The sequence below is a fragment of the Plectropomus leopardus genome, chromosome 5 (genome assembly GCF_008729295.1).
Source record: "Plectropomus leopardus isolate mb chromosome 5, YSFRI_Pleo_2.0, whole genome shotgun sequence".
Classification (NCBI taxonomy): Eukaryota; Metazoa; Chordata; class Actinopteri; order Perciformes; family Serranidae; genus Plectropomus; species Plectropomus leopardus.
Genome location: NC_056467.1, coordinates 4996055 through 5258562, shown reverse-complemented (window position 1 = coordinate 5258562; position 262508 = coordinate 4996055). Strand labels below are relative to the sequence as shown.

Sequence of the window (262508 nt, the reverse complement as noted above, 5' to 3'; positions counted from 1 at the left end):
TATAGTCCAGAAATAAGCTAGAAATTAGAATAAAATGTTGAAGTTAAAAGTAAGGCTAAAATGTGTAAAAACCTATATTTATTTTTTCTTATTTAATAACTGTTATAAAGTACGTAGAACTATAATGAATTAATATTAAAGCTGCAATAATCAATATTTTTATACTAACAATGGATGACAATGTGTAAAATGTGGAGTCACTCATAGTGATGAACCCACAGAGAATTATCACCAACTCTGCAGTTCCCTTGAGCTCCACAGAGCTTTTCAATGTCTTTTAGCACAGTTTTCATTTTATAAAACCCAACTCTAAAGTTTTGGGGAACACAGAGGAGCATTTAGCAGCTAAGGAGCTGAATCTTTTTTCTTTCTTTTTTTTTTTTTTTTAAATAGAGTTCAAAGGGGAGTTAATATTAGGCTTACGCTTATCGGGTAGCCAGAAATACAACTCAAAAACATGCGCTTTAATAGCTACATAGCATTACTTTAATCTCCAGTCTACTAAGCACACTTTGTGTAATTTCCATGATAATAGAGTCTATACTTCACTTAGTATAGACTTACTAATGCAGACGACAGAAAATTAGCCGTTTCATGTGGGAAGAACATACCAGGCAAAGAAAACCTTTCTTGTTACTTGCACAAAGACTACTTGCCGCAATAAACTTTTCCAGTCTCTAACTTTGGGTGAAATGCAGCATTAATGACAGAAATGTAAGTGTAGGGGCAGAGAGGTCTATGCATTTCACAGTGTCACATTTGACGTAATCACAAACCCCTGTCGATGGTTTCCTCACTTTGAAGTGAAAGGGCATTAATCTCTGGCTGTGGCCATCCTGAATCTAGTCTGTTACATTTGACAGCAAAGACTCCACAAACAACATACAGTTCTGTTGCATGTAATGTGTCGTGGCTGAAGTCTGCCACAGATAAATCAAAGTCACAAACACTGGAAAGTTTCCTCCTCTGACCTAGTGATCCTCTGACAGCTGGGAGAACCTGTTGTATGTGTATACTGTAGCTCTATGTTCATGTAAAGATCCCATATGTTGTTTAAGAGTTTTCCTCATCTACTGTGACACCTGTTCTTGTGACGTCACCTCCCTCCTTGCACCCCTCTTTCCCCTCTTGGAACCTTTGGTGGATTTTGCCTCGGCCCGAGCCCTAATGTTATCCTGACGTTTGTTTTAGAAGAGGAGGACGGTGAAATTAACATGGCAACCTTGTATAATGTGTAAAAGTTTGTTTTTTTTTAGTTTTCCTATTTTTTTCTCTGGACTCTTTGGTCTGTTTTTCTTTGGAATGGTCACTACAGCACTTTCTGTAAATTGGCCAATAAAAACTCGTTTTGGAATCTAGCAGTGGGTCTCGTATTTGTGTCTTGGTGGGAGATCGAGATTTTTTTTCAGTCATTGTTGCCTTATTCGTCTAGCTGCAATTTAATCTTCAGTCCTTTATCTGATTTTGAAAGTTCAGAATCTCGTAATGAAAGTGGAAAAACTGTGATCAATGGGGAATTAATGTGTGCAGCCTAATGTCTGTTATTCTTACTGAAACCACAGTTATATTTTGCACATTAGTGAAGCTGGAAATATCATGTCAATATTATGTCAAAAATGTTGTCCCCTTTAAATTTGAAAACAAAATGCACAAAAAAGAAACATCAATACTGATGTTCTGTTTTATACAGTCTGTTTACAACAGTATTGGATTTTACTCAAAGCCACAGGCAATTTTGAAAATCTCTCTAAAGACGCTAATTTTACTGAATTCAATCATCCTTCCACTTTCAAAACTACTTATCCTCTGTGGGGGGAAGGTGCGGCACTGATCCCCACTGGATTATTTTTATTCTTTTATAAAAGACTCAGTACTTTATGAAAAGACCAAACAAGCATGGTAGAATCAGCAGGCATGTTGTACAAATATGCTTAAAAGTATGCATTTTTTCCCATATATACCAAGCTGCTTCAGTGCTGTGTTGTTTCTAAAGGGGGCATTCAATCATTTGTGATTTTGTCTGCAGTGATATGACTAATCATGAATTTATTCTATAAATATACATGCACACACTATCAGCCGGGGGATGGTTATTATTAATATAAATTGAGGTAAATCCACAGCAGGAGATCCCTCAGGAAAGATGGAGCCCTGTGCTGAGTAAAAGAGCTGGTAAGATTTATAAATGGATATTTTACTGGTTGAGTCTAATAAGCACTGATATATTTATATAGTTTTATAGGCCGCTTCCCAGAGAAGAATCTGAAGTGTAACTTAAAACACATTTGAAATGCCTAAATGTTTAGCTCAGTTGGTTAGAGCACTTGCCTGTATACTGTGAGCTTATCAGTTTGAATCCCACCCATGGCAGGTGATTTTTTTGGGGGGAATTTTGGAAAAGCTGTCCAAATCACAGAGAGAAAATGTACGCCAAAAATAGTCTAAGGGTCAGTTGGATTAGCACTCACAGTGTTTCAGGTTGTGAGTGTAAACTTTATATCCAGGAATTTTAAAGACCAAACTGGAGTTTGACAGAGAACGCTGAACACAGTAGATATGTCAGGAGGTTTGGCTCAGTGGGTTAGATGGCTGGTTGATGTCTCAGAGGTTGTGGGATCAAATCAGTGGGATTAAAGGTTAATAAATTTCAGTATTGGCAATGACATCTGTCAAAAACTCAACTCATATATGAGTCAGGCCAATAATCAACTAAGTTCTTGGCTGTCAAATTCTTATTGGTTATAGATATTCTTATGTATGAATGTACAGCCAAACATTTATGGCATAAATAAACTAACCGCTGATATATCTGTCCGCTTTGCTGATATAAGGGTCATATGGTGTTGGAACACAAAATTCAGTATTGGCAGTGACGTCTACCGAAAACTAGACTGATCAGGCCGATATTCCTTGATTTTGACAGACGCATCTGACGATATTGGTTTTACCTGTTTCGGTACCACCTCACCAGATTTATCCGCCAAAACAATGTATCACTCAACTTTACATCCCTGCATTTGTTCTCAGTATCACAATCAGTGTCTAAACTGTATGAATGTACAGCCAAAAGATATTTATTGCATAAATAAAATAAAATATAGGCTGATATATGTCTGTCCACTTTGCTGATATAACGGTCAGATGGTGTTGAAATGCAAAATTCAGTATCAACAGTGATGTCTCTTGAAAACGAGACTGATATATGAATCAGGCCGATATTCCTTAATTTCGACAGACTTATCTGCTGATACTGGTTTTACCTGTTTTGGGACCACTTGTGGCCAAAAGTGGCCACTTGGGCCACTGATTTATCCGCCAAAATAATATATCACTTAACTTTACGTCCTTAAATTTGTTCTCAGTATCACAATCAGTGTCTAAACTATATAAATGTACAGTCTAATGATATTTTATTGCATAAATAAAATAAAATATTTGCTAATATATCCATCTGCTTTACTGATATACGGGTCATATAGAGTTGAAACGCAAAATTCAGTATCTGCAGTGACGTCTGTTGAAAACTTGACTGATACATGAATCAGGCCGATATTTCTTGATTTCGACAGACGCATCTGCTGATACTGGTTTTACCTGTTTTGGGACCACTTCACCTGATTTATAGGCCAAAATGATATATCACTCAACTTTACGTGCCTTAATGTGTTCTCAGTATCACAATCAGTTTTTTAACAGTATAAATGTACAGCCAAATTATATTTTATTGCATAAATAAAATAAAATATAGGCTGATTTATCTGTCCACTATGCTGATATAAGGGTCATATGGAGTTGAAAAGCAAAATTCAGTATCAATAGTGACTGGAGGTTTAGCTCAGTTGGTTAGGATACTTGCCTCCAAACCATGAGCTCATTGGTTCGAATCCCATGCAGGTCAGGTGATTTTTTTTGGTGAATTTTGGAAAAGCTGTCCAAACCACACAGAGAAAAAGTACGCCGAAAATAGTCTAAGTGTCAGTTGGATTAGCTATAACAGTGTTTCAGGTTGTGAGATTCAACTTTATTCAGTAATTTTAAGACAGAGGAGTGTGTGACAGAGACCATCCGACATAGGCAAAGTGTTAGGAGGTTTGGCTCAGTGGATTAGATGGCTGGTTGGTGTCTCAGAGGTTGTGAGATTGAGTCTTGCTTGGGACAGGTGACTTTTAAAGGTTGTAAAATTCAGTATTGGCAATGACATCTATCCAAGATTCGACTGATATATGAGTCAAGCTGATAATCAACTAATTCCTTGGCAGTGAAAATTCAGTATTCAGTATATGACAATTCAGGAGACAAGAAGACAATTGTGTCACAAACAAACAAACAAAATATGATGGGGGTAGGGTATTAGGCGTGTAGTGGTTGTATTGAGCTCAGTAGTGCTGGCAAACATGAATGAACAATTCTTTTGTAACAATTCTTTAAATTAGTAGTGGGTATGCTTACACTCTCCACTGATAAAAGCTCTTGCTTTCTCTGTTTTAACATAATTTGCTAAAGTAAATGCATGCCATAGAAGTGAAAGCATTTACAGTCTTACAAGCACTTTCACAAAGTTCAACTTCAAACTTTGCCTGACTGACACATGTTCCCATAGTGGCTTGCTGTATGTGCTTACTACTGAAAAAGTTTAGTATGAGAAACCCCCAAATACTTGACCGATACCACCTTTTGTACTCACTGCCCACGACACTTCTGTACATGCTGAACTGCAGCCCGTAAGTTGAATAATACCAGAGAGACCACTTCCTGACTGCACATTAGTTCACGTACCAGATGTACCAGACAGTAGACTAAGGGTTGTTTTGCCTAAAGTAATCAGGATTTTGGTTCCTTTGGAGCATCTTTAACTGTGAAATAGATGAAGTGTTTTGCAATGAGCTTGCAAGACAGCTATTATTAGAATAATTAAGGAAATAAGATGACATTTTATCAAATGTTTTTCAGTAGTACATTATAGTACAACTTAATGCCTTTTCAAATTTCAATAATACTAAATCTATATTATTAGTTAGTGGTTTGCTTTTATAAACACACATTACTTTATCATTTTATGTTCTGCTGTTAATCACCATCATCAGTCCCACTACTTCATGAAATCCTTTTTGCGCTTTAACTTGCACATTACACTTCACAAATTCAACAATACATAAGTGTATAACTTCCTTATTAAAATAACAGTTTTCCTTTTTATTTCCCCCCTGTACTGCTACTTATATATTTTTTTCTACTTCTAAACATTTTAATACCTGTTTAATACAGTTTCTGTGTGTAGTGCAGCAGTTGCCATGTTAAATGCATTTTTATGTATAGCTTACAAGTGACTCTATTCCTTTCTGCACAAACAAACCATTAACTGTCGCCATCTGACACAGATTGCTGGGATTTTGGGTCAATGACTGATAGACTGTCTCCACCTAGTGGATAATATACTATACTGCACAACTACATACTATAATTTTCAAGCCGGTGGCAAATTCTGTCAGTTTTACATAAACAAAATAGGTAAATGAGGTCCTCAGCTCACAAATAGGTATATAATAATTTTAATGATGCACAGCAGCAGAAGGAAAAGGACGTGTTTCAGCCCTAGGCTTTCCTCAGCGCTCCTGATACACTTGTGAGTGTTACGTTTGAGCAGTTTTACAGTCACACCTCAGCTCCTTGCATCCCGCTCTGTGCTTTTCACACTTTTTGGGAGAACACTCTGCAGTATTAACAATCTAATTTATGATTTCAGCCTTGAGCCAACTAGGTATTAGCAGGATTTTTGAGATCCTCGTGTTACTTTAACTTACTAAAAAATCTGTTTAAAAAAGATGGCCCAAGAGGCTTACTGCTTGCATAAACTGGTGGAAACAAATCAACTCAATATACAAGAATTAATATATTCACTTTTTTTTCCCGGTGTCGAGTGGAGCAGGGGAAGCCCCAGGCAGTCACCTTCACTCTTGACTCACAAACAAAAATAGATTCCGCAAAAGCCTTCAACTACTCTAGTGTGTATACTGCAGCATTACTATAAATATCCACCCACTGAATTATCATTCCCATTCCATATTCATTTTACCTTATTTGCAGCCTGAAGAGAGATGGACATGTGGTTCCTCTTTATTTTCATTGTTGCTTGGATGATGGTAGTCACCGTCAAAGGTTATGACATCCCGTCAATCACAGATGCATCCAGCAAGTGGAAGTTGATGCAGCAGAATATAAATAATAAAGTCCAACATGCCTGAAACAGAAATAGAATACATTTATTCTCTTAAAAATTATTCATTATGTTTCTTTACACTCGAAAGCAGTGAGAAAGATGATTAAGCCTTAATTGTAACCTTGAGAACCAACTGAGGTAGGGACAGTTTGATTACACACCCACAGGCAGAAAGCCAAAGCTCATGGTGATTTCTTTGGAAAAAGTGAGCATGAGAAGTGAGCATGGATGTGCAAAGACAGTGAAGCAGAGATAGAAGCAGAGCTGCTTTCTCACAACAAAATACAACCAGTCATGTGATATTTGAAAGTAACAGCAGATGGTCACACAGTGGTGGCTGGTGTGTAAAGGATTTGAAAAGTTCGACCACTGAGCCCGTGCACACCGGAGAGTCCGAAGCCAAAGCAGCAAACCGTGGCCTTTAAGCCTGCCAGTGCCCTGAAGCATGATACCAATGCTGAGCAGAGGACTGCTGCATTGGTTTAGAACATTTCACTGGAAAATAAAGAGTTGGTATACCAGTAAAAATCATCCGTGTGCATGTCAAGCAGAATTATGTGTTTTTATGTGTTGCACATATTGAAGAGAAGGGGTGAGACTCACCTTCAGGCTGTGGACAAACTGCAGACAAGGTGGGCAAACTGAGGCTTCAGAGCTTTTAATAATGTGGGATTCTCTGAACTTTTGTGGCATCACATTTGCTGTATTTTGAAAACAGAAATATACTTTTCTTAAGCTATATTATAATCTGTAAAAAAATTATCATGCAAAGAATAATTTAATTTTGGTAAAAAGAAAACTTGTTTTTGTTAGATCCACGAGTGTACAATGATAACATCTCAGTCAGTTGTACTCCTCTGCCGTCTCTTAACATTTTCTCTATGAGCTCACAAAATTTAATACGTACTCGCTCAAGCCTTAACAATGACTTCAATGTTTTTGTCACATAGAAACACACAGACTCTCCCTGATAATGAAACACTCCTACAAGTTTATGCTATGGTCAGTCTTAATGGTGGACAGTGGACAGTATTTAGTGGCAGCGCATCTCTGCGTCTTGCCGATAAAGGGGCTAAAATTAGCATGTTCACCCGGTTGTTGTGTTTCCATCAATGCCGATCTGAGGCGCAAGCAATAAATACCCATGACTACTGCAAAGTCATTAAGCCTGGGTCTGACTGCTGATGGTACACTTTTCCACTGCATTAAAAAGGCAGATGTTCGTGGGGACACTGACAGCCAATTGAAATCCATCTGACTCTAAAAAGGGCATTCAGCATGCCAGATGACATTGTGGAGAGATTCATCATTGAGGTATAAAAAAAACAAAAAAGGCATTTCTGTTTGATAGAACATCTTTAAAAAAGACTCATTCAAGAAGAAGGACACCTGGGATACAATCAAGCTCACCCTCTGAATGAGCGGTGAGTGTTTTAAAATTACGAAAACATTGTCTCTGTTAAGCATCTTTGAGTATTGTGAAAAGCACTCTACAAATAAAATGTATTATTATTATTATTATTCATTTTCAGCTCAGTGATAGGATGTTGCTTATCTCCATACAACTTGGAGGTCATGGTTAGCTTAATTTTGCATGTGTCACTGTGCCCTGATTCTATTGGCAAACTTTTATTTTGTAAAAGAAAATACATTCATAACAATGAAGCCTTGGTTTTGTAACATTACCTGGCAATTATCAAGTAAGCCGCTTAGCTTAGTTAACTGCTTACCTACCAAGATAGCCAGGAAGACAGAATTTCATAAAGGTTTGTTACCAAAACTGTACTAACTGCTTGTGCATGGATGTGGTGTTCTCGCTTACTCACCATTGTCTTGGTACTTCCCAACTTCTCCAGAAACGTCAATGGTCTGAAACACTCACTGCTTGCCAGAAACACTCTGCTGGCACAGAAACCTGCAGGAGGTAGCACTCTCAGATAACTGGAATCAAACAGTGTGTTAGGCACAATCGTCAACAACATTATTTCACTCACCAAAAATGCTTCCTAGCAACACAAGTCCTGTCAGCTGCCCAGGAAAACAGGAGGAAATGAAAAAACACTGGAAAAAAAACATCATGGCTGGCCAGAGACGAAAACTTCACACAAAACAACAGTTAAGAAATAAGAACACCCCTCCAAGTAAATACCTAACAGCTTAGTATAAACCTCCTAAATATCACAATTTATTTTCCAACTCACTTACAGGCCATGCTCTGCTGCCTTGTTTATGAACATTTTGGGCAAGAAAACTTCTCTTGTGGTCACGAAATCTTGATATTAATTCTCCAGCAACAGAGTACATTCAAACTGGCCAGTCACAGTTAAACCCATACAACATGATTTTCACAGTTGCATGTTCACATTAAGTGGTGCTTGGTGAAGGCAGGACTAAAAAATGATTTCCATGACAGCTGAGCAAACTCAATGAGCTGATAAATACATGGTGATATAGGCGAAAGCTCCACAACAAGCAAGTATTTGAACCTTCGGTTAAAATCATCTTGTTAACTACTTTGAGTGTGTCTCTCCTTTGTTCTCTACAGCTGAATATTCACGTACATTCACAGCTTTTAAGCTTACAAAATCCCTTTCATAATCACCTCATAAACAAACCCTCTTACCAACATAGGATTACGTGTCTGGTTTATACTGTCAAACAATTACAGCTCCTCACACTCCAGTGGCCAGCAGCACCACACCACTTCACTGTCAAGGACAAACTTAATCCACTTAATTCTAATTGTGAGGCCACCATAAGAGTGGTGTCTGGAAAATGAGTTTGCCACTCTAAAAAAAATGAAGCTAATCAACACAGGAAAAAGCTACTTTTGTGTGAAAGTTAACAACAATCCAGTTCAGCTCACAGGTTATTAAAATAGACTCCAGCCCTTTTACACTTCTCGTGCAGCATTCACACACCTTTAGCACGTATTTAAACCTTTGAAACCTGAGCAAAAAGAATTTATTTTCTTGAAAAAAAAAACAGGGGCATTGAGTTTGAGAGAAGTGGGAAATCAGCAGGGAGAGGCTAATAAAACGGTACTATTGTACCTTTGGAAATAGGGCTTTTATGCTCTGGCCAAACCTGATTTGGCTTATTCCAACTTGACTTGCATGGTTTGGGCCGGGGCTTTTTTTTTTTTACAGTGGAAATTTGGGTTTTTTAATCGCGCTCAGGTCCATAACCGCCTCCATTGTTCAGGTTCAGGTCAGACATAGACAGAAACTATGTGAGTTCATGTGTGGTCAGGCCTGATTTTTTGGGGCCCAGTCATAGCTTTATGGAAAATGAAGGATCTAGAGTTTTAGAAGCTTGCCAGGGACTAAAGGTCTGGGTCCATTTTTTTTCTTCTTTTTTTCTAACACGTAATAGATTAAACACCTATTCCTCAAATTTCTTATACCTTTGGGCAATTTGGAGTCAGTAATAAGCCAAACCTGTATGTGTTTGGACTGTGGGAGAAGCCAAGAGAACCCATAAAAAATGTAAAAAATTCGAATCTCATCACAGAAGTTCAGACCTGGAATCCACTTGATGTGAGGCAACACTGCTTACTACTTCACTTCTTTACCGCCCAAATTTGAGGATAAACTGAAACTAAAACATGTTGCAACCCTTATGTTTACCATTTTTTAAATTCTATCTTTTGTGATTCCCCCAGTTACACTGAAGTGCAGTACTAAATCACTGGAATGGCCCTTTAAAACTCCCTTTTGATGGAGGTTTGATTCTCTCTCACACACAGCTTCACACAACCACAATGTTGTAGTAAGAGAAGATGACCAAAGGGTGGCAGCAGTGATGTAGCAAATACTGACCCTGATCATTTATCAATCCTGAGTCAGGGCCACATGTGGGGTCATTTATGCAGACAGCAGAAAAAAAAATATTTTGAGTGTCATCCATTTTCAATAAATCAAAATGAGACCTGACACTACCAAAATCCATCAGGACACAGTCAATAAGAGGCTTTTCTTCTCTAAAGCAAACGTCAGGGAGGGCTCACTTTGAAATACAGAGACATAGTGTTCTTGTATTTGCAACAAATCCATCAAAACCGCGATATCAGTATTACAGGTCTTGAACTCCAAATCCTGCCTCTTATTGGCTGCTTGTATATTTACATATGGTGCAGTGGGCACAATGCGAAGGAAACAGAACAGGCCGGTGGGCACAGATGACATTGTACACTGTGCACTGACGTCAAAAACAGTGTGTGCGCAGATATGCAGTGTTTAAAAAAAAACTTTTGGCACACAGTCAGTGGCAGCAGTGGCTGCGTGTGTTGCTCTGATGAGATTACGAGGTCATGCTCTCAGTCGAGTGGTTTGATGAAACTGCTTAAGCCCCCACACACACAAAACCACAACATCTAATAACACACATGTAGCACACAGATGATTCGGTTGTTTTGCCCGTAGGATGTGGCCGGTAATTAACCTAGGTGTGCGTGTGTGTGCACCCGGGGATATGTTATCACTAATTTTAGATGCACCCTTGCAGTATGATGGTTTGTTTTGCCTAATAGCTAGCGGGTGACATTTGAAAAGGTTGAGATAACAGGCAGGAGGTCCGACTGGATCTCTCTGACAATATAAACAAGCGCACCCAAATGGAACTCCACACCAGCTTGTTCTACTACTCATTTACACCTTTTTAAATTAAAAAAGTGACACTTATATTTGAATTCCCCATGTTTAACAGAAAATACACAGAAATAAAAAACAGAAATTTCCAGAAATCAAAAAGTTAAGGACATACACAGGGAGACACTGATGGTACAGGGGAGTTATCGGGAAAAAAGATGAAGGATGGATAAGAAAAGGCATCGTACTGTTATTATTGGGCCTCACACTGAGTTCCCCTACTGTGAGTGTATCTGTGCGACACTGAGATAAGAGTATGACTCACGCATACCTTCACATAGACTCGAGGTAACGTTCAAAATGGGTGCTGCTCAAATTAGAAGTCGATGTCCTGACCATTTATATGCTCATTAAGCTGCTGTTTACAAAATATGAAAAGCCCTTAAGATGAGGTTTGTGCCACTGTGTTTTATTTTTACTCCTCTGAAGCCTTCTTCCATGCACTCGGCAGTAAAAAAAAAATGTCTGTGCCATTATGTTAATGATGGAAAAGCAAAAGCAAACTCAGGATCAACCATTTTAGTTTGGCTTTTACTTTACTTAACGAACTTTATTTATCTATTGTCTATTGAATTATACATTTTAGTCTGTTTCACAATTTTACTACTTCCTGTATCATTTTATTTTTAACACATGTATTTATGATTTTACTTTGTGCTGTTATCCTTTAATTTACCTTTTATTTACAATTTAAGCAAAATACTTTATTTATCTTTTATCATTACTATTATTAGTTTATTTTATTTATTTTTATATTTCTATTTATAGGTTTTATACTACCTGGTGTTTCCTCACTTATGGTAGTGTTTCCTCAGTTCCGAACCTACATGTGGGTCTTTCTATCCACGCGTGTGTGTGTGTGTGTGTGTGTGTGTGTGTGTGTGTGTGTGTGTGTGTGTGTGTGCGTGTGTGTGTGTGTGTGTGTGTGTGTGTGTGTGTGTGTTTCCTCCATTTATCAGTGCTATTTTCCAGCCGGTGGGAACAAGCTGTTCGGGGAGCATTTAAAGAGATTTTTAAGCTCTGGACTGACAGAGTGTGCTGTCACTGCGGCTGAACTGCTGTTACACATATTCAATTCAAGGCTGAATCTGGTGCTGCAACAATAAGTCAAACAGCAGATTTTCTCAAAAGAAACTTCATATTTAGTATACTGCTTTGATCATTGATGCATTGTTTACTTCTCAGTCCAAACTAGCAGGCAGTTGTTGGTTTCATCTTTGATGTGAATGATGAAGACAATATTTGATTCATTATCTTACCTTATATTGGCTAACCTGCTGAATCTGTTTTATTCACAACCTGCCTGTGTTTTAGTGCATACTAGCATATTGTTAACCCGTAACTGTATCTTTTAACATTATATTAAGGTCTGCGTTATGACACTTGTGTCTTATCTTTGCTTTTGTCTGTTGCTGTTTCTTGATGCCATTGCTGCTCTGCATGTCTGCATTTTATGCTTAATGTGTGTCGTTGCTTCATGCTGCGTGCATGGCTATTGGTGCTAAAATGCTTTATGTTGTTGTGCTATTGTTTTGTTCTGGTGTTTCTGCTGTTTCTTGTTGCTTTGCATGGCTTGTGTTCTGTCTTGGGAGTTCCTCTTTGTTGTAGCTGTTTCTGTCTTTATCGTGTCCTGCTGCTGTGAATCTTATCATTTTATCATTTTATGTTTCAAAACAGCTTTCTAAATTACTACAGGTAAAAATTAGCCTGACAGCTAACGCTGGTACTTTTACAGAAATGTTGATTAATGTGTGTTTTCCTTACAAATAAAATAAATGAAAATGAAATCTTTGGGTTTGGGACCATTCACCAACAAAATAAGCCAGGTGAAAATTCTGCTTGCCTTTCTTTTTTTTACCATTTACTATTACTATTACTATTTTCTGACTTTTACAATATAAGTTTAATCTACAGCAAAAAAATATGAAATCATTGGGTGCTTGTTGGTGATTTAAAAAAAAAACAGAATAAAAGAATATAGGAGGGAAGGAGCTTAAAGGGCTTAATTTTCACATTTTTAAAGTAAGGTTGAATGTTGTTCTTATCAAAGGCGTATTATCTATAGTTAGTGCTCCCGACTGTAGAGAAACAGGCTGGAGTATGGAGTATGTATTTCAACCACCCCAAAAACAGTCCAGGCTAATAAACATCAGTTTAAATGTATGCTATATTTAGATTTTTTTCATGGCTTTACCCTTGCCAACAGAAAGCCCTGAGCCTGAGAAACTGAGCTTTTCTATCGCTCTCATCAAAGCAACCAGACTCCACTGACAAAAGCAGTTACTTAATTTCGTTGAACACAGAGGCTACTTGTCTACCACTGCCTCAGTTAGTTTGTGAATCTGATGAATCCATCCTAACCCTATAAAACATCAAAGCCGCACAGAAAACACAAACTGACTGCTAGAGGCGGCAGTAAAACAGTAGCTCTGTGTCCAGCAAGCTTAAATGACTGTTTTGGTCAAATGAGTCTGGTATGAAGCAATTATAGAGAAGTTTCACTCGATGTTCAGTTCCCTGCCGGAAAGCGATGTCTGACAGCAAGTTACAGCAGTGGGACTACAGCATACACTTTAACGGTTACTGATTTTTTTTTTAAAGGTGAGCCCTTTTTGGTGGCTAAAATACATTTTGTTGCTGTGGTGACTGATGAAGGAAGCTGAAGGCAGAAATAAACTTCACCTAATATGTGTCCTTACTTACAGCAGGATGTTATATAAGTGCCAGTAAAAAGTGAACTTGAAAAGGTTCAGACTTGTGCACGACACACGATTGTTTAATATTAAGTAAACTGAAGCGATAAGCCAAATAATAGTTGAGAAACAGGAAATCAAATAGTAGCATTTTTGATGATCTACCAATCTTTTCGAATATTCTCTATCTCTGAACATTGTGCTCTTACTATCCTGCTGCCATAGTACAGTTGTAGTTCTTAAAATATTGGGCAAGACACTGAACCCTAAAATGCTACCTATGGTCAGACTGCATTGAAGCTCCATGCCATCGGTGAGCGAGTGTGTGTGGATAGGTAAAAGAGCAGCATAAACCTTGTAAAAACCTTTCGATAAAAGCACTATATAAATGTAGCCACAGACATCTGAGCTGCCTTCAGTTACAATTTGTGTTTTGGGGACTTTTTGCCCTGGGTCACGTCTACATAAGGCAGTCCTACCTTACTGCTGGAGGCTGTCGGGGCACGATGCAGCTGACAGGAACACCTGCAGGCATCACAGAGCAGAAAAATGGTAAAAACAAAAGACAATCTGTACTTTATTTTACAGTTTATATGCTAACTGAATATCAATCAAAGACAGTAAAGCACATTGTTATTTGTAGCTAAGATGCAAACACAACATCATCAGAAAGTATCAGGCATTTGGTGATAAAGGAAACTAAAAATAATGTAAGTAGGGCTGCAATTTTTCTAGTTTTTCTTACACCACCATTCTCATGGAAAATAATCTGTTCTGTGTATTATTTGTTCAATTTATTTCAATATTTTTCTTTCTTCAGTGGTGATGTGTAAATACAGTGAAAGTTTTAGAAAATATGACAAGTTATTCTTAAAAAAAAACTATAGCTTTAACAGCAAAACAAAATCACTTTAGCAGATTGATTTTAAGCTGTGAAAAAATATCATATAAAGTACAAATGTCATGTTCAGTCTCTTTCTGAAACTCTTTGAGATGAATCCCAAACTACAACCACAAAAGCCAAAAAAACTGGAACAGATGCACCTTTGATGTAGCTGCTGAACATGAACTGAACCTCAACACGGTTAAAGTCACATCCTTATCTGTGACTGTGCACAAATTCCTCAAGCAGGCCAAAGAAACACCCTTTACTTTGAGGATTTTTGCCCTCTGAAGATATCTCCATATGTGATCAGGAGGAAAGAGCAAAAAAGCGAGGAGAAATGAGAAATGTAAGCTTTTACATGACTTACCAAGCAAAGCAGGCCAAGGATTTTTTCTTCCATAAATTATGGATCTCTGCCCGTCTCTGAAGCAGACAGCCGGCCTCCAACCATCCATCTCTTCCTCAGCTCACTCTGCCACTCTCCATATATGCATATGTATAACATGTATGCATAGAGGGAAAGGATAAGAAAAGGAAGTCTAGAGAAAAGTGGCGTGATGGACAATTATTCTCCCCGACACTTTTCTCAGAGCTGAAACACACCGTTTACCTCCAGTCAAAGCAGGCGAGGCAGAAGATAAAGCTCTGTGATGTAAAATATGCTTTTGAGAAAGGGAAACAGAGATGGAGGGATTTAAATAGCCTGAGCAGAGCGGTGTAAGACGGAGACAGAGGAGAAGGTTGGCAGCGTGCGGTGGAGGAGAGGAGGTAGAGGAAGAGACAGCGAGATGAATTGAAGTGAAGCCTCACTGTCAAGAGGCAGCTAAATATGGATCTAGCAAAGCCAAGTCACTTTTAAACAGATCAAACAAGTCATCAGCTTTAACTTTCAGGCTCGTTCAATAATCCTTTTAAAGGGCCGGTCCCTGCACTATTGAACAGCGCTATATGTGCTGAGACAGATGAATGCTACAGTTGGGGATCAATAGCAGACCGGAAGTTACAGCAGATCTCATCTCTCTGGAGTGACTTGGATTTCAGTAACTTTGCATTTATTTTGATGTCAAAGCGTTACAAAATCCCCAAAAAAACATGTGTGCTAGAGCTCGATCTTCAGCCAGTTATTGTTATTAAAGTCTATCTCTCTCTATAGACACGTCTTTGTCATCATTATTAAAGCATTAAATGTCCATGTCCATCAATTCTCCTGCGTTAGTGCCGGTCATCTCCGTCTAAAAGCAGAGAGAGAGATGACTCTCAGAGTGATTATGATATTATCAACACAGGCTGCTCTCTGCTGCAAAACACTAATGGATTTTCTGTTGGTAGTGCCAGGGAAAGCCACGCTGAGCTGAACTTTGATCACAGAACAGGCTTTGTTCTGTGTTCAAAGCTTGCACTGGGATGATGGGAATCGGGTTTAGAACTGGCTCATCTCGACTCTACACCAAAACCAGCATCTGGGGCTTTGACAGCAGCAAAGGATTTTCTGTCACGGTGGACCTTTGTAGCAGCTACGCTTGTTCCATTCCAAAGCTTGATGTGCTGTTGAGTTGTGTTATTGAAATGAACAGTGTTGGTAAAGTAACATCCATTACAAATGTTTGCATCACTTAAATAACAGTTCTCACATTGCACGTTTACAAGGATAATGGCGGCTGATTTACTAATCCAAGGTCACGGTCATTTCTGAAATGACAGGCCTTCGAGTTCTTACAGAAGTAAACAAAATCAGCTTCTCATTTCCAGCCAAAGACGGACGATTTTATCAGCTATAGATAGCAAGCGGGCTTCTTTCAAAGACGCCAGATCATTGTACTGTTCAAACTGCACGACTGTCTGTCTTGGAATCTTTTAGTTTTCACACGACATGATTGATCTGCATCATATACGACAAGATCTTTCACTATGAGTAATCCCTGATAGGTATGATGTCATGGGACGCATGGGTCGAACCTCAACTCAAAGGTCAGGGGGTTATTACAATAAAATGTAAAAGTCAAAAAGTGACAAAGCAGCATTCCTACTAAAATATTCAGTTATCTCTGACACATTGCATGCAATACTCCACCTTCCACCCTTTCTTCCTATCACTCAAACACACTTTGGCAAGAGTTGCAGTGCCACTTGTCTCCGATGTCTTGCGGTCTCATTGGTTGTAACGTTCTGACAAAAACCCTGACAGCTCCAAATATTTAGATTGCTAAATGTCTTGGGAGCACCAGCAATGTTAGGGTTGAGTACCAAACTTGAGACTTTTAATGGTAAAAACCAAATTTCACAGGTACAATCAAGGAATGGCTCAAATTAAAATCTATCAGTGCCAACTTTCAGTACCTAAGAGCGCACCTGGGTAAAAATGCCGGGTTCAAACAGGAGGTGGAAACATCGCAGAGTGTTTCGAAGCTGTCGAACTCTGCTGGCTTCCAAGCTAGCAAAAACTAGTACTGCAGCCCCAAAATTTTAGGTTGATGTGGTCTGTTTTCCTGTCAGTTTTCTTTTAGAAATAGCATAGTATCATTGCTGTTTGTGGTGGTCCACTTTAAATGACATTCTTACTCCACATATTTGTCAGTTTTGGTTAAACAGAGAGCAAGAAAGATAAGCAGACAGACAAGCACACACATACACAAGCAGACAGACAGACTCAGCTCTGTGTGTGATTAGAAACAAGCTGAGGAGAAGAATTGCTCGTTGACTTCCAGCTTGTTCAAAAATTGTATTCTTGTTATTACAAAAAGAGTAAAATGATGAAAAAAATGGTACTATTGGGTAAATTATTCAAGGTAGCGGCAACAGTATTGATTCAAATGTCAACTGTATGCAACCCCATGGCCAATGTCTTTGAACAGTTCACACATAGAGCTTGAACACCAATTTGGCTCTGATCTGAGTCTTTCGTCTGCCCAATAATGAATGCACTGCAGCAGGTGTTTGTCCTACACTGTATGCTGCAGGTACATGTTTTTGCCTGTGCAGTAATCAGCTAATGTACTCTATAACTGTCCAGATGCACTCTGGAAACTTTTGCAGAAGTTCCCAGCAGCTGCTGGAGAAGGGCCTTCTACTCTGCAATTTACACATCTCTCTGAAGCGAGTAAATTTAGCCAATTATTTGTGGTCTCTGAGAGACTGCTGTTATTGTTGTTGGTACTGAATAATAACAAACTGTTAAATATTGTTACAAACTAAATGCAGGTCTAAATCAAATTAGATAAAGTGAATTTGTACAGTGCCTGCTTAACATGAAGTAGAATTAAACAACTGACTTAATGCAGAGGTGTAACAGTCTGGATTTACTGTTTGTTTGAATCCAGCTGCAGGTCAAGCAGCAGACACCAGCAGCATCACCACATCCAGCCAATTTTATAGTGTAATCCCTGTGTCTCTGGTGCAATGCAATATTGTCATATTTATTATTGTTATTTAATGCTCTGACTTGATAACATGGGCGCCGAAATTTAAAAAAAAACTAACACGCTCGGCGATTAGATCACTCATTGCGCATGCGTCGGATTCTGTGCGTAAACTCTGATTTGATCTGACTTTTATCCTTTTTTATCGAGCTATCGGAAATATCTTTTTAGTTCAGGTCCATATTTTGGCCGTTTTAATCACTTCGATCTGGATAAAGGTCTTTAGTCATCGGACGTGGATTTCGTATCTGCTGGAGCAACACGGAAGAGCGAGATGACAGGCCGCCACTTTACGCGTCCCGGCAAAATTTGTTTTTAACAATAGGCTTTAATTTTACGATCGTGGGATTATGGACTGCGGCTGCAAATTGAAATACTCACAGTTAGCAGAAGACATCCACCGCCGGAAGACCGAGATCAGGAAAAGGATCAGCTGATCGAAAGCGTTGTTGCTACAGTCAAAACACATCTCCTACACTCGCTGCTTCTGTCCCCGGTGTCTCCGATCCCTGGCCGGCCTCTCCGCAAACAAACAAACAAAAAAATCTGTCAAATCTGTTTTTATTTCTGGCCCCATCCCAATCCTAGGTGGATTGTTTTAACAGATTAATTTATCTTCATTCATGGCTCTGTTTACACCACCAAATCTTACAAGATGTGTTTTATTGACAATTTGAATCTGTTCTGAAATCGGCCCTCTCTCTTCAGAGGAGACAGCATCCACCCAAACAAACACGGCAGACAGACGCTGTCAGCTAACCAACAGTACGCGCAGTACAATCACTCCCGCATGACTGTTTGCGTTTTTCCCTCGCATTCAGACCAACCCTCTTCCTCTACGTCAAAACCACATCAACATGGTCCTCGTCACAGCTCCCCCCACAGGTCCCTCCAGTAATTTAACTCAACATCACACTCCCACAAAGATTCCCATGTTAAATCACCACCACTACCCACTCCCACTGCACCCCTTCCAGTCCTCCCACACAGATCTGTGCTATAACATATTATATTATATCATTTCCCACAAAAAATGTAATATTACACACCCAATAGCTCACACCTCATCCGCCTGTCGTGACAATTTAATTCAAATCCCTCTGCAACCTCTCGCAACCAGTCCGTAAATTTTGGCCTTTTAAACATTAGATACCTTAATGATAAATTATTTTCAATTTTTATAATTTGGACTTTTTTTATTATCACTGAGTCTTGGCTAACTGAAGAAAACTGTAACCCCCTCTGAAGTGACGGGGCATTGCTTTTATTTATAGAAAAGTTTTTAAAATGCATTCCCATTTTACATACTTCTTTTACATCACTTAAACATCTAACAACAACAAAACAACATTAAACAACAAACATTTTTTTCTTAAATCGCAAAGATCCTGTGATCATTTTAAATAATCTCCAGACCACCCAGGCATAACAATGTTTTCATCCAGGAGTTTTCTGATCTTTTATCCCATTTTTTTTTTATCCAAGTATGATAAGATTCTTATTTTAGGAGATTTTAACCTACATGTCTGCTGCCCTCCTCAGACTTTCACCACTGATTTTACGGATACCTTGAAATCTTTTAATCACACTCAGGCACTTCACGAGCCCACTCATTCCTACAGTCACACCCTTGACTTACACTGGTCTCAGCACTGGCAATTTTGTTATTAAGGAGATCTGTGTGTCTGATCACAAAACTGTTTTATTTAATCTGATTTAAACCCAACTGCCTTTTAACCTCAGCACACCGCTCCACCGCCAAATTTTTAATTCCACGTCTGCTAGCGATTTCTCTGAGCTTTTTAATGCTGTCTCTTAAACTGCTTTTTTGTTACTGTATTTTAATATGCCTCTGCCTCGAATCCCCTACTTAATTCTGCCCTCACTCTTGTCTGCCCTTCGTCGGCATTATTGAGTAACTTTAATTGTTTTAATCTCTGGGGCTTACAGCCTCAGCTTTGACTTGTTTGTCGAAGCATTTTATAAACTGTGTTTTTAACGGTAAAGCTCCAAAAACTGTTGGCAAGTGAAAAATCAGGGTTACAGTTGTACAGTGTGAACTCGGTATAAGGTAGGACAAAAAAATTAGAGGTGTTGGAATTGATGACAAAGAGCACAGAAAAACAAGCAGTGCGAGTTTAGCCGTGTTTATTCTTATTCACATTTAAAAGATTCCCATGGCAGCACATTTTTCTACCTATACCACGAGACAACCTGTCCCGCAGACAAATCTCAAGATCCATGTAATGGAAAAAAAAGGAAAAAAATCTCATTGTAAGACCATAATTTTCAAGAGTAAATCAGGAATAAAACCCACATGATGGGTAGATGGAAAAATAAAAAAAAATAGATGTAAAAGCAGCATTTAAAACTTGAGGGGGTCTTCTGTTATGACAGAAATGTTGTGGTGTGCTTTTTTTTTCGCGTGTTTCTGTCTCAGAGCAGGCACATTAGCAGTCGAAAACACGGCTTCACCTTCAGATCAATCTCTATCAGCGTTACAGGAGCTGGAGAGCCGACAAACGATGCCCTCGGTCCTTTGAGTTCACCAAACATGATGGGAGGCTTAAATCAAACTGGAGCGAGTGATGAAGGGACACAGAAAGATAGAGAGAGAAGCTGGCAGGAGAGAGGAGGGGGATTGAAAACGTTCAAACCACACTGCAGTTGTTGTGATTTTTAGCCTGTAGGTGGTAACTGCCTGCTCGTCAGTGAGTTGTCTTAGTACTACAGACAGTTTGGGCTTTGTTTCTGTACACTCATCACACACACACACACACACATACACACACACACACACACAGAGTATATATGCAATCCATGTGTGCTGTGTACAAACTAACAAAAATAGATCTGTGTATGGACGCTCTCCCTCTCTCTCATGCTCTCTCTCTCTCGCCTGTGGCTTGGAGGGATTGTTGCGTCTCCACAGAGCCTGCTGTGTTGTTGGGAATATAAATATAAATACCAACATGTTTCCGAGGAGGCTTTCGCAGAGTCTGTGCAGAAAAGATGTCGGGTGTAAACTGTCAAACTAAAGGACACTATACAAATGATTAGCAGGAAAAAAGGATTGCCATATCCTCTTTTAATCTCTTGCTCCCTTCATTTCATTCATCAGCTCCTCTCGTCGTCTGTCCAGAGGGGGGAAAAAAAGCAGAAACCAGAAGATAAAAACATTCAAAATGGAAAACCCCCAACTGTCGTAAACAAAACCCCTTGTAGCGCAAACTTCACCACCTGTTCATGGTCAATGTCATCGTCCGCATCTACAGCAGATGTCTGATGGTTACGATTAAGTTCAGTTTGGACGCTGGTTACCGTAAGAACGAATGGGCCACAGTTTTATCCCATGTGTGTGTGTGTGTGTTTGTGTGTGTGCGGTCATTGGTACTGGAGGTAGTTCTTGAGCGTCTGCGGCAGTGGGAGTGTGTCGATGTGATGGATGCGCTCTCTGCCCAGAGCCAGTCGAGCTACTCGTCTGCACAGGTCCATGAGGGGGAGGGGCTCAGCTGTGAGGGACAAGAGACAGGAGGGACATGTTAAGAGTCTACAACAGACCTGCTAAACCTCACATACCTTGTTTACACTTGATTTACACACCATGTGTTCCAGCGTTGTGGCAGCTATGACCAGAGCGCATCGACCTGCTTTTGTTGCTCCTCAAATAGTCGCTCTCAAACATGGGATATGTGATCTTGCTGGCTTCATCTGTCTTTTTTTGTCATTCAGACATAGAGCTTTACTTGACTCAGAATTATGGCAGTGGAATTAGATTTCGCTGCTTGATATGAATATTTCGTTTTGTTTTTTCATACAAAGTTTTAAAGTTTGAGCAGGCTTCGGAGAAAATTCAGTGTAACAACAGCATTTGCATTATATAGTAAACAAGGTAATGGCGTCACAAATGTAGGACAACATTAAATTCAAACACCAAATATCAAAAAAGTGCCAGAGAGTGTATTGTATTGAGCTGCTGTAAGCTGTAAATTCACCACTTCCAAGCAGATCTCTCCTCCTCTCTGTCGCGGCCTGCATGTCCACAGCTTTCTTTTCTGAAGAGTGGCATGAGAGTCAAGAGCACTGACTCCGTAGCAAAATCTGGGGACCAAAACATCCCCCAGAAGCACAGCACACTGACAGGCAAAAAAAAAAAAAAAAAGGCTGCTTGACTTGAAGCAACCTCAGTGGACTGAGGAGTCTCCCCTGACTGACGATTCGAATCTTCGACTTTCAAAAGGGCAGCCCTATTCAGATATACGTGTTTTCATGTTAACAGACTTTATGGCTTCATTCAGATGTGATGAGACATTTAAGGAAAGAGCAACAATGTGTGTGTCATATCTGGCACCAGGTGTGCCAGAGGGGGAGCAATCAGTGCCAGTGGTAAATTGAAAATTTATCGACATGAGGGAAAAAGGGTGTTTACTTTTCTCATATCCGGTGATTTAAAAACAGTGATTTGGACATCCAAAATCCAAGCCTTTTTAATGAACACTGTGAGCCTGAGGGCTCTCTCTTCCAGTGTTCACAGTGAATAAACAATTACAGTATCTCAGCAATTTTATCCTTCATTAGGTAGAGACTTATGTTACCTGTACCTTCAAAAGCCTGATAGTAGCTAAGTATTGGATAAAGAACATTAAATTGTGGCTTTTGTTTAGTTCCTCTTTGCAAACATGCTGCATGTGAAGTGTTTTGCTGGATATTCATTGAATTGGCATGAAAAACACTAAGACAGCTGGTCTGATTATTATTGTGGTTGTACGAGGGTTTTTATTGTCTGTATTTATAGAGTAATCTGTCATGATTCTGTACTGCAGTGATCCTAATCAGGGGAAGCAAACATGCATTCAGTTTCTGTGGAATTAACTTTATGCTATTGCTGCCTGCACATTAATCTGACAGCATTAAATTCAGACCAGTGCAATTCAGAAGTGATACAGAAATGTAACCAGCTCCACCCAAGGAAGACTGAAGTTGCGACTTGTACAGAAAAGTGACGCAGGTGCTTATTTGGATGTGAGACAGACATGGCATCCACCATCAGATTTCCGTAACGAGGTGCATGTCTGAAAGGGATCTTTTGACAGATCTGTCAGCTTCAGCTACAAATTTTCTGTGACATCAGTGCTGACCAATAGCGAAGACAACATGGAGCAAGATGACAAAAGGCAAAGGAATCCACTTATTTTCACTGATGTTAGACTGGGTTGCATTTTCTGACAAAGCAAAGCATTTTTTTTGTTAAAATTCTCTATTCACTGCCATCCCTGCACTGATTTGTGTTTCCTTTGTCAGTTTTGTCATGCCAAACAACGCCAAGCCACGCCAGAGATGTAACTTCTCTGGAGTAGGGTCAAAGGAAGAGTATGACAGGTAGTGGTGGCATCAAGCCAACCGCAGTATACCCTCGGCAACCTCCTTCCCCTCCCACAACAAACGAGTGGCGAGACTCCCCTTCACCTCTCTCTGTGCATGAGACCACAGAGAAAGATATTTTTAATAGCCTGTGTGTGTTAAGCTTTCAATACTTTTGTAGCTTCTAACTGAATCACTTTGGTTTGGAGTTAAGTTTATCTCCTGCGCCCTGTTTATTTATTTTACTTTTTTTTTCTTTTTTTACTGTTTTGTGTTAGCTTTCAGTCATATGGGAGTCATGTTAAGTTATTTTGAACGAAAACCCAACATTTCTTTATTTCGCTGCTTCACAATAAAAGCCTTTACATCACAAAATGGGGACTTTTATTGTAAAGAATTCATAGGAAATTAAATGTGTTCATCACTAAAAAAGTGAAACATAGTTTGCAACTTTTATTCAATTTAAAAAATTTCTCCTAATACCACAGGGAGGAAGAGAAGAAGCAGAAACAGCCACAGTGAGATGTTAGATGAAGAGTTGCAGACAACAGGCTCATACTGCACCTCTGCAAACAGATCATCTCCAACAGGTAAACCTCTTTACCTGCTGTACTGTGTGATGAAAAACCACTAGCAGCAAAAATAACGGGGGACATTTAGCCGTGGATCAGCTCGCTGCTTTAAAACGTCATCAGTCAAGACAAGGCATTATCATGTTCAAGACTAACCTTCAAGCAGGTAGGTTATACACGAACAAAAACATACTTATTATATTATAATCAATTTCTGCCAAATTATCCCCCTAAGTCCCACACACTGGACTAGGGATGCACAATATTGGAGTTTTTGCTGATATCCAATTTGCCGATAGCCAGTATTGATGAATCCACTTTTTATCCAAACCTAAATTTAGTGATAATCAATCAAGTCTCTTATATAGTGGAATTTACATCGTCTTATTGTGATGGTCCACCAGCAGATGGAGAAGTAAAATACAACGCTTTTTAATGTATGTAATATACATTCATTGTGCAAAATAGGAAAAATTCTTCAATTTCGGGTTGATGTTTTTTCTACCCGTCAACTCAGATATCAGTGTGTGATATCCACCTGAACAGATGAGGTGCTGATATTATTGTCATCTCTACACTAAAAAAAAGTGAAAGCAATCACAGTCCAAGAATTATTTTCATCTTTGGATTGAATTTACCGTTACTTGTCCATAATGCTATAGAAGAGTAACGGTATTATGAATGTGTGTTAATAAAAAAACAGTTGAAAGGGAAGCAGCAGCAGAAAAAAAAAATCAATATTTATGCATAGACATGTCATCACTATCTTCAAAATATGCCAGCAGAACATGGCAACTTCCCTCCCTCCTACTTTGGAGGCAAGTGATGTCGGTGTATGTCAGACAGAGAGACTCTCAACTGCTGTCCCTTTACGGATGTCAAGCTGCTCCACCTGGAAGCACCATCTGGTAGGGCTGAATTCCTGCTGTTCACAGTCCACTTACACACCGTGTGAAGGACATGAGCAGGGGCGTTTACACTCGCATACAAACATACTACACACACTCGTCGACAGGCTGGAGATTGAAAAGAAAAGTTTGTCGCTGTTTCCGTGAACTAGCCTGACCTGCAAAGTCGACGTGACTGTTTGCATAGAAATTCAAAAGACATCAATCACACGCTTGCCTGTGGCCTTGATAATGTGATTTAAAGACGGCGCCATCGTTTTGACAAAAAAGCCCTTTGTCTGGGCGAAAACCTTGAAAATGCTGTATCAATTGATGACAGCATCAAGGCTGTGACTGCCAATTGAATCACTGATTTTTTTTAAAATGTTGAATCTTTCCCTATTTTGCACTATTGAAAAAAGTGTTACGCCAGATGGAGTTGCTTCAAGACACACACCTTACATTATATACACAGAAAAACACACCAATTCAAACAAGCCTCCTCAGTGATTGATTGAGCCATTTCTCTCCACAGTCTATTTAAAGTGCACATTACCACAACCTGAGGCCCCCTGCCAAACAAATAAGAAGCAAATATGTGACCAGCCAGAAGTGCATTCATGGAACTGGAGGCCACCGAGCCTGCAGAAAGACCCCGGGCGTTCCTGTGGCCGTGAACTGCAGCCCTGGTGGCTACATGACCGCTGGCTGGTGAACACACAAACACACAGCTAAAAGGAAATGTGAGCTTGTCTGAAGAGAGGATTAGACAAAAATCAAATAAAAATCGACTAATCTTACATTGAGATCCTAATTAAAAGCACAGAAATATTCACTTAATGTCTTGGTTTGAATAATGATGAACTTTCTAATGTTAAATCTGTTGAGAAAATCCCTGTGCTTTGTGCTGTTTTTAGCAACTGGCGGTGAACTTTTACAGGAAGCTCTCACTGAATTCCTCCGCTTTGGTCTGGTAAGTGACCTTTGCAAACAGCAGCGAGGGGAAATAATGAAATCCACCAGTGAACAGCGGCTGACAGTGTGTAAAGAAACGGAGCGCCGCTATCCTGATTTATTTGACTGCCATGTGCTTAATGAAAAGCCTTTGTAGGAGCACCTTGGGGACGAGTGGCAAAGTGTGGATCCATTTGTAGCCACATCGACACGGCAAGCGCCCATATCAGAGTGTTGAACTTGGACAGAACATAGACAATGTGCGGTGATGTGTGCAATGAGACTGTGCAGCTGATAAATCCTCACGGCGGCAAGAGAAGTACTTGGCAGAGCAATCACATCCCTCCAACATCTTATTACCCTTTTCTGCAAAGGCAAGTCCACGCTTTAGCACATCAGCTTACAAGATTAGGAACTAAGACTTATACAACCGGTAGTACAATCACGTCTCCATTCATCCAGCACCTTGTGACCTGCTGAACTCTGCTCTCACAGATAAAGCTCTCTGAGATCACACACTGCAAGCGCACGCTGAACCTCTGTGGAATGTAGGACCCCCCAGAGATGGATTTACTACCCGTTGGGCCTAACAGCACCTATCAATCAGTCTTACCGATACCAGCGCAGCGCCCGCATATAGGTAGTTTCCATAGCAACCAGCTCCTCACACCACCGTCGTGTGATGTCATTGTACTGACACAGACGCACTATGCATTGTGGCTGGATTTCAAAGTGCTGCCTGTTTTGTTGTCATTTAAAATGCTGAACCAAATATTGCTGTTCAGTATGAAGCATAATACAGTATGAGATGGAAGTGATTTCCTGCAGGATGCAGCCTTTTTAAACAGAGATCACACTATAGGGCCACTGCGAAGTCCCTTCTTTATGCCGCCTTTAGGTTTTTACACAGAACTGCCGTGTGATTTTAGATAACATGCTGGCATTTTTTTGACCAGGTAAAAAGACTCACTGAGATTTAAAATCTCTTTTCCAACAGCGACCTGGCCAAGAGGGCAGCATGAACCATAGTTACAACAATAAATACAGGCAGACAAATGCAACTATCACACATTATAAAGAGTGAGCACAGCGTGCAGTTAAAATGCAACACAGAACAGTCAGATACATTAATATGAGCAAATTTTCAATTTCAGTGAGAATTTCAGTAGCAATGACACTAACCAAGAGTGCTATTTTCTCCATACCCCACAGTGATCAGCTCAGAGAGTTTAAAGTCCTCCTGTAAATTATTCCAAGTAGACAGAGCAGCAAATTTTAAAGCTTTTTCAAGAGAATACTGTGAGAGCGCAGGCCTTGTTGCTGAGAAGCTGGATACTGTGTACCATTGTGCTTTACGTTTTATTACAGGCTGTAGATACCACATACACTGTACGCTGCTTCGTAGTGGCCTTTTCTGTCTGCAGGCTGTCGCATTCAATGGTTTTTATATATAAGGGCCGAGAGCGCGATTTGGCGCTGCTACTACTTTTGCTGCAAGTTTAAAGGCGAGACAACTCAGCCCGCCGCCATTCTGCTAACATACCTTTTATACAGAACGGCAAGGCGGGAAGGCAGCAAAACGGCGCAATATCCCGCCTTAAACAGGCAGCATAAAAGAGACTAAAATTAGCTGTATCACACAGGATCCCAAAACAATAAGACAGCTTCCACCAAATTATATCAAGAAAATAAAATCTTGACAAATATTAGCATGTTAAAACATTTTACTGCTAAAATGTGTCAATAATTTGCCTTCTGTGGAAAATAACTCTCTTTTAGTTTCATTTTTCAGACAATTTTAGTAGTGAGCATATTTACCATGCGTTTACTTCATTCAGAACCCATATCATCCTTCTAAGAATAAAAAAAAAATGTGAATTATTACTTATGAAGTGCAACATTTTTAGTAGAAGTCAAAAATAAAACATGACTGCACTAATAAGGTTGATGCTAGCACAGCAGCATTACTCTCTGACAGTCCTCTCCTAAGGGAGGTGATGACATGACGTCGGTACAAACTCATTGAAAACCAGCCAATCCCTGTTGGCATGAGCTGGTCTCCATGGTAAGGGTTGCCTGGGGCGATAAGTGGTCCTGTCAGACAGTGGTGATGAGCGTCAATGGTAAGTGCACACAGTTCAGTATATGATCAAATTGATCAGCAACAATGCTAAGTGGTGAAGTTGTGATTAAAAAGCAATTTCAGACTAGTTCTAGTTAGTTAAATGATAAAACAATGCAGTTCAGAATTGCCCTGATTCATGGCTGCTCTTCATGAATTACATTACATGTTCATCTAAAAAATAAAATAGCACTCTTTTTCTGTTACCCAGAGAATTATATGTCCATTCTGTTTGGCTGTGAGGTTTTAAAATTTGCTGGAGGTAACAATGGAGGTCAATATCTGCCAGTTGTGAATAGTATTTTGAACAGCTGAAAAAGTTATAAAACTTTAAAGGTAGCAGCTTTGAATTGAACACATCGGCTCAAATCAATGTTATAAATAATAAGAGAAATGTTACTCTGTGATCTGGCCTTTTTCTTGAAGTTCATAAAGATCTTAGGGGCATTTTTTCCCTTTAAAGGGAGCTGTAACACTAACTTGACATATATCATTTCTTCAGATTTACATTTCATGTTCTTTCAAGTCATGACGAACCTCGAAACCAAAGTCTGACTGTGTGTGACTATCTACAGTATACAGCATGTCATCTTGAATCAATCTGAATCAGAATGAACAGGTAGCTTTAATAATTAATCCATACTAATTATCTGGAGCTCTTAGCTCATTCTTCATCCTTCCTCCTGTCCATCTCTACACTGCCTGTTCCCTCTCAACCATTCAAGTCCTTTTCTTTCTTTTTTTCCCCCATAATAGCCAGAGACTACTTTCTGACAAATTCATGGCACACTAAAGAGGAGATGGAGTGTGGGAAAGTGTGGTTAAGGACGACTGAGCGCCTGATGCACCGTTGGACTACAGAGGCCCGGGCTGGATGGCGCACACAACTACCTAACACTTAATCGAGAACAAAGTGGAGGAAGGAGATGTACGGCGGCACGTCATTTAGTCTGCCCTCACTGAGGTGAGACAGCGAGAATGCGACCGGTTGATGGTTTCCCCCAGTTTCCTCCACCCTCCTGCTCACAGCCCTGTGAATGTGTGCGCACAGCATATACATCAGCTCACCATGAGTCACAACACGGCCCAGTTATGTCCCACTTAGATATAAAGGGTAAGACGGGTCCATCTTTTTTGGCGAGTGCTCCAATTTACCGTTCATTTAACTCCACCCACTTCCTCCTGCACTCCCTTTGTTACGACAGATGTACCTTGGTAACAGGCAAAAGGGCACACTTCCAGCCATGCTTATCTAATAGATTAAAACTGTTGGGGCTGTCTGACCTAGTTAAGATGACTGGTGTTGTAAATTTACAGCCCTTAAGGTGCGAAAAGATTTCCAGTCCACTCTCACCGACGGGTCAAAGGGGAGAAAAGGGAGGAATATATTTCGGGATGGACAGAATTAGATCAATGACGTACGAGATAAAAAAAAAAAAAAAAGAAAAAAAAAGAAAATTGGAGCAGAAAAGTGAGAGCGAGCAGCAGGGAGGATGCAACAGAGCAAACCGTCGCTCTGTATGTGATTGGAAACGCAGGTGTCCAAATTGAATCGTCCACTCAGAGCGGAAACCAATTGCTCACTGAACTAGTGACTCCTTCCACTGGAGATATCTGACTTCCTATTACTTCACACCGTCGAGGTAAGGAGTTCCAGACAGGAGCCCAAACTGCCGACAATTTGACTCCTCCTGCTGCTCTCACTCTGCTGAGGATAGAGTCTACAGACATGATAATAAAGAGGAGCGCTGGAATACCGGCATGCATTGATAAACTGCACAAATTACACTCAACAGCCACATGCACACACAAACACACTGGCTTTGACAATCTGTCAATTTGACTATGACTTCACATAAACGAAATATTTAAAATTATTCTTGTTTTTCCAAACCAAATATTGCTTAAACTCTTTTTTTCTTGGCTGCTTTTTTATTTTACTCACTAAATGTAGTTTGGCAACTTCTGGTTTGTTTTAAGAAAAGAGAACTTTAAGATTTGGGGTCATAGAGTAGTTTTGGAACATGATGTACAGAGAAAACATGACTGAAGAGAGCTGTTTACACAGTAACAGATCGCAAAGAATAAATTCAAGTGGGCTATAAAAATAAGATGGAAAACCACTCAAAACATCCAGACAATAAACCTTTTTTTTTCCATTCAATCCCCATTTTTTTGTTCGCTGGTGCTGAATTTTTATTATCACTGTTCCAAAAACGTGTCCAGAAAAGGTTCAACGGGGTTCGATTTAGTGCAACAAAATGGTTGTAATTCTGACAGAAAATGAATAAATGACCAGCCTTGTTCAAACAACAGAGGGCTCTCATTGAATATAAACACAGACAAATGAGTGCAGAAAAAAACAGCGACTATCGGTGTGGCTCCCGTGATAGATAACAGGTGAAACATCACATTTCTACCTATGAATTTTTTTCTAGGAATAAAATGCTCATAAAAAAAGCAAGATATTTGTTCAAAAGCTTGGCTCACACTGTCTGTGTGACTGAACATAATCATCCTGTAAACCTGTTCTCCAAAACATCAATAACTGTGTTAGCTTTCTTTAATCATTGTTCATTTTAAGATTTTTCAGTTCTTAAAAGGTGACTTCAAAATGATCTGGAGCTGTTGTCAGGGCAACAAGTCAGCGGGCCAAATGTGAATAAGCACAAACATATTCACAATTAGTCAGATCGTGAACGTGACTTCATGTGAACCTTGTATATTATCCAACTTTCGACATACACGACTCCTTTTTTACAAGAATAGTGAAAAATGTTAATCGGATTTTAAAAGAGAAACCCAACAATAGTAAACTAAACTTCCTGACTATTTACCAATGAAGACAACATGACATTCCACTATGACATAATGTCTGGGGGATATATTTGAACACCGAACTTCATTAAAAGTACTTGCAGTAGGTACATACTGTACCGTATGTACTGGACATTCAGTTAGAATTGGCAACAGGTCAGAGATATTTTGGAAGGGTTTCATTTCATTGGGAGAATATTTGCAGGGTCAGATAATGTGTTTTGCAAGAACTCTTAATTCTGAAGAAACCAGGCAGAGAATAAATTTGAGGTTATTAACACTGGGTTAACAGCTGCTGCAGACACGCTCAAATGATGCATACAAACACACGGTCAACAACACGGTCGACATGGTCAACGAGACTGATGTCCATGAGTCTAAAGCCCCAGTACATGCTGGGAGGTTTCACTACAAACCTTTTGGAAGTCATGGTTTTGACCGTAGACTAGTGCTGGGTATCTTTTTTTTTTTAATTACAATACCAGTACCAATACCAGTATCCTTAAATTGATACCTGTACCAATAGAATATTTCATTTCATAGCTTTTTCTCTTTCACAGGAGTGATATAAAATGTTTTTTGCAGCATCTCAGCATGATGAACTGCCAACTTTGTCAAAAACAGTGCTTTCAACTTCACCATCCAGACTGTGCAGATTGTAGCTGCTGTGGTAGTGGGCCTACCACACATTGCAAAAGAATGCTGCAGTGATTGGCTGCGAGCAAAATCATTCAAATATAATTTGGATAGGACACAGGCATCCTGTGTCAAGGGTTCCTACAGCTTACAGCAAGTGGAATTTAAGACTTTTTAAGACTATTTCAATGACACTCAAAATGAAATGTAAGACTGATTTCACTGATTTTAGGTGATTCTAGTCATATTCTGTGATTTTTGTTTCTTTTTTAAAGTTACCTATTATTTTGAGATTAAACAACGCAATGTCAGAAAAACCTTTTATGTCTGCATTTTTAAGACTTATGAATTAATTAAAGGCATTTTAAGACCAAATAAGGCCTTATTTTTAGATGGATTAATTTAGTGCCTTTGAAGACTTTTTAAGGATTTGCAGGGGACCCTGTGTAACTGGAGAAGTTCTGCCATTACTTGGCACTGGTTTATTATAGTTGATACATTAAAGGTATTGAGTACAAATACCCTGACAGCGAGAGAGAGAGAACAGCAGTGTATATAATACACAGAGGAGGACTGTTCAGTTCTCTCACAGGCTGCATCGCTGATGGATTTTTTTTTTTTAAAGCTATTTTGCTGTTCAAACCTTGATGACCGCTGTGATGGATGCCTGCCACGTCTTCTCACAGTGAATACACGGATACATTTTCACATCAGTTTCATTATTTAACCTTATGAGAGAGAGAACTCTGTGGCCTGCAACAATATCCAACAGTCAGAAAGCACAGGATGACAGGATGTTAATTTGGGAATCTCACTTCATTCCTCTTTGCTCACCAGCTTTATAGTGTTTAGTCAGATACATAGTCATCCATGCAGTTGGGATTAATGACAATTGAAGCTATGGGAAGAACCTGTTGAAGTTATTTCTGTGGTAAGAGGGTTTTTCTAACTTCTTTTGACCCAATCGATGTGCGAGCGGAAATAAGTTTTATTAGAGCACCAAGTGAAAAGGACTGGGACATACACCAGAAACACACTGGCTGCATGAGCAATGCGTGATGGCATCCTGGCCAAACAAGCGCTGCACGCTTGTTGTGTCGACGCTTCGGCAGCTGCCTGCTTCTATGAGTACTGCATTTCCACATATATAAGCACAAATTCCACTCATTTTTAAAGTCATGCAGCTCCTGAGTTTATAGCAACACGGTCCTGCAAATATTTCAAAATAAATATCTTGTGTCAATAACTGATGGGATTCTGTACTTTAAAAAAAAACAAAAAAAAAAACATCTTTGTATTTCCTCATCTCTGTGACAGAGAAAGACTTTTAAACTTGAAGTAAAAGGTGGGATAGAGTCAGGATTTAGACAGGTGGTATAGACAGCCATGTGCAGCATGCAGAAAAAATTGGCGAGCCACCGTTTCTCTAGATGTGCTGCGGCAGACAGGCAGCTGAGATGCACTGCTCATGCAGCCAGTGTGGCTGCTCTAACTTGTTAACACGGGCACCGAGAAAAAAAAGAAAAAAAAACAGGTTCGGCGAGGGTGACAGAGCCAGTGTGTTTAGGGCTTTAGAAAGGGTCAATTCACACATGTGAATCCTACCTAAGACAGACTAGTACATAAAAGTGCTTCTTCTGACCTTAGAACCGCATGTTAAATTGCATTCAGATTAACTAAAGGGCAGCATGTCTAAAAGGGAAACCTTCAACTACACTAACAGATAATAATGATTTAAAAGTTGCCCCAAGTTATCACCTATAATCACAATCATAACAGCATTTTCACCACGCCTCTAAGAAAAGGACAAATCATTTGTATCTGAAAGTAAGTTCACATCAATTGTTTACCTTGCCACGTAGTCATGACGCATTCGAGTGTGAATCGTGACACAGTTAACTGTGAATCGTGACGCAGTTAACTGTGAATCAAGCTATCTCACATATCCATAATCAATGTTGCATTTTAGTCACTATTGGTGAATAAATGCCATTAAATGCATCATGTTGTTTTCAACATCCCCACCACACTGACTGGCTCATTATTAATCCAAAGTAGCCTTCTGTGAAGCATTTCCCACATTCAACCTTAATTTATGCAAGGTCTAAACTCAAATTACAGCTTGCATCTGTGCTGTGAATGTTGCTAACAACCCTGAACTGCAGACAGGCAGAAGGAAGACATCTCATTTGCATAGGGCATGCCCTTAGCCAACAAACTAGTGAGCAAGCTGCCTGGTCAACAATTAACCACCCACCTATCTGCCAAAAAGTCAGCTTAACTGTTTCCACAGCAACCTGTCACCACAATTGGTTTGTAAACACTGAAAGGAAGGATTTGTGTTGAAAAGGATGAGGAGGGGGAAACAAGGAAGACAGTAGACAAGAAAGCGGGAGGGAGGAGATGAAACACAATGAACTGGAGTCAAACAGGGTTCATTTGCAAAAGGGAAGGGCAGGCATGTCAGTGGCATGTGTGAAAAGCTTCTTCCTCTCTGCTCTGTCTTGTTCGGGTGTTAATGAGTTTGGATCGGCTCGAAGCCATTTGGCTGACCACTGTGGTGTCATTAAGTTTGTCGTGGTGGATACAGATTTTATTCCTGTTTACACCTGATATTAATTAGGAATTGCACAATGATATTATTATGCCACTGATAACGGCCAATGTTTGCTTTATCAGCCAACATGCAGATTTCTGACAATATGAGATAGCGAGTTTTTATTGATTTCTTATTTTAATTGAAAAAGTGAGTACATACAAAATATCAACCCTCAGTTGAAGTATTTTTCTTTTCTTTTTTTGACAATAAATTAATATTACATACATTGAAGAGCATTGTATTTCATGTCTCCATCTGCTGGTGGGTCATCATGATAATTGTATGCATAATATGATGGTATTATACTACAGAAGAGACTTGATGATCACTTAAGTTAGATGGGGAAAAAAGCAGATAGATCGATATCACTATTGGTTATTAGCCAAATGATTTGTTACATATCGGCATATCGGATATCAGCAAAAAAAAAAATCTATATTGTGCATCCTTATTATTGACAGGTGTGTCTTAAGATCTAATCACCACATTCAGAGGTGGTCGGGACCTCATATGGCCTCATTCTTTTCAGAAGTGTATACGTTGATGAGTCCCTTAAACAGTCTCTACAAACTCACAACATCAAAATGGGTAAAGTTATTAATCCCATTAATAATCAAACACTGATGACTTCGATACTAAAAGTTAGCCCTGCCACTGTGCGTGTGGAGGCAGCCTCTCAGCAGAAGGGATGGGTACTGAACTTGGTACTTTTAAGGATACTGAGTACCCATTCATGTTAAATCTAATGGTGTTAAATGTTAGTACCCGAGAGCCCAGAATGCCGGCTTTAGAGAAAATGTGGAAGGGCCGCAAATAGTCCCGAAGCCTGAAAACCAGCTACGGAGCTCCAAGGCTCCGCAGAGATGCTGGGTTCAACTTCAGACGGGAAACAGAGGAGCCCTGAAGCTGGAGAGCTGGCCACAGGTCTCTGTGGCCAATCCATCAGCTTTCCCAGCGAGCCAAAATGACTGGTCTATTTTTTTCCGAGCAGACAGACAGAGACAGAAGCATCAGCTCAATGTGAGATTTAAAAAAAAAGCACAGGAGCAGAATGCAGTCCACATCACCCCTGCAGTTTGTTCAAAGATTTAATTTTTGTTATTACAGAGAAAGAAAAAAGGAACCATTAGGTACCAGTACTGAATTCCATGTATGGCTACCAATTGGTTCAGTGCGAAAAATATCTAACCCTATTCACACAGGACAAACCTCCAGCTGGTTAAAAAGGTGTTTTGGTCTTTGCAAACGGAAGTCATGTACATGTTTATGTGCATAAGGAGCGGGGAGGTGAGATACATGGAGATGCATTCTAATGCAGGTATGAGCTGCCAGACTTAGAGCAGTCCACTTGTGATCAGATCACCCAAGACGTATGCTAATACCAGGTGAAAAGAGGCTCTTCAAATGATGGCTTTCTAGGAACAGAAGGACGAGGACAGCAATCTCCAGCAACCCCATTGTCGTTTTCTTTAAAAAAAAAAACTTAAGAGACGCTAGGAAGTCAGAGTTGTGAACACTGATAAGAAATCATGTCTCAGTAGAGTTGTCTTTCAAGTGTCTGTGGGACCAAGGGCCAAAGGACTAAAGTGTTCACTGACATGCAGAAAGGATGAGAAAACTGCATTAATGCAGGGTATTAAGGGACAATACAGTCAGGAGAGTAAAGTATAAGGATACTTATCTCTTCTCACTTCCCAGGGAGTGAGAGATGGAGAATGAAAGAGTCTAAACAGGCGGGAGAAGAGGGGTGAAAAAGGACGTGAATAGACTACAAGACAAGTGAAAAAGCGAGAACCCAGAAAGTGAACAAAAAGTGAATCCTCTTTTGAGTCGCTATAGGAAGATGTACAAAAGCAAGATCTGGGAATAGGGAGGCACCGCCATCTCCGAGCATACATATTGATGCTTTCATTCATCTCTTTATTACGACGACGCGTAGACGTGCCTTATGCATGATATCATACACTGATCTCTCATGTGCATTCTGTCAGAGCACAAACTCTTTGAAAACTCACAGCTCCCAAACTCAACTGATCTCATATATTGTACAAGGCTATATATGTATGAGTCAAGAGAATCTGAATATCATTTTTGACTGATCTATCAGTGGTATTATCTTTGATGTCTACAATGAAGCAAAAGGAAAAGAAATAAACAAAAACAAGTAATTGAAGTGAGTTCAGGCTCATAAGTCAGCATCATTATCCGTTTCTATTAGCAAACGTTGTTTTGCCAGACTAATGAAGCTTGGAGAAGCAAAACAGACTGATCAAGCTATTCATGCACTTCTCAGGCATCACTCTGAATGCATAAACTGCACAGATATTCTACAGCAAGTTAAGAGGATAATAACGATATATAACTTATCACCTCTGCCCTTTTAGCTTAAGTCCTGCATCTGTGACATATTAAAATCTCAACTAATGCAGTAAACTCACTATATAACCTTTTTCTTAATAAAAGAAACATTGTTATCCAAAAAAAGAGGGACGTGGTTTGTTGAAAAAATATTTTCACCGGTGGCCGTCATTTTTTTCCCATCTCCACATATATGTTGTGCAAGACGAGATCCCATTTTGTTCATCTCAATGTGTGAAACGAAAAACAACAATAAACATATTTCTAAAAATGTTGAACCATAAAATTGACACAGAAGCTTACTCAAACTTTTATGGACTAAATTTAACAAGTTCTTTGTTAATTCAGAAGAAAAAATGTATAACTTTATATATCACAAAACTTGACTTGACTATAAATAGTTATTCTTATTCAAATTTCTTAATATTTTTGACCTTAAACCTCAATATTGAGGTATTGATAGAGACAATATTGTAGGATTGACTATTGGTGCTTTAAAATATTAACGCAATGTTTGTCATAAGTAATCATCAGTAATGTGGATAAAATTACTAAGTGGATAAAAGCAAATAACAGAACAAGTAAAACAGTCTGGTAAGTAGGGCTCGACCGATACTGGTTTATCAGGGCCGATACTGATACCAGTTATTAGTACCTAATGAGACCAATAACTGTTCTTTGGAACTGATATGCCTTTACAATAAAATGAAATATTTCTGTCGAAAATACAAAGCAAAAGTTCCTCCCATGCTGACTCTTTCTTTTCATGTATTGCAGACTGACTTCCCTGGTGTTGGTTGAGTGTAATACTCACACTTTTCATGAATTAATTTTATCGGCAACCATTAAAGAAACACGCAGATACAGATAATCGGCAAAATGCCAAATATTGGCCCCGATAACGGGCCAGTACGATAATATCTTGACCACTACTGATAAGTTCAGAAAACTACGTCTCTTTGCTGCAATGCAGCCTTTAAAACCAGGAAAAAACAACACAATATTACAAAAACCTACGTTTAAAGGATATCTAGTCTCAATATCACGATATTGACATATTTATATTTGACCCAGCCCTGTTGAGGACCCACCCAACTGACCAGCTGAGGGTCCCAGGGTCTCACTACACTGAAAACCTATCAACACCACTAATATGTATAGCACTGGTGGTGGCAGTATCTAGTGGAGCTAGAGGGCCCTTAAGTGTGTTTTTACTGTCCTGTGAGCAGCTGTCACAAATCAAAATCATTGCAGCAGAACCAGAGAGATTGTCTTTTGATTCCATGCATCAATCCTCACTGTCAAAAAAAAAATGCCACCTAATTTACCCGCAACGCAACTCACGCACCTCCAGTTTGGTCAAAGATTTGGGTGTGTTATGCTGTCTGTCTTTTTCTTACTCCACACCCCCACATTTTTTTCAACAAGTGACATTACTCGAGGCTATTTATCACACTTCACGCGCTTCCCTCTGGAGACACAAAAGGCTTTATACAACTTTCTTCACATATGCAGCAGCACTCCCCAAGACCTGTAAACAGACTTTGATGCATAAAACCAGTGGAGTTTCCCTTTACAGAAACAAATCCCAACACATCTGGCACAATGTGGGCATCGCTTTGGAGTCTTCTTTTTTACCACCTGCTGTAAGGCTGAGTAGGCTGAACGCTCACTTAAGTTTTAGCAGTTTCGCAAATATTTTCTTCCTTCCACCTCAGGAGGAAAATATGCTGCTTTTTTTGTTTAAATTTGTTCACAAACACACAACAGTTAGTTGGTCGAGAGGCATTCCATGACCTTTAATATACAGTACAACATCACTGGGACTTAATATGTAAGTATTCATCTGCTTTACAGGTTTTCTAAACCTGTATGTAGGCATACATTAATGGTACGCTACTTATCTAACACTAACATAGATTGTAGCAATGTTTAAAGAGCGTGGAAATCCCCTTCTGACTGCTCGAAAAATACCTAAGCAAAATTCTGCCTGATTCAAAAGCGGGTTTTGGTATATCGCCATTACTTGGGAGGAAACCAGCTGTCAAAGATATTACTAGGATGTGCATTGAGGCAAGGGCACACTCGTCTTACATCAACAACAGCCTGAGAGCAAACGCCATACAGAAACTCTCTGATAAGGGAGTCAAGGTGACAGAGATCATAGCCGTGAGTGAGCAAATGCTAGCACGACGTCCTGTCTGATCAAACGAACTCATCTGAATCACAGAGGTCACCAAAGTGACTGATAACAGAATCTGATTTCACTGGAAACACAGAGATAAATGTTCATGATAGTAAGCAGCAGGTCTGTGCATAACAGCTAGACCTAGATCACCCAAAGTATCAAGCTAGTGTGCGGGAAAATGTTTATGTGTTGCTAGGCAACAGCTGTCAGTTGCGAAGCAAAAAGCAAAATCATTAAAAAAAGTAACAAATCATAATCTGTTGTTGCTTATTACTGTTACTAATAAATGACGCTTGTAAAACTGTTGTATAAAAGCATATCACACTCGAGGTCATGCTGATTTGGCGGCCTCGTGCTGGAGAAAATCACAGCCGTGATGATATACAGTACAAAAGCAGTCCTTCTTGTGTGATATCGCTTAATTAAGGCATGTCCTCAACTCGCTCTGATATTGCATAGGGAAGGTAGAGTACAGCAGCTTTTATATGATCCATAATCACTGGATCCATAATCAAAACAATGAGCTGAGAATACAATAAGTACTGTAGAGAGGATGTTGATTCTCAATGTTATCTGCAGCTATTTTTCCACTTAAAGGCAAAGCCAGTTATTTCTTGGCTATTACAAAAAAAAATACCCAAAGCAATTTAAGATTAATGGACAGACACATCAATGTTCATTAATTGCAAATGTCTCCAAAATATTGGTACTTCGAGAACATATTTTTGACTCCGGCTTGATCTTACACTGGACCCAAAACAGTGAGAACATTTCCATAAACCACAGGCAATAATGATGATCTTCCAAATGCATGACAGATTTTGGACTGGACCATATTTTCGTGAAACATGAATATGGGCCAGTCTACATTATGTGCACGTAAGCTGCTTAACAGATATACACACACCTAACCAGACGCTTCCCACTATGCAAGGCCAGACACTGAGCTCAGAGGCACACTGGGACATCTTCCAGAATTCCTCCTCTACTGGCTGCCATCAGCCAGCACGCACACACACATGGCTCGCAGCCACGGACACGGTGTCCGTGCCTCGCTGTCGGCAACGCCCCCAGCCCGCTTTGGCTCTTTGTGCAACATGCAGGCTGGAGCGGGAGGGAGGACTGAGGCCTATTACACAATCTGAGGGGCAGACTTGATTGAGATGACTAGTTTTAACAGTGACATTTAACAGCAAACAGCAGCAGGGCAGAGAGAAACTGTGAAAAAGACAAGCTGACGCACACACATCTTTGTGGTGAGTTCAGGACAGTGGTGAAACTGATATTCCCATTGGGTTGGATACAGTTTTGAGTCTGTGAAAGTTGGAGGAAGACTGTCTGAGAGAGTGCTGAAAAGCGACAGACAGGCAGACTAGAAATAGTACACAGAGGATGTTTAAGCTGCTCTCTATTGGTAAACAAAGCAGCGGTCCCTTTCATTGTGGGCTTTTTATAGATGGGTGCATACAGAAATGTGCGCTCCATATCCATCCTCTCTGAAGGAAAAAAATGACAAATGCAAGTAGAGCCTTCCTGCCTTAACCCCTAAATTCTGTACATTTCTGGAGAGCCAAGACCCGGTGTAAGTATTTGGAAATTATCCGTACCAGTACTCCCTGAGGACAAAGTTTAAAATACTTTTAAAATCCCCAATATTACATAAATCTTACACTTTAAAGCTACCATTTGAGCCACACTAAGGAGTGTTGGACTAGGACTCTGGCAGAGGGTTAGGAGTTTAGTGATGGCTGTCAAAATGACTCAGCTCCCTGACTCAGACTCCTTTCTCTGTCTATCTTTAAAACAATTGCACTTTGTCATGCAACGAGACACACACATAACTTATGAGTGAATAGGCGTCTTCCCTTGAATTGGTTCCTGTCTCGCTCTTCTTGTCCTACTCTGTGCTGTCACCGGTCTACAAGCGCAAATCTCACCCCGGGTCTTCACTGTCTTGATAAGTGGATCTAAAGCTATCTGGACTATAATAAACTAAGAAAATCACTACACTATAAAAAATGACCTAACACATCCACATTTCCAGATTTCTGACAAAAATGTAAACTATCATCGTCATACTAAAACAAGCACAAGTTTTCATACTTGGAAGGTAAGTGGAGGGCTCTGGGTTTTTGGCATTTGATGTAATACAAGTTATTACACACAGTGCATGAATGAACATATCTTAAAAAGCTGGATGAAAGGTTCTGATGAATAAGGGAGTATGCAAAACTTAAATGCAGATTAGGCTGAAAAGGTTAATACATTTTGACATCAAACATATCTGGGTGCAAAGGATTCTGCAGAGCACAAAGATGTCTTGCTTTGGAAGACATCTGAGCCTTTTAGCTGCACTGTTTCTCGTAGAGGGAAAAAAAACTCTAGGCTACTGTACTAAACGATGCCATTTAACACATTTGGATAAATCATACCGCTCAAACACTGAGCGCTGCCAGGAAACAGGAGGAAGGAGTAGGGGATGTTGAAGACAGTTTAAAGAAATGTGACACAAAGGGGTTGTCCCATCAAGTTGTTTTTGGCCCTGATCCTGATCAGAGTCCTGGTGCTGATTCAAAATCATGAGGTTGAAATAATTTAATGTTTGACATGATATGAATAAAAGTTATAGAAACTCTGTTAATGCAGGCATCGGCTTGCAGAGAGCACACAAACTCAACAACAGCCAAGGGTTTTTTTTTAGCCATCAAAGCACTCACGAATTTAACATTAATTAGTGTCAGCTGATATGACCTGCTGTCACAGACGCTTGTCATTATAACGAGTACCAGCAGCGCGCTGCGTTGGCCAAAAGTAAAAAGCTTAATGTTTTGTTCGCTGCTCTTTGCTCAAAAAGAAGACAGGGAAAGACGGCAGACTCATCACCATTTAAGGTGAGCAAAGCCACGTGTGTTTTCCCAACGTGAGTGTCAGAACTACTAACAATTATTGCAATCATCGATTAATTTTTGGATTATTTTCTCGATTAATTGATTAGTTGTTTGCTCTTTAACTTGTTGGACAGTGGTGAAAAAAAAATCAGTGTTTCCCAAAGCCAACAGTGATGTCCTGAAATGTTTTGTCCACAGCCCAAATATATTCAAATGTCAAATTAGTTGGTGACTAATTTAAAGTTAACAACTAATTGATTAATCATCTCAGCTCCAGTCAGAATAGATTAGATTAGAATAGATTAGATTCAAATGTATTTTAATCTAATCAAAGATATACTGACTGGAGCTGAAACAATGGATCAGTTAGTTGTCAACTTTAAATTAGTTGCCAACTAATTTAAAAATATTTGCATACTAATTTTTACTTGCAAAATGCTGCCCGTAGGACCTGGCTATTATCAAGGAGAGCAAGGCTAACAGGCTGAGGTGAACCAAAAAAAAAAGATAGCATTTTGAAGCGCATTATTTTAGCTGATATGGATCTATTAAAGGCTTATTTTGGCGATTTTCAACCAGCTTTGAATCAAAACAGTGTGGGTAGTATGTATAGATGAACTGTGGTAAACTTCCTAACATCTAACCAGTACCTAGATATCCCTCCTCCCCCTACAGCAAAACTCCTCCAAATGAGTTTCACTGGCTCTTTGGGCTGTTACTCAAACTATATATATATTTAAAAACCCTGTTAAGCTCTAATAGCGGGCATTTGTGAACAGGAAGTGGCTGCCATAGCACCATACTATGGAGGCCAAAAAAACAAAGATCAGACAGTAAAACTTAATAGTGCTGATCAAATGTAAATCAATATTCTGTTACAGAGTTGCCAATTTCTCACCTCAAATGTTTTCAGAAACATGTTTTAGCTAGCCGTTTAAGTGTAATATGAGATCACTGGTTGTAATTGTTGTCCACATCACATCACCTTACCAGTCTGGTAAGGCGTGATACATTCCTATAATTGTAGGTTTTCTACCTCTTGAGCAAAAGCACCCTTGTTCTCCATTTTCTCTGGTCATGCAGCACCAATTTCCAAAGTATTTGCACATTTTTTACGGCAAAAACTGCTTAGTTTTATGTGAGGACTCAGACATCTCCAATGACAGGAGCACAACACAAACGCCTCAAAATTGGGCATTTCAAAACATCATTACTCATACTGCCTGTCAATAAACAGCTCTAAGAACTCAACAATAGTGAAACAAGAAAATATCTGCACAAATGGCACCATCCCTGTTGAGCCGCTTGTCAAATATTTAACTGTCACTGAGTTTTTAAAATGTGTGTGTGTTTGTGTGTGTCAGTGTTGTACCACTTACGATCTAGTCCATTGACGTAGCGAATAGATACTTCACAGTGCCCCCACACAGCACTGACGATGGGATACAGTCTCTTGCCTTTAAGCCCTCTAAAAGCTACTCCCAGATATTGTCCGTCTACCATGAAGCTCAGTGTTCCTTCGTCCATGTCTAGTATTACTGTCAGAGAGTCTGGGAGCACGAATGACTCGTCTGGCTCCAGGAAACATGGATACGTGGGTGCTGACGTGGAAACAGGCCGGTTCTTTCCATCATGGTAGAGTCTGTTCCGACCCAGGTCCCAGCCCCAGGACTCACAGTCCGAGCCCACCAGAGCTGTGTAGCCCACAGAGTGTAAAGATGCTTCAGCAGTGGCCACGCCCACAACTGCGTGGGTGCCTCTCTGTCTGGCCGGCCAGTGAATCCTCCACACATGGAGGCCCCTGGTGTAGCCCACCTTCCCACGGATACAGTCTGTGCTCTGTGCCACTGGATGTCTGTGAAACGTCAGCTTGTCATCCTCCTTGACAAAGACATTGAGTGATCGGTCGTCGGGGTTCCAGGCGTGGCGGAGCTGCGTTTCAGGGCTGGCGGCAGGCATGTCCAGCAGTAAGTCGAGCCGGGGGGGCCGACAGAAATCCGGGCCCCGCAGCTCTCGGCGCACTGGCCGATAAGAGGGCTCCCCGCGTACATCCACCGACTTGATACTGCCAGAGATCTTCTGGCCCATGGCTGGGTTGGTCCAAGGGAAGAAGGGACTGAGGGGAGGGAAATGGATGGACCGAGGGTGGTGATGAGGGGGTGGTAGGTCCTGACGTTACCTCATTGGGCGCAAAGGCATCAAAGTGGGTCCTGGGTGGAAAGGTACTGTTGGACACACACGTTGTCTTCAGCAAGGGGGAGCCACACTCCTAAAACACACACACAATAAAAACATTATGTAGCTAATGTACAGTCTTAAACAGTTTAACAGCAGTCACTCTTGGCTAATCAGTCATTGCTAAGCAGACCGGACGCAGCTGCTTCACTGCTTTCTTGACTCGACTGGAACTTGTATCAATGTCATACAGTACTCCAGTGCAAAGCTAAGTTGTCAAATGCGAGTTTAAAATCAATGAAGACCACTTGCATTTTCAATAAATAATAATTCTATATATATATTCAAATAGTGCATATAATAAACAGTCTAAGCTTAAAAAATATAAAATTAATACGTGGCAGCAGATATTTTAACCATGGCAGGCTGCCACAGAAACAAATGTGTTGGAAACCCTGCATTCATAATGCTTACAATACTTATTTACCCATGACAGCCAGAAACCTTCTAAATATTATGAACTTAAAGGACAAATTATTACACTTTATGGTTTTTCTTGTAATACAATTACCATATTTGCATCATGCAAGTCTGTTCACACAATTTAGCCTTACTAGCAAAACCAAATACTGTAGTAATTTTGTAAAACTGAATCATTGCATTTTGAGTGTTGGTTGGCTAAAACAAGCCATTTGTAAGATGTCACCTTGGATACTGATTTATAATCTTCACTTAATTGATGTTTTATGGACTAAACCAAGGGTGTCCAATATTTTCTGAGTGGGGGCCAAATTAGATATTATGAAAAATAACCTGAGGGCCAGCTGCTCCTCATATTAAATTGGCTATTAAAGACAATCCCATTCAAATCAGACAAATACAACTGTTTCTTGGTTCAGTAAAACAATGTTTCCACTGCTTCCGAAAGTAGATCACTGTGGTCACTGTGGACCTAATGTCTCTTTGCTGTGGCCATGTCTGCTACCCAGAAGGAAATGTCTGCTGTTAGATAACTGTTCTGTTTGCTTGTTAACCGTGCATTAATGAAAACACATCAATTCTGCTGGCATAATTCCTACTTGATGCATGTCTATAAACTGTATGATAGTCCTGTAAATGTGAGGTGAGGGAGAAAATTAAAAATGATTTTGCTTTATTAACAAATATTGCATGGCAGGCCACATATATTATATTTTGAAAGTCCATCCGAGGGCCATATAAAGGTAGCTTGAGGGCCACAATCCCCGGGCCAGACTTTGGACATGGCTGGACTAATTTATTAATCTGTTAAATTGTAAAAACACTTGGCAAATACTTGACCCTGAAAAATGTTTGTTTTCTGCAGCCATAGCTGGTGGGCAAGACGTGATGAGCAAAATAGTTGTTCTTTCTTAAGTATGCAGTTCAAACACAGACACTGGCAGAAACAGAGGCAGAAATATGGCATCGACAGCGCTGGCTTCCAGCCAGAGCTGCAGAGAGGAGGGGGACTGACAGCCAAGGAGAAGTGAAGGATGAACTTCTCTTCACTTCTGGCATTCAACTAGAAAACCATTTCCTGTCTTCAGTTACCAGTCTTGAGTGTGGACAAACACATTAGTCTGTGCAAGAATGTATCTCTTTCTTTTTTTGTCACTTGATACCTTGACAGTTGTTTGGAAGCTATGCACTAAACAACAAGACTGCAGCAGGACTAACGTGTGAGCTGGCTCTCTACTGCACAATTACACAAGCTGAGAGGATGACACCTACCAACATCAACCAATAAAATATGGTCTCCTTCATAGACCACCCCATCAGCTCTGTGTTTTGCTGCATGCAGATACAAATTACCCCCCTGGCTAAGAAACACACACTCAGTAGTTTATACCTTAATTCAATGCATATTGAACAACGGTTTTTAGGGTTTAGTGCCTTTTAGGTGAGTTTATGTGCAACCCTCCGATAATGAAATATTAACTGAGACACAGAGAGGATTTATGCAAACTTGCTGCCAACTTCCTCTGAGTAATAGTCATGCACCATGTACTCCCTCGTCTTAGCTAATCCCTCCCTCACCAAGCAAACAAATGAGATGCAATCCATATTTTATAACTCTTTAGAAGAAAATGTATCATGTACATGCTGAGCTTTCACAGCAAGTAAACAGACGTAACTAATCTATTTCCGAACATATTTCCCTGTATGGCCACGTCAAGAAAAGTGCTTTCAAATGTGCTGACTCTTTGTCTTCACTCCTAACATTTTGTCCTATATGAACTCCCTCAAATGTTTTCCTCCCTCCCCTATAGTTTCTCAGGAAAAGACTCTGCATGACTTTTCCAAGGAAAGTACAGAACAGTAACCGGTACTGACCCACCAGGGGAAGCTGGAATCACACACACATAGATGCAGGTGTGTGTACTCTAGGATACTTTGAAATGAACAAATGAAACAAAAACAAGATAAGATTTACACATTAAAATCTTGACAATTGACAACAATAAAACGAGTTGCATTTCAAATTAAAAGGCAATAAATGGAAACAACTTCAGCTTGTTCTGCAGCCACATCCCGAGTTCATCAAGTATGCACAACATGTCGATGTTGCTTGCATTTCAAAAGGCAACAAACAAACCAACAAAAGGCATGCACTCATTATTTTGGCCTCTGATCACATAGAAGAGCATGACTTTTTCACACCATTATCTTATGTTTCTACAGTCTGTTTAAATGTCACAAAGTAAATGCAAATCGAACTGTTGAGGTGAAAGGACATGCAAGATCAAGAAAGAAGTCAATCGGCAAGATGATAAATGGGCGACAGCTTAAACAACAACACAAAGACTGACGTATCCAGCTACTGTGTGGCTGGCAAACAGTCATTTCCAACAGTATCTCACGATCACAGCCCATTAAAAGTCACAAACTCTACATATGCATATTAATTAATTTATATCAGACATGATGCATGAAGTTATTTTGGGAAAAATGAGAAAATGTATCTCTCAGAATAATGCTGTCACAGACAGCGAGATCGTAATCACAGTGGCCATCGACCACTCAGTTGACATTATTAAGTGTTTGTGACATTTTTAAAAAAGTAATAATTACATTTTAAATAGGGATGCACCAAAAAAATGGCATTAAACTTCCTGAGTTGTTAGTTTTTTTTTGTTTGTTTGTTTTTTAATATTCTGTCCGTGTTTCACTTTTTTTATCTTTCTGCCTCTAAATTCAGATGTTTTGGCAGGTCAGTGAACGCATAAGTTCTGCTTTTTCCTCTGCAGCAGTTTGTAAAGTTTGAGGCACAGGGTGGATAACTGACCCATTGATCCAATCAGATTTTTTAAATCTTAAAAATAATATAAAAAAAAGAAGAAGAAAAAAGAAAGCAAACTTTTTAACCCAGTACAATTAACTATTAAGTTTCCTTTTCACTGCGGCAGATGTTCTGCTGCTCTGTCTGCACCCACGGTATGTTCTGTATTCTGCCAGCGTGGTGCAGTGAATGCCCAAACAGTACATATATGCAAACAGCACTCCTAATGAACAGTCATTAGTCACTTATTTTTTCATAGTGTGGATTTCTTTGTCCCCCCTTTTGGCAGAAAACAGGTGACATATAACAACAAAACAAAATAAGTAACAATATAAAAATTATCTGTACAGGCCATGTTATTTTAAAAAAATCAGTGTAAGCCCAGAATTTCAAAAATTGGCACCTCCCTAATTTTAGAAAGAAATTTTCTACCTATTCTTCCTTTCAACAAACTCAAAAACTCCCCTTGTGCAATACTAATGATGAAAAAATTACAACATACTGTGCAGCCCTACTGCTAATGCACACACACTTTGTTGGCAATCCCTCAAGCATTAACTGTCACTGGGGACACTGAGCCAAACAATTAGGAGATCATTTATAAGAATTAGAAGGGGAGGAGAGGGAAAATGTGATGAAAAAAAAGGGAAAAAATCAGTTTAGATGTCCTCCATATTCACAGTGACATACAACGATGTCTGCCATTCATCCACAGCAGTCTAGCCTGGCTTGTACACACGTCTGAAGTCATTCAATCTGGTGTTATGTATCCAAGAGTGCACTGAGCCTGGGTCCCAGTCTTTTATTACGTGCGAGTTTTTATCAGCATATTTTAAGCTTGTCATAGTGATGGGTAGTACTGGTCGAATAAAATTCACTGAGGAAATCAGATGCTCCACACTTGTCTGCCTGAGTGTCCTGCAGGACTGAAATATCACAGCAGCACTTCAATAGAAATAATTGGTTTTAACCATGGAAAAACTTTAATTATTATCTGCTTGTCTGTCCTGCAGAGTCTACAAAACACTATCAAGTTCAATTTTTTTTGTTCGGCTGGATCCTGGCTGCATCAGGGATTTGTGATTCCAGCCAGAGGGTGTTTTTGGAGAGCAAGACGGCAGAGGCAGAGAAGTGCTCCTGTCAGCCTCTCTATAAAAACCCTTTGGGAATTTTTGATGTCATCCACATGGAGCTGCTGACATCAAAAAGACACTTCCAGCTGGTGAATATCAAACTTCATATCAACTTCACCCCTGTGCTTGACCGGCAGGAGTGCCTGTGCCCTGCTGTGCAGAGAGTTGACGCTCACACTCAAACACAGCTGATTGTAATTGATTTAGCAACCCTAATATGTACCCTAGTATTGTGACATGCTAGCTAATAATTGCTTGATGAACCGACAAAGGGTACACCGAGATCATTTCAGCACTTGAATCTGCTGCAGAAACAATAACAACCAACAAACAGCTGTGTAAACCCTACAGACATTTCATTATTTCCTGAAAAACTCAGCACATTTGGCAAGCCATGCTGCTGTCATGAAACAACAGCAATGATGGTTTTCCTAGGAAAACAAAAAATGTTTCCCACAAAACTAACAGCAGTTGCAAGTGGGAGAGCTCAAAATAAACTACTGACCCTGTGGTCACACTGGCAGTCACAACAAAGCGACCAGTAGTTCTGTTTCAATGAGCGCTGAGAAAATGGCAAAAGACATCTGGGGAAAATTGGGAGTCAAGGTCATGGTCAGGGATACACAGATTCTGAAATTCTGGGCAAAACCGATAACAATGTTTAAAGTAACAATTTAACTGACATCAGATACAAATAGTTTTATAATGATGTTTATTTTGTTTTTGTTGTAATTTATTCTCTGCTTTGCGCAATCTCCATTATAAAAATATAAATTAATAACCAAACTTTTTATGAGTCATTGTTATGACAAAAAACACATTTCCTCTTCAAAAGTATTTATTCAAGTTTCTCACAATAAAGGTCATTGGTAAGTGTCATCTTATTTTCTGACAGGCAGATGGCAGTCAACAAGGCCAATACAGGAATATACCGATGCTTGGATGACAAATCTGTGCATCCCCAATCATGATGTGACAAAAAGACAACATAGTTTTAGAGTCACACTAAAGTTAGCAGAACCATAAAATGACAGACTGAAGAGGTGAAAGAGCAAACTCTAGAATCTTCGACAACTAAGCGTGCTTTTACCGAGGGTGTATGTTGGTTTTGTTAAAACAAACTGAGATCAGTTTGCTTTTAGTCCAGTTTGTTCGGGCTGGTTAACAAATTACACTTGAAAAGGTGCATCATGGTCCGCATCCATGTGGACTTTGGTGCAGTTTGTTTGTGATGGAAGATGTGTGATTTTAGTTCTTTGTTAGGTCATTAAAAAGTGCAAGACAGCATTTCCACCCTAAATCATTACTGTGCAAGACAGCTATTTTCATCCCATCTCTACCTGCAAGTCATTACTCAGAACATGCAACCAATCTGCAGTCTAATAATACTAATAATCCTCATAATCAGTTATTTCTTTGTAAACTCTTTGCGACACCTAATAACTTAAATGTATATATCAGAAGCATTAAAGTGCTGCATAAACTTCTGTCAGTCACCAGAATTTGATTTCCTCATGTGGGTCATGATAATGCAGGATGACAATTGCTAAGACTGTCCGATCAACCAGTTACCTTCACTCAGTATAACTTCATGTTTACTCCTCTTGGTTCATTTCTAAAAAGTCAGTGTGAATAGGAACCAGACCATAACTAAAATGCCACAATATATCTTTTTTTTTTCTCTCTCTCTCTCTCTCTCTCTCTCTCTCTCTCTGGGTTCGGACCAAATGAGTGACAGCACCCTTAATGTCTACAGTTACCCATCAACATGAGCATCTAGAAACTGTTCAGCAGAGGGAGTTGAAGATAGGAAGATATGGAAAAATTTGGTTTAATATTGAAAAGGTTATTGAAAGGACAGAATAAAAAGCTGGCTGTGGGGAAGGTCAAAAGTTGATGAAGAGAGTCAGCAAAGGAGATGACGTAACAAACCAGCGAAGAGATGAGAGGTCTGATGACAGAGGAGGAAACACTGATAGGACAGGTGAGTGATGGGTGATGGTGGGAGCCCTGAAAGCGGGAAAAATGTGCCTGAAAGACTGGGTGTGCAGTCTAACCGTACACCTCATATGATTAAGAGAGCTGAATTTAGTGGAAGGGATTATCCATCTATCTATCTGTGTAGGAAAGATGGGATGCAGGGAAAAGGGACTGGGACTGTTTAAGTAGACACTGGACCAGAATGTACAGCACAAACTTGTTATCTTGAGTAAGTGAGGCAGTGACATGAAGAGGGCCGCTGGTAGCGTGACAGCCATTGTTAGCATATCAAACATGCACAGCCAGTCTTGACACAAGAGCCCCCACACGCAGACACACACACGGCTTAAGGGCACACAAATGCAGGGACTTTGAAGTGTCACCCACACACACAGACGCACAGAAACACACACACACCCACAGTTATCAGCACATCAGCGTTGGAAAATCAGCTGGGGGCAATTACGTGTGTAAAAAGGTACATATGTACATAACCCCAGACTCTGTCAATGACAAACTGTTACGCTATCCATTACAGGCATAAACAAATGGACAGAGTTTACAGATGGAAACTCTTGTGTATGTAAATATGTGTGACCTTTACACTCCCTTTCAGCGAGTTTGTGCTCTTTCAGATGCCACTTGCATTTCCACTAGTCTGAAAATACTAGTCCTAAAATATTAAAGTGTTCTGCAGGGTCCATTATTTATTTAATTGTGACATTAATTCATTAACATAAAAAGAAAACACAACCTTAGGTGACAAGATGATAACAATAAAGTATTTAGGGATTGTTGCAAAGAAAAAAGACTGAGATCGTACTACATCAAATTTCTCAAAGTCGGACTTGCACATCTAAATAATGCGGTTGGAGGTTGATTTACTCTTTCATGTATACACCTCAACCGGACCTGAACTGGACTAGGTGTTCTACTCATGTTCCATAGTCTGCACACCGGGTTTTGAACCATAAGTCGAACAACAACTTGTAGAAGAAAACTGTAAAAGCTGTAATAAGATGAAGAAGAAATGAAGAAAATAGAAGTTGTGTGAAAAGGTTGTTTTTCAGAAATGCTGGGTCTTCAAATTCTCTTTTTTGGACAACAAATAGACTACTAATGTGTTTTGTCTCACACAGGCGCAGGATGTACGCGCCAATGGTCAGCAGGTCAACGCTTTTAAGTCTGTTTTAAGTGCTGCTGTAAGGCACAGAGAGGACACACACAGCATTCATCAGTCAGCCATTGCCTGCATTATTTCTTCGAGGTTGACTCAAAGCCCCCTGAAACTGTGTGAATTTGGGCTGTCCCAAAAAAACATTATATTGTTAAATATGTAGCAGTCAATCTAAAAAAACTGATCCAACTGTGACACAAGTCCTCTGACGGCTGACGTGGGTTAGGAACATGTCTCTGCTTGCATCACCACAGTGATTCACCGGGCTTTCATCACACCATCTGACATGCCTCCAAGTTGATATTGCACAGTCTGTCTCAGATTGCCACCAAGATCTTGCTAGACCCATCTCACACGGTGGGACATGCAGTGAAATTGAAAGATTGTTTTCTGTCAGTTAGGTGAGATTATGTGAGGTCAAAAAAGGTAGCCATGTCTAGACAAACTATATTTAGTTGAGAGTGACAAATGGCAAACAACTTCATTTCCTCTGACCGACACTATTCTCAGTACCAAGATATATTTTCACCATCAAGACTTACGAGAACCCTGATCCAAATAACTTTTTTAATGGGCTAAAAGAGTGCTTTATTTAACTACAACAGGCCAAACTACAGACCTGTGACAGTCCCCATTAAAGTGTTTGAACTGACCTGATCTTCTGTCTAATCACTCCTATCAGACATACACCTTCTCAGCCAAGACTCAGGTTATGTCAGGTGTAATTATGAGTCAGGACTCAGCTGGCCTGGTGTTGCGGCAGTGACACAATCCAGAAAGTTTTCAATCATTTGACACGTTTCCACCTCTCAGTCATTCACATGTCCGAAATGCGACACTGAAGGTAACGTGCTAGCAGCTAGAGCCATAACGGGAAACACAAATCTTCCTTTCAACACGCAGACCAAAACATGGGAAATTTAACTCGTTCAGATGTAACAAGCAGACATTAAACTGGACTTCAGCTAAATTAAGAAGCCACTGTTTCAGTATCAATAAGCATGACACATATAAGGACATCTCAAACTTTAAACACCTTTACAGCAGGAGCTCCGACAAAAAACTAATCTTTTTAAACACACACTGAAAGAAATAATGCTACACTGAATTTAAATTGAGACATGCTACAGCTTTTATTACTTATTTCATTCATTTCAAGATTTTTCTGGGACGGACGGTCATCCAGAGAATGATGTAGCACGCAGGCACAAAGACTTTTAAAACTGTCATCGTGGGATAAGCCCAACAACAACCTTAGAGAGACGAGGGAAACCCGAGAAAATGTCACTGAAAGACGCACCAACAAGAGGTCAAGCGACTTAAGCGCCCTGCGCAAAGAGAAGAGGTATCCTACCATGAAAGCATTTCTCCAAACAGTCAGCCGGCTCTCGCACAGCAATGTGAACACGCAATCACAGCAGCCAAGTATAAGAGAGAGAATACTTGCTCCTCAGTCTGAAGTCCAAAATGAGGTCAGTGCACAGTCAACAGCCAGATGAGTGTGGGACAGGGCTGAGACAGACAAAAAGAGTGTGTTCCCTTGCGTGTGTGTCGGTAAGTTGGTGAGTTCCTGCTTGTGACGCGAGAATGGGGAAAAACAGCCTGGCTCCAGTTCCAAGCTAAGACAGGAAAACAGCTGCTGGAGGGAGGAGGGAAGAGAGGGAAAGATAGAGAATGAGGGAGAAGGGGAGGGCTTAGTGTGGAGCACGCTCAAAGTGTTTCCCAAGCAGTGCAAAACCACCCACTCTCTCACAGATGCACCGACTGGGCGCCTCCACGAAACGGTGGAGAGAAATGTGGACAAACACACGCAGAACTCCCACATTTCCACATTGCTCTGCGGAGCTACGCAGGAGACAAGAGGAGTACTGAGAAAAAGAAGACGCCCTTTGGAATACTTTTTTTTCACAGTCAATGTCTAGATGTTGTAAATATTGCCAACATTAGATTGTGGAGAAAAACTATGAATTTTGAATAATATATAATAGCACAATATTGCTCAATAAAGAATATGAAATGCAGTATCAACTAAACAGAGCTGTGAAGTGATGATGAACTCAGACTGTGTTTTTTCACTTCAAGACAGCTGTCCATACCAAGAGCAAGCTGCATTCAAACAGAAAGTCAGTTTATTTCTTGTATTGATCTTCAGAAATCTTCCACCGCCCATTGATTTTTTCCAAGCTGACTGTATAGAAGTTTACTGTGACAACAAGCAGACTCCGTATGACAGCTCAGACAGACTGATTTCTATATTTACCAGGAACTCAGTGTATTTTCCTTGAGACAGAGACCCTGTCTGCTCCTTATTCTGTGCATAAGTGGGCTAATATAACTTGGGGAAAACTGAAAATTTAGCGTTTGTTGAAACTTTTAACCTCAGTGGATACGCCTTTGCCTGATTTTGTTATCTAGTGTGGATCTGCTCCTCTTCGTTTCCATATCTACATCTTTTATGTGAACTCATTCACTATCATATTGTATGATTCTGTATGGGACTTACTTTCCTTTGTTTTTGGCATCTTTTAAATGACAGTGTATAGCTTTGTATCATTTTGTGTCCTATTTCTAAATGAGGGTTTTTTTGTGGATCCGTGAGCACAGACGGAGTTCTCCATGACTATTATTTTTCCCCTGCAGCAGTTTGTCACCTGCAGGGTGGATAACTGATATGTCGATCTTTTCACAGCTGATTGGATCATATTGATGGATGAGAGGAGCAGCTGCTTGTAAGTGAATGCAAACTTTTAGACCAAGCAGAATGAACTCTTTCACTTTCAAAGAGCCTGGCGTTCTGCTGTACTGTCTAAACCTCAGTTCCACTTTAAGTAACCAAACGGTATGTATGCATGTATGTATGCATGTATGTATTCACATGTGCATGCATGCATGTATGTATGTATATATTCCAATAGCACACCTAATTAACAGTTTAGACTCCAAAATCTATTTGTGGTGGCAGACGTTTTAATTGTGGTGGCTCGCCACAAACAAACGAATGCGTGGGAAATCCTGCATTTACTGTGGAATCCGGGGTTTGTGTAGTTCAGATGGTTGCTTTTCATCTTAATGGAGGACATTAACATCTATGCACCTTTTTTCTTTAATTTATTTTGAAGGCTATTTGATAAAAAGGTTAAGTATTTGCTTGTTCGTTTCAGTCCTGATTTGTCCTTTTAAAACCACATCTCATTAAAAAAAGACTAAAACACATGGTCAATCTGGTGACCTAATGGGGATGTGATGCTCACCAGAACATATCCAAATATCCATCCAAGGTTGAATTAAACATTCAGAATTTTTTTTTTGTTTTTTTATTCTGGCCCAACACAAGGGGACAAATGGGCAGATTCGTCCCAGCAATCATGCAGTCATGTGTTCCCAATTCTTGGCTGATCTGAATAGTATATTTGCCTAAACGATCCTAGTGTGAAGGGTTTTAAGACATTATCTTAAAGAAATCAGCCAGATCAGAATCTCCTAATACGTTTTGTTTCTCCGTATTAAGTTTTTCAGTCGGAACAGGGCTCAGCGGGACAATCAGTGTGACAGTGGCATTCATGTGGTATCACACAAAAGCAGGAGACTGTGTCATATTAAGTTGCCGTGAGCTGTAAATTCACCACTTCTAAGCAGCAGAGAGAAGATAATGTTATCTCGGACCCTTACAGTGCAGAGTCTCTCTTTGTGCCGCTTCATTGTGTCTGCTGCAGCCTCTACCAAAGAGTAGCGTGACAGTCAAAAGCACTCACTCTGCAGCAAGGTCTGGATACCAAATGTCCCACTGCACAGCACACTGACAAGCAAAAAACCCCAAAAACATCTGCTCAACTTGAAGCTCTATTAGTCGACTGAGGGGTCTTCGACTGACGATTAGTTTCTCTGACTTTTAGGGTGCAGCCATAAGCATATTGGATGGATAGTATATTAAGAGCTAGCTGACTGGGTGTAACAAATAACCCTTTATTTCCAACTCAACAGCTCCTGTTTTTTTTGTTTTTATTTTACACATAAATGAAACAAGCTATCCTTTTTTTTCTTAACTCAATTTAAAACACACAAGTTTCTGTGATATCCCTGAAATCGCCACTCTTAAATGGTTTAGTGTAAATGCCAAGTTTGTGGTCCTGCTTCTTTTCAATATCCTCTGGTGTGTACATTCTTATGATTAAAATATTAAATATCTGTTACATCTGGCTTTGTTCTCCCAAGTTTTGAAAAACAGTCAACATTTGGAAAAACCTCTTGTGTGCACCAGGCATACATTCTCTGGTGCCTTTAAACATATGTTTTGGTTAGACTTCAAATAAGAAAGTTAGGCCCAACAGAAAAATTCAATGTTGCTTTTTGATATCACGATGTGTGTGTAATATAATCTCAGTTATGACAAAGTACCCCACCCACTTTCTCTCTCTTCCTCTCTCCTTGGCTCTGACACCATCCCCCTCCCTCTACCTATGTATCCATGCTTCTCTCCCTCTCATCTTTCTCCCCTGGGAGATGAAAGAGCCCTCCTCTCACTTGTTACCCCCCTCAGCAAATGCACAACAGCATTCCTCTCTGCATGCCTGAACTCTTCCGTCTGAAGAGCGTCTTATGCTGAATTTTGCATACATTAATGCAATATGACTTGATCAAAATTAACTCAAGCAAGAAATCCACACTGGAGCTTTTGCTGTGCAAAAAAAAAAAATGCACAGTCACCACATTCATAACAGATTCAACTACAGCCGCCCACGCTGAAGGCTGCTGCTGCTTGCCGCAGGATTACCTTGTTTTGATTTGGTCTAGTGTATTGATATGTGAGCAGCAAGAAGGTGAATGACCTCCAGTAGGTATTAGAGAGAGTGGGCCAGAACTACATTTAATAGGCATCCATGTGTTTGAGGATTTGTACAGTCATTTACGGGCACAAATCATTTTAGTTGTGTCACTGACTGCAACATAAAGAACTGGGTAGACAGCTGATGGCAGGAACTAAAGAGGCCACTGTGAGTGTTTTTTCACAGGTTAATAAACTAGTCACAACAGCAATCTCAAGGACGCACAATATCTGTTGAGAGATGTTTTAAATTACTGTGAACACAAACTGCATTAGCATTAACTGCTACTGCTGCAGCTTCAAATTAAAATCATTTAACTATCAGAACATAATTACTTTTATTATGAAGTAGTCACAGCAAATGTGATGTGTTTGTTGTGATGTGATGTGAGATTATCACTACTGCTTTAACTCTTTGAAATTGCATCTAAAAAGCAAGATATGGGGTATTTTTGTCATTTGCTGACAAAGGATCCATTTGAAATATTGCAGGGAGTATTGGAAAAGTCAGAAGCAGCCACAGTCAGCTGTTAGATGAAGAGCCGCAGGCGACAGGCTGCAAACTTCCAACTTCTTAGCAATGTAATTGAATCCTAGGTTAAGTTTATTTGAAAACGGACATTGCAAATGAATAAACACACAAGGAATAAAAATGCAAGTGTTAGAAGGCTATTTTTTATCTGTCGTCCCTCGGCCAAGGTGAAACAGAAAGCTTCCTAAGATTAAACAAAACAAAATCAATGTTGTCAGGTTTCCTCATAAGCATTGGGTTTAAACACGAAATATTGTCAAATGTTTGTTGTTTTGTTTCCTCCACCATCCTCTTGTTGGTCAACTCCCTTTAAGTGCTATCCAAAATCTGTCTCCAGCTAGTATTGTGCTGCGACTTTACTGCTGTACGAAGTTGACACCTTCAGTTTATAACTGTAACGTCCACTAAATGACTAGAGGCCCAAACACATCAGAGTGGCATCACCGAACTAACGGCAACAAAGCCCACTAATGTGTCGCCTCATGTCACCTCCGTCTCGACTGAAAAGTTGCACGTGAAGACACCACAAAGACTTCAGCCCACGACCAGCCAGCGTGCATATTCTGCACCTGCATGAGAGGAAATAACTCTCCACACCAGCAGAGGGCGGACAATCGGATTCATGACTTAAACATAGGGACGAGTATCCTTAACGGTACTACTGCTCTCACTGATACTGCTAATCGATCTGGTATTTCAACTGTGCTCTTATCAGTTTTATTGGGAGTGTTCGATGCACTTTTGCTAAATGTTTTCAAAGATTGCTCATGTTTTCGACCTTACGTACAAAACAGTTTTTTGTGGTGACGACCAGGGTCAGCATCAACTGCCTGTTTCACTGAGAGCAGAGTTCCTGTGTGTGTGTGTGTGTGTGTGTGTGTGTGTGTGTGTGTGTGTGTGTGTGTGTGTCTGTGTGTGTGTGCGTGTGCATGTGCCTGTGTATGTGCCTGTGTGTGTTCAATCCTCTAGATTGAAAAGGGAAAATGCATGATAGACCAATGTCTTCATCTTGTTGCAAATCAGAGTCAGAGTTGGTGAAATAAAAATTGTAAAACATAGTATTTATGTAACATAAATAAACTAGAAAAATGCTTTCTTTATTTCTCCAAAACAGATAGCAGAACCATAAATGCCAGAGCTTATTGATACTACGATCTCTAAATCATTTTCAACACTGGTGCTTGTTTAATACCGGGTTTCAGTACCATCCCTATTCAAAAAGGGAAACTGGAAGATCATCATGACACTAGTTAGCCAGTTCGCACATTAACAACCCAATCCAATTTGAAATAACAGAGCATATTTACAATGCCAATAAAACTGTGGCAATGATAAAATAGACATTTTAATTGTCCAATCACTCGGAAATTTGTCTACATGCTGAATCAGCTGAAAAAAAGCTGACAATTGACTTGAGGTCCAACAGTGCGGGACAAACACATAGACCAGGGTGACAGACACTCACCAACAGCCCAACGCTAACTGACAGCCGATCATTGGCTTGGTGTGTCAGGGCCTTAATGCCATCTACTGCAGCAAGCCTAGCAGGAACAAACTAATAACCGGGAAAATTGTCAAGAAAACAACAATAGGGTCATAAAGATAGGTCAAGTCAAAGAATGAGATATGGATTAAAACAAAAGTGGGACAGAGCAGATAATAGAGGAAGTAAAAACATATGCATTAACCATAAAAACTGCACACAGACTAAGAAAATTAAAATCACTCTAATGTCATCCCTCATAAAGAAGACGACTTAACAATATGCAGATCGAAGAGTCTAGTCAGCCAAGGTAGTCTGCCAGTCAATAACAGACCCATTTGTCCAAATGACTTCCTGCTCCTCAGACAAAGACACACCTGATAGCTGAGGATGAGTAGCAGTTAGCCGTCTCCATGTCTCCGTTTACCCTGGAGAAGAATCCACTGGCAACCACGTGTTGGAAGTAGGAGCCAAAGCTAACCCTCTCTGAGAGTCCAGTTCTTTCTTGTGTCCACAAACACAAGACCACAATCCAAACACCAGAGACATAAAAGGTAAACCTGCCTCCATGGTAATGTCTCCCAAGTGTTGGAGAAAAGACAGAAATCTTTTCATGGTGAAGTGTGATCAGCAAGTAAACTTAGCACATTTTTTTCACCTCACAACCCAAAATCCACAAATTGAAGCTTGCTGATATTTACATTCACATATGGCAATATTTTTGATTCAATACCTCAGCACTGGGTGGCTTTGTTGCTAAGCCCTTTAACCCATACCACACATCAGGGCCCCTCTGTGTGGAGTTTGCGTGTTCTCCTTGTGATTGTGTGGATTTTCTCAGATTACGCAGGTTTCGCCCCATAGTCCAATGACAAGCAGGTGCTGTGAACAGAAACTCTAAATCGCTAGAAGCTTTTAGACTTGTGTTTCTTTGGTGACTAGAATATGCTAAAGCCTTTCTTGAACCTTTACAGGACTTCACAGGCAAAGAGTATAGATTTATATGACTCATGGTGCATCCATATTGTAATTTAAACTGTGCGTAGGCGATTAAGTCTCTCCGAAAAAAAACAAGATTATTAATGTGAAGGCAAAAAAGGAGGAGAGATTTTCACAGCTTCAACAGTGAACAACAGTGTACACCACTAACTGCATAAACAGGCTGGATGCAAGAAGGATAATCATGCCTCGATTTTTACAAAATTAGAGTTGCTGCAATTAGTTGATCAATAAATCATTACTAGAATGACAAAATTAATTCTCAACCCTTTTTTCTCATCAGTTTAAATTATTTCTTGAGCAAACTGTGAGAATGTGAGAACTTACTGAATTTCTTGGTCCAACATTAGAAAAAAATTAACATTTTGGGGGGGTTGGACTGTTGATTAGCCAAACAAGACCTCTAATAACATCACCTGTGGCTCTAGGACATTGTAATGACCAATTCACTGTTTTATAGTATACAGTATAACCCTAATCCAAAACAATCATTTTCAGATTAATCCACAATAGAATTAATCAGTTTATACTTGGTTGCAGCCTGCAGAGTCTGAGATTAGCACTAGCCAAATGAGGTAAACTCTTGGCAGTTTCAGGTAAAATCGTCAGGCCAGGTGCCACTTTGGCAGACAGGAGTAACCCTAAACAGCCAGCATGTCCAAAGTCTGTCCCCGGGGCCAACTGTGGCCCTTAAACCAATTTTTAGTGGTCCTCAGCTTGACTTTCAAAATAAACTATATGAGACTTTCCACAATATTGGTTGTATCCTTTCCCATTTTTTCCATGTACCTCACAATGGCAGGACCATCATAGAGTTTGTAGACATACAACAAGTAGGAACTACGCAGACTGATGTGTTTTCATAAATAGACAGAAAACAAGCAAATGAGATGGTTACCTAATGGGCCGCACACATGCTGTATTTTTTGCCCTCTCATTTCTATTGTTTCAATGGAGATGCAGCGCGGCCACGCTCATAAGCTACGCCGACGCTGTCGTGATTTGCATGCCTTCCCAAGCGTCCATTTTTTAGGGTGCAACGGCTGCACCCTGAGATGAACAGAGTTCAACTTTTGGAATGCTGTAGCTTGCACCGCATGGCATGTGACGAGGAACAACAATCACAACCAGCAGATATCTGTCCTTTCTCCCGTAAATATCAGTCTCTAATGAATGTGGAGGAAAAGTTAGTCATAAAGTTAGCTTTATATCTTTCCCACAGACTATATTTTAGGCCCAAGACACACGTAAGCAACAGCTGGAAGGAGATCAGCTCTGCACTTCGGATTTTTGTTAAGAGGGCCATGATAAAGGGCTCTTTGTGGTCGCTTAGCAACCTCGGACGCAACCTACCTCCCCACTCATGAAAGCTGGCACAGAGTGAAGTAGCACACAGAGCCCGGCCTTCTGTTTTCCAGGTGGTTAATGACGCAGCATATCTACAGCCCCTAAGAGAAGACATTGCCTGCGAGGTAGCAGATATGGCCATAGCAAAGAAGAGTAAAGTCAACAGTGAGGACCGCCACTTTCAAGAATAATGGAAAACGAAATACTTTTTTCTCTGAACCATGAACAGTTGCGTTAGTCTAATTTGTATGGAATTTGTTTTAAAATAATCAACTTGATGCGAGAAGCAGCTGACCCCAGGTAATTTTTACATAAAGTTTGGACGCCCGTGCCAAACATAGAGACTATTGGATAGAGCTACACATTTGAAAGTTGCTGTCTGAAAGCAAAACTATTGGCTGAAGAACCGTATTCCTTATGCTTGTCAAAATTCACAAAATCCTAACCAATAACAATCAATACCAGGATGTGCACACACCTGCATACATGCCCTCTTGTTACTGTATTAACTTCACTAATTCGCATATCAATTTCATCTGCAGGAATAGCTTAGTGCATAGCAAGTGTGAGGTTGAGACAGAGAGAAAGAGAGGGGGATGCGGTCAGAGCAGATGTTGGTTATCAGAGCACAGGGGAAATTAACAGAGAAGTTGTCAAGTAGTCTGTATGAATCAACATGTATTGATTAAATATTTTTCACTTAGGCAGGCACATTTATAAGCCCATGTACAGCACCCTCCCACCAAGGGATATACATGATAAGTTGACTAGCTGATTAAATGTTTCAACCCTCCCTAATCACCACCAGAAATACTTGTCTCTTAAGCTTATTATTAAGATACCCAGAGGAAAACAGGAGGAGTTTGGCTCCAAAAACCAGACTCGCAGCTCGGATCATCAACGGCTCTCCATTTCTCCTACTCTCTTTTCCACACGCACAAAAACACGCATGCACTCACAGAGTTACATGCACGTCAGGGTGACCAATACCAGTAGGTAGTTATCTGAAAATATATTCGAGCCTTCACACACAATCGTGCCAGCTGAATAATGCTGGACTATGTATATCCTTATAGATCAACTTGTACTCATCTAAGTTTAAACTTTCAGTTACACATCAGGGTATTAGTCATTTGGAACCTGCATACTCCCATCCGACCCTCCCGTTAGATACAGAGCTCCCCCGAAAGCCACTGTGTAATTCAAACACTGCAATTTACAATGATTGTAATGTTTTGTTTTGGTTTTGTTGTTGTTGTTTTTACATCCAACATGCAATAAAATTCTTTTAACTTAAATTATGTCTAAAATTTCAAGAATTGAAGAATAAAACTGAAAATTTCTGAGTGGCAGACCAAAATAAAAGTAATTGCTTGCCACAGTGGCAGACAGCAAAAACAAAACTGAATTTAAGACCCTGGCAGAGCCATAAAAAAAAGCTGTGTAGATATTTATCTTTCAGTCAGAGCCGTTACGGCATACAGGGCAAATTGTCTTTGTCTTTATTAGTCTAGTGTGGCCATAAGAGTCTACTGTTTGAACATAGCTGTGAAGTTCAACTGGAAAACTGGGACAATGACCTACTGGTTGCTTCAGCATTGGGTCACATCTTTGTCATGTTTTTATAAAGTTATACACACACACACATGATCCCACAAACAATCACTTCACACACAGATTATTAAAACATAGGCTGCATATTATAAATTACAAAAACTCTAGTCATTCAAGATCCATTGTATCAGCTCTAATCCAGTAGACATCAGTGTGGATAATAAGGAGATTGATTGAATCAAGAGTCATTGAGTTCACCTCAACTAAGTCCTGACAGTGAAATCACAGTTTTATGGCTGCCATATTCACATAGAGGAAGCATGCAGAGACAGGACCTGTTGTTGCTACACAGTAGTGTTAAGCTCATAAAAATGACACATTTTTGCAGTAGACAAAACAAATCACGACAAAAAAAGTAGAAACTGGAATCGCAGAGAAAGTGGCTCTGACCCAGTATGGCTCATAAGCCATAGCTGGCTCATGGACGCGCCCAATGAAATGTTGTGTGTAATCTGCAGGAAACACAATCCCTCACGGCATGTTCATTTTATAAAGCAGCCATTCCAAAGGTGTTCACTTTGTCTCAAAAATTCCAGTTCGCCTTAGGTGTACAGTTTACTGCTGTGCTACATGGGTCACAAGTTGCTGTTATCATCCTGGTGTATGTATGTATGTATGTGAGCAAACACAGAACTATGCCTTTATGGTATTGTAACTTCAGTTTCTTTATCAACAATAAGTTTTAGTACAGAGTTGATTTTGTAGCTTTTGTTCTCTCAAAAATACACAACACCAAAACCAAAAACACATGGGTCAGCTGCACCCATGATGCGCTGTACTGTAACTTTGAGGTGTACTGTAGCAATTAGGTTAGTGACATAGGCCTCTGCAGGCTGAAATGTTAGCCAAAACTCTCTAAGCCTGTAGTACGTATCAGCTGCCTTTGGGTTAGGACCTGTTACAATATTTAGCAGTTGTCTTGGATCAGTTTTCCTTTGCCTACAGGTAAGCCCAAACCAGTGAGGTCAGGTTTCCACAGCTGGGTTATAGAATGTGACATATATCCGTCTTCACATCAAACACTTCCCAGTACCAGTGGGATAATATGTCATTTGCAAACAAAGACCTGCCAATGGTGGATGAAGTATTCATATTCTTTACTTAGGTAAAAGTACCAATGCATTAATGTGAGTTATTGCTTTTAAAATCCTACTAAGTAAATGTACAAAAGTATAATCAGTAAAATATACTTTAAGTATCAAAATAAAGGCACTTTGCCACAGGGGACAATTAACTGCATAACATTCTACAATTATATATTACATTTTAACAATGTTAATACTGAAACATCAATATGTTAAGTCACATTTTACTGTTGCAGCTGCTTGAGGTTGAAGTTCTACCTGGTTTACATACAGATGGGTAGTTTAGGTGGTTTCAACCTACACAGTGATTAATGGGAGATGAAAGAGGAAAAAAACTAAGTTCTGCTACACATATCTGCATTCATTTTTCTGACCTTTATTTCTTGTCTTTGTTTCTTTTGAAATGCAGGATAAGTCGAACTTATTTAAAAGAAACCGTCTGAAAAGCTTAAAGGGAAAATGTCTCCTGGGTGGAACTAACAACTCACGGACATCAAACGCATGACAGGGGATCCCAAATGGACAGTTTTCTTTTAAGATGTCACAAGACAAAAAAGTTGCGGACCATTGGGTTTATCTATTTAATGTATTTCAGAAGGTTATTGTTTTTGTTATGTATGTCTAAGTTTTAAAAGTAAGGGTAGACAAAGTTGTCAAATAAAGTTTTAAGTATAATATTTGCTCTGCAGTTGAATTTAAGTATTAAATAGCATTTAATGGAAACACTTCAAGTACAAGAACCTCAAAATTGTACATAAGTTAAATGCTTAAGTTATTTACTTAGGTACTTTCCACCAACATCATTTGCTGCTTTCATCACCATCAGTATCATCTAACAGTGCATGGCTTTGACCAGCTAAAAAGACAATGAAGACTGCTGACATATGTAATGAGGTTGGATGAGCAGACTTGGTTGTCAGATTGGGAGCTCACCTCTTAATCCATCTGGGTGCAGGTGTCCTGAGAAAAGTGCATCTCTGCCAAGTCCACAGGTCTCAGGACACACTATCAAGCTCTGTTTTTTTCCTGTTGAGAAAAGATGCAAAGGTTTGATTAGGGTGATACTAAGAAACGTGAGAAGGTGTTTGTTCTTTGGCAGGAGGCTCTATTACTAGATTTGGGTCGATTCCAGGTTTTGCTGGTCTGGTTCAGTGTACAAGCTTCAACCAGTTTGATTCTGTGCAAACCAGCTGAACCCACATTTGCTATGACGCTTTCTGGAGAACTATAAAATCGTTTATATCAGCACCCTGTGCCGACGATATCAAAGCACAAAATTAAGCAATATGTGACAAACAATGTGACTAACGTAATAGGCCTTTTATAAACAGAGACAATAAGAACTGCTAACGTCTGCCTGCCTCTGCCCAATATACTGCCTAACCAAAGCCAACCAGCGATGAGTAGGAGAACATGAGTAGAGGCGGGGAGGGGTACAAGCAGCGCACAAAAATTGGTGGTTTTTTTGGGGTGACGAATGAGGAATTATCTATACAATACCGCCTTATTTCAGTACAAAAACCTAAATAAGATGGCAGCTGACTGGAGGGAGATCAGAGTGTTTCTGCCATTGCTATTAACAACCTGCTTGATATTTAATATTTTGCATGTCATTTCCAGTAAATATTACAACGTAAAATTTGTTTTCTGTGTAAAAAGTAACATTACAAACGGTAGGATTTACGCCTGACGGCTGTAGCTTGCATGTTTGTGGTGGTCACACTGACAGCTTTGTTGCTGCGGTACTGCTGCTGAGCTGCCTGCTGCTGTAACTGCTATATTTTCAAAAAATTGTGAGAAAAGTTGAAAATATGGCAATGTGCCTGTGGCCCCAGGCCCCCAAATGACTTCATCTGCCCCTGAGAGCTCAGCGTGAGCAGCTGGATGAGACACAGAGCGATGAGTCCTGGTGTTTCTAAACAATTCCATCCAAAGTCTGAGTAAACCTGAAACTAAAACAAATCAGTCTGTGGAAGTCTAAAGAAATCACTTTCCAGCGCTGAATATTTGACTGTTTGTTCATTTAGACACTCTCTCTTTACGGTGGTACTTGGTCCAACGCTGTAACACGTAATATTCACTTCAGTTTGTCTGTTTTCTTTTTCTCTTTATAACGGCAGTGACACCCTTTCAGACAATGTGACCCATATTAGTTAATAACTTTAAATAAATGTAAGTTCGTGTCTAACGGAAACGACAGTTCCTGAAACAAACAAACTTGCTCTTCTTCATCCACAACTGACAGAACAACTGCAGATGGCTCGTTAGCTGTCTAGCTTGCTATTTTTCCATCATGCTGCCATGTTACATTGCTTACAAAGAATGAGGAATAACGTGACCGTAACACAGACTGTTAGTGTCTGTCAGCGTGTCCACCATGTCTTCGCCCATTTAATTTGAAAGAACAACTGCCAAAAGGGAAACAGCTACGTCACATCCTCAGTCACACTGACCAACGGTGCCAACTCACTCATTCCCTTATGGAGAACCCCATGTGGAGCGCTGCGACCGCATGCTGCGGTCCGGTCAACAATAGTTTGAGGAGCCTCTTAATGAGCTCACACACTGCACACTAAAGGATTATAGGCAATGGTCTGAGATAATGTTTTATACCAAGTGCCACAAGAACACTAGAGGATGTTCTCCTGAGAAAGCCTCTGTTGGTTTGTGGCTGGTTCAAATTCAGGGCAAGATGAAGCAATTCAAAATAAGAGGACAGCGACAAAGCAAGATAAGAAAGGAGGGAATAAATAAGCAAGAAGGAAGAGGGAGGGGACCTCTGCTCTTTTGAATATTCACGAGCCTGCACAGTATTAATGTTCATCAAACTTTAAGACCACTCCTCTTCAAACATTGAAAGCACAGGGACTGGTGTCCCCTGCCTGCCATTGGCAGTTTATGTTGGTGATCAGGCCAGGGAAATACTGATGCAACTATTCTGTGGGGTGCACGCACACACACACACACACACACACACACACACACACACACACACACACACACACACACATTTGAGAAGTAGAAATGATGTGTTACTACTTCCTAGTCATGAATCAGGGTTTTCATGTGAAGACGCTGCAATGCAAATCAAAGCACCCCAGAGAGCCATGTGACAGACTGGGGGGAGAGCTGCTGCGGCGTCAGTGCCAACATTACTCCCTGTGGTCAAGCACTACTTTACTCCTCCATCTGCTAAGCAAAGCACTCTAAGAGCTGGCTGCTTTTCCTCAACAAGTGTAGCTCAAGTCGTAATTCTGTTCGCTGAGTCTTCAAGTATTTTGTCGGCCAAACTTAGGCCACTGGAGGAAATTGGCAGCAATCAGTGTTTTTATATGTATTCAAGAAATCAAATTAGTAACCCAATTTCTGAAACATGTAAATGACAAAAAGTTTCTTGTATCAGGTTTTATCATCAATAGAAATCCAGCAAATATTACTGGACTTCTACCATTCTGGTTTTAGTGTTTTAAAGGGTCCACAAAATTCACATTATTGTTGAGGTAAAGGTTTGGTATGTTTTCAGTACACCAGGGTAAAAAAAAAAAAAAAAAATCTTGCAGTTAGGCTATTTTGAAAAGTTTAAACATTCATTCATTCTACTGTTTATTATAGGGAGAAGGACTCGCCTTCCAATCTGTTTTTGTCTCGTTCTGCTACTTGAATTATGGGCGATGCCACCGTAGATCAAATATTTTGTGTTTTCACAAATACACCCAACTACAGCTGTACAATGTTGGGATACTTTTAGGCCAAAAGGGTTGTCCATATAGCTTGACTAAAGTGGCTAACCAGGCTAAGATCACTAGTGTGCTACAGGTGACTAGGCGTTTGCAAGTAGTAGACATAAATAGACAATCTTGACAGTAATTATTTGGGTCACACGGCATACTAAATCAAAAATGTAAATGAATAAGCACTAATGCAGGTATTGTTACACTCCTACCTGGTTTCCTGTATCTCACAAAGTCTCCCATTACCTCATATTTTTAACATTTTGATGTAATAACCAATTTCTGTTACAATTTAATACACTCCAAAAGAGAAAATCAAGTTTGAAATGGCTTTCTCACCGCTTCCCTTTTTTGTTTTTTATGTTTTTGCACTATTTTATGTTTTATGACATCAACATTGTCTGTTAGCTGTCAACTTCATAATAGAAAAGTCAGCCAGATTTGTTTCTGTTTTGGTCATTAAATGTTCATAATGAGTTATGAACATTTTGGGTTTTTTTTTTATTAAAAAGGAGTTTTGGTGTGACTGATTGAGCTGCAAAAAAATGTTTAAAAAAATGCTGTTTGAGAAGAAAAGAAATCCCCCTTAAAGGTTTAATAGCCAAGACTCTGATCTTTTAAATTATATTTTCCCAGCATTACCAAAGAGTTAAAAATAAAAATAAAAAAAGTGAGGATTTATTCCAATTCTCAAGAATGAGTGGTAAATATAGTGATCCACATATCATCACTGATTAAAATTAACTGCCAGTCTTAGCTCCCTTTTTCACTGCTTTTTACGCACAAAAACACAACTCAGCAAGGGGTGTTATCTTGATAATTATGCATTCAAACGAGCAAAGGAAGGAATGCTTGGCAAAGAAAGGAGTGCTGCTGGATTGGTGCAGAGTGGGTTTGGATAGCACCAGAGTTGTGAATGTGCTAGTATTGGGAGCTTGTGGCCAGCACCCCTTTTAACATTACAAGGTTCCCTAAGGTATCAAGTTCATTAGGAAACTTTCCCTCTTCAAAGAAACATTACAGTGCATCAATTAATCAGCTAATGAAAACTTAATGAACACTAGATCAATGAGCAAAGACTAAAGCCACTCACTCCGTTGCTGTTTAGCCATTTATCTATCACCCAGAGTACAACCATGATAAAATTACAAAGGCAACAAGTTCAAACAAGTTAAGTCAAGTTAATTTATTTAGAAAGCCCATTATCACAAAACAGTTTGCCTCAGAGGGCTTTACAGCATACGACATCCCTCTGCCCTTAGACCCTCACATCGCCTAAGGAAAAACTCCCCCCAAAAAAACTGTAACGGGGGGAAAAAATGGAAGAAACCTCAGGAAGAGCGGCTGAGGAGGGATCCCTCTCTCAGGATGGACAGACGAGCAACAGACATCGTCTCAATAAGCTAAATTGCAGGTATGATGGCTTCAGAAATGATCCACTGATTTAATATGGTGGCATTTGGGTGTATCTCTTCTGAATTACATTCTAGAGAAAAACAAGTAAACACACACACACACACACACACACACACACACACACACACACACACATACACACACACACACACACACACAACTAACTGATCCAGGCCCGGGGAGTATGTGGTCTAACAAGACAGCAGGATAGCTTCTGGGGCTTACACAGTAGCCCTCTTTCCAATGCCCCTCACTCCTCACCACCTGTTTCCTCCCACTCTGCCCACAGACAGCTCCACTAACAGCCAGCGAGCTGGTGCGGAAACAAAAGTCAAGGTGCTCTGAGTGACGTAGAATATTCATTAGCATTGAAACAGATTACGTCTGAGGAAGGAACCAAACCTATCTGTGAAGCTTCCTTGAAGGAGAAATTTTGCCACTTGATATTGATGGCAAATAAATGACACAATAAATTCATTAGTAGGTGCTGCACTGACAGAGAAGCTGGATTTTTGCACAGTTGTTATTGCAGTGCCTATATGTACAAGGATGCATTTCATCCCAATTCTCAACTCCCAAAAACTCCCCTGCCAAGCCGTCTGAAGTAACTTGGTACACCGTGTTACTAAAAACAACGTAAAAACACTATAGTGTTACACTATATAACAGCAAATATATCTTACAGTCCCTAGAAGCTGTGTATTGCCAACACAGCCAGAAGCTATTATTTTGTCGGCCAAAACACACCATTAGGTGACAAAAACACTAACTCAGTAGTCATCTCTCCTGGGGGGAGGGGGGTTTCCAAAAACAAGACAAACGCACTAAAACTGTCATGTTTAGGTATTCCACTGTCCCAAAAATCACAAACTCTAATAAACTGGTTTGGTTGAAATAAACCTACACTCTGTATGTCCCCACTTTCTTTCAGGTGACGGCAGAGCAGCGTCTCTCTGTCATTCTTTGGAGGCAGAAGAAAAAAAATGGCAAAAATAAACAGCAATGTACTCAGCCAAACATCAAAATATTTGTCCAATAGTCCTACCGTAGTCTCCAGCACACCTCTGTCCCGTGAGGAGCAAATCTTTCACAGGTCTCTTCCATTAAAAAGCCAGGCCATCACTGCTCCATTGCTGGCACACATATTCGTACTGTAATTCTAATTACTGCATTTGAATGAGTGCACAGGTATTTGTTAGCATCTGTTCTACTGCAATTTTATCATGCACTGATAATTAAAAAGGACAATCAGTGCACAGTAACCGAGGTATAACTCCAATTTAGCTCACAAACACAGTTTGACATGCTCCACAAGAGGAAAGAAGGGGCCAGCTGAGCTGGCAGAAGATATCTGCCGTCAGTGTTGAGGGGAATTATGGAGAACTGCAGCTTTTAATGATTTGACAGTTTTAATGATGGTTAGAGAGAAGAGGGGGTGAACCATTTATCAGTAGGAGGCCCCTGGGAGACTACAGCCCTCAATCGTTTCTGCCTCATCTACCTTCTCTCCTTCCAGCCCTGTGTGTTTCAATCCAAAAACATTCTCAAGCGACCAATCACGTCTATTGTCTGACTCAGAGTTGTATATGGGCCTGGGCTGAAATAGTGGCCATCAAAGAGACTGTTAAATTGTACAATAAAGATACGTGCAGAGTGCACACGTGGTGTGAAGATGGATGACCTTGTTAGGAGCCCTCGGGCGCTCCATCATCCCTTCCTGAGTGCCACTGAAGAAACCATAAATAAAACTCCAACTTCTTCACGATAAGCACACCTACACCTCAGCCCCAAGACTGCTGAATGTGTGCACCCCAAAACCTCCCTGAACATGATGTGCAGCCCTTTGTTCAACTGACAGCTAGTAAATCAGGCTGCAACATGAAAGAGAAAAATCGATTCTTTATATCAGAAAAACATTTTTTTGTCTTTTTTCCCTTATTAGTACTTTTGGACTGCTGTGGCTTTGAAGGGTCTAACTTTTCATTTGAAAACCAATTACCAGCTTACTAAAAAAATTAAAATGGCTAGACAATCTGCAGGTACCTATGCACTTACCTGTACAGGATCAATGTCAGAATCCATTGACTTTTACAACGATTAAGCCTCTGGGTGCAATGGCTAATATTTGGGGAGTTCCAGCATGACCTGCGAATATCTTGATAATGGATATCTGGGCCAAGATTTCCTTTTGGGCCGCATCAGAGTTGGGGTGATTTCTGGTTTTGCCAGTCCCATCTAGTGTACGGGCTTAAACTGGTCAGATTTTATGCAAACCAGCTGAACTGGCATTTTCCATCATGACAAAAGTAGACAAAGTAAAAAGGCCACCTGTGCTGGTGGCGTCAAAGTGCAAAATCCAAGCTGTAATCCCACTTGTAAAATCTGATATATCAGTAAGGTCCAGTGTTTGGTTTACATACAGCATATGCTTTATTTAACTAGGGAAAAGACTCTGCAAAATATAAAATCTCTTTTTCAAAAGCGAGCTGGCAAAGAGGGCAGCAAAGAACATGGTTACAACAATAAATACAAGCAGAAAAGCCTGAGCCAATTGGCTTGATTTCTTTTAGAAAAAAATGGGAAAAGTACCTGAACATTTGTAAAAATAAATAAATGAATTAATTCATTAATTAAAAAAAGAAAGAAGAAAACAAACAAACAAGGAAATTACCAGGTGCCAACAATTGTAGTAATTCTGTAGCATTTTTTTTCCTTAGCTATTTCTCCCTAGCTTTTTGAAAATAATTTTCTCTATCTGATAATTTCTTGCAATTTGCGGGACATTTTTAACCAAGTTGCTCATTGCTTTTTTTTCGCCAATGTTTTTGACAGTTCACACCTGTTTGATCAGGGTTTAAAGGGTTAAATACTATTGAAAGGCTTCTGAAAGCAGCACAAGAAAAGAGATTCAGGTCGCTTCAGGTTTCAAAGGGTTAATATCAAAGAGGTCTGAAAAGTTTGCATATAGGCAGTTGCATTCTGCCTCTTCTGTTCTCCAGGCTGTTTGTTGTTTCCCCCTTTCTCAAACAAACACACACCAATGCCCTCTCTTCTTCCTGGTCAGAGGTACGTCATAATTTTTTTTTTTTAAATTGACAAGTTCTGGTAAACCTGATTACAAATTTCACTCCCCATCTAAAAAAAAAAAGGTAAAAAATGGCAAGTAAATGTTCTGGAGCCCTGTCTTTGACATCTTTGCAGAGCAAGAACGACAGAATCTGCCTCACTCCTTCACATATTTTGTCTACTGAAGCAGCCAATTAGCAGCATATTTTAACAGTGTAACTGGCCATGCTCAAAAATGACTTGACATGTTCTGCATGTAGGCCACAGGATGGCTCTGATGACATGGAGCCTAACTGAAAGGCATGTTAGCAGATCAAAAGTGCCATGTCACTTTGGCAGCTAAATTAGCTTAATGTGCCATTGTTGAGCTTGTGGCCTCATCTACCCCTCTAAAAAAAAAAAAAAAAAAAAGTCATTAGTTACAGTCAAACACGGTGAGCATGTACTTGGATGGCTCCGTGGGTTGCTGTGCTAAAGCACTTGACTTGAGTTCTAATTAAAAATGCTACACAAAATTTGGAAGGGGGGGGGGGGGGCAGACAGTGGTGTGAAAAGTGTCTGTTCCGCTTTTGTGCTGCTTTGATCTAACCTCTTCCTTTCCCAACGCCCCAGAAACACTCGGCCTCAAAGACATATTAGTTTGTTCTAACCTCAGGAGAACTCTGCAACACAGTAATGGACGATGGTTCGTTAAGTGCACCTTGGCGCAGCAGCTTATCTGAACAAATAGGTAATCAATAGAGCGGTAAATCTTCAAGCCAACATCTAAAACAAATATAGATGTCATTTGCTACTTCTACATTATCTTTGACTTTGTGTATACACCTTCAACAGAATACATGACCTACATAATTTTAAACTGTTCATGCACAAATATAGAGAAACAGAAAAAGATTACAAGCGTTCGTCAGATGGAGCCGACTGCTGTGAACAAAGATCCTGACATCTTGCAGGGGGACCCAGCAGGCAACAAAGCTATTGAACGTCAGAGGAGCAATGGGATTCTAGGAGAGCAAATCTATGAGCACGTAGGACAACTCAATTATTCATGTCAGTGCAATGTGGTGAAACATTGGCTAGGCTCATGGGCTGGTTGAAACTGGAGGTGTATGCATTAGCATGTTCAAGTCACATCAGAGAAAGCATGAAACAGGATTAGGGATGGGCCATAGGTGGTTTACAATAATAGTAGTATCATTTTTAATATGAAGAAACTGCATCACGACAGCTGCAATATTTTATGGTGTAAACACAAAGATGTCATGCTGTTATGCACAGCAACAACAAGCAAGGCTGAAAGCAAACGGCTGCTGGCTCCACAATGGAGGATCGTAACGTGGCATCAGTGGCATTGTTAGGCCTGCCCTGCAGCCCAGAACGTTTTTAAATTAGCCCCAGACTTCTCAGACCCTTTTAGTGACTTGCTGCTTCGAGTAAACCCTTTCCCACAGGACAAAAAACTTGCAAACACACATCTAGCTTTAGTATTTACCGTCAAAGTTTACAATCAGCATTCGCTAATGCGACAAATGGCTCTGCAGCAGGTGCCGATCGATTATCAGCTTGGACTTTTATCAGAGCCAATATACCGCATTTTGCCAATTTTCTGTATGAGCAATTTATTTTAATGATTTCCAGTAAAGTTAATTGATGAAAAATTGTGCATATTAAACTCAGCCAACACCTGGAAAGGCAGTCTACAAATACATGCAAAGAAAGGGTCGGCATTATTTTGTAAAACCTCAGAGAGCTATCTTTATTTATCTTTGTTTTTTTTATTTAACGGTTCATTTGGTTGCTGTTGTCAAAATATAAGCCCACATGAAGTTTTAAGAAACATACTATGTGTGAATGTGCAAAAAAAAAAAAAAAACTGTTTAATGTTTTAATTTTTTTAAAGAGAAAGGAGGAAGGAAGGGAAAGATATTAGAATATGTTGTGACTTTTTAATAATTTACTCATTTTGTTGCAGTTGTATATTCTTGAAATTAATTAAAAACATTTTTGCTTGTTTTTTTGTCTTATCATCACAGATATTATTGCAAAAATACCATTAAACATAGTGATATTATTTTAGGGCTGTATCACCCACCCTTTAACAGGATGATATGATGCTGCCACCAATTACAACGACTGAATGAATGAATAAATACATAAACACACACATACATAAACACATACATACATGGGAATGATGCAGCACATCTTGGATAAGAGGAAACACTTACACTGCACAGATCATCTGTCTTTCACCTGCCGCAAACTTTAAAGTCAATATTCTATTCTTACGAGATTTATCATACACACACCTACACCTTAAACACACGCAGAGAGACTGACTGAAACAATACTGCAAAGCTTTACTTTATCCCAAATGGAAGCATTTAACTCATGGCTTATGAAAACACTCCTTATCTACTGTGCTTCAGCATATTGACATGTGCATATGCCGCGCTCCTCTTATCCTCCATTTCAGCTTCACCACTCTGACAGCAAGCAGCCATGTATGACTGCATTTTTGCACCAACATATAAACAACACTGCACAGGAGGTCACCTGAGGTGAGATGATTCACCACAGCTGTGTGTATGTGGACTCTGCCCTTACAATGACCCCGTGGTTAGGGTACACGGTTTTGCATAGCGAATTGTTATAGCAGGAAAAATAAAGATGATGAGGAGGAGACGGCATAGAGGAAAGGGCAGGATGTCTGGCAGTAAAACATTTAAGAGGAAACTTCCTGCTTCCAGGTCAGATTTAAGCTTCTCTTTCTCTCATGGTTGAAAGCAAAGATGAGCTGTGAGCTTTATGGTATGTGTGGTTTATGGTCTAATATGTACAGAACTCCAGGTTTTCTTTGTAAAGTGGATAATAGCAAAAGGCGAACAACTACCAGGACTCTGCTCAAAAAATGAAAAAAAAAACTAAGACAACTGTGCAGTCATTAATTATCCTGTTTGGTGCTTCCATTTAAAATATCTGCTTTAAAGGTTTAAAAGCATGTTTTGGGCAGAATAGGGAATAGCTCACATTTTAAGAACTAATAATCAGTCCAGATGTTGGAGTCTACAGTCTGGCCGTCACATTGTTACTGCATTAAAACAATAATGAGATGTTGTGTGGATCTGGAAAACTTTGTTGAATAAAAAAATATGAAATTAGCACATCCAATTGATGCAGATTCGACAAATTTTCTAAATTCTCACCAAAATTAATGACATCACACTGTTTCCATTACCACTAGCACTGTAACCGTGTCTCTTATCTGCTTCTAAGAGCTTGGAATACTGGCTTCAGTTACAAGAGGCTTTCTAAAACTTTTACTGTCTGACAGAGTGCGACTTTATCAAGGCAATCACTACACTAACCCTCCTCATCCCTCAGCTATTCATCACCCCACCACCTCAATCTTTGTATGTCCTTACATGCCGTTTGACTCTCACTGTATCTGGCCACCCTCCGAAGCCACTCTGAGGGCCAAATTATGCTTGAAAAGAACTGGTTGATGTGACATATCATCCATCAATGTTGGCAAAGCTGTCCAGAACAGCCAGATTCACAAACAGGGTTAAAGACTGGCTACGGTGCAGTGATTGAATATAGCAATAAACATTTAAAGACTTACGGAAAGCATCCACAGCTTTGCACTTTTCTCTACACATGCAACATGACACCAGTTGTTGAGTAAAGACAGCATGCCTGTGTGTGCAAACAGCAATATCAGAACTGTCAAAAACTGTCTCTGTGTTTGCTGTCAGTCCTACTTTATCAGACAAACCAAACACTCAAGAACCCACGCAAAGACCAACTGATGCATAAACTACTGTTTTCTATAAAAAAAGTTGCACTTGAATGTACCACAATGGCTAGACAGTTTTTGACATATATGCCAATAATTAAGGTAATTAATTAATTTACCCTGATTTTAGTGTTTTGCAATTAAGTTTACTTATTAGACTATTATTTTTTTCTTTTTTAATCAAAGATCACAGTTTTGAAACAACTTAAAAACTTGTTCACTGTTAAATGAAGAACACAGAAGGGCAACGAGGTGCAACAAGGGGCTCAGCGTTTATCAGCTGAGATCCTTTGGTTGCTATTATACACAATTTCCACGGATTAAAAAAAAAACATCAGTGTGATAAATTCTCATCTACAGTAGTTTTTGAGCAATGTGACAACTGGTCTTTGTGGTAGGCTATTTGTCCCCCCTTCCTCCACTGTGGACTCGATGGCCACATAAAGTAAAAGTGCAGCGCAGCGTTTTACCCAAATCTGACTATTTTTCAACTCTCTGCGACAAGAAAAAAAAACAGCAACCTGCAGCACAGAATAGCCACTCAGTTCCTTGTCACGCTACTAGCATCTGTAGCATAATGTATATACATAGTGCTTCCCTTAAAAAATAAAAAACACAAATATTGCACTTGTGGCAGTTGCCATCTCCTGCTATTGATCTGTCAATGGCACTATATTGCAATATTGCCGTTGTTGCAACGGCCCTTCTAGAATTTAAAATTCTAAGATCTGGCAAAGTTGTACATCACTCGATCAGCAAAACTCCAGTGCCAAAGTGACATGCAAATGCAAGAACAAGTAGGCTCCATTTGAAAACAATCTCAGCGGCAGCTCTAAATCACTGCTAGCTCATTTCTGCTCAGTATTTCTCTCCTTTAACACACAGCAGAGTGCTACTGAGGTCTGAATTTCAAGTGCCATGTTGAGTATATGGTGCATTTAGTGCAGACGTGGTGAGCATAAACCACTGTCAAGAGGAGTTTTCATTCACAGGACTTTGTAGCTCAATGCAGCATATAATGCGGCGCTTCGGTGTACCAGTATAGAAACATGTGGGTGGAAGCTTCTTCCAGGAGGAGAGCTTTACGCCACATCCTTCTCAGATGTGAAAGATAAACAGCCTTAGTAACTTGTGCAGTACATCCTCTCTCTCTCTCCACTTCTGTCTATAGGGAGGAACATCCGTCATCTGCCTGAAGAGCTGGATGAGAATCCAATCTTCAGCACACATCACTCACCCAGCAGCGACAGCCAACACTGGCTGGCATGTGCAGTAACCTATTCTGTTATAATCACGCACACCATGCCTAAAGCAGGGAAACCATGGGTAGGATTTGCTTCAAATGGGTGAGCATATTATAGAAACTCTTGTGCTGGAAAATAAGGTCTCATGTCCTATCTAATCAATAGTGACAGTCTGAAGCCAGTGGCAATGTGCGACAATCGGAGACATACCGGTGACAGGCTGGCAGTTAGAGCTTAGCACTGTCTTTCCTTCCAGTTAAAAAAGCCCACAAAATCTGATACCAGCCGGCACTCACAGCTGAACCCGTTGGGAAATGCTGCTACTTTGCATGCAGTCCCCGCTGTTCAATCAACCTTATCATCCGGACAGGGCAATGAAAACAACTGATGGATTTTTTTGTATCTCCCAACACAGCAGTGACAGAAGCAATTGGGCAAAACTAGGTGGTATTTACCACAGGCACCAAAGTACAGCTGTGGCTCTAAGAACAATTATTTCCAACCACTGACACTCATCCAAAATCATTTAAATGGCCTTCAAGAGCAACTAAACATGAGTGGCGGCGATTTAAAAAGAGCAATTCAATTTAGTGTGAGCCACTCAAGTGATTAGATTCTATTACACAGTGCAAACACAAGGGCACTGCTGGCCTTTTAAAATGACCCGCTGTCCTGTAAAGCCCAGGCGTTGCCCTGCTCAGCGTCGGATTGCTCTTAATGGGATTTCACAACATTAACATTCCACTGAGTCAGCATCGGGCACGCTGGCTGCAGTGCCCCTCCGCTGAAACAGCCTCGTCTCTGAAAGTGTGTACCAGTGTGTGTGTGTGTGTGTGTGTGTGAGGGAAAATGAGTGCAGTGGGGAGGTGTTTGGAAGGTTTGGACAGTTATCAGACATGCTTTGACTGTAGTGGAATCCCTTTTGAGAAATAACTACAGCACACAGAACATTTCTATCTGAAGGAAAAACATCTTCTGACGTGATGCAGCTGAGTGAAATTCACGACTTCAGCAGCAGTTAAATGCCATTCTGTCGTCATCATTTTTCTGGACACTGCCCTTTCTGTCAATCTTTCCTGGATGCATTTCACTGTGGGACAAATGAGCTTTGTTTCTTTTATTTATTTGGGGGGATAAGCGCTGCTTCCATTCTGTTTGTGTCCGCGCTGGCGGCATGTGTGCAGGTAGGGATATCGACAGTTAAACATTAACCATCAAAACTATTTTTGTGTGGTTACACAGGTTTGGTAATAAAAACTGAAACCTTCAACATCATTAGGTTTTACAAAGTAAAAATTCCTCCCATGCTGACACTTTCTTTGCATTTTTTCATAAATTAATTTTGTCTGTGATTATTACAATAAAACGCTGGTACAGATAATCTGCAAAATGCCAAATATCGGCTCCAATAATCTATCGACCCCTGCTTCCCACAGTGATTTGATATGAAGCTAGTTGAAAATCACTTAAGTATCTCTTTAAAAAAAGTGTCCATCTCACGCTCAGCTATTCTTCTGTGATCATTTTACTGCTGCGTTCACGTCATAAGTCATCATAAATGTGAGCGGCCAAATGGGAAAGACTTTCAATGCGAACCTCTTAGTAAGATACGCAGCACAGATCTGAAGCAGTTACGTGACCGATCGCTTATCCAAGGGACAGAAAATTAATAACTGTTTTAATAAACAACGTGCTGCCTTAAGCAGGAGCTAACATCATAGTAGCCAGATTCTGTGATCAAAAACACTGCAGCATCTTGGGTGTAAAAACTTGACAAATAAGTGTATAAAACAAGCAGAACACGCTGAAACCTCATTTTCATGCTCAGAGTTAGGAGCGGGTTTGTGGCAGCAGCAGGAGGCTGAAGGAGAGTCAGCAGTCTGTACCTGGGTGTCACCCACAGCTGTCATTACAACTAATTTGCTACTTGACACAAGAGGCACGACGGAGAGGCCCGGCAATCATTACCCACCTCATTTGTCAACATAAATTCACCAAATAGCCTGACAGCGATGTGAGCATAACAGTCGGATCATACAGGTGCCACCAGCGACTCCGTCAGGCTACTGCAGCTGACTGAGGGTAGGAGATAGAAGACAATGCGCCAACTCCCTACCTGGTGTAAAAGTCATTAGTGCGCTCGCCTTCAGCCATGTACGATCAATCTCGTATTTTGTGCAAGTCACATGAGGCAACGGCAGTGACTTAAGTAGGAGGGACCTGTCTCATCAATTCAGAAGGCATTTAAATTTAAGAGGAAAGCCCAGCTCAGTGCGCCTTTCTACTCGGGCTGGGCGATAAATCAATGGTTTTCAATCTGTGGTTTAGGACAATTTTCACCCCTTTGAAACCTCAGCAAATTGGCTTGATTTCTTTTAAAAGCATGAGGAGAAGACAACTTGACAAGGAAGGGCCAAAACATTACCAAGAATTTAATAACAAATTACAAAAAGATTAATAATAATAACAAACATTAATTTAAAAAATAAAAAAGAAACATGAAAAATGCACAAAAAAAGAGAGTGACAGAGAGAGAGAGAGACAGAGAACTATTTAAAAAATATGCTTGTTTTATAATATTTGTATGTATAATTTTATTATTTTTTTCCTTCTTTGATAATATTTCATAATCATACCCAGCTAAATTCTTAGGTCTCCTCACATTTTAATTATTTATTTTTTGCAATATACAGGATATTTTTTGCAAAAATCACCTCCCAGAAATCCCTAATACGAGGTCGCTCCCACATGAGGGGCTTCCATTATCGCTCGCACAACACTCCTACGTCACCTTCCACTGGAAATAATGACGGCTGCAATAGAAATAAACCTGCTAATGTTTTGAACATCCATCGGCATGCTTTTTGGAATGTTATTGCGAGAGGAGAAGTGCTTAACATTGCGAGAAAAGTCACATAACGTCACTCGATGGAGACGCAGTCATGGCGTAATTGTGTTTTATCGAAATTTTGAAAATATCAGTTAATTTTTGCGCAAATCTGTAATGAAAACCCACCTAGTGACTAATGTACCTTTATTTTCTCCATGGTAGACTGCAGAATTGAAGAGTAAACTGCTGACCTCTGAAAACTGTGAACATGGGCACATTTATGCCACCCGAGCTTGTGGTAACAGGGAGGTCGACTAATGTTACAGTGGTCACAGGGTCAACCCCCAGAGTGCAGAGGTCAACTGTTCCCCTCTGATGGGAGCATATGACCTGGCTTTCAACACGACATGAAAGCTAATTAACACCCAAACCATTGGTCACGCTGACTGGAGTTGTCCTGGAAAAATTGCTCACATGTTACAAGATTTTGGGTTTCTGTTTACTGCAGCAACCACAACTGAAAATGAGACCAACAACCACAACAGTGAGCCGAGCTACCACATCAGCCAGCCATGTTCTCCATCTCACCATCTGCTGTGGTCCACCCACACAAATCTCTCATAACACTATCTGGACAGTAGCCTGCCAATGCCCAGGAGGGCAAAGCAGATGGTGTGCTTACAGGCAAAGTATTTAGCCTTTGAATAGCAGGCACACTTCAAATCAAATGGGCGCTGGACAAAGTCAAATAGTCCACTTTTTATGCCTTCTTGGGCATTAAGGTGATTGTGATAATGATTATGATTATGTCAGCCTTTGCATAGCAGCAAAGCTCTGAAGAGGAAGCAGCCTGCCTCTGTTAACTTGAAAACACCACAAAATAGAAGCAACTTAAAAATGCTGGCAACCGAATCATGTCTCTGTTTTTCACTTCTCCAGCACACACACTGAGAAATGAATTCCTGGGAAAACTATCACTCGATTCATGCATGAATAAGGAATAAATACAAGTGTTCCCTTGAAGGCAGCCAACTGATTTGCAACAGCAAACATGCCTCGTGTAAACTGTTCTCTCATAAAATGGAAAAATAAACAACTCCTTTTAAATCCTGACATTTTTCTATTAACATTATCTGTAGCCTACACGTTGAATCATTATAACACAACATGGTAGATTTTATATATGCCTTCTTGATGTTTTGGCACATGAGAGACTTCCAAACAAGCAGCATATTGCTGCAACACGGTCCGTTTATCATGCGTTCATTCATTATTCAATTCCATCTCGAAAACTAAAAAGCAAATATTGAGGAAAGTTTTCTCATTATCTGCTTAAAAGTAAAAATCAAACAAGGAAACAAGAACAAAATACATTTACATTGTTCTTTATTTTAGACCAGTTAGACTGAAGGCTTGCGTGTGTTGGCTGGCTGTATCCAAGTATCCATGGTAACAAAAGCAGCAGACAACCAAGAAAAGTGAAAAGAGGAGGGCAGCGCGTCTTGTTGACATCAAAACGTGTTTCAGCTACTTTAAAAAGGCCTAGTTAAAAAATACAATATCAGTCTAAGATGACGCTGTATTGAGAGTGTTTTCAACTTGAAGTTTGGTTTCAGATCCTGTAACAGCCACAAACAGCACTTTCTGACCCAAACAGCTGACCGGTGTCGTGCCAAAAAGTGATTGTCTGCCAGAAACCGATTGCCGTCAGCAGGAGCTACAGTCTGTCAAATATATTCACTATGAATGAAATCGAGGGGTTATGAGGCAGAAACAACCTTTTAGTAGCAAAATAGCAGCTGCAATCACTTTTTGGCAAGTTGAAAATTGTATTTCATTTGTTGCAATGGCCTTTTAAAAGGTATTTACACAGGTAAAAGGGGACTGGGTGACCTAGAATCTGTCAAATCTAATCACTATGAATGAAATCAACTCATTTTGAGGAAGAAACAGCCTTTAAGTGGCAAGATAGAAGCTGCAATCACTTTTTGGCAAGTAAGAAATTGCATTTTATGCATTGCATTGGCCCTTTAAAGGTATTTACACAAGTAAAAAGGTCTGGGTGAGCTATAATCTGTCATACATATATCACTGAATGAAATCAAGTCATTCTGAGGCAGAAACAACCTTTTACTGACAAGACAAGAGCTGCAATCGCTTTCTGGCAGTTTTATTGGCTCTTCAAAAGGTAATTCAACAGGTAAAAAGGACTGGAGTGGTTATAATCTCGGCCACAGAGCAGATAATACCTTTATTTTTACATTACCTATCTGTTAAGTATGATAGACTACTTATGTAAACAAGATTTTAGAAATATTAAACTCATACAAACAACAGGAACAACAAAATTGTCTATAGTCGGGTAAATGTCATGCCTAATCAAGATATAAACCGCAAACACGTGAAAATTGGGTTTCACAAAGACATACCTATGCTCTTACCACGGACACAAAGTTATGTGTATTTACATGCTACGACTGTTTGACTCTTTAACAGTCTGTGCGCGCTCCCGCGGACGGCAATCAGTTTCTGGCAGTCGATCACTTTTTGGCACGACACCGGCGGCGGATGAGAAATGTAGTGCCTAAGGAAAACACTGTGAGACGGTGGGTTTAAAGTAGTTAAAATACTCTAAATGTAACATCCGCTTAGGCTGATACTGATTTTTTTAAGGTTGGCCTCTTGTAAGTGGCTAAAACAAAATAACCTCTGTGGGGTGCGCGCCTCCTCTGTTTCTGCAAACCAGGAGCGCGCCCACAGCAACTGTAGCCTATGTAACACACTGACTGTACATAAGCATCTCATACAGCCACACTTGAAATTTATTCATTTTCAATTAATTAGATACAAAACACGCGCTGCCACCCTCTTCACTTTTTTTGGATGTGTGTTGCTTTCGTTACCATGGATACCTGTTTCACTTTAAAGCTTACGGCTGCTCCAAACTGTGCGTAAAAGTCACACCCAGGCGTTCCCAAAGTTGGTGACCAAGGCTCTGGTAATACAGTAAATATTTTTGAAATCTTCTCCATCATCGTTTCCTTAATTCTGAGCGTCACTCTTCTGACGGCGCATGCGCGAAGCCGCACCAGAATGACACAATCAGAATTAAGTAAATAAATAAAGATAAATAAACAACGTAAATCTGACTAGTTATTTTGTTTTTAGTTCCTCGTTTATTTTTTTTTTCATTTCAAGAAGATAATGAGAAAACAAACGTCTTTTTTTCAATATTTGGTTTATTACAAGAAAACAAACAAACGCATTTCTCACTTGTTTGTTTGTTTGTTTGTTTGTTTCCAGAAGGAATTGGATAATGAATGAGCGGATGATACACAACACCAGTCCCGGCTGTTAAAGACCAGCGAGTGACAAATAAATTCAACAAATTAAACTGTTTTAAACAAATCAAATACGCGACTACCTTTAACAGAGTTGTGCCGAAATTCTGTCCGGACACCAAACAGTCAGAAAATAATAAACGTCTAGTCCCTCTAAGTGTGTTTGTCAAGTACGAATAAATCCCTAAAATAACAAAAATATTTAACAGAGTTTGGCGAAAGCTGTGTTTTCCTGGCGCGGTGCGAATTTATCATCGCTATCGTTTCCCCCGAAAAAAAACACAAGAGAAAAGTTTGAAACGGGAGTTTTCTTCGTCCCCACAGTGTAAAGCGACAACACAACACAGTTGCGACTAATTTAGGCTACAGACATTTCTGTTTAGTCTTACGGAAAAAAACAAACAAACTTAACGTACCTGCGTATTCAAGGCAACAAGGTTTGGAGAAAGGCGACCCGCAAACCTCTCGCGACGACGCCAACTTTCCTCTTTCCTCAGCAAAAACAGCCAGTCGGCCTCGCGACACGGAGCGTGTTTAAAAGTGTTTAAAGTGGAGCAAAAAGCAGCTCCTGCAAAGAGGATTTTAGTCCGTGCAGACGGAGTGAGGAGACGTTTTCACGTTGAGCAGGCGGCTTTCTTTGTTCCTGCTGCCTGCAGCCAGTTCCGCGGATATTAGCCCGTTCATGAGTCTCTGACAGCCGCTGATTGGCTGGAGAGTCGGGATCAAGAAAAGGTGACTGACGCAAAGTTAGCCAGAATAACAACACAGCTTCCGGTCAAATCAAAATTTTTTAAAAAGCTATTTTTGTATTCTGTGGCTTTGTATCTAGCACAAAGGAAAATGCTGCGTCACGATTTATTAAACGTTTTCACAGAGCGCGATCGTGTGTTTTAGGCTGCTCACAGATATTTTACTCCTAAATGTGGCTGATTCTATGCTTTTATTTTGTATGTATCACTACCACACTTCCTGTCAATTTCTAAAATTAAGGAACTTGACGCAGGGTGGAGGCTACTTCGTGCCATACATAGTTTTATTCAGAGTATAATTAACATGTTTGCTTCTGCTTGTTGTTTATTTTCTCGCACTTGAAGCATAAGTCAAAATATTATTTCAGAAATTGGAAACAAGTTCATTGGTCAACTTTCAATTTATACTTAGCCAAGACACAATCATATTTTTTTCCATATTAGCAGGAATACTGTTAAAGTGAGACACTTTCTCATAATTTACGTTTCGCAATATTTTTGAATTATGATGAAAATGTTGTTGCCCTTCATACTATTCTTCATGCCTCTGCCTGGTGCTGTTGTCAAAGTGGGTCACCTTTAGTGGCAAACACGGACACTTCAGACAGATTTTGTTGTTATTTAATTCTGGGCCTAATAAATTAAATACACAGTAATCAAATAAACAAAACAACAAACATGACTTTCAAAAACAAAAGAAGAGTGGGCTGCAAGTACAGCAAATTCACTATGTCATTTTAAAGCTTAACTGTCCCACTTTACCCATTGTCACACAGTATTCACAGTATACCAGTATTCACCCTGTATAAAGTATATGAAAACAGAAGAAAAAAAGAAAGAAACATGAGAGTCAGGACGGATAACTCTTTGTTGGCAAACTGACACTTTGTACAAAATCTGTTGCTATTTCCGTGTGGACCTAATTAATTATATACACAATGATAATAATGAAGATACCAATAAACATGCTTTTTTAAGAAGGGGTGCAGGTAAATCAGATTAATCATGTCATTTTAGTTTTCACAGTAAGATTTTTGAATATTTTGTGCCATGTCCCCAGAAGTGATGTCATAGCCACCAAACCTATATTTTTTAATTACATTCTTGCTAATGATGAACTGGTTGTTGATTTATAAAAGTAGGAGTATATAGATGTGAAGCTAGAAATGGTAAAGCTTAACTGTCCTGCATTACCCATTGAGCCACTTTACCAGTATTTACCCTGTTTAAAAGAAATATATGAAGGCATATTTTTGAGATATGTGTACTTGAATTATCAGAATTCATTCGTTTTTTGTTTTTATACTTCCACACAAGCACATTGGCTTCATTGCACACATTTCACACATTAAAGTTAGAGTTTTGAGTTCCTCCACCAGAGATTTTTGAGCATCAAACACTTAATTTCCTGCATTCTGGCAAATGTTTATGTGCATTTTCTGTATATATTTATAATGTAGATGTCTTTAATTTTCTCAAAACAAAAGTCCTTTGCTCCTTTCATGTTTTTATTTTCACATTTTCTGAATGCTGAGGGGGAGGTTTATTTTAATCATCACTTTTTAATATAACTGATGTTCAGTCGAATACCTTTAAGCTGTCATTAAATGGGTGCAGCTGTGTTTGTGGATTAAACCCAAGCTAATGCGTAAAAAAGCTTATTTCCCTGCATCTAAAGCCACCTGCAACAAAAACCAGCTCACAACCATGAGATTAACACTGAGGTTTGTTTGGGCTCAAGAGGTTAGTGCTCAGAGGTTTCACTCCACCCACAGCATAATGTACACAGTTGTGCAAGTTTATAGCGAGTCTTTTCAAACAGAACATTGATCTGATAACCTCTTGTATTATAAGGTTCTCGATAAAAACTCCTTTGCCTTTTGTCTCAGCCCAATTCCATCTATTTGCATCACACCTGTATCAGCTGATTTGATTATGAGCAAACAGCCTCGGCCGGTTACAAAGGCCTGGATGAAATTAGGCTCATTGTGAAAACTAGACCATGGGCTCCCCGAGCAGCTGGCCTCAAATCAATTCCAAAGAGAACATGAGAATTGAAGTTGATGGGTTTAACACAGCAGGGATCACTTGCCTGTCAGTGTGAAACACTCAGGTTGATTTTCTTCGCTCCTGAGCGGTGAGTCATAGAGGGAATAGTTGAACTTTTTGCCAGATATGCTTATTCACTGTCTTGCCGGAAGTTAGAGGAGTAGATCAATAATCACTCACTTCAAATTAACACATTATGTCTTATTTGTCTTATCCAGACAAAAACTGAAACATAAAAACAAATTGTAGTAAACTTGTCGTTTTTATACTCCAGTTTTTGTGTGAATGAAACGAACAGGATGTTCATTAGTAAACTTTAGAGTTGCTGTTAAACAGAATTTGTTCCAAACTGAACAGCCTGGCTTTTTCCTTTTGTTCCCAGTCTTTATGCTAAGCTAACAGTCTAGTATTTCAAAGTATTTTAAAGAAAAAATAAATAGTATTTATTATTAACAAGAACTAATGAGAAATCAGCACAAATAATAAATGTTGCTGACAAATAAGAAAAGTAAATAAACAATGAGAGAATACGCTTTGCACATTTATCAGTGAACCCTTTAAAAACGGACAGGTCATTGTTTGCATAGTTCTGTTTGACCATTTGATTTACTTTAAAAACATGACAAAAAGACCTTATTTAGAAAACAAATAAATAAAAAGTGTGTGAAAAATGTCCTAAGATTAATCATAATTATAATTCATAATCATAATTATATTATTTTTAAAATTGTTCTATTTTTTGTTTGTTTGTTTTAGGAATTTTTTTGTGCAAAACTTTAGGTAATTTTCTTTATTTTTTTTTAAAACTAGCTTATTGCTCATTTCTGGGGAATTTCTTCTTGATAAGCTCATTTTCTTCTTCCCACATTTTTGAAAGATATCAAGCCAATTTGCCCAGGCTTCAAATGATTAAATATTTCTAAAATAACAACCATTCTAGCAAAAGCATTCATTCTTTTTCAGCAGAGAGCTTAGGTTTTTTCTTCCCTGTCATCTTGTCATTACCTCAAGTTACCTTAACTGCAGTTTGGTGCGAATGCAGTTTTTCACCAGAATGGTGTCACAATTTCCCCAGGAGTTCCCTGTAATGGCCTCTTGAGATCATTGTTTGCACAATCTTGTATATTTCAACCTAAAATAAAAACCACAAGAGTTAGAGCATTCACTCTGTAAGGCTAAGGCTTCTGTTTCTTTATGTTGTACACTCATAATAACGTCATTGGGCTAAGTTTCCTGCAGTGCAAAACTATGCCTCAGAGGAATGAATGATGAATCCATCATCCATCACATGAAAATGACTATATCTCAAAAAATAAATAATCATTGCAATTACTTGTGGAGTGTTAAAAATATTACCTTGTGTTTCTACATTTAAAAGTACTTTGGATCAATATGTTTTGATTTGTATTTTGTAAAATCAGATAAAAAAATGTATTGTTTTGACACAATTTCAGTGCATTTATCAACTGTATGGGCTTTAGAAATATGAGGCATTTGAAGAAATTTTAAAAAATGACATCACTATAAGCAAAAATAGCAATAGACCATCTCTATTAACCCTTTGAAACCTGAGCAAGTTGGCTTGATTTCCTAGAAAAAATATATGGGTAGAAGGAAATAAGCAATAAAAGAAGACATGGCTCAAAAATTAGCATGAAATTGGTAAAGAAAGAAAGTAAAGAAAAATACAAGAAAAGAACCTGAAAATTAAAAAAAAAAAAATAAAGATAAAAAAAGGTTACTAACGAACTAACTAAATACATACATACATAAATACATACCTACATACATAAATGAGGAAATACATAATTAAAAGAAAAGTCACGCAATATTGGGAAAACATGTTTTAAAAGATATAATAATTCTGTAGGCATAACATAATTTCAAATATGTCATTATGCTAATTATAAATATAGTTTTTCCTCTATATACTTTTTTTCCTGGACATTTTCCCTTAGTTTTTCTAAAAAAAAAAAAAACATTTTCTAAATCTACCGATTTCTGGAACATTTCTCATCCATTGCCTTTATTCCAGTGTTTTTGACAGCAATCAAACCACATCTATCTTTCTAAGTGTCACCACAGAAAGTAAAATGTCTGTTAGTCATAAAGTCAGAAAGTTGATCACAGTGAAACAGAGACGCTTCCAACTAACCATGACTCAGAGCTCCCATGCCGTGCACGTGTCTGTGAGTGCGTATGCAGTGGATTTGGAGTTGTGTAAGAGCGAGTTTTGTACATATCTATTGTCTGTGAACGAGGCTGTGCGAGTGTCAGTTAGGATGTGTGTGTGTGTTGTAGTGTGTGTATCTGCCCGTCTGCCTGCTTTTCAGTGCCTGACTTCAGAGAAAGCTGCCGTGGCTGTTCTCACCAGCACACACTGAATCCTCCCCAAGTCCTCCGACAGACACTTTGCATCAGATGTTTTCATTCTCAGTCTTTTATTATGTCATCTGCCTCGCTACATCCTGCATCTACCCTTCTCTCTCTCCTTCTCTTTCTCCTCCATTTCCCCAGCTGTCTGTCTCTATCCAGCCCTAAGGTGTCACGACTTCATCCTGTGGGTCCCTCTCTGCCCAGACCGGTTGTGGAACAGGTCATAATTTCTTTGTGTACTGACTGTCAATGTCACCGCGTCACCATGAGGATTTCAGCTTGTTTGGAAATAGAGGAGAGTACTTAGTCCCAACTTGGCTGAACTTCTCTTCACTTTGCCTCCCATATGTAGGTGATTTGTCTGTGTGTTTGTGCGTGTGTGTGCCGCAGAGATATGTCCCTGAATTCACCCGAGCCAGTGTGCTTTTCACAGCCGACCACAGTGGGCGGAGGGTTCCAACAAAGCCAAAGTTAAGTGTGCTCATGTGTTTTGTGGATACATTTGAATTCAAATTTTAGTCCAAAGTCACCAGACCGACAGATTTTCATACTTTCTGTGTCTGGTTGTGATCAAGTTTGTAAAATGTGCATTCAATTTACAAATTTTCCTCTTACATTTAAGGGAAATGTCTGTATTTTTTTAAAACTTGGAATCTATTCTCCCATGTTCTTGTCTCTTAGTGACTAACGAACACAACAGATCCAGTACAAACAAACTGGTCCAGTATTGAGAGAAACTGCAGCAGCAAAAAGTGTCAAAACAGTCTACAATGTGATCCATACAGGCACATGGGCACCATCAATTTACATTCAGTAAAAGTGCTTGTTTTTGCCTCTGATTGGCTCACATTGTGATCAAATCTTGCTCAAGAGAAATCTGAAATCTTAATCCATGCCTGCAATGTGTTGTGCATGTCTGCCATACGCTATATTTGCTGTTTTCCACTTTGACAGTTTGGGCCATGGTAAATATCTGCAGCAAGAACAACAAGGATTGTTGGTCTGAGTCTGGAGCCTAGCTGCTCACGAATCCAAGCTACTGACTATTTCAGCCTCCGCTATAGCTGCAGCAGACAGACAGTCGTGCGCTGCACAGACGGCTCTGGCTCGGTCTGAGGTTCATGTGTTTAGCCAGTCAGTGACTCACCTGCAGGAAATTGTCTCTCGCCACCACAGAGAGCCTCCAATTACTGCGTGGGGTTAGAATGAAGCAGTGCCAGAGTCAGGGTGGCCATACAGAGTCTGCAAGAGTGAGAAAGGACCAGAGTTATTACAATTTTGTATTTTTCATTCATTGTTATTTTTGTTTTTAATTTTTGTTTGGAATTCACTATAGTTGCATTCAGTTTTTCAGAGTAGGTTTTCTCATATTTAATTCACTGAGTCTTTGCAAGTTTGTTTTTTTTGTTTTTTTTTGTTTGTTTTTTTTAGGATTTTTAGCTTAATAGGATAGAACAGAGTATTTGAGTGAAAGGGGGGAGAGAGTGGGCAACATGGAGCAAAGGGCCAGGATTAACCTCAGCTGTTAGCAGATGAGCTACTGTGCGCCCCACACGGTGTCTTTAAAGTATAACAAAATAAGAAGAATGTAGGTGGCCACCAACATTGCTAGATGTTGAAATTTGGTTGAATTTACATTGTGATATCAACGTCAGTTTAATGCAGAAAAGTGACAACAGATGGTGGTAATATTTTGTTAGATGTATGTTGTATTGTTAATTAACTAAAATCCAACATAATTTTGGTGTGGAATAACAAAACCTTCTAATCCCAAATCGTCACATGTTGCCACTTTGCACTGTGATTCCATATTTGAAAGATGACTACATATTTCGTTTAACATATCCTTTTGCATCTGCTGTTGATGTTCCATGATGGCGCTACCATGATGTCAACAAATGCACATGGTGAGACGACACGGCATGTGATTTTAATTAGACAACACAGGTTATAAAGTTTATAATAATAAAGGTTCCATCCAGCCACTTTCTCAAGTGACGCCGCCCGTGTACGTATCATGCGGAAGCAGCAGGTGCCATCTGACCATCCACTGATGTATAATAACAACACGAACAGTCTGTCTGGCATTTCCTGCACAAACACAAATGTTGGCTTTTCACACTGCGATTTTAAGCCGAAAGCACTGTCAAAGCGTCAGTAGTTTATGAGTAGGAATGAGAACAGGCTGAGAATAACGACATTTAGTTGTAAAGTATAGATAACAAATCCCAACGTCTGAAAAATGTCATAATGTTCATGTCCACGCAACATGTCATAGACATTTAAAACACTGTCAAACCAAATTACATTCCCACCAAAATTTATAGCATAACAGTTCAACTTCCTTCTGAAGCCTTACCGAGTCCTGCTACCAGCTGGGAGATGTCAAATTTAACTATTTTATAACCAGGCTGTGTTAAGAACTTTACAGTGAACTTTGAAAGCTGTGAGGATTTACCTGGCTGGGAAATGCAGCATCCAGTGTTTTTGGAGCTTGGCCCATATTGGGTCTAAAAGTCAGGATATCTTGGCCTCGAAAGCTTCAGTTTTGACAACTGTTAATATGCTTCTTATGTGTCAAAATAAAAGTGTAGTGCTAAATGGTGGGAATGCCCCTTTAAGAACAGACACATGCTGCCTCCCTCTGTAGGACCTCAGAAATGAGAAATCACTTCAGTGGAAGTGGAAATTGGAAAACGAATGCCAAAGCAGTAGGCTACAGAAAAGAAGCCAAAAGCAAGAAGATGAAAAGCCTGATATATACGTAAAGACAGAAAGAAACCTTAATCTTTACACATAACCCAAATACAGATTAGTGCCCAGTTTCCCCTTTTTAAAGCCAGGCAACAGAAAGCACCACAGCACAGAGCCAAAAGCCTGTCAGAGGAAATGGAAAACAACATTTTTTCTATCTCCCTCTGCCTTCCTTTCCCTTCCACTCCAGTTCAGAGGTAAACAAGGTGTCAGTCATAACACTCTGCCGGCTCCATCAGGGTTTTTACTGTCATTCCCCAGTGAGTCCCCAATGCTTAATTTAAACACAAGGCACAACCAACACCCCATGGCATTTTGTATCATCCCAGGAACACTGGTATTGCTGGCAGATTGTGGAGCACGTTTTGGGAACACACTCCTTCCTCTCAGTCTGACAAAATAAATGCGTGTGGTGTCTGACTCAGGCTGGTCCTGCTGGAGCTCATGTGATTGTGTTGTTTGTGCCAGGAAACGAGCTGTGAATTAGCTAAGTGTGTTTCAGCTGAAGCTATGTCATTGTTTAGCTGGCATCTTTTTGTCAATCTTTCTTTCTTTTGTGATCAGTACAGCTTTAGTTGGCAGAATTTACTGTACATGTAGCTTTTTTTGCCTCACTACTCGTCACAACTGTATTTTTAAAGCTGAAAAAATCACTTAAACATTTGGTGGTGGGACTTTGTTTTTGTTTTACTCTTCCATCTTCTGGTTTGCGGATCAGGCGGCAGTAAGCTGACATCTTTCAGTATCTGCTCCATCGAGCTGATTGTGTGCTGCAGGAAGTCATAAACTGGAGCTAAGCAGGGCAACACTGACATCTGGTGGTTGGAAATCTACTTACATCTAGCTGCTGTACATCAAGTGCTTGTTCAGTACGCAGTTACGATTCTGGAAACAATTAGAGAAGCAAAACGGTTTATCTGTCCTGCAAAGAGCAAAAGCAAAAAGCACTCACTCAAAACATAAAAACCAAAATGAATTAAAATTATAAAGTAGAGCTTCACTGCACAGTGACTCAGACATTTATACTTACACTTTTTAACAGAGTATATTAAGGATTTCTGAAGTTAAAGGTCCAGTGTGCAGGACAGGGATACTAAACTTGCTGTGCATAGGGGCCCTATGCATTTTAATTAAATATTTTTTCTCATATTAGTATTTTATATTTTATTTTGATGTATTTGACGAGCAAATATATGTAACTGGTTACTAGATACTTCTTGATGTATTTGTGGCCTGTCTCTGGATGCAGACTAATTTACTTTCAGCATGCTCATGTATCACTATGTAAACGTAGTACCTTACTCTTCTGTGTTTTACCACACTTTCTAAACGGTGTTAGTGCACTGGCAGTGCTTTTTGGGTGTGGATACGCTGGTGACTCTTCCACGTGCCAAAGTGTCTGAAACTCTCCCCACACTGGTCACAGTGGTGAGGCTTCTCTCCAGTGTGTGGATATGCCCGTGATGCTTCAAAGTTTCCAAGTATCTGAAACTCTCCCCACACTGGTCACAGTGGAAAGGTTTTTCTCTGGTGTGGATACGATGATGTACCGTCAACGTCTGTAAGTGCCTGAAACTTCTTCCACATATCTACAGATGTGAGGCTTCTTTCCGCTGTGGATATGATGATGAAACTTCAACACACGTGATAGCCTCAAACTCCTGTGTGGATAAACAGGTGAAACTTCAAACTGTGTAAATGTCTGTAACTCCTCCGACACTGCTCACAGCGGTGTGGTTTCTGCACTGTGTGGATGGGCTGATGTTGATCCAGCTGTTCTCCATTGCTGCTCTCCTCACCCTCACCATGAGGTCCATCTGGCTTTTTGCAGGTTGGTCTCTATGAAGAAAAAAAACGAATGGACAGACAAAGAGTGTGCAGTCACAAAAGGATATAAAATGGCAAATCCTAATTTCTAATTACATGGGAAGAGATGTACAAGTAAAAGCTGGACGTGACAGACAAACCCCCCCCAAAACATCTGGGATTTCTTCTGTCAAGTCTACTATCTTCTATGTAATGAAACCTAAAAAATGCATTTGGACTCAATCACACAGAATGTAAAATTTAGTCTAAGGGTGATGCCCGAATAAGGAAATATATGTAGATATTTTTGAAATCCTACACACTGTGCCTTAAAAAAACACACAGCACATTTTAAGTCTGCTATGGACCAAATCACAATTTTTATTGACATAAACTTCTGACTAAGAAACTATTACATCACATGTACGTATAATCAAATGATGCTGAGCAACCTTTTTTATTAACTGATTAGTTTTGAGACACTTTAAAAAATGACCACCTTAAAAGATCAATATCCGTTTACGCATGTGCTATATGTAGATTTTTTTGGCCACTTTACCTTACAATTTGAAGCCATAATATCAAAAACACCACTCTCTGTTGAGAAAAATAACCATTTTAGTCCACCCAGCGATGGAGTTGTTGATCTACTGCTGCCTCGATCAGCTATTACATAACATTTACGTTTATCTTTAAACTAAACTAAAAACAAAAGAGGCAGAAAAGGCAATGCCAATGCATGTGCCCGCAGCAGCACTTACACTTAATGTCACCCCTGCATAAGTCAGTGGGCCGCTCAGTTTTGGCCAGAATTCAGTCCGTCTGTCAGACAGTGATTCCCCCCAACCAGGAGCTGTTTATAAGATCAAGCTTAAACTTACGTTTAGTTATAACATAGGTTATTAATAACTGAATACAAATATTAATGGTGCAGCACAGTAGGGACATATTCTAAAACATGGATGCTTCACACACATCTTTAACCTGACAGCACTATTAGATTGATACAGCCAAAAGTTTCAAGATTAGTAATTCAGTACCTGACCAAATGTCTCCCCCTCTGTTGAGTTATCACGATGAAGAATGGCAAAAAAAGGGTTTTTGTAGAATTATGACCTTTGACATTTTAAGGTCCATGCACTCTAGATTGCATTCACAAGAACGAGATGGACAGACCTCTGGCCACAGAAATCTGATCCAATCATCTTTGAGTCTAAGTGGATGTTTGTGCCAAATTTAAAGAAATTCCCTCAAGTTGTTCTTGAGATATCACGTTCACGGGAATGTGACACATGCATGGACAGATGCACGGACGAACATACGAACGGAGAGACAAACCGAAAGCGGGTCGCATAATCCGGTGTTTTAATCTCACTGTAGGCTATGCTACGGTGACTTTCTGCTTTTACATTTACTACAATGGAGGGAATTAAAATTAGGAAATTTTCAAATTCTATACAGTCACTTAAAAGTGTCAAGTAACTTACCTCTGGCAATGAGCTCATCCTGTTGCTTGTGTCACTCCTCTCCTCTGACAGGTACTCTTCCATCTGCAATAACAGAAATAACAATAAAACAAATGAATAAACATTCGTTTTTATTTTGAAAAAAAAACCTTGACCTTGACAACATTGATGAGACAAAAATGGCCACAAGAGAAATACTTTGTTTGTTGCTATATATATATAATAAAAATAAAACAGTCTTTTATTGCAGAGAAAGGAGGGCATCCACTTCCTGAAACAACCTGTCACACATCGAATGAACTAATCAGTGGATTTCTCTAAATACCAACATAAGTTTTATAGAGTGAAATGAATAAGCAATAATACCGAAATGTGCTCTATCTGCCAGTCAAACTCCAGCAGCCAAACCTGGATTGTTTGTCCAGATTAGAGATTTCTTGATGAAACACTCTTCCAAACTATATATTATCATATACAAATGAAACAGCTGAAGAAATATTGTTTTTTTCTAACCGTTAACATGTGAATGAAGTTTGATCATCTGCTGCAGGTTAACAGATGTCTTCACGTGTGTCAGACTCAATCAAGTTTGACAGATGCACTGGTAGTTTCCATGGTAACCATGGACAATTCAAAAGTTAGCGCTTCCAATATTGCGTTTTTTCATTTTTTTTCATTTTATGTAACTGTGTTAATAAATGCATACACTGACTTACAATCACCCCATTTTTGATGAAATTATTGAAACTAACAAATAATATCTGACACCCATTACTTAAAAGTAATGAGTCATATGCATGCTAGGGTCATGAACTAAAAACTTAAAATGTATTGAACATCAAAATGCTGATGCAGTGTACTTATGTTATTTTACCTTTTGATAAGTACCTGAATGCAGGAAACAAAGTTTTTGAAACAGTTTTTGAGAGAAGTTTCATTTGAGGATTGTGCCGCACTGATATCAACCACCAAGTAACGAAAATTTGTGTTCTCAGTAAGAGTTCTTGACACGTAAATATACTTGCACTTTCCATTTTATTGGCTTTTTGTTTTACAAAAACAGGTATAAGAGAATGCATAGGCCGAGCCACACTCACAGCGGGCTCATCGATGACAACATGGAGAAAAAAAAACAAAAATAAAACAAAGGGCGTCAGGAAAAGGCAACAATTTATTTAAAAAGATAAAAACAACACTGTTTGCAGCTATTTTTCTGAGTACACACATACTCTTATGGTCTCTTACACACAAGACACCACCCAATGACACACGATTGTCATTTAAGCAAGCACACGCGGAACAAATATACACACACGCACACACACTTACTGGCACACGATGCAAACATGTTGGTGCAAAAAAATAACCATGGGATGCAGGGAATAATGCATCATATGACAGACACTGATACAAGTGAAAGACATGTAGTTAACCACACAGTTGACGGGTCATTTCAACCAAATATTCATATTTAGGGATGAATTTGACTGAAATGACCCTTTAACCGGCTAAGAACAATCAACTCACACTATCTGCACAGGCTGTCAGTCCATCTTGTTTTAAAACCACTAAATTCACTAAAAGCAGCCCTCTACATCTCTGCATCGATGGTGTGTGTTGATGGTACTGCGTGTTAATACATCTCTGATAAAATTGCACAATGAGGCTAATCTAATGTATCCTTCATGTGTGCTGTAAAACTGAAAACTGTTCACATTGAGGATCACATCAATAATTCCAGCGGAGAGTAGCATCTGAGGCTGATTAGGGGGTTACACACTGAAGCTGTTTCTGCAATCTCAAGTGCAACTGTGCCTCATGAGAAAAAGAGCATAGTTGAGCTGCATATTTCGCCAAAACAGCCCCCTCCACATCACAGCAGCCGGGCACGCTCCACTGCTGCACACCAGCACTGTGAGATAAAATACACTGCAGGATGACGGCAAGGCTGATGCAGTTAAAAGTGAGATGATCATTTGTGTTAGTATTTTGGGGCTAAGCCGTGCCCTTAAAGTTTGCAGTTTTGGGGGGAAATGCACACATTAATCAACAGACAAGGTTCTTGTGTCACGTGTTTGAAAGGTGAATTTACTTCTCTAGTTTATAGGATAAATTAGGTGACAGCAAAATACTGTTTTTTGTCTGTTGTACAGTTTGAAACATGACACAAAAACCAAATGCATCCAAAGAAGAGATTAAGTACCTTTCTATTCCATGTCAGGGACATCCAAGAGCACATAAAACACTGACAAAAGGACAAAGAAAGCTGTTTCTTTTTTTTTTTCACTGGTTGAAATGCAGTTTTTTTTTCAAAAACAAGTGACTACGGGGAAGGAATCAACAAAATAGTGGCCATTCTTTTTTTAATGTACTGGTCTGTGTTGAATTAATGTGCACTTATGAAGAACATAATCCTGGCCGCTTCCTTCACACACTGGCTGAACTGTACAAGTTTCCAGAGTAAACTCAAGAGGATTGTCCTCGCCTGTAAAACTAGCCTGGATTCTGCAACTGTGAAAAACATAAGAGAAAAAGTGCGATTTGAACAAAGGTAACAACTAACAGGCTAATCCCCCTTCCTCCTCCTCCTCCTCCTCCTCCTCCTCCTCAAAAAAAGAAACAAAAAGCACTAAATGTTTGCATTTGCCTTTTCTGGGCAAAAAAATTCAACTTGATCACCTTATGAAGAAGGCTTGGGCGGTATCAAGATATAATGGTATACCAGGGTATTTTGACTTCCTTAAGGTATCATTTTAAATACTGTCAAAAACACAGCTCTACTTTCTATTAACCCTTTGAAACTTGGATACACATAACTTTCGCCTGCTGCATTCAGACACATTTCACAAGTATTTAAACCTTTGTACCATGTGCAAACGGGTTTGAATTCTTTTGAAAACAAAGGGGAAAAGACAATAGGTAACTTGCCAAGAAATGTCACACAAATTGCAAAAAAAGAGAGGAGATTTAATTGTTTTAAGAAGCTACAGAAAAATGTACAGAAAAATATATTTATACTTATATCTTTATTATGTTACAGGATTTATATTTCTTAAGGACTTTTTTTTAGGTCATTTCCTTTATGTTGTTTTTAATTTGTTTTGGTTTTGACTTTATTTTCCTTTTTTTTGTCAAATTTTCTTCTACTTTTGCTCAATGAATGCTAACATTTCTGTACATTGAAAGCATTGTATTTTATGTCTCCATCTGCTGGTGGGCCATCACAATAAGAGTATGCATACTATAATGTAAATTTCACTACAGAAGAGACTTGACGATTACTAAAATAAGGCGAGGTAAAAATGTGGATATATCGATATTGGTATCGATATCAGCCAAATGAGTTGTTATATATTGGCATATCGGATATCGGCAAAAAAATCCATATCGCTTATTTTCTACCATAATACAAAACTTTTATCACCAGGAGCTCAGCTTCTCATTTTTTTTTTTTTACACAATTACTGTCATATACTGTATACTCCAGTTAAATGTCAGGAAGGTATGAAAAAGTAGATACCACCCAAGCCTACTATGAGGGAATTTTATATCTCAATCAATATTACAGTTTGTTAAAATGTGTTAATCATATTTATTTTTAATTCAAAACATGGGGTCAGTGTTTTACTTGCCTGCCTTTTGTGAAGTTAATCCTCCTGTTTATTTACATTCCAGTGGTTAGAATGGTGATTATTTTGTGGTTAAGTTTGGGGATGTTTCACCCTCCATCTCATGTTAGTGAATGCTCTTCTTCCACACATTGTTAACACAAACACAAAGGTCGACGTCATTACGTAGACTTCATTTGCACTGAGCGAGTAGATATCAACCCTGTAGGTATTTAGTGTAAAGAGCTGTAGATACATTTGCGACCAATTTTAGGTGAGTGTGTCTATGTTCACGATATGAAAAAGGTTCACTAAGGACACCTGTAATCACGCGACACCAGTGTACGACTCTGTTGTGACAGATCAACCCCTTACAGCCGTTGTGCATCTAAGTCGAACATCACGTTTACACACAAGGCACGTTTCCCATTCATCTCTCTCCCTATCTTTCCCTCTGTTCTTTCCACGCACCGATGACTTCTTCCCTAACTCTAAAGCCCCTCGTCAGATACCGCACTGCTGCTCTGATGGATGCAGGGAATACTGCTGACAAAATATTTTTTAAGAACTGATCATCAGTATGACAGCAACTGCCAGGGGGCGTTTTATATCCAGTAGGTAGTACGGATTGGAATTACTGCACTTCTAATCCATCATTAGTATTGTTAGAGGCAGAATATACTGTAACTCTTTCCTCAGCACTCTGAATCAGAGCTTTCAGAAGCAACGCATATAACCAAAGGGAGAAAAGGATGGAATTAAAATGAAATTAGGGCAACCATTTCTTCGCCACTGCTAAACCCCAGATCCCCAAACCAATGTGAGCAACTTCAAAATCCTCCTCCCTGTGCCAGATGCCTTGGTTATAAAACAAAACTTATTTTTAACAACCACTCTGAGACAAAGGTCACGGTGCTGTCTCTGTCCTCCTCTGGCGAGCAGGTTGCTGTGCTGGCTGCCGTGCAGTTAGCTCTCTTTTCCTCCGTCTCCAAACAGGGGCGGGGTTATTATACTGTCTACGTGTGGCGGGGGAAGACTCTAACGGTTCAGGAGGTAGACCACCAGCTCGTAGGTGCACATCATGATGGCGGTGTTGGGGATCTGTCGTACGAGGTGGGTGGCGAGGCCGCGGTACAGGGCGCGGTAGCCCTCCTCTTTGGGCACTGTTGTTAGAGTCTGGAAGAAAGACTTATACTTGGTGCCCTCCTCGCGTAGCCTGGTGCGGATCACTTCTGCAAAGTCGAGAAGAAAAACAAGGGTTTGAGGTTATCTCCTTTATTTTTATGTATCTATTTATGTATGTATTTGTAAATCAAGAAATAAAATCAATTGATGTATTACAATAATGATTATTTTTATCATTCTGTAGCTCTCCAGTAGTGTTACAAAATTCAAGATTTGGTCAAAGTATGTATGTTTTACCATCAAAATACTTTTCTGAATTTTTTTTTCCATGTGACCTGACATAGTAGGTTCCCGCATGATGCTGTCGCTATAAAAACATTGGCGTTCAAAAGTCTGAGGTCACAAAGAAAATCTCTAATATTTTCATGTAAAACTCAAATTGCTAAGCTGATATCATGGTTTCACACATTTTCATGGAGAACATTTCTTAACTTTTCCATCTTGCCACACTTGCCCTGCGTTTTTCAAACATATCAGATTTAAAAATTGTTTTAGCTGGCTGGCATACATGGAGGGAAATGGGAACGTGGGGAGCAAATGAAGAAACGTATGAGATGGTTAACTGTCACACATCGATGCATATCAGAGCTCTGTCACATGGACAGCTTTGGAAAATACTTTTTTCTGTCATGTTACATTATGTGGAGGGTTATCCACTGTTACAATGTCATTACACACAACAGAATTCCTTTACTTTTCCAGGACTGGAAAATGAGATCATGAAGTTCCATGACTTTTCCAGGATTTCTATGACCGTGGGAACCCTGTGATCTTATCATTTGTAATGAGGATCTTGACTAGACGTGGATTTTTGGACCCCACTGCAAACCCAAGCACTAAGGGTGACATTACTGTTCGATGGAGTCTGGTGGCTTTGAAAAAGGTAATGCAATGTCTTTATTTCTCCGTTGGAAAGAGCTGCCTGACGGCAAGATTTAAAGGTAAAATGATCAGCGTACAATTAAACTGATATTGATTTTTGTAGGTGGCCCTTTATTTCAGACGGCTCATATCTGTTTTGCTGCGGCCCCCGTCCTCAGCCACCAGACTATTTTGAAACTGCATTTTTTCCTTGCAGAGCACAAGGGGTAAATGGTCTCTGTTTGGTTAGTTGTTGTGTTATTGTGCAACTTTCGAAACTGAACTAACGCGGCAGCTGAAGGCTGCAAAAGAACACACATGGATCCATGTGTTAATAATCCTCCAGCTATCAGCTAATTGCTAAGCACAAACTCTTACCATGAGGGTAAGCAATAGTTGTGGCACAGGTCTTGGAGGTGGCAGCAGCAAGCATCATCCCGATGAAGTCTGAAGCATCTTTGGACGTCTCCTCTTCCTCGTCCATGTTCTGTGGTGCCTTGGCCTCCAAGAGGCGGCGTTTGATGTTTTCATAGATCACAAAGTGGATCACAGTCTCTGAGATGCCGGCGTAGGATGCCGACATACCCCTGTAGAAGCCTCGCAGGCCGTCTGTCTGATACACCCGTCGCACACACTCAAACGCACTCATCCTTCGCTCACCCCGATTCCTGAGAAAAGACAGGAAATATTTTTTAAAGCCACAATTAAAAGGACTAGAGAGAAACAACTAAACATGATTGCGACTAGAAGTGTGCACTGAGTGCAGATGTCCACCAAGTGTTTCTGGGGGTATGTGGGTGGGGACAGAGTGAATGACAGGCTGTGCGTTCAGTGTGGATTTATCGCAGTAGTGGATAGAAGGTGAGAAAATATGCGGGTTTCATTATCAAGACACCTTTATCCACAGAGATCACACTTTAGGGCCACTACTAAGTCCCTTCTTTATGCCGCCTTACACAAACCTAAACAACAGCAGCATCATTCCACCCAGTGTGTCATTTCAGACAACGTGCCAGAAACCCAGAAGCAAAAGGAGTGACGGGCGTGACGTGTAACACCACAGCGTCGGCCACTAGTGTGACATATAGCATTTGTATATTGCAGCCCTTGCTAAACTATAACAATGGTATAATACGTCAAAACACTCATTTACCTTCTCTGCTAATGGCAGCTGATCTTGTCTTCTGCTCAGAGGACAGGGAGTTCCCAAATCTCACTGGTTCCAAATTTGTGGGCTTTTCTGTTCTTCTTCTTTGAGTTTGCTGCTAACTGCTAGCAGTTGCTTTTTAAATCTCCCCGCGCTGGATCGCACGCGTGACAAACAGTCAAAATGCTGCACCCATTCTGCCCATGATCCTGTGCAACCAGCTGTCCCGTTTCTACAAACCTGATTTTGGTGCTACCTCCAATGCCGCATTGAAAACCAGACAACTCTGTCCCCCAATTCCGCGACTGTACCTTTTAAATAGAGCGGCGAGGCAGAATAACGGTATGAAATTCCCCCTTGAAGATGCAATGTAAAGGGTGGAACTGGGGTAGACTGGCTGTATGGAGACGATCCTCAGACAAAATGTCCAATAAAAGCCCTCCCCCTCCCCTCCCAAACAAAGAAGAGCTGAATCTCACTCAATTGTCCCTCCTGGCTCCCCTACAGTCAAGATGGCGGCAAAGACAACAGAAACGTATAATCCTTGTATTGAGCCTAACTTAAGTAAATATTGACTACGAAATTCATTTGCTGATCTCTGCTTCAAGAAGAGACCAAACTTGCATAAGGCTTGTTTTTAGCTCAGCCTGTTGCTGTAAATGCCTTTTTCTACGTGATTTTGTTGACGACTTTCAGTTCCCACTGGTCGGTTTTAGAGGATTGAACAGTCAATGACTATAAAATAGTCAATTAAACATTTTGACAGTTTTTTTTTTCAACAAATGTGACCAAAGTGAATCACCACAAACACGAAAGGTTCTTGAGCTTACAATGACAAATGTGCACAAAATAACATCAGGCTGATGGGTCCATTCGTTTGCATGATTGGCTGCTGACATACAGCCCCGAGGCATGATGCCCTCCATTGTGTAATAATGCATGTAGATGTAAAGTCATGAAGCCTAAGGTAACACCTAAATGCATAGCACTAACAAAACTAGTTTCTGCACCTGCTCACTGTTAATGTTTGCATTTAAAACATGAGTGTGCATGAAAAGCTGTGCTCTTGTAGAAGAAGGACAAACACAAGGACATAACAGCAGCCTGTCTTACACAATTGATGATCTACAGTCACTTCCCTGCAGTCTTTATGTAAATAACATCAGAGTCAGTGTTATCAGGTCCCTGTTTTCTCTGTTTGGTAACGTTGTCCTTTAGGGCTTGAGTACAGTAAGCCCCAAGGGACAAAATTACCAACGAAAGCACTAACAGGAACTTGTCAACTTAAAAGCTCTCATGCAAAGAATTTCTATGTGATTATAGCAATGTATACATAAATTCTACATCTTGGAAACATTTTGGCTCATAGAAAACAGTGCCTTTCTTTATACTACCACTTGGAGTCTGTAAAGCCATTTCAGATCCTACAAATGCTGATTTGTAGGATCGGAGCTTTTGTAAGCTGTTTAACAACTTCACGGTCGCAAGAGACAGAACACACCCTGGCACACAAGGTAGCTATGGACATTTGCAATAATCAAAACCACGTCAAAGGGTTTATAACAACTGTTAGTCCCCACTCTTGGGAACTGGACTTTGTGAAGCTCACACCCTGGTGTCATATTTACCTAGCATCCAGCTGGAGACGGGTCTTTATGAGCCATATTGGATTGGTTGCTGTGATGGCTGTAAAACCTGTGGAGGAAAACAAAAAAAACAAAAAAAAAAACAGAAAAACAACAGAATTACATTTTGTTCAGTCTAAAAATACTACTGTCAGCCTACGTGTCCAGCTGCCAGTGGGACAATCAAATATTAACAAGGTAACACAGCACATAAGGTGTAGTATTCTTTATGCTGCATTCATGGTGTTTAAATTAAAACCAGGGTTCCCACACATATTCATGGACAAAATTTCAAAGCTTTTCCATGACTTTTCAAGGATCCATGAGAAATTAAGTTCTTGCGCCCTTAATTCCCTTACTCACATATAATTATATACATATATATATATTTCAACATATCACATTCAAACATAATTTAAGGTGGCTTGATATGTGTCACACACATATTAGAGCTACATTATATCCACAGCTACAGAAAAAATAATGTGCCATTATGTAACTTTACATGAAAGATTACTGTGGCAATTCAGTTACACACAGCAAATTGCCACGACTTTTCCCAAAACTTTCAGTGATTTTTAACCCCTTGAGACCTGGATCGATCTGGCATCGACCTGGATTTTCTTGTACTGCGTTCAGACACCTTTCACGGGTATTTTGAGCACTGAGCAAACTGGTTTGATCTCTTTTGAGAAACACAGGAAAAGAGGAAGTGAGAACCGTGAAAAAAAATTGCAAGAATTTATAAAATATTTTAAAAAACAACAAAAAAACAAGGGAAAATGCTGAGAAAAATATATATAAAATTATAAAATCATAATTATATGTACATATTTGTATTTTGATTAAGTTATAACAATGTTTTTTTTTTTTGCAGATTTTCTTGTTTTTTTTCTTTTCTTTTTTTTTGCAGATTTTGAGGTAATTTTTTTATATGTTGCTCATTGCCTTCTATCCTTTTTGAAAGATATCAAGCCAATTTACTCTTTTCCAGGCCTGGAAAACATTACTGTAAAATTCCATGACTTTTCAGGTTTTCATGACATGTAGAAACCCAGTAAAACAGTGTCATAATGTTCTCTAAAAATACAAATAAAAATGAAATGTAAAGTCACAAAGGCAACTTTGTGGGAACAAACTAGCCTGTCAATAGACTATCCTCTGTGTGCCGGTAAATGAGAAACTGAATGCCGAAAAAAAAAAAAAGAACTTCTTATCCACTGACCTAGATGTAGAGAACAGAAATGCAGACAAAGACAGAGACAAACCAGCTATAAAAAGAAGCACAGACCTGTGGTGAGTACTCACGCAGCCCCAAGTAACTCCTCACAGATGCAGCTAGAGACCCCTGGAGATGGGGGGTCTCCTGCCCTTGCGAGAGCAGGTGCTACAGTAGAGTTAAAGCCTAAAACAGACAAAGGCTTGTGTGTGGCAAAATGATTGGCATGCAACCATTTTACTTCCCTTTCTGCCATAATCCCAAAGGATTTAACAAAGCATATTCCAACCTCGTGAAAACTTCAGAAATGCAAAGCACGACATGAGACAACAGGTTTTGAGGCCTGTTTCTGACATGTATGCACATTACAGCCCAAAGAAATAGTGGATTTTTGAGGGGGGGTGGGGGGTGGGGGGGTTGGTGATAAATGGTTATTTCTTTTGCAGAAAGAGTACTTTAGAAAATTTAAAAGTTTGGACAGGAGCGACAAGAATGATGTTTGCTGAGAAAAATTCGAATGTAGTGGTAAAGGGCTTTACAAACCAAGGGCATGACTAAACATCATGAAAATGCAAAAACCTGCCTGCAAATACTGCACAACAAAAACAGTCATAACAGCAGGGATGCAAATTTGCGACAGCTGCAACAGGTCTACTATTGTAATGACACTGTGACGTCACAGTATGATATGTTGATGTCTTTATTTGTTGTGTGAGCGGTCAGAAAAAAATGACCTTGTTTTGAAGAAAAAAAAGAACAAAAACCTCACCGTTTTCTACCAAGTGGACATCCATTTGGCATCCATGGCAGCCAGCGCTAACCCATGCTGTAGGTATCATGTATCATTCAAAAAAGAATAATCTTTGCGCTGTCGACTCCTCATCACCTGTCAGTTCAGCTTAGTCAGGTCTGCAGAATATGTGAATTGCCACTGGAGAGAAATGTACTCATAAAGCTGACCTTGACCGGGCTGTTGAAAAGTCTGAGTCATGGTGTGCTAAAAGTGGCACCTCGGTGAACCTGTCAGACTGACCCACGTACACACACAGGCATGTGTACTGTAGCTGTGACTGACCCACATTGTAACGGTTCGGCATTCCCTGCTGGATCAGTGTGACACCAGAGCAGATAACCTTCCCTTGACAGAGAAGTCATCAGAGAATAATGACACTGTATCTAAATCTGGCCTTTTAACGTGTAATGATTTTAATTAAGCTGTTTTAAGATCACTGAGTTGGCAGTATATCTAGACAAAAGGTGAAAGAAACATGATGAGCTTGTTTTTAAATACACAGGGTCCTCACGAGCAGAGGTTGTTTCGAGAAGTTGCCTAGAGGGCTTTCTGCACCAAAGGGATTTCCTTCCCCAAACTTCTTTCGTGTGCATAAAGTGGGCCATGTCCTTAGACTGTCAAAGAACAAGTAACAAAAACTAGTTCACCACTGCTTACTCACTTCAGAAGATTCAATGGAGAGAAAAGCAGCAGCCCTATAGTACATAAGTGACTCAGCATTTCTGACAAGCATGCTGGAAATGTACACACTGTGACAGTATGTTAACGACCATTACAGCCACGCAGTGAATTCCCTGCACCAGTCAGGTTGCACTTATGGTTAACAACCATGTCGTTGAAAACATGGATGTCAATCGCAAGCAACTCCATTGAGAAACAGAGCCATCACTTGGCGGAAAATCCCCTTTTTGTAGAATTTAATAACTCATTAGAACAAACGTTAGGATGATGAGAGCTACCTTCAGTGACAGAAACCATCTTTGGAAAAATGAATTTGGCATGTACTTTAAGTTTTTAGTTTGGTCTATTTCCCATTCATTAACATGGAGAGGCGGGCTTTATGACCTATACTGCAGTTAAACACCAGGGGGCGGTCCAGACTGAAAAGCTGCACTTTGGGGGAGCTGTCATGTTGTCCATCTTTATGTACAGAAGATGTAAACGACCCAAGATTAGTTCATCCTTCAGTCCAAGTGAACCTTTGTGCCAAATTTGAGGGAAGTCCCTTAAGAGGTTCTTGAGATACTGCGTTCAAATAAATGAGATGTATACAAGGACAAAGTGACCTTGACCTTTGACCACCAAAATATGATCAGTTCATCGTTGAATCCAAGAGAACACATGCCACATTTTTAAAGATTCCCTTAAGGTGAGATATTGTGTTCACATGAATGAGGCAGACGAGATTACGGTGGCTTTGAACTTTGACCGCAACAATCTACTTATTGTTTATCCTTGAGTCCAAGTGAATGTTTGTGCTAAATCTGAAGAAATTCCCTCAAGGCAATCCTGAGATATTGGGTTCACAAGAATGGGACACACAGAAGGACAACCCAAAAACATAATACCTCCGGCCACCGCTATCGCCAGCGTGGAGGCATATAAAGCTTTGCTCAACCTTTTACCGCACATACGTAGTTACCTGCCATTCCAGCGGACACCATGTGTACCTGTGTGGAGTCGGGTTCCAACACAGCATTCAGTTTCTCTTTGGCAGTGGAGTAAGCAGCAAAGTATATCGCTCTGTTGAAAGAAAATACAAAAGGTACAAAAGGTAAGAATGTTACACCAGTACATAGCAGAACAAGTTATACATGCCATGTTTTCAGTGTAAAGCTCATTAGTTCTGGTCAACTGTGTGCCTCTGGTAGCAATGCAGCTGATTAATTACACTACATCAACAAGTAAAACTGTCTCCATGTCAGGTTCAGCTTAATGAGCTTTAAAAATTCATTAAGTGTAAAGCCGAGAGCAGAACCAACAGTCTTAGCAAATCAGCCTAGTTGGATAAAGAGGCTATTCAGTATAAAAAGCACGTCCTCATTTATTTTCACTAATTATCTTGTTTTCACTAATTAAAAAAAGGTCAAAACAATCATGTTCATGTGTTAATACTGTACAACTGCTTTCTCTTTCTAACAGCACAATGTGCAGTCAGGCTCATTTATAAAATGTGCTTAGTCAGACTGCTAATGATGCTGAAAGCTCATCAGTCACATTGTGAGACAGTGTTTGTGTACACGTTCTTCTTTAAATGTGCGTCACAGCTAAGGAAGCCTTGTTGCCTTCACCTCCACTGCTCACTCCTCAGCATTCATTCAGAGAAAATGTTAACAAAACACTCCACATATGCTTAGCACCGGCACCTGCACGCTGCAGCATTCGCTGCTGCCCTCTGCCATTAGCCCACACTTTGCTCCAATCATCAAAAGTAAGGGTGATAAATGATTATGATCATGTTGTTATTACCTAACTGCAGTTAATTACAGTATTTCCAAGACACAGACCAAACACTTTTAAATGTGCCGTTGCCATGTTTCAGTGTAGAAGCTGCTGAGGAAGCCATGAAGATGAATGAGACCTAAATGACCATGTAACCCTAATGCTTCTTTATCACCAAGTAACCTCAAAGAGCCCTGTGGTGGTTACGTAATACCACAGTATCTAACAGTCATGTATCAGTGAAAAACAAATACTGTGCTCATGTGAGCTTGCATAAAATGCCACTAAATCAGCTACCAAAGAATAAGAACAGCTGATAGGAACTGCACTTTGCTGGTTTAGATCCTTTTTATCAAATCAATCTCAGTTTGTTTATGTTAAAGGGATACTTTGCCAATGTTGAACCAGCTTTGTATCAAATGCGTGTGGGTAGTATGAGTAGATAGACTGTGGTAGACTTCCCTTCATTTAACCAGTGTCTATATATCCCTCCTCTCCCCAACAGCAAAACTCTGCCAAATGGCATAATTTACATACCAATACTGATTATTAGTAGTTAATAAGACTGATAACCAATATTGATTATGACATGCATTTACAATAAAAAATGAAAATCTTCCTGTTAATATTTAGAAATTGGAACATAACAAACCCAACACAAAACTTTGTTTAAATGTCTTTCGCAAATGTTTAATCAATGCTAAAAGCCGTTACAATTAAAATGGTGATACAGATAATTGGAAAAATGCCAAATATCGGCCCTATTAATCGACCAGGCCAATAATCTGTCTTCCCCGAAAACAGTATGATATATTTTACATTTTTTGTTGAAGAGTTGTAGAAATTGTTTCAGCCATGCACCAGTGTGGTGGCATAAGAAAAATCCATCAAATACGGTATATACGGTAACCATAGCTGAGAATATGATGAAGATGACATTGTGACAATAACAGGTGGAAGAGACAGCTTACCTGGAAGGTGCCACGCCCACCAAGTTTGGCCCCAGGCCCCTGAAGAGAGAGCGAGGTCCTTCTTTTTCTAATATCAACCTGAATACAAAACACACACAAACATGTACATTATGAGTCTAACACAGAGACAACTTGCGTGCTTTAAAGTTATTATTGGTCATGGATACACATTTTTTCTATTGTCCATTTTCTGTTGATTTTAAGTACAGTCCATTTATCAACAGGTGGCGGTAACAAGTCAAAAAACATTGATACACTAAAAAAGGAAGTTAAGACTGCAAGCAAGTTGACATAATGGTAATAATGCAGGTTTCAAACTTTTCAGAAAAATCTGTTTTGCAAATGCATTCTGAGGAAATAAATGCATTTAGCACCGGTACACTTTAAGGACACATATATTGCCTTGGTGACTAAATTTAATGTGAAGGTTACCATGACACCTGAGCACAGTCGGTCACCAGATGGCATGGCCTTGCTTGTCCTTCCTCCTTTAGGAGGAACTTTAGCCTACATTCAAAGAAACTAGTATGAATCTAAGAATAGAAAAAAATGTCAGTAATCACTTGCATTTAGGGGTCTATTGAGCACTAAAGGATATTAGGAATATATGTTTTAGATTTTAATATTACAACTGTGTTAGATAAAATAATGACTTTGAAGAGGCGTGCCAATTAAAACTAGATGTAGCAGGAAACAGAGTTATAAATATTACATAGGCAAGTCTTGCATAACGACAGAATACCAAAAAGGACATGAGGAACAAGCACATTTCTGGGCAATGGGAAAAAGTTGTCTAGTTTAAACACTGGCAGTACAGCAAGTCTTCAAAAAGCTCGTGAGCTGCTTTACAAAAGATTTGAGGCCTAGAGTCAGAACACTCATGCATTTTCTCATTTATTGGCATTTGTGTGCAACTTACAAAAAGCAGATTTGGTCTTCTATTCCTTGGTCCTTTTCCCACCAAAATTAGTGTTTACACGCAGGATTTTCAAACACAAAAAAAATGACTACAAATGAGTAATAGACTCATTTCCCATTGCCAGTAGACCACAGCTATATACGCACCTCTGCAGCAGACAAGTATGCCTTTCTCTGGGTGTGTATGTGTGTTTTTTACCAGTATGTCATGTCTGACATCACAGACAGGCTGGAAAAAAGGTTAGTAAACAGTAGAAAGCAGCATGGAGACCAGTGAAAATGTTACAGTAGTTGCTGTTTTTTATATCTCTTACTTATTCAGTCTCTCTCTCAAACTCTGTGTGGACTGATTTGGAACAATGTTCGAGTGTTGCTTGGGCAGAGGCGGACGGTATTTTCTGGTGGCCTGCCATTGCATCGCACTAGCAAATGGGGTAAAATCAGCACATCCACCCTGGTGTTGTATTTCCATTACTGCCAATGGAAGCTGCTCTGAGCTGGAGTCGATAAATACCTGTTACTAATGCATCACTAATGCAGTCATTTGACTTGGGAGTGGCTGCTGATTGTAACCTTTCCTGTTTAATAAAAAAGCCAAACATTAGCAATTGTTGGTGGGTTTTTTGTAGTGATAAAGGGGCTTTAACTACCTGTCATGTCTTAACACTGATATGCAGTGGTGGATGAAAAAAGTTGCACACTCGTAGCCACAATACTCAATACATTTAATAATTTAACACTGTTTTGAAATGACTGTCTTCTTCAAGATTTTAACACTGGTGTGCCACATTAGAGTGGCTTCTGTGTTCAGAGGCTGACCAAATTAACATTTTTAAATTGTTATGCAGCCTTGATGACCACGTCATATCCTCCAATGCCTGCAACATGTTAACAGTGTTATTTGACTGGTGGTGGTTGCAAGCCTTTTTAGTCTACTTTCGAAGTTATAACACTAACTTCTTCTTACCTTTTGGTTTGGAAAAAGGACAAGACATGTCTACCACATCTGTTTCGTGCAAGGTATTCAATCTAGTGATAATGCTGCTGAATGAAAAGACTATAAATTGCAGAGGCCCTTCTAGCATTTTGCTGCAGCACTGTATTCAACAGCAGTTTGAAAACATGCCAGAACGTATTTAGTTGGGATTATACTGCCAGCCTACAGAACATACTGCTTCACTGACTGACATTTCATTTAAATGGAATTTAGTTCTATGAATTTGAGGAGTGGCATGGTGCTATCAAACTCATTTTTTCCAGAGCCCTCACAGCAGCCAGGACATGACCTTTGCAGAAGAGAGCTGGTCATTCTTTTTTATTGTAGTAATGACCTTATTTCCTTCAACATCACAACTTGCAATCTATCCAAATCAAAGAGACACTTGAGTCTTGAGGAATCCAAAATGTATGAAAATCTCACAAGATAAAGAAGCAATAATAGTTGGATTTGTAATACAATTTCCCGTTTGGCTCAAGACTGATGTGTACTCTGTGTATAGTTTTCCCAAAGGGTGAGGAGTTGGGTTTCAGGGAGTGGTTGGCCTTGCCAGGGGGATGTCAGCCAGACCAAACAACAGCAACAACATGGTGCCTTATGAGAAAGGATCCATGGCTCTGCAGGCCAACCTCTCTGGGAGAGCAGGGAGGAGGAACTGTTAGCTACATACATGAACAGCTGCACTCATTTTGGTTAATACTCAAAGAAACACCATAAGATGTCAATGTTTATGATATATTATATATTTGCTGGATATAAATAGTGACCTGGTTCAGAGTAGGAAACAGTCCTAAATTATTAAATTTTATTTATTTATTTTTTACTGTCAGCACTTTCCTTTGTACTTGAAGAAACCAGCAAGTGCCAGAGGATGGGTAAATATTGATTTGGTGTAATTTATGAACATGAGTGCAGCCTTTCCTTTCTGTCAGAGAGCTGACTATATAAAGAAAGGGCTGGATTATACAGCCTATACAATAATATTGCAATATTTCATGGCAATATTGTGATAAAGTATACATATCTATCTATCTATTTATCTATATTTATATATATGTTTATATTTATATCCCGATTTCTGAAATTCCCTCTAGTATTCCCCTCTAAACAACTACACAAGAACTAAACAAACTCAAGCTTCTGTTATATAATAAATGCGACTAAATAGTCGCTGTCTTGAGCCCTGCAGAAACAAAAACACACCCCTCACCTGCTTACACCATCATTAAAACTCATTTAAAGTTAAGCTGTTACTGCGACACCATTAAATCACCGTGACCAGAAACAAGCTCTTCAGTTCATATATTAATATTTACAAGTCGCTGTGGTGCACCATGGTTACAAAAACTGACTTATTGGTCACAGTCTGGAGTCCTGGAGATAGAAAAACACACCACGTCTGCTCACACACTATCCCCCAAGAGAAATTGATCTGGATGGGCAGAGCAGTGTGTCTATCACATTTTAAGACTTTTTTTTTTCTTTTTGTGACAGGGAGAGGGAAAGAGATGTAGGAGAGAGCAAGAAAACCAAAAAGCTGAAGATGGTTGTTTAAAAAAAATGACAAGACAATTTAAACTCAATTTTTGCGATTTAGACATTTTATACACCCAAAATGGAACAAGCTGCCATACATTGACTAGTCAATATAACGCACATTCCTGTATGACGCCTAACTGTTTGGTCTTATTTTCCATGTAAAATTGAGCAAATCTTGAAGATGTTCTGACTGAAGTGGCAGCACCCACTCCCAAACCGGCCGCTTCTCCCTTCACCAGCTCTGCCAGCCAAACAGTGAATCAGCAGTAAGAGGGATGATGAGAGAGTACTAAAATCTTTCTAAAACTTCACTCAGTGATTTGATGTCAGGAATATTATTTATTTATTTTTTATTTCCAGGGCCACACAGTGTACCATGGCTTTGCTGTGACTGCTCTAGAAACAACATTTTGTTATGTTTAAAATGTGATTCCTGTTCTTAAATCAACTTCTTTTAGCAATAAAATAAAGAACCTGTAAGAGAATCTATATAACTGGACTGGTAAGGAATAGCAGTATGGACATGGCAGACTGACAGAAATAAATATTGTTGAATACCCACTTGAGGCAGTGCAGAGGGCCAGGCGGGGACATGCGGGCCACACTGGCCCCGTTGACAGTACTGAGCTGAACCTCAGACACATAGAGGGTGATGGAGGATGACTGCAGACGGGTCTTCACGACTTCCAGTGGACAAGTCAATATGGCTCCTACCGTGCCCCCACATCTGGCAGAAAGACAGAGATGAAAAAGGTGGAGATGACATAGCAAACAGCTGACAGAATAAGACTGAAACTCAGTATCCTTTTTTGACGTCATAAGCATTCAGGAAGGCTGCAGGTGTGAAAAGTGTTAAAGTTCTTGCATAAATAAATTATGTGGCTGGAATTCTGAAGATCCCTGGCACGTAGACAAGAAATGACAATGTGTGGGAACATAGAGCCAGTCAGGAATGCTTTGTGTTTCTTGGGAAATCACAACAGGCTTCTGTGCAGTGCCATGCCACATCACAAATCACAGATATGCATTTTCATATAAGAATGAAACAAATAGGAATTGCATTATAACTGCAAATACTTTCTGAGTGTAAATCCTGTCATCACAACAATTTAGCTGACAGAAAAAAAATAAATGTGGTTTTAGAGATGTTTCTCATTTTGTATCTAATGTATCAAAAACCACACTTTACACAACTGCAAGTTGTAAAACAAATAAATGTCTGCAAAATTATAAAAGTATAACTTTTTTTTCCTCTCAAGTTCTGTTTATTACAAGACCATAACTTGACATTCTGAGCAAACATTGCTACATCCAGGGCATCAGTTTATGGCCAGCAAGGATATTTCAGGTAGGTAATCAAGTACCAAATAAAAAAAGGACTGATAAGACAGAACACAAAAACAATATCTACGTGGACTACATAAATAAACTGAACCTGACAGGACCATGTCGGGCAGGGTGGGGCCGGGCCAGACTTGAGGATATCAAAAGCGAAGGCGACAGCAGTTATCTTTAGTTGGGGTTAATATTCAATCAGCAACAAAGCAGAAATAGAAAGTTTTGTCAACAGAGTTTTTGGCAGAGTCTGTGTCAGGCGCTTACTGTACAAAACACAGAGAAATCAGGACGCTGACACAGGAGCAGCACGCCCAGAAGAGCAGTTACATTTGATCTTACTAAGGTTTCAACTTCAAAGGTCCCTTATTATGCTCATTTCATTACATTTATTTTGGGTTTCTACTAGAACATGTTGACACATTTTAATGTTCAAAAAACACATTTTTCTCCTACTGTGTGACTGAATATACCTGTAATCACCCTATGTTTGAAATACTCCATTTTCACATACACTGCAAAATATTCCTCCAGGAAATACAAGGCGACCCATTTACAGTGTTTATGTTTAAGCTTGAAATTACTTTTTATATAGTAGCCAATAGTTGTGACATCACAAAATCATGGATATGTGGACGGCTTGTTTAAAGGCACAGTTTCTGAATACGGGCTGTGTGCATTTCTCCGTGGATAGCACTTATACTTGCTTTTTAATAAGGAAGACATAGAAATCTGACTTTTTACAATATGGCACCTTTAGGTGCAGCTTGATGTGCAACCAAAACCCGCTGCTATTCTTAGAGGGTGCACACAGTAAACATGTTTAGGCTCATAAAACTAAATGCATGCTTAATTTTGGTAGAATGTTTTATCCGAATACATTACAGTTAGTCATCCCTCCATCAGTGTAGCCATACAAATGATAAAGATAAGAAACCCTCTCAGAGTTTGTGCTGTTTTTCAATTTTATATGTGAAGGCAATATTTGCCCTTAAAATAATCATGGTAAACTTATTTTAAATCCTATATAACTTCTGCTGGAGGCAAGAAAGGACCACTCCACAAAACTGTATTTTTCTATCAATGTACAGGGATGCTGTTTCACCTAAAAGTTGAGACTGTGTGCAATCATAATCTTTCCAGAACAGTTGAAGACTGCGATTACATTCAGATTTAATAAAAAATGCATCTCATTGTCAACCAGCTTTGGCAGATCACTATGACCGAAAATACTTGTCCACACTGCACTGTGACACAGTTTAGACACTGTATTAGTCGCACCGGAGCATGCACGTTAGTCTGCGGTTTGTAAGCACTATTTTTGAGTGACCTTTTTTTTAGTGGCAGTGTGCCCACGATTGTTTTGGTGCGCTAACGTTATGGCCGTTACACAAATGACACCGAAAGCAGGTTCACTTTTAACACTGGCGGCTTTTCGAAACGAAGACAGTACACATGTGCAGCTAATATTTAGCTTTATGTTTCGGGTGCAATGTCATAACTGCCATGAGGTTTAATAACAAAACACAGACCAGCCAACGCATACACTGAAATGTCATTTGTGACATTGAGCTCAACTCCTACGGGTGCACACGCATGGACAAGATTGGTTAACATCTGACACACCGATGCTAACAATAATCTTCAGGTTAACAATATAACCACTAACCAAATCCCCAAATCATGACCACACCAAAGCAAATTCTCCTTATATGAAGCTATGCGTGTTAGCAACGAGTTAGCCCTGAGCATAGAGCTAGCTAGCTCTGTATTTTATAAGTATGTGACATGTTACTCACCCTCCAGCAAACAGATGAACCAAGGTATCTCTTTGACTCATTATGTATCATATTCGGGAACCGTCCACGGGGCACCACGAGGGGACAAACGGGGGCGGGGGGGACGTAAAGACACGGGAAGGTAACGACCCCAAACTAGCAAGCAAATGATTCTCAGTACGCCTGTGTTGTGGTGGAGGTCAGCTGCGTGGAAAAAACGAGGGTAACAGCTAACTTAGCTAGCTTGCGTTAGCTACCATAAGCTAACGGGTTTCCGGTGGTGGAGGTCGAAGTCACGGCGAAAGGTTTGCGTCTCCTCCCTCCGAAACGGGGTGATGCTTCACCATAACGTGTCAAATGTTGGTGTGTAATTCCGAGCTCGCACTAATAACACCAACTGCAGACACGAGTCGGCCTCTGTCACATTGGCGTGCCTTGCCCCACTGAGAGCCCTGTGGGTTAGGTCGCAATGTTTATCCACGAATGGGAAGCCGCAAAACAGAGACGCTGATTGGCTGAGGTGTCCCCTGAGCCCGCCCCATCACTACTCCTTCACGTGATAGCGCTTTTATTTTGAAGGGCGGAGATCATCAATCAGGATGCGGTTAGGAGTGTGAATGAAGCTGATGTAACACTCAAAAGAGAGAAGAAGCATGACAGACTTCTAACTTTTTGTTTAGGTGAGTTACACTAGAAATTTGGTTCAAGATTAATCACACAGTACAGTGGCCATAGCTATTAACTGCACAATAGAAAGTCAAAAGTCCTGTAAACACTTTTAAGCAGGGGCGTAGTACAGCAAAATACTGGGCCCTGTGCCTGCACCCCCCCACTCCCACCTTTCCATGTCTCTCTCACACATCTTTTGATTATTTTTAAAAAAAAATGCAAATTCAGTTTGCCTTGTTTTCCTCTCCTTGTATTCTTTTTATCACTTACCCTTTCTGGGGAAACCATATGCCATATATAAAGATGGACAACATGACAGCTCCTCCAAAGTGTAACTTTTCAGTCTTGATTTTCCCCATGGTGTCTGTCTGCAGTATAGATCAAATCCCACCCCTCCATGTTAGTAATGGGACATAGGCCAAACTAAGAACAAAAAGTACACACTAAATCATTTTTCCCAAAGATGGTTTCTGTCACTGAAGGTAGTTCTCATCACCCTCAGACAGCTACCACTATTTATTATTTTTATTTTTTAATTAAAAGTTCAGTCTTTATACTGGTTTCTTCAGCCAGTTTATACTGCAGTTTATTTGTCACTTCTTTCTTTCTTTTTTTAAAATAATTTTTTTTGTCATTTGCCTTTATCACACAAAGGAAAACTTAAACACAAAAGGGAATGACATGCAGCTAAGGGCTGCAGGTTGGGGTTAAACCTGCGGCCGCTGTGGCGAGGACACAGCCTCAATACATGGGGTGTCTGCTCTAACTGTGAACAAAACCAAACATCTCATGCCAAGTCTCACATTTCCTTACACTATGACTCAGATTCAGATTCAGAAAACTTTATTGTTTGCTATGACAGAACATCATCTTTGACGTGGCTCAACATACAGTGCAAAACAAACTCGGAAAATAAACATACAACGGAAAAACAAAATCAACCATAAAGACAACCACACACAGAGCTGCAAGATGCTCAGTGAATAGCGTCACTTATATGGAAACACACAACATGTAGCTTATCCTTAGATTACTTGACTGCATGCATAACATCATGCAGACTGAAGACAGCTTTGCAACACCAAGGCTACATGACAGATAACTGAGATAATTCAGAAGTCTTTCTCTAAAGATCTATCGCCCGAACAGGGACTTGAACCCTGGACCCTCAGATTAAAAGTCTGATGCTCTACCGACTGAGCTATCCGGGCTCACATCCATTATCAGACAGTAGCAGCCCACTAATCCAACATTTGCATTAGTTGTCTCCTGGCCAACAGCTACATAATTAATTGCTTTCATCACTTACAGGATAGGTTAACAAATACACATGGGCCCAGTGATTCCCAAACCTCAACTAGTTTTGTTTTCCACAGCCTGTAAGTCACCATTGTTGTTCCCTGAACAGAGAGTCCCATTTGCTGAATTACTGCCAAATTTCCATGAGTTCAATGTTTTAGGTGTTACAAATATCCATGCATGAACCTCTCCCATGGAAATATGTTATGTAACACTACTGGACATGGAAGGAATTGCAATGTTTTTTGAAAAGAAAGGGCCGAGTGTTGCAGCCTGTAAACAGCCCCTAAGCATATGTTTGACACGCCTGATATGATTACTTTAGACACTGGGAGAAATAATGTTGCTACTCACAGACTGATATGACCTCGATCCATTTTAGTATGTGACCCAAATGTTTCATACAGAGGTTCTTTGTGCATTTACTATGGGTAACTGTATGTGTGTGTTTGTGTGTAACAGGAAAAGAAAGAGGGACGTTTACAGAGACTTGAGACTCAAATGCACACAGAAAATGAGGTTTTCAATTTAGGCACCAGAATAAAATCCATACGCCACTTAATTTCATCATTACAGACACAGTTTAACCAGGCCAGATCATGTGCTACAGTTTCTCAAGTAATCACGTTACTGTTTTTCTATTTGAATGCTTGTCAGAAAACAAAACAAAACATGAGAGTGTGCCCGCTGAGGCCAAAGACCCAGGCTGTTCTTATGTGTTCTGGAACACTGATTCTTTGTTTCATATAAATGCTGCAGTGCTGTCGGATCATCTTCACCATACCTCTACATTAATGCACATGACGTGCATTCCTCTTTATGAAACACTCATTAAATGCCAAACTGAGTGGGCAAACCAAGAGCAATGACATGACAACTAAAACAGACTTCTGTAGTAGAAAAAAAAAAACATTTTCCATTTGTAGCATAGTCCTTTATTTTTTCTTAATGTAAACTCTATATACAGTAACATTTAACCTGCATAGATAAAAGAAAACTGCATATGTAGCTACCTGTCTTTAAACCCAGTACACAGAGACTGCAAAATTCTAAAATCTATTTGTGTTTTGCATATTTTCCCATGCTGAAAATGACACATTGGTAATGATTACATGGACAAGAAAAATGTTCATAAAGCTTATTCCGGTTATGATCATATTTGAATATGGTGTTTACATGAGCACAGACAGAGTAAGCTATTCACAGTCCCCGTAGCCTGTACATTCGGGTTTCTTTCAGAGTTCTCCAGCTAATATATTCTTGTTTCTCATACATGAAATATGGTGTTTACATGTTCAATCACATAAATGGGATACTCCAAAATACAGATCATAAACAGGTTATTCATGACCATGTAAACTCAGTCAGATGGTTTCTGACAGAGGCTATTTCTCATCACCCTGATGTTAGTTCAAGTGTGAAAGCATGATAAGTTTGGTTTTAATGAGTTATTGAAATCTACAGAAAAGGGGTTTTTGAATGACAGCTGTGACAGCTAATCCATGAGCTCGCATTCAGTGGGGCTGCCTGCAATTGGTCAGATGGGTGTTTTGCGGGAACTCCCCCACTGTGAATATCGCTACTGCACAGACTCCGGCTCTCAATGACATCACTATTGCAAGATGGCAACGCCCGTAACTTTAATATTTTGACCTCACTTTAGCATAACGGGGGTAAGTGGGGCTGTGCCTTCCATCGTTACATACAGTCTATGATCTGGGCCTAAGTGTTGGGCTAACAGATACACCAACCAACCAACACACATTGCCATCCCTGGCACTACACTGCTAGCTCTAAAGAATGTGCTTGGCCTGGAGTGGACTGGGTAGCGTGCAAACTAATGAAGAGCCAGTCCAGCCAATATCTGCTTTTAAACCATTCACTGTACAACCACTGGTCTAATTACACTAATATACAGTAAGGAAGTTAAACTGTGATTCTCCCTGTGTGGTTTCTTATTACTACCTTTATGTAACCAGGCCTGCTCTCACAGTCAGGTTCTTTATTGGGGGATCTTTGACAAGTGGTCTTGAGCAAGTGAAACAATAATATTATTATTAATAATATTTGGGTTTGGGTAATATTATTCACACCAAGAATGCTGGGAGTGGCACACTAGCATTTGATGAAAGCAGAATTATATGTCCATGCTAGTATAGTGAATGGGATTTGTCACTTCTACCAAAAACATCTTACCTGGTAGGAAGGTCGGGTTCCCAAAAATCTGTCTAGACACCAGTTACTTGTGAATCCATTATTACAGTTTACAAGTGCTTGAAACCAGACAGCGTAAACCCAAGTGCAAAATTTGCGACACTGTTAAATAAGTTATTTATGATAGAAATGGCAACATAAACTCCAGTTACACATGAACTGTGGCTGTCTGTTGTGAAGAATGGGTATTTTTGGTCTGTTTGCTTGATGGTTTTTTTTTGGCTGTCCAGGCAGAGACATCTTGGTGTCTTCCATGCAGGTCTGTCTGGAAAAAGTCAAATAAAAATGTTAGCCTGAACTTTGAGAGCAAATATTCTTTCTGAGGCTTTTGGTTGGCCTCTGTGCACAAACAGACTGACAGCTAAAATTAAGCAGCTAAAGCATCATCTCATGCTGATTTCTCATGCTTATAGCAAAAAATGTTACTATTAAAAGTATAAATAACATGCTTCCTCTTAAATATGATTTTTTTCTTGAATTCAGAAGAAATAAAAACACTCTTTTCATTGACTTAATAAACTTAAATAGTTTTGCTTCTGCAGTCTCTCTTGGTCTGGTTGGCTAATGTTAGCAAGCTTTGTTGTGTACCCTTTCTTCAAGTTTTTTGATGCCATTTCTCTTGATCATTTAGTAAAAATACGAAACATGCAAACCCTAGACACATCCAGTAAAATTTACAGACATGAAAAGTTGTTAGAAGCTTTGTCTTTCCATTAACTTAAAAGCTTATCATTCTGATGCCAATAGGCTTATGTGTATATATCTAAGCTAGGGGTCGACTGATATTGGTTTTTCAGGGTTGACACAGATACCGATTATTAGTAGTTAGAAGTAACCGAAAAGACCAATAACTGATATTTGGAACCGATATGAATTTACAATAAAAATGAAAATCTTTCTATCAATATTTAGAATTAGAAATATAATAAACTCAAGCACAAAACTTTGTTTAAATGCCTTTTGCAAATGTTTAATCAATACTGAAACTTTCAACATCATGTACAGCAAGTCCCCAGCAATATTTTTTTGGTGAAAATTTAAATAATAAAAAAGAATAAATAAAAATAGCTCCCTGAGGTTTTACAAAGTAAAAGTTCCTCCCATGCTGACACTTTCTTTGCACTTTTTAAATAATTAATTTTATCAGCCATCATTTAAAAAAAAAATGCAGACACATACAATCGATGATCTGTCGACCCCTGATCTAAGCTCCAGGAATACAAAAAGGCCTACAAATTATGTTGGCTTCAAGAAAAAGAAAAAAAAATACATGTGACAAGTCAGCAGTAGGCCTTACTGTATCTGCAAACTTGTAAACACAGCTGACAAGGTTTGTGCACCTTTGAGTCAAACACAGAGGTTCCTGTCCCCTCTATATTAGGGAGAGACTGTGAATGTGTAGCTGTGTGGCGACCATATTAGGGTGCTCCCTTATAAAGGGAATTGATTTGGGGAATCCCTCACAGTGAAGTAATCTCTGGCAAGTCCCATGTGTCACAGTCACCATATTAGGAGACTGCACCCTGTATCAGAGGGACACTGGTTATAGAACTCAGTGAATGAATTTGGGAAGACACTAAGGTGTTTTTCAGTAGTCAAAGACCAATAATATCACATGGGCAATAAGGCACTATGTACAACACTTTTAATGTACAACATGTGTGAATGTCATTATTATATTTCATTTTATGGACAGATGCCGTATGTAGCCCATATGGTTAGAATAGAAAGAAACAAGAACATTTTATACACCTTTACTTTTAAAAGGATTATCTAGAACATGTGGTGGGTCAACACCGCATCAATGATCAACCACTGTTTGAACATCTGGGTTACTGAACTTTTTACTTTGTTGATAAAAAAACATTGTCCTGTTATACTTAGCTCTTACTTTTAATTGGTTGTGTTCATGTTCATGCCAGTTTATTTCCAAGTGAAATCATTGTACCTTATTCTTCATTCGGATACTCTTGATTCTTGTTTGCTGGGAGAAAAGAGCTATGATTTTATGAACAAATCTTTTCTGAAAATAGAAGTTAAACTTTAACCAGTTTCAGGGTACTGGGTTTATGTGTATGACACGTGACAGTGGAGCAGTCAGACATAACAGAGATAACCTCGCTTCGCTCACATGTTCCCTGGCATCCTTACTTTACTCGCCCACGGGTTCTGTCTTCAGATTCAACTTTACCCTCCTCTGTGGCACAACATTCTCTTTAATTTTATGAGCAGTACAAACTCAGTGCAGATATTTTAAAATCATAATTGTGAAGTGTGCAGAGCTTCAAAACAGTAAGTTGAGAAGAAATACAAAAGTGTTAATATCTGTGTATGGCAGGCAACGATAAAAAAACTCAAACCAAGGCAAAGGGCTCCCTTTCTTAGCACAAACAGACATGCAGCCAATGCAAAACAGACCAACATAATAAAATTATAGTATTGACAAATAAAGACTGGAACCAGGAGGACATTGAGCTTCAGGTCTTGCCAAACAGATAGGACATCTGCCACACAACCTCCAGTACCACAATTAACACAGATAGATAGGAGAAAATAACAAACACACAGGTGGAGACTGAGAGAAGAGGAGAACATGCAAACAAGAGAGACATCCAAACATTTGGAATGAGGCACCGAGAGCCAGAGGAGACGGAGAGGTCCCAAACGATGGTTGTCCGAGGGTTCGAGAGATGCAGTGGTTTTTGGAAAATTTACAAGTCAAACATTAACTATAGTGCTAGACCTAATAGATTCATAGAGACTGAGACTTAATCATAATTTAGGAGCAAGAAATTGCGTGACATCCAGATTTCACAGCAGAAAAGCAGGCCTCTTATTCAGAAATGATCATCTGTGCCTACTCAGGCACAAAGAGCTGAGTATCATCAACATACTGTAGCAGTAAAAATTCATTCCATGAGTGTGTAATTTGGCCAAGGGGTGAAATTCAACTACAGAACAGCAAAGGACCAAGCAGAGAGCCCTGAGGTACTTCCTGTTCCACATCATAAAATGTTGATATATTATTAAGGAAAACACACTGTCTTCTTTCAGATAGGCAGGACTTTGACCATGGGAGAGCCAGGCCAAAGAGGCAGAACTGATGAACATTAATCATGCAATGATTAATGTTTTCAAAAGCTGCACTGAGATCCAGTAAGTGAGGTGGAATATAAACAAAAGTAAGAAGGAGAAAATGTGTCACTTGTCAGTTTCAGGAGGACGGGCAGTTTCTTAAAGCAGATTGAAAAAAAAGGATTACTGTTAAAAATGTGGCCTGAAAGTTGCTGAAATACAACTCTTACTTATGAAAAGAATGGAAGGTTAGAGACGAGTTGTTAATTATTTAAAGACCGTGGTTCAAGGTGTCTTAAGGCAAGTGGGGATAATGTCAGTTATAAGTGATAAATTACCAGCATTTGAAATAGTACAATATTTCTTCTGAAAATTATATTGAATTAATTTAGAGTAGCAGATGATGCAAATATACGTTTTTCTACAAAGACCCCTAAATTGTTGTAACTTCGTATTTTATGTATTCTTAGTAGGCTAAAGCATTTGCAACATCAACAACATAAGTTTATGTTCTCATTATATTTTTTGTATCCTAACATTGCTGATTAAAAAATCACTTTATGTCCACCATCTCTTTAGTATTTTTTTCATTGAAACAGCCTTTTTTTAAAAAAAAATTCCAAGTATTAATCTTTTATCTCCCACTGTTTGTTAATTTTATGAAGTAGACTCTCATCTTTTCTATCACTGGTCAGTTTTTACAACAATTTCCTGTAGGCTAATAAAAATAATCCAGGTAATAGTGGCTTTGTTATGCTTGTTAGGCTATCTTAGTGTAGCATGTTTGCATGTATTTACTTTTTAGCACTAAAAACAACATGCAGCTCAGGCTGATGGCATAATCAGTAGTTGTGCAGGTATTTGGGCATAAACTATATTGTAACATTATATGCTGCAGTTGCAAAATAAAAAACCAGTAAAGGATATTAAGATTATAGCAAATATTTTGTTATATAATCACCTCCATACATATTCTGAGATGAAACTGTGAAAAGAAACAAGGCAGCTACCAGGAATGCACTCACTGCTAGCTGTTAGAATTGATGCAAATCTCATGATGTTCACACACACCCACACACACCCACACACACACACACACACACATCTGGCTGCCAAACATGATTTGAATTCTCTCCATATTATATCAACAAAGCATTAGCATTTGATTGCAATTATGATTTCCTATATAAAGACCACAATTTAGGGAATTAGCACAGACATACCGCACAGTCTTACACTTCTGTAAGTTATTAGTTGAAGTCTTTCACAAGGAAACAAAAATACACACACATGCCATTCCCAATCACCCACACCGTCCCCATCATCCCTGTCATCCCTGTCCCATGACTTCTATTGGTGCAGAATGGAAGGAGAAAGGTCAAGTTAAGTGGTTGCACGTTTAGCAGCTCGGCTCATATGACTGCCGTGCCTTCAGATATTAATGCAGTAGAGGAAGGACGAGGCAATAGATAATGAAGGCCTGGGAGCTTCCTCTTGGATGCCTGATTCAATCATCAGTGATCATTGACTTAGCCAAGCTGGTTCCAGTACCCTTCTGTAGATGCTCACCACAGTGGGGCTAATCAGGGGAAACATACGGGAAGAATCATACTACAAGACCGATTACAGTCCTTATGAGGAATTGGGTGATTTGTCCACAACAATGAAAAACATGGAGCACTCACTGCTATGAGTTTCATTCAGATTTCTTATATTAGTTTGTTGAAATTACTTTATTTAAGGAGAATATTTAAAAACAAATATAGGGGACAAATTTGCAGAATGACAGGGAGGCAACAAAATGGCATCATTCAAGAAATTGTTCGAAGCTGTTTTCTGTCTAAAGGTAACAAAATGATCCGAACCACACCTTAAAACAGCATAGATATGAGAGACCGACTTTCTTACCTATAAGTCTTGGCAAGAATCAATAAGTGAATTTAAAAAAAAAATGTTAAACTATTAATTTAAAGCAGTTGTAATCAATATTTTTGGGATGTTTTAAAAAAAGTGTAAACGATGTCAGTGTAGAGGGGGTCGAATTAAGAAATGAACCTACAGAGAATTTCACCCATAACTGCAGGATGTGTAAATAAGCAACTATTGACTAAAAAGTTCATTAAAACACCCTAACTTTAAATGGTATGTCAATGTTCTGCCCCAGTGTGGTGAAAAACATCAACAGGTTTGATAAAAAGGCTACCTCCGTGACAGAATACAAAGGAAGAGAATAGAAGCAGACAAGTGCTCAGATAAGTTTGTCTGCATGATCTATCAATCAATATCTGGGCTGGCAGCCCCACCTTCTGCCTGCTGCTTTGCATCAATAACACGCAGCCAACAAATTGTGTTAATGAGAAGCTCTTTGTAGACCAGGAGCCGATTTACAATAAATCAATACAACTGCACAACTGCTGAATTAAGTTGCTATTCGGAGTAAACTTTCAAATAGTGTGAGAAGATGATAAAATGAGGTTCTGAGTGATGAATTGTCAGAATGTAACTGTACAAGAGTGTGATTAATATTTTGCTGCTATTTTTCATAGTCATAAAACTCATGAATACCTTAACGTTCAGCTAGAGATTTCATAAATCATTAAAAAGAATATATAAATTACTGTCATAAACTGAAAACAAATAAAAACAACCAGTGATAAATTGAGTAGGCAAAGGACAAAAAATGTTGAAATGAGGAATGTAGATCGGCATCTTTTCAGCTGTGAATTATCCAGGTGAGCAGCCTAAGAATGCACCGTGACACGCTGCGTGATCTGATGGTAACCGAGCACCATTATAAGCTTCTTTTCCTCTCACTCTTTCAGTCACGTCTGGGAGTCTTGCTCTGACTGAGGCTGCATGTGATTAAACTCAGTGCCTCTTTGCTAACCGCATGAACAGTGGTGTGCTGCAGGCAGGATGACACTGATTAGTAGCAACCAGACGGCTGCACTACGGTACTGTCAGCAGTAATCTGGAGAGGAATGGGCTGTTAACTTTATACCACACAGCTCATTTTTAAAATACTAACTTCAAAACTGCACATTTGCAAATCTAAAATACTGCAAGAGATATTTCTATATGAACCTAACCGTAAAACCACTTTTGGCTTTGTTTCTCCTCCCTGGAGTGTGAAAAATGTCTCAAAAATTGGCAGGGCTGGGAGGGGGGTTTAGGCATGCCCAGTCACCTTATCGTGATCCACAGCTCCTCCCTCGATCCCAGTCTCTATGCAATTTTATACACAGCATGTAAAATTTGAAATCTTTGCACAGAGCTGAATACAACTTAATACCGATACAAATCACTTTTCAACTGAAAAAAGTGCTTTTGGGGTTTAGTTAATCTTTAAACTCACAATAAGTTATCAAATTTTCTGACGTTGGCACCCCATACTGGTAGTACAAAAAGAAAAAGAAAAAAAAGAGATGAGAGCCGCTGCCCGACAATAATAGGCTGAAATGAGTGCACACAACCCCAAACTATTTTTGACTGAATTATCTCATTTTTCTGACACAAAAACAAATACATAAATACTTAGTATAAAAGAGTAACATTCCAACCAGAATCTGTGTTGCATATCCAAGAAACCCCCTCATAAGTTTTAAAATGTAAGTTAAATGTAAAATGCAGCTGTAAAAGTTTTCTCCATAAAAACAAATTAAGTTTGTGATCAGCTGGAATATACCGGAAAGTCACTGATACTGCATAATCATTGTCAATGGCTTAAACAAAGATGATGATAGAAACTCCTGCCTCCTCGGCATAATTGACCTCTCTGTGGTCCATCTCTATGTTCAGTATGCTTGGTCCAGCCGTGGTTTATTAAAATATAACTAAAACCATGCATGCATAACCTGGAAAATAATCCTTTTGTGCTCACGGCTGTGTATTTGTGTTTTATTTTATTTTTTAAATACAGCAGAAAAATAGCTTGGTAAGAAGACACAGTGCAAAAACTCTACAAAGAAAGCTGAGACTGCCCCCTACAGAAACTCAGACAATGTTACTCAGTGGTGGAAGATGTATTCAGATGCTTTGCTTAAGTAAAAGTAGCAATACCACTCTGTAAAAATACTCCATTACAAGTAAAAGTCAATTCAAAACTGCACTTATGTAAACATATGTAAAGATGATCAGCAAAATTACTTAAAGTACCCAGTATGCAGACTAAAATGCTATTTTAGGGTTGTATTGTTATCCATTATACCAGTGGATAATTTTTACTAATGGATAAAAAACATTTTAATGCTGCAGCTGGTTAAAGTGGAGCTGATTCCAACTATTGATATACTATTGAGATGTTTAATTTAGGCTACTTTATAACAGTTAATTGTATTTCATATGCTCCAGCTGAAATGTGTTGAGTATGTATTATTAGTAGAAGGTATGATACATTTAAATACTTATGCAAAGAACAAGGATACCACAAAACCGCTGTTATGAAACTGACCATAGTTAAATGCAAAAGTGACTTTGCTACAATTATGCTGTTTGTAAATACAGGAAGAAAGCATCTTAGCTCTCAGCATTGACCACATTTTTCACTTCAACTTACAACCTTTACTAAAAACTGAAACTTAAAAAAAGAGGAAAACTGGACTGAGAAATTTCAATTTAGGTCAAACACAATCCAAGACTGTTTATTTAGAGTCAGTGTGTCACTGCAGGATACCTTCCTTCCTCCTTTATACTTCCTCTTCTTTACTATGTGCAGGGGCAGCAGTTTATTTTTGCTTTCATTGTATCTTTTCTTACAACAGCATTTTTTTTTAAAAACTTAACATCTTGTTTGAAAATATATCTTTGTGTTCATTATTATTTCTGACTGGTATGTAAGAATAATATGAGTTTATGTGGTCAAACCTGATTGTTCTTTCTTTTTGGTAAAATTGAAAGTGCATGTAATGAACTTTTGTAGTTATTGCCACAAACATCTGTACAATAATCAAATAACTGTAAAACTATTAAAAGAGTAGAGAACAGGGAGTGATTTCTGATCCAGAACCTGTTTGACTTTGTTTTGTGCTGAAATGCATCTTGACAGTTTATTTTGTACATGTTTAATGTGTGGTTTCCAGCTTAATCCATCCTCTATTATTGTCACCCTGAGAAATGTATTTTCATGAACTAAACATGAAGGTCACATAATAATGCTAATAAACAGTCACCATATCCTACAAGAACTAAATAAATAATTGACCATTTGATTGTATTTGCATGACAAATACAATTTTTTGGGCTGGGAAAATGGAGCTTTCAACACAAACAGGAAGTAGTGACTGCAATGACACCTTCTGCCAATGTTGAGTGTTTATGGTTTTGAAACCTTTCAAAACAATGGTTTCCATGTAGCTATTGAAACGCCTAAAAGTTTAGAATTTGTCATCTCTACCCCCAAATAACAAAGAAAACACATTAAACCACACCATACCTTGTTCCCATCCCAGCCTGGAGCTTATTTCAGCAAGAACCCTTTAAAAACTTCAGGACAAACATTTCGGCGTTTCCCTCAATTTTCCTGAGACATTTGTGCCTTAGTGATCCGTTTCCGCCCCCAAAAGTTTCGCAAGCTTAAAACAGGAAATGGGACTTTCAAAATAAGACTGTACAGGAAGTCAATTTAGCTTTACCTTTACAGGGGTCATTTACAGTGCCCCTTGTGTTCAGACTATGAAACAGTGTTTGTGATGTGTTCTCAAACCCCACACAGCAGTTTGTAGATGGAAAAGAATAAAAAAATAGTGGTAAAACAAAACAAAACAAACAAAAAATGAATAAATTAATAAAATACAATTTAAAAAAACAAAAACAAAAAATAACAAGCATGGGTAGCAGCAAAGTGTCCACGAGAAGGACATGTTTAGGTTTTGCTTCAAGTCTGAGTGCTTGTAAGCAAAGCATGTAGGTGATGAAGACAAAAGGTAGAGACTAAGCATAACTGTACCATGAACTGAAAATGAGAAAACATAAGAAAAAAAGTCAGTGGTGGATGAAGTACATGAAAGCCATACTTAAGAAAAAGTACAGATTTCTTACCAGAAAATTACTTTGGTAGAAGGTAAATGCACCTATTAGAATATTACTTCAGCCTAAGTTAAAGTCTTAAGGTATCTGATATGTGCTGTAGCGTACTTAAGTATCAAAAGTAATTGTATGACATTAAGTGTGCTTAAATGTTAAAAGTAAAAGTAGCCCACAAGTAATGTTGTTTGTAAAAAAGCAAGTGATATTTCTTCGTAACATACAACAACTTAAAATGGAGCCTAAATTAAACACTAGGAAAAAGAGTCTTTTTTTTTTTTTTTTTTTTTTGAAATTTTGCTTATAAAAATTAAAGAGCTTTATGATCAAAATCTTTTTTTTTTCTTTCCTTCATTTGTCTGTCTCCCTCCCCTATTTTGTAATAAGTAACTAATATGTTTGGGGGAAATGTAATGTAGGAAAAATATACATTTTATTCAGGAAATGTTGTAGAATAAGAGTGAGAGTTCTCAGAAATCTAAAAAGTTAAGTAGTCCTATGAAAAACAGCACCTTGGGAAAAAAGTTGTGCTTTGTTTTGACATGACCTTCATAAATAGGCCTAAAGTGTTGTGGTTTATAGCAGCTTATCTGTTTATTAATCTATCGAATCAAATTCACAAAAAACGTCAGAATCTATTTTGTGTTTATTTAAAACTATTTGAAAATACCACATCTAACAGCTCTAATGAGGAGGCCTTGAAGGCAACGTGTGTGTTGCTGTCGCTGGTCCAGCAGATGGTGCAGTGAGGACAGGATTTCGACTGTGCTGGTTGTCCACAAATCAGTCTCAGAGACCCGCTGCTCCACAACTGTTAAGTTAGACAGAGGAAGCTGAGGAAGGACAGAAAAACACTTAATTTTACTTCCAAACTAAAAGTACATTCAGTCACATCTAATGTGCCTTTGTCCTTAACGCAAACTTGCAATATCCCGCGTATGTTTCTCACAGCAGTGTTTGTTATTCTAATTCCTGCACCTCAGAATCATCTTTAATTGGCTTGGGGCTTAAGCCCTGGCGACGGATGTGATTGCCACCGACTTTCAAATAATTTGCTATTTAATCTCAGACATGCTTTTATTTTGGACCTGACAGACAGACACCACAGAGGGACACTAATGGAAATAAACATTATGTGCAAATTATGTGCAATTAAGTGCAAATATATAATCTAATTAGTTTAGTTTATTTTTTTGTACAATGTAAAAATACTGAAAAAAATACAGAATGTCAAAAAAAAAACAAAAAAAAACCCAATAACAAAAGACCAACAACAACTACAACAACAACAACAACAACAACAACAACAACTGGGCTAATTTGAAGTCTCCGCGCATAAATAAATAAAATAACATTTCACAGATTTAAAAGAAACACAAAAGTTAACACAAATAAGATATATGTGAAGTAGGTGCACAAAATGCTACATTTACAGGTAATGTTGATCGCCAGTAATGCGCTGTGCGGGATTTTTGTTCTATTTTACTACGTAAAATTGTATTATTATTATTGTTGTTGTTGTTGTTGTTGTTGTTGTTGTTAATAACAGTGTTATACATAAATATTTGAAGTATCAATTTATTTTTAAAGGTGAGCTCTGAAAATATTACACGCTCTTCATCCCACAGGCAGGCGAAAACCTTTTCTATGGCTAAAACGCGAAACGTGGTAGCATAATTTTGAAAATTGCCACAGGAAGTGCTGCTGCGTATTATGTGGACCTTGTCGCCGGTGTCTTCACTGCTCCGACGGCAGTCGGTCGTAACGGAGAAACCGGAGCGCTGGATTCAAGTGTATAACCCGGCTGTCTGGCTGTGAGACGCTCGGCTCCTGCAGGTAGGAAGAATGAAAGAAATATTATTTTATGGAGCATTTGACGCGTTCAGAGATATCAGTTTGATGTTTTTTCGCTTGTCTTGGCGACTGTTGAAGTGGCATTTAAATTTCTTGACGGGCTGCTCGGTGGGTGAACAGCAACACAAAGCTACACATCGGCGCGTAACATGTCTCGCGTCCCACACATGAAGCAACAAGTAGGCTACTTTACATATAAAGTTAAGGAAGTCCACCATAACATACACGACAGCGGTATTAGCGCTACGTGAAAAGTGTTCTCCATAAACCAGCAGATGGGATTTTTTAGCTACTGTGCAAGATTAATGAACGTAAGGAGCTAGCTGTTAGCTAACTAGTTATAGCAGAGTCGTAACAATACACCTTTATCCAGTTAAGCTATTACACGGTCCTTTCTTAAAAAAAAGCAGCGTTTTGCTCAGACAAATTAATGTACGAAGTAGACCGTTAGTCAACAGAAATTTTAGTATCAGCTCTTGCTTTCGGCGCTCAAACAATATGGAAATTTACATGCCATTAAATACAAATGAGACCCAACAGAGCTCTTTCTCCGTAAAAGGCGAAAGCAAACAGTGCGACAGATGTGGATTTAAGTTGATTTTTAACCCCAGTTGGTGTCTGTTTTATGGGTTATATGTATGCCGAACCAACCAGCTGCTCCTTTATTTGTGAACGGTTATTGTGACAATTAAACTGAATGATATATTTGAACTGATAAGTAACGCAGCATTAAACTGGCAGCATTTTGACAGGAGTTTGGTGTGACGCATCCTGAAGCTACAGGTTAGTGTGCGCAGGCAGTGAAATAGGTCAGGAGGAGCGTATTTGTTGGTCCAGTCCTGCCTGAAGCATCGTTTTAGTGTACCTTGGTTAGACGTAGGCTTGAACACTCTGGACTGGGAGTATTTATAGACCGCCTAATGGCAGGGTTTATTGTGTAGAGCTACATTTACTGCAGTTTTAGTCTGTTCTGTTCCCCCGTGTTTGTGCTTGGTTTCCAACCTTCTGCCCTTGCACGGACTGGGCTATTCATGTACATGCTTGGTTTATTGCGTATAGGGTACAGACTGCCACAATGCTGTACGCATTATAAACATTTTGGTTATAATACATTTACTAAGTCTCTCGATGACTTGGTTGACCCGTAATAACAGAAATCTCTCTTAAGTGCCAACTTTATGAAAATGTATAAGCACAACTTGGCCTCATAATATCAGTGCAGAGACTTAGCCAAGAGTTGTTACCTTTGTAATTAGAACACAGTAGTAAAATGCAAAGTAGATGAACTGGAGTTGTGTTGTCAGATTTTCTTTTTTCCATGAGTAGTTGGTCAAACAGGTGATGCGACATTTGTTTGTGTTAATACTGGTAAGGGATGTCCTTTTGATTCGCTATTTTTCACAAACCTCCAACAATTAATCTGTCATGGAAGACATAAACATAGAGAATTTTCTACAGATTGTACCTTTTATGCTTTTGCAAATCTGCAACAAAAAAAATAAGGTTTTCATTGAGATTTGGCACTCTTTATGGGACATGATTGGGACTGATGTCAGCTTAAAGTAGTAAAGACACATTGAGGAAGGTAGACTAGAAGTAATTCACAGTTAATGACTCTGATAATAAAGTAAATGTAAGATATTGATGATTGCTAGAAACATTATAACCATCTGAGTGAGTTTTTTGCTAAGTTGAAGGCATACTTTTTTTTTTCCAGAGGCGGAAAAGACAGGTGCTTGTTATCTTAAGCAAAAATTAGTTTAGGGTTAATTAATTAGTTTGGGTGCAGATTTGGCCAACACATCAGCACTTAGCAAGCAGTGGAGGCAAATTAAAAACTGCACTCTATTCTCTCATAACTCAAATCTGTCAAATCTGAACACGCAGACATGATATAGATAGATATTTTTAGATTCTGTATGACTCGCGCCTCCTGGCGATATTATTACCTCCAAATAAACGTCCAAAAGCTCACTTAGAAATCACAGACTCCAGAATTGGCCTGAGAATCTGAGTATCAGAGAAATGTGGTGATAGTTGTCTGTAAACCCACAGATAAAATGCAAACAGGAGCTACTAATAACTAATTTGGCACACTTTTAATTGTGCAGCATTCCCACAGACATGGAAAACCACGAAAAGCCATGGAATTTCATAATCACATTTTCCAGGCCTGGAAAAGTCATGACATTAGTCAAAATCTTTAAAAGTGTCAGAAAGAGTAATGGAATACTGTTGTATGTATATAATGAAATAGTTCGTCCACAGATAACGTTCCATGTAATGTAACCGCAAATAACAGCAAATGGATTATCTGTAGCTGTCAACTTAATGTAGCTTTAATATGCGTTGATGTATGACATCTTGTTTACCATAGCATGCACTTCATCAGTTTCTTCCATTAAAATGTGTGGGTACCATGAATGTGCCAATGTGGCAAAATGTAAATAACCATTGGTGAAAAAATGGCACTCAACTTGTAGCCCACAGCATAACTGATTTTAGGGATGAGTGGGGTGACGTTTTCACAATTTTGTCTGAGTAGAGAGCCACAGTGCCAGACTTTGAAACCTTAGTGTTCGAGCAACACACTTCATGAGTACATTCCCATGTGCTCACTCCCTCTTTGTGTCCAGACTGCAGGGATGGGCCGCGGTCTGGATGGCTGACGAACAAGGACGAGGACAAATCATATGATAAGATGCTGGCTCGTAACCGCTTCCTCCTCCTGGTGGCGGTGGGCGGGGCTGTGCTGGCCATCATCAGTCTGAGCCTCCAGTTCTGTAAGTGTGCTGTTGTGTCCAACTCAACTGCTTTACATATTCAGCCTCTCTCTGAAGCCTGGGCCCAGTATTTAAATATTAATGTGAAACAAAGTGTTGTGTTCAGACGAAGAGCTGCTCAGGTCTTTTGTTTGCATGTGTGTTTGTGTTCATACATGCATATCCTTTCATTGCTTTCCCATTCAAGAGACTCCATTCATACCAAAACAAAGAACGATCCCCTATAGGCTTCCTATAAATATCCAGGACCAGCGGTTGGCCTCTGGATATTCTGAACCCTCAGAGAGACTGTGGCAACACACATCTGCTGTGATCTGCATAGGTGTATACGATTGTGTCTTTGTTTAGCATCTCCTGTAGGTATTGTCCAGACAGTGTATCCCTGCCAGCCACAGTGAATGCAAGGAAACCACCTCTCAGTAAGTGGAGACAGTCTCTCTCGCGCTGGAAATTATTTGCAAGCCTTGCGGGCATGATTGAAAAAACAGTGGGTGATGAAGCAGGCGGGGCGTGCAGCACAAATGGAAATTAGTATTTTGATGTAAAATGGGTAAGATTAAGCTACTTTGCACCGGTTTCCTAAAAACCCCCGATGCAGTAGAAGCTTGTGTTCGGACAAGCATATAGGATTAGAGTTGCATAAATCATGCTCTCTCACACACAGGATTATAGTGGAATGCAGTGCGACAGAGCTGGTGTTTTGGACTGCGTGTTTGCCAAAGTTTTCGTGAGCTGTCCTTCATCAGCGTTTTTAAAGATACTATCACTCATTTAAAGGGATACTTTGTTGATTTTCAATCAGCTTTGTATCAAAACAGTGTGGGTGGTATGTTTAAATGAACTGTGATAAACCTCCCTCCATCTAACCAGTGTTTAGATATTCCTCCTCCCCCCACAGCAAAGCTACACAAAATGCCGCAGTCTAAGTCATTTGGCAGTTTGACTGGCTCTTGGGAATGTTGCTCGAACTACAGGCTTCCACAGACTTCCACATTTTCGTATTGCACCCCAACCACTGCCAAACCTGCCGGTTTTATGTGAGGGCCTTCTTAATATCGGTGAAATACTTCTTTAAACATATTTGTATACTGAAAGCTTTCACTTCTTTTTCTTCTATAACTTTCCTCTTCTGTTGCTTTAAATGCCCGGCAAGATCTGAGGTATAAAACAAAGACAGCAAGAGCCAGCAGGCTCTTACTCATGCTTGTCTAGTGTTTGCACTTTGCAACCCCAAATACACACTTTCTTCCCCAGCTATTGCTTCCTCCCTCCCTCCTTGTCCACTAGATAATAACGTGTACTTGACCGCCTAAGAGGAGGTTGCTGTGCAAGTTATTATTAATGCCTTGCTATCAAACCCACTCTCATCTCCTGCTCTGTAATCTTCTGCTTTTGCATAACTTTCGGAGGCAGAGAAAGACGCCTCAGTGAGAGAACTGGAAGTGTGCATGCACTTACATACATGCCCATCTTCAGGGGTGGATACTGTCTCTCGTTTTCTTTTCTTCACAGTTGAAATGTAACTGATTAATAGGGCTGGAAATCACTACTTTCATCCCGATACAGTGTTATATCAATTCTTTGGACAATGATATGATATTTGCTGATATCACAAAGTCTGCCAAGATGCTATTTAGATTCATTGATGTTCACGGGGCCTGCGAACAATATGGGCTGATATCATATGCCTATTTAACAGTCCTTTACAGAAGAAACTGCCACCCCTTTCTTTTTTTTGCTCTCAATTTAACCTAAGCCACAATCTTTTTCCTAAAACTTTAGGGCTATCTGGCTCAGAGCTTTGGTGGTAAACTTCTCCCATCATCCCTAAAGCTTGGAGTAACCGCAAGATCATTTTTTTAAAAAGTAAAATTTGGCATAATAGTAACTGTCAATGTTCATAGAGGGAACAGGACAGATAAATTCCAGCCTGCATGCCCGTTTTTCAGGCTAACTTTGCTGAAACTTGCTGTTGCAAGAAGTTAGCTGATTGAAATGCCTCTGTCTACTAAGCGTAGTGGCGTCATCTAGCACAAAAGGAAATAAAGGAAGAAGATAGCTGAGATAAAACAGTCAAGTGATGTATTGAACTGTGTCACTAACTGACCTGGTGATCATTATGTTGTTGGTCAAAACCCACAAACTGAGAGTGCACAGTCAGTGTGCTCTCTGTGTCCCCTGTTTCACTGAACATCCAACATGCAGCAGCTGTTTAAACAGTTATTACTGAAAATGCACAGAAATAGTTATTGTTTTGTTACAAAACATGCCTGAATACAGACTGTGTGCCAGCTGCCTGCGTGTTTGGATACTCCTGAGTGCGGCTTGGGCTGCACATTCATGTCTGACCCCAAGTGACTGAGCCCAAGAGATTAATTTAACTTCAACCACTGAGAGAAACGCAGCAGACTGACAGCGCAGCGACACAGGCTAACAGCAGTTTTTCCTTTCAGCGCCACAGCATCTGAACATTAAAATGCTAAGGAGGGGACTCCCTCCCCCAACCCAGTAAACCTAAGAGAAACACTAAATATCCTCATCTTCTTCTTGGCTGCTGCCGATGGACAATAGCAAGCTACTTTTTTCCCTTTTAAATTCATGCGTGCCCCTTTGTATCATTCTGTGTTGTGGTTGAGAGAAGCAGCTGCTGCATTTGAATGTATACTTTTAGACCCAGCAGAATGAATGGTTAAGTTTTACTTTCAGTGTGGCTCGCATTTTACTGCTCCGTCTGTGCCCTGAGTACACTCTGCGCTCTGAGAATGTGGTGCTCCTAATAAACAGTCCAGCTCCAAGAACAAAAAAACTATTCATGGTGGCAGAAGTTTTGATTGTGTCCACCCGCCGCAAAATAAATTAATGTGTGGGAAACCCTGCAAAATTTGCAAAATAAAGGCATATCTTAAAGATAATGGTATGGATCAAAAATGTCAATTTGTATTGATGATATTTTAGCGTTGATCATTGAATCGTTTGTTGTGAGAATGTTCTCTTTCAAACTGCCTCACTTTTGTGCTGCTCAAGAAGAGCTGTTGTCATCATTTATTCATCACACATGCTGTAGAGAAGGATTTTGAGCCATTATCCAGGAGAAGCATGGGAAGAAAGCGTATGGGATTTCTCCTCATGTTTTATAGATGCTCAGCTTCTGTTTTTGTTCCACATTTCTGTTCATTTTTAAAATCATCTTCTGTAGTCTGTCTGTATGTATTTACTAGAGTTTGTTGACCATTACCATGAGAGACTGAGTGACGGATGATGATCGATGGTGGAGTAAATGCTCTCTGGCTCCACGCTACTTCAAATAAAAACTGTGTTGGCTGCGAACATGGCAGCAAAGGGAGCGATCGCCACGCTGATTGACACATGGGGGACTCCCAGAGGAAAGTGACGACAGAGCTCAGAGACAGAGAGGACTACTGCAGGAGAGGGAATCAAAGTGAGAAAGAAAAAGGGAACTATTTTGAGATGTTCGCATCAGTAGTGAGAGGAAAGGTGAAGCAGAGCTCGATGGGAGTTAAGTGCTTCAGGAGTGCTGGTAGATTCACGGGGAGAAGGAAATGTCATGGGAGGACATAAAAGGAGAAATAAAAAGGTAGGTTGCCTGTGAGCAATGAGAGAGGTTTAAGCTTAGTGATAAAAAAGAGCTGGAATAAAATAAATGCATGTTTTGAGGGAAAGAGAGATCTAAGTTTGCACTTAAGGCCCACATATACTTAGATGAAACGCTGTCCAGACAGTTTGAAAATAGTGAAAATGTCTCATCAGCAATTTTGAAACTTTTCCAAAACAACAATCTGCCAACAAATTGTTAAGTGTTAAATAGGCAGATCTCCAAGCACTTCGCAAATTCCTCCCTCCAAATTCCTCACATTCTTACCTTCTACGGTGTCGGCACTGGCTGTTTAGACGGACTGATTGTCCCCGCGCTTTTAGGAGACACAGGAGTGGAAGCTGGATATCAAAAAGCCTGTCTTCATTTTGCTCTTACATCATTCTAATGGAAACTAGTTTCCTATCAGCGATAGGCAAAAAATGTGAGCCACACTACCCCCTGGCTAACTTGGGACTAAGAGTCATATTTCCATGGCAACAATCAGTGGCACCCTCTTACCAGAGGGAGTGCAACAGTACACAGAAGTCATGGTTCAGTTCATATCCTGGTTTAGGAGTCATGGTTCAGTGTGAGTCTGGGACAGTGGGGAAAAACAAATGCATAAGGATCTGTTTCTTTTTATTTGGTTTGAACAGACAGTAGTGTAAGTCAAAGACAGACACAATCCTCCCGCTGGGGACTGAGATAAGATTTTGCCTACTGACAACTTTTGTAAAGTATTTTTAACACTTCTGTATTACACTGTAAAACCAGTGAGCAGGGTTTTCCAAAATGCAACAGGTTATAAAAATACAAAGAATATGTTATGCTATGAAAATTAAGATACAAAATAACAATAGAAAATAAAACTCCTCCTGCATTAGGAGGAGTGCTACAATTACTTCTGCCTTGACTTCATGCCAGTGTGAATGCAAGTTCCTTCAGTGTTAGTTTGGGTGATGCTGTCACATGTTTTTTAGCATGTTGGGTGTGTTTCCATTCACACACCCTACAATGGTGGAGAAATGCCAGTAATTTCCCGGGAACTTGTAGGTGGATCTTGCAGCTCCGGCATTTCAGTTTCGCTCGCCATAGTGTGACTGACTCGCATGCAGATCAGCTTCATGTGCTAACCTCTGCAAATTTTGCTAATGGCGAATGGCCAAAAGTTCCTGGGCAGAAGAAACTGGCAGAAGTGTCTGTGCTTGTGAACTCTGCATTACTTGCATTAATCTACATGCTGTGTAGTCTGCGTCTGGCTGCATGAACCAAACCTTTACCCTGTACCATTATGGCCCAAAACAAATACTTTTTTTAGGAACATATCTTTAGCCTGCGAGTCGATTTAGCAGATGCACTGAGTCCTTCCTAGGAGTAAACAGGTGTTAACGGGATGTAACATTCACAGTCACATCTACTGGCAAGTTAGAGTTTCTAGTTCACCTAATTAGCATTTTCTGCAGTGTTGGAGGAAATGGAAAAATGTTGAGAAAACCACACAGATACAGTGAGAACACACAGGAAGAACCTCCACACAGGAGGGCTGGGGCGTTGTCATGAGATGATAATGCTAACTACTGTGGCACTTGAAATAGACTCCAATTTATTATCAGATTGCACTCACTGAGAGAAGATACTGCATTTTAAAAGGCTCGGATCAGCATGGGGGCAATCAAGGGTCTTATCAGTACATCCCTAGCTCTCAGCATTAGTGCTTAATTAAATGTGCTGAGGAGAATGTTAATCTGTGCCAAGATACGGCTTGCATCCCTGCAGATTGTTTTTAAAGCCATATAGCTCCTTCTTTTCCATTTGTGGATAGTTTTCGATTTTGATTAGTTCCCCTGGGCAAGACAATTTTCTTGTGATGTAGTTCGTGTTGGACTTTCATTATATCTGTGTTCTGACTTGATACTAGGCTTGTGTGCCCAGTTAAAAAGTGCATGTAAAAAAGGGGTGTGTAAAATCTGGCATTTAAGAATTTAGAAGATTTATTATGTTGAACAGCTGCAGACTGCAGTGCCCATCCACACTCACAGTATTTAGACTGTGTCAATATTTGTTCCAGCTTCTTTGCCTGGTTTTGGTTACCACATAGCCTGCTTTTGGATTTCCTATATTTCAGTTAGATTAAATCAAAATATTACTTTATGTATATGAGGGCCAATAATCATATGTTAAAGTTTTCTTGATTTGTTCACATTAACTTTATACAAAGCATATTTATTTTATATTTAATTATTCGAAAATATAAGCTTTTGATTTCTTCAGTTACATTTTACTTAAAAAATATTGCTTCATGTTTATTATAGACAAAAATATTTTTTTTTGAGTGCAGGGCTGCTAGCACAGAAACATTTCCGATTTAGGCAAGGGGACACCGTAAATTCGGGCTAAACCACATTCTGTGAATACCTGTTTATCACCTAATCACTGTGCTGCCCCAGCAGACGAATATTTGTTTGTATGTACTTGTGAGGCAGAGCACCCTCTTTTGCTTCTGCTTTGAGGAAGAAGTCAAGCTGTGTCTGTGTGTGCATAATGACGGGTTCCTCAACACGGCGGTGGAAGATTTAACAGGGTAAACTATGTTTAGCTCTGGATATGCGCGTTAGAATGCAAGCATGTTTGTTTTTGTCCAAGTGTTGTATCATTAGCATCCTAGAGAAATGTAACATTTATAAGTGGCAAGCTGAGTTGTCAGATTTGTTGAAAGCCCTCTCAGGCAGCCTCCTCTTGTGTCTGTAAGATCTAATGTAGGTGGACGGAAAGTTGGAAACACATTTAAAGCCCGAAATGCCTATAATTCCAGCCTCATTTAACGTGGGTGTCTGAATTTGTTATGTCCTGTGCGTGCTACAGTGAGCGGAGTGCTGCTTGCTGCGTATGCACTCAGTAGTGTTGGGCAGAGAGTTACAAAAGCCCCATTGTGTAGGTGACTGCGGCTGAGTTGGCCTCCAGAGTTTGGTTAGTCCAGGCAGGCGTGTGTGTGTGTGTGTGTGTGTGTGTGTGTGTGTGTGTGTGTGTGTGTGTGTGTGTGTGTGTGTGTGTGTGTGTGTGTGTGTGTGTGTGTGTGTGTGTGTGTGTGTGGATGGGTAGCTGGGGGTGGGAGGGTGGTAGTGTAATGGGGCACAGAGTATAGAGGGGGACAGGTTGTGGTAATGAATGAGCTCCAGTGTGCACGGCTGGACCTCAAGCTACCAAGCAGTCGTCAAAATGGTCTCCGCTGTCGCCACACACCTTCTCCTCTTCCTCGTCAGTGGTGAGTTTATTAAGAAATCTCCATATAGAATATCAACACTCTTTTAATGAAGACCTTACTGCTCAACATCTGGATAAAGACATGATCCTCACATAGATTTCACCACTTGTTTATCGTAAAGATGCCTTGTTGTGGTGTTCTAGGTGTAGTTTTCAGTTACGAACAAGAAGGAAAGCTCAGCAGAATTTGTCCAGCATTGGGTTTTTTTTGTTTCTGTGTCTTTGTTCTGACTTGATACTAGGCTTTTGTGCTCAGTTGATAAGTTTTGATTTATCACTTAAACTATTTTTTAATGTTTTATAATACTCACGATGGAGATCACTTTGTCCAGTATTTATCTCCTCTGCCTTGCAGAACAGCAAAAATGAAGAGCCTGTTTAGTGCCTTTGCATAGCCCTTTCAACAGCTTGTGCTTCAAGTGTGTCAGCTGTTCAGATGAGGTGATACAATAATGTCTCGCTGTTGAAGAGAGAAGTGAGATATGGCTGTAGATGTAAAATTCTGCTTCCTGTTGATAGATGGAGGGCGTCTGGGTTCCATCAGACAGCTGCTTTAAAGTTTTACCGTTTTGTTCCATCTCATTTAATCCTTTAAATGTTTGTGAATCATTTTTCTCGATCAATCTGCATTTTATTAAAGTATTGTATAAGCATTTGTGATGCTCTGTATTGGTTGATTGTAATGCAAGTAATGCAATCCCAGTTTTAGTGCTGTACCCCAAAAAAAGAAATTAAAAAATCCACATGTTCTGTTCTGTTGATATTTCTTTTATTAATTGATTAATTGTTTGGTCAGTGAAATTCCAGAAATTAGTCTCAAATGGCTGTCACATTTGCACAAGGCGACATTTTCAAATTGCTTGTTTTCAGTCCCAAACCCAAAGATATGAAATTTGCTAAAATGCAAGATGGTAAGAAAAGCAGCAAAGCCTCACAAAGCAAAGCAAAGCTAGAACCATCAAAGATTCAGCATTTGTGCTTGGAAAATTATCATTGACTAATAATTGTGACAGCTGGTATGGACAGAAATCTGTATCAAGGGCAAAAATACCTTGGCAGAAGTAAAAAATACACCCTTCTCCTGCAGCTCCTTCCCTCCATCCTAAGCCCCATCCAAACAGACAGCCATGGGCATATGCATGCACTTCTTAGCGTAACCCAGGGTTTCCTATACATTTGTTTATTTAGCAGCAACCCTCCTAGCGCCTGGTGTCAAAGTGAGCTGGTGGCTAGCACCGGGTCTAGCCTGTGTAAGGGCAGCAACAGAAAGTTTGCTGATCCAGGGCTGTCCTATTTGCTGGAGCTGGGGGGGTTCATGCGGGCTGGACTCGGCCGTCGATAGGGGGTCTGTCTCAGAAGTTGTTGCCTGCTGTCCTCCAGGCAAAGTGGTCTGTAGTGGTGGGCAGCGAGGCGGAGGACACTCTGTGATTCGAGGCTCTCGCAAACGTTAGCTACATGAAGGTGATGTTGAAGCTGCAGCTATGAGCCTTTGGCTAAATAGCAAAACTATTAATAACATTCTCTCTCTCTCTCTGAGATATTGACACGGTTTATTTTATTGTCAGATTCTTATTCAGACTCTCTTTTTGATAAGTCTGTCTTTCTCTTTTGGGTTGCTTTGCAGTGCAGGCTGTTGTTGACAATGTTGGAACAGATCTCTCTCTGCGGGATTCTCTCCTTGAATTAAGCTTTCACCGAAGGGACGTTAAAAACACATCTGCATGTTGTAGGACAGCCAATATTAACGCCCTCTTTCTGAAAATGACCTATGATTGGCAAAGTCTCCGTTCTTGAACAAGACTTTTTAAAGCCTGAAACAGAGCCAAGAGGATGTGCAGAATTACAGCCCACTTGAATTACAATATGCTCAAAGTCTACCGTAGGGGTTTTGTCCAATGACATCAAAACAAAACTGTCTCTGCCAGCTTTAATAATTTAGTCTATAAAATATCAGAAAATAGTGAAAATGACCGCCTAAGGTTATCTCTTTAGGTTACTTTAATGATAACAATAACTTAACAGCAAAACAGGAGCAAAAGAGGAGCACTGTTAAGTCAGTCTCATAGCCACAACTTTTTGTGAAACTTTGTTGAGTGCTATCGCAAAAACATCATCCTGGGAGCAATTTATAGAGCAAACACACAAAATGTCTTATGTGCAACTCTGTGAACTTTATGAGTTCAGCTGGAGAGAGGAGGGAATGGAAAATTCTGTGTTTGACTAAGAATGCAAGAGGGAAGTAGACAGCGCACACTACGCACTATGTATACGCCTACACTTGTGTAGATAATTTAAGTTTGAGGATAGTTACAGCAATGAGAACCCATTAGCTCTCTGAGCTTTATGACCCAGCAGGCATTGCCTCTCTCCTTTCTCTGCAGCAGGATGTAATATTTGCACAGTTGACTTGCAAGCTTGGATTTCTGATGGTTGTGTGTGTGTATGTGTGCGCGTGTGACATAAGTAGGATTTGGATATCCCTCTTGCCAAAGGGCCGTATGGGTTCAACTTCTTTTTCTTCAGAGTTGGATCTTTGTGAATGGTCCTTCCTGTTCCCACAATATCTCTGCTCTTATTGGACCATTTCTGCCGGGGGTCACAGGCCGTTGGTGTCTGGGCAACGCAGTAAAGGGTTTTGTGCCACAGAGTTGTTGACATGGAGATGAACTACAATTTTGGTTTTCTTAATTTTAGGCTTTCTGTCACTGCTCTGTCAGTTGGCCTTTTTACTTTTCTTGGTCTCATTTACAAATGATTGCCTGTAAACCCTTCTCTAAACTGAACATTTAGCAGGTTTCAGTTCCTTTAGATCCCATCAGTTGTTAAAATTACCCCCCCATGCATTCATTGTTTTCAGACGATGTATCGTAATGACTTTGTTGCTGCCCTGACATGTCATCTAGTGTCACTGTGACTCATGGATGGATTACTGACCAGAGCTGCAAGGCACAGGTCCAGAGCCCCCCAGCCTCTACTTTTTCTTTTTCTTTTTTTCTTTTTAATGTGTCTGTCCATTCTGTGTCCCCTGTCTAATTTTGGAGATTTTTGCGTGTTTGTGAATGCAGTGAGTTCTTTTTTTTCCCTCAGCATCATTTTGTGACTTGTGGTGTGGATAATTCATCTGTCGATTTGTTCAGAGCGGATCAGGTCAGGTCGATGAATAAGAGGAGCAACTGAATGCAAACTTTTAGACCCAGCAAAAACTCTGTGCCCAGACTAATGCTCTGTGCTCAGTGAGGTGAAATGCATAACCCAACAGTGTGTTTATTTCAACAAAGCTCCAAATGAGCAGTCCCTCTTCAAAAATATAAAATCTACAGCAGATTTTTTTTTTTTATTGTGGCGGGTTGCTATTAAACTTTAAAAAGAACAAAACAATCACAAAATGACAGAAAAACTGCCATAACGAAACACATATTGAGCACAAAGACACACAAACTGCTGAAATACATGTAACAACTACAAATTTGGTGCTGGTGTTCATGTTGCTCCCAGGATGAATTAAAGTAACTTTTTTGATCCATTTACTTTTCACCCAGCACTATTATTAGGTCAAAACTTTATTTTTTTCAATACTATGGTATATCACCAAATACCTGCAAAACGAATGACACTCCCATCAGCTGTGCTATGTATCTTCCTTAAATTTCAGTGAACCTGATCCCCACTACTCCCATTATGGAGGAGCGACCCTTCCAGGCTGCAGATGGAGGTGTTGGTGCTCAGGGGAAGAGCAGAAAGAGAGTTTTCCCGGCGCCTCACACCCAGGAGCCCAACCCCATATCTGAAGCTTACAGCTACTGTAACACCCCCAACCGCACTGAACATTCCTGGGAAGGTGAGACCTGCACACTGACAAATAAAATCATCCATTCTCACTTAAGGCTGTGATCTTATGCATGTAATTTATGATTTTGACCTCTGTAACATCTGCGATTTCACATCTGTTTCCGGAAGACTTCAGTCTGAACTGATCTGGGGCCAGCAATTGGCAATTATCTTATTAAGTTATTTTTTTTTCAATGAGGCAGTAGCAAGTGTTACAGCATCACTGTTCCCAAGCATTAAAAACAAATTTAGATCAGTTTCCCCACTGCTAGAATCACCCAGTTTGATGGACAGCGTATAAATACTTAATATAGTAATAATGTCAGATTTAGTGTGTCAGGACCCGGGGGATGTGTTAATTGTGCGAAAGTCATTTCCGCTAGATTGCATCATCTATAACGCTGCAGTGCTCACTCTCTCTATACTACAGCAGCACGGAGCCTTGTGTGGGTTTTTTTTTCTTCATTGAAAAGTCAGCGAAGCCCGAGGCAATCATACAAATATCCTTCACTGCCTTAGACAAGTTGTACCAGCCAACGCTAATTGAATTTTACTCTGTTTATCTCCTGATGGCAGTTTTGTCTCCAAAGAGGAAAAAATCCATTATGTCTTTTAGATTTAGACAAGGAGTTATTAAAAATCAATCAGGACCAAGTATTTGTTTCTCAGGTGGTGTTATTCTCCCTGTGACATGATCATTTTCAAAGTGTCCTAGTTTCTCTCATCGTCCTAATTTACTGTTAAACGCAAACACGCACAAACATACACACACATTTTTTGCACTCATAGACCACAAACAAATGTGTTCGATGTTCCTCGTGCTGCTGTTATGGCATGGCTGAAAGATCTGTTAAATCAACACTTGCTTTTGTAAGACGTGATGTGCGTTAACTCTCCTATCTTTGGTCAATCTCCTGAGTTGAGCACTTTACCTTCAATCTGAATGATAAAGTTTTAATAGTTAGGAGTAGAATTAGGTCTTTGGTGTATTTTAAAACGTGCAGATGATTTTTATGGCCACCTGGTGACAGTGACACACCGACATACTATCACCTTTTAAGTTTTCATAGTTTTTGGTTTTTTTTGCAAACATTTGCTCAATTGCACAATTAGCAGATACAGAGAAACATTAGTATTCTTTTAGGGAGATGTTTTTGTACAGCTGATGAATCAAAGTCAGATATCAATCTGAGATCCATTTTTTCTCTACTGATTCCTGAGAAAAACATGGCTAAATGCTCCATCATGTCCAGCAGCTATTTGCAAACTTTGTCTGCCGTTTGGTGCTGGACAGGTAGTGCACAGTGGGTTTATCCAAGCTTTAACACTCAAAATGCCTGCCCGCTGCAACCCTAAATGAATGATGAGAGTGATAAGAACCAAAACATTTAAAGTTGTGTGTTGTAAAACTAAATCTATGAGCTGAAAGACACTGAAACGCTCTGCAGAGCTGAGTCTGATCAATTGGTAATTTAGAAATCTTGATTATAACAGCTGCAATTTTCTACTTTTCTTTGTAAGGTATTTATCCGTTACATCTGTTGAGGTTGTAGTTGCATCATTTACTTTATTGTCTTGAGTCGTAAGTATTAATTGAGAGGTATTACTGTTGTCTGAGTCTATACAATGTTATTTTTCGTAAGAAGAATCCAGCATAGTATACCTTAAAATCAAATCGCATTCTTAATATCTCTTCTAAAAAGAGTGAAACAGTCTTTATAAGTAATGCTGTAACTATCACTGATATTGAAATAGCAGTTTAACATGTTTTATTGGAAAAATGTGGATGCTGATGAGTGTGTCCTCTGACAGGTCACAGTCCTGCTGACTACAAGCTGCTGTCTGTCCAGGTGATGATTCGTCATGGAGACCGCTACCCACTTTACTACATCCCTAAGACCAAACGGCCCGCCATCGACTGCACCTTGTCCTCCAGCAGGTACACACACACACATTTACTACAATATATATAATAAAAGTACAACACGTAGCATTTTTGCGTCCTGGTAAAACTCATACCAATACAAAGATATGATGTTCATCCCTGTAGTGTTCCTCCGTTTATGCTGTTTCCCTCTAATTTTCGGAGGGAGTGAAGATGTTGAAATGAATCTTTTTACCTGAATTCTTGGCCATGTCAACCCTTAACTTTTAGAGCAGTAATGTTTTTCAGTTTCAAGACCCAAAAGAGAAATTTGTTGTTTTCCCTGTACACAAGCTTACAAAAGTACATCATGAATTACCACATCTACATTTATATACTGCTGATAGACACCCCTACAAACCATACATTTAAAATGTATATGAAATCTAAATGTGTATGATATGTTCTGTTTGAGTGCCTGGTGCATGACAGATGGGGTTTTGTTATCAAAAATCACTACTCACTTGTCACAACTACATTTACGTAAGTCCAGCATGGTAACTGAAATGTGAAAAAATGGAGGTCCGCACAGCGGGGCTCCCCTTAAAGGATTTTATTCTGCAAAAATAAGTGACGTTTCGAGCCAAAACGCTCTTCCTCATACTTACGAGTTTTCTATTGAGTCGCCATCTTAAATACATGTCAACAATCACGTGACTGAAAGACAGCTGAGGTCATTTAATCATGGGTGAGGTGGCGCAATTACAAATATACAAATCTCATAAAACATAGTTACGACAGACTTTTGGAAACACAGCTAGGAATATAATGTCAGTAATCACGGCTAAAACAATGACATAATTTAATTTTATTTGGTTTGTCCATTTCTTTGTATTACTTTAAATTGACATAATATGTCCTGTGTCTTTCATTATTTGGCCTCTGGTTTAAATTTAATCCAAACTCTACCCTAGTTTCGTCTCTTGTAGGGAATAGGACTGTTTGGCCTTCTGTTTCTGTATCGTTGTCTATGTATTCCATTTCTGCTTTGCTTTGTTTGTCAAAGCACTTTGTAAACTGTGTTTTTAAAAGTGCTATATAGATTAAGTAAATTTTATATTATTATTAAGTGATAAAAGCTAACAAACATCATACTGGTGTTCAACCAACAGACACACAAACTGTTTAAATACTACACAAACACACACATATCATAGCATTGTCATGCATTTTATTCTGCCACTTATGACACGATAAAAATGTATCTGCGACCCTAAAGATTGAGTAATGTGTAATTCCTCAAAGTGGCACGATTATAGTACGACAGGATTCTTAAAAAAAGTGATTGTGTGTTCTGGAATTGAGAAAGATCTTGTTGAAATTATATAGCGTCCTGAGGAAACTCAACACACTGCAAAAGGGGCAATACACATCCCCATTTAAACAACAGATATGTTGAGTTTAAAAATAAACAAATAAAAAAAACCCTATGACATTGTTACATTTAATTACATCATATTGCAAGGTGTTCATGGTAATTTGCTTCATCATGCTTGAGTTAAGTAATACTATGAAGACCACAAACAGGAAAGAAATGAAAAGCTTAATGAGGAGCACTGTTTCACTTTTCTTTGGGTTCTCAAGTCTGGAGATAAAGGCTTTTCTCCCACAGTTTCAATTAATCCAGGTCAGAGTTAAGGGCACAGAAATGCCACCGGGATTTAAACTGGCTTCCGGAGCAGAGCCCCAGCTAGCTCTGTGTAATGCCTAACAAGGAGACCTGCTGGAGAGTCAGAGCGAGTGAGACACCAATTACTGCAACAGCTTCTCATATCCTCCTACAAAAACCGCCGGCTTGATAGCAGCTGTCAGAAAAGGAGCTCAGTTCTACATTCTGTTTTTGTGGTATTTGTGAAGCTTGCAGGAAAGAGTAATGAATTTGTTCTACATTCAAAATATCAGTGCATGTGTAGGCATTACATGGAAGAATTTAATAGTGGTTTCCCAGTGTTATTGCATGTGTCAGCAGTAGCGGGTGGGTTTGCTTTGCTACATCTGTGCTGCTGTGCTTTGGTGCAGATGGATACACACATATAAATGCAAACACATTTACATGTGTGTGTGCACTCTGTTGAAGCAGAGTTATGAGGGGTCTTATCTCGCTTGATTTAAGCAACGTGCTCACTGAGCAGCTCTGGTTGAGGCAACAGAAATGTGGTTGGAAAACACATACAAGCTCAATTGTTAATACTGTTAATCATCTTTAATTCATTATCCTCCCTTCTCTCATCTGTATTTTAGCTTCTTTTTTTTACCATTAGCAGTCTGGCTCTGCTCACTTTGGCTCTGCACACTTTTTAAGAGGGTGAGATGAGAGTTCCTGATAGGAAGTTATTAAAAGCCAGGTTGCCTCAGTATTTCAGCTTCAAAAGAAGTCTAAAATCAGCACTTTCACAACCGGTTTCTTTGTGTGGATATTGAGTGAAATGTTTGCAAATGCTTCATGTGGATACACACATATGTGCTATGATGACAAACTGCTATTTTTGAGTATTTATTTTGGTGGGATGGTTTTTATGTGTGCAAACACATCCTCTTAGATAATTTATCTTGACCATGTGGTCAATAAATTCCCTGTTGCCAATCCCTTTTTTGGGCCGCGTACCTGAGTTCAGATTTAGCCAATGACTTAATGTCGCACAAAGCTTTCGCCGCAGCCACATCGGCTTTGCACATCTGGACGGAGCGGGCGCGCTGTAATCTTTAGAACTGGCACAGTGACACACAGTTGCATTTCAGATTGATAGGATGCAGCTGATCTGCTGTGGACATCTAATTATTAGATATTGTCTGTGCTCTTGATCTCTGAACTCGAGCTGAAGGACGTTCATACAGCACACAAGCCTCTTATATGATGGACGGTGGGTTCCATTCAGAAACTGACAGAAATTGAATTGACTCTTGCCTCCACCGACTAAAGGAGCGCTGATGTGCCTATGAGCTAACATCTCCTCCCTTTGCTCAGGGAGCTGTTCTGTGGCCAACAATTGTATCCTCAGGCTGCTGTACTGCGCTCCCACCTTGATGTGAGTACATCAAAGTGTGTGTGTGTGTGTGGGTGTGTAGTAGGGTAAGACATTTTTACTCAATAGTAAAACTATTAACGTCTCCCTCCACTCAAAAATGTGATTTTCTTACAGCTATATCCCCTAAAATGTGTGACCTTGACCTTACTGACTGTGCACTAGAGAGGTGTTTTCACATTCCTCCGCTGAAGGAGGCGATGACTGTGCACTTCCCAAAAATGTGAGATCCAAACATACGCCTGCAAGCTTGACTAGTTACGGCACTAATACAAAAGCCAGTCACTGTCTAATACAGGATGCACACGATGACAGCAGAACCGACTTCAAAACAACACCGGTGAAGAAACCTCAAGTGGACTTAAAGAATAAGCATTAGCATAGTGGAAGTTTTGACAGCATGCGTGGTAGAGAGTGTAGTTTTTGAATGTAAACCAGACTCTTGAGCTTCCTTCCATTACCAGAAAACCAACTGTAGCAGATATTATGGTTTTATCAAACGCTAACCCAATGTCAGCCGCAGCCAGTGAGTCTACAAGCTAACAAACAGCAAAAGCAAAAAAAGGTGTTCACTATGCTTAGTGTTTGGATTCGTCTGCGAGTTGCTGATTTTGGTGCACTTTTCATTTGAATCCGGGTCTGATGAGGCTCAGGCTTGTAGCCCATGCCTGAATCTCACCCATGTTTCCTGTAACTCCTGTAACCAGAGAAAGCTGGAGAACGCAAAAAGCAAAAGCACATGCAAGCAGCAGTAATGGGAAATACAATGTTAAATTATATATTAGTATAATAGTATAAATATAATATAATATAATAGTATAAATAGTATAAAGATGTCTGAAAGGGGGACTTTAAGTGAAAACCTAGCACATATGAACCTGTTGGTAAGGTGGCTGTCATATATTTGCTAAAAATATTTTATTTTTTGCTCATGGGGTGTGTTTTTTTTGGTTTGCCATTATGAAACCAGTTGTGTCTAGGGCTAAATTTAATACACAACCACGACACAATAACATACATGCATACAGGTAATGTTATTAAAAGAATATGATACCTAATACTTTCCTTTATAGTTCCCAGGTGATGAATTCCGATTAGGTATAAGATCCTTTTATATTATTGGATGCCAAAATTACTCTCCTGTTGTTTTAGCCTAGCGGTATGGTGCTAGGGATGGTGGTCTGTCAGTTTGGTTCGGACTACAATGTGTCAACAATACTGGATGGGTTACCATTAAAGTTTATATGGGCATTCATCGGCCCCATAGGATGTATCCGTAATGATTTTTACGAAGTTCTGATTTTCTCTGTAGTGCCACCATAACTTTGACATGTCTGGTTCAGAGCGAAACGTCAACAAATACGAAAAAGATTTGGCACATTTATCTTTTCCACATAAACATACTAGAAGTGTTTTTAATCAGGTTTCCATCCAAATGAACGCAAATTTTGACCAAATTTTCGTAATATATTGGCAAAAAAACCCAACTTCCATTCACTACCATAATTAGGAGTTGGCTCATCAAGATAAACACAAATTTTCCTGTCAGGTAGCATTAAACTTTTGCAGAAGAAAGGCATAATGAGATGATGTAATAGAAAGAGGGCCGGCCGAACAGCAGGAAAGCATGTGTAAAACAAGATGAAATTGTGGCTTTTTTTCTGTTTGCTTGATGTTTTCATTGGAGGAAAGCTACCGTCTCTTCGTCACTCCACTCAGATCTGATGTTTGTGTCTGCCACCATTTTCCTCTCTCTTCAGTGAAATGGAAACTTCTGTGGTATTTTAGGTCGCGTTTGATTTCTGTCATGATTTGTCTGTTTCCATAACACTTTGTTGCATTTTTTTGATACATCAACTTTTCCATAATATGTGTCTCGCAATATGTTTTTTTAATGCACAAATGAAAAATTCACATAAAAACTGGTGAATGGAAACACATTTACTGTAAACATGTTGGCATGCTGAGGTTAGCATTCAGCTCAAAACACCCCTGTGCTCAATTACAGCCTCAGGGAGCTGCTAGCATGTCTGTAGACTCTTTAATAGCAGTGCTATTTAAGACAGACTTAGGTTTTGAGGAGAATGAAGGTACACAGAAACACAGCACTGAGGCCAAATGAGTTCAGATACAAAGTGTGTTAGGATTATTTGTGGTTTGCAGGGAGATTGAATATTAAAAGCTTACTAAATATTTCTGTGTGTTCTCATAATAATGTAGTCTTTTTATTTAGACCAGGGTGTAATTACAGGGATCTCAACTAGCATATGCCCAAGGCTGGATCCTTAGAGAGAGCTCAGCGTGTGTGTGTGTGTGTTGTGTGTGTGTGGTGTGTGTGTGTGTGTGCTGGCACCAGCTTGCCGACCCACTGTCTCCGTCTGCGGTTAACTGAGCTCTCTGTAGCAGGGAACATCTCCTCTCTCTCTCCCCTCTTCATCTTCCACCAATGCAGTCTTTGTCTAGTTTTTTGTTGTTGTTGTTGTCTTTCTGCCTGCTATTTACTTTAATCTCTGTCTTGCACTCTCCCCGAGTTTCAACCACATCATCTCATTTGCTTTTCTGTTTATTCCTCCCCCTCATTTATACTACCTCTTTCTCCCCATCTCTCCATTCCTTCCTCCCTCCCCTCTAATCTCTCTCCCTGTCCTATCCAGTGATAATAATCCCCGCTTAATGTAATTGGGCTGTGTAATCTTTGGTTAGCAACAATCATCCTAATAGACAGCCTGGCTGGCTCTTTGTCCACACTCGTGTCCCCATCCGCCGACGTCTACATCTCCCACTGTAGCCAATTAAATCTAGATTGCCCCAAACTCCCCTCAGCAAACTGATCTGCTGATGACAGAGCAGAATGGCGCACTGGTTGGCACAATATCTCAACTCATTTCACCACTCCCATGTGCCTTGTGGTGCATATATTTCTGTGCAAGTGAAATATTTCAAGCAAAAGTGGATAGATAGTGACAACAGCTGCTCATGCAACGTGACAACAAAAAGAAACAATGTTCTCAAAAACAGAAAATGTAGGCGAGTGTTTTCAAAAGCGATCTGAAACTAGAGTAGTGCTTTGAAGCTTTATATTTGGACAAAACAGGGAAATTGTGCAGCAGGAATGTAGCTGATTGTCCCTGTAGGTGGAGGCTGTCGCTGCCAGATTATGTTTACGTGTTGTGTTTGGTCAGTTACAACAATCAAAAGCTCGATTTAAGTGTAATGCCAGAAGGTCGTTTTTTTTATGCCGTTTTCCTGAACCAGTCCATGATCACTATGGAAACTGTGCTTGTGTGTATGTGTGTGTGTGTGTGTGCGCACGCTCCTTTAATCTGAGCGAGCTGAGCTGCAGCTCCCACAGATTTGTTATATTAAACTGTAATCTTCAATCATCTCTAATCTATCAGATCACCGACTGCTCCTCTTGCTGTCCTCATCCCCGCATGTCGGTGTGTGTGCGCTGTTTGTATATGTGTAAATATGAGAGTGTGTGTCCCAAGGCAACACATTCTTTCATCTTTTTATATCTCCATCTCCCATATTCCCTCCCACACATATTGAACTGCTGTGGTCCAGCAGTGTTGTGTTGGAGAGACACCTGGTGGTGGATGTAGGAAGTGGCCCACACATGCAATGACTTACTGAAGATGTTATTATTACTTCATAAATTATGTTTTTACTAGACTTACAATAAATTAATGTCATGCCCCCTCACTGTGTTTATTTTCATTATTAACTAATATGATGTTTTCTTGACTGATTGACTAATTGTTAAATCCAGTTGTTACAAAAGATAATTACTTTTTTAAATGTAAAAAAAGTAAATATAAGGGAGATTAAGTTTACAGTGATATTAGATAGAGAAAATATAAAACACACAGCTTCTAACATTTGAGAAGCTGAAGCCAGTAAATATTTTGCATTTTTGCTTGAGAACTGTACTGAATCTAAGTGAAAAACAGATATGATTTGTTGTAGATGAAATGTTTTTTTGTTTGTTTGTTTTTTTAATTCTGAAGTATTTGTGGCTCATTCCATCATGCATGTCCCTCAAAATGTGTTGTTGCGAAGAGGTCAGACAGACTTTAAAACCATAGGGATGATGAGACAGCTGCTCGAACTGTCGGTCAGAGGCCAACAGTAAAAGCTGTGGTTTTAAGGAAGCTCCCCAGTGTGTTTGGAAGCATGTGACTAAAAAATATGTATATTTAAAAAAAAAATCAATGTAAATTTTTGCCCATCTTTATGGGTAGAAGAGGATTATTTTGCTTCTACCAGTATAATCATTTTTTAAGTGGCACCCTGTTTGTCTGCCTTGGAGTAGATCATCATTATTCACACTAACTGCCACAGCTGTAGCAGCAGAAGTGAGCAGCCTTCAAGCTACAAGTGCAAGTTTGGTAAACTGATAAAGCCATATGGTTATCTGAAAATAATGCACACCTGTGGATCAGGTCTGTCTCTTAACATTTTTCATCCCTCATTACCCCATAGGAAGCCCTCACACCCCCTGCTGAACTCATTCATCCGTCACATGGGCCTGGGAGGAAGCAGCCACTGGGAGTCACCACTGGGCTCCATTCCACGTCTGCCCAACCACAGTGCCTGTGAGATGGGAGAACTCACGCAGACGGGTAGGCAAAGAACCAGATGTTTTTCTTTTTATCATCAACCAGACCTGAACTTCGGACCTGTATCTAGGGATGCACGATATGGTTTTTTTTTGTTGCTGATTTCAGATATGCCGATATAAAAACAACCCATTTGGCCAATAAGGGATACCAATATCTACACCTTTTCCCCTCCTAATCTTAGTGATCATCATGTCTCTTCTGTAGTGGAATTGTCATCATATTAGGCATACTTTTATTGTGAAGGGCCACCAGCAGAGGGAGACATAAATTATTATGCTTCTCAGTGTATGTTGTATTGATTCATTTTGCAAAATAAGAAACCCTTATACATAGTTTAAATGTTTTGTACTTATTCACTTCAATAAAAAAATGTTTGTGATGAGGGAAGAATTCAGCATGTTATTTCATTTTAAAGCCAATATCTGCCGATACAAATGACGTGCTTATATTTTCGTGCATTTCTACCAGTATCACATTTAATCCGATGTTGGCTTCAGATGTTGGCTTCAGAGTTTGTTTTGTGGATTTCTTTCCAACCAGTGTAGTTTTGATCAGTTCTCCAAAAGATCTACAAGTTAATATCTTAAGCATTTTATGTTCCCCTTCACACTGTTAAGAAGAAGCATTCATTACGTCAAATGTCAAACCATCTTGTTCTCATTTTTCCAGGTGTGGTGCAGCACCTACGAAACGGGCAGCTTCTCCACCAAGCTTACATGCGCCGCAGTTTCCTCCCTTCTGACTGGTCGCCTCGCCAGGTGTGGCTTGAGACCACAGGTAAGAGCCGCACCCTCCAGAGCGGACTGGCCTTCCTCTATGGCTTCCTCCCAGACTTTGATTGGACAAAACTAACCGTGCGGCACCAGTGGAGCACGCTGTTCTGCGGTTCGGCGTGTGACTGCCCTGCAAGGAACAGATACCTGGAGGAAGAGCAGAGGAGGCAGTATCGGCTCAGGGTGAGCGATACTGAACTGGAGAGGACTTACGCCGATATGGCACGGACTTTGGGTCTTCCCACCCGCCAGCTCCGAGCTGCAAACCCTATAGACTCCCTGCTGTGCCACCTGTGCCACGGCATCTCTTTCCCATGCGTTCCCTTGGGAGATGGCACCACTGGATGTCTGACAATGGCACAATTTGCTGTGATTCGCCGACAGCAGCTAGATGACGAGGTGGATCGGAGGAGAGTGGGGCTGTATCATAAATACGCCATCCTCGCCATGCACCCCTACCTCAACCGAACTGCTGCCAAGATGGAGCGTGTCGCCAAGGACAGTGAGGCTGGCAGACAGCCTCGTGCAGGCGGCGAGGAGGTCTTCACCCTCTCTTCAGCCCACGATGTGACCGTGGCCCCATTGTTGAGCGCCCTCGGACTGGAGGAGGCACGCTTTCCACGTTTCGCAGCGAGAGTAGTCTTTGAACTGTGGAAGAGTCCCCCAGCCACGCAAGGACAAACAAAGAAGAAAGCTGGCAAAGGTGACAAATCAAAGGGGAAAGATGGGGAACTGTTCATCAGGGTGCTGTACAACGGCGAAGATGTGACATTTCACACTACCTTCTGTCGCTCCCACGACCGTCATGCCAACCAGCCCCTCTGTCCTCTGAAGAACTTCCTGTCTTTTGTTAGAAAAGACATGTTCAGTGTTCTCAACGCTTCTTCCTACCAGGAGGCCTGCTCTAAGCGCGCTGGTTGACAGATGGAGAGGAGGGTGACTGAGTAAAGATGCAGGGTTGGCAGATGGTTGTACTTGTTTTTTAGTCGTTCTCCACTTTTGAAGATGGTGCACTTTTATGCTGCTCATAGTCTCCTAAAATTCCTCATTTTTCAAATATTACATTCCTGAGCACGTGAGCAGCAAACACACACAGTACTGTACATCATGTCGTCATTAGATCTGTTTCTAACCTTTACAAACTTTGTTTATTTGAATACTGTATGTTTTCTGAGGCATATGTATAAGAGATGGGTAATTCGAGGGAAGTTGTTTGGCACTTCGCCACTTTATTCCGACATTCCATAATACCATGGAATTGTAAGATTCCAGTATTCCCAAACACTTGCAAGAAAAAGGGAACATTGAAGCTGGAAATGCTGTACTGGATGAATAATTCCTGGAAAATACTTTGTGTATAATAAATCTTTTCCATGAAAATTACACTTTGGGCTAGTTTTGGCCACATTACTCAATGACACATATGGCATTTCTTTTAATGTTTGGGTTGTATGGGTTTTAGTGTTTATTCATTGCAGTAGATTATCTGCTTAATAATGAGAGTTGTTTCTATTTTGACACAGTAATGTGTTTCTTTTCATTGTTTCAGTAAAATTGACCATGGTACTTTGTAATTAAATTAATTTTCTTTCCTTACATTGATTTACAACTATAGGTTATCTGTATTTATGATGATTGTTACAATAACTGATCACTCTTTGTTTTTGCTTGTAGGACACTGAATGAAATAAAGATTCATTTCGAGCAGACATTCTTCTGTCCGTTGTGACTGGTTTGCTGAAAAATGGTTTCCTGGTTGTATTTTGGTATAAAGCATGTCACCTGTGAAATGCTGAAAGTCCATATACAGTATATAGTGATGAGCCAAAACATCAAAACCACTGACAGATAATGTGAATAACATTGCTCATCTTGTAAAATGCAATATTCTGCTGGGAAACCTTGGTTCATGGCATTCACGTGGATGCAAATTGACATGCGCCACCCACACAAATATTGTTGCATATCCCCCTCATGGCAGTGGCCCCCAAGTCAGACAATGTGCTATGCCACAGTACAGTAGCAGTAGCTCAGCCCATGGGGAAGGGTTGGAAATGAACTTTTTAGGCCACCTGCTATTGTGGCTGGTGGATACCAAAATCTACAGGCCAGTCAATAGATTGCCATTGTTTTGTTTTTGTTGTTTTTAGCTGGTGAGAAAAGCAAATCTAGCAGCCACTTGCATATTTAACCAGCATTTGGCTGATGGCTGGTTCTAATTTCCAACCCTGCCATAGGGACTTGGCTTTGGAGTCAGAGGGTCACCGGTACGTTCCACTCCAGAACAAGTATGTTGTGTAGACTCGTAACTTTAGAGGTTCCAGTTTGCCTCCTGGGCACTGCCAAGGTGCCCTGAAGTCAAGCGCCAAGTCCCAAGTGCTCATAGCACCTGTCCACGGGCAGCCTCCTGCCCTGATATCTGTCCATTTAATGTATGTATAGGTTCTGTTTGTGCATGTGTGTGTACTTCGGGTCTGTGTGTGTATATGACAACAGAGTAAAAACTTGAATTTCCCCCCGGGGAATAATAACGTATGTTAAATTAAATTTATGAAAAAATGTTCAGGAATGACCCAAGGAACGTGACAAAGAGCTTAAGGCCCGACCCTGGCCTCCAAATTCCCCAGATCCCAATCTGATCGAGCATCTGTGAGATGTGCTGGTACCCCAGAGGTACTGTGTCCATACCTTGACTGGTCAGAGGCCCCACCGTGACTTGGCTGGAGCTGTCAGTGCATGGACACAGGACTGAGACTGCTGGGGTTTCTTGTGTTGTCCTGCATCAGGGCGTTGGCTACAAATCCTTTGAGTCCTGTGGGTTTGTGGGGTGGCATACCGGCACATCCCAAAGCTGTTTGATTGGATTTGGATGTAGGGAATTTGGAGGCCAGGTTTATGACTTGAGCTCTTTGTCACATTACTCTGAGCATTCCTGAGCAGTTTTTGGCGTGTGGGGTGTCACAACTCTGTGGATGGGTTTAGGTGGGTGATTTGTTTCTGTGGCATTCACATGGATGCCAGGACAAAAGGTTTCCCAGCAGAACATTGCATTGTAACAACACGATCAATGCTAACTTTACCTGTCAGTTGTTTATATGATTGGCTGAGAGGTGTATAGATGTATATATGCATATATGCTTTGTGTATGCTTAAATGACTGCACACTGATGTGAAAAAAACCAATTGGTGTCTCTCATTAATCCACCACTAGATGGTGCATTAGCTCCACAAACCTGATTTAAATCTTCCCTAACCCATCAGTTATCCACTTTGTCAACAGTGCTGCAGGAGCACAGCACATAGTCAATATATTTATATAAATGCAAAAACCTTGAGTGCCTTTCCCCCCACCACCAGACAAGTCATGTGTCATCATCATTAGGAACATGATACGACGCTGACAAGATATCAATTGTACAGCTCATTTTCAAAAGTGCCTCAGCATGCTCGCACTGCTTTTTTCCCTCTCAGAATCCTCCAAATCAGAAGAGTATTGACTGGAAAAATGCAATAACAAGAGTGAGTCGGGTAAATTACATTTGCAGTATATGGATGTTATATTTGTCCTGGCAGTAGGCAGCTATTTTCTAGTGAATAACTGGGTACACAATTGATGCTGTGGGCAGATTACAAATATCATGTGCTGAAGTTTTCATTTTGTTCAGCTATTTAGCAGGTGTGCTGGATGTTTAAGAAGTTGGTAGATTTGTTGAATCTTACAAAGTAAGATTTCCATGTCTTCTTTATTATAACGCAGGTGTAGGTACTGTATAAATATTGCGAAAGTAATAAAACACTCAGTCTAGAGGGAAATGCACACAGTCTGAAAATCAGAAATTATGCCTTTAAACGAGGATTGCTGTGAAGTTTCGATGTCACAAATATGCTTTATAAAGGTAGAATCTTTTGCTATGGTGTCACTACATTCATTCCCCAGCTACAGCAATGATGCAAAGGCATCAAGAGGGCAGATGTGGAAGACAAGGAAACGCTGACCAATCAGAGTAGGCTGGGCTTTACTGATAGGCGGGCTTAAAGAGACAGGCAGTAAAATGGAGCATGTCAGACAGAGGATGAATACCGGTGTATGCAGGCGGACAGTATTAGAAAAGTGATTTTTGAACATTAAAGCATGTAAACATGTTCAAGTAGAAATCAAGACTATGGTAATATGAACCTGAAAATCACCATAATATAGCACCTTTAAGGAACTTCATAGTCAAGTTTGTCTTAGATTACCAAAACTGTTATGTATATTTCATGGATTCACTTAAACTTTATTGTTTGAAAGGAATGACATTAAAACCACGTCAAGTATGAAAATATTTTCACTCAGAGACTGGCAGATTAAAAGTCACATTCCCTTCCATGCTGAGTCACACCCCAAACTTCACTTCACATCTCAATCCCAAAGTTGAGGCAAAGCGCATAAGTTGATGCAAATTTATTCCCAAACTTTCCCCGGTCACATCCAAACCTTCTCCTGGGCCATTTCCCATGTTATGCCATGACGTCAGGGTTGTTAATGATAGGAGCTAACCTTCCTCGGCCGACCCGATTCCTCACCCTCTTGTCCTGCCCTCTCCCACCAACGCCTTGCGCTGCAGGCCCCGACACCCCTCTGTCACCCACGCCTCTGATGTCATCCCGCCAGACCGAGGTGGAGCAGCAATTTCCTCCCGCCGCAACTCGCTCAATCTTTGATGTTGTTACGCCGCCTCCGGCTTTGGCTTATACACCGGTGTGTCTCAGTGTGTGTGTGTGTGTGTGTGTGTGTGTGTGTGTGCTGTAAGGAGAAGGGAAAAGACAGATCAAGGTGAATGTATTGGGTGTGTGAGCGCTCTGGCTCAGTGTTTACGTCAGCCTGTTTGGCGCTAGAACAATGTCCACTTGACCCAGTCTTGCTAAAAAATCCTGCAGATTTCCAAACACACCCAGGTTGTCCACCCCCCGATGGCAACACTTTGTGTGTGTGTGTGTGTGTGTGCGCACACGTTTGGAGAAACGATGAGAAGACAGATGACTGACAGCTCAGACAGTAGGAGAGACGCATTGTGGTTGACGCTGAAAAGAAGCAAAGATGGAAGAGTGGGAGAGGTTGTGGTTACGGTTTGACATTAACCTCATGGAATCAGCCCCGGACTCTCCTCTCTCCAAAACCACAGTCATAGCCACAGGTCGGAGGAATTAAAGACAGAGATTAGATTTCATGTTGTGAAGAGGTTTCGGTGGAGGAACAACAGCTACCAGACGCGGGGCGAAACAAGCCAAGTGTTGACCGGAGGGAGCAACTCGGGTTCAGTCTAATGGCACCACTAAAATGACTCCAGCTTCCCACGGTGGGTTCTCCGAGCTCCATTCCACCATAATTCACAAGAAATGAGCCAGTTAAAATATGTGTGAGAATGACATATAGGCTTCACTCTCATAGCTGGATCTCAACCATGTGAGACTATTTGGGAATCTATGATGCCATAGCCAACTTTTTAGGATTCTGACTTTTTTAAAGAAATATTTTCACATTTTGGGAAATATACTTTCTTATAGAAATATGGAAGAGGAGACTAACAACATTCTCATATCTGCATGGTTAATAAAAAGCTACAGCTAAGCTAAAGGAGCTGGTTAGCTTAGCATATAAAGCAGAAACTGTTAGCCTGGCTCTGTCAGGAAATCATTTGGAAAGTCCATAAGAGCCACAAGATTATATTATTTTAACTCCTTTCAAGTTTGCATGCTCTCCGGGCCGAATGATGCAGAAGCAATGCCGATTGTCTGTGATTTCATACCACAGAAACAGAACTTTTTTGGTTTCATGCCCCACTGAACAACTTTTATAGGAATGAATATAATGTCCTGAGTGTCGAAATAAACTGGACCAAAACCTTAGTCTGCAAACACATTTATTTCTGTTGTAAAGTTGGGCATTTTAACATGGGTCAATAGGTATTTACTCGCTTCTCCAGCCTCAAGTGGCCATCATAGAAATGACAGTTTTGGGCATTTCGTTGGCTTCATTTTTCAGTAAGCCTGTTTCACAAAATATCAAGGTATTCCTTTAATGCTTCACATATACTACAAAAAGAAAATTCCACAGGTTTAGTTTTCACTAATTAAACACCCAAAACCTGCCCAGCAAGGTGAAGTGATATTCTTAGCAGTTACAAGGAGTAATTTTACGGGATGAGGTGATACAAGAGACGTGTAAGAAAGAGACCAAAAGAGTGTGTGTTAGTTGAGGGTCAGCTAATTGGCAAGTCTGCAAGTGTGTGTATATCCTGTGTGTCTACTACTACTACTACTGTACACTGTGCCACCGGTGGTTTTCTCAGATGTTATGCTTAATTAAACCCTTTACCTAAGCAAATAACCTGACTACCATGCACGTATTTGTCTCTGTGTGAACTCCTCGACCAGTCTGAAATGCAGGTTGTGTTTGATGCTCCTCGTGGATGCACTTACCTGTGATTTATTGAGATGGGAGCGAGTTCTCGTTAGCCAAAATAATCAGGATTTATGAGTCTCTCTGTGCTGTAAGTGACGGGCCAGAGGCTTCGCCCCACACAGACGCACACAGCCGGGCTAATTGAGTTTGGTTATTACTGTCTCGTTCCTCTATCAAGGGCTCGTTCAGGCAGTCATCTATCACAACACACACACTCAATAAAAAAAAACTGTTTGTGCACTTTATTCTTCACAAAGCCTTTGGACACTTCTTTTGAAAGGCATGTCTGGCCACCATTTTTTATTGGTCTTTCTCCATGGTTTCCATATACAAGCATGCACACACCCTGATGTTCACCCTGACGGATCTTTGGCAAGATTTGTGTCTTCATATCCCCACTGCCTGTCTTCGTCTTCTATCTTTAGATGTTGCACACACTGAATGTCTGAGTGTGTCTTTAGCAGAGATTGGGGGAGTGTGTACGTGTGTGTGGCATCCTATAAAACACCCCTCGAATGCAAATGGCTAAAGACCCCCCTTACCCACATCATTCTAGAGGGAAAAACCGAAAACAGAAAATAAGACGGACAGACGAATGGAACAGACATACATACCAAACATGGCGAAGTGATAGAGATGCATACAAATTTACAGCAAGTCGACGACGGGTAGTGAGAGATGGAGTGAGGGAGGAGGAGGGGGAGAAAAGCGTTTGGTAAGTGGGTCAGGCCTGTCTGCCATCCCAGGCACATACACACAGTGTGCAGCCCCCAGAGAGAGACCCAGACTGTACAACATGCTGCTGAGAGGAGAGACGACAGGAGGAGAGGGGAGAAGACAGAGAGGAGAGACGAGAGGAAAATGTGATGAAGTAGAAGGCTGCAGATGGATCGCAAGGAAAAGGAGAAGGAAAGCAACATGGACAGATGTGTTGGTTCTGATCTGAAAGGGTTAATCCAGTCAAATCACACATACAAAGGGTTATTCAGCCATGATTGATATTTGGGTTTATATGAGAATTCTGACACCAACCCAAAATTGTGTACGGTTTTCTTTGGAACTACTTTCTACCAGAAATAATACATTTAGTGTTTTCCATGGACTATTCAACAAATGAGACTCCATTCCCCTCCACTCAAGATTAAACGGTATGGCCAGATACGACAATATAATGAGGTAAATATGCTTGTGTTTTTTGGGGAAACTGACTATTTAAGTTATACTCTAAGTGGTTTCAGAGGAAAATCACAATAATGTTCCTGAAATTATAAAAGAGATGCAAAGTTGACATTTGCCTCATTGTAGTTTTTAATACATCATCTGCAGCATCTGTAACTGATTCTTCTGGTGAGACACTCAATAGTGTGTTTACAGTAGGTGTTATCGAGTTCCTCGAGAGCAACATATCTTCAAGGACTTTTTTCTGTTTGCATTTACACTGCCTGTAGGACGCTGAAGTGATGTACGTCGGCTGTGAGAGGTACTTATTTTTTTGATGTGACGATTCAAAATTGTGTTGTATTTCCCCCATCGCATATAGAGGATAGGATCATGACGTGTGGCAGCAAGCAATGCAAAGTGTTGTGGGATTTTAGGACACAAAACTTTTATGGATTTTATGGTATGGAGACCCAATACCAGTGCACGATATGGTATAGACAGTTTCAAACATGACAACATAAACACTGTAAATGGGTCCGAGTGTATTTCCTGTTGGAATGTTTGTCAATGCAGTAGCTGACAGGAAGTAAACAGGGACCAAAGCTGTTGCCATAGCAACAGAATAGCAATAAAATGACCTATAGTTTATATCTTATCCAGCTTGAAAACACAGAGGAATAGAGAATGTTTGCTGCATTTTAAGCTGCCATATCCATTCATCGCCTGACCGATAAAACTTACATGTTAACCAATGCTGCCCCTCATCTGAGGGCATCACAGACTGTTTTAAGAAAGGACTCAAGACATTCCTCTTTAGCAGAACTTATGACTTTTACATTGCTCTTTACATTGCTCTACTTGCTTTTATGTGCTTATTTTTTATGACTTTTAAATATTATGCAATTTTTTTATGCTAATACTTTTATCTTGTAGCACTTTGAGATTTGTTTCAAATGTAAAATGCATTACAAATAAAATTTATTACTATTACTATTATTATTAATAAACCCAAACCACAAACCAGAGCTCAAAGTTTTTGGTAATGACCATCGCTGATTGCTGTTAGCTATATAGTATGCAATTTCATCAAATATGAACCCAACCCACAGCTGAACCCGCAGAACGTGCAGGCTGTGGTTAGACCCGCGCATCACTATTTGTTTGGATGTTCACTCATCCGCTCCTTTGCTTCCTTGTTCAACTTCTCTTGTAGGAAATGTTGCACTTGCTCTTTGATGGTCCATACTTTGTTTATTTATTTTTTGTCTCTGTTCAAGAAGCGTATCCTAAAGTATGGATGCTACTCCCTAGATTGCAATACGCCATGATGCTATTAGCTTTTCTCTACATATATATGCTCAGTAAAGGCTGGACTTCACTTTGTCCATTCGTCCATGTTTTAATTTTTTTCATCACAAGCTGTTGTTTGTATTTTATGTTGCCTGTTGCTTACTGGTTAACAGGTTTTTAAAAATGCCAGGAGCCAGTGCTGCATTGACTCTCACCGACACTCAGGCAGCTACTCTGAAGTTTGAGCTACAACAGTCCCTCAAAATGGAGTCTGAAGAACTATGATCATTCCCAGTTATTGCAGTGTAGATGAAATAAAAAATTATGTTCTTAGAGCTATGAAAAAGTTCCTCTAGTCTGAAAATGCCTGATGAATCTTGACACTTGGACTCAGATTCAAGTCACAAAAATGAGACTTGAGTTGGACCTGCAGACTTCCTCTTTCTCTTGACTCCTTAAGAGCTTGATTTTACTTGAAACTTGCATGTATTACATTATTAGACATGAAAGTTTGGCCACAACTTTCTAATAAAAACCCAACTGAAAGGCAAATGTTGACGCGGCCAGCCCTCAGAGACCCGAAATACTTTTTTTAGTTTTTTTTTTCTTTTAAACCATCATATTGAGCAGGTAAAGAAGTCAGTAAACAACAGCTAATAAATACCAGGTGTCATTTGTAGGCCTGTGACATCATCATTCACATCAGGCCTAATTAACGCAGCTGAGTGATCAGCTGGCACACCTGTGCTGTGTCCAAAATCACTGGTGCATTATCAATCATCATCATTTTGAATCATCACTGACAGCTGTACTGTCACCCGCCATAGATTTTGCATCTAGAAATTGTGACACATTGTGAGATTGTTAGGCATGGTCAATGCTTTTTTTCAGTTCCTCGTTGAATTTTGTAGGGCGCTACAGAACAGTGGTTCCCAATTTTTTCGTTTCCTTAAGGGACCCCTTTTCTGTCATTGAGGAAATGAATGACTAAGTGGCATATTTTATTGAAATTTCAGATTCTAGTCAATGCATAGTAAAAACCATACAGAGCAACAAAAAAAACAAACTGTACCATTACCCCAAATAGTAAACACAGTCATTGCATGGAGTTGTGTAAAACAAATTAAATTATATGCATTTTTTTGAATCTCTGTGAATGTTACAAAAGAGATTAGTTTTTCTGATATTTGTAGTGACTTTGAATAAGATTCTCTGTAGAATATATTGATTATTGATGTATTTTAAAACAATTTAACAGTGCTGAACTGTTAAGCAGAGAGGGGAGCCTCTGTGAATATGGCTTGTGTTCACTTTGCCCTTATCCAGTGAGATAGTTGTATTTTATTTTAAGCCTTGATATTGGAAATGTGGGACTACATAAATGTGGGATTTTTGTGTGGCTGGCTGAAGTGAAAATAGGTCCTTGAGGCAAAGTTGGTGGTTTTATTAACTGAAACTCACAACGAAACATAGGAGAAGAACATAAGCCTTGAAAAAATGAACAAAGGTGAAAACCTACTGAAAGGATCAGAGCCTGATCACAAGCTGCCACTGACAACACCTCCCCCACAGACAATGCCCAGGTGGCTTTATATAGGCCTTCCTGGCCCCACCCTAATTGGACCAACCCACCATATGGATTTAACCACTGCATAGAGGCAGGGTAAACCAGAAAAGGAATCAAGCTGAAATATGATTCTAACAGGCAAAAATCAAACATGTGAGTGGCAAAAACATTTAAAGGTGAGCAAGAATTAATATAGTCCTCTATCTAGGATGAATTATATGCCCCCCCCCATACCCTCAACCAGTCATCAGGGTCTGATTACACAGCTAGAGGAAGAGACCATTAAGCCCTCCCCTTTCTCCTCAGCCCATGCTGCTGGCAACCACAAAAACACTGGTGGAAAAAGGACAAAACCATCATTACAATCAATGTACAAGGTTAAAACATACTGCACAAGCAAGCACAAAAAGCCTTGTTAATGAGAAACCTGTTTCATTAGACATTGAAGGGATAAAAGTGGAGAAAATACAACTAAATGATGCCTCCACTCTGTGTCTAACTAGGCACAGGTGGCCTGATTGAGCCTAATGAGTTGCTGCTGGTGAAAATCTGGGCATGTGAAAAGGTATGGAGAGAACCTTTTCACACACCTTAAAATCAGGACGACCCTGCGGCTTTAAAATAAGAAAAAGACAAACACAAACAAGAAAATGACCTAAAAAAAGTGCAGAAAATGTATGTTTTTTGTAAGAATTTCAATATTAATTATGATGATTATTCATAAAAAACAATTCTGGGAATCTTTTGCTAGTGTCTGACACATTTCTAATAACCCCCCCTCATTTTGAAAACTAATTTTTCAGATCTTTTTTTTGGGTCACCTTTTACTTATTTCTTGCTGTTTGCGGGACATTACTTGCCAGTCTAGTCATTGTCTTTTTTCTCCATATTTTTGAAAGACATCAAACTTATTTGCTGAGGTTTCAAAGGGTTAAATGGCTTTTGAGAGGCTTTTGAATACAGCAAAAGAAAACTGATGTTGAACAAGGTTGTAAAGGTTTAAAATAAAACTGAAAACTTGTTACTGCAGCTTTGCCTAAGTCCTTTTTTGGTCCAACTATTCATACCTGTTACATCATATTATTCTGGTATATTCCTGCAATGTTTGAATCCCAAGTTAGTTTGTTCTAGTTTTTATGTATGGTATTTGCATAGCTGCACAAGAGGTGCAGGGTGCCGCAGCACCAGCCCCCAGATGGCTGACTTTGTGTGTCATTTTACAGTTTTACCCATCTCTCCTGGTCTCTGTCACCAAGGGTATCTTTTTATTTAATCAGTATGAGCAGCGAGAGCTATTCTTTAATATCCTACAATATTACAAGACAGTATCTCATAGTATTCTGTGTGTGGTCATCTGTTGTGGCAGGATTCAAAAGTTCAAATGTAGTTTTCAGTTAAAAACAGCACTTTAGAAGTCAGGCATTGTCATGACTTATGATTACAGAAACACGTCATAAATATACTGTTAAACTGTTCATATCTATTGGCTGTCAAAATGCCATAGGGTGCCATTTTTCAACATTGTATAGACTGAAAAATTTTGCATTCAGATTTTATTTTAAGGGTGGAGGCTGACTCTGTATGTGCTACATCCAGAGACTATTTAGACACAAGATGGTGTACTTTAGAGACACTTCCTGTATCTGTTTCACGTGGGTTTTGCCACCAAAGGGAGGAGTCAGTGTTATCACAGATTATGACTTTTGGCCCCTTATCACTGAAATGAAACCCATCTTTCACAAGCCACATATCCGAACATTGACTGAATGAATGAATGAATTTTTATTTCAAACAAGTAAAAACAAAACACACAAATAAAAGCAAATAAGCCTTATAGCAAGTGTAATGAACAAAAACAAAAAGACAACAACAAAACAAAACAAACAAAAAAACAGCCTATTTATCAATCTCAATAACACATCAAGCCACTTAAACTTTAATATCACATGTTCAAAAAGGAGTAGGAAGAAGTATCTATTCCTACCCCTTCATATACATTCACATTCTACATGAATTACTTCACAAATTTAATATACAAACCACTACAATATGAACAACTATCCCAGTTTTAAATACAACCTTTCTTTTGTAATAGATTATCTAAAGCATCAGTACAACATTCCCATACTTACAGTATTTTTTTGTAAGATTACAATAACTCTTTTTTATTTGTCTCTCTTATTCGAGGGCTGAACATTTCTGAGTGACAGCTCTTACGTGAGGAAGCGTAGTTGGGTTTGACCTGTGAAACAGGTCCTGCGTTAGACTCTGACCCACGATCCAGAATGTGCTCTGTCCTGCTGCTGCTGCTGTGCAGGCCGCACCAGTCATTTTTTATGGTACGCTGCCACCTGATGAAAGGACATGGTGAGGTTGTTTGCTGGACTGGAACCGCATCAAAGAAAAAGAGAGAAGAAAGGAGAACGAGCCAGGCTGTCACTGAAGTGAGAACTGCTCCATGGCTGCTTGGCTTGAACAGATGAAAGGGTTAATCTCATTTGACAACACACAACAATGAGTAATGACTCCAAAGCCTTTCGCTCCCGCCTTCACTCGCAACTTCTTTTTTTTTCCCGAGGCATGGCCTTATTTGCCGTGCAGCCTCTGTTATACACTTTGCCTTGTTTGCCTTCATTGTATGGGCAACAGCCTGCTGCTTACCGTCTGTGTGCGCCTAGGTAAACACGTTTTGGGAATAGCAGCTAATCCATCACGGGCGTCATGCTGAAATGTTTTTCCCCTGGGGCCCTGCAGGGCTGCAGTATCAGGTGGAAGAGTTCCACTTCCTGTCTTTGTGGGCAGGTTCCTGGCCAAGGGGGACAATCTCCCAATTGGCCCCCGGTGGGTTGCGCATACAACCCTTGGGCGACACTACCTGTTCCACCACAACCCCGGACGGCGCCACTCCGGGCCATGTGGAAGGGTGTATGTATGTACGTGTGTGTGTTTGAGTAACAAGGAAGCTGATTTCTGCAGCCCAGAATAGAACTTCAAGAGTTTCACTAACATTGTTTGCGGTCCTGCTAGAATGATTGCAGAAATGTACCAGAGATGTGGTGTCAAATTTTGATTTGAGGAGATTGTACCGCATGGCTGTGAACCATGAAGAAGAGTGCATGTCAGTATCTCTCTCTCAAGCGCACGCGCGGACACACACACACACACACACACACACACACACACACAGGATGAGTGTTCCTCTGTGAGCTGTACAGATTTTAAATTGAATCTCTCTTGTCCACGCTGTGGGTGACCTTCCCATTCTGAGCTGAGGAGGATTCCTGAAAGCCAATACAGCTGCCGTGATTTCTTTCTCACAGAGCCAGACACTGACAAGCATGGAGTGAGATCCAAAGAGACAGAAGGACTGAGATGCCTAACTTCGATTCCTTGCACAGTCCTTTGTTCTTGTCTTGACCTCGTGTGTGATTTTAAAGGTGGTGCAAGAAAGAGATAGATCAAAATCTTAATAGGTTATTAGTCGTACATGACATGGAAATGAGACATTTCAAGTCTAATCATGAAAAAGAATAAAATATTTTGTATTTGTGTGTACTTCTGATGCCCAAGTGTCTTTTCAAAGTTTAAGAAAATAATTAAGGTGTCAGCTTGCTTCAAACAAAGTACTTGTCTGATTCTGACTTGAGGTGCTATGTCTGACAACTTCTTTAAATATCAGAGTGACAATCTGATGACATAGCCTACTTAATGCAATGACATCGATGTAATGAAAGGCTAAGACATAATTTATGCATTCAATGTCCACCAAGACCTGCGGTCATGCACGCAGTTCCATTCGTACTACAATTGAGGGTCCATGTCAGCCCCCAGCAGGGCTTGGAGGTGAGTTTACTGCCCTCCTACTGCCAGTTGGTTGAAACTGAAGATAGGAAGATACTGCCGAGTTCGGCTTGAATGTCTGTTGAATATCCAACTCAAGGGGCCATGTCATCATCATCATCATTTACTTTCACATCAAGGAAAATAAAATATTGGCACAGAATAAAATGCAATATAAAGCATTTTCTTTCTCTTTCCAGCTGAAAACACCAGGCACTCATGAAGAAAAGCCCAGCTTGGAACGTTAGAGAGCGTTTTGTAGGCACAGCCTTTTTCCAGCTAAGAAGCTTCGATTGCATCTGCTTGCCATGATATGGAATATCTGCTGAAAAAAACATGTTGGCACGAGGTAGAGTACCTGCTTTGGATGAGGGGAAAGCTGAAGCGTGCAGGGACAGAAGACAGATCTGCCAGTCTGTGTGGGTTCATGAGAGGAAACATAGGAACGTCTGTAAACTACTTTATATGAACACATTTCTTCTCCATTGTTGTTGTTGTTCAGGATGTGTACATGTCATATATGACAGTTTGTCTTGGCAGTAGGCTGTTAGTTCCTACTTCACTGTGACTGGACGTCTGAGGTAACAGTGACGAGCATGGTGCTTTTACCCAGAGTTGAACATTTTTCAACTCTGTGTGCTTAGAAAAAAAACAACAACAAAAAAGCAAAAAATCAAAACAACCCGCCCAACTTGCAGTGCTCAGCTCAAAATTCATGCCCAGCAACTTGTCGCACCTTTGTGCAGGGTTTGTAGCGCAGTGTAAATATGCGGTACTCCCATTTCAAATCATTAAAAATAGCTGGCCCCAGAAAAAAATAAAACTTTGGTGGACACAGGGTTAGGCGATTATGGCTGCATTGTTTTGGACTGAACTTGAGTTTTGAACAAGAGGTGCCTGGACAGACGTCTGCATTGGGTCTATTTGGCTAAAAAGTTATACCGATCAAATCTGATGGATAAGGGAAATGATAAAGAAAAGTGTCTCGGGAGATATTAAACTGCAATGCCAAGGAATGGTATGGAGAACGTGCAGTTGGTGTAGTCGCAAAAATTGGGCTTCACATGGACTTCTGCTTATTTGTACATGCAGACCCTGGTGGACGTGCATGATTAAGAAGTGGACCAAAGCAGACTTTGTTGGACACGTGGAAGCAAAAGTTTGGATTGGCCTTAAGTAGGAACTTCTCTCTGAAGTGTTCTATTTCATTCTTAACACAACTCCTTTTAAGGATGTACAACCAATCGCAATGCCATGAATGCCTTTAAGGAGAAACTGACCAAAAATGTGTTCAGTAATTTCATTTTGTACTGGACAATTAATGGTGTCGCCCTCAACATTATGACGACAGGCTTTTCACCCCACCTTAGTGTGTGGCCATTCGTAACAGCTGTAAACATTTTTCCTTAGACGTGGTCAGACGATTCTTTGTACAAACTACTCAGTTTCAAGCATGACTCCCCTGCCTTTTAACATTTGAAGTTCAATGCAGAGAGGCTCTAACACATGAGACTCTGTGGTACATTCACACCAACGTGGCCCTTGGAAAACACATCAGAGGAATTCCCACCTTGGCGAAGAACAGCCTCACCACAGATGGCTTTCTCAGCAACAGCGCATGAAGACAAAAGTTCACATCTACCACTGTGGGTGAAGTGAGGAGGATGACAACATCAACATCGAAACAAAGGCCCAGAAAACAAGATTAATGCGGTAAAACAAAGATTTTCAAAACAGTGCTCACAGTACCCAAAGACCAAAGGAGAGTATGTTGTAAAGGGCAGATTTTGATGTCTACAGTGCTGTTGACCATGTTTACTATGTTATGTTTTTTAAGAAGAAAGAAGTATCACATTACACAAAAGTATATTATACTGAAAAGGATAGCCACAAATAAAAGTTAAATAAATAGGTATAAATCCATTGAAGGTCATTTAAAAGGGAAAACTATGTGACAACTCTCAAAAACAGTAATTTATCAAAGCAGCAGGCTAATGGGAACTGAACTATTTCAGTCTTGACTAAGCAAAGAAGAGACAGCACCTTAATGAGTGCCAGTCACTACAAGACAGCAGCGCCTTTGTTCTGAAACAATTTCCAAGTTACATGCTTGATAGTTTCAGCTGTGTCTAACTCTCCTTGAATTCGGAGGAATTGGAGTAATTACCATTCAGCCTCACGGACAAAATACCTCAGTTTATTTATATTTTCTGCTGTTGACTTGATCTCTTTTTGTTTTTTGTCATACGTTTCATACATTTTGTAATAATCTGGGGCATGGTTTAGCCATCTTTCAAGCTCATTTAACATTCAGTCAGCAAAATATGTGTAGTGTGCATATGACCAGGCCTGGTCATACATCAGAAAGTGGCACAGCGACATTAATCTGCACAATTTCAAATCTCCAGTCTTCATGTCATTATAGAATTTTGTTGATGTGGTGACTACTGGCAAGCTAACTGCTAACATGCTCACAAGCAGGAACTAGCATTAGTTGGAACAATAGTTCCTGTCGCTTCTTGTTTGTTTGTACTGTATGTTTACTTGTTATTTTGTCACATGATTGCACATTGTGTTCTTTAATAAAGAGTTCTCTTGAAAAGGTAAGTCCTCCGTGCTGCTGAGCTTGTCACTTGCTTGCTATCAGTTTGCAAACTTCTTAGTTTGGTTGCTAATGGACATTAAATTGGGCTACAGATGCCTTTGCACTACCTTCACTGACATACATGGACATTGTAAACTATGTTGTTTTTGGACTGAGTGCACACACTTTGTGCAAGGTATTTATCCCAAGAAGCTAATGAACAGTTTTGATGGGGCTTACTACAAGATCTGCTTATTCACAAACTGGCAAACCACGGGAGCACAGTTATACTCGCAAACGTAAGTATGCACTCATCTCTTTGGGCCAAGTAATCTATCAAACCAAACAAAATGCAAAAGGTAAGCAGGATACGAATGTAGCAGACACAGGCAACACAGCATGTTCCACACAAGATAGTGACACTATCCCTATGAGCAACATGGCGTGACGTACCTTAGCATTCCCTTTAAGCTATAATTGTTTCCTCCATTGTGGCTTCGCTATTGCCACAAAAAGGTCAGCACTGTCACAATGGCTTGCTATTCGTCAGTGGTGCAAATCTTCATGTCAGAATTTACCGAAGTTGAACTTGACACAAATCATGCAGATTTACTTTGCCTCTGCAAGCAAATTCACCACTTGCAGTGGTTTTATTAAAATTAACTTATTTGATCTCAGTTTTGCTGAGACATATACAAACATTCTTTTTAATAGTTAGAGCCCTTATTAATTCTGGTTTTATTTTGGCAAGAGAGAAGTGTCAGGATAGTTTATGGATGAAGACAAGATGGCAAAAAGAGTGAAGGAATCAGATGGAGGGAAAGTTTAAGTGAGAAATAAAACAATGGAAAAATGGCACAGCTCTGCATGGCTTGTTTCACCCCCCTCAAATAAATTCTGATGCTCTTTTCTAATGTCGATGCCAATGAGAAGCGCCATGGGTATAAGATCAATAAGTCTCAATTCTGCCAGTGAGCTTGGCTTTACAGCAGAAATCTATAGCACTGTTTTGAATTATTATTATAAATCCATTGCTCTTGTTTTTCCCTGTCCCTGCTAAAAGGGGTGGGGAGGTTGTCCAAACAATGAGAGTAAATCAATGGCTACGGCAAACAAAGCACGCCCTGCGGAGCCCCCAGCATAGGTCAAGCTAAAAAAAAAAAGCAGTATTATGATTACTATGATTCAATAGTTCCTCCTCTGTTTTCTCCTCAGAGAGGTTTACACTTCACCCTGAGTGGAGGAAGAGATGGAGGGATGTTTCCATCTATCTTTCAAGAGCTAATGAAGTCATCATCCCCCGATAGATGTGTCCTGACCCTGTCACGTCCTGATGGTGAGTCATCCGCCCTGTCGCTGTAGTCACAAACCTCACACACACATACGCAAACCTCCACTCAACACCATCCATGCTTTGACATCCCCTCATCTTCTGCCTCCTACAGTTTACAGCCACATCATAACAAATCACTGTTATTAGACATAACACCATTAACATAGACATACACGCTGCCCTAATATTGGGGGTGAATTAAGAGTATAGGGAGGTGATGTTGAATCTACATGCCCAAACACACACAGGACTTAACATTGCACACATGTAGCTTTAATAATGTAAACATGTAAAGAGTTGGACTTTATGTAAACGTATGTGGCGTAGGGAATTAAGCTCAAGTGGGCGCAAAGTGTTTATGGGTGTCAGTATACCTATGGCCACCTTAAATGGAAACTGTAGCCTATGTGATGGTACTCAAGACTGTGAATGTCCAATAGACATTTTTCACACTTCTGCAATTTTTGATTGTAAATGATGTCTACATGTAGCAGAGGTTCCAGCTTGTAGATCTTTAGACCTGCTATTAGTCATTATTACCACAAAAGTTAACATAATTAAGGAACCAGGTCCAGCATAGGACAAGTTACTAAGTGTCTAACTAGGCACAGCTGACCTGACCAAGCCAAATGACAGTGGTTGCAGTTGGAAATCTGGGAATGTGAAAGGTATGGAGAGAACCTTCTCACAGTCTGATTTTATCTTAAGGAAGTTGACAGAAACCCTTCAACGCAAGATGAGACCAGTCTCTCTGTTGAAAAAATAAATATCACTATAAAGTAGTAGTAATACAGGGATTAGTAACTGTGATAAATGAATGTCAAATACACAAGTTTCTGGGAGAATACGGGATTGGTTGTCACATGGATTGGTTGTTATGTTCATTGAATGTTAAAAAATACTGAATTTTTCCAAACTGGGGTAAGAGATCTCCTACGGGGTCATTTCAGGAGTAACCTGGGACAAAATGACAGTTTCCCCAAAGTGTAGCTTTTCAATCTCGATCGCCCTGTGGTGTCTGCCTGCAGTATAGGTGATAAAGCCCGCCCCTCCATGTTAGTAAATGGACATAGGCCAAACTAAAAACTCAAAGTACACGCCAAATACATTTTTTCCAAAGTTGGTTTCTGTCACTGAGAAAAGTCTCATCACCCTGATGTTTGTTCAAGTGTTTGTTTTTATGATGATTTTTTGTTTTAATGAGTTATTAAATTATACAAAAGGGTAGTTTTCTGCCATGATTGACAGCTGTGACAGCAGATCTGTGCGCTCATATTCAATGGAGATGCTCGCGATTGGTCTTTATATACGGCCTATGGGAGTAACACACTTTAAGTGTATGTCATGTCAAAATGATAATATCTTCTAGGATTTTATATAATGGGTTTATGATAAAACAATTATTAAGTTTAAGAAAACTTTGCAGTTGTTACTTCAGTTGCTAGCAAAAAGTCCCATTCGGGGATGCTTGTCACATTCTTTTTAAGGTTTGGTTGTCACATGTATTGTTCCATAAGGATAGAATAATTCACTTACAGTAATGGTTTTTCATGTTGATGTGTTCTTGATGCAGGGGATGTGTTTAATAACCCAGCCCACATTTGTATCCCATGTGGGGAGCAAATGGTCTGAAAAATGGGCCCTATATGGGATTGTACACAGGAACCGTAATGACCCCATGCCAATTACCCACGTAGGTGAGTTTCCGAAGTGGGCCCCAAATAAAATGCCCATCTCGGGCCCGTAGCCACTTGGTACCCAGGTAGCCCAGGCATAACCCATGTGGGACCCTCTCATTGAAAGCCACCCATGTGGGCAATTGGTGTTGGGCGAATATGGAACGAGTAGACAAAGGGCCCATTTTTCAGCCCATTTATTACCTATATGACCCCACATACAAATATTGGATGTGTAGTTGTTGCATGTTAATGAAAAAAATCAATGAAATTAAACTCATTTAATTTAGTTTAAGATTGTTTCCATTTTTTCCCTTTAAAAAAAAACCAACCCCATAGTGTGTGACCACCAGCACCATGATGGGGATGTTTTTGGGTGTATTTGACAGTCCATATCTTTTGAACAGAATAAGCTTAAGCAGAGTAAGGTCACTCCATTCCTTCCTGGCACTGTAAGCTTCCATTACACATTGAAAGGGAATCCATTAAAGATACAATTTTTGAGGGATTTAAGGTAAAGTAAAAAGTGCGACAACCAAAGCTGTTCTCCTCTATGCGTCAGTCAGTAAGGCGATACTGCCCAACACCGAGCAGATCCAGCAGTGTACAAAGACACACAGACAGGGATTCTGGGAAAGCTTAAGAGGCAGAGGACAGCTGAAGTCTCTGTTTGACAGATGCCCTGGCTCTCTGAGGAACAGAATTAAATAGCTGACATAGTTTGGATGGAGGACTTTCATGCCCTTCTTTCTCACTCACACTCTCTCTCTCTCGCTCTCACACACACACACACACACACACACACACACAGTTCACAGAGCTAGCTGTCTGACAGAACATAAACACGTATTACCCGTATCATCTCTCATCGACACTTAATGCTGCAGTGCCGGGTGTTAACACGCCACAAGCCGTGCTAATGCACTGTGGCAAGCACAGTTTTAAGTAGCACCACTAATGTACATTCATAGAGACACACAGACATATGAGTTACACACAAAATGTGTAAAAACTACAGCGGGAGGCCCCAAAGTACACAGAAAAACATGGACATGGACTTACAGTTTCTTGTGTGCTTTACTTATGGAGGAATTGATATTACATAATGTACCATATATCAGCGTAGCTAAGCTGCTTCCTGCATATGGATACAGTGCGTGTCTCTGCTCTCTAATCCTATTTCCCCATGTCCATAGTGCCTGTTTAATTGTGCAGTAATGCAGGTTGGAAGGAGGGGTTTCACAAGTTTATTTCCACAGAGGTTACACACACACACACACACATACACCTTCAACATCTGATTAATCTATGGCTCAGATGGCTAAGTACCCCGGTAACCACATGACAGAGTATCATGGGTTTATGGACGTGTATCCTTTCAACTGGGATCAAAAGGCTTATTATGTGTGTGTGAGCGGCAGCAGTGGTAACTTGTCAAGTCATGAAGAAATCTATAATTTAAAGACCTATAGCTGCCACTTCAATTTACTTTTGCAATAAAAATCAAGACTGACTTTTTTTCTCTTTCTGTCCTCTCAAACCTGAAAGGGCGATCATGGTTATCAGCTGATACACTCCATTTCTCCTATTCACTTTCTCACCAGCTTTCTTGTCTTTGTTGACCTTGCTGAATTCCTACTCCTCTGATCCAGTCTCTTCTCTAATCTCGTGGCTTCTCTCCATCGATCGCCCCGTCTTTCAGTTTCTTTCTCACATTGTCCCGCTACTTCTATAACTGTACAGTTTTTCCTTGCAGGATGCACAGTTGCATTTCTTGTCGTTTCTCATTCCCTGGTCTTATTGCTGTTTGTCCAACACCCTGCTCGCTGTCCCTTCCTCCAGTCCTCCTGATCACGAGGTGGTGTGAGTGTTAATTGGACAATTTCACGATGGGATACAGGTGACCGTGGTGCTTTGATCCCAATCTGCCTTCATGACCCTTTGCTGATGGAGGCAGGGTAACACTGATTATTTCCCTCCCAGGATCCATGGATGTTTTGAAATGTTCTCTGTCTCATAATTGATTTTCATCCTTTATCCAAGTTGTTTTTGCTTGCACTATAAAAATGTTCATCTTTGAAATAGACTATGGCTGTCTTCAGAACCACCATGTACAAACTTTACCAAAATGTAGCATGCAGTATGTCATATGTGAACACAAACCAGAATCTGCAATATGCCAAAAATACCTGGATGTAGTAGCAATTCAGAAATTTTTTCCAATATGCGTCAGACGAGTCCACCTTTCCTGGCCACATCTGGTCAATGTTTAAATGGCGACAGCAATACGTATTTGTCAGTAGTGGACAAGATTTGATATGAATGTACGCACCACTTATAACATTTTTTTTCTTTTTTATCTTATATAGGGGGAGCAAAGCCACATTTTTAAATAGCAAAATTGGGTGCTGTACAGTAGCAGTGATTTGTTATTAGAAGCACTATTGTTTACTTGCCCTTACAAAAACTGGAAATCGAGTTTCAGCGTTTAGGCTATAAAAGGAGGCCAATGGTTTCTGTTTGTCTGTCTTCCTGAAGTTGGTATCCACCCTGCATCATGGCCTTTTGGTTTTGAACTGAAACACCTCCACAGCATGCATGACACATCCAATGCGCTGCTGTCATTGCCCATCTACCCATCCATTTCATGTTTTGTGTCAACCTTACTTTAATAAATTGTTTTACTTTTGCATAGACTCCCTCTTTGTCACATTTGCTGGGCCAGCTTGCAGTTGACACTTCGTGATGCAATGCTGCTTACCGTTTTGGTGTGATGAAATCGGATACATGAACGGCTCTTTTGCTGTTGAATTTCTGACCACACGCGGTATTTGCTGGCTCCAGTGGATGATGCGAGTGTAAATCCGAACAAAGCCTCCACACCTGTACTTTTAAAGCACACTTGTGGTTAACACCAGTAACCACAATTATTTGGTCATGGTTGTTACACCTAAGCTTTAAAACCTCTTTTTATGTTTTAAATCTGACACTAATACTGGAAGTATCCCCACTCAGCAGGTTTTCATAATACCAGGAAAAATTCAGGAATATTACCCGCTGACTCGATTTTATGTCAATAAAAATCCAATATTGCATCATATTATATCAGTGTGAGTCCGTAGGTTTTGAAACATAACTTGACAGTACTCACACTGACTGATTTGTCAACCTCCCCTGGCCCCTGCTGATCTCAAGAGAATTGCCTATAGAAAGTTGGAGGTAGTAATTATAAGTTTGCCCTCCTCTCCATAGAAAGTTGCAGGTCTAGTTGGTCCAGTCATCTCTGATGGAGAGATAAAAGAGGACGAGGAGGAGGAGAAAGGCTTGATCTCAGCATACACGAGAAATAGATGACTAACCAAATAGGAGGGCCCAGCCAGCCGTGACCACAATCAATGGGCTTTCTCTAAGTGTCTTCGATTTAGACTCACACTCCTCTCTCCACCGCAGTCTCTTTCTCCAGCTCTCTCTTCATATATGTTTATATACCTTCATGGCTCTTCTCTCAATCATTCTCTTCAATTTCTCTCTCATCCTTTTCTTGCTGTATTTGTCTAAATTCTGTTCTCTTCTTTTCTCTTTTCCTTTTCTCATCATTTTCTGCCTCTTAGCCATATAACACACATTTACTTTCCGTTTCTTTGTCCTGTTTTCCTCCATCCTCCCTCTTAACGTCTCCTTCCATTTCCTTTTCCCTTCTCTCTATATTTTTGCTTACCCTCTCGTTCTCCCCCTTCATTTATCTCTCTTCCGCCCTCTCCTCTTTCGCCTTCCTCAACCCTCCCCGTCTCTCTGCAGACCCCCCTCGCTCCCATCCTGAGCTGGTATTGATTGAGTCCTCACAGCTTCATTAGGATTCTCCCGTTCACCTTGTTGGATGCAGCCCCGGGGCAGTGATCCAGCGGGGCTCTTGAGAGAAGCGCACTCACGTTACATGTCAACGCTTCCCATATTTCACTTTTAGCGGACTTACTTTTGCTTATCTGCTCATTCCAGGCTGCTGAAAGTGCGCTTCAAGGATGTTACCGCCACACGCCCCGTCCTGGGGTTTACTGTCATGAAGATGCGTCACAGGCAAACTGGAGGTGAAGACTTAATTTGGCAGTGTGTGTGTGTGTGTGTGTTGGGGTACTTTGAATTCATTGTGAAGTCAAGTTCAGAGAGGTTTTCTTTTTTGTCTTTTCACTCATCTTGTTCATCAGAACTTGACCCTTTGACCTAGGTCTTTGATCCAAAACTGTATTTATTTATTTATTTTTTAAAGGTTATCAGCTCATCAGTGCAGCATACCTGCCATGTCCTTTTTTTAAAAGTATTGTAGAAAGCATTTAGACTGTTTTCACATCTGTCGTTCTGTTCATTTGGTCTGGACCAAGGGGAAGAAATGATATTTCATTTTCGTTCTGGTTCGGTTTGTGTTCACACAGACTTTTTACTGATGAACTTAATAAACCAAGAGGAGTAAACGTGAGAATCTACTGACTGACAGGTAACTCACTGATTGGAAAGTTTCAGTGTTTGTCATCCTGCTTCATCAGCGCAACGTCAGGACCCACGTGGGGAAATCAGATTAGGTGACTGACAGAAGTTAATGCAGCACTTAAATCATTTTTCTTATTCTATTCTTATTATATTAGTGTTTATATTTATATTCTTTGGAGTTGCAAAGAGCTCATAAAGAAATGATGAAATTAATTGTATAGGCAGCTAATATTAGACTGGAAATCGCTGTCAGTTTTCCTAATTGCAGAAGAAGAATTACAAAACTTTATAAACTCTGCATATATGTAAACAAAATTTCACTCAGTAGAGACATCATACTGTATCAGTAACTAATCATAACAACGTAAAAGCGCACCCACGCAGTGGTACTGGCCTTTATCAGCATCAGTTAAAAGATCACGGACAGATTTCATGATCAGCAGATGGATTTATTATTGGTTTATCTGTTGAAAGTTTTCTAAAATCACATGTCCTCTATCATAAATTCCTGTGGTTGGTTCGTTTTCTTTCACACAACAATCAAACCTCACCAGGGTTCACTTGGAAGCTTGAAAACCCCTGTTTTCAAGCAGAGCAGAGTTCATGTTTATGCCACACCAGAGTTTGAATGAGCTTTCACACCACCCCAAACATGCCGCACTATCTGAGGAAACAAACCGGGATTCGTTTGAAGTCGACCAAGCTCTGATGTAAAAACAACCTTATGATTTAATTGTCCAAGTAGGAGTCAGAGGAGTGTTATAAAAGATGGCCATTCACATCCCACCTCAGAGACCATCTCTGAATAGAGCCCAACCAACGAGCCAAATCGGATCAGATTGGAAAAACTCTCAGTCTAATTTGGTCAGGAAGGTGAATTCATCTGCCAAAGGTCTCTGATCTGTCCATCAAAGTTTCAAGTGGGTCCAAACTGACCGATACTGAGTGTACTCAGAGAGAAAATGTATTAAAATTTGAAAAAAATGAACGCTATTTCAGTTGTTTTTTTCTTTTAAATGATTATCTTGTCTATCACGTTGGCTACAATTTTATTTTTGGCGCAGGAGGTGAGTTACTTAATTATTCCTTAAAATAAGTCTTAAGAACAGACAAATACTTTTAAAAATCAGTTTATATGACTTCAATTTTTAATTCATCATAACGTCATGTTAGTGCTAATTCTTTATTGGAGTACATTCTCTCTGATACGATTTGATCCAGCAGTCTCGTTCAGGTCAGGCTCTGTTTTTTGGTTCAGGTCTTCTTTGAAAAATGTGTTTTTGCAGGTTTGGTTTAAGTAGTGTAGGTTTTCCATGAGTCTTCTTCACCTTTGGTCCAAAAATTTTGGAGTCCACTATCTTGAGGATCAGGGTCCTTGAGCAAGACACACCAACTTCTAGTAAGTCAGAGTTGCTCCTGATTTGTTTGTATATGGAGAAGAAAATGGAAATTGCTCTTGACAAAGGAGTCAATGAATGTAACATAAAATGTGATTCTGTTTTTGGTACATTTTCAATTTCTAAAGATGATTCTGAATGTTTAAATGGAGCAGAGCTGGGACCAAGTCATTGTTTTGCAAGTCCCAAGAAGTCTTTGCACTGAAGTCCCAAGTCAACCAAATTTGAATGCCATTTTAACAACAAATATGCTTTTTAAATAAAATGTGTAATGTGTTTTTTGCTAACCACCGCATAGTTTTTGTACACAATCAGAATTTTCATTGATATCATTTTTTCCAAATGTTGCTCAGTGATGTCACATTAGTCCTTCATGGTTTTTTCCTGCAACTAGAATCAAGAATAAAGTTGATCATCTGGGGCATTAGGTGTCAGCTTGTTAGGAATGAATAGAGCTGGAGTTTGTTGATTCAGAAATAAATGGAAATTAATTGATTTGTGGCAAACTGAACTCACAAGGCATTAGTGTTAAAGTCCAAGCTGAGTTGGAGTATTTTTTTGATTTTGTCGAGTCTAAAGTCACCAAATATGTGACTTGGGTCTGACTGGACTCATACCTCTGAAGCACACTATACACTCTACAACATTACTATACCACACAGTACAGTACAATGAAGGGAAATAAATTTAAAATGTCCAACAACAGAGTATGACATAGAACAGATACCATATTTCATGTAAAAGAACCATTATGCTCAATATAGCAGTAGATTATTTATCTTCATAGCATGTCCTCTGTAGCTCCCATGATGTCTAATGGAAATAATTTTCAATATGATGTCTACATACTTACTGAGCACTTAACAGCAAGAGGATAACAACACTGACCCTGCCTTAACACTAAATCCAAATATAAGTCTCTGTTAGCGCAGTTGCTGGCGAATCCCCTCCGTGTGTGTCGGCCTTGAGCTTTTACACTCTTTCAGCTAATGTTTCAGGCAGATGATTAGTCACAACTTTGCCTAAATATGTCAGTTTGTGGCAGAGTGACACAAAGCAGAGGCAGGGAAGAAAGTGTTAGTCGTGTGGGAGTCAAAGGGAGAAAGTAGAGACCCACATGACCAGAATTTGCCCACTGATAACACGCACATACTAACACACACAAACCTGCAGTGCTATCACAGCTATATATGTAAACACAGTTGCATTAAGACCTACAGATTTTCTTGTCTAGCGACGAGGAGCTGACATTTTCCCACATAAAAATATCATTGCTCTGTTTTCCACTTTCTGCGAAATAACTCAATTTCAGCCACGGACTGAAGACATTACACAGACGCTGTGTTTGAGATGTGTGTCTGATATGTGCAACTGTATGTTTTCACTGGGCAGCTGCCGTCTTCCTTTATGTGCTGTGTAAACCACAGGATGATATATTGTGGTGGTGATATATTTGTATGTAAAAATAGTGTTGGGAATTTGGTTTGAGCTCTTGCACAATGCTGCACAGAGAGAGAAAAAGAGAATGGCATTGACAAAGTGCTGCACTGTACATGCATATGTCAGCTATTAAGGTTAATAGACCAGTCAGTAGTGTTCCCTGCTGATATCATAATGCTTTAAAGGTACTTAACATTTATTTTTAAATGCTTTTAACCATTTATATATCCAGAACACATTGCTTTTATTACTTCATTCATTTTCTTGTTTACTTTACAGGGATTATGTACATTAATAAATGTTACTGTAAAAGTGCATGAGTTAGCCAAAATTTTGATTGGATTGCATTGATTAAACAGTTAGATCATTGGGCTATATCCTGCATCTTTAGTTCATTAGTCTGTTTATCCAAAAAAAAGAAAAAAGAAAAAAGTTGCATCTTATCATGATCTAAAAGCGGATGTGTTTTCATCCAAACAAGAAAAAGTGGAAAAACAGATTCTTTGTGCTATTTTTGGAGGGAATAAAAATGCTCAAATGCAAAAGATCCTATCATCTTTTCAGTCTAAACACACTGGTATCTGCCTTCAAAATCCATATCGCTCAAACCCTTGTATGTCTACATGTTCCCAGACATGTGTATGTGTGCATATGAAGCGCTGTTCAGTGTTAAGTGCCTTTCTATGCCGCTTGCCGCCCTCCTCTGCTCCCCTCCTCTCCCCTCCTCTCCTCCACTCCTCTCCTCTCCTCTCCTTGTGGCTGTAGGGAGTATAGAGGAGATGGGAGGGCTGGTTCAGTTCTCCAGCAGACACCCTGTTTATTTAGCCTGACATTCTTCCACTGCTCCCCGAACGGGAGAGCCGGCTACTCTGCCTAGTCTCATCCTGACTCACGTCCGCCCCGTCAGCACCAATGACATGTAAAATATGTGTGCAGGGAGCGGGTGCTTACTCGCTGTATATAGGTTGCACATATATAGGAATACTCTCTGTCTGATCACCATCATCAGATCTTTGTTACTGCTCATTATGGTCTTTACAAGCATGTCGATACGTGATGAGCGGCTGCAGGAAGCCATTACACTTGACGACAGATTGTATTTGCAAGTCGCCCTCCTCCAAGATGAGCTTCAACGGCGAGTGAAGCACCAAAGTGGCGGTCTGGCCAGTCTGTCCTGTCTCACCACACTCTGAGTTTATTTACCCTTCACTTCTCATTAAACCACTGACTTTCGTCTGTGCACGGTGGCCATTTTGGATCGTTGAGTAGCCACAGTCCACAGGGGCCCTCTAATGAGTCATCGGAGTTTCTGTCCATACTGCTCACGTCTTTATTTGCCTCTGTTTAGGATTTCCTCTAATTGATATTGAGTGCTGACCCGCAGCTCGGTTAGCATGTGTTGAACTGCTTGTCACTCAAAATTAGCCGCCTTTATGAGGCAGCTTAATGTGTGCACTGAAACACGTCCTTGTGGTGCGGTTAGCGACACGATTTACGATTCATTTTCTTTACCTAGACGCTTGGCTGCGGCGGTAAATTCTCCTACCCTTTTGGGTCAATTTTCCATCTCTTTTATCCCGTCTGGAAAGCTCAATAACATATTTCAGTCCCACGTTGGGTCCAGAGCCAGAGTATTGGCTTTCTCATTAGACTCCGTTCCTAAAAATCCCTCTCTTCATGCTTATTTATTACTGTGTGAAAATGTGCAGTGCAAGCGGGCATGTGATTCGAATCTGTCATATGCTGTAGGTATGTGAGCGTCGGTGCTGCAGTGTTTCTTTCTCTCCATGACCAGTTGCTTCTGGCCTGTCTCACTCGTTACCCTGTCATAACAAGCACTCCGCCGCTGTATTTCACCTTACGTGCACACACGGCCAACACGCGCACACACACACACACACACACACACACACACACACATGCACCGAGGTCCAGCTTACACATTCTGACTTTTCTTCACCTCATTAAGCTGTAGAGGAGAGGAAGAGAAAGAAATAAGCAGCAAGCGAGCCATAGAAGCAGACAAAGTGAGACGGTGCAGGACTTTGAAAGCCTGTGCTTTATGTTTTTACGCCTTTCTAGGTCATGTTAGCGATGCAACCTCGTTAAGTTGTCTTGTGCTTTGAAAAACACTAACTCCAAAGTGCCTGGTCGGATGCATCGGCGGATTTGACACAAGAGTGAGAGAGAGAGAGAGAAGGAAAAGAGACAAAGTGTGTGTATGAGTTCACTATGACTCCCACGCGTGCATGGACGAATGCACAGACACACACATACTGTAGCATCTTTTCCACTTCCCTGTTCTCACACAACCTTGAGACACACACACACACACACACGCACACACACAAACACAACCTGTCTCTGCAAAAAAGTAATGGAGTATACACAGTGGTGAAATGTACTGAGTACATTTACTCAAGTTTGTACTTAAACCCCTGAAAACTGGATCAACATCAGTTTTCTTGTGCTGTGTTCAGATGCTTTTCACAAGTTGTTTAACCCTTTCAAACATTAGCAAATTCATTAGATTTCTGTCAAAAAAAGAAGGGAGAAAAGGTAATGAATAAAAGGGGAAAAATAGGAAAAAATGTCCATAAAACTGTATTCACAATTATTAGAATTGCACATTTAAAAATATGTTACAGCAACAGTTTCAGCAATTTTAGGGTCATTTTCTTTTCATCCTTTCTTTGAACTAATTGGGCCATGTTTTTTGTGTGTGTGTGTGTTTGTGTGTGTGAAAAATCCAAAGGTCCGCTTTGATTTTATAGTTACTGCCTTACAGCCTAGTAATTCAGTCTGCCTCTGTCTCTCTACAGCAACCGTCCCACTCCGTCATGCATGGTCCGGGACACACGAGGAGCTGCTGGGTGAGAAGCTTTGGCAGCTGTCCTTCTCAGGCCACGGACGCTCGCAACGGGAATTGACTGCGGGGAACGCGATAGCGACCTTGTCTTATTACGCTAATGCAGCCTCGGCAAACACAGGATGGATAGCCTGTTTGTGGTGGCTGCCGTTCAGACTGGAGAGCACTGCTAAACGCATATCCTGTAATGCTTTTTATGTTTTTTACCGCTTTTGTGGCTCAGAGTTATAGTGTGGTTATTGAGCGCGGCCCCAGACATGGAGGCGAATAGATTTCACTTGTGTAACACTGCAACACAGTCCGGCCCCAAGGTCGGCCACATGGTTCTTTCCCATTAGGTATGTTTTACTGATTGGGGGAGAGTTAAATACTACCAAGCATTCCCCAAGTAAGGTAGACGTGTAAAATTTTAAAGGTTAAGTTCCTCTTGAGGTCGGGCATTGCTATGTAAGCTACCCAAGAGTCTCCTGCTGCTAAAATAACAACAATCAATGAAATCAGTCTGGCAAATCATAACTGCTCATGACAATAATCAAGGACAGAAAGGTACATACTTGTGGTTTGAAAAACTGCAGTAGATATACAGTCAGTTAAAGATTCTGGTGCTTCAAATATAAGAGAGTACATGCTGTGAGGCTGTACTTGTGGTGCTTTAAGCTAAATGTTAATGCCAGCATGTCGAAGAGAAACTTTTCCCATGTTTTTGAGTCTAAGTGACGACAACAATTTTGGAAATCGGTTCAGTATTAAGGGAGCTTGCTGTAGAGGCAAAACAAGCTAAAATGTCAATTTATGATCATTAAAAGTGCTTGATTTTAGTAATGACGGACTCAAATTCCATTAACAGTGACTGACAACATTATGGAAAGGACCCAACAGAGAAATAAAATGTTTTTCCATAATTTTCACAGATCTTGTCTATTTGTCATTGTAACCAAGTCTCACTCAAACAGAAATCTCATTCTGAGAGGTTACTTTTTGCACGAAAAAGAATGGTGGCGATAATAGTAAGAGTTAAAGAGAGAAGCACTGGCAAGTTCAAGTTCAAGATCAGATTAGCAAAAGGGAAAAAAAGAAATGTTTAATTACTCTGAAAGGTCTTTCCCTAATATTGTCAGACACCTTTAATAACAAAAAGTCAGTGGCAAAAACAAGAACTTTCAATGGACGTACATTGACTGTGCAAAGTTTCCCATAGGAATTACATTGCAGCCTGTTTTGTCGCTGTGGTGGCTACTGTGTCTCTCAGTACTGGAACCAGACATATTGAAAACATGATGATAGAACTAAAGGGGATCTTCCTGAGGGGAACATGAATATGTGTATCAAATTTCATTACAATACAGACAACAGTTGCAGCAGTTCATCATGTTGGTGCTAGTGCAAAAGTTAGAGGATGAGCAAAGTCAGTGGGAGATATCCTCTGGGAACCACAAATGTCTGTGCAAAATCTTTGTGTCAATCCATCAAAAAGATGTTGAGATATTTCTTTGGATAAGTGAAAAACTTTGACTTGCTGGTGACACTGGATGAACAGCCACATGATCACTAAAGACACTACGATTCATCCTCTGGGGACCATGAATGCCTGTACAACATTTCATTGTAATCCATCAAATAGCTAGTCCACCCTGGTACACGGTGGTGGACAGACTGACTGACACTGCCATCCCTGGAGCCATACTACCGGCATGAAAATCTTGGCGCACAAAGTTGAGGAAATTCTCTCTGTTCTGAGATACAAATACTCTTATGTTCAAAAGTTATCATGCTCAAAAACTTCCAAAAAATGAAAACAAACATTGAATTCAAACATGATTAAATGAGAAATCTCACTGAGGCAGCTGTGTCATTTTCTGTTGTCAGAAACTCTGTATTTGTAACTCTGGTGTTCTCGCCGTCTGACAGGAGCCTGGGTCAGCGTGGGTTGAGGCTGTAGCCCCGGGGCCCGGATGCCAATGCGAATACGTTACCTGCTTCGCCCCTGGGCCGCGCTGGCTTGACAGGCCCCGGTGTGAAAACAACATATTCCCCCCATCCAGCCCACAGCTAGATAGATCTATCAACCTCAACCAGAGTTTGGTGTTGGCAGCGGCAGTGAGAGACGTTTCATACTTCATCACTGTCAGTCAGAGCGCCTTTGATGGATGAAGAGCCGAATTGCTGTGATCAAATGAACTGTTAGATCATTAGGAGTGAGTCATATGCGAACAAGTTGATAAGTTGCCAGTGGTGGGCAGACGTAAAAATTAAAAAGCATGACACTGCACTGTAAACTCTTACAATGCAAATGTAAGCATTAGTTTTGATTTCTGTTTATTTCATATGTTTCTTGCAAATCTAATTGTTAAGTTTACTTAAATTTTGGTTGTATTTACTTAATTTTGTGAAGTTGTTGCAACTTCAAAATGTTGAATGAAATTAACTTGTTCTTTATTATATGTCATAGCAACTTAAGTTTTTATGTAAACCAAGTCAGTTGAACTTGAACTGAACTGAATAATTTATGAATTTTGTGTCATGAAAAAAAAAAAGTTTGTTTGATGGAATGTTTTACTCATTTTGCAAGTTGGCTTAAGCTTGACTGAGTATTGATATTTATAAAGTATTATGGAGAACTGTTGAAATCATATGTAAATATTTATTCTAATTAATTAAATTAAATTATTATTATTTTACAAAAAGTATTAAAAGTGGATTTGTTTTGATTGTATCTTTTTGTTTCCACAAACACTGGTCTTGTCTTAATATACTCAGAATGACGTTTGGTTAAAATGAAAATAATCCTATGAACTAATCAGTCTTTCTTGTTCTAATGCAATCAGTTTCCTAAAAAATACCAAATTAATACAACAATTCAGTTTAATCAGACTACATGGATTTGGTTAAGTTGCTATCACTTAAAAAGAACTTAAAAAGTTTTTTAGTTTGACTTCACAAAATGAATTAAGTACAACTAAATATTGAGTAAACCTAACAAATAAAGTAAAGATAACATAAGAATAGTTAGGCAGTTGGTTTCCAAGACTTTTTAAAGTAAGATGAACTTGTCAGATTTCACAGTGTAAAAGCAACTTTAGAGATATGTTCTATATCTCTAAAGTTGCACAAAAAAAAATAAAAAACACCTTCACACCAGCAATTCCTTCCTTCTCTTCTCCTCATTTCTTCTCTACATCTTATCCACACTTTTCTCCCACTGAGAGCGAGCAAGAGCAGGAAGCAGATCCACTCAAATTAAACTCCACATTTGCTCCCCTGGAATTCTCCGCCTCGTTCCAATCATAACTACAGGAAGGAGAGGTTCGAGGTGGGGGGTGCAGAGGCAGGAGGTGATGGATGGCTTTTCAGCGCCATGTTTGTACAGTGCATAGCTGGAGATGATGGGAAGGGGAAAACAGATATGGAGAGGTGGTAAAAAGAATAGTAAAGTTTAAGAGATTTTATTAAAAGGTCTGCGGACAGCAACAACATTGCTCTTCATGGTGCTGACGATGTTTAAAGTAACTAAATTTTAGATGTAGTCCCATCGGATCCGTTCCCTGGCTGGAGGACACTGCGTGTTGCAGAGAGACCTGAGGATGTAAGTGATGTGTGTTCAGTGTTTGACTCAGGTCCAGATCACGGTTATCCATCTCTTAGCTTTGGCCGAGTGACGGGTCAGCGGGGGTCTGATGCCTCGGCCAGATGTGTCTGTAGCCCCTCGTGTTCACCTGTACCTTTACCCTCATTTGTCTTTTTTTTGTCAATTCAGTGACTTTCTGTTGCTTTCAGTGACACTTTATTGGCTTAACTGTGTTGAACAAAGCCTGCAGGACAGAATTTATACATAAATCATAAAATGTCAATGTGACACATTTTCATATTCACCTTTTGAAACCTGCAGTGACATAACTTTCCTTTCGCTGCTTTCAGACAGCTTTCACAGCTGTTTTAAAGCTGTGAACCTGAGCAAATTGTTGCAATTTCTCTCAGAAACTTGTTGAAAAAGGCAATGAGCTCCTTTGGTAAAAATGTTCCACAAACTGCAAGGAATTAGTACATTTAGAAAATTATTTTAAAAAAAGGTAGAGGAAAATTGTCATGGGAAAAAAGAAAAAAGCTTGAAAAAAACATATTTATAATTATTATAATGACATGTTTAAAATTATGATGCAAAATTTAATTTTAAGAACTTTTTTCCAAATCTTGTTTGCCTTGAAACATTTTTTAAAACTTTATTTCTGTGTGTGTTTCATACTGTTTTATTTTTTATTAGGTAATTTTCTTGTACTTATTACGAATTTTGAGGTAACTGTCTTGTACTTTTTACAGATTTCTTGCTAATTTATCAGTAATTTCTTCTTCCATCCCTTGTTTCCTTCTTCCAGCGTTTTTTGAAAGAAATCCAGCCAATTTGTTCAGGTTTCAAAGGGTTACAAAAAAAAAATCACTTTTACTCAAATGATAGTTTCCTATTTTTTTATAAAGCACCAATAATCTTGTAATTGTAATGCAGTGCCATACTTATATTTATGTGATTATCTCTGCAGAATTTGCACACATAGGGTTTCCCATTTTTGTTGCATTATTGAGGGACATTTCAGCTATGTTTTAAATTGTAACTGCACTTTGCAACACACACTTCAGCTGCTTAACAATACATACTTAAATGTTCTATTCATCGGACACCTCACTTATTCGTTTACTTTCTTTCTTATCATTATCATTTGATGTAATAATAGTTTTCTCTAATTATCAATTACCATCTGGCTTGTAAAATGTCAGCTGACCTGTTCGAATGGCATGTTCAATCAACAGTTGATAATCAAAATATGTTTAGTTTAATGTCACAGATAACTGAGAAAAAGGAGGAAATATTTACATCTGAGGCACTGGACCCTTTTGGTACACTTCAATAATTGTAAAATGTCCTGACCAGTGCAAGTCTTGATCAGAATTCTTCAATAACAATATTTAAGGACTCCTTATGAAACTGTTGAATGCCTATGTTATGTGTGAAATATTGGCGTATGTGTAAAATTGTGTCTTTATGCCAGACAACAATTTCATTTCTCCTCAACCACAAACATTCATTCACAAATTATGCATCTTTTTCTTTCAGTTTTCAGTTTTGCTGCAAATCGCTGTGGGGCCCCCAGGGAGTTTTCCTAAAGATGTTTAACTATTTTTCTTGTAACAGGCCAGTCTTGGATTGCCTGAAATCCCACAGTAATTCAACAGAAGATGATGACTTGTGGCAGCTTTTTCTTTGCATTGTGCTCAGTGACTCTCCATGTGCAGGTGCAGCACTGACATTTGGTAATGTAAAGAAATATTTTAAAAAGCACTTGGATTCCCAGGAAAAACTCATTTTGTCTATGGCCATGAACTGTGTGGGAATTTTATGTCTCTTTGTGGTTACTATGCAACTTTTTGTGATACTGTGTCTCTTTGTGGTTTTTGTTTTTTCGTTTTGTGTCGCTTTGAGATAGTTTCCTCTTGTTGAATTTGTGTCTCTGAGGTAATGTTGGGTCTTTTGTCTCTTTGTTTTCACTTTGTGTCTCTTTGTGTTTTTACCCCTTTTTGTAGTTATTTTGTGTCTCGTTGCAGTTTCTTTGCATCGTTTTGAAGTCTTTTTGTGTCTACTCCTGTTCAGTTGGTGTTAATTTGAGTGGCACTCTGCAGGTGAAGGCTAGGGGGGCCCCTGACACTTTGGGCCCCTGTGCCTGTGTCCGGTTGGCCTGTACAGTATTCCATCCTTGTACTGTATATGGCCCAACTTTCCATCAAATATAATTTGAATAAGTTTGCAACTTTCTGAAATATCCTACTTGCCCGTCGACACACAACGCAAACTATTGCCTCCTTGGAAAAGTAAAAATGGAAAACCTGCATTCTACCAGCTCCTTGTCAAGCCAGTAACGGCATCTGCCTCGCTTCCTGTCAAGCCAAGAAGCAGAGTCGGAGGACAGAGAGCAAAGTTTGAAAGTTGACAGTCGGGTCTTTATGTAGTCAGGAATGAATGAATAATCAGGGGTCATGAGGTCAGAGCTCGGGAGAGGACGGCAGGGTTTATCCACACATTTGAACTTGTTATGGTTAACCTCAGTGCATTAAAGTCCAGCATGAGTCACAAAGCTTAAACAATGGTGCTATAATGAAAGACACACTTTTGTGTTTTGTGGAGCCAGTTTAGAAACTCAGAATGAGGACTTTAATTGCCCTTCAAGAAGAAATACCATGATTTTACAGGCTGCTTTGTCCCCGTGTGTGCGTGCGTGTGAGGAGTGAATAGACTCAGGCAGGGTGGTGTGTAGATCAGTTTCATATAGCACATGCGGTCAAAACAACTTTATGAAGAGAAACGGCTATTGATCCGAGCAGCAGGCAGCCATATGATATCAATAATGACTCTATCACACACACACACACACACACACACATGCTCCATTCAACATGGGATCAATCAATTCTCTGCAGTGGACCACCAATCGATCACACTGTAGGGATTGATAGATCCATACCACTGTGCATGTGTGTGAATGTGTGTGTGTGCAGACTGAAATGTGATCATGCAACTAAATCTTTGTTATGGCACAAACCGCATGCTGCCTGTCAATAATTCACAGTAATTTCATATCAGCATTTGATTTATGACAATTCATACTTTGGCACAGAATCTATGCAGCTGAGACTTTCTGCAAAACTGAGGGGCGTTCTCAATTTTCCAAAAGTAACTTCTGTTCATTTTTGTGTATGTCAAAGACGACTTGGATAAAGATAGCTTAGGGTAAAAATAACTCTCAGTTAGGTTAGGGGAATCTTTATCATGGTCAAAATAATCAAATTCTGGATGTTTCTGGATGTTCACTTCTGGTTAAAAAGAAACCAACATTAACTGTTTGTAGCTGAGAAGTGAATAGTATTCCCGTGTCGAAAACTGATGTTTAAGAACTGAAACAACACGTTAGTGATGCATGATTGCAATTTTCCTAGCCAATTTTAATTTCTGATTTTTTTAAGTCTGAACTTCCAATTTTGATTTTCTTTCTCTCCAAGAACTGTGACAGCTTACTTAAAAAATTCTGAACTTTTCTTAAAAGCCACTGGAAACTGTGCTTAAAATAATAAAATTTCCTAGACGATATCAAAGAGTGTTTCATTATGCATCCACAAAAGTCTGAGGGAAAATAAATTTTCATTTTAAATGCAGCGTTTTACCTAAAGTTGAGAATTTTTCAACTCTTATCGTCAGGAAAAAAAAAACCTAAACACCAAATGTGGAACACTTAGCACAGAATAGATGCTCAGCAATGACATTAAATTCAAGAACTGACTACATAATTAAACATGCAAAAAGTTTATCGCCCTCCCTCCAAAACTGGAAAAAAAGATCACAATGCCAGTGCACTACAGCTATTTTCTTTGGTCTGCAATCCAACACACAACACCCATGCTGCCACTTTCACCCACTGGCTGTGACTGTTAACTTCTTCAGTCCTTAAATAGAGCATGCTTCTAATGAGCAGATTAAACTCAGGTGAGCTCAATCACTCTCTGCACAGTGAGGAGGAGGGGAAGGTGGCACCCGGAAAAGCACACAAAAGAAGAAACAGACACACCTTTACCTGTATCACAGAGAATTTATTTCTTTTTTCAAAAACAGTGGAAAAAAAGGCAACAGGCAACAAAAGAAGAAACTGCAAAAACAATGGCAATAAAATAGTGAAAAGTACAAAAAAAACCCCGTAAAATTTGTTAGAAAGAAAGAAATAATAAAGAAAGAAAGAAAGAAAAAGAAAAAAAAACAAACAAACAAGAAAATAACATGGAAAAGGTGATTAAAAATTTTAACAAAAATTTATATGTGTAATTATGATCATTTGATATGTTTTTCCTCCAGCTTTTTTCTTTTTTCCCTAGACATTTTTCCCTAGCTTTTTAAAAAGTATTTTCTAAATCTTGCAATTTTTTGGAACATTTCTTACCAAGTTGACCATTGGCTTTTCCCCCCCAAAAATTGCACCAATTATCATAAAGCAATACAAGAAAAGAGGTGTCGCTCAAGGTTTTAAAGAGTTTAATGCATACTTTAGCCTATGAGCTCTGCCACAATTGGAGTACCAATAACGTTTGCAGAAGCGTTTTGCCATCTAATTATTTCACAAATATCATGAAACAGATAAGACTGCTGCAAAATAGTGACCAAATAGGCAGAGGAAACTCTAAATGATGAGTCCTCTTAATGTTGGCTTTTCAGTGTCTGCAGATAGTCTCCATTTCTCTTTGCTTTTATTTAGTCTCTTACAGTATAAAAAGAAAAGCTTCCACAAAACAAGGTTACAGTGAGAATAAAGCCTCAGTCAGTCTCTGTTTTACCCTTAATCGAGGCTGAGAGGTTGTGCAGGTCTCAGTTTTAAAGCCAGAGTGATGATACTGATGTCACATAGCCCGTTTTCACTCCCAGCTTGTCAAATAGCGTTCTGTCAGTGCTTTTGGCATGTGAGCGTGACGCCAAAAGCCAACTTTCACGCCCAGCCGAAATGTAGCTGGACAGCATCATATGAGAACATGCTCACACAGGTGGTGTCTACATATTCTGCTCTAGATATCCTTCTGCGTCTGCCCTTTACCTTCCAGGATGCTGCAACTGTAATGTCAATACAAGAACATGGTGGGATTATGCTGCACGTGGTTATGTTTAGGTAACAACAGGACATGGTAACCAATGCCAGGATGTCAACAAATGAACGTGCTGGCACGGATTGTTAAGATTAGGTGGCGAAATTGCAGATGGTTAGTTTTAGGGTGAGCAGGCACATGGTAAGATGTAGAAAAAAAAGCATCACATTCACACTGGGAGTGAACACTGCACTCCCGCATGAATGTGTAGGGTTTGTTGGATCCATCCGCCACCCCTTCCACCTGCCATATAGGTGACCTCGCGCTCCTGATATTAGCCCACAGCATTACCAGCAGCATTTCAACCTAACACTGTCCCACTACATTTCATGTGGATGCAACAGGTTATGTTCAGCTGTGGATGTGGCAGGTGCTGTCCGCGACTGGTTCTGTCTGGCCACGCTCCCACCCGACACCATTCAGTGGGGATTCAAAAAGTGGCTTTTGGTGTTGCATTCCTGCACCAACAACACTGTAGAAGCGGCGGTATTTTGCAAGTTCGGAATGAAATTGGGCTGGTAAGTGATAAGTCTACTAAATATAGAAAGGGGCTTCCCTTGTGAATGGTGATTGCTGAACTTCCAATAGAATAGATACACTAAACATTAAAATAAAAAGACACTAACTGATGTTGTACTCCTCCGTTTTCCATGACAGGGACTGTTTGCTTTCTATTTTCTTCAGAGCTCTGTTGTTGTGCCAGGAAACACTGGTCAGCTTGTGTCAGCTCACAGCAAAGAACTACACTTCTGACAACACGTTAGCTGGAGCTACTCGCCATGTGGGTGCACGATTAAGCCAGCAGCACACCTCAACTTTATAAAAACACCTCGGAACAATATCCAGTGGACAGAAAATATCATCAAGGAGTTTTTTTTTTCTTTCTACCTGCACATGATTTGTTTTTCTATGGTGTCTCCCCCTATGCGATGCACTTCTTCTGCTCACCGAATGAGATTCTCCAGGTCTTGATTTGATCTCCAGGCCTTCATTTCTCTCCCCGCCGTCTCCCAGAGGTGCATTGTCTCCCATCTGCTAACTCAGCTCTTTAAGTTGCAGCACAGCCTCCCCTACTCCCCATAATTCACAAAGTTTGCTTTAAAAAACCCACACACACTTATTGCCTCTGTGTTCAACCTTGGGAATAGACTTAGGGAAGCAGGGAAGTACAGACGGAGAGAAGGCAGGAGGGGGGAGAGGAAAGGATGACTATTCTCCTGTTCTCTCCCTTGGTTCATAATTACCTGGTGAGCGAGGTGTGTGTGTGTGTGTGTGGTGCGACCCGTTGGGGTGGTCCTGTAGCCTTTGTGCAGATTAAATGCTGATGCAGAGTGGAGACAGCTGGGCAGAGTGGAGCTCAGGTCATTAAGGTTCTACTGGCAAGAGCAAAAACAACCATCCACACACATACACACACACACACACACACACACACACACACACACCACACCTCTCAATGAGCCTTTTATTTTGGAAAACAAACAAAGGAGGCTAAAAAATGAAAGAAGGAAAACAGTGCTGGTGACAGGCCCTCTATGGGGTCTCGGGATAGAGGGATGAGTGAGAGGGGAGAAAACGAGGGGGAGGAGGAAGGGAGGAAGGTGTCTTGAAAAGCCAGACAGTCGGAGAAGTGTGTATTTTTTCAAGCGAGGGCTTTCAAGTGGGTCCAAAACAAAGTGGGGGATTATGGGAGATGAGAAGAGACCCTCTTGCCACCCCACCCGCTGTCCTGCTCTGCTCTGCCCGCCCCTTCCATCTTTCCGCTGTCAGCATGAACATCCAGTACACCCAGGGGTCCTGCAGGAACTGTGGGCCTTTGTGCTACGAGGATACACTCAAGAAACTGACCGCATGCATGAAAACTCTGGTGTATCATTTCTGAAAGGACACTTACTCAACATGTCTAAAGTATAATGTTTGTTGGAGAATTTCAGTGATGGTTCCTAAACTTTTCCATATCAAGGACTGCCAGTGTTTGACCACAGAATCCCATTTGGTCAGATGGCATCCCAAAAAACCCCATTAGAATTTGATACAGGATGGTACTCAATTTTTTATGTCAGTAAAGCTATAGTACAAATAACACACAGAAACATATAACTTCCGTGCTTGACTTGAGGGCATATAAGCATCATAATTCTGAAAGTTTCACCAAGGATGTTCCAGTTTGGGCCAGCTGGCATCAAAAACTATGAGATGGAATCATACATTAAGAATCTGAACCTGTTCTCAATCTGAGCTCTGTGCTTTCCGTGTACGAGCGTGATGCCAAAGGCTACCTACAGCATCCACATGCAACTCATATGGATGGCGTCAGATGAGAACGTGGTTGCACAGAACCGGTGGCGTTATTATTGTATGCTGCTGGATGGCCAGAAGGCACCGGACTTTCTTGCCTAATACAACCATCGTGTGTGTCCGTGCAGCTGTTTAAATATAAGGATCATGCTGTGTCATCGCACCACTTGTGCATTTGTTGACATCATGGTAATGGGCTGGGTCATCCCACCATGACGACATCCAAACATGACGTCATCCAACCATGTGCATTTGTTGACATCACCGTAATAGCATCCTGGCACATAAACAGCGGACAGAGGGATACCTAAATTATCATAAGTGGACGTGGGAAGTCCTGACAGAGCGGCACCACATGACAAGTTTGAAATGAGAATGTTTTGGGAGTTCAAAGGTGCTAATTTTTCTCTCTTAGCAAGTAACTATATGATTGGAATTATGACCAAAATGATGTAGCGAGAGTAATAAAGTGCCAAAAGGGATGAACAAATAATAAAATAAATAAGGCAGGGTTATAATGCATGTCATCATGTTTCAGTGCAGCTCACCTGGAGACCACCTCACTCTTGTTAATTTCATTTTACTCCCAATATGTGCAGAGTTGATATCTTCATGTTGCCCCTTTCTCTTCATCCATAATGTCATACAAATTTACTTTGTTTTTCCTGTAGTTATGCAGAACAGCAGTATGTACGCCCACAAGAGTACTAGTGTGCTCTAAAATGCAAAAGAAGGAGAAAGAAAGCCTACCAGCATGGGCCAACAACATCAACACATTTTTTATTATTTTATTTTATTTTTTTCTGCATATTTTTTTGATTCTTTGCAACGAGAGCACCACATCGACTATGCTACATATGCCAGTAGTGTAATGATGTACCGAGCATCTATTCTTTGCTTAGCACTGCACATTAAGTATTTTTTTTGTCCTTGTTGCTGAAAGTTGAAAATGTTAAACTGAAAATGCTGCACTCATCACTAACAAGGACGAAAAGCCCATCTGTATCAAACTGGATAAAAAGAAAAGTAGAATTTAATCATATTGGTATCGACTAATTAATTTTCCGTATTTTGACATAATTTACTGACAAGGCAACAGTCCTCGAAATGGGTCAGACACATTGCATATAGGAATGCCCCCTTCTGGAGTTCAAGGCACAGCCGGTTTTGTGCTTACATTACAGATCCAATACTTCATTTCTCCATGTTCACCATATAGCCGTAATTTTGAATAAAGGCTGGTAGAATTCAATGCTTTAAAAAATTCTGTTCTCAGCTTTAGATGTTTCACTGACCAAAAAAAATAAAAAAAAAAATAAAATAAAATACAGTCATTCAATTTCCAGCATATTCGTGCACAGACCATGAAGATCCTGGATTCCCTCTCAAGGACCCCTGATTGTCCCAGGGCTCCTCTTTAGGAACCACAGCCTTGATGATTTATCAGTCCCAAAGGACGAATGTTGCATGCTGCATAACTAGATGTAGTTTTCCATGTGTGAAAAGACGGTTATGTCGAGAACTTTCTTAAGAGGAGTCATTTCGGGCCGTGGAGTCAGTCAGGTGGCTGAGGTGCGCCACTGCGGCAGCTGTCAGGAGACGTGAAACAAACGCCCCTCCGGCAGGCCTCGCTCCCAACTTAATTTCATTAAATCTGTGATTTGTTTCTGTTTGTGTGCCGCAGCGTTGGAAGGGAGGACTGAGTGAGGGAGGATTGGGAGTGAGGGAGGAAAAAAGAGGGGAAGATAAATGAATGAGTGAGAGTGAAGCAAAGTATGTGTGAGAGAAACAGAAGGCATCGGAGGAGCGATTAGTGCGGTGGTATCCATCATTGGAGCTGCGCTGCTCTGGTCGATTGCCACAGACACTAAGGGAATACTTCATCTGGTCCCAGTGAGAGCGAACACACACACACACACACACACACACACACACACACACACACACACACACACACAGATATCCATCTATTATTCTGTAGTGCGAAACTCCAACCACAGCCCTCCTACTTCTTTTTCAACCCACCATACCTCCCTCTATCTTTACTTTTTTTCCATTCCACCTTTAATTATTTCCACCTTTTGTCCAAATCTCATGACTTTTTTGCAGCAGTTTTAGTGTTTCTACACTTTTCTACCCTCTGACCTTCTTTTAAGCCTGTCCCCGTCTCTCTCCTTCTCTCTGAAAGCCTGTCTAAAGTAACAAAACTTGCCATCTCCATTTATTATGCTGACATGCATATTGCATTGGCTGGAGTGTATGTTTCTATTGGAGCGCATGCTTTGTGAGTGTCTATGCAAGCCTGCACGCATGTGTACGTCAGTGTGTATGCATGCTTGCATGTCTTCATACATGCATGTGTGTCTGAGTTGACAGCCAGAGACAGATGTGTGTGTGCACGGTCATAAATATCATTAAAATTACAGCGCAGCACTTTGCACAGCTCACTCAGACTATGAAAACAAAGGCAAAACAGACTCAACCCCTGATCTTTATTTCATGATGGAGCTGTGTGTGTGTGTGTGTGTGTGTGTGTGTGTGTGTGTGTGTGTGTGTGTGTGTGTGTGTGTGTGTGTGTGTGTGTGTGTGAGGGACTGTGTGTGTTTGTGCATGTGAATGTATAATTCAATTCAATTCAATGCAGATTATATTAAGGACACAACTCATGAGAGATCCATAGTGGATAGACTGTGATCTACCTACTAAAAACATACTATGAACTGGGTTTTTTTGGGGGGTAAGAAAAATGACAACATGGTTAGGTAGTGTGTGCAGTGTGTGTGTGACAGTCATGGCATGGGAACAATTAGGGTTGAAGTGTGCGCTCAGCTGACTCCTCTGGGGAAAACGGAAGAATCAGACCAGTTTGAAGCCATTAGCCTCCCTCTCTGCTGCTTTTTTCACTCAGTCTTTCTATCCCTCCTCTTCCACTCTTCATCTTCCTCATCCCACCGTCCTAATCCTGTCTGTTTGTGCATTGTGGAAGCACTGGCCAAAAGGGAAAGCAGCAGACAGAGAGTAACAGCTAACAGAGTCAGAGAGAGATGGATAAGTATACTATAACATATACTAAATATGTTTTCCTCAGTGTGCAATCTAATAAATAAGAATTGTTGTGTGTTTTAAAAAAAAACCAAACAAACAAAAAAACCCCCTTAAGATTAGTTGTTTATACCCACATAAGGAGCAGGTTGCACTGTCATATAGCCCAGAAGAAAAACAAACAAACACTGACCCTAGATAGGGCCATTTTCCTTTTCATGTTTTTCGTGTTGGCCATTAAAATTAGAAGCCCCTCTGTGACAAACAGCATCAGAAAAACTTTTTTTTTTAAAGCCAAACTGCTTTATCCAGGCTTTTTACCTGTTTATATCACCAGTTGCATTGGATTTTGGAGAGAAAGAGACCTCTGTGGATAATTCGGCTCCCTGTAAAAAACTCCTGAACATCTGGATCTTTGGTTTCAGAGACAAAAGGTGAGCGGTGAAAATTGGTGAGCACTCGTTTGCAGGTACTGGGAAAGAAAGCCGTCAGCGACATGCCAAACAGCATAGCAGAAACACTGTTCTGAAACCTAAAACTGTTTATTAAGTGTTTTTCGTGGTTTCAAACACCTGGTCTGTTTGTTTTGGAGAGGAAGTGACCTCTGCGGATGATTTGGCTCCCGGTAAAAACCTGCTGAATGTCTGGATCTTGAGTTAAAATCATAAAAGGTGAGCACACTTAAGCAGATGCATGGCCTCCAATATGCCAGAAAGAATCTGGGAAACCCTGATTTCTAACATGAAACTGCATTATTCACTTATTGAAGAGGAAGAGACCTGGATATTTAGGCTCTTGGTAAAAACCCTCTGAACATCTGGATCAAAAATAAGCTCACTTTAAAATATCAGAGTAAATAATTGAGCATACGTTTGCAGGTACTGGGCAAACAGGTTGACCATGTTTTCAACCAGGTTGAACACATGGTCTATTTCTTTTGTTGTAGAGAGACCTCTGCGAGTCTTCAGCTCCCGGTAAAAATGCTCTGATCTCACACACTGGACCTTTAATTGCTGAGCTATTTTCAATGATGTTTGTAACTATGTGGTATTGTAATTTAAGCCCAATACTAATGCCAGTATCAAAACACTTGTGATACCCATGTAATGATCACCATGAGGCTTATTACTCACCAATATGAATAAATATAATTATGTTTTCAGAAAAATAATTTATTTGTGCCCTTAATGGTTCGACTGCAAATTATGGTCTAAATACAGTTTCAGATCATTCTCCACCATGACCATGAGTACATTTCTAGTGGAAAATCTAAATTATAATGAAATATTTTGCATGGTCAAATTTAAAAGTATCAAGTATCCACAGAACATCAGCCATCAGCAGTTTCAGGCAAAAATATGTTTTGGATCAACGCTGAAAAATCAATCAAAGTAACCGTTTGATGTGTTTTCAAATTAATTTTTTTGTCCTGCTTTGCCAGAAGTTTCTGCTAAACATGCATGCCAAAAAGTAACTGATGGATAATAAAGAGAGAGATAGGCAAAAACTGGAAGATGGAACCAATCCATCGCTCAAGTTGAGGGGAAACACAGAGGGTATATCTCCAAGTAAAGAAAACAAGAAGAGAGAAAAAGTTTGTTTGTTCGCTGGCGTTGGCCGCGGCGTCTGAGAAGGATTTATATCCCATCGGGGGCCAAGCCTGGCAGAAGGGAGACGACAGAGGCTCGGTGGCGCTTTGGGGGCTCAGCGCCACGCATAAATCACCCACCTGGAAGAGCTACAAAGACTGGCATTGGTTGTGGCACGGCGCCACCGGCCGACAAGCCGTTTGTGTGGAAATGAGAGGAAACAGGCGTGCTGATAATAGCAAAGAAATCAGACTTCACTTTGTTTCTCAGAGCTCGTCGCACTACAACGCAACAATCTGCAGGAGTTCTGATGGAGGGAAATGAAGGATGGACGTGAGGAGAAGAGGAAAGAGGGGTTAAAAGGATACAAAAGCAAATGAGTACTTTGGGAAAAGAGGAAAAAAGAATGGAAAATGAGATGTTTCAATCACTATGGTTTTGTGGAGTTGGTTACACCTCAGCCCTGTGAATTTAGGTCAGAGATGTATGTCACGCAAGACAAATGGACAATCATTAAAGATCTTACCTTCATGTCCAAGTGTGTGTCCCTTTAGGTGTGTAAGACAGTGTGAGGAGTGCATGTGTGTTTTCACTAAACTTTTGCACCAGTCCCGTGAGTGGAAGCCTGGGGAGGGAAAATTGGACGTATGTAGCTACTCCACACGGTGTGTTCCAGAGTTTTCCACCTTCCAGAGACCTGGGAACAGGACTCAGCACGGACACATGTGGAAGACGTCAAATCCACCAACACTGCTTGGCCAAAAAATATAAACACCCAAACTGATTTTAGTGTGCTTGCCTGATTATCAAGGGTGTTCACTTATTTTCTCATTTGCTAACTAACTTAAGTTTTCATAGAAGATGTAATGATCCCATTGCAGGAACTGCAACACTACGACAAAAAAAGACAGATTTACTGTAATGATAGAAAAGGAGGAAGGGCAGTGGCACTGATTTGCAGTCATGACAACTGATGGATGTCACACTCCTTTAAAGGAGTACTTTGACCATTTTTAACCAGCTTTGCATCAAAACAATGTGGGTAGTGTGTGTAGATGAAATGTTGTAGCATGCAATTGTGTAGACTTCCCTCCATCTAACCGGTGCCTTGATGTGCCTCCTTCCCCGCAGTGAAACTACAAATGATGTAAATTACGTCATTTTGAGGAGTTTTCTGGCTCTTGGGGCTGATGCTCAAACTACAGACTGTACTTCCGCATTTTCATATTGGAGGTCAAAGGGTAAAACTAAGCAGCTCGTTGCTAACTGTCAGTTGACTGTTTAATGCTGAGTAGGTAACATCGTTTTCAAGAGGTCTTGACTAAAAGCATCTGTGTCTGGGAAAAAGGTGAGAGTAAATCAAAACAGTAAAGTTGCAGGCTGCAAAACCAAAACAATGTGCTGAAAGAGGCTAAAGTGCTCTGTAAAACTAACTTGTGGGTGTAAATGTTCTTTTTGTAGCCCTGTGGCTCTTATTTCATTCTTTTATTTACAGAAATTAAAATGTTTGAAGTTGATAATAAATAATAGTCCATAAGGTGTAAATATGTTTTAAAAATGTTGTATTATAACATGTTAAAAAGTCATTCTATGTACAGTTAAAAAGTCAGAGGTTAAGGGGTGGTGTTAGTTTTAGAAAACAATTCATAGCGTTATAGGCACAAAGTACGGAAGCCCTAAGCGGACGTGTTTTTTTTTTTTTTTTTTTTTTTTACAAGCCGTTTTCTCGATATAACGAGATATTATCTCGTTATAACAAGATATTATCTCGTTATCTCGAGAAAATGAACTTTGTTTTTTTAAATTTTTTTTTAACTTTATTGAATGAACGTCAGAGGAAGAAGTGGCGGGTGGATGATGTGACAGCAGGTGCCGTGCGGTGTTCAGCGCGGACAAATGCGCAAGGTAAGATGATTATTACAGGAACACATCACCCAAATTCATCAGTAATCATAACTAGATTATTATACTGTTGCTCCGGTGCTTTTTGGTATGTGCAGGGGCGAGAACCTGCACGCATTTGTCTGCGCTGAACACCGCACGGCATCTGCTGTCAAATCATCCACCCGCCACTTCTTCTGACGTTCATTCAATAAAGTTTAAAAAAACAAACCAAAAAACAAAGTTTGTTTTCTCGAGATAACAACTTAATATCTCGGGAAAACAAAGTTCGTTTTCTCGAGATAACGAGATAATATCTCAGGAAAATAAACTCCGTTTTCTCGAGATAACGAGATAAGGAAAATAAACTCTTTTTATAACGAGATAATATCTCGTTATATCGAGAAAACGGCTTGTAAAAAAAAAAAAAAAAAAACACGTCCGCTTAGGGCTTCCGTAGCAAAGAGCAGGAGACAGTGTTAATTTTTGGTGCAGTGGAGCATCCTCTCATTCTCTCATCTTTGTACCATCAATCCTGAGCCAATCCTGTCCTCACCTTGTTCAGGTAGGAGGTGCTTAGCGTCAAATACGGCGTATCAAAGATGATAGCAGCAGATCCGTTTTATCAGCATCGAGCACGAGAGCTGTAAACTGTAAAGTAAAAACACTCCCAAGACTGACGAAGAGTCGTTACATGGTTGAAGTGTGTGTACTCTGAAAAGCTGCCAGAGGTAAATTGATGTGTTTTATGTACTTACTGATATTTGAAATGTGTAAAAACGAGCTAAAATGCTAATCGCTGCTAGCCGTTAGCTCAGCATGCTCGTAGCCTGTTCATACTGTTGATTTTGCATTGCGGCTAGCAATTGCTAATGGTGTCGTTTATATACTGTGGGTTTTCGCCACGAGCTAGCCTGTGCGCGCTGATATTAAAAGGAGTTATTTGATTCAGGACTGGATATTTGCCATAAGGGAGAGAGTGAGGACCGGGAGGGAGAGACTGTAGCTGCTGTACTGGAGAGCGTGTTTCCTGCCTCGTGGTGCTGCTCGCTTCACCCTGATCATGCCCTCTGCCCTTTTTCCCCATCCCCCACATCTCTGTCAGTTGGATTTGTAAGTACTTTTGCACGTGCTCTTTTAGTTTGCGCTGTTAACTCAGGCCTTTCGTTTTTGGCCTCACCTCACGAGCATCGACCGGGCCTGCAACGTTTTATTTTATTTTTTTCATTTTCTTTAATAGCCCGGTGTGAGTGTGGGCTATGGACATTTTAGCTTATGGTCATTTTCATTCATTTTCACCTTCCTTCACTGATCTAATGTGGGTCAAACTGCGAGATCCTTGTGTGGGTTTTGGACATTGTTCCCAGTACACATTTAAAGGTCAACAGTGAACCAGTTAACTAATTTGAATAACATTCCATAACTGTGTAATAAATAACTGTGACTGTTTAACTAATTCTGTGTTTTAATTATAAGGTTAATACTTTGTGGTTACTTACAATACAGGTTAGTCAGAACACTTTAAAGGGGAAGTACCTAGATATTATTGGAGGCACCGTCAAATTATTTCATATTCTTATTTAGTCCTTACTGGTATATTGCGCCAAATCCAGACGAACTCAGGCCCCGTTCCAGTGTACTACAATACCCCAATCGATTGTCAATCACTGCTAATTAGCTACCTGGGCCTGGGGTTACATCTTGATTTGTCAGTTTGTTTGTCACAGTTGGCTACATCTGATATGATCCATTTTTTCACAAGAAATATTGGTAACAGCAGCTTTAAAAATCCATAAAATATTTTCATATATGGGTTTAAGTAGCATGTTTATGAGAAAACAAAAATGTTTTTAAGCTGAAAACCAAAAACTTTCCTCAACAAAAGTAAGTAACAAATACTTGTGCATATAAATATGTGCACGGACCATGAATGCATCCATTCACATAGGTGCACAACATTCTGAAATGTGAATATATGCAAACACACACACACACACACACAATCTAGGAACGCCATTAACATTCAAGGGGAGTTGGTTCTGGAGTGCGTCCGTGTCAGCGCTGCACTAACATCAAAGAGACAATGAGAAAGGGAGAGAATAGCAGGGAAAAAAGCAAGAAAGAGAGAATGAAAGTGACAATGAGAGATGGAAGAGAAACGATTGAAGAAAGTAAACAGTGGGAGCTTTGATAGTTGGGGCAGTGAGGCAGAGTGACAGGAATACAGGGGGAGGGAGGGGTGACAGAGGAAGAGAAGCTGGGGAGAAGGGAGGGGTTGGAAAGTGACATTTGGATATTTCACAGTAGACAAACTCCAACCCAGGGCACAGCTATGACAAGCTCAAAGCGCTTATCACCACCGCTGTCGGACAAAAACTCACATCTGCAGAGCGTTCCGGATGGAGAAATAAAAAAAAAAAAAATAAAAAAAAAGCCGCCTCATGGATCAGAGCAACAATGGAGTCACAACATGGGGTTTGAATAGCTGTAATTACTTTTGTCTTGACAAACATCAAAGTCAGTGATCACAGTAGCTGTCACTCCAATTAGCAAAGTGAGAAATGTCACTTCGGAGGGTACGGGGTTTTTGGGCTGCTCGGGTGTTACATAACAGGTGCGTTAGTGTGTGTGAGCGTGCTCTAAATATGACAGCAGACGCCCCCCCCTTGGAGCCAGACTCACCGTCTCACTGTCAACTTGTCACCCAGATGACGCCACCTGTCTGTCTGTGTCTGTTTGTTTGTACAGGTGATGTCTGTGTATCTGGAGGAGTGATAAAAGGTTCACTCTCCAGGCTGCAGTGAAAGAATCAATTAGCAAAGAGGTGCTACCGGTGGTCAGACCAGTGAATGTTTTGTTAAAACTGCAATTTCCAGCATGATGAATGAACAAAACCAGTCGCAAGAAGAAAATGATGGCATGGTATGTTGATGTGTATGTATTATATACAGGTTTCTTGACATTGTATATGATGAGGTGACTTAGTCATTAGGAGCTGGAAAAAAATTTATACCAATTAGATCTTGCAGCGCTACTTCCTGATTCAAAAATGACCTGCCAGACTTGCTGTACTGGTACCAAGCTACTTTTTTGGAGGATATCTTCACTGGATATGATAAAGCCACGTGTTTCAGTCGTCCATCTCACAGAACAGATACACCCTTTAATCAACGCAGCTGTTTACATAGGCAGCATAATATCAGCAGCATAATATCTTGCAACCTGAAGTGTCGGCTTTACTTCCATTTTATTCATGTAAGTACAGCAAACACAGCATTATCAGAGCAGCTGTTTTGCCTTAAATAAACACAAATAGCAGAAGATTTTATCATACTGAGGTACTAGGAAACATGAACCTCTGTGGGAAAACAGCGAAAGGGCTATATCATGCAGCAAACTGCCACACATATTCAGTAACTGAACTGATCACAAGATGAGAAGTGTCTGCCCGATTTAACTCGGCAGGTGATATTTGATCATTCACAATTTAAGGTCACTTTGAGCAACTAATCATAAGAGATTTGTAATGTTGGGAAAACAGAAACCTCCTGAACTTGAGTCTCAATCAGATAGGAATATGTTAAGAAGAAAGTCACTGCACACAAGCAAAGGAGGGCAAAAAAACGTAGATATTGACTAACTGGACTGGATTTCAATGTCTAAAGTCAGTTGTTGATTGATTGAATGACTCAGATCAAAGTGCATCATGTCTGCTCACCAGTTTTTAAAAGATGAAACCCTGTAATGCAATAAATTATTAAAGCAGACATTTGTTTGTGTTTTTGGTTTTTTTTTTTCAAATAAGTGGAGAATCATATTTAACTGAGGATTTCTTCAAGAAATGATGACAAAAATCATTAAATCAAGACCTACATTTTGAGAAAAAACAAACAAACAAACAAACAAAAACCCTTTCCCACTAAAACAATTATTTTTATTTTGATGTGAGTAATACTGGGCTTTAAAATCCAACAGGATCAAGCTTACAGGACTACAGGAAGAGCCAAACACACACCATAATGCCAGTGCAGTTCATATTTAAGCAACAAAACACCAAAAAAATGTATCCATATCCTCAGCAGCTGACGTCATCCATCAAACTGCCCGACTCTGCTCTGATCCCAACAGGAAACTGCTGGATGCTGCTTAAACATACAACAGTTCCAATTTCAGAACAGTTGCAGATGGACAGTGGTGTGTGTGTGTGTGTGTGTGTGTGTGTGTGTGTGTGTGTGTGTGTGTGTGTGTGTGTGTGTGTGTGTGTGTATGTGTATGTGTATGTGTGTGTGTGTGTGTGTGTGTGTGTGTGGTGGGTGGGTGAGGATAAGTGATTTTAGTTGAAGGGGCTTTGGGGCTCAACCAGCACATGTCACTCAGGCAGCTGCAGCTCAGCAGGGATCCAGAAATCTGCACAACGGCTGATGGTCCAACGGGGTTTACATATACACAAAATACACACTTAACCACACATGCAATAGTGCATGCTCCCCATGTACACACCACCCTCCTTGTGTCTCAGTCCTTATTCCCCAGTTTGGATTTTGCTGATTTCTTGGGGCGGAAGCGTGTATAATTGAGATTGCACTGATGTGTGTGTGTTTAAGGATTTAGACTAAACAGTGACTAAAATATCTGCTGCTTTTTGCATGTGTGTGTGCGTGTGAGTGTGTTGATCTCTGACAATGATCTGTTAAACTATGCTTGGTCAACAGAGGGCACTCTCACCCCTCCATCTGCATCTACTTTCTTCTCACACACACACATGCAGACAATAACAAACACACTCTGATTCCCTTTTCTCACTAAGCTTTCCTTCCCAATTCTCCATTTTTTCTCTGGTTTCATTTCATTGTTTACCGAGGTGTCGACTGTATTTTTGGGTAAACAATTATTACAGACGCAAACGGTTCTATTAGCCAAGATTTATGAGGAGTTTTGTATGCACATTTGAAAAGGCATGAAGCTTAATTTTGTTGACAATAGAATTTAGTGATCTGGCTTTATTTGTGCAGGTGACGATAAGCGACAATCTCGACATGTTAAGTGTTGTTTACAGGCTATAAATAGCAATGCATTAGCTGGTGGAGAGCTCTTGTGATGGCTGGGTGGACTGGCTGCACGGCTGGCTGAAAACACACTGCTGTTTGCACCGTTGCCATTAGGAGCACTTTCTGTGTGTGTGTGTGTGAGAGAGAAATGTCTGCTTTTTCTCTGTGTTTGTCTGTTTCCACTTGTCAGTCTCGCTCTGTGTGTGTGGTTGTGTCTATATATCTGGCGACATGTTTGCAACTGGGAGTAAATTCCGCAGCCAAAATTTCCTGTCTCGTGGCGCACTATCAAACCGCCAATCTGTGTTTGTGTGTGTGTGTGTGTGTGTGCTTAAGTGTTATCATGAAGTGCTCCCAGTTTCCCCCCCTTTGTCGTTATTCTCCAAACCGTCTCTCCTCCTATTCATCCATTGTAGCTGAGAGGATCCTTCTCCCTTTCCCCTCTTTCACTCATCTTCTCCCTCTCTCTTTTCTTTCTCTTGCTCCACGGCCCTAATTACCCATACTCCTCAGAGTGGCCCCTCCTTCAGAGCCTTTGAAGTTATTTTAGCGCAAATTCTACTTAGCTACACTGCAGACAAAACAAGTAAGGGCTGCGTTTGAAGGCCTATGGAAATGCGTGTGTGTGTGTGTTTTCTTGCTGATTGAATCACCAGTGTCTCCTGTTTCATATGTGTTTACATCTAAGTGAATGTGTATACAAGAGGAACCAGCAGAGCGACTTTCTTTGTGTGTATGTTGGCTGAATTAGGGTAAAATTGAGTCCATACATACCATATTTTGAGATAGTATCTGTATATGTGTATGTGTGTGTGTTTGCATATGGTATATGTTTGTGTGTGTGTAATTCTAAGGGCCATGCATGAATGCAGGCCTTCTGAGGGCTCGTTGAATGGTCCGACTGCCCGTCACGGTTGTGTTGGACTGAATGGCCAAAGTAGAGCTGCACAAAGCCACTTGCTGTCTCTCTGTAATTATCAAGAGTCTGTCCCCACACACTAATACACTCACACACTTGTGTGCACACAGAAAACACTCATTAAGTATGTTTGGAAAATAGAAGAACACAAGCAAAAGTGCCCAGTAACACATAACGTGGAACTGAGATCTGAATTCTTCTGACTTTTTAAACGTGGAGACGTTAACTATGATGATATATTTTCAAAAGAGGATAAAAAACATTTTGTGCATATGGGAGCAAACTCTCATATGTTGCAATTGAGCAACTTCGAAGAAGCCTTTATCAACTTAATAACTAAACAAAACTTATAGTGGCAAATCCAGCAACCTGAAAAGTATCAGAAACACACGCTGTGAAATTGAGCGACCAATAACTGATACCCTTATTTGTGCTTTTCCTTTGTTTATATTCTAAATGATTTAACTAGCTTAAATTATGCTGTTTTTTTGTCACAGCCTTCACAAAAGGTTTCTCAAATTGAAGGTAGATGTAGATGCATATTGATGAGATTATAGCATCTTAAAAAATAGCTAATGATCCCTGTCAATATCAATCAAATTTGGTTTGATTCTATGAAAAAAAAAATCATATAAAAATGAAAATAGTTATGATGTTACAGAAGTACAAATGTGTTTGTTATGTTATCTTGTAAAAGCTATGTACTTTCCGAGCAAACTTTGGCTTCTTTTTATTGAAAAAGGCTTAAAGCATACACATTTGTTGGCACAAAAGTAGCACGTACAAGCTGGTGATAAAAACCTGGGTAAAGTGGCTCAAATGCTGAGAAATGCTGTGAGGGGTCTACACTATCAGCCTGGATTGGTGGCTCAAATGCCACTGGGAAACTAACTGCAGCAATTATTATTTTCAGAGAAGCAGTAGAATTTTGTTTTGCTTTTGTAGGATAAATGGGCTTTTTGGTCCAATTGGACAATTCTTGGAATAACAGAATTTTGGGCCATTGAAACAATGGCATGACACCAAGCTAGTGAACGTAGTTTGCTATCATTAACACAGATTCCCATTACACAGATGATGTTACAAACTACAGCATTTGAAGTGTTCATAACACAGATGTTGCTTCGATCAAATCACCAGTAATGAGAAAATCAGTCAGTGCCAAATGTTTAGACCTAATGTCACTAATGCGCTAATGTGTTTGTAACTGTCGACTAATGATTGAACCTGACATTTCTTTTTTTTGTGTCCTTGGTTAATACATTTTTGACCAAACAAGCAGAAAATGACAATACTCATTTATTGAAATCCTATTTGTCATTTTGCTAAAATTAATTTAAATTTCATTTTAACTCTAAGCACATGGACTTGAGGAAATATTATGTGGAGGACGCAGTGTGGCCAGTCGTGTTAAAGTGATACATGTCACATTTAAGTGTTTTGTTTCTGTATCTGACAAGCAACTTCTAGACTCTTTCTCTCCTTATTCCACACACATCTAAACAATGCCTGACTTTGTGTCTCAGAGCTTAGCAGGGTGTTAATTATTTCTGAAAGTATCTAAAGTGTTTTGTCTCTAGACAGCCCGGCTGAGGGAAACTCCATGTAAGCATGTGAGTAACACCTCTTTCCCACTGCAGAAAGATGAGGGTGTTGAGGATGAGAGTGACGCCGTGAGAGCTTGAGGGAGAGGAAAACATTTAGAAACAAAGACAAAAGCAAAGAGGAAGAAATAGTAATGAGTGGGCAGAACTCCCACAAGGGGCGAGGAGACTGAGCGTCACCAATGGGAGAGCTAAAAGAGTAGGAGAATGACAGGGGGACGCTGGATTTACGAGACAAGTGCTGCGGCGCGGGGGGAGTATCCAGTATTTCCCATCTGACTCAGCCCCCGCCACAAACCAGACTCAAATGAGAAACACAAACACTTGCACCACGGCCCAGAAACTGTACAGTGACGTTTGCTTTGTAGTCCAGGAGCTTTTCCAGGCATTTTTTTTCCTCCTGTGTCGCCTCCTTGAGATTTACAGTAAGCTCACACACAGTGTCCTGTGAAAGAATGACTGTGGTCAGGAGTGATTGAAGAGGACGTCCTGGTTCACCACACTAGATTATTGCAAAATGGTTCAGTCCGGTTGTGCACTGGGTGTGATGATGGGTTACGACCCACCGCTGCGTCTGCCGCACAGTTGGTCTCCTCCAGCTGTTAGCGTAGGACGTCCTGACATGCCCCCCCTGCTGAGCGTTGCAACATATGGAAGCATGCACATACACAGACAGACACATTCACGTCCGCACACACACATGCGGCTCCACCCTCGGAGGCAGACTAAAGCATTCGACTGATTAACATTCTCTTTCACACCCACTTAGGCCCATATGTAACCCACATTTCTAAGTGAAGGAGTTGGTTTGGAGCCACCGTATGACATGCTGACTCCCTAATGCATCACAAACTCATGTAATAAGATACAGATCTGGACGGGGAGAGTCAGAGCCAGAAAAGGTACAACACATGGGTGGAGTTGATTTTTGGAGGCCACACAAGACACACGGTTGCTAAGCAAGTCGTCATTTCCGCTCATATTTAATTCAGGCTGTCAGATATGGTTATGTCATCACAGCAGCCAAAAACAGTCAGGTTGGTGATTAGATCAGTATATGTCTCACATAAAATGACAACGTTGGATTTTTAAGATATACACAAAGAGTTATTAAACGACTCCATATGAGGGTGTGATTGATATATCGCATCGATAAATCAGACCGAACTTGGTCTTTTATTAAAAATCCAATATATAGCAGTCAGTTTGGATGTGATGAAGGTTTCTTTCATTTTACGTGCTTCAGGAGAGTAAGACTTGTCTCACCATGTGTGAGAATATAATAACTCTATGTTCACTCATTGGCAATGTCTGAGCTCTCAGCGGTCGTTTGGAGGGGGGGTTTAACTGCAAAAAGTGAAAAAAAAAACTTGACCCAGTCAATGCTGTGTTGTTTTTTTTCCCTTCACCTTGCTATGCACCTTTTTCTCCTGATCCTAACCATTAGTGCCCAGCATGTGTGCTTCTTGGCGGTTCAGTGTTGGTGGCCATGTGCTCCTGTTGTCATCCCAGTGTGCGCTTGTTGACATCATGGTTGAAGTATCCCACAGTGTAAACATCACACACAGAAGGACACCTAGACCTTAATATGTATACCTCTGACAAAACCTGACAAGTTTGGATGAGATCATGTTTGCTGGAGAGTCTTGCATGAGAGAGAAGAAAAACAATCTGGCAATGAATGAGGAGACAGGAGAGGCTTATATACCAGCTTGATTGGTGATGAGATGCAGCTGAGAGCCCAGGTGAGAGTGCGGAGCTGATGAGGAGGTGGGAGTGGCTGGCTGGGGGGGGTTAGGTAGAGGTGGAGTAAGTGGAAAACTACTGAGACACAGCAGGTGAAAAGAGGAGCAATCTGTGATTCGATCTTTGCATGAGCATAACTTTAAGCCTTAATACAATGTAAACAGGTCGGTTATATAAAAAATAACTCCTGGTACAGTTGTCATAAATGTTAAATCAGATATGTTATGTAATATAATTTAATTTTATGTGGACAGAAACAGTCATAAAGGTCACGTGATGAGAAGTTATTTAATGATGAAGACGGTAAAATGTGGTTGAAAGTAGTGGCCCTTGAGTCACACCATGGCTTACATATCAATGGTGCAACTAGTTCAGTGCACCAGGGTGTAGAAACTGTCAAGTGTTCATGGCAGAAGATGATTTTTGTGCTTGAAGAAATCAGGCTGTGGATTGAGTCCAGGACAGACCGTTAGATAGGTGATGGAAAATCTAAAACTTTTGCTGCTTTCAACAGTGTTGATCAAAGGTCGGTTTGCAGGACGGGACAGGACGGCCGTTCTGCTGTTTGGTGGCGGGGTTTGGCCTTATTTCACTGAGAGGAGATCATTTAGTGCAAAACCCCAGTTGGGGTCTGATCCCAAATGCTTAGAAACTTTGTTAGATAAGCAAACAATGTGTTGCTGCTGGTTACTTAGGTTTAGACCCAGTGCTGCCGCTGGCCATCAGCCAGCTTTTGAAATTGGAATTTGGATCTTATCTACCTGGGCGGGCCGCCCATGTAGAGCTTATGTGCAGGGGGCTGAGACCCAGAGAGCCCTGGCCCAATTTAAACCCTGCAGTGTGTGTCCTTGTGTGTGTGTGTGTGTGTGTGTGCGCGCGAATAAAATATACATATTTATACATATACAATTATGTTATGCTGCTGAGTCATACATACTGTTACCAAGGTCAGCAATCAATATCTTTGCTCGAAACTTTAGTCTACCATGTCTTTAGGAGCTGCTGTTACATCTAAAAGAACTTCAAGGCTTTTGGGCTGGAAAATGGCCCAATTTAAAGATACATTTATATGAACTTATCTTATCGTGGATACATTTTTACATGAGAGTGATCGCATAAAACGCTTAGTTCTTTGCATAGCTCCAGTCATTTGTGATATATGCGTAGCCGGGAACAGGCTTCTCATAGTTTCTGAGGTGATTCCTGAAGAGAGTTCACCACGCTGATAGCATCTTAACTGCAGCATTTCATCTTTAACGACGCTTAATTTGCTCAGTATGTCTGAAAGCTTCATGTTGTGTTCCTCCCCGGCCTGGTGTATGGTGTGTGTCAAGATGGAGGAGATAGAGCAGGATGAAATGCGTAGCGATAGCCCAGAATATATGATGTGTTAAAGGAACATTTACGCTCTACTTATCTTTCCTCTCCGTCCATATCTCTGTCTGCTGCTCTCAAAAGACAGCTGAGGATGAGACTGGATTTCAGCATGTCAAACAGAATCACATTCTCTGCTTCAGCTCTGCTGGATGCCATCGTTTGCTTGTTTTCTCAAATAGAAACTCTCAAACGCGCACAAATGCACCGTCGATCTCTCTCACAAAGCACAACTTTCCTGTACTTTTAAATCAAAATGCATGTAGATGCAACAAAAACAGAACTCTTGCGTGCATTTGAGCAAAACACAGACTCACAGTGCAATAAAACTCTGCTTTAAATGCACACGGACACACACACAGTCTCGTCTCCCGACTGAACGATTATGCAGACAGCTTCCCTTAAATTTGTCTGCGGGTCTTTGGTTCTGTGATGAGTGAATGTCATTTACTGACAGCGTATTCATCAGCTGCTTCTTCCCTCACCATAACTGCACATGGCGGGGTGACTCACACAAAAAATGAAGAAGAGTACTCACTTTGAGGTTCATCTCCAGCCCTAATTTATGGCGGTCGAAAAACTCAAAGTCATACGTCAGTACATCTAAGCTTTGAGGGCGAGCGGAGAAGGGGCAGCGAGTTTCTTTTCCCTCTTTTCCCCACCCCCTCTTTCCCCGCTGTCTCCTGTTAAATATGCAGATACAGCAGCGTATGAGGCTGCTCACGGGTTTGTTGCAAGAATTGGGTCAGTGGCGACGTCACAGCGTTTTAAAGCGAGGCAGGGTTTCTTTAGAAACTCACAGCGAAGGTCTGGCACTTCTGCAGGAGAGGAAAACTGTCTGCCGCTGAACTGTGCTCCTCAAACAGGGATGACTGATGTTGGTTTTATGGAGCGGTGCTGTCTAGGTTTGGAGGAGGGGATTTTGAGTCTGATATCCCCACTAAAAATATATTGACAGTGCAACTAGAAGAAACTGAGCTAAAATTGACCAATCACTTCTCTGTGGTCTACAAATTGGCATTGACAAAAGTATGCAGAATTAGTTGTTAGCAGGAGGGTCTTTTTTTTCTACAGTGGAAAAGTGGATTCATGGACCTTACCTTTAACATCATACAGTAGCTCTGCCTCTTATCGCTCAGCGTACCCTCATATAACGGTATGTTTGATATTATGAATTAGCACCCCACAAGTGACGTTATATCAGCCCATTTTCATCCCGAAGTCATCAGATACCGCTGCTGTTGCAGTTATTTTGATGTAAGATCCCGAAGCCAAAAGCCACTTTTCGCTGCAGAGTGATACACGGACATGCAGCATGAGTTGAGAATGTGTTGTCCACATGATACGCCTCTGGACGGCATCAGGTTGAAATGCTGCCAGTAACAACATCATATAGTGAGCATGAAGGTCCCTGTAGGGTGGCTGGGAGGGGTGGTGGATGGATCCAACTTTCATTTGAGAGTTTGGTGTTCCCATATGAATGTGATGTGTTTTTTCTACACCTTACCATGTTCCTCCTCTTCCTCCTAAACCTAACCATCCATGCCCTTGTGCCTAATTCTAACCATCCCTGACAGCATGTGCTTTTGTTGACATTCCAGCATTGGTTGTCATGTGCTTTTGTTTCTGAAACAAAACCACATGCAACATCATCTCACCATGTGCTCATGTTGGCATCATGGTAGCTGCATCCCAGAATGTAAAAAACAGATGCCGAAGGATACTTTTGTAATATGTAGACACTGAAATCTACTTTAAAGTGGCAGCATGTGGCCACTTGGGATTGGGCCACTTGATATGTGATGTAAATACTGAATATAAAGTATGAACATGACGAGAAAGTCCCTTAAGATGACTAAAAGTTCACACGGTTCAAAAGTTCCGTGTTTTGTGACCGATTCCAACTGGTCACATTTTGCAGCTTTTTCAGTGGACTTCGTCTACTACGTCTACATTTTATGAGTTAAGTATCCTTCTGCTACTGTTGTTTACACTCTGGGATGCAGCAACCATGATGTCAACAAATGCACATGGTGGGATGACGTAGCATGTGGTTGTATTTTGGCAACAAAGGCATGGATAGTTAGGTTCAGAGCAAGGAAACACATGGTGAGGTGTAGAAAAAAAACATCAAATTCAAACGGGAGGCAAACACCGGACTCCCAAATCAAAGTCCGGGTTTGTTTGACCCATCCACCTACAACCCCACCTGCCCTATAAGCACCCTAATGCTCTTTAAATTATACTGTTACTGGCAGTGTTACAACGTAAAGCTGTCTTGACATTTGTCATGCCCATGTGACTGGTTCTGTTCGGCCCCATTCTCAAGTGACACTGCCTGTGTGCATATCAGGTGGATGGTGGTGGCAACCTTCTCATCTGTGGCCGTCCATGTACATGCAAAAGGTGCCTTTTGGCACTTATGTTAAAAGCACTGACAGAGCGGAGATATTTAAATAGCTCTGAATAAGCATAGACTGGACCTTCCAAAAAAGGTAGTTTATGCACAAATTACAGGCTCATGATTACATGAGATATACTTTTCATAGGAAAAAATGAGGCATGCATGAGAACAGCTTGCATCTCTCCATACCCCCTCCTCCAAATGCTTAAGTGTTTTACTAATGTTTTCCCAGATGTCAAATTTTGCCAAACTTTATGCAAAGTTCATAAATTTATCATATCATATTTTTGGTCTCATATATGAACTTTTTAGCACTGTCTCTCACTGTGATAAATGCAACAATATTACTACCTTACATTTTGACTCATTTACAGTTAATGACATTACAATGGGTTCACATCACCCTTGTCACCCTGTGTAATCAATGATTTGATAGATAACAAAGAAAAAGTAGTTCAATTGTTATAAGTAACCCAAAGGCTCTGACTAATGCTGCTCTTACTCATCCGTGTTGTTTTGTTCTGTCTGTGCAACACTGATCACCTTGTTAACAATGTGACCTCAAGCACTGACCTTCCTCTGAGATTACAGAAGAAACGCATCTGTGAAGTACCACCATAACGAAGCATAGTGTCTCCTTCATTCTAAGTGCTACTGATATGCTTAATAACAAATAGCACTCTGGTTATGTTCCTTGCACCTGCTCTGCACACTTGCACTTTGCATTCTTGTACATGTGCAATTTACTTGGTATGTTTGTTTTTTTTTTTGTGTTAATGTGTTGGTGATGATTTCCTTTGTAGTCTGTTTTATGTAAACCCTAACACCAAAACTTATATGTTAAAATATCTGTCATCTCGCTACTACTGTTACCTTTCATTGTACATTGTGCTACAACCTCCATTGATGACTTACTTAATTATCATGGTTCTGATCAAAAAAGGGTGGAAACACGAGATACTCTGTTGGAAAGCACCATGGTCCCAAGAATCCTGAGCAGAACCAGTTCAACAACTAGTGGTCATACCAGTTTGTCATCTGCACTGTGGTGCTGGAACTGTAAAAACAAGCACATTTTATTTGTTTCTCGATATGATAAAAGGTTATTAGGGCTTGGCACAAGACACAGAAATTAGTGTAGTAATTTTGTTTTGTTTTGCTTTTCGAAAAAATAGATACAAAAAATTAACTGTCAAGGATAAAGTCGCAATGTCGAAAATTAAGTAAACTGTAACTATTAGTGCCAGGAATAAGGAAAAATAAATCAGAGTATGATTTTATTTTTCTTTTGTGTTTTCAGAGTAGAGCTAAAATGTTAAGAATAAAGTCAACTCCTATGTTCCATCAAATATTGCTTCTTGTGTTACAATGTTACAACATATCCTCTCTGTATTGCACACAGGTGTAACCATGGATACCCTTGCATCTGTCCATTACCAGCTATTTCAGTTGGCATGAACGAGGCTACCTCTTCCAAAATTTGTGTTGTACATCTCTGGTTCATGTGGTGTTTCTCCATCCAGACAGATGCATTTTTTGGGAAAACCTCTTCAAATTCCTAATACATAATACCACTCTGTGTTTATGTGCAAAATGTTGTCCTTGCTATTAAAACTGATTCTGGAGTATAATTTTACCAGACATTTTGTAGAGGGAGCCATGTGCTAACACTAGCAGTTTTTTTTCCCAAAAAGTTGAACATTAATCTTGAAATGTCAACTTTATTCCCGACATTTCGACTTTACTACTATTCTTGTGATGCAAATACAAACAAATTATAAAAAACTTGCTCCTAATGTTTCCTTATGCCTGGCCTTAATGGTCTTTAGTATGATATAGATCTGCATCACAATGTAGATTAAAAGGACACTCCACTTCTCACACATAAAATTCAGTTCACTGGTCATGAAGGGGACGATCAAGCTTCGGTCTCTGAGACTGGAAAATGAAGCTAATGCAAAAGTACAAAGAACTGCAGTTCATCAAACGGCCGCTTGAGGCTGGCTCAAAAATTAAGAGTAAATTCTTATAGAGGCACATGTTAAAATGTCCAACTTTACAGCAGAAAACATGTTTACAGTCGGGAAAAAAATACAGTTTTGGACTGTATAGCTTAGTATGACATTCTTGAATTTTTAATTTTTTTTGTTTTATTTTTGTTTTATAAATCACTGTTTACATTTTATTGAGGCCCAAAGTTGAGCATATTGAGTCAAGGCGTAACCGCAGTTATTCATGTCCATCCCTCGCCCCTCCACAGTTCCACACTCTTGCCCATATATGGTCACTTCTGGCTCCATAAAAAACCAACGTGGTGACAGCTGAAATGCTAAACTCGAGGCTTCAAAACAGCAGTGTACAAACAAATAGGAGACGTCACGGTAGCTTTGCCCATTATTCAGTTTTTGAGTATGATACAGGCTTTGAAAACTTGTATTATGTCTTCTGAGATCACGGAGGAGCTTTGTTTGGTTTGAGAATAACCTTTATTAACGTCAGTAGCTGTTGCTACAAATTATTGAAAAAAGGCCTGCTTTACAAACTGCGTAGGTTGAGATTTTGATAACATGGATGTTTACCAGACAGAAACTGAGAAGACAGTAGTAGCTGCATTATGGTAAAGTGTTTTTGGAGCCTGATTCAGCTTTGGGATTAAAAGTCAGAAAATCTTATCTTCTGCTGCTTTGACTTTCACCTGTCTTTTTAAAATCCATCTCAGATGTTCTCCACTATATGGACTAAATCATTCATGTACTTCCTGGTTGGATGGTGGTGCAACTGTAATTATTCTGTACTTCTTACGTACACTCTATTAGTTTTAAAATTACAGTAATAAACATTTGAATTGGCATAATGCAGGTGACTCAGAGCTGCTCTGAAGTGTCTTGGTATGCTGTGTATTTGAACTGCTGAAACCAGCTGTTCCCCTGTTCACAGATGATGGATGTTAACTTTAACACATGCATTTTCACGCATCATTTCTCTAGAAGATTACAACTGGAACTCCTAACAGTGCCAGATGTAATGTGCCCAAGCAGACTGCCTCAGCATACTGTTTAATAATGTGCATAAATGAATAAAAAACCTGAAGACATATATGTTTAAAATATTGCAGTTTTTTTTCAGTTCCAAATAACTCATTGTCCGATTGCTACATCTTACTGACTCACTAAATAAATAAATAAATACGGGTAAAATGCTCACATAAATCATCTGACTTTTTGTTGGTTTCTTTAATTGCTTCGAGCAACAGACCCATAAACTCGTAGCTCACCCGAAAAGAGCTTTAAGAAACAGACTTTCCTGGATATCTGGCAGGAAATCAATTAGTCACCAACACCGTGCTGCAGAGGTGAAAGCGCTGTTATTCTGCCGTTCAGGGAAACGTTTCCAAGAACAAAAATCTCACCGTGTTTTGTCATCACCCGCCTCCAGCCGTGTAGCTAAACCCAGCACAGCTTTACAGCTCACTCCCCTGCCTAGCGTCTGTGAGCTCAGCCCCAGCCGCATGAATTATGGATCAGAGAAATATCCCTGGACCTGTTTTGAGAGCACGCTGAGGTTCTGGACTCTGTCCGGTTCTTCAGAACCGACCCGAGGACAACCAGATGGTCCAGTCGGAGCCCGGCCAACCCAAACAGGACCCCTCAGAGTAGAACAAATCCAGCAACATATATAAATAAATATTCATCAGGATGATAATGCACAGGGGCTTGTGCCAATATAAATAAAGAGCTGAGGTCCCTGGACCCCTTCTAGGTCACTGCTGTGGCGAATAAATAGAATGCAGCCTTTTTCTGTTTTCTTTTTTTCACATTCTTTCTCTCACTCTTCCCTTTTTTAACAGTTTCTTTTTCAAATCTGTCACTCATTTCTCTGCTCATTGGATCATCTGCTGCTAATCTTTCCCCTCCTCCTCTAATCCCATTGCACTTTCTTTTATTCCCCATCCTCCTCTCCCTCTTTTGCTTCCCAGCTGTGCTGTCTTCCATTTTAGGTCCAGGGCTGACTACCTGGTTCCTGGCTGACATTTCACACTGCTCAGTGTGTCCCTCATGTCCCCCGAGGCTTCCTTTAAATCTACAGCTCCAGCAGTGTTTTGTGAAATTGTGAGTGGACACAAGTGATTCCCCAAATCGGACTTCCAAGGGTGAAGTGGCAAAGATGTCTTTTGAAGGGATTGTTAGGATTGTTGAGGTGGGGTTGTGTGAGGTACTCATCTATTACTCTATATAGAAATTGGTTTCATCACTTCTCGGTGAGACAACATGGTTTGATTGAGAAGCCATTAACAGCTTCAGTTCCTCATCTATGCTCTCGTTTAAGTCGCCAGACTTCACTGACAAAAACAATAATTTTAGGTCTCTAAACACAAGAGCTGCCAGCCTGTTCTCGTGCTGAGGTCGTCATACACCAGTATTAGCACCTGCTGTGGCACTATGGTATGTGGATGGGCGGCATCAGTTGAGAATGTGACCGGATATAACCCGTCACATCGGCATGATATGCCTTTGAATGGTGTCAGGGTGAATTGCTGCGGGTAACGATGTAATATAAGGAGCACGAAGGTCCCCATGGGATGGGTGGGAGGGGTGACGATTGGATCAAACAAACCCTGGACTTTCACCCGAGAGTCCAGTGTTTGCTTCCCATTTGAATGTAAAGTTTTTGTTCGGCACCTTACCACGTGACCTTTTTGCCTAAACCTAACCATTTATGTCTTTGCTGCCCAATCTAGGCATATGCTTTTGTTGACGTCTTGCAGTTGGTTGCTGCACACTGTGTTGCCTAAATATAACCTTGTGCTTTTGTAGCACAGAAGGACACCTAGAGCGTGATATATAGACGCAGAAGTCCACTGACAAAGTGGAGATATGTGACGTCTTAGGGTGAGAATGTGTTGGAGCTCCTGGGCTACTGCTGCTTTGATCACTTAGTTTGTGTTGGTGTGTGACTTTGGTGATACTGAATCTGAAATACGTTGTGATTGCTTAGCTTCGATGCCCATTCAACCCCAGTTAAAAAAAAACCCAGAACTATTCCTTTAAGTTCCTCCTCGTGAGGAGGTCCAGTGGGTGGCACTCACTCCTGGCCAGGTGGTACTGAGAGGTGAGGGGCAGGTGGGGGTGTGTCGACCATACATGGCTGCTTTGTCTCTGTGTTTATTTGATATCTGGCCTGAGCGCACAGCCAGGATGAAAGAACCAGGAGAAGGAAAGGAATGGAAAGAGAGTGAAAGGCGAGATGGGTGTGTTTATTTCATGTTTGCCTGAATATACAACAGGTTAAAAAAGAGGGGGGGAAGAAAGACAGAAAAAAGGGAAAGAAAGGGAAATGAAAGACAGACACGCTAAGGATGTCAAAACAGAAGTGTTTGAATGATTTGCCGGCTGAAAGAGAACACGGGATATAATTCTCTCCATCAATCTAAACATAATGACTTCATATTTCTCACTCGCCGAGCCAACTCATAAACAAGCCGCGAATAAAACAAACATGTTAAACCGATTCCAAAATGACGAGGGGCCTCTTGTCTTCCCTCTTTGAAATCCACTCTGCTCGGGAATAATTAAGGCGGCTTATAGACGAGTACAAAGGCAGAATATTGTTGCGTTGTATTGTACTGTGTGTGTGTGTGTGTGTGTGTGTGTGTGTGTGTGTGAGAGCGGCCGCGGCACCTGCATGATCGTCCAGAAACACAGTGTTTGCATTTGAATGTTGTGAAGGTGCCCGTGTGTGTTTTTTAAGCATAATGCTTCTGCATGTGTGTGTGTGTGTGTGTGTGTGTGTGTGTGTGTGTGTGTGTGTGTGTGTGTGTGTGTGAGTGAGGGAGAGAAAGAGCACATCGCTGTCTGAGAGCATTAGCAGCGAGCCTGTTCTCTGTATCTCAATGAGGGGATTAGATGACTATTCATTAGACAGGCTTTGATAGGTGACTGGCCGAGTCCATCCAGCGCTGCCGCTCGAGTACTGCCAGACAGAGAGGCCAGGGGGTAATGGAGGAAGCCCGCTCTCTACTCTATCTCTCTCTGTGTCTTCATCCCTCTTTGTCTCTGGCAGCTCTGTCTCGTCCCTTTCAACATCATTGGAAAGAGATTTTTTTTTTTTTATATGATGCAGTCAAAGCCCATATTTGGATTTATAGGAATGGAGTAGCTCGTAAGCATATCACACTTTTATTTGTAGCGTTTTTCCGGGGTTTAGCATAAAGTTTGAGAAAACATAAAGACTTAAATAAAACCTCATCCACAAAGAGTATCCTTCTTGTTGGTGATTATTTGTTTTGAAGGGAAAAGATTATAATTTTCATTTCGGATTTACAAGAAACATTTTATTCCCAAGGTTTTTCTAAAGGGACTGATGTGAAAACTGTAAATTCGTTGGAAGTTTCCTGGAATGGACGATGTAATTTGGCGCTAATTATGGGGAAAACTAGAAACAGTGCTCAGTGGGTGCACTCCAATTAATGAGTTCCAATTAAGTGCTGATGTAATGTGGTGCACAGCAGCTCAGCTAAACATGCAAAAAAGTAGTTTGTCAGCAGGCAAGCACACAACATATATGAGGACTAAAGTTTCCAATCACACATGAATAATTAACAACATTTTTTTGGGTTGAAGAAGGACTCTGAGAAACCAACTTTCAAGTTTTCTCTGCACATAGAGCTTGTTTTCCACAGAAATTCAAAATAGGTAAAACAAAGCTTTATCCAACATTAGCCTGAAAAAGGTTGCAGTAAATGTCATTAAGATCATTTTTTCGACCACTTTTTAATCTTGCTTTTTCTGAGGGATGTTATTTTGAGCATGCATCCTACATACTAGTGGTAATCACCCTGGGGGTCAGGACCCCCACAGTGGGTCTCAAGATAAATCAAGCGGACAAAAGCAGAAATAAAGACCCAGAAAGTACTGTAATAATAACGGACCTATAGCTGCCTTGACATCACCCATTGGTTTGTGAATTCCCATTTTGAAGCCTCGAGTCTGACATTTCAGCCATCGCCATCTTGGGTGAGAGGGTGGAGTTAACTGAGAAGCTCAGGAAAACTTTTGGCAGGCAGCCTGTCACTCAAAGTGAACCACCCTTAATTATGTGTAACTTAAAGGCTTAATATGTTGTCATGAAGGGGACATTAGCTTTCCAAATCAGTTTTTTTGTTTTGCACCAGGCTGTAAACATGTATTCCTACTGAAAATTTGGGCATCTTAGGCCCATGGGGACTGACTGGCTACTGGAGCCAGCCACAGTTGGCCATTAGAGAAACTGCAGTTTTCCGCACTTTCATGCTGGCTTCATTTTTCAGCCCCAGAGGTAGAAGCCTAAAAAAACAAAAACAAAAAAAACATATTTTTGCTGGATATTTTACCTCTTTAGGCCCCTAAGACTATAAAACAAACAAACAAATAAACAAAAAAATATATCACAGCTCACTTACATATGCATCCAGTGTGGGTCACTAGGCAAAAAGGTTGGGACCCCTTGCCATTTACCGTAGTCTTTCAGCCCTCTATGTTCTTGTCTTTGTAATTTCACATCATTCACAAATCTCAATACCAATAAAACACAGATTTTGTCCTTTAATTCTATCCCCAGAATATGAACATGAATTTTGTTTTTGTTAGTTTTAATTATCTTGATCTAATTATCTAGTACTTAATATCTCCATATAAAGATTCGCACCATTGTATTGTTTTAGAGGGAAAATGTAATATTAAAATTTTCATAACTGACTTGAACAGGGCAGGAGGTGAGCTGGCTGCTGTTTCCCCTGTCATCCTTTCTCACATCCCTCCATGTTCAGTCTGCTGCTGTTAAGTGACAGGAAGCATCACTCCAGGAAAACAGCAATTGAGAAATACCTCCATCTGTCTGCATTGGATGTTTTTCCTGACAAGCTATAGGCTTTGAATGCAACACAGAACATCAGTGAGGCGAATGCAAAGATAACATTTGCCCAAGTAAGCCCGTGCTTGCCTTGATGGTGACATACATTTTTTTCCCCACATAAAAATCCCCCCCTGAAGTTTGCTGAAAGTACACACTCTGTTCAAAAGATGATATGGAAAGACAACTTGGTGTGTGGAAAGGCAAAGAAAGCGACACATTTGTGCGTGTGTAAGTGTGTGAGCAGCAAAGAATCTTTTAAAGCAGGCCACAGGGACAGAAAAAAGATATTCATACTCTCCACTCCTATCTCCTCTTCCTCATCTCCTTCCTCATCCCCTATTTCTTCTTTTTTTCTCTGAGGGCTAAAGAATATAGGCTTGGGCCATGGGACAGGGAGAGTATGAGAGAAGGAGGGAGGAGATGCTGTCAGTTGATGAGGAAGAGGAGAAAGCAAGGGATGAGGAGAGGAGGGAGCTGGGGACTCGTTTTGATCCCTGCCTCTTAATAAATCTGTCAGAGCGAGACAGAAAGAGAGCACGAGAGAGAGAAAGAGGGAGAGAGATGGATCCGTCCGCAGAGGTCTTCACCAGGTGGTTTGAAGTGCAGATCCTTCCCCTCCTCCTTCTCTCCATCCTCCGTCTTGATGTAGCGCTCTACGGATTTACCTTGCATTCATTTACCTGTTGTTTTGAACTCCATGCGTATGTGACGACAGAGTTTTGATGTGTGGTGTCTGGTGGGCCCGTGTGTACATTTTTAGCTCTGTTTACAAGGCTTTCGCACTGAACTTGTGTCAGAAATATCAAAGTTGATCAAGTTATTTGAACATAAAGTATTTCTGGAAGTGACTCAGAAGATTCATACAGAAATGCATGCCTATGATTTTTCAGTATTTCTGGTGTCTTTGTCTCTTGTTTTCTGTCGCAATGGAAACCTAAACTACATTTTGCTTTCTTTTTTAGGCCATTGTATCAGTTTCAGTTTCTTGATGGTAAATCTTTACCTTTATTTAGCATCTTCCTACATAACTTAAAAGAGTACTCTAATAATTTAGTTGTGGCCCACACTCCAAAAACAATGGATCTTACATTTCCAGCCTGAAGTTATTAAATACTGCTGCTTTGTCTGTGGTTTCACACATCGACGCCAAAAGTGGTATGTTACACTGCTGGTCAGTGTCAGTTTGTAACACAGGCGAATGGCACCTGTTGCGGCAGTATGATACGCAGATGTAATATGAGGAAGTGGATTGTGTCATTTTTAAAAACCTAACCACATGCTTTTGTTTACTAAACCTAACCATGTACTTTTGTTAACATCCCGGCGCTGGTTGTGGTGTGCCAGCTGTCATGTCAACAGCAGACACAGGAAGATACCCATGTAGATGTGAAAGTTTGCTGACAAAGTGGTGATATGTGATGACTTGAGATGAGAATGTGTTGGTATTTCCCATAATGCTCTCTCATAAGACTCCTCTTTCCTAGTAAAATCTCATGTCTTTCAAATTCCAAATCTCAGACTTTGCAAAGCAGTATTTGTGTGAGAGCTGCAGTAATCAATATTTTGCATTACTAATGGATCCAATGACCAGTTTTGGGAAGTTGCAATGCTACATGTAGCAAAGGTGCTAGTTTAACTACATTTAACAGTTGAGTAGTGTAGCAGTTTTCAAAATAATGGCATAAATTCGGTAGGGTTGCCAACTTGAAATGGGTAAACCAACCCATGTGGGCAATTGGCATGAGGCCACTATGAAAACCGTGGACAATCCAACATAGGGACCATTTTTTAGTCAATTTACTACCCACATGAGTCCCACATACCAACGTTGGCTGGGCTGTATGACTACATATCTCCCGATGCATGTTGTTTAATGTCACAGATTTCTCAGTGACTAATGGAGAAAAGCGGGTGGCAGATGGTGCAGTTGGCCTTGCACATACTCTCACTCACAGATCCTGACCAAAGGTCTATTTTTGCTGGCAGACTACACTCGTAGGTTGCAATTCTTTTTACATCTCCTGCCGCTGCTAGGAATATTTTGGCAGTGCTTAGCATTGCCACTCGTGAGTGAGTCACAACCAATGAGAAGTAAATTCTCTGTTTGTGTAATGGAATATAACATGATGGACGCTGTGGAATGACAGATCAGGAGAGTTTCCTATTGCATACGAATCACTGTTAATCGGGTTGCTTCTCCAAAAACGCATGCTGTATCATTTCAATACAGAATCTGCCTTTAAGTTTTTGTTATATGTTCTCTCAGGGCAACTATTTTCTAACGAGCTGATGTACTTTGCCAATGTTAGGCAACAACTTAATAAGGTGATAATTATATGTTTATAGCTAGTTCAGCTGCCCCCTGCTGACATAATTTAAATAACTTTTTAGACTAATCCTCCTCTTCTTGCTGCCTTTAATGGCATTTGGCACACCGAAAACAGCCAGTCAGAGCGGAGGAGTCCCAACTGTCAATCACTGCTCATGAACTGTGGTCAAACTGCTTAATTTTGCTGCGCTGATCAAACCTGAAAAGATTCTGATACTGTGTTGCTTCTTTCTCACATCAAATGTTTTCAAAGTGTACTGTTTAGCTGCAAAATGAGAAAAACTGTGATCCAGCCACTATGTTTGAAATAGCTGTCCGAAGGACCAAGATCACAAGCTGCGATTGACATTATTGACAGCTGCATTAGAAACTCGTCGGCTCTGGTTGGCTGTTTTTACTTTCATGTGCGGTAAAGCCATTAGAAACACAACAAGGCGATAGAGTATGCAGACGAATATGATATTTTTTCACAGATTATCTGTTTCAGCAAATATGATTTTTTTTTTTCTTTCAGTTTTTAATTACCAACAACCGCTTTAAGTCAGCAGTAACAGCCTCTTGACCACAGGTTTGGAGAGTTTTTGTTGTTAAATTCAGTAATAGCTTGTCTTCATAATGACATTTTAAGTATCAACAGTCCACTGCAAAATTTGGCCAATTTGTTGACAATTGCAGATAAAAGGTTTTCATGCAACAGCAGGTAATGTGCTACATTTGAGTCACCTTGCACCACAGGTCATTAAATCAAGTGAAGTGGCACTATGTCCAATTTACAAATGCAAATTTCTACACTCTAATTGAATAATTAATTACCTCCACTAGTAAATGATGACTTCATGCGTATTGCTGTCATAGTCCTTTTACACGCATTATTACTGCTCTGCATTTGTTATATTTTAGGGTCTAATAGCATCACATGTGAGCCTTTCTTGTCCTCCACCACAATTTTTGACAAATGTTCCTGTGTGTCTCTTTGTGTCTAAGTGTCTCACACAAAGTGAGAGATAATTCTCCTCCTCATGTAGCCTCTCTTTGATTACTCCACTATCACAGATGACAAGTGTGATCTGCCAGTGCACTCTCTCTGTGTTTCTCTCTTCATCTTTTTTTTTCTTCTCCACATGCCATCATTAGATTTACACTCTCCTTCACCCCACCAGCTCTGCCTCCCCTTCATCTTTCTCTCTCTCTTCTTCTCTGTCCTTCCTGTCGGCCTCCTCCTGCTTTCCCTCCTCTCTCTCTCTCAACCATATACAAAACGCGCAAATGTGTGATATCAATATACAGTATGTTCTAGCTCCCACAGCTGCGTGCGCTCTATATAAAAACCACACGAAAACATCAAACACTAATAAACTCAACAGAGAAACGATAAAAATACATGCTGCGGCCTGTAAAACATATATTCACACACCACACATGCAGCTCCTCGCAGCCGGGAAGAGACTACATGTATATTTATTCTGTTTCCTCTATGAATTGTGTTTATTATTGTTTCATACTGCTGCTAGTTTACGGTGTCTGTGTGACATGACGACTCCCAGTTGGAGAGTTAACACCAGATAAGACAGATGTGTGTGTGTGTGTGTGTGTGTGTGTGTGTGGTCACGTGTGTGTGTCTTGTTATGGCACTTCCCGTTGGCAGGCTATATAACTCAGGTTAATGTTATCTTATTTCACACAGCTCCAAGGCAACCTCAGGGAGTAGATCATTTGGAGCGCTCTTATTACTTTTCATTAGGCTAATGTGACGGGTGGGGGGATTTACAACAAGGGAGGAGGGCACACACATACACACACATGCTGTGACACACTTTGCTGCAGCCCTCACGTGTGTGTGGGTGCGTTTGTCCGTTTTGGAGTTATCTTTGCAGCTTCAGATAACACTGAACCTGCAAACTTTTCACCCACTGCTGGAATGCAGATTACAGTCACGATCAGGCTGCAGACACATAAATAACTGCTCAAACGTATTGATCGGGAGGTTTGTGGGTTACACCGAGGAGGCAGGGTGGTATTTAAAGCACTGCCAGGGATTGTGGGTATTACCCTCGACCCTGGGACTGCCTGAAGCCCTGAAGACTTGAAGAAAAAAGAGAAGAAAGGAAATGAGAGCAGTCGTGAGCATCTGAGTGTTTATCTGATTCTTAGTTTTTTGCGTGTATTCTGGTATTTCTTTAGTTTGGGCCAAAATTCACAAGAGCAGACAGTCAAAGAAAACACAGTAAGGTGATGACATGCAGAGCTTGAGTTCAGTTTTAGATTAGATTATGGTTGGAATTTGTTTAGGTTAACAATTAATGTAAACCATAAAGTGGGGAGGTATAACATAGTTGTGAGGTGGAAAGTGTTGATTCTTGAGTTCTAATCTCAGGAGTCGCCTAAATAAACAACACTTACGGTTTTTATTATAGCCAAAGCAGCCACTGAGATAAAGAGAGGCCAGGTATCTTTACATTCCCATATTTTTGATGTAACTCTTGGGCAGCTGTGACTCAGGAGGTAGAGCAGTTTGATCAGTAGCTCCTCCTGAACACATGTTGAAGCATCCCTAAGCAAGACACTGATGCCAGGTTGCTCCTGATTGGCGAGGCCGTTCTCCAAATGCCGCTGCTTTGTCAGTGCTTTCGGCATAAGATCCCAATGCCAAAAGCTACCTTTCAGGTCCGGCCGAGGCCAGACAGAACCAGTCATGGTGTTATTATACGCTGGTGGCCAGACAGAACCTGTCACATGCGCTTGATACGCAGCAGGATGACAACAGGTTGAAATGTTGCCAGTCATGATGTTTTATAAGAAGCGCAAGGGTGCCTAAAGAGCTGCTGGGAGGGGTGGCAGATGGTACCAGCAAACCCAGGAACATTTTCAGATCTAACAATTCTTACCAGCATGCGCAGCACGTCACAAATATTGATTGAACTTCCCTAGACCACTGAAATAACATAATGGAATTCTTAATTTAGGTGGTGTTCCCCTTTAAAATGAAAAGGCGCTATATAAAGCATGCTATTTACCTTTTAACAACCAGCTACATTTTGAATGCTCAGTAAAACACAGCAAAAAATTACAACCACCATGTGCCAGAGACAATGTGCGCCCTGGTGCACACGTAATTTTATCCTTTATGTATTTTCTCTTTACTCTTTTATTGTGAATCTGTGTTCTTTATGATGTTTTATATTTTATTGCTCTGTAAAGCACTTTCAATTGCCCTGGTTTATGAAATGTGCTATGCAAATGAAGTTGCCTTGCCTTGCATTGCTGCCAGTAGAAGTTATGAGTGTGTGTGCATTTTGAACAACAATGCAATGATAACGTGGTCAATTCACGCTCGCACAGTTAAATGAAAAAAATGACGACTGATCCAGTTTGTAAAAGGCAAGTGTCTGACTGAAAGGCCCTTACCTTAAAGAGAAACATCAGTACATATGTTGTTTTTTTTTCAACTACAGCAATTCTGCAATTTACCAAGCCATCAGCATGACTAGATCAAAAAGGATTTCCTTTTTACACAAAGGTTGTTTTAAATCTGGCAGAGCAGAAACAGTTTTGAAACAAAAAATAAAATCTGAAGAATTTAAATTTAACTTTTAGACACCAACTTGTGTGGTGTCTGTCCTGAAGAGGACCGGGGCGTATTGGTGGATCTTATGACCGCAGTATTTTGCAGCACTTCCTTCTCTGTCTTACATCACTGTGATGTAAAATCATTTCATGTCTGAAGACACACACACACACACACGGGTTATTGTAGCCACAGTGAGGGTCTAGTGCTTGGCCTCTGCATAGAACCATGAAACTCACTTCCACTCGGCACCTCTCCTTTTCTGGAAGTTTCCCTCCACCTGTTGGGTGGTCTCTAACGTGTCCAGGATCATACTCAGATTCTTTCCCTTTCAGATTTTGCCAGCAGAGAAACAACATTCAGCCTCTGCTAGCGACTGACCTCTTTCTTTCTGTGTCTGCTTTATTTGACTTTGTCTTTTACCCAGTGTCTCTGCCTCCATCCTCCTCTCCATCTGCTGTCCAGACATTGAGGCCACTGACGTTTGTTTTCATCTTTTCTTTTCTCTTCTTTTCTTCTCCTCCTTACAGTAAACACCTGCACACACTCCGAATGGAAATACATGATGAATAGCGCTGCTGAAAGAGTGGTGACAGGCCTGAAGAGATCCCTTTCACATGCACAAATACTGAGAGGGGGCGGGAGCATGTGTGTGTGTATGTGTGTGTGTGTGTGTGTGTGTGTGTGTGTGTGTGTAGGAGGCCAGGGTGGTAAGCAGGACCTTAATTTACATTCTCATTCAGTCATTATCGGTCATGTTAGAGTATTTGAATTTTTGTGGTCCATTTTTTGTAATCCATCATAAGTTTATCGTGGATAAAATCGTATTATTGTAGTCACTTTGTTCTATTTTTGTCTTTGACTTTAAAAAGTAAAGAGGAAAAATCCTGCAGTACATCATCAGACAAAATGTTGGTAATTTATTATTACTTTTAATAAACAGCGGGCCCATAACCTCACCGCTTATTTAACAGGACCGTGCCAATGTTTTTACATGTTTCAGCCCATTAAGTACAAATCGCCTATGTTTTACATGCCTGCTGACTGTTTTCCAAAGCACACAATAAGTTCTTATTGTGATTTCCCACCCTCCAGGCAGCCGCTGGTTTCCACTCATTTCAATATAAAAATCAACTTGGAGAGACTTTAAACTTGGGATAGGTCATCCATCATCGTGAAGAATTTGTTGCCTTTACTGTTTTTGGCAAAGATACTTCATTGTCGACTCACAGTCAAGAACAAAGACTATTTTAGAGGTTGAAGAACGCTCTAACATTTGACTGATCGAACTTGTACTGAATAGTGGCCACTGTGGCCACAAGTGGTAATAACAAGAAAAGGAATTTCCTTTGATGCTTTTCTTTAAAGCCCCTGAAATGTGATGCGGTCGTCCATGAGCAAAACATTTTCAACCAAAGTTATATCACTTATTTGATATGAAAGACTTATGTATTTCATCTCTGTGTTCCTCTTACTGGTTTGAAGAGGGTTTGGCTCAGTTAGAAAACTGTCATTAATGCATGTGGTTTAAATGCTGGTTTTAAATAATATGTAGTTTATAGCTGATTAGCTAAAGCATGTAAAACCAGCATATAAGTAGCCCTTATTTAGCTTACTGACTTATTTTATCTTTAAGTGATTACAAAGCCTAAACACATCCACAGCCTATAGTATGTAGTTATTTACTGACTGCATGTTATTGACATCTCCCTCGTCTTGTTGATAGTTTTCTTGCAAAAATGTATACATTTGGTGATCTAACATTAACAAGCATTAAATAATTATTAAATGAGTGATATCTGAATTCCACTCAGCTGCTGAAGTTTCAGGGTTCTAGTATTTTTCATGCTGACTCGCCATCACACTGTCAGGAATTAATGGGACACTTTTATAGACCAGAGCCATCATTAATGTTATTAGTAACACCTGTGCTTTTCCTATTATGAAGAGTCAGAATTTGCGCAGTGAAAAAGCCAGCGTGGCTCCGCCCTGAGCAGAGGTCCAATCAGCAGAGTAATTGAAAACTCCTGTATTTGTGGGCCTTTAACCCAGTAAATTCAGCCCTTATCAAATAAATGTTCACCAGCATTTATGCGCAGCCCTGCAAAGATCTTGTCTCATATATTAACCTGATAACATTTTTATTACGCACCCCTTTGAACTGGAACTGTGGGAAAGATAAAGAGAAAATAAATCTAACATAGATCTTGAACTAAGGATTTAAGTTAGATCTGTGGAATCAAACCAACAACATCTGAGGCAATTAATATCTTGCTGAGCCAGGAAAGCTTCAGCACAGCTTTTTTTTTTTCTTTTTCAAATTCCATATTAATGTGAAGGTAAAGCTGCTAAAAGGAATCCCCTTAAATATCATGAATTAACAGCTCCCAGATGAAAAAAACATGCAAAGTTTGACATTACTGGGCACTAATACTAACCTCCCTGCATGTTTAAGACCACTGCAATGAACAAAGAATCTCTCTCATAAAGTATGAGATGTATTTGGGCTTAGGCGTGCTGAGTCACTTTGGTTAATGCTCCAATAGATGGACCCGGGGCTCTTATTTTGGCAGTGAGCTCTCGAAGCAGTCACTGATATGATATACAGCAGCTCTTAATACACTCACTGGCTCTCAAATATGTAATGGAGCAAATTAATGCAGTAGCCTCAGACAGAGACACCCAGAATTGAAAACCAATTTAATCAACCTTTGTCTATCGCTGTCATTTTTTCTCCCCTCTCTTTTTCCACCAGCTTCCTTTTTTTTTTTTTTCTCCTCTTGCTCTTGGCTTTGAGATGGGAAACATGGGCCGAAGAGGAGGGGGTAAGTGTGGACAGGACTTGTATAGCCGGGAAGAGCTCATCCTTAGCTCTGCTGCCTGGAATTCATTGCAGGATCATTTGTTAACTTCCTGCAACATTATGGTAATGCACTACAATTTTCATCTTTGGCACAAAGTCACAGCAAATACAGGCCGAATTCTCTGCTGATAGTTTTCAATATGTCGTATATCATTATTAATTGGAAAACGTTGAGTTCCATGCTGGATCCAGATTGGATTTTCTTTATCCGAGTCCAAAAAACGTGATCCGCCTCCTAATAGTCAACCTCTGGAACAGATTAATTTTAGTGAGAGATGAGGAGAAATCCTCCATAAATCAACAATTTTCTTCTAATCAGGGACTCACAAGGGAGAAAGGGTCGAGTGCTCAATCAGAGGATCAAAAGTTTTAGTTTTTTTTTTTTTTTTTTTTTTTTGGTAGTGACCCAATGCAGATCAGCTGAGCCCTGAGAGGAGACAGGAATGACACGCTGCTTTTCATTCTTCATTCCTCGCTTCTAATATTCATCATAATCTCTTTCAGCGCTGTCACACACATCATACACTTATCGTTCTAAACCCCCAGCTGCACTGTTCACCCCTCGTTCATTCATCCCCCCCTTTTAGCATTTCTATCTTACAGGAAGCACATTTCATACAAGCTCGATGCCTCTCTAATAGCTTTAGTGGATTGGCATAATCTGGCTAGCCTAGCGTGCTACACGTTAATGGCATGTTGTACACCGACCCCAGCGGCGCTGCCGTGTTATTAGTGTCTTGTCATTAGTGTGTTGCTGCCTGCCCTCCATCTGCCGCCCCACCCCCCTGCCTCTCCAGGGTGTTTCTGGGATACCGTCCCGGTGACCTCGGTGACAAGGCTGAGCCGCTTAGCGTCGCCACCTGATGGCCACGCTCGGCAACGTGACAAATCTGGTTACCTGAAGGACATCCGTGCGTCAGCGGTCTGTCATCTAATCATAAACACACACGCAGACAGACACACACACGCACACACAAGGCTGAATATAAGCTATGGATGCCTGGATACGCACAGACACACACATACACAGACAAAGGAGGTGTGCAGGGATTTCAGAGGACATCATTAATATGCAATATTGACAGTATGCCCGCAATATGCTCACCTGCGTGCAAGTACACACACACACACAGGCACACACAATCCCACCAAAGGGGAATTTTACACTTCGTCTCCTTACAGGCCTTGGGGGGCACTACTGCACATGTGAAAAAAAAAGCCTTTTGTGTCTTTGGAGGGAGCTTTGTGAAATCTGATCAATTGTAGTCAGCATCGGTTAGAATTTGTAACTAAAAGTATGCCATGCAGGGCATTGTACTGTATGTTGACATTTGGAAAGTGTGTCTGCACAGAACTGTGACACACACATTACGGACACAGAGTAGAACCACTGACGCTTTGGTTACTTTGTACTTAGTGCCACCTGTAATCTATCTCATTCTCTTTCCCCCTTCCCACTTTTGTCTCCCTCTTTCCACTCGGATGAATTTTCTGCCTGGCACCAGGGCCTGAAATAGAATAGCAGCAAAACACATTAGAAGAACAATCAAAGTACCTCCCACAATAATCTGTTTATACCCTCCCCTCCTCCTTTTTGGACTTTTTTGTTTCATTGAGTAAGAGCTGTCGCCTCTTGGCGTATCCCTCTGTGTCGCACCAAAGCTGCTTTCGCAGGAAGGGTGTGACTTATCAGAGGAACAGTGGTAGAAAACTAAAACAAAGATGATGAGATTAAGGGAGAGGGGAGAGGGAGAATGAGGACACAGAAAATACAGGAAGCATGAAAGAGTAAGACAAAAAGGAGGAAGAGAGGGGATAAGAGGGATTTCCCAAATGGAAATGGAGAGAGTCTGTGGACGGGTGATGGAGGCTGGAACGTCTCATCCTATGTCCGGCCAAAACTAACAAATGGTGTTTGTTAGCAGTAAATTATTTAGTTTGACCTTCTGAGGCATTGACATGAATAAAAGCTGACATCCCTGATATCCCATACATGTGTATGATGTATGTATCAGCATAATACAGTTGTGAGTTTGTAATTTTGCCAAAGTATACATTTTCCGTATGTGGCAACACACTGTAACTAATGGTAATGCTAGACTACAATATTCAGTATCATTGCATTGTAGAGTATCTCTTATTGTTACAGTTTCTGTCACCATTTGTCATAGTAAAACATTTTACATATTATCTTGTGGAGAAACAATGTTGACCTAATGGCGACACTTGCGAAGAAGTCAGGTGATGATCAATTTAGTGGGCTTCATCCATGAATGTAAAAATAAAAATGTACAAAATTTAATGGTAATCTTTCCAATAGCTGTTTAATATATTCCAGGTTGGTCAAAGGTCAGGGACTGACTGACACTGCCATCCACAGAGCCATGCAGCAAACATGATGGCTTCTTTCGACACTTTCTCATCCCAAGATGTCACATGTTACACCTTTGCAGTGGACTTTTCTGTCTAAATATTATGTTTTAGGTATCACTCTGTGTCTGCTGCTTATGTTGCCACTACCGTGATGTCAACACAAGCACATGGTGGATGATGCTGCATGTGGTTATGTTAAGGACAGGTCAACAATGCACATGCTAGCACAGATGATTAGGATTAGGGGAAAGAGGCACATGGGTATGTGTAGAAAAAAACATCACACTCACATGGGAGGCAAACACTGGACTCCTACATTAAAGTTTGGGTTTGTTTGACCAGTTAAGTTATGTTTTGTTGTCACTGGCAGCGTTTAAACCTGACGCCGTTCAGAATGAGAATGGGCTGCTGCTTTGAAACTGCTTACAACACAGAGCTCAGAAACTGCTTACAATATTTATTGTAACGTGCCAAAACAATTACCAAAGCTGTAAGAGTTTTAACAAACTAGGAATGTAGGATAGTGTGTAGTGTGTAGGATTTAAGGGCATTGTTACATTCCAGAATTAGGCTCAGGGGCTGAGGGGAGTAAAAATGAATAAATAACTGGGCAAAATGAAAAAGACAAGCAGAGTAAATGTATAAACAAAAGCTGTAATTTATCTACACAAAAAAGCAATAAACATGTACAAAAAAGTCTTCAGCCCAACACACAGCACCCACACTTGCCCACAAGCTCTCACATTTGGCTTCTGCAGTCCTTTTATACTGCATGCTTCTAATCAGCAGATTAAGCACAGGTGTGCTCTCTCTCTTTCTGCGTGGTGAGGAGGTGAGTAGGAGGAGCGGAGGATAACATCTTGAGATGCACACACAAAAAAAAGAACACAGAAAACACAACAAAGGGCACATCCACTTCTTAGACACACATAACAAATAAAAGATACACATTTCAGAATAAATATTATGGCACAAATCACACTGGGTTAATCCAAAACAACACTATAAAAAAATATTTAAGAAGCCAATGTCTGCCTATTTGTCCTATAAGCTCGTATTTAATATCTGCAGTCTGCTGGAAGTAACTTGAACTCTTTGAATAAAAGGTGACTGGGATCGGCCAGGACTAACTGGGCCTTCTTTAGCGTTCTGATCTGGTGTATTTTTCTGCAGAGAATCCGCCCTCTGCTATATATTCTTATTTTCTTCCAATTATTCATTCACTGTTAGTGGGCACAGAGCACAGGTGAGGTTGGGACTTTATGAAGAGGTAGCACCCTGGTGTCAGACTGTCACCAGCATGCATCCAAAAGGAGGCTACAAAAACTGCAGACACAAAGCTGAAACTGTCATTTTCAGTGGCAATACTATTTACAAACAGTAACTGACAATATCTGCATTTATACCTTTAAAGCAGTTATATTTAAACCGAAAATGAGCCTGAATACAAGGAGGTATAATACCTTGTGCATTTTGATTGAATAGTGGCTACAATTAAAGAAAAAGAGTGACCCTTCAGCAATATCCACTTAATAAATCACAGCCTTTTGGGCTTATTTTTACATTTCAAACATACTTTATCCTTATCACAATATTTTAAATGGCCAATAATATGTGGTCACAGCTCACTTTTGTGTGCCTTTGGTGACTGTTTTAATGGAAATAGCTAGGTAATTTACTTCCAAAAAAGGTATTTATTCTTGCTGCAGTGATATTTTAGATAAATGTGTGTAGTGTGCTGTACTTTGGCCCTTTTCTGTTTCAATAACAAAGTTCTTGTGCACAAAGCCAGGTCCAAAAAGAAATGGTTTTCCGAATTTGGTGTGGAAGAACATGACTGGCCTGCACAGAGCCCTGACCTCAAACCCAAAACACATTTGGGAAAGTGAGCCAGGTACTTTTTGCTTAACTTACTAATGCTCTTGTGGCTGAATGAGAGCAAATTCCTGCAGCCAGGTTCCCAAAACTAGGTGGGAAACTTCACATTAATTATAGCAGCACATAGTTTTGGAGTAAATGTTAAAAAACCCCGCAATGGTGTAAATGTCCACATACTTTTAACCACATACAGTAGCATAAACACACAGCCCTAAAGCAACAATTAAGTGTTCCTAAAATGCTGCATTTCTTTAAGAGGGCACCACACAGCATGGTGTCTTCCTGTCTTTCATACAGAGCGACTCAGATGTGGGCGAAGCTTCATCATTTTGGGTTGGAGGAGTTTGACATTCTCCTCTGTCTCTCTGGTGTAGCTGTCATATTTAGTTTCTGGTCCCGGTGGATAGAAAGTGGCAGCAGTGGAGAGAGAGCGTGAGCAGTCTCTGAAGACCAAGCTGTCTGCTAGGGACCGAAGAGTGGCTGAGGCAGATAGTGTTACACTGCACCCGTGGGAGACGGGGAGATATGACCGGAGGGATGGAGGGATGTGTGTGTCTGCAGAGAGAAAGGGGGTTGTCATGGAGAAGAAGGCAGATATATGGAGAAGAGAGAGACAACGCATACTGCGATATATAGTGTTCAAAAGAAAAAAAACCTGCTAAAACTCGGTCAGTGACCGACTGTTTAAAACTGTAAAATTTCAGTTTTGTCTTTGCAGTCTGATGTCACTTCTCAGAATCATGTAAAGAAATAATTGTTGTATTTCTATTTATTTGGATGTTCTGGACCACTTGTTGGCTCTCGTACACTCCTGAAATCCTTCAAGTGCCGACCTGTTCCCATGCTCTTTCTCTCCCTGTCTGCCTCCTCTTCTCACAGAGTGGGTGTCAGAGCTGGTCTGAAGTGGCTTGTCTTTGGTATAAATGAATAGCATCACTCGTCCCCAACCGTGAAAAGACAGTGATGGCGTCAGACAGAAGGAAAGGTGGAGGAGAAGAGGAGAGACTCTAGAAGGAGAACTCAGCGTGATGAGGGAAGAGATGCTTGAGAGAGTGGACAAGTGGAAAGTTATAGGAAGGGTTTGGATTTTGAGGAGACGAAGAGTGCTATTAAAATGATTAAAAGGATGGGAAGAGAGAGGGCAGAGAAAAGTGGAAAGTATGAGGGGATAGTGGAAGAGAGAATAAGGGGTGGAGGGATGTGCACAGTGAGCTCTTTCACCATTTATTTCCAATTTATTGTAACTTCAGTGAGAGTACTTCATATCTATCACTTAACTGTAAGGTGAGGTCTAATATTTATTCAATTGGGGTAGAATAACACCAAAAATGGTGGCTAAACACAAATCTGTCACTGGTATTTTTCTATGCAAGCTAAGTGGTGTTGTAGCAAGGTAGTGGCTGCTTCCTAGAAGAATACTGTAGCCACTGGCAACCTAGCGGTGGTGGAGTTCCCGCCAAAACACCCATCTGACCATTCACAAGCAGCTCCATTGAATGCGAGCACATGGTGCAGCAGTCAATCATAGCAGAAAATCCAATCTTAGCATAAAAACAAACACCAGGGTGATGAGAATTTCCTTCAGTGACAGAAACCATCTTTGGGAAAAAATTATTTGGCGTGTATTTTTGAGTTTTTACTTTGCCTATGTCTCATTCAACATGGAGGGGCGGTCTTTATGACCTATACTGCAGACAGACACCAGGGGGCGATTGAGACTGAAAAGTTACACTTTAGGGGATGTCTTATGTCAATATCTATTGAGAAAAATTACAAGAGTTGAATATAAGTTACAGAAAGTCTGAAAAGCTCAAATTCATCTCAACTGTTCTAATTACAATGTTTGTGAAATACAGTGAATCGATCAACACGTCTACCAAAATTAACTCAGAACTTAATTCTGGACCACAGTTGTAATGAACAGTAAAACTCTATTTAATATAATATTCCTCTGTACTGTAGGCCCAGTCAGTGAACAAACTGAGCTATGTCCTGACGACATATGTTGTTTAATTCTTTACGCCTTTAAACTGCCAACATTACAGTCTCCACTTATCTTAGTAAACCTAACAAGTTCAAACTGGCACACTAATAGAAATGGACACACATTTTACAGTTACCATGGACATATTTCAAGCACTACTGGCTAGGTTTTATCAAATAAATGATAAAAGGACCCGTCGTAGTTGTAAAAAGTGAGAGGGGAAGCTCAAACAGGACACACATCTACACACCCATCCACTTCAGCTTGCCAGGCCCATGTGCACTGCAGACATGAGTGTCACACATGCTGAGAAAAATGCCTGTAATATCAGATTTGGCAGGATAAGAGGAGGAGGAGGAGTGCGTTAACAAGAAAACAAGGACGAGGAAGAGAAAGAAACAAGTCATTGTACCTTCGAGAACATTGTAAGCCTCCAAAATGGACTATATCTCCCCATCGGTGTAATAAGGGTTATGATTTTCCCTTCAGGGGGTGAGAAGTATGACAACCACCCGGTGTGAGGAACCTAACCAGTGGGTCCATGTTCATTTTGTTTGTCTTCCTGTCATATTCTTTACCTCCCTCCCTCCCTCGTGCTGCGGAAGCTTTGACTCACTGTGCTACTGGGTCAATTCCTACTAATTGGGGTCAATGCAGAATCGAATTGCGCTCATATGGGCTAATTTATATGTCTATTTCAGTTGACAGGCAGGGGAATAGGATTTTTGCTCTACTAATCCTTCGTGGGTTTTGTGTACTGCTAATATAGTGTGAACTGTCAGGTTTAAGCCCTTTCATTTTCTCTCTGGTGCAGTGCTTTATGATGTGGTCTCCTCTGTTACAGGCTGTGACAAAGAGAATCAGCAACTTCTGACAGTTTATTGGTTATTAATTTATTTATTTTTTTTGTCAAGCCCTTACATTTAGCACTCTCTCCTCTTCTACCTCTTCTCATTGTGCTTTCCCATTGGCTCGCTACCTCATTACTATGGCTAGGTATTGATTCTTGGTACCCTTTTGATCAAAATAACCCCGTGCTGAGTAGTATTGAAACATCTCAAGTCAAACAATACTGGCATTCAATCCTTTTCACCACCTAATCGTTCAAAATAATAATATTTTGTAATATTAATATAGTAATATAGTAATATTTCTAATATTACTACTGGTTTAAATAAACAATTTGATCATATTTTCCATCTTTACTGAGCAGTTTTGTATTTAAGGAATTTTAGGCCATTTGTCCAAATATACACTGGTTCACTGATAGTGAAGATAGTGAAGAAGTGAAGTGGTACATTGAGTTTAGTGAAGCAAATAAAAGCTGGGGTATTGATTAAAGGTATACCACATGCCATCCATTCACATTAAAGGTATTGAATGCAGTAAACACTTTGTATTGTTACTGCTTTAAGGGAACTGGTATTGGCACTGGTATCTTTCTTTTTCAAATGATACCCAGCCATACTCATTATCTTCTGGTATTCTTCCTTTTCCTCACTTGCACACACAGAAACACACACATTGGCTGGCCACCATAATGTATAGAGATTGTTTGGTGTGCGGTGGAGGCCATATGTTCTCTTTGTGGCTAAAGTTTCTCTTATCCTGCCTCTGCAGCAAAGTGAGAAGGGAGTTGAGGCCTATTGTAGCCTGACTCCCTGGAAGGAGGTGGGAGGGAGTGAGGGAGATGGATGGGAGGCAGGAGAGGAGCGAGATAAATTCTAACAGGGGGCCCTCCTATTGTCACCATGATTAGGAAATGAAGCAAACTAATTATAGTCTGTGTGTGTTTGTGCATCCTTGTCTGTTTTTTTCTGCCTCATCTCCCCGATGATGTGTGCGCTGTACAGGCGTAGCCTCCAGTATAAGTCCAAGTTACTTTAACCAAAGTCATCAGCACTCAAAGTTTCCCTCCGTGAATGAAGAAGGCTGGCCATAAGCGCTCCATTTACGCTGCAGTTTGAGGCTTTTAGGCTGATGGTCTCATTCAAAGCATGAGAGAGCTTCAAGAGATGCTTTATAAAATGGCTCTTGAGAAAAATACATTAAGAACAAGTGATCACAGGACCAGGAGGGAGGGTATTATGTTGAATAATGTTTTTATATTTCACATCTGCACACGCTAAATACTGTATGTGTAGCTGAGTGTGTCAGTATCACATTTTCTGCCTGCTTGCCTTCTAAATAATTTATGAACCTCAAAGAGAATTAGTCATGAAGTTTGTTTTGTTACTTGTTGGGTAATAGTGTTTGTTTTGTGGTGGGATTTTAAAGGTTCCACTGTGTTGTTTAAACACCAGTTTGTTATTAATATATAACCTACAGAGGTGAGTTCACTTGTTGTAAACAAATAATATCATCTGTGAGATGATGAGCTGCTTCGTGTGGTCTTTTATTTTTTTGCTTTATCATAAAAAGTCCATACAGACCATTATCCAGTGAATTATGTCCATGTTGGACGATTGAGGTTCTCGTGATTTACATCAAAAGCTAATGTTCAGGAACAATTTGGTAATACATTTCCTGTATTTTGAGACCAAAAATATGGTTGTAGAGGGGTATGCATGTCTGACTTTATAATGAGAGACAACAAGACAACTTTTTAGTTGATATGGCAAACCTGTTGTGTACAATTGCCTGTTTGTAAAAGCAGCATGTTTCTATCCACGTCATGAATAGAAGTCCAACACTCGCTCTTATTTTAGCTCTATTTTTGGTCTCCACCAACTCTTTAGAAAAATATCTGACTCAAATTTAGCCGCAAATACTCCACAATGTTTGCCAGCTAGTTGCTAATTGTGTCTGCCGCTCTTATGGGCATTGGAAGGTGGGTGCTGAGGGTGCTGTAATGCCCACTATTGACAAAGAGTGGAACAAATGTTTGTTAATTTTTAGCTGTTTTACCATAACAAATGGGTTGAACATGTGTTTAAAATTTGGAACAGTAAATAAGTTGCCCGTTGTAGAAAATATGCACAGAAAAATGTGATAATGCAATTGATTCCTCTGATTAGACCCAATAATGTCATCAGGTCAGGTTAGGTGCAAGTGTGGTTCACCCATGGGTCTGTGGAATTTGGGGAGAAATTTGCAGTAGTGGAAGCTAAGGGATGTCCACTGTCATCAGGATAAAGTTTTAAGTTTTAAGTTCCAACTAGTGATGGAGTGAACAACGGGTGGATGTATGATTTGCCGAGGGGATGTGATCATGACCTCAGTAAAAAGACAAATGCATGTCTGACACCACCTGAAACTAAATATTAGAGATTTTAGCACAAGCAGTCCAAAGACAAATTGTGTCTGATGAGACGAAGGACAAATGGCTGATCGAACCACCAATGTAAGCATGTTTGAGCTTTTTTCTGTGCATGTGCATAGTCATGCTGGCATATTTATACTGCAAAAATATTTTCCTGTGTGCTACCTTCAGTGCTGAATAGGTAATGTACAGCAGTTATTTAGAGCTTTTTATGTAAACACAGCTGCCTGCTAAAGCCGAAAATCATGCGAGTGAGAGTGAACCAAAACTGTAAAGCATTGAAAACCAATACAATGCCCTGAAAGACTGAGAGGTCTTTTAAGGTAAAGGTACAGGATGTCGCTCTTCCAAACTGTGGTTTGTCTTGTTTACAATAATTACACCCAAGTGTCGGAATTCATTTGACAATAATATAATGATGTGGAGAACTGCTTCATGTACTACCTAATTATACCAAATAAATTCAGTTAATGAATCAACTGCAGACTTCGTAGATGTGTACGCACAGTGAACTGACAGTCTGTCACCGTAAACAGACTCGAAATTAGGAAATGAGTGGGTCAACTCACAGTGGCACTTTAGTAGCAGAGCCAGATGTCTACCGCCCACCTGCACTCTCAGTGTGTGTGTGTTCAAATATGGGTGGGATCAATCTGAGCTCAAGGGTATTCGATGTCAGAGTGTTAGCACTCTTCAGCGTGTCTGGGGAATGTGTGAGAGTGTTAAAGACAGCATCTAAATTCCACTGGGTTTGCTCATATCGATTATGCCCGTTTATGTGCGCGTGTATGCGTGTGTGTGCATAAGTTGCAAGTGGAGAAGTGTGAGTGGATAAATGCATGTGTGTGTTGCATGCATCCATCTGTATCTCCTTCTGTGTGTCCAGGCAGGGTAGCAATTTCCATATTATCAGAAAATAATACCTTCTACATTCCTTCTGCTCAATGCCGCCTTTGTTGGACGTTGTCTGCAACATCCGTCAAAGTCTCGTGTTTAGACGGTCCACTGCGTCTTTGGACATAATCTAAATTCCTTTAATGTTCCATCATCATCATCATCATCATCATCATCATCATTGCTCTTTAATTTTTTCCCTACTTGCTCAGTTTACTTTGCTTCACTGGAAGCACCTGCCAGCTATTCACTCAGCCACTTAAGAAGGGGGAATCCAAGCAGAGAATGACTCATCGTTCTCTTATTATCTTGCAGGGTGTGTGTTTGCAAGAGTGAGGAAGAGAACAAGAGCTTTGTGATTTATGTCCACACTCAGTGTCTCCCACTCTCAGATCTATGTGGGCCCTTGTCAACTCTCTCAACAGTTATGTGTGCACTTAAAATGTATATCTATGGTCATGTGTGTGTACGGGGAGCGTGTGTCCAGCCTCTACAGCTGCACGCCAATGGCTTCCAGATGTCCATCCGTCTTAAGGTAGCCAACGTTGACAGGTGAACTCTCCACTGTCTGCGAGGGACGCCCGCCATCATTCATTCTCGCTGCCCGCCTGGCAATTAACTGTGACCACACACACAAAATTCGGACAAACAAGAGCCACATGCAAAAATCGGCACACCCATTTTTATATTTATATACACATAAGCACACAAATGCAAGCACATGCTCTCAATTGCAGATTTACTCACACATAAACAGACACTTACGTACATCCAACCCCCCGAGATTCACTCCCTCCAGCTGTCCACATGAAGTTTTACTTCATCACGTGTAGAAATAGCACGTCTCCTAACCCCCCTCCTTTTTCTTCTGAGCCATAAACCCCTTTATGTGAGAATAAGTGAGCGCCAATGGAGACCAATTCATCAAACACATTTTAGTGGGCCTCTGCGGAGAGAAAAAGCTTAAACCCCCCTCTTAGAGTTATCAGTCTACTTTTGGATACGGGACAAAACTCAAGGTGCTAAACGTGAGTTATGGCTCACTACGTGGCATTGTTTTAGAATTTCACCGGCCTCTGGAGTGAGTAAAAAGAAATGGATGGCGCCGTGTTTTAAAGGCACTAATTTTCGTTCTATTTTATGGCACTTTCTTGCTCGCTCATTGAATTTATTCCTTTACTTTTTTTATCAATGAGAGGAGGAGAAATCAAGCTCTTGATTGAAGCTGTGACAGAGAGTGAATGAGAAAGAGCAAGAGAGCTATAGAGAAGGACTGTGTGTGTGTGGGATGTTAGTGATGAAAGAATACATCAACGAGTGAGTGAATAGCCTGCTGAAGAGAAATAAGAGAGGGAGGGAAAGAGAGAGAGAGAGAGAGAAAGAGGGAGAGAGATAGACATGGAGTAACATTAAGGAAATGAAAATAGGAGTGTGGTTGACAAGCTCTATGTTAACTATTCTGACATAAACCACAATGAGAAGGCGGGCACACACAGAAACACACACAGAAACACACACACACACACACACACACACACACACACACTGGATTTGGAAAGAGCTGAAGAACACATTTGGTGGGACGCACTTTCTCTGAAATGCTCACACACACAGACACACAGCTTTCTGCACATGTGTAGGGCCGTGTGTGAGTGTGTGCTGCAGCAGGCCTGTGTGTGGCGGTGTGTACCCCACAGTGGCAGATGCCGCCAGGCCCCAGCCAAATGATGGAGACGATAGCTAATTGCTCAATCAGGCAATCTAATCTGGCCAATCTCATTTTCAGTTTTGTCTCTCACCCACTCCCTCCTCCCCCCGCCTATCCCCGCATACATTTCCTGACCTATCTGCTCAGCAGCTGCCGGACCAAACCAAAACGCAAATATAGGGAGGGAAAGCAGGAGGCAGAAGGAATATACATACTGGAAATGGCATGATTCAAAACGATGCTTAGCTTAATTCAGAACGTTTTTTTAAAATTATTTTTGATAATATATGCATAGGTATTACAATCAAATAAATAGGGGCAACTTTTTAATAAGGCACATTTCAGAAAGAGTTAATAAATTGTAACTAATGGCTTTATGAAGTGTAAATAATTTACTGATGCTTTATAGATCCATTAAGAGCAAGTTTTGTGTTGTCAGGTTCTAAAAACTAATTTTAACCTATAGGTCTTTATAACCACCTCGCCTCTGCAGATGATCAGGACCAAAACCCATTTATGATAAGACTGATAGTTCAGAAAAATCAATTTATTAATGGATTACCAGCATTTATGTGGATTTATGCATCTTATTTCTACATAGAAAGGGGAAAAAAATCCTGCAATTGCAAATTGGTGATCCCAAATATGTTTTAATTCTAACTTTATGAAGGTTTCCTCATTAGAAAGTATGTATATGCACAATTTTCTACCTATATTAGAAGTTCTTTATTCTTATTCAGAATTCTGCATAAAAACTGTTGCAACAAAAGTGCATTAATCATCTGATAGACAGATATCTTAATACCTGGATATATAAAAATCTAAAATATGACTGGAGAGCTTGATGACTGACACACTCCATTAATGGGTTATTATGTTTTGTTACATTGCTGTATTGAAATAAATAAATGAATAAATAAATGAATAAATAAGTAAAAAGCCAGGAGATGAATAGAATTTCCTTTTTTCCCTCACCACACACAGTTTTAACCCCACGCACCCCCCAGTGCACACACACACACCTGTGTGTGAGACCCTCCTTAAATGCCAGGTCTCTTGGGTGTATCAGTGATGCGTAGCAGGGGCTATTAATTACCCAATTCCTGTTTAGTGTGTGTGTGTGTGTGTGTGTGTGTGTGTGTGTGTGTGTGGTAAACTCCATATGGGTGGGGAGACTGTGCGTGACCCTTCACATATCACCCAGACACCCTTCTCTTGTGACCTCGGTTAGAAGCAGTCACACACACTAGCCTAGCTCACAGCAGATGTAAGGGGACTGCAACACACACACACACACACACACACACGCACAATGAAAAGTAGGGCTTAATTAACCAAAGAAAAGTTTGGTTTTGGAGGCTGAACTTTCACCCACTTATCAACCAATCGATTGGTCAATGGGGGAAAAAATTTGGTCCGACCTGGTTGGACAAGGGCATAACAAACATCTAATTGACCAACCAACCAACCACAAGTACTGAAACAGGGCACACAAGTCTGTAATATATGCTTTTTTGGAGTGCGCACAGCTCAATTTATCACACTTGAATGCACCCAGAAACAGGAATATATTCTGCATGTATTGTGTGTATGTATGCATGTATGTATTGGTTGAACACACAGATTCATGCACAGGCCCATGCATCTAAAGTGCAGCGCTAACAAGGCAACAGGGAGACATTAGCCAGTGGAATGGAAGGTCCCTCATTGCCCAGCGTGTGTGTGTGTGTGTCTCTGTGTGTGTGTGTGCATGTGTGAGGACTTGGTCACACGGAGCACAGTGAAAGAGGAGCATAATGAAGAAGCAACATGCTTTATTGTGTCAGAGCTCAGCAGTCGCCACAGAGATGAGATGAGTGTGTGAGCACATGTATGTATGAGTTTGTGTATATATGTTGACTTATGCATGCATATACGTTTTTTTTTCAATCTGATCATTTCTGAATATGTGAGTATATAGTAGTGAATTATGTTTGAGTCTGTGCATGTGTGTGTGCGTGTGTGTGTGTGTGTGTGTGTGTGTGCGTGTAGGGACACCTGTCTGGGAATAACAGGGAGCAGAGCGGGGATGTGATCAGGAGATGAGTGTTTCCAAATGCCGTTCTGTCAGTGTGCTGGAGGGGCGGCATACAAATGACATGTGTTCGACTGTGGAGGACAAGGAGTCTGGGGGGAAATCATCGTAGGTGTGTGCGCGTGTGAGAGCGGGACTGTGTGTGTTCATGACGTCCCCTGTGCCAATATGCAGTCATGGTTGTGTTTGTGTATCACAGATTTATGCCAAATCTCTTTTTGCAGCCTATGCATCTGTTCCAATGCATGTTTTGCCTCCCAAAAAATACTCCTCTATGCACTAGTATGTGGAGAACACCACTTACACATATGATACTGTAGTGCAATGTTTATAAGAGTAATGAGTGAATATTTAGATTGGTAAATTAGTGTGCTGTGATAAGCATGAGGTAACACAATTAAAGTGGACTGTTATGTAAGTAGTGTTTCTTCCTCTATAGTGAGTTACTAAAGAATCAGCAGTAATTACTGTAGCTACAGCCAAAATAATATGCAGTTGGTGATTTTTTTTTAATTTAAACTGGCAAAAGTGACGGCTTAAAGTGAGAAGCCTCCTACAGTACCTGAATGTTTTGTACTTGTGCTTTGCTAATGGAAAAGAGCAAGGAGGAATTGAATAAATGGAAAGAGACTCATTAGCTTCAGAGCTTAACACATCTGGGTATTTTGCCAGACTGAAACTGATGAGTCCTACTGGGACACAACACTACAGGTGTCTCAATGCACTGTGCATATATGGAAAAAAAATGACATAAAAACTCAATAATAAATAGTTTTCATTTCTTTACCCGCGTAATAGTCTTGCTGAGATTTAAAACCAAGAAAGCAGCAAAAATTATTGTTACAACAATAAATACAGAGAACATAAAGAAACTAAAAAAACTGACATGCAAAATAATGCACACACTATTAAGATAAAATTATAAAGTAGACAAAATCCAGTCATAAGATTCTTGAAAACTTTAAGCACAACGATGAATTTAAAAGCAAACACAATGACCAAAAGTACTACTTTCCAGATTCTGCAGAGCAGATTTAAAATGTTTGCTTCTTCTCCTTTTTAGTTTGGTTTAATCAGTGACATAATAATCACACTTGGGTTTAGATCAAAAACTACCACACCATGAACCTTGAGATGACGATACTTGGTCCAGTCCCTGACAAACCCTGGGCGGTTCATTTTAATAGGAAAGCGATCCAACCTCAATTCGACCCAACTACTAGGTGCACTAAGCAACTCTGAGCTGTAGCTAGGTGTGCTTTGGGTTTAGGGATGAAACAGAGCATGCAAACTGTAGTTGCATGTGTAATATTTTCAAGATGATATAAAGTGCATTCAGCATTTGACTCCTTGTTCTGTTCTTCCCAGTTTGGGATCATCTGGTATAGCTTTGGCTGGTATATTGCCCAGATAATTACCATGGTTATGAGCTGCTGCCAGCTCGGCCATTGCTCCATGGTAAACTGTATACCAACACTTCCTTCACAGAAATAGGCACTATATCAGGGGTGTTCAAATTATTTTGAAATGGGTGCCAGATTATATGATGTGAGAATACCTGGAGGCCAACTGCTTCTCGCATCAAGTAGGTAATTTAAAAAATCACAAACAAACAAAACAGTGGTAACTGTTTCATCTTTTGGTGAAAATGTGTTTAACTTTCGACTTCTCGTGAAAGCAGCGTTCCTCACTGTCCCACAATGCCTGGTACATAGCAGGAAATATCTGCTGTTCGGTAACTGTTCAGTTTACTGTCTTTTTAAGAAAACACATTGGTTCCTACCTTATGCATGTCTGCAAGCTGTATTAGAGTCTTGGCATTGTGAAGTGAACATAGAAAAAATGTAACAGGTCATGTCTGATTGACCAATAGTCACATACATAATGAAAGTCAAGGCAGTGGCTGTTTAAAATTGGTCCAAGGGCCACAATTGAACCCCGGGCCGAACTTTTGACATACCTGCACTATATAGTCCAGAACTCAGGACCTTCTTCCTGTCTTTACTTTGTTGCTCCCACCCCAGAGATGTTTGACCCAACATTTTAGTTACTTTTTTCCTGTGTGTGAAAGGAAATGAAACCAACGGGTAAAAGCTTTAATCATCAACTGATTCAGACCAGAGTAGACAGGGTGTGAAAACATCCAAAAGTGATCAGGACTGACAACTTCCTCCTGTTCTCCCATACATTATTCCAATGTGAGTATATTAAGACAGTGACATTGTTGGTCATGTACAACATTAATTTACAAGTAAGAAACAAAACCAACTGGCAAACTAGATCTTGAGAAAAATTAAGTCTGTTAGTAATTTTAGAGGAACAGTTGTGACAATTAAAGGCTAATAAAGGGCTGCCTCAACACTAAAAAGTCAAAACACATTGGAATTACTACCACTGATTGATAGGTCTTTCATTTCAAGCACTGCTAGTGAACTGATTTACTTTTATGGAGCTGGTAGAAGGTTGTTGACTTAAAAACAAAATATAAAAATAAAATGTCAACCTTTGATTATAGACGTGATTTTACTTGTAGTTTTTATGGTCAGAAATATTACCGATTGGACATTTAACCTGTGTTTGGTGAACCAAATTTGCACTTTGCTTTTAACTTGTATTTTGTTTCTGTACAGGGAGCTTGAAAAAGGTTGAGAAAATTCCCCAACCTGTGAAACCTTTAAAATCCATTAAACAAACTACTTTCAAGCTAAAAGGCTGACATTTTAAAGATACAAGATTCTCACCTGACAGCGACAATTAACAAAATTGCTCTCCATTTACATTTATGTTGCCCTCCATTAAAGGTGAATAATTTTGAGATACGCTTTAGCAGTTTCTTGCTGAAGCACGGCAGGTAATCACCTGGTTTCATGTTCTGTTTAATGGAAGTAATAAGAGGCTGATATTGAACAACCTTTAATTTCACCTTCCATCATCATCTGCTGCCAGCTACTGAGGGATGAGCCTGTGTTTTGGTTCATGTCTTGATGTGTCACATGAAGTAGATTTACTCTATGAATGTCCGGGCTCAGTAGATAAGGTTACTGCTAATGACGGCTATCGATTCACACTATATTTACTTATGGCTGACGTGGGATCAGTGTGAGGAGTGACATTTGATGAGTAGCCACTCTGAAATCACCGGAGGCGCTTGTTGTTCTTGGCTTCATTTCTCTTCTGAAAAGCACTAAATCATAGAGACGAGCTTCCACTGAGGAAAGTGTCTTGCCTCGTGCATGCTTGATAGTTTTACATATTGTAAATATGCCTCTTTCCAAGTCTCTGCAATAGCTTCTAGAGTTTGTAGACTGTATTTCTGTACTAATAAAAGGAAAGCCAAAAAAAAATCCATTAAAAAAGTGCACTGCAAGTAATTAAGTAAATGTCAAAGCAAAATCAAGGTGAAGAAAAACAAAAAATACAAACAAAATAGGGCTCTTTCCTGTTTAGCCTCATAGCTGTGACTAGGACTTCATGCTGCAAAACAATAGCTTGTAGGTGTTGATGAGACTTTTTATGCTGCATGACACCTCTTAATTTTAAACCCCCTGGTTTTCTAATGGTGGGCCTTTATCAAGGGAGGATTTTGAGACAATGGGCCCCTGGGCCCACACATGCAGAATTGAAGGCACCACTACACCAGAGAAAGACCCACAGACTTTATAGCCTCCTTTTTGTTGTTTTGCATCTATTTGTTGTTATGTATTTGCATCTTTCTATAGTTTCGTGTCTCTGTAATTGTTTTGCATCTGTATTTAGTCATATTGTGTCTCTTTGTGTTCATTTTAAATGTCTTTGTAGTTGTTTTGCAGCTCATGCGTCATTATGTTTCTGTTTGTGATGCTTTGCCCCTTCACTTAGTCATCGTCTCCTCATGTCTCTTTGCAGCTGTTTTGCATCTCATTGCAGTCATGTTGTGCCACATTGTGGTTATTTTGAGTCTCTCTTTGGTCATTGTGTGTGTCTGTGCAGGCGTATAGCAATGCTTTGTTGTTATTTTATGCCTCTTTGTGGTGATATGGAGTCTCATTTTGAGTCTCTGCAGTAATTTGTGTTTTGTGGTCATTTGAGTCTCTTTGTAGTTGCATTGCATCTCTTTGTAGTCATTCAGTATGCGTTTGTGATGTTTTGCCCCTTTCAACAGTTGCCGTTTGTGTCTTTATGTTTTTTTGCAGCTGTTTTACATGTCGTTGAATTTGCTTTGTGTCTCTTTGTGGTATTTCTGTATCTGTGTGTAAAAGTGCCAAACCCCAAGAACACTTTATCAAATCTAAACCTTTACTTTAGTGATCTGGGGTCATACACATGTAGGCAGTTAGTGAAGGCAGAAAATTTTGTTCAGGGAAATTACATAAGAAACAAAGTCAGTCCAGAAATCCAAACAGAGTCAAAAAAACAGGTAAGGGGGAAAAGGCTGGAGAGCATGAACACACTAGGAGCCAGAGTGACAGTCTGGCAACTGAATGGAGGAAACACTGGGCTTTGAATACACAGGAGCTGATTACACACAGGTGAGTGAAACAAGACACAGGTGAAACTCATGAGGCAATCAGAGAAGGCAGGCAAACTCAGGAAGTAAAAGTAGCACAAAACACATTTAGAACACATTTCAAAATAAAACAGGAAGTGGATACAAACACATGAACAGAAATTTGAAAGAATTTCACATTTTGAGTCTCTTTCTGGTTGGTATGTGTCTCTTTAAGAGACATTTTGCAGGTGAAGGCTAGTGGGGGCCTTGAAACTTTGGGCCCCTGGGCCTGTGCCCAGTAGGCCGGTTCAGTAATCTATCCAGCAGCATCACAACAGCTCTTAAGTGAGATCTAACAGGGAGCCTAATTAGCTCTAAAAATACAGTTTTGTAAGTGAGACCTCTATGTATTGCTGTTTTTGGGAAACAAAAGGAGTCTTCCTGCATGCGATTCTAGTAGAACAATGCACATCTTTTCTTTTTTATTTGGTGTATTAAACAATATAAATAATTTCTCCACTTTTTCATATCATTAAATGTGCTAGCTCAAAGGTTTGACCACTTAAATACTAGTCAACATACTGGGTTTTAATGTCAAAAGTTAAGAGAAAAAATAAGAAAAAAAAAAGATTTTGTAATTTGTTATTATTTTAAAAAACAAAAACATACATGATGTGTGAGAGGAAGTAAAGCTAAAGGGTAAATAATCTCCTGAATGGAGACTTGTTCAGCTTCATATATTTCCATGAGCTGATCTACATTGTGCCCCTTGTAGTCCTGTCCCCTTGAGTCATATCAAATTCAAAATGCACCTCAGCACCTCTCTCCTCTCCCTCTCTCTCTATATATATCTATTATTGTTGAGGAAAGCTAAGAATAACACTTATGTCTCAGCTTTTTTCCCTAAGTGTTAAATCAACAAAACTGAACTGTTAGCACTACTGTATACATCCAGAGGCCTGCTTTGCACATTTGTTAAGGGAAGTCGGGGTGATGAGGGCATGTGTGCATGTGCGTGTGCGTGTGTGTGTGTGTGTGTGTGTGTGTGTGTGTGTCATGAATATGTGTCAGCAGGGCAGGAAATACCACACTTCACTGGCAATGAGTGCTGCTGATGGCTTGTTTGCCTGTTGTGTGTGTGTGTGTGTGTGTGTGTGTGTGTGAGCTCTTAAGGTTCATGATGTGTGTGATTTTTAAAGTTTGTCAGTGTAAATGTGCCTCTCCTCTGCATGTGTGTGTTCTCCTCAAACAGCTGGCTGATCTCGCTCGTCACACACACTGTTCCCTGGTAAATACAAGTTTGAAGATGATTGATTGTGGCGGCCTATTTCTCATGAATCAGGGTTTGTTTGTGTGTGGTACACAAGGAAACAAGCAGTGCGGTGCTCCCATATTCTCAGCCACATATGGTGAAACCCCATGACACATTACAGTCATTCACATCCCATAAAAATCACTGTTGAGCAATAAGACTTAAATTAAAATCACTCCTCTGTTTTATCTCTGTCACACTCCCAACAAGTTGCTTTCAAAACCACATATGTTTTATTTCCTGGAAATTAATGTGAGGAAACATTTTCTTATAAACAAATATAATCTAGTTTTGCTTCTCTACCATCAATTGAGTTAATAAAAGCTTTTCCATTTGTTGCTCTTAAGACTGCAGTTGGCGATGTGTTTTATGTTAATATTTTGTTTCACATGACAGAAAAACAGAACAAGGAACCCAAATATTTCCAGTTTCACTACTCAGGTTTTGCTAAAATTTTTCTTTGCTTTGGGTCTGCATCAATAACAATTTTCTTTACAAAAGTGCAAAAAACACATCGAATTTCTACACCTCTCTGTTCTGCACCCAGTGCCCCTGTAACATTTTTACAGATGGAAAACCTTGAATTACCTCGTGAAATGCAGTTACTGGTTGGCTTAGCAGTGCTGGCTTTGCTACCTGCTGGCTGGGTAATGCAAGTAGCTGAGTAGCTAGATTTACAGCATTGCTGACTATTTTCCACAGGCTGTCAGAAAAAACTCTGCCTACCAGCCTTTTAGCAATATTCTAAACTTTAACATCCTCCAAAACCACAAAACAACTGTTTACAGATCATAGCAAAAGCCACAATTACCACCACATAAACTACTGGGGTTGACCTTAAGGTGACATTTTACAAAGCTTTACTGACAGTGTTTATGATAAGGATGAATACACTGTGAATTGCTTAGCACACACACTAACCGCTAACAGTTATATTACCTTGCAAACTACTAATGCTAATTGCCACTGTTGTTCGCTAAGGTTTCTAGCACAAACATAACAACATATCTCAGCCTAACATGTAAAGTGTAATTCACAGTATCATCTGCAAATATATTAAATGTTTGTGTTGTCACCATAATAGGCCCTATAACCTTTGCAGATGTTAAAAGATGCTAAATGCACTAGAGATGATGGGATATATAAAGATGCATAGAAAACTTTAAAACTTTTTCTTTCAGCATCATATGCCCTCTATCATCCCTCTTGCCTCCTTTCATCTCCCTTTCCCTCCGTCTGTGTTTGTCCATCCATCGTACCGACAGCATCACTCTATAACTCCCTGTCTGAACCTTGACCCCTGTCCATTTTGTTGCTGACTGAAGCCAGGCCTCGCTGTCATCTCCATCAGTCAGTATCAGAGCAGACATGCAAGCAAAATGGAGACTCTTAAAATCTCTCAAATATTTCCACAGCATTGCCTGTCGTTCTCCAGCAAGCAGAGGGTTACTACAGGTGCCTAAAATGTCCAACATGAGAAAAAAAGCTCACATCCTGTTATTGCTAATTTCTGTGAAATGAGACACTTTTACACAGTTAGATTTCATTAGCTAGTTCGTGTTACAATGTTTTTTTTTTTTCTGTGTGTCATCTAGTTCTCTTGCTTGACAGCCCCTAGTGAGAGTAATGGTGATAGCATAGTAAAGGCAAAAGAGCAAGTTGTTCCAGTCCCCTTACTTTGATGCGACATGTCTTGTGGTGTTGAAAAGTGTAATACAGTCTCTTCAGCAGCTACTTTCTCCCTGCTGAACCTTAGTTCAAAATGTCGTCTCTACACGGAGGCCCTTGTTTCTTGACTCTGAGAAACAAACATCACAGCTTGACCTTACTCTGGCAAAAGATGGCTAAAACCTGCCATGCTCTTATCCTATGTGGAAAATGAAAATTTACCATGTAATTTTCACCATTTGAGCATTTGAAACAACAAGCAAACGCAAAGTAAAAAAGCTCCTTTGACTGTCCTGAGGAGGGTGGTTTTGCTTATATCATAACGCTGCTTTCACAGATTCATGGAGTTTAATTTAAAAATCTTAGACCATTTATCCAAATCTTCAGACTAACTGTATGCATTGTATATAGATTTGGACAGGTTAATAGTGCAACTGAGACAAACCCCTCTGAGATCTCATAATAGCGTATGTGGTTTCTTCTTCAGAAAAGAAGAAACCTGGAAAAAAAATGCTAAGGTTTGTATGCGATACATAATAACTGTCATGGCCTGACCCTGTCCCCTATAAATTATATTTATAGACTACTAGGCATTTGGGGGGGCAAGGTAATTACTGAGTGGATTATGTTCACTGGTAATGTTTTATCTGGTTGGACTTTAACATCAGGGACAGACCGTTCAGGTTAGGCTATCACAACACTTTGATTTAAGAGCAGCTTAAAAGCAGCAACAAATCTTGTTTTTGCAGACCACCAGTGGTTTAACTTATCAACTTGTAGTGATCAAGTAATGTACACCAAGTGCTTTTTTCTCTGATGCCAAGTTATGCTGTAACTGCAGGCAGAAATTGTGATTTTGGTTAAATAATAACACAATATTCAACCAAGATGAGAATTTTACCATAATCTAAACTTTAACCTTAAATGGCTTGAGCTGCCTAAATGAAACCATAAAAACGTTCAACACGGAGTAGAAAACCAACTGTTAGTGAATGTTGATACATTCAGTATGTTTTGGACTGAGATTATCTCCATTAAAAAGTTTCCCCCGTGTTTCCTGTCTACTCCCCCACCTAAAATTTGCAAATTAAGGCCAGAAATAGTTAATTTAACATGAACAAAGTGAGACTTGTGATTTCTGCCAATGTGTTCCACCTCTCCACACATGCTGTTGACCTGCCGTTCAAACATTAAGTGTCAATATTAGTCAGACTATGAACAGACTATCAGAACACCTCTGATACCAAAATCTTGTCCTGTCACCTATGTGCATAATCTGCGTATAAAGATTATATAGTATTAACTCAATAACATTGCTATTTGCAGCTGCAATTTTCGATCACTAAATAACTATGTGTTTCGGCATCTTAATTTGTAGTGATTTATTCTGTCCTAAATCCACATACATAATATGTTTTAATTACAGAACAATAGACAATAAGAACACAGATTCAGGCGGTTTATGTTGACAACTGTTGCAGGAGCAAAATGCAAATGTTTTCAAACATGTTTTAGTTATCTGGTTCTTTGAAAAATCCATGTTCATATTACAGTAAAATGTAAAATGTGTCAAACGACAGCCAGCTTTACATCCTGCATACATTCTGCAGCACAAGGGAACAAAATGATGAGGACAGAAAAGTTCATGTTGTCATCTTTCCTAAAATATTTCTATTGTCCACTTGTTCCAACAGGACGCATAAAACCTTGGCTAACAAGCACATATCTTTCCCCCCGATGCCGAAACAGATCCCAGTGCTGCCAAAAAGTCCTCGTGTAAAATACTAAAAGATTGTAAATGGCCTTTGCTCACATTTGCCAACCCTTCTGCTTTCTCTCGTACGCTAACACGTTCCCCCGCTGCCCATTGTCATTTCTCTTGTTAATACAAGAAGAATTCTCAGAGGTCGTTCATCTTTGCACCAGCTGTTTGGACAGACCTCAGCCCTCACACCGTTGGCTCCTTTGTGCCTTCCTACTGGACACCAGACGGCATTCATGAAAGAAAGTGAAGGAAATGTCAAGTTAAGTCCAGACAATGGTGCTGCAGGAAGCTTAGCATGTGCGTATTAGTCTGCAAATACACGGAAAGCCAAAGACTCACAACCATTAGGCTGCAGTAAAAGTGGACACTCGTCAAAGCCAAAATAAAAGTGTGTTCAACTGTTAATGACTCAGGAAATATGCCATCTCCTTGAATCAAGCTGTCTTGATTGCACAAAGGAAGGACAATCAGACCCAGACAATGCGTCCCCCTGTCACCAGCAGCAGCGTGCATCCTGAGACACTCCGTCATATCCCTCTAAGAGCACACTGGCAGAGGGAAAAACCGAGAGCGCTCACTTTTCCAAGTACAGTCGGATAATAATCTGACTCGGCAGCCGGATGGCATGAGAAATAAGCCAACGATCTGGAGTCAAGTGTTCCAGTTTGGAGGGACATAAAGTGACTCCTCAGTGCACCAGGCTTCTCATTTCTTTTTACTTCCCTCTCGTCCTAAACTTGACACGTATGCACGCCCATCGGCGAGTTCATGCCCAGTGACACATGCAAATAGGGACATTCGCAGTTGCGGATTTCAAGATAGAAAACGTCTGAAAAAAGGGTTGTGCGATTGATCCGCTGCCATGTATGTATGAGTGAGATCGGGAACTGCCAAGGGCTCCAATTTGGAGAGACATAAAGTATAAACTCCTCCATACAAGACTCCCAACTACTTCTTTTCCCCCTCTCTTTCTCGCTCCATCGCCATCTGCTTCACTAAACAGACGTCGTTGCCCACACATAGTAAGAAAACCAGCATTTTAGATACAAAAGAGTAACTCTGCATTTTTGGATTTCTGTCCTTGTGAGGTCTTTGACTTTCTATTTTGTCCTCATAAGTGTAATAGTGCACTGTAAAATCTGGCAAGTTAACTTTAATTAAAACAAGGAAACCAATTGCCTTGAAAAATGTAGGTAAATGAAACTATTTTGACACCATTTTTACTTTATTTACTTGTAAGAACGTTGCATTTACTTTATTTTGCAAAGACAACTTAAAAATGACAAGTAAGATTAACTTGTTCTTTCTAAGTGAATTTAATTTAACCAAGTTAGTCTGACTAAACTGTAAAGTTGCATTTACTAAGTCACATGAAGGACACTACATTTGATAAATAAAGCAAGCACAACAAAGAATTATTAGTTCAACAGATGTTTTTTACTTCAATAAAATTCAATTTTGAGCATCTTCAGACAAGGGCATTGTTTTTGGAAACAATCAAAATTACACAATCAAAACAAATCCAAATTTAAGCCTTATGAAAAATTTTGACTGGAAAAATGGAAATACTCAGACTAAATCTTTTTCTTCGACATTAAGATTTCATCAGAACTCCATCTCATACCTTTTATCAAAAATGTCAATACTCAGTCAAGCTACAGCCAACTTGCAAAATAAATGAAGCATTCCATCAAATTTGTGTACTATGCACATGCCTGTTACTATCTGTTATATATATCTGTATATATCTGTTATATATATCTGTATATATCTGTATTCTGCTTGCAAACATCAGTCACGCTTATGTATTCTTAAACATGTTAACAGAACACAACTTGCAAAACATACAGACAACTCCTCCACATGCAAAAACCTTTTTGTCCTGACACAAAACACATAAAACTGCAGTTAAGACCAACTTTCTTAGTTTATTTAAAAACTTAAGTTCATTTCATTAGAAAGTTAGTTCATTTCATTCGTCATTTTAAAGTTTAAACAAATTCACAAAATGAAGTAAATTCAACAATTAAATAACATAAAGGCAAATATAATCTAATCTAATCATATATTTAAATATATATATTCACCTTTTTAAAAGCAATTGGTTTCCTCTTACTTAAAAGTAAGATCAGCCCATGAGTTTCTAGTGTGTGTGTGTGTGTGTGTGTGTGTGTGTGTTTGTGCGACACGTCTTATGGCCATATAGGTTGACATGCATTGCTGTAAAATCTACTTATGCCCTTTAAATAGAGTGTTTTATGTTTCAGCGTGTCAGGGTTAGAGCACGCAGAATTATTGGCTGTCACTACAACAAGTCATCTGTGTATTTGTGTGTGTGTGTGTGTGTGTGTGTGTGTGTGTGTGTGTGTGTGTGTGTGTGTGCAGAGAAGGAGACAGGGTTGTGGATGGCAGCAATATTTGTCCGATTGATGATGCCGTTCACGATGATGGATTGTAGAGACAGGCTGAGGGAAAGTCTGGCAGGGAGTGTTAACTGAAAGAGGAAAAAAAAAGAGACAGAGAACAAGAGAGAGTGAGAGAGACAGAGAGAGGGAAAGAGACGCTTGCATAATTGGATTCAGGAACGTCTCCTGTCTGCACCTAACTGTCTGTTCGTCCATCTGTCGGAGCTGCGTCCAATCAGCCACATCCTCAGCTCGGCCCTGCGTCCAATCAGAGGGCCAGTCATGCCCCCGTCTGGACATGCAGTCGTTGCCCTGGATGTGAAAAAAAAAGAAAAGAAAAGAGACTGGCGAGCCAGGCTGTAATCATATAGGTGTTCTGGGGGTTGGCTCCCAGACACACACACACACACACACACACACACACACACACTCAGCACTAAAGAGTGAGCAAAGCCTGGACGAACAGCCTGTGATTGCCCATCAGGAAATGGTGCCGTGGTGCAGTCTTAACATTTCAGACTGAGCTCTTTCTTCTCCGGTTTCCTCTCTCTACAGCCCATTTAGGGTTTTATTGCGAAATTACCCCGTGTTATTAGGGGAGCTTTTGTTGTGGGACGCTGCTTTACAGAGTCGTAAGAAGCAAACTGAACAAAATTCGCTTCATCTTCATGTCTGTCTTGAAGTTCCGAGGAGTTGTTTTATTGATTAAACAATACAGTAAATACTTTATCCTCTTGTCATGTTTTTTAAAAGCTCTGTTAAAAAGTCTCATTTAAACTGAAGGCCAGACTGAAATTCACTCATTTTTGAATGCTTGTACTTCAGCTTGTGCCTTGAAGTACATTCATGTCTGCAATTTTGGGCAAAATTGTATTCTAAATTGTATTTCAGGTTGCTACTTAAGGTTTGACAAAGGTTCAACTAGCATCACTAAGTAAGAGATTTATTATTATTATTATTATTTATTTTATTCTTTGCTGAGAAGCAAATAATTACTCTAGATTATTATAAAAAGATCTTATCTTCATATTTTTACCCATTTTTATTGGTAACAGCAACATTATACTGAACAACTTATGATCAACCTTAGATATGGATATAGATAGAGCCTTCTGTCTGTACTCTGTTTCATCTGTATTTGTGCACATTTCCTGAAATCTTACAGATACAAATGAATTGGAGCAGAACCACTGGAGACAGTGGGGGCAGGACAGCGTGATTCAAACAAAATACAGCCATAGGAGATGACAAATACTGTTAAACTTAATGGAAACGCAAATCAACACAGCATGTTTTGACTTGATATGAACGGAAGTGGCAATGAAAGAAGCCTTATTGGTGAAGAACAAAACAGAGCTTAAAGTCAAGTGAATACTGGACAGAAACAAAACTTCAAATAAATGCTAATGCCGCTCCATGGCTGCTGGATATATAACAGGTGACTGAACCTGAACACATCAACTTTATTAGGTAATGATATGTTATTGTTGTGTTTACAGGTTGTTGTGCTGCCCCCAAGTGACCAAAAAAGAAAAAGTAAAGTACTGCAGATTCAAATTTTGTTACACACAAAAGAGTAGTTATAGCCTCTACAGTCAAAGTCAATTGTTAAGTTTGAGTTTTCTTCAGATCCCAGCCTGCAGTAAACGGCTTGTCTCACATTCCCTGAGTCTCATAGCTCTCTATCTTCTTTCCTGCCTCCTCTGCCCTGAATTAAAACTCAGTTTAAACTTTGAAGTTAAATACAGCAGCAGTGAGTCAGAGTAAAAAAAAATACAAAATTTTAAAAAGTACAGCAGAGGAAGCACAAAGACAGCGCAAATGAGAAGAGAAGGAGAGGGGGAGCGTAATAGATTAATAATGTGGCTGGTGGCCCTCAGGCTGAAAGCGAGAATGAAGAGAAAGAGTCAGAGACAAACACAGACAGATGAGGCAAGACGAGAGGTGACGAGAGAAAAAAAAAGAAACACTAGCAAAGGGAGGGAAAAAAATGAAAGAGAAAGACACGAATAGCATTTCCATCATTTCTCTCTCGTTCACGCTCCATCGCAGGCCCGGGCCCTCTGACGGGGTGACTCGGTGGCGGTGAAAAACACCCGCTCCTACAATCAATGGCAAAGGAAAACAGCCTTGCCAATTTGTTACCTGACTCGCTGCGGCAACTCGTAGCCCTGCTTTACTGCGCGCTGCAAACTGCCTTTTAACAAGCCCGCAGGGTGATGAAGTGAGAAGTGTGTGTGTGGCTGTGCTGGCGTACAGTATTTGTGCAGTGGTTGGTGCATGTGGGCGTCTGTGTGTTTTGTCCATGTGTGTGTGCATCTGGTTTTGCTTGCCTTTTTTATCAGACACAAGTGGAATACACAGTGTGTCTGGGAGTTGGACGTGCAAAAGTGTGTGTGTGTGTGCGCACATGTGCGTGTGTGTGTGTGTGTGTGTGTGTGTGTGTGTCTCTTGTCTTGTTTCTCTCTAATTGCCCGGGCTTGTGTTAAGGGAATCTGATAGTTGACCCTGTTAGTCGTTTAATGTCGCTGATCCTTTTACACTTCCTGGAGCTGCTACAATAACCCATTGAACTACATCACACACGCACGCACACACATGCACGCACACACATGCACGCACACACACAAACGCGCGCACGCTAATTCCTGATAAGAAAGAAAAAAATGTACAGTCGTGAGATCTTTATCTGCACTTCAAATGAAACGTTTAAACTTGTACCATTGGGGGCGATTTGGGGGATGAGCAGATAAGCGAGAGGTGGAACAAAGAACAAAAAGGAGGACGATGAGGAGGAGGAGTAACAGAGGGAGGAGGACAAACTCTCCATCTTCCACATTACTCACGAGTGAAATATGCATCGGCTGGCGTGAGCGAGGTAGGGAGCTAACGAGGCGAATCACTGACCAGTGCCAACACTCTGCCTTTTAGTGCAGATGAAATTAAATTACTCCCCTCTCTCTTTTCTTTGCCTCCACTCTCTTTTTCTTCTGTCTTTAATAGCGCTCGTATAGTGAGAGTATAAACTTCGGCACAGACGCGACACACTCGGCAAGTATCTTGTATTTCGATCCTCTCGCTCCAAGGCAGTAAACCTGAGATGATGGTTTGTTCTGCTTTCTCTTTCTCTGTTTTTTTTTTCTGTCCATTTTCGATCCAAGTGCTGCTGCTGGCAGCTCCGATTTGAGTGTTGTCTGCCAAGAAGTAGACAGTGTTTTGATGTCTTTTGAGGACGGCTATAGCAGTTTTCTTTTTCCAGGTATGAAATTAATACCTCACAAATGTAGGGGAGTTTTTCTTTTTTTCCATGACTGGGGAAAGTTTGTTTCTCCAACATGTCAACTTTGCAGAACCAAAAAAACAAACCCTTTTGACTAAACATTTACATACTTATGAAAGATTTTGTAATATTCTCAGTGGAAATGGCATCAAATAATCCTTAGAGGAAGAGTTTGGTTTTTTACATTCCTTCTTGCCGAAAGTAAAATTAGAAGATTAAAACTACTCTCATGTGTGTAGTAAATATGAAAGCTACAGCCAAGCAGCTGCTTAGCTTAGCACAGTGTCTCCCAAACCTCTGCTTGAGTACCACTTGTCCTGCATGTTTTGGATCTCTCTCTGCTCCAGCACAGGTGAGTCAAATGATCTAATTGTTATGAGCTCCTGAAGCTGCTTGATTATGAGCTGATCATTAAATTCAGCTGTGTTGCAGCAGGGGGAGATCTTAAACATGCAGGATAAGTGGTACTTGAGGAAAGGTTTAAGAAACACTGGGCTAGCATGAAGACTGAAGACTGACATAAAAACTTGGAACAGGAATTCTTAAGTTTCCCAGAAAGTTGAAATATTCCTTAAAGTCAAAATTAATCAATTATACAACAAGTAGCTCTGACCAAGCAATCTGATTGGTCCTCAAGACATTTCGAATGTGCTCAAATTGACATGACAGTACACCTTCCTCATCACTAAAAGAATTACTGCACTGCATTTCTGCATTTCATAATCACCGCTCTTAAAGAAATCACATGATTATCAAATCATGTCTAGTAGGGGACAAGGGGCATTTTAGAATAGCATCAATGAAAATGAATTTCACTACATTAATGAATGATAGCTTTTTAAGAGAAAATACAGCTGCCCAAAGGAAAAGTAACAGCCAACTCACAAATGGTGTAAACTATAAACTGACACAAATAACCAGCTTAAATCACCACGTTCTAAACAGACACTGACAAAAAGTGACATTTGTGTGTATGAACATAAAAACAGCAACCTTTAGGGCAAACTAAAAACTACTCAGTCCAGGTCTAGGGATGATGGGAAATACAGGCCAAATCACTGGGACCACAGTGAAAATGTTATTTCTGAAAGGTTTAATGACATCAAGAAGCAGAATATTTCATTGGATAACAACATGTTGTGAGTTTTGGAAGTGATCTCTCATTTTTTCAATCATTTCTGACTTTTGGACTTTACCGTGCTCTTGAGTTGAAAATGTCATGAAATGTTAGGCGTCCTCTGGCATCCTCTATTAGCTGTGCCGTGATACGGAGCTACTAGCTTAAAAAGCACGTAAAGTTCATGGATGTAATAGCTAAATCTGTATGTGAAAATGTTTTACCTATTTTCTATTACCAGCGCACTCTATAGTAGAAGCGCATGCCTCTCTGTTTGTTTTCTGGTCATATTTGACATCTCAGAGGGGCTGGAAAACAAGTTGGTATAAAGTAGCATGGAGTAGCATGGAGTAGCATGGAGACCAGTGAAAATGTTACAGTTGTTACTTCATCTGCATAACTCTAATTTATTGTCTCTCTTTTAAACTGCTGAGTAATTTGGAGTGACGTTCAAGCACTGTTTGCACAGAATGTCGGTGTTTGACCCATACCCACATCCCTCCAGATATGCACACATACACGGTTACACATGTCCATTTTTTCCAGCCGGATGCTTCTAACACAAGGACCCTATTTCTGGTGACTCACTGAAACACTTTTGCCTCACCGGCTGCATCCAGGCCTTACATTTCCTGCAGATTGAGCTGCAATTAGCACAACAAAAACAAACATACCCTGTTGAGTATTAGGTCTGTCTGCATTTCACCTTTCTTTTCTTTTTTTTTCCCTTTCCTTTCTCATTGAACTCCTACAGAATAAATGTTATATATGTCTCCCATCTGTGTGGTCACATCCTGTTAGCTCAGATATTTAACTAGCGGTAGATGGAGAATATACTTTGGACTAGCAGTCTCCAAACGGCCCAGGTGAGGGGTCAGCTCCAATAACAGCAGCAGGGGAAAGAAATGAATAAAGCAGCAGGTCCCAGAGGAAACTCAGCCGCCTGTTATTGGGCTTTGTGGTTTTAACCGTCCACCATTTTAACGAAGGGACAATTTCTTTTCAAAATGTCGTCTCAAAATCCTTTCAACGTTTGGCTCGCAAATTCATGAGAACTCGCTGCTGGCAAATAGACATCTGTTCATCGGTGCTGCCAATTCATGTAAACGAGCAAACGCTCTCAACTCGTGTAATGTGTTTGGGCTCAGAGGGGACTCTGTTGGTATCGGGCTCATTTCTGAGTGGACTTGATTGACGTGGGCTGAGTGAATTGGCCCCGCGCGCACGTCCTGGAGCCTTTTTCTGCTGGCGTGCTTGTGGCTCCGAGTGGCTGGTAAGTAGTGATTACTGGACTTGGCCTGAGCAGCAGCTGTAGTAGAGTGAAATGTGGCAATGTGGCCCTGGAGAACCCACACTTAATGACATCAGGAAACACCGCCCAGGTTCACCCACAGCGCAGCGTCTGGAGCATGTGTGTGGGTGGAACATAGAGAAAGTGAGAGAGAGGAAAGTGGCTGAAAATAGGGTGCAAGGAAGGAACCGTGTGTGTGTTTGCACATGTTATGACTATGGTGATGTTTGACTGTGCATAATATAGTTTGTACACATCTATGTTGTAGTGTGGGTGTATGAATGGGCACCAGGAAATCAGCATATGTTAAAAGAAAATCACACATTTAGTTCGTTCTATGCACACGGCAGATGCACAGCCTCAGAGTAGTGTCTGTTTGTTGAAATTACTTAAAGGAGTATTCTGGTTTATTACAATTTATCATACAACTTCTCACAGGTTTTAACAGATGGCATCACATCACCCCAATCCTGGCTTACCTCCATGGCTCGCTGTCCATTTTAGAATTGATTTTAAGATTTTAATTATGACTTTTAAAGCTTGTTTTTGTCTGGCCCCAAGCTACATAACAGAAATGTCGACCCCTTATGAGCCTCGGGTTGAGCCCTTCTGGCTGTTCTGCCAAGTCGGGGCTTAAAACTAAAGGTCACCGTGTCTTTACCATCAGTGGCCCTCAGCTTTGGAATGACCTGCCCAAGGAGATAAGGCTGACAGAATATATATATATATATATATATAAACAGAATAAAATAGACTTGCTTTTATGTCATGGGATATTCTGATTAATCTATTTTAGTCCTGTCTTTTAATTTGTCTTTTAATTATTTATGTCTGTTAATTGTCTTGATC

At 40.1% G+C, this 262508-nt stretch overlaps 3 protein-coding genes and 1 non-coding gene across 8 annotated transcripts; 1 reads left to right on the top strand and 3 right to left on the bottom strand.

Moving 5' to 3' along the window:
* Positions 1-19992: 19992 nt before the first annotated feature.
* On the bottom strand, positions 19993-82969 carry LOC121943083 (SPRY domain-containing SOCS box protein 4-like). Of its 2 annotated transcripts, XM_042486465.1 has the most exons (4): positions 82735-82969; positions 63825-63917; positions 42623-43512; positions 19993-21373 (listed from the first exon to the last, which is right to left on the bottom strand). In XM_042486465.1, the coding sequence occupies exons 3-4, from the start codon at positions 43329-43331 to the stop codon at positions 21246-21248; spliced, it is 837 nt and encodes a 278-aa protein (XP_042342399.1). In that variant the 5' UTR covers positions 43332-43512; positions 63825-63917; positions 82735-82969; the 3' UTR covers positions 19993-21245. The 2 variants fall into 2 exon arrangements, with proteins under 2 accessions (XP_042342399.1, XP_042342398.1); XM_042486464.1 differs by lacking the exons at positions 63825-63917; positions 82735-82969 and adding an exon at positions 52364-52450.
* Positions 82970-96466: 13497 nt separating this feature from the next.
* On the bottom strand, positions 96467-114373 carry LOC121943589 (solute carrier family 25 member 36-A). Its single transcript, XM_042487150.1, has 7 exons — positions 113958-114373; positions 111386-111550; positions 107370-107447; positions 105599-105699; positions 101948-102014; positions 99551-99840; positions 96467-98358 (listed from the first exon to the last, which is right to left on the bottom strand). The coding sequence occupies exons 1-7, from the start codon at positions 113996-113998 to the stop codon at positions 98165-98167; spliced, it is 936 nt and encodes a 311-aa protein (XP_042343084.1). The 5' UTR covers positions 113999-114373; the 3' UTR covers positions 96467-98164.
* A 1370-nt stretch (positions 114374-115743) lies between these two features.
* On the bottom strand, positions 115744-115816 carry trnak-uuu. The gene has a single exon. It is a non-coding gene; the product is annotated as a tRNA-Lys (tRNA).
* A 13147-nt stretch (positions 115817-128963) lies between these two features.
* Positions 128964-154589, top strand: pxylp1 (2-phosphoxylose phosphatase 1). 4 transcript variants are annotated; one of them, XM_042487415.1, is made up of 6 exons: positions 128964-129050; positions 131705-131851; positions 142360-142545; positions 144348-144474; positions 151968-152107; positions 152777-154589. In XM_042487415.1, exons 2-6 carry the CDS (start codon positions 131770-131772, stop codon positions 153799-153801), a joined length of 1560 nt encoding a protein of 519 aa, XP_042343349.1. In that variant the 5' UTR covers positions 128964-129050; positions 131705-131769; the 3' UTR covers positions 153802-154589. The 4 variants fall into 4 exon arrangements, with proteins under 4 accessions (XP_042343349.1, XP_042343350.1, XP_042343348.1 ...); XM_042487416.1 differs by lacking the exon at positions 131705-131851; XM_042487414.1 differs by lacking the exons at positions 128964-129050; positions 131705-131851 and adding an exon at positions 138612-138708.
* The last annotated feature ends 107919 nt before the right edge of the window (positions 154590-262508 follow it).

What these genes read in the sequence shown, in the direction of transcription:
- LOC121943083 (XM_042486465.1), bottom strand. Translation starts at nt 43,331, where the DNA reads ATGGGCCAGAAGATCTCTGGCAGTATCAAGTCGGTGGATGTACGCGGG. An exon ending in CTACGTCAATGGACTAGATC is followed by an intron (nt 21,374 to 42,622) that starts GTAAGTGGTACA and finishes TGTCCCTCACAG; the next exon opens with CTGAGCCCCTCCCCCTCATG.
- pxylp1 (XM_042487414.1), top strand. Translation starts at nt 138,612, where the DNA reads ATGAGCTCCAGTGTGCACGGCTGGACCTCAAGCTACCAAGCAGTCGTC. An exon ending in TCTCCTCTTCCTCGTCAGTG is followed by an intron (nt 138,709 to 142,359) that starts GTGAGTTTATTA and finishes CTTAAATTTCAG; the next exon opens with TGAACCTGATCCCCACTACT. An exon ending in GGGAGAACTCACGCAGACGG is followed by an intron (nt 152,108 to 152,776) that starts GTAGGCAAAGAA and finishes TCATTTTTCCAG; the next exon opens with GTGTGGTGCAGCACCTACGA.
- LOC121943589 (XM_042487150.1), bottom strand. Translation starts at nt 113,998, where the DNA reads ATGAGTCAAAGAGATACCTTGGTTCATCTGTTTGCTGGAGG. An exon ending in GTGGGCGTGGCACCTTCCAG is followed by an intron (nt 105,700 to 107,369) that starts GTAAGCTGTCTC and finishes TTCTTTCAACAG; the next exon opens with AGCGATATACTTTGCTGCTT. An exon ending in AACTATTGCTTACCCTCATG is followed by an intron (nt 98,359 to 99,550) that starts GTAAGAGTTTGT and finishes TCGACTTTGCAG; the next exon opens with AAGTGATCCGCACCAGGCTA.